This window comes from Phacochoerus africanus, chromosome 8, assembly GCF_016906955.1.
Source record: "Phacochoerus africanus isolate WHEZ1 chromosome 8, ROS_Pafr_v1, whole genome shotgun sequence".
Classification (NCBI taxonomy): Eukaryota; Metazoa; Chordata; class Mammalia; order Artiodactyla; family Suidae; genus Phacochoerus; species Phacochoerus africanus.
In genome coordinates, this window is record NC_062551.1 from 75,455,495 (window position 1) to 75,700,406 (window position 244,912).

At 51.5% G+C, this 244,912-nt stretch overlaps 5 protein-coding genes across 9 annotated transcripts; 4 read left to right on the forward strand and 1 right to left on the reverse strand.

Moving 5' to 3' along the window:
• Nucleotides 1–58,045: 58,045 nt before the first annotated feature.
• Nucleotides 58,046–98,157, forward strand: PADI1 (peptidyl arginine deiminase 1). Of its 2 annotated transcripts, none has more exons than XM_047792537.1 (16): nucleotides 58,046–58,222; nucleotides 74,770–74,950; nucleotides 75,730–75,802; nucleotides 76,674–76,735; nucleotides 78,321–78,438; nucleotides 78,523–78,648; nucleotides 81,241–81,413; nucleotides 81,558–81,661; nucleotides 82,596–82,719; nucleotides 83,111–83,218; nucleotides 84,833–84,984; nucleotides 90,726–90,870; nucleotides 91,626–91,719; nucleotides 92,963–93,042; nucleotides 94,041–94,166; nucleotides 97,333–98,157. In XM_047792537.1, exons 1-16 carry the CDS (start codon nucleotides 58,131–58,133, stop codon nucleotides 97,564–97,566), a joined length of 1,992 nt encoding a protein of 663 aa, XP_047648493.1. In that variant the 5' UTR covers nucleotides 58,046–58,130; the 3' UTR covers nucleotides 97,567–98,157. The 2 variants fall into 2 exon arrangements, with proteins under 2 accessions (XP_047648493.1, XP_047648494.1); XM_047792538.1 differs by lacking the exon at nucleotides 58,046–58,222 and adding an exon at nucleotides 67,681–67,747.
• Nucleotides 98,158–101,946: 3,789 nt separating this feature from the next.
• Nucleotides 101,947–137,969, forward strand: PADI3 (peptidyl arginine deiminase 3). The gene is made up of 16 exons (XM_047791017.1): nucleotides 101,947–102,054; nucleotides 110,442–110,622; nucleotides 112,809–112,881; nucleotides 116,192–116,253; nucleotides 117,507–117,624; nucleotides 118,579–118,704; nucleotides 123,046–123,224; nucleotides 123,423–123,526; nucleotides 123,646–123,757; nucleotides 125,993–126,100; nucleotides 127,565–127,716; nucleotides 129,700–129,844; nucleotides 129,938–130,040; nucleotides 132,556–132,635; nucleotides 135,004–135,129; nucleotides 136,830–137,969. Exons 1-16 carry the CDS (start codon nucleotides 101,963–101,965, stop codon nucleotides 137,061–137,063), a joined length of 1,995 nt encoding a protein of 664 aa, XP_047646973.1. The 5' UTR covers nucleotides 101,947–101,962; the 3' UTR covers nucleotides 137,064–137,969.
• A 26,744-nt stretch (nucleotides 137,970–164,713) lies between these two features.
• Nucleotides 164,714–195,178, forward strand: PADI4 (peptidyl arginine deiminase 4). Of its 2 annotated transcripts, none has more exons than XM_047792550.1 (16): nucleotides 164,714–164,828; nucleotides 173,372–173,552; nucleotides 176,184–176,250; nucleotides 177,741–177,808; nucleotides 179,505–179,622; nucleotides 181,645–181,770; nucleotides 183,701–183,879; nucleotides 184,041–184,144; nucleotides 185,316–185,427; nucleotides 187,155–187,262; nucleotides 189,147–189,301; nucleotides 190,568–190,709; nucleotides 190,909–191,011; nucleotides 191,771–191,841; nucleotides 192,418–192,558; nucleotides 194,684–195,178. In XM_047792550.1, exons 1-16 carry the CDS (start codon nucleotides 164,737–164,739, stop codon nucleotides 194,915–194,917), a joined length of 2,001 nt encoding a protein of 666 aa, XP_047648506.1. In that variant the 5' UTR covers nucleotides 164,714–164,736; the 3' UTR covers nucleotides 194,918–195,178. The 2 variants fall into 2 exon arrangements, with proteins under 2 accessions (XP_047648506.1, XP_047648507.1); XM_047792551.1 differs by having other exon boundaries at nucleotides 183,704–183,879.
• Nucleotides 195,179–199,023: 3,845 nt separating this feature from the next.
• Nucleotides 199,024–216,457, forward strand: PADI6 (peptidyl arginine deiminase 6). Its single transcript, XM_047792091.1, has 16 exons — nucleotides 199,024–199,180; nucleotides 199,926–200,109; nucleotides 202,341–202,413; nucleotides 204,931–204,998; nucleotides 205,704–205,818; nucleotides 206,712–206,837; nucleotides 207,508–207,698; nucleotides 207,957–208,060; nucleotides 209,911–210,022; nucleotides 210,962–211,069; nucleotides 211,265–211,419; nucleotides 211,932–212,088; nucleotides 212,190–212,313; nucleotides 213,646–213,716; nucleotides 214,657–214,818; nucleotides 215,995–216,457. Exons 1-16 carry the CDS (start codon nucleotides 199,089–199,091, stop codon nucleotides 216,226–216,228), a joined length of 2,076 nt encoding a protein of 691 aa, XP_047648047.1. The 5' UTR covers nucleotides 199,024–199,088; the 3' UTR covers nucleotides 216,229–216,457.
• A 1,155-nt stretch (nucleotides 216,458–217,612) lies between these two features.
• On the reverse strand, nucleotides 217,613–243,442 carry RCC2 (regulator of chromosome condensation 2). 3 transcript variants are annotated; one of them, XM_047792094.1, is made up of 13 exons: nucleotides 243,370–243,442; nucleotides 241,934–242,219; nucleotides 236,720–236,813; nucleotides 233,284–233,427; nucleotides 229,933–230,064; nucleotides 229,505–229,593; nucleotides 227,761–227,875; nucleotides 225,569–225,735; nucleotides 223,071–223,251; nucleotides 222,678–222,783; nucleotides 221,824–221,896; nucleotides 220,798–220,875; nucleotides 217,613–220,031 (listed from the first exon to the last, which is right to left on the reverse strand). In XM_047792094.1, the coding sequence occupies exons 2-13, from the start codon at nucleotides 242,210–242,212 to the stop codon at nucleotides 219,927–219,929; spliced, it is 1,563 nt and encodes a 520-aa protein (XP_047648050.1). In that variant the 5' UTR covers nucleotides 242,213–242,219; nucleotides 243,370–243,442; the 3' UTR covers nucleotides 217,613–219,926. The 3 variants fall into 3 exon arrangements, with proteins under 3 accessions (XP_047648050.1, XP_047648048.1, XP_047648049.1); XM_047792092.1 differs by having other exon boundaries at nucleotides 243,262–243,409; XM_047792093.1 differs by lacking the exon at nucleotides 243,370–243,442 and having other exon boundaries at nucleotides 241,934–242,315.
• Between the last annotated feature and the right edge of the window lie 1,470 nt (nucleotides 243,443–244,912).

Genomic DNA, 244,912 nt, shown 5'->3' on the forward strand with positions numbered 1-244,912 from the left:
GTCTGTGGTGGCACAGGTTTGATCCCTGGCCTGGCTCAGTGTAGGTTTAAAGATCGGTGTTGCCACAACTGAGGCTCGCCTGGGAACTTCCATATGCCACAGGGGCGGCCGGGGAAAAAAAAAAAAAAAAAGAATGGGGAGTTCCCGTCGTGGCTCAGTGGTTAATGAATCCCACTAGAAGCCATGAGGTTCCAGGTTTGATCCTTGACCTCGCTCAGTGGGGTGGTTGCCATGAGCTGTGGTGTAGGTCGCAGACGTGGCTCAGATCCCACATTGCTGTGGCTGTGGTGTAGGCCAGCAGCTACAGCTCCAATTGGACCCCTAGTCTGGGACTCTCCATATGCCCTGGGTGTGGCCCTAAAAAGCAAAGAAAATAAAAGAAGGAAAGAAAAAAAAGAAAAATAAGAAAAGACAAGCTACTAGAGTTCGCTAGTGGTGCAGTGGGTTAAGGAACTGGCATTGTCACTGCTGTGGCTTGGGTTCGATCCTGGCCTGGGAACTTCTACATGCCGTGCGCACTGCTAAACAAACCAAACCAAACCACGAGCTACTGTTTATTGAGCACTTACTATGTGCCAGACACTAGATCAAGGAAATTAGATGCATTCATTTATTTAATACTCCCAACAACGTGCCAGGATAGATTTTAGTTTGAACCATGTGAAAGTGACATTTTTATTGGTCAAAAATAGTCAAATGTTTAGTTTAGCCTAATATTATGATCCCTGTGTTACAGATGAAAAAACTGAGGCTCAGAGAGGCTGTCACCCGCCTGATGTCACACAGCCATGAAGTAGTAGAGCCGGGATTAGACCCAGGTCCACCTGACTCTCTTGCTATCCTTTCAGTCTCAATGGTGGGCCTTGGTGAGGACCAAACCAGCCACATCAAGTGTTCAGTGTAAGACTTGGCACGCAGTAAGTGCTCAATAAATACACCATTCCTTTCCTTGCTTGCTGGGGTGACTTCTCTCAGAGCGAAAACCTTAACCCCCACCACCACCAGGCTAGATGATCAACTCCCCCATTCTTCCCCCAGCCCTTCCCTCTAACCCGTCATCGGCTCCAGCTGGGGGGAAATCAGACACTGGCCTCACCCCACCCTTGACCCTCATCTTCACCATCATCTAAATGTGTCTCAGCAAAGGCAATCCACCCTCTTTCAGGGAGTTTTCCTAGATGGGCACCTCCCTGCCTCTTCCTGAGCTCAGGTTCAACACCAGGTTCAATTGGTTTTGCACGTGTTCAGGGAGGCTGTGTGCCTGGAGCCAAAGGCACCCCGCCCCCCAGCCCCCGCCCCCGAGATCTTCAGCTAATGTTCTATGTCCGGTAGTGGCTTTGGCATTTCCCGAGTTCTCTAATCTCATTCTCACAACAGCCCTTTGAGAGGGGGGGATACTTTTTTCTTCCCATTTTGCAGATGGGAGACTGAGGCCCTGAGAAATAAAGTGCCTTGTAGGTTTGAGGTGAGCCCGAAGAAAGAAGGGGGCTGCCACCTCTGCCCAGGGGTATGAAGGGCACATCCTGGTGGAGGGGATGTTTGGGGAGACCCTCGAGTGGACCGCCTGTCAACAGGCAGAAGTTGGGAGGTGAGGAGAGAGGGGAGGGGCCAGCCGGACGAGGAGACTGTATGGACAAGGTCCATGTGATTGATCAGTTTTAATTTTTTAAATTAAAAAATTTTAATTTTTGGAGTTCCGATCATGGCTCAGTGGTTAACGAATCTGACTAAGAACCATGAAGTTGTAGGTTCGATCTCTGGCCTCGCTCAGTGGGTTAAGGATCTGGCATTGCCATGAGCTGAGGTGTAGGTTGCAGACGCGGCTTGGATCTGGTGTTGCTGTGGCTATGGTATAGGCTGGCAGCTATAGCTCCAATTTGACCCCTAGCCTGGAAACCTCCATATACTGTGGGTGCGGCCCCAGAAAAGACAAAAAGACAAAAAACCTTATTTTTTTATTTTTTTATGGGGGCTGCATCTGCACCACATGTAAGTTTCCAAGGCTAGGGGTCAAATCGGAGCTGCAGCTGCCAGCCTACACCATAGCCACAGCAACTTGAGATCCAAGCTGTGTCTGTGACTTACACCACAGCTCACGGCAATGCTGGGTCCTTAACCCACTGAGCGAGGCCAAGGATCGAACCCACGTCCTCATGGATACTAGTCGTATTCATTTCCACTGAGCCACAATGGGAACTCCTACTAATGTTTTTTATTTTTAGCAATTTAGCACCGTGAGATTCCCTAATCCTAACACTTTATTAGGCTTAGATCTTAGATTTCTTCCGCTCTAAGCGTCTATTAACCCAAGAGCTTAGACACTTGGAGGTTCTATAATTCACACGTGCTGAGGAGCCTCTGTGCCTCAGATCCTGTAATTTGCAAATTCTATGATTAATTTCTGGAAGATGCCGAGTGTGTGGGTGGGGAAGGCAAGGACAGGTCTGGCCCACAAGCAACAAGTCTCACCACCTTCCCCTGCCCCCCTCCCCCCTTCCTCAAGTATCAACTTCCCAGGCCTGAGTACAGAAGAGGAATCAGGAAATACTTACAGAATGATGGATGTTTGGGCAACAAAGGACAGGGCTGGCTTGGGGGTTGGGGTTTGGACTGGGGGTTACTCTGGGCCAGGTGCAGGGCTCATCTTGGCACAGTTAACAGGAAAGGGTCAAATGTATTTGTGGGAAGCCCACATAAAGTTAGAGGTAAAAGGTTGAGCATTTGTGCCTGCATTTGAAATGGGAACCCTGCCAACATCATCATGCAATGGAGTCAGACCTGCAGTCTAGCCCCAGGGCTGCTGTGGAGGCAGGACAAACCAAAACGGGGGTCGTAGACAACCAGAAAGTAGATGTTTTAGGTACCATGGACCAAGATACATATTGTGTCTTTCAGCACAGATATAATGTCACTGCATTATGCACACAATCCTTTGCCAACTAATTAGAATAATACATACTCCACTCTGCCTTAAAAGTGCAACATCTAACTATCATGGATGAATGGATCAACAAAATATGATACATACATACAATGGAATATTATTCAGCCTTAAAAGGAAGGGGATTCTGACACATGCTGTAATGGAGTTTTAACTAAAGAACAACCCCCACTTGGCTAAGAAGGCAGCTGCAAGCCTTTCCAGCTGTGCTCATCACTATGCCACCCTTCTTGTAATAATGTAACAACTGTGTGCTCTCTGTCCAAGCCAGCAGCCCTGCTAATTAGGTACCCAGCATTGCTTATCAGTTCTGCTTCTGTAACCTTGCTTGCTCAGTTTCTTAGGGAGGAACACTGTCTGCTTGGGGATGGGGGGAGGTCCCAGATGCTTACATGGGAAAATCAAGACCTTGCAGTGTATAAAAGTTATTGAGAACAAAGACCTGGTGCTCAGACTCTGGAGGTGACTCCTCTGAGCCCACACTGGTGCTGAATAAACCTTGCTTTTCCATATCTCCGAGTGCTGTTTGTCTCCTTCCATTGCCACAGTTTTTGTGGTTTCCGCAACAATGCTACTGTTGCAGAAACCGTAGCAGCGGAAAGCGGCACTCCGAGATGTGGAATAGCTAGGTTTATTCAGCACCAGTGTGGGCTCAGAGGCGTTGCCTCCAGAGTCTGAGCACCAGGTCTTTGTTCTGGGTGGCTTTTGTACAGTACAGACGTCCCAGTCTTGCTCCCCCCATCCCGAAAGCGGCCGGCCCCTTCCTCCTCTGAGCAGACAGTGTTCCTGCCTGAGAAGCTGAGTAAACAAGATTACAAAAACAAAATTGATAAGCAATCCTTGGAGCACTGCTAGCTGAGCTGCTAGCAAGGATTTAAGGCACGTGGTTGCTACAAGATGACAAGAAGGGTGGTATGGGGAGAGCGAAGCTGCTGTCAGGCACATAGCTTCCTCTTCAGCTGGGCGGCGTCGGGGGCGGGGGGGACAGGATGAGGAGTTATTGTTTGATGCGTGCAGAGTTTCAGTTCTGCAAGGTGAAGCATTCTTGGGGGTGAGGGTTGTACAACCATGTGAATGTACTTAATGCCATGGAACCATATACTTAAAAATGGTTACAATGGTAAGTTTTGTGTATTTTACCACAATTAAAAAAAAAGTGCACAAGTTCCCACTGTGGTGCAGTTGCGATTGGCGGTGTCTCTGGAGCTCTAGGCTGCAGGTTCGATCCCTGGCCCTGCACAGCTGCGGTTCAGATCTGACCCCTGGCCTAGGAACTCCACGTGCCAAAAAAGAAAAAAAAAGTGCAACATTCAACGTCCGCTTTTCCATTTTTGACATGATGGGTCTGCACTGGCAATAAAAAAATAAAAGGCTGCACCATGGTGATGTGCATGCTATCAACCTATAGCTGTGCCACTGTTTGTCATGCTCAGATAAACCCAAACTAAGGGACATTCTATGAAAAAAACTGCCTGGACTCTTCAAAAATGTCAATGTCATGAAACACAAAGTCTGAGGAACTGCTCTAGAGTAAAGGACACTAAAGAGATTCGATGGCTGGATTTGATGCACAACCTTGGATTTTCTTTTGCTGAAATATATTATTTTGACCACTGGTGGAATCCCAGTGAGATCTGTGGGTTAGAGCATAGTGTTGTATCAATGTTAATTTCCTGATCTTGACTGTTGCATTGTGGTTGTGGAAGAGAATTCCATACATTCAGGAAATACATGCTTAAGGATTTATAGTAAAAGGACATTGTGCCTGCAACTTACTACCAAGTGGTTTGGGAAAACAAGCAAGCAAATACATAATATATAAACTATAAATAAATATGCAGTATGTGAAGATATATACACTCTAAATAAATACATGAGAAAAAGAACACTAATGATAAGATGTTACTATTTGGGAACTCTGGGTGATTTACATGAAGGGCACCTGCAAATTCTTTATTATTGTAACTTTTCTATAAATCTGAAATTACTATTTTTTTTTGCCTTTTTTTAGGGCCTCACCCATGGCATATGGAAGTTTCCAGGCTAGGGGTTGAATCAGAGCTACAGCTGTCAGCCTACACCACAGCTACAGCAATGCTGGATCCAAGCCACATCTGTGACCTACACCACAGCTCACGGCAATGCCAGATCCTTAACCCACTGAGCGAGGCCAGGGATCAAACCCTCATCCTCCTGGATACTAGTCTGGTCCCTTTCCGCTGAGTCACAAGGGGAACTCCTAACCTGGATCTTTGATTATTGCTTTTCCACTGATAAACCCAAAGGTCCAGTTGACATAAGTAAATTATGTAAATTGCTACTGAGCAATTCTCAAACAAACCACCAAAATCCACAGCAACTAAAAAATTGCCTATGAGGAGTCCCCGTCATGGCTGTGTGGAAATGAATCTGACTAGTATCCATGAGGACAGAGGTTCGATCCCAGGCCTCGCTCAGTGGGTTAAGGATCCAACATTGCTGTGAGCTATGGTGAAGGTCGAGGTGAGGCTTGAATCTGGCATTTGTTGTGGCTGTGGTGTAGGCCAGCAGCTACAGCTCCGATTTGACCCCAGCCTGGAAACCTCCATATGCCATGGGTATGGCCCTGAAAAAAAACACCAAAAAAATAGAAAATTACCTGTGAGTGAATATTTGTTACTGAAAGGCACCTATTTTGTATCATGATTAGGAATAAATAAATACAAAAAAAGGCTTTTTTTTTTTTTGCTATGCTTTGTAACAGAGTAGGTTTCTTCTTACATTTTTCATGTATTAAAAAAAAAAACCGCAACAAAGAATTATCTGGCCTCAAACACCTGATGTAAAGCCTACCAAGGCACAGAGGAAAAGCTCAGCAAATGTTAGCTGTTACTATCATTTTAAAACTCTGTCCAAGCCAGCTCCTGCCCACCAGTATCACCCTGCCTTCTGCCATTTTTCCCATTCAAGAAAAAGCACCACCATCTACCCAAAACAAACGAGATGCAGTATCTGTGATTCCTCTTTCCCCCTCATTTCCAAATCCAATTCCTCATCTGCAAATCCTGTCAATTTCTGCCCAGAAACATCCCAAATCCTCACCACCCCTACCCCCAGGCATTCACCCCATTTCAGTCCTTATCACTTTTTCCCTGGACCTGAACGATTCAGGCGACTCCTAACTGCACTCCCAACTTCTTCTCTGGCTGCAGATTAAAAAAAAAAAACAAAAAACAAAAAACAACCAAATCATGTCACTCTCCAGCCCAAAACCTTCCAGTGGCTCCCCACCTCTTTCAGATCTCAGCTCCCTCCTGGCTTACGAAGACTTGCATCTTGGCCCCTCCGGTATTCCATGCTTTCCTCCTCGCCCACTCCTCTCTGGCCATACTGGTCTTCTTTTGGCTTCTTCCTTTTTACATTAAAAAAAATATATAGTTGATTTGCAATGTAGTGCTTATTTCTGCTGTACAGCAGAGTAACCCAGTAATATATATATATATCCCTTTTCTCATATTTTCTTCCATCATGTTCTATCCCAAGAGACTGGACACAGTTCCCTGTGTTACACAGCAGGACTTCATTGCTTATCCACTCAAAATGGAATAGTTTCCATCTACTAACCCCAGACTCCCCATCCACCCCACTCCCTCCCGCCTCCACCTTGGCAACCACGAGTCTCTTCTCCGTGTCTGTGAGTCTGCTTCTCTTCTTTTAGATTCTTGGACATTCGTACTTATTCCTACTTAGAGAACTTGCACTATCTCATTGGCCCCTCCTCTGGAGTGTCTGTCCCCCCACCACCTTGAACCATTGCATGGCTGGCCTGTTTTTGTCATTCAGCTATCAGTGCCTTTTTTATAAACCATTTTTTAAAAAAGTTGAAGCACAGTTAATTTACAAGGTCATGTTAGTTTCAGGTGTACAGCAAAGTGATTCAGTTACATATACAGAAATGAAAAAATATTCTTTTTTGTATATATATTTTCTTTTTCAGATTTTTTCCACTATAAGTTGTTACAAGATTTTGAATATAGTTTCCTGTGCTATACAGTAGATCCTTATTTTTTCTGTTTTATATATAGTTGTGTGCATATGTTAATCCCAAACTCCTAATTTATCTCCCTTCTTCAACCCCATCTCCTTTAGTAACCATAAGTTTATTTTCTATGTCTGTCAATTTCATTTTTCTTTTAAAGTATAGTTGGTTTACAATGATCCTTCATATTTTTGTTTTGTAAATAAGTTCATTTGTATTTTTTTTAGAGTCCACTTATAAGTGATATCATATTGGTCTTTCTCTGCCTGACTTACTTAGGATGATAGTCCATCCATGTTGCTGCAAATGGCATTATTTCATTCCTTTTTATGGCTGAGTAATATTCCACGGTGTATATATACTGCATCTTCTTTACCCATTCGTCAATGGACATTTATGTTGCTTCCATGTCTTTGCTGTTTTAAATAGTTCAGCACCTTCTTGAGAGACCTTTCTTGACCACCTTGAGTCATTCTGTCACCTCTATCCTTGCACCCTATTTTACTTTGCTGTATAGTACTTATCATTATCTGTTGTATTAGATATATATGTTTATTTGTTCCTTATTGCCTGTGTCCCCTCACTAAGTATTCCATGAGAGCAGGGATCTTGTCTTGTTCACTATGCATCTCCAATGTTTAGAGCAGTGCCTGGCATACAGTAATTGCTCAATATATACTCACTGAATTGATTTAAAATTATGTGGCTTGCCTCTCTCTGACTTTTACCTATTTTTCTACTGAGTTATTTTTATTTACTTGTAAGAGCTCTTTGTTTATTAAGGATATTAGCACTTCATCTTTTAATCTTTTTTCAATGTACTCATGGCATGCAGAAGTTCCAGGGCTAGGGATCAAACCTGAGCAACAGCAGTGACAGTGCCAAATTCCCAACCTGCTGAGCCACCAGGAAACTCTTTCTTAAAAGGTGTTTGCTGAAACAAATGATGCCAACTTTTGACCATGGTCGCATAAGTATGTAGCTCCTACTACTTGGATTAAATGCTCCAGCCTTGGAATATACACTGAAAAAACATGAATGGATACTCAGGGTTGCCCAACACTTAACACAGCATCAGAGGGAGGGACCACTTCCCCTCCTTGGAAGGCTGGGCAGCTTGGACACCCAGATCCTTGCCCTGACTTAGTGACTTTTTGCATGCCTCTTTACCTGAGCTGAGTCACTTGCAAATTGAGGATAAGGATACTTGTCTCTGGCTCATCGGCTTTGGGTATTTTGTATTTTGTAGGTTTTTTTTTTTTTTTTGTCTTTTTAGGGCCACACCTGCGGCATATGGAAGTTCCTAGGCTAGGGGTCAAATCAGAGCTGTAGCTGCCAGCCTATGCCACAGCCACAGCAACACAGGATCCAAGCCACGTCTGCAAACTATACCACAGCTCATGGCAACACTGGATCTTTAACCCACCAAGCAAGTGCAGGGATCGAACCCACATCCTCATGCTACTAGTCGGGTTCGTTACCACTGAGCCATGACAGGAACTCCCGGCTTGGGGTATTTTAAACTTTTCAGGTGGTAGGGTTTGGGGTTTGATCAACAGGTCCACAAATATTTAGTGAGTTCCTGCTCTGTTCCAAAACCCTGGTGGAATAAGACATGGTTTTGCCTTCAAGGAGTTTACAATCCAGAGGGAGAGACAGACAAGTATGCAAATCACTACAGAGCCTATAAGAAATGATAGGTGTGTGCGCAAAGCACAGACATCACAGCTGAGATGAAGTATGTGATGGAGAGAGGGAGGGCAAGGAAGGCTTCCCAAAGGAGAGGACATCTGAATAGGGTTTCAAGGGATGAATAGGAGTTCACCAGACAGACAAGGAGGCAGAGCAGTCAGAGTAGAGGGAACTATGTGCAAAGGCTCGGAGGGATGCAACAACATGATGGGTATGGGAAAACTACAATTCTGTGGCACCTGGCTCATCCCGACTTTCATTACTTCTTTCCCAACTTTGGTCTGAACCAATGGGGTCTTGTGGGGGAGGGGAATGTGTGATTGCAGGAGCATCCTTGCGGAGTGTTGGGAAGCAGCCCTGCTAGGAGGTGCTGTGTGAAGGAGCAGCTCTGTAGGAGGCTTGCTAAGTCTCTTTCCTCTTACCACCAGGAAAGGCAGAAGGAGGGTGCCTTGTGGCTCTCTGGCTTGGCCCAGCAATCTTACCATCATGGTGGAGGATCCTTTCTAGAAGTAGACAAACCACAGGGCTGGGGACTCTGGAAGAGTTGGAAGATATTGACTGAATGGCAAATCTGGGCAGAATCTGAACTGTCTCAGTCCTGGGAGAGCAAAACACTTCATCTTCTCTGGCACCTCTATCCTTATTATTTGTTGGCTTTTGGGATTTAAAAGGCTGAGATGTGTGCAAGCACCATGGGATCAATTAGTAATGCCTACCGTGAGAGCTGGAAGGGAGAGAGATGCCCTGTGTGCTATGTTATCTTGCCATCTCTGACCTGGTCAAATGCTTTCATTTTACAGATGGGGAAAATGAGGAGCATAGAGTGGAAGTGCCTTATTTGTTGTTCTATCTCCAATCCCAGGACAGTATCTGTCACACAATGTCAGGAAAGTCTGTGGAATTGACTTGTATGAGACTAATAGCCCAGTTCTCCCAAGTCTCAGGTTCATGTTCTCTCTGCTAGAACTGTGGCTGTTCAGTGCACAAACCCTTGCACACTCCTGGGAGATTTTCTGCCAAGCAACAGCCCCCAAAGGAGGCTGGGGAATCACAGTGATACCTCTTCCTGGCAGCTGCAGGCTGACCTGGGCAGAGGGGCTGGAACACTCTGTCAGCAGAGGAGCTGACTGTACCCTTTTCAAAAAGATCAATTTAAAAATATTAAATATCTCAGCAGAGCCACAGAACTTCAAGTCTAAAACTCCCAGCAGACTTTTAGTTCAATTCAGTCAGGAAAAAATCGCAGAAACCTGGGTTTAAATCTCAGTTCTCTTTCTGACTATGGGATCTTGGGCAAGTGACCCAGCCTCTCTGATTCCACACAGTTTCTACATCTGTAGAACAAGGATAGTACAATCTCCAGTTAAAAGGAGTAATGAAATCTGTAAGCAAACTGCCTGAAACTGCCTAACACTGAAAATAGGAGTTTGTTTTGAAAGTGAAAGCAAAAGAAAAATGGCAAATTCTGGTTCCAAAGACAGTAGTATTCCTATTTCTAGCAGACATTGACATAAAATAGGAACATTTTACCAGTCTATTCTGCACCTTCCAGAATCTTCTATCCTCTCACTTCTGTTAAGTCTTCAGGCCACAGTCTTGTCTTTTTCACCTGTTCAATGTGCGGTTCTGGGATGACCCCAAAGGCCCAGGTTTACTCAACATCTACTATGTGAAAGGGCCTAAGCACTACGGAACGGGTTTAGTCTGGAAGGGAATAGGCGGTAACCTGGGATTCCACAGAAAGTCCAACTCTGTTGGCCCTGGACAAGTTCCTTCCTGTTGGGCCTCAGTTTTCCCATCTATGGCACGAGGATGTCGCCTGGACCAGAAGAGATGTCGCAGTCCTCCCTCTGGCCGTCCCTGCGGGGCGGGGTTGAGGAGAGGCGAAGTGCGCGGCGGAGAGGGGCGACAGAGGCCGCCCGGCCAGGTCCTGACCCTTGACGGTCCGACCCGGCTCGGGAGTCAGCCCGCAGCTAGGGTTTAGCGCGGAATTAGCCGGGGATTAGGGCGGGCGGCCAGCGCTTCAGTGACTAAATCCTCGTTCCCAGCAAGGCCACCGCCCTAGGGCCTTCGAGCTCCTAGGAATGGCGCGGAGGAGGGGGCGGGGGTGAGGAGATCTTCTCCAATCACAGACCCGGTCTCACTTCGCCTTTGGGATGCTGAAAAAACGCTGGAGCCCATTGGCTGGTAGCAGTCGCACTTCCCCCAGGCTCGCCAGAGAGGGCTCAGGATGTGCAGGTGACCCTCCTGAAAGCCCCCGGGAGCCGGTCGTAGCTCCGCGGAAAACTGCTTCCCAAGGCGAGGTCTTGGCGCCACAAAGAGATCCCCTATTTGTGGGTGGTTCCAGGCATCCTTCCATTTCATGCCAGCCTGGTGTATTGGAAAGATCCTGGGCCTGGAATTCAAATCTCACTTTTGCTGTTTGCCTGCTCTATGACCTTGACAAATGAAACTTGCCAAGCCCTCACTTTCCTTACAAGACCATGGCAAATCTCATTATTAATAATAACAACAATAGTGAACACTTATTAAGAGGCAGACTAGAGCCTGGAAGCTCCAAGTATGGTCTGTGGACCTGCAGGACCGTAATCTCCAGGGAGTGTGCTAAAAGTACAGTGGCTGGAGTTCCCTTCGTGGCTCAGCGGTTAACGACCCCGACTAGTATCCATGAGGACCCGCATTCGATCCCTGACCTTGCTCAGTGGGTTAAGGATCCGGCGTTGCTGTGAGCTGTGGTGTGGGTTGCAGATGTGGCTGAGATCCAGCATTGCTGTGGCTGTGGGGGTAGCCTGGCAGCTCCAGCTCAGACTGGACCCCTAGCCTGGAAACTTCCATATGCTGTGAGTGTGGCCCTAAAAAGATAAAAGACAAAACAAATAAATACATAAAAAAGCACTGGTGCTGGGGCCAGCCAGATCTGCTGAGCCAGACCCCTAGAAGACTCCAGCACCTATTGAAGTGTGAGGAGCACTCCAGGATCTGCCTGCAGACTATCTACCTCACACCCGCCGCCCAGGTTGAGGTTACTCTGGGGCACAGTTTCCTTGTCTATAAAAGGGGGATACTAATAGCGTGCTTTTGAGAGCTGCTGTGAGGATTAAACAACCTAAAAATCTAGAAGCGAACGGCTCCTGGGACAAAGTAAGGGCCCCATAAGGGACCGCCAGGCAGAGGGCCCCCCACATGCCACCTCTGCGGTCTCTCTAGCTGCCAGCTGCTGTCTGCTCTCCTTTCTGGGAAAGCAGCTCTGGCCTTTGCCCTCGTGCTCTGGGCTCTGAATCCTGGTCCTTCTCTTCCGTAAGGCCAAGTCCCCCAGCTGGGAGAGGACATGTGTCCTCCAGTTTCTACAAGGGTTTGCCTGGGCCTTGCGCACAGTAGGTCATTAATAAGCACTTGCCCAGGCCGATTGGGCTCATCTGGCCTTTGGTGCTTTCTCTGTGGGTGTGTGTGTGTGGAGGGGGGGATGTGGGGTGCGGTGCTTAAAGGAAATGTAATGATAACCTTTATTAAATACTTACTGTATTTTTAATCCTTTCTAAGTGCTTCACATGATTATGTAGTGTTCAATAAACAGCCCTATGAGTGAGCCAGGTATTCTCATTACCCCCATTTTTCTGATGAGGAAAAATGAGGAGGCTCAGAGAGATTAAAGTCATTGGTTCAAGTTCCCACAGCTGCTAGGTGGCCGGCCTTAGGTTTGGTTTTATCCTTCTGTTCCACACTGTGACCCTGTCTTCTCTTTTTTTTTTTTTTTGGTCATTTTGCTATTTCTTTGGGCCGCTCCCGTGGCATATGGAGGTTCCCAGGCTAGGGGTCCAATTGGAGCTGCAGCCACCGGCCTACGCCAGAGCCACAGAAACGCGGGATCGGAGCCGCGTCTGCAACCTACACCACAGCTCACGGCAACGCCGGATCATCAACCCACTGAGCAAGGGCAGGGACCGAACCCGCAACCTCATGGTTCCTAGTCGGATTCGTTAACCACTGCGCCACAACGGGAACTCCTGTCTCCTCTTTATTAAGTCTCTGGGGACAATGATCAGTGAAAGAATGGGGAGAAGTGAGTCTAACCTGGATCTGGATTGAGCTGGGGGGGGTCAGAGGTCCTCCTTTGCCTGCTCCATGGAGAAAGCATCAGCCGTGGACTGGGATAGAAGGAGGGAGGAACTGAGACGCCTGGAGCTGTTTCCCTCCCCCCAGTGCTCATGCGGCACCTGGCATCTGGGCTGGGACTTGGGTCCTGCCCCTGTTTCTTCCGGCCCCTCCCAAGACTCTCCCTTAATCCTCTCCAGGTGAAGCAGCTCAGGATCCCAGTTGGGGTGGTGCCTCACTGAGGTGGGGGACAAGCTTCCCAGCGCTGCCCGGCCTAAGTAGAGGGGCGTGAGACCCCATGTATATCTGGACTTGAACCCTGGACCGGGAGTTCCTGTTGTGGCGCAGGGGAAACAAATCTGACTAGGAACCATGAGGTTGTGGGTTCGATCCCTGGCCTCACTCAGTGGGTTAAGGATCCAGCATTGCCGTGAGCTGTGTAAGTCGCAGACGCAGCTCGGATCCTGTGTTCCTGTGGCTGTGGCTGTGGCTGTGGCCAGCAGTTGTAGCTCTGATTTGACCCCTAGCCTGGGAAACTCCATATGCTGCGAGTGTGGCCCTACAAATCAAAAAAAAAAAAAAAAAAGAAATCTGGACTTGAACCCTGGACTTTGGGATTCCAGGGCCAAGCTCTCAACCTCTGGTTCTCCCAGGATTCCCTGGAGGTTGGTGCTGTTCCCTATTTCCCAAATGAGAAAACAGAGGCTCAGTGTCAGTAATAGTTTCCTGTGGCTGCTGTAACAAATTAGCACAGTGGCTGAATTGTACACATTTATCATCATGAAGTTCCAGAGGTTAGAATTCTGACATGAGGCATTCCGTTGTGGCTCAGCGGTAACGAACCCAACTAGTATCCATGAGGACACAGGTTCAATCCCTGGTCCTGCTCAGTAGATTAAGGATCCGGTGTTGCCATGAGTTGAGATGTAGATTGCAAACATGGCTCTGATCTGGCATTGCTGGTATAGGCCAGCAGCTACAGCTCTGATTCGACCCCTAGCCTGGGAACTTCCATATGCTGTGGGTGTGGCCCTAAAAAGACAAAAAAGAATTCTGACACGAGTCTCACTGGGCTAAATTCAAAATGTCACCAGGGCTGCTTTCCTTTCAAGAGGCTCTAGGGGAAAAGCCATTCCTTGCCTTGTCCAGCATCTCAAGGCTACCCACTTGGGTCAGCTCATAGCCTCCTTCCTCCTGCTCCAATGTCAGCAACGTTGTGTCTTTCTTACACTTCTTCTGTGGTCACATCTCCCTCCAAGCAAAACTGGGAAAGGTTCTTTCCTTTTAAGGACTCTTGTGATTAGCTTGGGCCCACCCAGATAACCCAGAATAATCTCCTCGTCTAAGATCCTTGACTTGAATCATGTCTGCAAAGTAACTTTCACCATCTGCGTGGCTTCGGAGGTCGAGGATGTGGACATATTTTAGGGGCTGTTATTTTGTCCCCACAGAAGGGTGAAGTGATCACACATTCCAGAAAGGCAGAATCAGGATTTGAACCCAAGCCTTAAGCCCCAAATCCCAGGGACCTCTCCCACAGTGTTCTTTTGCGGCTCTGGTTCTAACTTCTATTGACTGGGTGAGGTTCATTGAGGGCTTCAGGGACTTTCTAAATCAATATATCGCTTTAGATGTCTCAGTAGGTAGTTACTCAGTAGATAAGATTAGATGGGAGTTTCCTTCGTGGCTCAGTGGTTAACGAACTCAAGTATCCATGAGGATGCGGGTTCAATCCCTGGCCTCGCCCAGTGGGTGGGGGATCCAACATTGTTGTGAGCTGTGGTGTAGTTCACAGACATGACTTGGCTCTTAAGTGGCTGTGGCTGTGGTGTAGGCTGACAGCTGTAGCTCTGATTTGACTTCTAGCCTGGGAAACTCCATATACCGCAGGTTCAGCCCTAAAAAGAAAAACAAACAAACAAAACAGTCACTGTGTTTATTGTGGGGATATTATTTAAACGCTTCATAGTTATTAGGATAATTTTCAGCAGCTACAAGTTGTAGAAAACCCAACTCAACTAGCAAAATTAATTTATTGGCTCATGGTCCTGAAAAACCAGAGGTTGGTTAACCTTCAGGTAGAGTTTGATCCAGCAGCGCATACATGGTCAGTTCTGTAGCCTCAACATTAGCTCTATGCTCAGTTAGATTCTCCCCTGTTCTCCTAAGATGACTCAAGAAGTTTCTGGGATTCTATGTTTTCAGATTCAAATGCAGTAGAAAAGAGAAAATTGTCTAGTGGTTCTAGAATAGGATCTTGTTGGTTTCAATTGAACTGCCTTGGGTCATCTGTCCATCTCCCAAACAATAACGGTGGCCAGAAGAATGGGACATGCTAAGTGGCTTAATTGGCACTTGCCTCTGAAGCTGAGGGTGGGGTTAATTCTTCCCAAAGCATCAGGTTGGCAAATTCAGGGTGCCATTAGGAAGGGAGAATGGATGCTGGGGGGTCTATGGTATCATGCTCCTAGTCATCATCAGGTCCCCCTTGTAAAGACATACAGCTTTGCCATGTGTGACAATCTAAGAATGGACATGTTTGTACCCGTGGATACCGTGACTTATGTGTGTGTATTTGTGTATGTGTGTCGGGGTGTTCAAATGAAAAAGTAGTTGGGGGCAAGAGGAAATGAGAGTCATATAGCATAAAGCCAGGGAGAAGGAACACACAAAAATTAATGTCATAGCTTGTACTTTGTCTCAGCCTCTCTGAGCCTTTGTTTCGTCATCTATAAAATGGGGATACTAACCTCAGCATCATGAAATCAAATGAGAGGAGGTTTGTAAAAGTTGTCATGAGTAGAAAGGGCTGGCCATCCAATCATTCAACAATAACTTTTTAAAGTAATTTTTTTTTTGTCTTTTTGCCATTTCTCCGGCCGCTCCCTCGGCATACAGAGGTTCCCAGGCTAGGGGTCTAATCGGAGCCATAGCCGCTGGCCTACGCCAGAGCCACAGCAACGCGGGATCCAAGCCGCGTCTGCAACCTACACCACAGCTCACGGCAACGCTGGATCCCTAACCCACTGAGCAAAGCCAGGGATCGAACCTGCAGCCTCATGGTTCCCAGTTGGATTCATTAACCACTGAGACACAACAGGAACTCCCTCAACAATATTTTTTAAAGTAATTTTTTTTTGTTTGTTTGCTTTTTAGGGCAGCACCCACAGCATATAGAAGTTCCCAGGCTAGGTGTCCAATTCGACCTACATCTGCCAGCCACAGCCACAGCCACAGCAAATCGGGATCCGAGCTGCGTCTGCAACCTACACCACAGTTCATGGCAATGCCAGATCCTTAACCCACTGAGCAAGGCCAGGGATCAAATCCAAAACCTCATGGTTCCTAGTCGAATTCTTTAACCACTGAGCCATGACGGGAACTCTGAGGCCAGGGATCTAACCCACATCGTTATGGATACTAGTCGGATTTGATTCTACTGCACCACAATGGGAACTCCCTTAAATTAATTTTTTAATTAAAGTATAGTTGATTTACAGTGTTGTTCAACAATCATTTATTAAGTACCTACCAAATGCCAGGCCCCATGCTGGGGCCCTAATGGTGACGAGATGGATGTGATCCCTGACCCAAAGGGCTGAGGGTTCCCCAAGTATAGAAGTTGTTGTTATTAAAAGCTGCTGGTGCCAGAGAGGTCTCCCAACCAGTCATGGGTGGAGAGTGACATTCCGCATGGCACGCACTGGTGGAGCTGGAACTTGAACCCCGAGCCTCCAGTGCTCTCTGCTGAGACTCACGGCCTCTCCCCTCCCTACACAGGAGCCACCGCCTGGCGAATGAACCAGACTTCCTGCTGGTGCACTTAGGAGCCGCTTTTGCTGTTGTTCCTCCTGGCTCCTGGAGCCGACAGGCCCTTCCCAAGCCATTTCTGGTAATCGGAGTAGAGAAGTCATCACAGCTTTGTGGTTCCACTTTCCCCTCTGGCAGCTGGTGCTGCTGCCCAGAGCGAGAGGCAGAGCCTGAGTGCCGGGTAATGATTTTTGTGTTCTGGGACGAAGCCACTGGGAGGAGGTCAGGCCAGCTCTGCTCTGTGTGTATGTGTGTCTGGGCGTGGAGGGACACGTGGGTGTATGTGTTGTGTATGTGGCGGAGAAGGGGCTGCAAGTGTTGGGAATATCACGGGGTCTAGACCTGGTGCCCCTGGTCCTTTGCTGGGTCACTAAGGCCAAGTTGTTTTTCCCCCGTTGGCCTCAGTTTCCCTCATTGTAAAACAGGGTCACCCCTCTTGGCCTTCGTCTTCTTTATGAGATGTTTGTGAACAACCAATGACATCAGAAGGACAAAAGGGGACAGAAGAAAGGGAAGGACGGCCCACAGAGGAAGAATGACCTCGTGGCTAGGGTGCCTCTGTTCAAGGCCCGGCTCCCCTGTCTACTAGCACATGACCTTGACTTCACCTCTCTGGGCCTCAGTTTCCTCATCTGCAAAATGGGGAGAATGTTAGAAGCCACCAAAGTCCATCAAATCTAAGATTTCCATCAATTGTTCAATACCAATAGGTTATATATCATAAATAAAGAAAAAAAGGCTGCCAATTAAACTAGGACACAATGCTTCTTATCACTTCAGTTTTTTTCTTTTTTTCTTTTCCTGGTCTTTTTAAAACTGCCCCCATGGCATATGGAAGTTCCCGGGCTAGGGATCGAAATGGAGCTGCAGCTGCCGGCCTATACCATGGACATAGCAATGCCAGATCCGAGCCTCATCTGCAACCTATACCACAGCTCACGGCGACGCTGGATCCTTAACCCACTGAGCGAGGCCAGGGATCAAACCCGCATCCTCATGGATACGAGTTGGGTTCATTTCTGCTGAGCCACTGTGGGAACTGCCTATCACTTAAGTTTTATTTTATTCTTACTGAAGGAGCTCTTTTAGGCAATGCTCTTTATTAATAGTCTTAAATATTCACTAAGAGGAAAATATAAGTGAAATGTATTAGTTAAAATATTCTGCAAACATCTTCACATTTAGAATCTGAATTTCTGAATCACTTTTCAACTCAGACTTGGTGGGGACCATGTTTCCCCACGATTGTGTCCTCGTGTCAGCAGGAATGTGGGGGGAGGGGTGGGCAGCATCTCTTTCTCTCTCTCTCTTTTTTTTGTCTTTTTACCATTGCATGTGCGGCATATAGAATTTCCCGGGCCAGGGGTTGAATTGGAGCTGCAGCTGCTGGCCTCTGCCGCAGCCATGGCAACACTGGATCCAAGTCACATCTGCAACCTATGCTACAACTTGCAGCAACACCAGATCCTTAACCCACTGAGAAGGCCAGGGATCAGACCCACATTCTATGACATTATGTCAGGTTCTTAACCTGCTGAGCCACAATGGGAACACTTTTTTTTTTAAATGGCTGCACCCATGGCATATGGACATTCCCTTGTCAGGCCAGGGGTTGAATCTGAGCTGCAGCTGTGGCCTATGCAGCAGCTTTGGCAACACCAGATCCTTTAACCCAGTGTACCCGGCTGGGGATCAACCCATACCTGCTCGGTGACCAGAGCCGCTGCAGTTGGATACTTAACCCACTGTGAGGAACTCCAGTATGTCTTTTTTTTTTTTTTTTTAATCCTTTTAGGGCTGCAACCGTGGCATATGGAGGTTCCCAGGCTAGGGGTCTAATTGGAGCTATAGCTGCTGGCCTACGCCAGGGCCACAGCAACGCCAGATCCGGGCCATGTCTGCAACGTACACCACAGTTCATGGCAACACTGGGTCCTTAACGTACAGAGCAAGGCCAGGGATTGAACTCGCCATCTCATGATTCCTAGTTGGATTCATTTCCGCTGCACCTCGATGGGAACGCCTTTTTTTTTTTTTTTTTTCCCCCCCAGCACGTCTTGAAGGGAGTTTGCCCTGCACTGTACTTCCTTTCAAGCCCCTGGCCCTCCTGCATTTGGGCGTAGACATGAGGCCCCATCGGCCCAGGGCAAGAGAGCTGGCAAAAGTAACAAAACTGCCCCACTATACACGGCAGAGATGTTCAGGAGAAAACCATCAGATTGCACCCTCTCCCGCCCCCTTTAGAGGCCATAGAAGTTTGGAGATCAGAGAAGAAAGTAGATATAAGCCTGACCACCCAGGAAACCATGAGGATGGGAGGGCTGCCCAGCAGCAGCCTGTGTTCTCTGACCTGGTGTGGGGTGTAGAGCAGACGAAACTTCCCAGAAAGGTGTACAATGACATTGTGGGGTCATCACAAGGTGACACTCGGCCAAGGCAGCTGAAGACCCCACAGCTGGAAACTAGACAGGGATGCGAATTACTCAGGATGGTCACAAAGCCACATGGCGTGACGTCCATTTTATTTATTTATTTAGGCCATGCCCACAGCATGTGGAAGTTCCCAGGCCTGGGATCGAACCCGAGCCACAGCAGTGACAACACAGAATCCTCAACCTCTAGGCCACCAAGGAACTCCCCATCCACTTCTGATTCTACCCAAATGCCAGATGGCCCAGCTCCAGTCAGTGACATTGGGATGCTCTGTTTCCGTCATTTTTTAAAAATTTAAAAATTTATTTTATTTTTTTGTCTTTCTGTCTTTCTAGGGCTGCACCCGCGGCATATGGAGGTTCCCAGGCTAGGAGTCTAATCGGAGCTATAGCCACCGGCCTACACCACAGCCACAGATCCGAGCGACCTACACCACAGTTCACGGCAACGCTGGAACTTTGATCCACTGAGCGAGGCCAGGGATCGAACCTGCAACCTCATGGTTCCTAGTCAGATTCCTTTCTGCTGCGCCACTACTGGAACTCCTCTTTTGTTTTTTAAGGGCACAATCCAAAGTTTGCACTCGGAGTTCCTGTTGTGGCTCAGTGGTTAACGAATCCGACTAGTATCGGGGTACAAAGCCTCCCCTCCTCGCCTTGGTATAGACATCACCAGGGTTGGTTGAGGCACCTGTTACAAGTGTAGCACAGCCCAGCCTCTCCCTTCACCCAGGCCCGCTTCCCTCCTCGCTCCTCAGTACAGGTGGTCTGGGGAGCATTTCTCAATTAACTGCCTGCCGGCAAATCTTCATCTCAGAGTCTGCCTCCCAGGAAACCCAACCGCATAGGCACTCTAAGCCAGTTCCCTCAATCTGAAAAATTGAAATAGTATTGTCATGAGGATAAATGAGATAATGGAAGCGAAACTCCCAGCACACAGCAGGTGCTCAGTAAGTAAGGATATTAGTGAAGAGATGGCCACTTAAATAGATGGCACTGGTGCTGCCAGACCATGTTAGGTGCCCTTTGATGACACATAGCATCATCTGCTCCTGACAAGCCTGTGAGAGTAGTGCTACTCTTGTCCCTATTTTACAGATGGGAAAACCGAGGCTCAGAAAGGTTGAGTAATGGGCTCCAGGCACCCAGCCTGTAAGTATTCAGAGGCAGTACAGACACCTACCCACTGGTGGTCAGGATAATGAGGCCAGAGCCAGGAGGGTGGGGTCTGTGACTCCAGAAAAGAGTCTGGACCATTGGAGCCTCTGCTCAGACTCTCCATTCAAGTCATCACACTGGCCCCCTCGAGGGTCCCATGCGACCAAAGGGAACAGATTTGTAAACTGTAGTGTGCCAGACACCTCTGAGGTGTGGTCATCTCTCGTGATTCTCCTAATAATGATGATAATAGCACCGTCTATGGGGCGCCGGCCCTGCATTAAACACTTGACAACCATTATGTCATTTATTGCCACCAACCCCAGGAGGCAGGCAGATGATACTGTCTGTTTCATAGATGAAGCAAGGGAGGCTGGGGCTGGTTAAGTAAATTGCCTCAGGTCCCAGGGCGAGGAGGTGGCCGTGCGGGACTCAAAGCTGGGTCAGTGTGCGTCTGCCTGCAGGTTGTCCCTTACCCCAAGGCCATCAGCACCATGAAGCCCTGAAGTGGCTGCCCCCCAACAGTCACTCTGGGGTTCTGGTGACTGACCCCAAATGGAGATGGATGGCTGGTCTCCCAGAGCAGGACGTCCAGGGAGTTCCCAGGTTACGGGGGAGACACAGGTCCACCCTGGAGAAGTTTCTGTCCAGGTTGATGGGCAGGCTCAGCTTCTGTCGGGGCAGATCTGAGAGTCTGAGGGAGGAAGTCCCCAGGGAGCTGCTGCTGTGGCTGGAGAGACACAGGCCCTGCCTTGGAGGGGATTCCAGTCTGATGAGGGAGGCTCAGCTCGTGCTCCCCAAAGTGGGGAGCTCGGGTGCCAACAGAGGCCTCAGGAAGGAAGAAACAGCAGTTCAACGTGGAGAAACTGGAGCAGGGAATTGGCCAGAGGCCAAGGTCAAGGCCAAGGCCAGTCTCGCCTGCCTTGCCCCTCCCCCTGTCTGCTGGGGCCTCTGCAACAAGCCTGTGAGTAACTGCCCGGGGGCTGGGAGGCCAGTCACGAGGACCGGATGGGGCCATGAGGAAGCCGCACAGCCCAGTGTGGGGGACCTGGTGACTCAGGAGCTACCCTGCAGGGCTGTGCATGGCTGGCTCCACCGTCTGCTCCTCTCCCCGACTTGCTGGGGCCCTTGGCCACTCCTGCGCCTCTCTGGGCCTCAGTTTCCCCATCTGCCAATGCGGGGACAGCTAGCCCTGGACAGTCTTCATCTCTCCATGGCTCTGTCACCCCAGGCCACGGACCCATCGGAGCCCTCAGTCCTAAAATGTGGTCCTAAAGCCCCCTCCGCCTCTGGCTCCTGTCCTGGCCGGCTCCATTCCTCACTGCTCCTCAGCCCTCAGTGCCCTGCTTCCCCAGAGCTCCTTCTGAGGAATTCCTTGCTGTCAAAGCCATGGTCAGTCCTTGACTGTAGATTGGCTTTGATTTTGTGAACTGTGCCCTCCCTGGAGTGGGTGACATGGCAGGTTCCGAGTTCCCCTCCTGCTGCTCTGATTGTCACCTCCCTTCTCCCACCCTTGGGAGGGTGCAAGGGATGGGGGGGACACAGCCTGAGAACGACTCCCGGGTGCGTGTCCAGCTGCCCACGGGGCATCGTTCCCTTGGGGGTGTCCCCAGCAGAGCTGGACAGGATAGATGACCTCCATTCTCACAATTCCCCAGGTCTGTTCTGGATGTGCTAAATGACTGCCCCCCCGCCCCCGCCACTTATAATTACTGAGGCCACTGCATTCCCTGTCCCCAGAAGAGTTTGTGCCTGGGACAAAAGCAGGGAGCCCTTCCTATAGTATGCTTCATAGAGCTAGGATTGTGTGTATCTTGCACATGTCTGTACCCCACTTCTGGGCTCCGCGCTGGCATGTAGTGAGTTTTCAGCTGACATTTGTAGGCTTGGTGGGTGGCCTGATGGTGGAGTAAACACACGAAGCATCTTCATGTATATAGTGGGGATGGTCACAGGCCGATGTCTCAAGGTTCTTGGGAGGAGAAAGGAGAAGTGCCTTGAGGGGCTTAGCACAGTGCCTGGCATACAGTAAACATCCAATTCATGCCCATTGGGACGCTTACTATCTGGCTGCAGTTTGGTAGGGCAGTGATGAGAGGCTGCCCCTATCACCCTTCTGGTTTCTTTGGGGCCTTAATTCAGATTCCTGTCTGTGGCCCTTAGGAGTGAGTTCAAGCCAGCATCTGATGGAGGGACTCAGAACCTCAGAGTCTCAGCCTCCAGCTCCTGAGGACTTGTGGGCCACTCAGACCCCAGGGTCGTCATCGGTCAGCACCCATGGTGGTAACAGGGAGAGCAGCCAGCAGCCCTGCAGGATCCCATCTGAAAGAACAGAGCTGAATCAGGACTCCGCACAGGTGACTCCAGTTTCTGACTCTCAGCTGAGCCTCTGGTGTGGGGCTCCGCCTGGGGAGGGTGGAATGTGGGAAGATGAGAGGTAGCTGCTTACATGGAGTTTGGAGGCAGACAGACTTAGGGTGATGGTGGAGAAAACCCTTCATCTCCCAGAGCCTCAGTTTCCTCAAATTGCAGGATGACTGCGGGGCTGAGTGAGTGCAGCCTGCTGTGGCCATGCTGCCGGGCACGCTGTGCAGCATTCGGAAAATAGCACCTAGCTTTTACACCTGATTGTAGCATATGGTCTTGACCTTTAAGGATCTCACACTCCAGCTGAGAAGACAGGACGGGTAAGAAGCAAGCTGAACGTCTACAGTTCCAGCCATGACGAGGTCCCCAGGGATGTGCCAGTGGAAAGAGGGAAAATGGAAACTCACTTGGGTTGGAGTGATCCAGGAGGACTTTCTGGAGGAGGAGACCCCTCAACTAAGCCCAAGGGAGAAACAGGCTGTGGACAGAAAGATAGGGGGGTGGAGGGCACTGGGGGTAGGGAAGTGTGGAGGTGGGGTGAAACCCATGTGCTAGACTTGGGTACAGTGTTAGGGGGTGGCAGTGATGTGGTTTGGGGGCTTCCAAGGACACTCTGGGGGTAGAACAAGAACAGTGTGGGAGGCGGGGCCCACAGTCTTCTGTGGGTGGGTGGAGATTGCTGGGTGGGCCTGATTTAAGGAAGGTTTATCTCTTCTGCACCCAGTGGGTTGGGAGGCAGCTTTAGCAGTTCAGAGAACGGATTGCGGGGGGCAGGGGGGGCTGCAGACTCCTAATACCTTCAGGAGCAGCCCAAGCCTCTCAGCCTGACCCCCCCAGGGCCCTTTGTGACCTGGCTTTTCTCCATCTCCTCAACCCACACATCCCTGTCTGACCCTCTAGCTTAGCTAGAGTGCATGGGTTTCACCCCAACCCCACACTTCCCTGCCCCAATACCCTGAATTCTCCCATCCTTCTGTCCACAGCCTGTTTCTCCCTTGGGCTTGGTTGAGGGGTCTCCTCCTCCAGAAGGTCCTCCTGGATCTCTCCAACCCAAGTGAGTTTCCATTTTCCCTCTTTCCACTGGCACATCCCTGGGGACCTCGTTATGGCTGGAACTGTAGACGCTCAGCTTGCTTCTTACCCGTCCTGTCTTCTCAGCTGGAGTGTGAGATCCTTAAAGGTCAAGACCATATGCTACAATCAAGTGCAAAAGATAGCCAAGCTGAACCACGCCCTGTCTCTGAACAGGCGTCTGGCCTTTGCTCCACTGACCTTTGGCCTGCGGTGCCCTTTCTCTCATACCCTATGAATCCTTCTCGATTTAAAAGCCACCTCCTCTGTGAGGCCTTCCTTGATCTTCCCAGGGGGAATGGACTCCTTTCTCCTCTGTGCCCCACAGCATCCCCTATCTCCATCCATCCTAGCATGTGTGTCTTGCTCTGGCAATAACTGGCTGTGTGACGTTGGGCAAGTTATTCAACCTCTCTGTGCCTCCGTTTCCTCACCTGTAAACGAGAGGTAATAATAGTACCACCTTGAATGGGCTCACACCTGTAAAGCCTTTAGAACAGTGCTTGGCACTTCATAAGCGGTAAATGCTACCCATTATTAAAATAATTACTGTTACGTCATAGGGCTGTTACGAGGATTAGATGAGCTGTCACGTGTCAAGTGCTTAGCACTGTGCTGGGCGTGGAGTGAGCCCTCAACAAATTGCCCTGATCATGCCCATGGTCACTGTCATCACCACCATCCTCATCATCAGTGTGCCCATCTGCCTCTCCCAGACTGTGAGGCATGGCTGTGCCCTGGCTGTCTTGGACCCAGGTACCAGCTCAGAACCAGGCACACAGTAGCCTAGTAAGTGTTTCTTGGGAGAATGAAGGAGGCAGGGCCCTGGTCCAGGGCATGCTGATGGGGGGACGATGTGAGTGAGGATTTGGAGGGACAATGGTCAGTGGTCCCAAGGACAGGGGGTGGGTGGAGGGAAAAGAGCTAGGCAGGACCAGCCAGCACTGGGAGGCTCTGTCTTCTGCAAAGTCATTCTAAAATGCTTCAGATCCAGAGCAGAGGGTATTAAGAGGGATGTGGGGGAAAACACACCTCCTCTGAAGACAGATCTTCCTAATCTTCCAGTCTCTGGAACCACCTCTAGGCTTGGACCCCACCCTGTGTGGAAGCTGTTGATCTCATAGTCATGTGGGGTGGCCCTGGAGAGGGGGCGTGTGTGGCTCCAGGATGGTCTTCTCTATAGCCAGTGATGCGGATGGGGCAGGGGGTCCTTGAAATACAAGCTGAGGGAGTGAGAGAATCAGGGAGGGCTTCCTGGAAGAGGAGTTTGCAGTTGGAAAAGAAATCCAGAGGAAGGATGGGTCAGCAGAGTTAGAAAGGAGTGAGCCATGAGTTCACCTGTCTGCCTCTGCCCCTGCTCTGGTCCAGGCCCCTTTCAGCCCTGCCTGGATTGCTGCATCCCTCTTCTGCCCATCTTGCTTCCTATAATCCACTCCCTGCCTGGCACCCTCTGCTCAGCATCTGCAGTCCCTTCCACCTTATTCAGAGTTGAAGCTGCCGAGGTCCTGGCTTGACCCAGCTGCCTCTTGTCACTTCAATCGTCTCTCCCACCCCCTTTCCTCCCTCACCTTCCCAGCCACAGAGGTTTCACTGCAGTTTCCTAAACCCTCTTTTCTACCCCAGGGCCTTTGCACAAGCTTTCCCAGCTGCCTGGAATACTCTATTCATTTCAATGTCCGGGGCTTTCTCATCCTTGAGGTCTCAGCTTAAAAGTTCCCTTGTCTATGAGGCTTTCTTAGACTTCCTCATTGATGCCTTCATAGAACTGATCACAACCTGCAATTACCTTCTTGTTCTAAATCTTGTTTATTATCCTTCCTCTCCACTAGAATATCAGCCCCACGAGGATGGAGACTTGTCTGTCTCTTTCATTGCTATATCCCCAGAACTTCAGGCAGAGCTTGGTGTCAAATAGGCCCTCATTAACTGACACAGAATCCATCCTGTGCTTTGCAATTAGGAAGGTGGGATTATCGAGGAAGGCTCCCTGGAGGAGGTGTATAGAGCTGGGAAACACATGCAGGGCAGGGATGAGTGGATGGCAGGGAGGACAGGGTAGAGATGCAAAGAGCTGGGTGGAGAAGGCCTAGGGGAACCACTTTACCCTCTTCGGAAAATTTTAAAGCTAGTCTCAGTCGAGGCCAGAAAACTGTGTAGCTGTGACCTTGCTCTAGGAGTTCTGGCTTGCGAAGCTTTAGGGCCAGTCACGGCCAATTCTGCAACCTAGTAGCTGCGTGGCCATGGGCAAGTTCTCTTAACAGTACTGGGCTTCAGTTACTTTGTCTGTTGAATGGGGACAGTAATAACCCTGCCAGCATTTATTGAGCTGCCGTTCTGATGCGAAGTGCTTTGCAAATGCAGCTAACTGGGTCCTCACGGCCACCGCCTGAGTCAGGTGCTGTTGAAACAGAGGCACAGGAGGATTCCACACAGTAATGCTAGTGAAGGGCTGGGCTCTACGTCGGGCCCTGGTGAGTGCACAGCCCTGAGTTGCCAGTGAAATTGAGGCTGTGGGCATTTATTTCCCTCGCAGAGGGAGCACAGGCCTGGGAACCTGCTGGACACTGACTGGGACTGAGTCAGGACCATCCTCAGTGATCTGTACCTTGATGTCCACCTGAGTGAGGGGATGTCAGCCTTCTTCAGGTCTCCCTCCGGAGCCTGGTCGCCATTCATCCCTCTGGTCTGCCCTGCTGGTACCCAAGCAGGGTCATGAGTCACCCAGAACCACCTCCCTGTCCGTGAGCCCAAGCAGCTCCCTGCTGTGCCTCACACCTTTATACTGGTTAATTACAGCTATTACTGTCATCATGAAAAAGTTATGTGATCTCACCGGTCCAGGAAGCCCCAAAATGCCCGGGGGGAGCGGCTATCCATGGATAGAGCTTGGGAGGAGGCTCTTCCTTGCTGGCCTGTTCTGTCTTCCTCCATCAGACTAGCAGTCCTCTGAGGGTAAAGCTGGTATCTCCCTCACTGAGCTGGTGCTAAAGATCCTGACAGATGATCTAAAAGAATTTTTTATTTTATTTTATTGTTTTTATTTTTTTAGGGCTGCACCTGCAGCATATGGAAGTTCCCAGGCTAGGGGTCGAAATAGAACTGCAGCTGCCACAGCCACGCAGGAGCCAAGCAGCTTCTGAGACCTATAACACAGCTCACGGCAACACCAGATCCTTAACCTACTGAGCAAGGCCAGGGATTGAACCCACATCCTCATGGGTACTACTTGGGTTTGTAACCCGTTGAGCCACAACAAGAACCCCCTAAAATAATATTTTATTTATTTATTTATTTATTTAATTTATTTTGTCTTATTGGGGCTGCACCTGCGGCATATGGAGGTTCCCAGGCTGGGGGTCCAATCAGAGCTACAGCTGCCGCCCTACACCACAGCCACAGCAATACCAGATCCGAGCCACATCTGCAACCTCCACCACAGCTCACGGCAACGCTGGATCCTTAACCCACTGAGCGAAGCCAGGGATCGAACCTGCAACCTCATGGGTTCCTAGTCGGATTCGTTAACCACTGCACCATGACGGGAACTCCCAACCATTCGCTGGTTGAAGGACATCTGGGCTGTTTGCAGTTTTTAGTGATTACGAATAAAGCTGTTAGAAACATTTGTGTACAGGTTATGGTGTAAGTGTAGGGTTTTATTTCACTTGAGTAAAAAGTGAGGGGTGAGATTGTTGGGTTATGTGGTTAAGTATAAGCTTGACTTTTTAAGAATCTGCCAAACTGTGCCATTTTGCACCCCTCTTCCTGGCCAGCATGTGGATCTTTTCTTTTAATAGATGCCCGTGAGACAAGAGACCTAACCAGGTAGAAAGTGGAATCTGAGATCCCCCCATAACGTCAGAACTTCTGTAGGCAACATCTTTAGTAAAAAGGTAACCTTAAAAAATATCTGTCTTCCAAAATGAGATGACAAGAAAAATGATTGGTCTTGGCTTTGACTCAGGATGGAAGGGGAAATAAACTCTTCTCTAAGTCAACAGTCAGGTGAGATCAGAGCCCAAATTCCTACTTCTTGTTTAGTCTGGAAACCTCAAGCTGAGAATTTAGAGTAGTTACTAGTGAGTAATGCTCACAGGTGTCCAGCAAAAAACAAACAAACAAAAAAACCCTAAAATCCTTTTTGGAGGAAGACATATCAATCAAATTCTTATAAAATTTCAGTAGAGTTCTAACGGTCATGAGCTTACAATGAAAAATTTTAAAAACACACAAAAACCAAGAGTCCATGAGCAAGGTTTAATAGAAATAAGAAGCAGCAAACACCTCAGGTACTGGAATTACAGCATTCATATTAGGAAATGAGGGTGCTAAACAATTTAAACAAAATAAAAAAAAGTACTGTAAGTATGAACCCAGATGGGAGTTCCTGTTGTGGCTCAGTGGTAAGGAACCCAACTAGTATCCATAAGGATGTAGGTTCGAACCCAGGCCTCAATCACTGGGTTAAGGATCCAGCATTACCATGAGCTGAATTGTAGGTCAAAGACGTGGCTCAGATCCAGCATTGCTGTGGCTGTGGTGTAGGCTGGCAGCTGTAGCTCTGATTTGACCCCTAGCCTGGGAACTTCCATATGTTGTGCAGGTGTGGTCCTAAAAATAAATAAATAAATAAAAATAAAATAAAAAATATGGAAAGTATGAACACAGAACAAGAGACAATGAAAAATGACCAGTGACATTTTCTTATAAAATTAAACATAATAAAAATAAACAAATGAGTCCCACCTAGGTATTTGCTGAAGAGAAATGAAAACATGTGTCCTTTGAAAGATTTGTCTATGAGTATTTACAGTAGTTTATAATATCCAAGAACTTGAAATGGCACAAATGTCGATCTGTAGGTGGATTGGAGGGACAAATTGTAGTATATAATGGAATACTACTTAGCAATGAAAAGGAATGAACTATAGATGCTGAATTAATCTCAAATCCATTATGTGGAGATAGAGGAGCTAGATACAAAAGAGTACAAATCATATGATTTAATTTATATGAACTCTTTGAACCAGCAAAAGCTATAGTGACAGAAGGCTGATTAGTGGTTGCTTGGGGCCAAGAGCGGAGAAGGAGATTGATGGCAAAAGAACACCAGGGAACTTTTTGGGATAGTAGAAATACTCTATGATTGTGGTGGTGGTTACATGAGTGTATATATTTGTCAAAACTCATCCAACTCTACACTTAATAGAGATGCACTTCTTGTATGCAAATTTGAAATATAGTTGCACCTCAGTGAATTATACTTCAGTGAAGTTAATTCTAAAACCAACATGGCAATTTTCAGGCAGTTTGAAGAAGATTTAGACTGAACTTCTTAGAGATGAAATATATAAAACTGAAATAGAAAATACAGTGGATAGGTTGAGTGTAGATTAGACACAGCTGAAAAGAGAATTAGCAAACTGAAAGACTGCTGAATAAATCTCCAGATGGCAGCACAGGAAGACAAAGAGATGAAAATTTTGAAAGGGAGGTTAAGAGAATGACATGAAAAGGTCTAAAACAAGCCAATTCAGAATTCTAGATGGGGTAATAGGGAGAAAAAGAGAAATATTTTTCAAAGGGATGAAGGCTGCAAATTTTCCAAAATTAATGAGTGATAAGTCCTCAAATTCAGAAACTCAACAGGAAAACTTAAGAGACATATATCTTGACAATCATATTGAAATTTCAGAAGATTAAAGATAAAGAGAAGACCTTAAAATCAGTTAGAAAAGTCAGATCACCTACAGAGAAAGGACAATGAGGCTAATAACAGGTTTTCATCAGAGCGGAAGCCCAAGGCAGTGGAATGATACCTTCAAACTGCTGAGGAAAATAGCTATTGACCAGAACCAGGTATTTAGTAAAACTGTCTCTGAGGAGTGAGGGGGTGTTTCAGGAAATTTCGGATAAAAAAAAGCTGAGAGTTTAGCTTCAAATGAGACACATTAGAGGAAATCATAAAGGGTGTGCTTCAAAAAGAAATAAAATGATTTTAAAGGAAAGTCTAAGACACAGAAGGACATGTGAATAATAGTAAACATGCCACACATGTGACTACGTCAAATTAAACACCATATCTGTAATTAGCGGTGGTAATGTCTTTTTTTGAGAGCTTAAAAAAAAAACAAAAAAACAGAATGAAAGTACCAAATAATAGTAGCATGGTAAGTCAAGAGGGGTGATCAGATTTAAAGCTGTCTGAGGCTGCTGTGTAATTTCGGAGGAAAGTAAATGCAGTGATTTTTTAACGTATGCTTTCAGGACGGACATCTGCAAATTACAACCCTTGGGCCAAATAAGGGCCAGTGCCTGTATTTATAAGTGAAGTTTAATTGGCATATAGCCATGCCCATTCCTTTCTGAGTTCTCTATGGCTCCTTTCATGAGTGGTTGCTACAGAGGTAGTCTGGCTTACAAAGCCTGAAATATTTACTATTGGGCACTTTGTAGAAAATGTTTGCCAACACTTGATTTTAGGTTTTTGACTACTGAAAGAATAGAAACAGAGCATATAATATTTAAACATCAGAGAAGGACAAAGGCATGAGAACAAAACTCCAACCAAAAGAAAAGAAAAAAAAAGGAAAATTTAAAAAAACAAACAAGGAGTTCCCATTGTGGCTCAGCAGTAATGAACCTGACTAGTATCCATGAGGACTCGGGTTTGACCCCTGGCCTCACTCAGTGGGTTAATGATCCTGCCTTGCTGTGAGCTGTGGTGTAGGTCGCAGACATGGCTCGGATCCTGGGTTGCCGTGGCAGTGGTGGGCAGCTGCAGCTCCGATTCCACCCCTAGCCTGGCAACTTCCATATGCCGCAAGAGCGGCCCTAAAGAGATAAAACCAAACCAAACCAACAACCAACCCCCCCTCCCAAACCCCCCAAGATAATAGAAAGTACAAAGTAAGATGGCAGAATTAAATCCAAATGCTTGTAGGCATGGGCCCATTCTCTGCTTCCATTTCAGCAAAGCTCTACAGAGGTTGCTGGAGGCATAGTCTCCTCATCTGGTCTCTTGTCTCTTCCAAAAACATTGCAATGAGATGCCTGTTTCCATGATGCACTGTCCCAGCTCTGGTCAAGGGTACCATTGACCTCCACATTGCTGAGCCCAGTTGTCCAGAGTTTTCCAGCTAGTGTTCCATGAAAGAATCTCAGATACCTGGATGTGGGATCTCTCTACTCTTGGGACACTGAGCAGGGCCTGGGGTGGCCAGAGGTCCCAAGCCAGTCACCTTCATCCTTGATAGCCTTGTCTGTTTCTCTGGGGGGAGGTGTCATGCAAATATTGGTATTTTCTGTGTATGCCATAACATGGAAAAGGTTGGGAGGATTGGTTAGGGTCCATCTTCAATCCTTTCCTTCAACTCATCTGCAGCATTCCACAGCTGTTCATGGAAACTTTGAGAGACACTTTCTCTTCTGGGAGATGCCCACTCTTTCTTCCTCCTACCTCCCTCATTGCTTCCTCTCAGCTTCTTTCCTCCCCTCTACCTCTCATGGTTGGAGGGCTCCAGCATGGTCCTTGGGCCTCATCTTTCTTCTGTCTGTTCTCCCTAGGAGATCTCATCCAGTCTCCTGGCTTCACAATTGCCTGGCAACTCCCACATTCATATCTCCAGCCCAGTGCTCACCTCTAACTCCAGTGGGACTTCCCAGTCCCTTATCATGCATCGCTTCTTGAGGGGCTGATAGGCATCTCAGTCTCAACACCTGCAAAAAACACTCTCCTGCTCTGCTGCCCTGCAAACTTGCACCTCCCCAAGATTCCCTGTCTCGGGCAGTGGCAGTTCTATGTGTCTGGCTGCTTACCAAGCTTGGAGTCATCTTTGGCTCCTCTCCTACTCTCACACCCCACATTTGATCCAAGAGTGAACCTTGGCAGATCTGCCTCCAAAAAATTGTTTCAATCTGATTACTTTATCCCACTCCACTGCTTGCTTCTGGCTGGGATTATGAATGACGACTCTAACTGGTCTCTCTGCTTCCGCTGCTGCCTCCCTATAATCCTGTAGTCAGGAAAGCACCCAGAGGGATCCTGCTGAAACATGGCCCAAGGTGTGACTCTCTTCTGCCTAAATTCTCAGTGATTCCCCATGGATGAGTGAGACCTTTGCTTTGGCCTTCAGGATCAACACAATTGTATCTTCTACCTTTCTAACCTCATCTCCTGGTACTCTGGCCCAGGTTCTCCACTCTCTGGCCATGCTGGTTGTCCAGCTGGGTCTTTGAACGAGTCAACCAAGCTCTTGTCTTAGGGCTTTGCACATTCTGTTCCCCTTCCTGGCACTTGGATCCCCCAGATAAACCCAATGCTTGCTCCCTCACTACCTCCAGGTCCCCATTCAAGTGTCACTCTGGTGGAGGGGCTTCCCTTGTATAAAACAGCAACCTTGTCCTGCTCTGTGGCATTGATTGCCACATCTTATCATTGTTTTTTTTTTTTTCTTTTTAAGGCCACACCCATGGTATATGGAAGTTCCCAGGCTAGGGGTTGAATCAGAACTGTAGCTGCCGGACTACACCACAGCCACAGCAATGGGGCATCCTACACCACAGCTCATGACAACCCACTGAGCAGGGTCAAGGACCAAACCTGCATCCTCATGGATACTAGTTGGGTTTGTTACTGATGAGCCACAATGGGAACTCTCAGAAAAAATTTTATGTTTAAATTTTCCTTGCCTTAGAATATGAATTTTTATTTTATCAATATATATAAAATGCTTGTAGGTATTATATATATATATTTTTTTTTTTTTTTGGTGTTTTTGCTATTTCTTTGGGCCGCTTCTGTGGCATATGGAGGTTCCCAGGCTAGGGGTTGAATCGGAGCTGTGGCCACCAGCCTACGCCAGAGCCACAGCAACGCGGGATCTGAGCCGCGTCTGCAACCTACACCACAGCTCACGGCAATGCCGGATCGTTCACCCATTGAGCAAGGGCAGGGACCGAACCCGCAACCTCATGGTTCCTAGTCGGATTCGTTAACCACTGAGCCCCGACGGGAACTCCCTTGTAGGTATTATATACGCAATAAAGCAACATATTATTAACACATCAATTATATGAAATATATAATAAATTTAATATATTATTAATACATATAATTACATAATATACATTATTAATAAATATGACAATAGAGGAGGTACCACATAATGTTAAAATGTTCAATACATTGGAAAGCTGGAACAATTCTGAACTTGTTTGGTTTAACAACTTAAGTTCAAAATGTACAAAGCTGAGTTTCCTGGGTTTTCTTTTTTGCCTGTATATTCAAGGCTGGGTACGAGGGAAGCTAGTAACCTATAAATATCAGACAAAAAGACAGACAATAAAGCTCCACAAAAGTTTTCTCTCTTTAGCCAAATGGCTAGGAAAGGTGCAGCTGAGCAAGACATGACACTTTTAGACAATAACCCCATTCCAGCCCAGCAGCATAAAAACTGTGATCCCAGGCTTCCCTTGCCAGCAAATGATGAGTAGGGGACCTTGACTTGCAACTTTGTCAGACTATAACGAGGTGCCCCAACTGCTCAGCTGTGCTGGGGTCAGGGGAAGCTGAGGAGCTGGGATTTTCATTCTCACTGGGTGTTAATGAGGTGCCTCCCTGATATTATCTTATAGTGGAGACCATGTGAGAGGTCCTGCAGTAACGAGGGGCTTCTCCTCATTGGGGTGGTGTCAGAGGAGGTCTAGAAGAGGGTCGAGACTTTCACCACCACCCAGAGTTATGAGGCCAACCTCCACTCCATGGTCTCAGTAGAGAGCACATAAGGAGCAGTGAGGAGGCACTTCTGACCTTTCAAGACTAGTGGGGAGTCTCAAGTGCCACTCATACATAAAAGTATTCAGAAAACCCTCCCCCACAGTTGTCAATAGAAGCTGAATGGGGAAACTGAATTTATACTCCCACTTGGCAGCAGTGAGGTGGCATCCCTCTTTCTCCATTGCAGCAGTGTCAGAGAAGCCCTGCTGTAATGTAACATTTAGAGATAAGATCCAGAGTTTCATAACATAACACCCAAAATGTCAAGGTAGGAAATTATTTGTTATATCAAGAACTAGGAAGATCTCAACTTGAATGAGAAAAGACAGTCAGCATACACCAAATTTGAGATGATAAAAATATTAGAATTATCCAAAAAAAAAAGACCTTAAAGCAGCTATGTAAAAATGCTTCAAAGAACAATTGTAAACACTCTTGAAATAATGAAGAAGAGAAAAACTTAGCAAAAAATAAAAGATATAAAGAAGAACCAGATGGAGATTTGAGAACTTAAAAACACAATAACTAAAATAAAAACTCGGTGGATGGGCTCAACAGCAGAATGGAGAAGAAATAGAAAGAATCTGTGAACTTGAATGACATAAAGGAAGATGGAACAATATAAATTACCCAGTCTGAACAAAAGAGAGGAAATAGACCAGAAAAAAGTGAACAGAACTTCAAGGATGTGTAGCATTATACTAAGAGATCTAAAACTCAGTCATTGGAATCATAGGAGAGGAGAGAGAGGATGGGGGTGAATAAGTACTCAAAGAAATAATGGGAAAATTTCCCAAATTTGACTAAAGACATAAACCTACAGATTTAAGAGCTATGTGGATCCTAAAGAAGATAAACCTAAGGAAATCTATACCAAGACACATCATGGCCAAACTCTTGAAAAATAAAGGCAGAAGAAAATCTTGAAAGTAGTGAGAAAGAAATGATATCTTATCTATAGAGACGACATCTGCTTCTGTTCGAATGATACCTGTTTGAATGACAGCAGATTTGTCATCAGAAACCATAGAAGCCAGAAGAATGTGGCACAACATTTTTCAAGTGCTGAAAGAAAAGAACTGTGAACCAGAATTCTGCATCCAGCATGAATACCTTTCAAGAATGAAGGAAAAATGAGAGAATTTGTCACCAGCAGATCTATCTTAAAAGATGTTATCTGAACAGAAAGGAAATGATAAAAAGAAAGAATTTTGGAACATCAGGAAGGAAGAAAGAGCAACAGCAATAAAAAAGAAGTAAATACAATAGATTTTCTTTTTCTTTTTGTGTTTTCTAAATTATGTTAGATACTTAATGGTTGATAACCAGCAATATTAAAAATCATAACACTGATGTGATTCTCAATGTACATAGCTAACACAGTTAGGACAATTATATTAGAAAAGGCAGATAAAATGACATAAAGGAAGGTAAATTTTCTCTATTTCTCTAGAATTGGTAAAATGACAACACTAGCAGATTATGATAAGTTGTGTACAGTTGATTTTGAACAGCAGAAGTTTGAACAGTGTTGGAATTTTTTCAATAAAATGCATACTACAGTAATACACAATCTGAGGTTGGTTGAATCTGCAGGTGTGGAACTGAAGATGTGGACGGTTAACTGTAAAGTTATACATGATTTTCAACTGTGTGGCGATCTGGTGCCCCCATGTTGTTCAAGGATCAACTGCATATATAATGTAATACCTAGAACAACCATTAGAAAAGTTAGGAGTTCCTACTGTGGCATAGCAGAAATGAATCTGACTAGGAACCATCAGGTTGTGGGTTTGAGTCCTGGCCTTGCTCAGTGGGTTAAGGATCTGGCATTGCCATGAGCTGTGGTGTAGGCCAGCAGCTGTAGCTCCGATTTGGCCCCTAGCCTGGGAACCTCCATATGCTGCGAATGCAGCCCTAAAAAGAAAAAAAAAAAAGAAAAAAAAGGAAAATTTATACAATAAGATAGTGCAGAACACACTAGATAAACTAAAATGGAACTCTAAAAACTGTTCAAGTAACCCATAGGAAGTTAGGAAAAAATAAAAAACCAAAATAAAATGGCAGACCTAAGCCATAACAGATCAGCAATTACATTAAATGTAAATGTCCACATAAACCAATTAAAAGGCAAGAGATGGTCAGAGTGGATGTAAAACCCCCCACAACCCAACTATATGCTGTCTGTGAAAAATTCACCTCAAACATAATGATATATGTAAGTTGAAAGTATAAGGATGGAAAAAGACATACCATGCCAATATTAATAAAAGAGAGCAGAAGTGACTATTAATATGAGGTAACATAGACTTCAAAGCCAAGAAATTACCAGGGGCAGAGAGGGACATTATGTAATGATAAAAGAATCATTTTACCAAGAAGATATAGATATCCTAAACATGCATGCACCAATCAACAGAGCTACAGAAATATGAAGAAAAACTGATAGAAATGAAAAGAGAACAGACAAATCCACAGTTATAGTTGGACTTTAACACTCTCTCAACTACTGATGGGAAAACTAGACAGAAATCTGCAATTATACATATGTGTGTGTGTGTATACATATAAATATAAACATATATATGTATACACACATATATAGTCTTTTTAGAGCCACAGGTGCAGCATACAGAAGCTCCCAGGCCAGGGGTTGAGGCCTACGCCAGAGCCACAGCAAGCTGGATCTGAGCCATGTCTGCGAATCACACCAGAGCTCACGGCAATGCCAGATCCTTAACCCACTGAGCAGTGCCCAGGGTCAAAAGCACATCCTCATGGATACTAGCTGGATTTGTTTCTGCTGAGCCACAATGGGAACTCCAGAAATCAGCAATTATAGAATAACTCAAACTACATTATCAACCAATCCATACAACAGCAGAATATAAAATCTTTCTAAGAACTGATGGGATGTATGCCAAGACAGACCATATCCTGTGTCATAAAAAAAAAATCTCACAAAATGTAAATGAGTTGAAGACATACAGAGTGTGATCTCTGACACAATGGGATGTAAACAAAAATCCATAACATAAAGATAATAGGAAAATATCCAAAAGCTGGAAATTAAATAATATCTTCTAAGTGATACATGGGTCAAAGAGAAAGTCTCCAGGGAAATAAAAAAAGATATTAAACGGAATGAAAACATCATACCAAAATACATGGGACACAGTGAAATCAATGATGAGAGGGAAGTCTATAACACAAAATTCTGACATTAAAAAAGGCCACAAGTCCCAAATTGATAGTCTAAGCGCCCACCTTAAGAAATTAGAAAAAGAGGAGTTCCCGTTGTGGTGCAGTGGTTAACGAATCCGACTAGGAACCATGAGGTTGCGGGTTCGGTCCCTGCCCTTGCTCAGTGGGTTAACGATCCGGCGTTGCCGTGAGCTGTGGTGTAGGTTGCAGACGAGGCTCGGATCCCGCATTGCTGTGGCTCTGGCGTAGGCTGGCAGCTACAGCTCCGATTCGACCCCTAGCCTGGGAACCTCCATATGCTGTGGGAGCGGCCCAAGAAATAGCAAAAAGACAAAAAAAAAAAAAGAAATTAGAAAAAGAAACCCAAAGCAAGCAGAAGGAAAGAAAAAATAAAGAGAAAAAAAAATCAATGCAATTGAAAACAGAAGAATAGGGAAAAGCAAAGAAACAAGAAAGTGGTTCTTTGAAAATATCAACTAATAGAGAGAGAGCAAGCACAAATTATCATTATCAGGAATGAAACCAAGGATATTAATACCAACCACCAGACAGAAGAAGAATAATAAAGGAATACTACAAAACTATAAACTGGACAACTTAGATGAAAGGAAGCACTTTCTCCAAAAACACAAAAAAAAAACAAAATTCACCCAATATGAAATAGGTAATTTGAATAGCCCTGTGTCTATTAAAGAAATTAAATTCACAATTTAGAAATTCCTGAAAAAGACATCTCCAGTCTCAGATGGTTTCCACTGGAGAATTCTACTGAAAATTTGAAGAATTAATACTAAGTCCCCACAATCTCTTCCAGAAAACCAGAGGGGAAGTCCTTTCTCAATTCATTTTATGAGGCCAGCATTACCCAGATATCAAAATATAGGAAGCTAAAATGGATTGAACTTTGAGAACTGGAAAAATTGTCTATCAGAGTGGGAGATTTTAACACATCTCACTGACTGATGAAGCAGGCAAAAAAAAAAAAAAAATCAGTGGTCAATAGAAGATTTGATGATGCAAATAACAAGCTTCATCCAATCAACGTATGTGTAACCGTGAATCAACCATGGACAAACACATACTCTTCTTAAGCACCCGGCACATACATGAAACCAACTACAAGAATACTGGCCAGAAGGCAAGTCTCAACAAAATCGAAATAGTCTCATCCAGACCATATCCTTTGCCTGATGCAATTAACTTAGAACTCGGTTAAGATAGTAAGAAAATCCCATTTGGTTGAACAATTTTAGAAGTCTTTTAAAAGACCTCATCGATCAAAGAAGACATGGGTGGAAATTATGAACTGAGCAGGAGTAAAAAGACAACATATGAAAATTCACAGAATCAGCCAAAATGGTTCTTAGAGCAAACAAAATACATAGTCTTAAATATCTATGGTAGAAAACGAGAAAGGAGAGAAATCAATGAATTAAGCACTCAACTTGAGAAATTAGAAAAGTAAGTTTGATCCAAAGGAAAGATAAATTTAAAAGTGGGAGTTGGGGGGGGGGAGATTTCTAAAAATCCAAAAGTTGGTTTTTGGAAAAGATTAAATCAATTGGTAAACAAGATTCATTGGAGAAAAAGAGAAAGGCATAAACAAAAGGACTTCATGAGAGAAGCACAGGAGAATATGAAGATGTACGTAGAAACCCCAAAGAAGCCACCTCAGTGCTTGGGGTGGGGGGGACAGGAACCATCTCCCATCTACTGGCCTTTGAATGACCTCCAAGAGAGAAGACATCCATGTCCTATGATCTTCTTGGGACCAAGGTTGTAAAGCCAAACTTTACCCTCCTGCCTGCAAACACACAGAAGCCCAGGACTCCAGAGAGATGCCTGCTGCCTCTAGGAAGAAACCCCAGGCATCCCGGTCCCTTCCTCTCACACCTCCTTCCTTACTCTCCTCTTCCTGGGAGGTAAAAGAACCATCAAACTGTCACAAGACTGTACCAAGCTGCACATTTACAAGCAGCTCTCCCATTTTACATCCCCACCATGGACATGTGAGGGTTCCAGTTTCCCCACATCCTTGCCAGTGTTAGGTGGTACCTATAAAAGAACTAAAATGTGGCAAAAGCCAGGTGGCCTTGGAACAACACTGAAACACAAAGCATCAAGACAAAAATAGCTGGAGAAACTTAAATTATAACAACATAACTTGTATCCTCTCTGGTTCTTACTCTATCACAAACATGTGCTAAAAATAAAATTGCTAAAAATAGAGACTACCCCTTTCCATATATAACTAGTTGTCTCTAAGCAGTGGGCAGCCTGAGGTCTTTAGGCTCAGTGCTCCTGGCCAGTGTCTTGGTGGATAAACCTGCTTGCCATCTCATTGCTCCAGTCTCTGCCTCCTTCGTTCCCACTCTTTCTAACAACCACTTGCTGTCATCTGTCTTTTCGGTTGTAGCCATCCTAATAGGTGTGAGGTGGCATCTCATTGTGATTTTGATTTGCATTTCCCTGTTGCCCAATAATGTTGAGCATCTTTTCATGTGCTATTGACCATTTGTATCTCTTCTTTGGAGCTGTGTCCATGCAAATCCTTCATCCGTTTTATACGTGGGTTTTCTTTTTTAATGTTGAGTTGTGAGAGCTCTACATATATTTGGAATATTTAGACTTTTACCAGATACATGATGTGTAAATATTTCCTCCAATTCTGTGGATTGTCTTTTCACTTTCTCGATGTTGTCCTTTGAATCATAAAAGTTAAAACATTTTTCAATTTAATCTTTATTATGTTGGAGTATGCTTGATTTATAATGCTAGTTTTAAGTGTACAGCAAAGTGATTCATATATATACATATATATATATATATATATATATATATATATATATATATATATATACACATTCTTTTTCAGAGTCTTTTGTAATACAGGTATTAGAGGATATTGAGTAGAATTCCCTGTTCTATACGGTAGGCCCTTGTTGATTATTTTATGTACAGTAGTATGTGTAGGTTAATCCCAAACTCCTAAAATATCCCCCCCCATCTTTCCCCTTTGGTGACCAAAGTTTGTTTTCTAAGTCTGTGAGTCTCTTTCTGTTTCGTAAATAGATTCATTTGTATCGTTTTTTAGATTCCACCTATAAGTGATCTCATACGGTATTTGTCTTTTTTTGTCTTACTTATTTCACTTAGCATTATAATCTCTAAATTCATCCATGTAGCTGCAAATGGGATTATTTCTTTTTTTTGTTACGGCCGAGTAACATTCCATTGCATATATGTACCACATTTTTATCCATTCCTCTGTCTATGGATATTTAGTTGGTTCCATGTCTTGGTTATTGTAAATAGAGCTGCAATGAACATCCCGGTGCATGTATCTTTTCAAATTATATTTTTCTCTGGATATATGCCCAGGAGTGGGATGGCTGTGTCATAAAAAGTTTTAGATTTTCTTGAAGCCCAGTTTATTTTTTTCTTTAGTTGCTAAAGCTAAATTTATTTATGTAGTCTTTTTTCTTTTTTTCTCTCTCTTTTTCTTTCTTTTCTTTCTTTCTTTCTTTTTTTTTTTTTAGGGCTGCACCCATAGCATATGGAAGTTCCCAGACCAGGGGTCAAATTGGAGCTGTAGCTGCCAATCTGTGCCACGGCCACAGCAACACAGGATCCAAGCCATGTCTGCAACCTACACCACAGCTCGTGGCAATGCTGGATCCTTAACCCACTGAGCAAGGCCAGGGTTTGAACCCACATCCTCATGGATACTAGTCGGGTTCATTACTGCTTAGCTCTGATGGGAACTTGTTAAAGCTGAATTTAAATCAAAAGAAAATATATGCCAACTTATGTGAAAACTGAGATGAAATATACATTTCTAGAAAAATGTAACTTATCCATACACACACACACACACACACACACACTCCACTCATTTGTAGTGTTTACCAATTTTGTGGTGTAAATATTCCCACCATGGGCAGTTTCGAACTACCAATGCGACATCACCAAGTGCAGAGGCAGCCTCCAGCACACCACCAAGTTCTAACACATGCCATCCTCCTGGCCCAGCTCTCCTTCCGAGGACCATTCCTGAACAATGGTTCTATCTGAATCTTTGAACTTAACCAGACCTGTGTAGACAGACTCATGCATCACAGAACATCAGTGACCAGCTCCTGGCAATTGAGGCTCAGAGAGGGCCAGTAATGTGCCTAAGGTCACACAGCATCATATGGCAGATTCAGCTGGAAACCAAGCCTCCCTTCCCAGCTTTGGAACTGTGCAAATTTGAGTCTGGCCCATGAATCTTCTTTAGCTGGGCCCCTGGGCATATTTTTCTTTGCTCTGCAGACCTGGGGATGCCAGTGGGATCATGCATACACCAAGGCTAAGTCTGCATGGCTGTCTTCATTGTTCCTTCTCAGGAAGCTCAGGGAGCCCCTTGGGCAGGGCTACAGTTAGGGGCGGGGTCAGCAAGGCCAGCTTTGAGCCACTGGGAGAGCCCAGGCCCTGCAGGAGGCGGGCACCCCATGGGGCCCTTCCAGAGGCTGTGAGTACAATGGAGAAATAAGTGTGGGCTTTGGAAGCAGACAGAGCTGGGCTGGCAGTCCAACTCCCCACGCCGGTGCTGTGTGACCTTGGGCAAAGTGTCTCAACCTCTTTGAACCTCTGTTTCCTTCCATAAAGTTGCCCGTCTTACAGCTACATGAGGCTCAAGTGAGGTCATGCTCAAGTGCCTCTCTGAGCAGGTATACAGGAAGTGCTCAATAAACACCCACCCTCTCCCTTGCTGCTCTCTTTCCCTCCTTCCCTCCTCTCTTCCCCCAGCTGTCTCAGCAGGGCTTTCGCCTGCTCAGGGGATCCTGTCCTCTGACGTCGTGGGGTTGGGCAGAGGGGTGATGTGACCCTCCAAGCCTCATGACCCCCATCTTGGCAAATGGGTCAGCCTCCTCAGGATGCTCTGGGGAGGGGTGTAGAGCCAGGAGTGGGGGAATCCAGCCCCAAGGCAATCCCTGAAACCCCCAGTAGAGACAGTCTTTCTGACTGCTGAGCCGCAAGGACAGCTTGAGGCAAAGAGCTGTTCCACCTGGCCCCTGTGCTGGCAAGAGCCACGGCCAAGGGTAAGGGGGCCAGTGGCAGGTGCAAGCTCTGCTGCCGATGTGCTATGTGACCTTGGCCAGTCATTGCCCATCCTCTGGTCCTTGCTATTCTCTTCTGTAAAAGGCAGCTCAGCTCTGGGGTCCCTCTGGCTCTGCTCATTGGAGATTTCCAGCCTCCACCCAGCTATGGCTTTCAGAGAAGCGGCCTGGGCCCGGGCTGCACCCCAGCAGGCATTTTCTTTGGCTCATGCACAAGTTGTGCCACAGACTCCCTGGGCCAGACCAATAAACGGGGCTCATAAATGTCTGGAAGGGCAGCAGGCCTCCCTCAGATAAAAAGTGTTTTCCAAACAGGATTAGGAAAGGTCAGCTCCGGGCAGCCCTGAGTCAGGCCGTCGCAGGGGCAGTGGGACAGAGGGCGTCTGTTGGCTGCCCAGCCCTCCCAGGTCAAGGGCATGGGGAACCAACTCCCTTAGTCATCCACCCTCTCCCTTGCTGCTCTCCTCCCTCTAGTCCTGCCATCCTGTGTGGCCTTGGTGCTGCCAGTTCTCCTCCTGGGCCTCAGTTTCCCCTTTGGTCAAGCAGGGGGCTGATCCTTGGCTGGCCGTGCTCCTGGATGGTGATGAGCCTCCAGGGAGACAGCGTGTAAAAGCGCTTTGCCAGAACTGAGCAGGTGTGTGACATAAGAGTGACCCTCGTGATAGACCAGGAGTCCCTTCCATAGACAGGACCTCTGGAGGGTTCCTCCGTCAGGCTGGAGATTCCACCAAGACAGAGCTGTGCTTCCCCCAGTAGATCAGAAAGTCTGCAAAAGAGGGAGAGAGGGGATTTGCCAGCCCTTGACTCCTATTAGGTAGGATCTGTGTTTCTCCCATCAGGCTGGATGATCCATGAGATCAGGGGCTTTAGCTCCTCATCAGATGGGGAGCTTCTCCAGGGCAGGGTCTGTACCTCCCCCGTCAGAGAGGAAGCTCCTGAGGATGGGCAGTTTGTCTCTACACTCCGTCTGGGGACCCACAGGGCATAGGCTTGCCTCCCCCTTCAGACTGGGGGCCCCCACCATCCATCTCCTTCTTAGCCAGCACTCAGGAGGCATGTGTTCTGGGTGGTTGCTGTGTGCGGGGCTGGCCCTTGGGGACCAGGACTGGACATCAGGGAGAAAGGAGGCCACACGTGGACTTGGGAAGTGGAGCAGGAAGCACATATTAAAGTAAAGCCGTGGCTTGGAACGTGGTGTCCACCCTGCCAGGCCATGCTGGTACCGTGAGCTTAGGGCAGAGGGCCAGGCTCGGCCTGGGTGATTCAGGCCTGTGCTGGAGCTGGTTGGTTCTCAGGCTCAACCCAACCCCGACCGGCCTCACTGTGGGTTATTTGGAGGGGGCGGGGTCAGTGAGGCTGGGGGCACTGGGATGTTATTGGGAAGGAGACGGGGGAGTGGCGGCAGGAGGTATGCGTCTCACCTGGTCTCACTGAGTCAGACCTGGACGGCTCCCTGACACCCGCTCCCCAGTCTTCTTGCACAGACTCTAAAGACCAACATCATGGAGAAAGTGCCTAAGGTCAAGGCATGAGGCCTGGAACCCAAGGCTCTGACTCCTGGCTCTGCCCCTTCCCCTCTGCCTGCCTGCTTTCTTCTTGGGGAAACTCAGCTTGTGCTCTAAGAGCCTCCCCTCACAACTGAGGGTGGATAGAACCCCCCGTGCCCACCCCATGGTTGGCCTTGATAACCTAGGGGTGAGTCTGGGCTCTGTGGGAAGGCTTCCCACACCTTCTTACCAAGGACATTTCACCTGAGACTTCCCCAAATTTGCCCCTGAGTAAAGGCACAGAGGTTGTATGTCTTGGAAGGGCTCTGGGATGGTAGCCGGGGTAGATAGTGCAACTTGAGCTGCAGCAGAGACAACACCAGGTCCTTAACCCTCTGAGCCACCAGGGAACTCCCAAAAGTTCCTTCTTGATGAAAAGTTCCTTCACATTCTCTGGCATGTGAGTTTTGCGTTCTGCTGTACCATACAGGGCTGGTGGTCTATCTTTTTCATGTTGATTTGTAGACCTTCCTTATGTATGATTCTGGATGTGAGTCCTCTGTTAGTTGTACAGATCATAAGAATCTTCTCCACTACATGGAAAATTAAGGCATGGAGTCCTCGGGATCATTCCAGGAGCATCAATAATGAACAAGCCGGCCCTATTTCTGCTGGGTTCTGTGTTCTGAGGTGCGCGTGATGTGACCCCTCCCCTCAAAGACGATGCACCTCTGGAGAAGGAGGCGGATTTTTATTTTATTTTTATTAAAGAATAGTTGACTTACAGTGTGGTGCTGATTTCTGCTGTATAGGAAAATGACTTAGTTATACATATATGTATATATATATGTGCTTTTTTACATTCTTTTTTACAAATACATACATATATATATATATATATTCTTTTTTTACAAATATTCCTTTCCCTCTGTGGCTCAGTGGGTTAAGAATGTGACTGCAGCAGATCAGGTTGCTGCAAAGGTGTGGTTTCTCTCTCCAGCCCGGCGAAGTGGGTTAAAGGATCAGTTTTGCTGAGGCTGGGGTGTAGGTTTCAGCTGCGACTGGCCCAGGTCGCAGCTGGGATTCTGCTGGGATTCAGTTCCTGGCCCAGGAACTTCCATATGCTGCAGATGCAGCTATAAAATTAAAAATAAAATAAAGGATTCCTTTCCATCATGGTTTATTCCAGGAGTCAGGATATAGTTCCCTGGGCTGTACAGCAGAATCTTGTCTATCCATTCTAAATGTCATAGTTTGCATCTACTTACCCCAAACTCCCAGTCCATTCCTCTTCCTCCCCGCTCCTCCTTGGCAGCCACAAGTCTGTTCTCTATAAGGCAGACATTTAGAAAGAAGAAGAGGAGTTCCCATTGTGGCTCAGCAGGTTAAGAATTTGACTAGCATCCATGAGGACACAGGTTTGATCCCTGGCCTCGCTCAGTGGGTTGCCATGAGCTTTGGTGTACGTTGCAGATGTGGCTCAGATCCCATGTGGCTGTGGCTGTGGTTAGGTGGGCATTTGACCCTTAGCCTTGGAAACCCTAAAAAGGAGAAAAAAAAAAAAAGGGAAGAAAGAAAGGCCAGTTTCTCTCACCAGGTGGACATGATTTTCCTTACACAAGTTTTATCAAAACTTTCTTCAGAACTAGGCAGGGTGAAAAGAAAGGTTTCCCTGTGTTTGTTTTCTGGGCTGGGTCTCTCCTTTGCCGTGAGAGCTGCTTCTAGATGCTTCCTTGACACCATAAGCTGCCTTGGCTGAATGTGTGCTCACTCTGACCTCTCCCCTGGTTTCTGCCCTGGTTTTGGGTCTTAACGGCTAGCTTCCCCAGGACATGGTCGAATTCTCGGTCCTGAACCCGGTTCTGGTGTTCAGTGGAGGTGAGTCATGCAGCCTGGAGGGAGGGAGCAGGGGAGGGGCCAGGCCCGATGACTGTTCCGCAAAGCTGGGACCAGGTTAGGCCTCCGCACTTGTGCCCGTGTCACTGTGTCAAGTGAAGCCAGATCCCCCTCTAACCCTTGGGCTGCCAACCCTTGAGGGGGACTCGGGAGCCTGTGAGCTGGATGGGGGCCAGAGACCAACCCTGGGAGCAAAGGGGCCAGGTGGAGGCCGGCCGGATGGGCCCGGCCTGGAAGTGGAGCCTGGGCCAGTGAGATGTCCACAGCCCATCAACGCACAGAGGGGCGGGGACTTGGCAGGTGGGGGCAGTGTGTCCAGAAACGTGACAGGAGGCAGAGAAGGGTGGAGGGAGCTGGGCAGGGCCCCAGAGCACTGGTTCTAACCTGGGCCCTGATCCTGGCCTGCCACAACCAGCAACTCACAACCAACTCCTCTCTCAAGGCCTCGGTTCCCTTATCTGACTTTTTTTTGGGGGGGTGGGGGGTGGGGGCAGTGGGGTGTGTGTGTGTGTGCCTGTGTCTTGCAGAAGTTCCCAGGCCAGAGATTGAACCTGCGCCACAGTGATGATAACGCTGGATCCTTAGTTGCTGGGCCACCAGGGAACTCCATCGGTTCTCTTATCTCCGATGTGGCCTCCATGGCTCTGACATTCTCTGAAGTGTACCTGGGAAGGAAGCGTGTGAACAGCTTGGAGTGGATTTCCACCGTGGGGATCCCGGAGGAAAGACAGAGAAGAAGGAGCATGTTTGACTCAGGGACTGAAAACCCAGGCCCGGCCTAGAGGCTCTTCAGTGTCACCTCTGACAGGAAGGCCCTTGTCCCCCAGGCTGGACCAGGAGCTCAGAGCAGAGACTCAGTGTCTCCTCCTTTCCCTCCTCCCGGGGGACTGGGCATCCTGATGGAGCCTGCGGACACACTTTGCTGATGTCAGCAAAAGTTAGGGGGCGTAGGGACAGCCACCCTGCTTCTTGTCAGTTCTGCAGGGGAGACCAGGCTGGAGGGCAGGGGAGGGCAGGTGGAGATGCTGCCCACAGGGTCCTGCTTTCAAGGCGAGAGGATGAGTTCCAGTTGGTTTCAGAACAGTGCTTCCTGGAAAAGACAGTGGGAGATGAGCAGACAAAACCCCTGTGCAGGGGGGTGTTGACAGCATCTAGGGTGATGGCCACAGCCCATCCGATAAGACCCAGAGTCTGCTTACCAAAGACTGAGATGCCTTTGTTTCCCGTGGAGCCTGGCAAGGTGCTAGGCAAGCTGGCTCCCAGCCTCGGCTCTGTGGCTGGCAGCTCTGTGACCCAGAGGCAGTCACCACCCATCTCTGGGCCTCTGTCTCCCTCCATGACCTTCCTGCCTGCACCTTAGCAGGGGTGGATCCAGTTTATTTGGCTGAGTCATCTGAAGGCTCCCAGCCTCCGTTTCTTCACCTGCATGCTGGGGATAAAGACGGCTACACTGGGGTTGGGGTGGGGGGCAGTCAAGGGAGTCGTGTCCCCAGCACCCAGGCCGGGGACAGAGTTGGTGATGGGTATGTATCTTGTGTGGGCAGCTGGAGGCCTGGGGAAAGAGACCCTGGGGGAAGCGGGAAGAAGAGAGGCTCCTTCAGGCTCTCAGAGCCCCTCCGGCTCCCGCTCAGGTCTCTGTGCCTTTCATTCTCTTTCTGATTCGGCCCCTGCCTCCGCCCCACTCTCCTCTGCATTGCTCTCTGTCCCTGCGTTTCTGCGTCTCTGCCTTTCCTCCTCATTCTCTCCCTTTCTTCTCTGTTCTGGGCACTCTGTGTCTCTGTTTCTCAGTCTGTTTCTTTCTGTCTCTGTGTTTCTGTCCCCTTCTCCCATTCCTGTCCTCTTTGGAGGCCTTTCTGGCCTCATGGAACTCCCGGGCCAGGCCGGGGTGAGGAGGAGGCTCCCAGGGGACTCTGGGGTCCCTGAGGATGCCCAGCACAGGGCCAGGGTGAAGGATAAAGGCCAGACAGCCCGAGGGCTCTGCCAAAGGAGGGCCGGAACCTCTGCTGGGGAGCATGGGGCTGCTGATGGGTGGGGCATGGGTGGCTGAGAACGCTCATGCCTCTGTGTTTCTTTTAAGCCATCTTCCTGATCCCCCAGAGCCAATGGCCCAGCCACTCCCTGTCCCTCTGATACGTGACATCTTGCCAGAGTAATGAGGGGAATGGGGTTGAAACAGGTGGTTTCCCAGGGCAGAACCAATGGCAGTTACTTAGCAAACAATACTCCTGGGATACAGAACCATCTGGGAGGGTTTCCTGGAGGAGGTGTGGTCTATGAGGGACCGCAGGGAACCTAACTGGCCAGGCAGCCTGGCCTGTGCTGGGAGCTTTAGAAGCTTCGCCTCAGTTTCTTCATCTGCAGAGTGGGGATAAGCACAATCACCCCCTGGGGGGTGTCAAGAGGAGTGTGTTGTAAAGCTGAGGGCCTGGACCTGGTGTGCACATAAAAAGTCCCTTTATTCAGATGAGGCGGAAGCAGCCCCTAAGGGGTCAAGTGGCCGCCCATGGTCATGCAGCCAGTGAATGGTGGGCCAGGGCTGGACCCGTGCTCTGTGCGGTGTTCATTCAGCCCAGCCAAGTGCTGGCCCCCCATCAGCGCCCTTCTTCCCTCCCTGGATGTGGGGGAAAGAGAAAGGGCTGTGTGGCCCTGGATTGACTGCTGGCCCTCTCTAGGAGTATTACTGTGACAAATCAGGCTGGTGGCTTTCTGAGAGGATCTGTGGAGCCCCAGACTCCCCAACTGCTGGAAGGGGAAGGGGCTGAGCATGTGGGCTTCGAGCTCCTACCGTGCTTGGTCCCAAATGTCTGCTATTTTCCTCTTTTTCTTTTTAGGACTGAATCTACAGCTTATGGAAGTTCTCAAGCAAGGGGTCTACACCACAGCCACTGCAACTCGGGATCCGAGCCACATCTGTAACCTATGCTGCAGCTTGTGGCAATGCTGGATTCTTAACCCACTGATCGAGGCCAGGGATTGAACCCACATCCTCATGGATACTAGTCGGGTTCTTAACCCACTGAGCCACAATGGGAACTCCCTAGAGTGTCTGCTCTTTAATCTGTTTTTAAAATTTATTTATTTATTTTGCTTTTAGGGCCACACCGGTGGCATATGGAAGTTCCCAGGCTAGGGGTCGAAACGGAGCTTAGGCTGCCGGCCACAGCCACAGCCACAGCAACTCAGGATCTGAGCCACATCTGCGACCTATCCCACAGCTCACAGCCAAGCCAGATCCTTAACCCACTGAGCAAGACCAGGGATCAAACCTGCATCCTCATGAATACTAGTCAGGTTTGTTACCGCTGAGCCACAGCAGGAACTCCTCTTTAATCTGTTTGAACTGTGACCTCCTGGACTTCCAGGTATCTCCAAAGCCTCCTCTTTCCCTGAGTTTCTGGGAGCGTATATGTCTGCACTTCTCCACCTTGGCCATCAGGTCCTCTCTGCCCCAGCCTAGCCCCCAACCCTAGGACTCAGGCCGGCCCAGGCCAGCGGGCTGAATGGCCTGGACCCCTGTCCTGGGAGACTCCAGGGCTTGAAAGGGCGCCAGAATTGGGTGGCTGGTGTCCAAAGGACCTTAATGGTATGGGGCAGCTGGGAACTGGTGTCTCTTGCGTCCTTCTGCCCTCAAGCTTCTGAGCAGGGGTCAGGTGTTAGAGCTGCTTTGGGACCAGAACTGTCTCACCCTTCCCCAGCAGAAGCTGGGGGTGCAACGTGATACAACAGGAGAGGCTGAGGCCAGTGGCCCCTGCAGCCAATAAGCACCAACAATACACCTGGCTTCACCCTCCTTGGAGGCAGTAGCATGGGGCGATTAACACACGCTTCTGAGTCCCGCGGATGGGGTTGCAGCTCTGCCTCTATCCTCATTAGCAGGACAACTTGGACATGCTGCTCAAACTCCCCGAGACTCGATTTCCTCCTCTGCCAAGCGGAGGCAGCAGCCGTGCTCACCGCCTTGGGTTTGATGCAAGAAGAGAAGGTGATGCCTGCAAAGTGCTTAGCACAGAGGTGGCACATGGGAAGCACTCAGTCAAAGCTGAGTCTCAAGTCTCCTCGTTACCATCCCTGCCTTCTGCGCATGCGAGACGGGATTAAGATGGTGGAATAGAGGGACTGGAGCCCAACTTCTCTCCTAAAAACAACAAAATTCACAACTAAAGGCTGAGCATTCTTCACCCAAATGGACTGGAAACCTTAAAAAAGATATCCTACTCCAGAAGAAAAAGAGGAGGCCACATCAAGAGGTAGGAGGGGCGATTTTGCCATATAAACAACCTCATACCTCCCGCGTGGGAAGCCCCACAGACTGGAAACAAACTGGTTCACAGAGACTCACTTATAGGAGTAAGAGCTCTGAGCCCCACATCAAACCCTCACATGCGGGGATCTGGCACTGGGAGAAAGAGCCCCTGGGGCATCTGGACTTGAAGGCCAGTGGGGCTTGTGCGCAGGAGTGCCACGGGACTGGGGGAAACGGAGACCCCATTCTTAAAAGGCGCACATGGACTTTCACGTGCACTGGGTCCCAGGGCAAAGCAAAGTCTCCCTAGGAATCTGGGTCAAACCTGAATGCAGTTCTTGGAGGACATCCTGGGAAAACAGGGGTGAGGGAAGGACATTGAAGGCAAAACTCTTGGGAATATTCAGCAGCCTGCCTTTCTCTGGAGGTGGCCATTTGGGGAAAATCTGCTCCCCCATCAGTCAGCGCTGAGAAGCCCCAGGGCAAACAACAATCCAGGTGGGATCACAGCCCCACCCCTCAGTAAACAGGCTACCTAAAGACCCCTCAGGCACACAGCTGCCTCTAATCCCATCCAGAGACTAAGCCCCACCCACCAGAGGGATTAGAATCAGCTCCACCTACCAGTGGGCGGGCACCAGCCCCCCCCCCCCCATCAGGAAACCTACAGCAAACCCCCCATACCGACTTCAGCCACAGGGGGGGCAGACACCAGAAGTAAGAGAGGCTACAACTCTATTATCTGTAAGAAGGTCACCACACCAAACACCTATAAAAATGAAAAGACAGAGAACTATAACTCAGATGAGGGAGAAAGGAAAAACCCCAGAAAATCAGCCAAGCGATGAGGAGATTCTCAGCCTCCAGGAAAAAAAAGACTTTAGATTGTTGATGCTGCCTTCCACGCATGCATCCCTGGTGCTCGCACATCCCCTGACGGTGGCTCTTACAGAATGTCCTGGTGACAACGCATTCACATGGCCAAGTTCACTGTAAACTATGTTTTCTTAGAGCTGGGCTTCTCTTAACTGGTTTAGTTTTACCTTTAGCACCATGATTCACAGAATTGATTATTTCCCTTTTTTCCTGGACCACCAGGAAACCCACAGCTAAATGGACCAGACAGGATGGCTCTCCTGTCTTTCTTTCCTTATTCTTTGACTTCATTTTCTCTCTCTCTCTTTTTTTAGAATAGCGGGATGTTCTCCCTTTAGGGCTTATTTATTTATTTTTGCTTTTTAGGGCTGCACCTGCAGCATATGGAAGTTCCTGGGCTAGGGTTCGGATCAGAGCTGCAGTCGCCGGCCTAGGCTACAGCCACAGCAACTTGGTATCCTACGCCACAGCTCACGGCAACGCCAGAGCAGTAGCCCACTGAGCGAGGCCAGGAGTCGAACTTGCAACCTCATGGATACTAGTCAGGTTCTTAATTCACTGAGCAACAACAGGAAGTCCCTATTTTCTCTCTTAAAAATAAATCTTAGGAGTTCCCATTGTGGCTCATTGGTTAACGAATCTGACTAGGAACCATGAGGTTGCGGGTTTGAGCCCTGGCCTTACTCAGTGGGTTAAGGATCTGGCGTTGCCGTGAGCTGTGGTGAAGTTTGCAGACTCAGCTCGGATCCCATGTTGCTGTGGCTCTGGCGTAGGCTGGTGGCTACAGCTCCAATTGGAACCCTAGACTGGGAACCTCCATATGCTGCAGGAGCGGCCCAAGAAATGGCAAAAAAAAAAAAAAAAAAAAATCTTAGCCAAGATGCATTTTGTAAGCTGTCTTAAATGCTTTTTATTAGGATGCGGGCTGTAAATTGTGAAGAAGTGTTTTGTCTTCCTGTGGAGTCGGTGCTGGAGGAAGAGAGGGGGACCTGGGGAAGGGAAGGGGAGGGTGGGAAGGCTGCTGATGGGCAGTGGTTCATGGAAAAGCCAGGGTCAGGGAGTAAGCCCCCAGTAGGGGAAGGAGGGCGGCCCAGAGTGGAATGATTAAGACAGGGGTCAGGTACTGAGTGATGGAGGGGTCATCCAGGGCCTGGTCCGGGGGTCTTAAATGCCAGGCTAAAGTTTTTTTTTTTTTAGGGCCTCACCTGCTGCATATGGAGGTTTCCAGGCTAGGGGTCGAATGGGAGCTGTAGCTGCCGGCTACGCCACAGCCACAGCCACACCTGATCTGAACCGCATTTGCAACCTACCCCACAGCTCATGGCAATGTCAGATCCTTAACCCACTGAGCAAGGCCAGGGATTGAACCTGCGTTCTCATGGATGCTACAGATTCATTAACTGCTGAGCCATGATGGACACTCCTAAATTTCTATTTTTTGAGGCTCAACTGTACCCCAGGCACTTTGCATATGTCATTTATAACGTCTCCATTATTCCAGATTTTGTGATTTGGGAAACCGAGCTTCAGAGAAGTTAAATTGTTTGCTCAGGGTTGTGAAATCTAAGAAATGGCAGAGCTCAGATTAGAATCCCAGACAGTAGGGCCCCCAGATGGAGGCTTTGTCCTCACTCCTTTATGCTGGGACCACAGGAGGCTGTCGAAGGCTTTTCAGGGAAGTGACGTGATCAGTTTCATGTTTCAGACAGATCACTCTGCTTTCCGCATGGAGTGCAGTCAGTCTGGGGCCTGGGGGACCAGGAGGCTGCTCAGAGCTCAGCTGAGAGATGGTGGCGGCTGGGACCAGGGTGGTAGTGCAGGTGAGGGCGGGGACAGAGAGGAAGGGATGGGGGCAAGAGAAATCTGGAAGGTAGAGCTGACAGGTCCAGTGGGGGGACTTTTGATGTTGGGGGTGGGGAAGGGGGAAGACCAAAGAGGTTGCTAGGTCCCCAGCTTGGTCACCTGGGGTGGAGGCAGTGCCATTTGCTGAGATGCAGAAGCCAGCTGGGGGCAAGGAAGGAGGCCCTGTGCTTGAGAGGCTGCTGAGTCAGCTGCCCTGGGGAGGTGGAGGGGGGTGCTGATTCTGCCTGAGCATCAGCCCCCAGGCCTGGACCATGCCCAGCCCAGTCCCCCCCCATGTTGTCATTAGCTCTCCTGACATTATAACACTGAGCGGTTGATGTCCCAGAACTGAGGAGGGAGTCAATGATCCCTGATGGTCCCTGGTGACCTGGGCTGGGGTTTGGGGCTCTGAGGGCACAGTGTGTTGAGTTGAGAGTGACTCATGGACCTCACCACTTCCTGCCATTAGAGCCACTAGCTCCAGGCCCTCTGGCCCTGTGGGAATCCGTGGGTATCCTGCGTTCTCATGTGATGGCTGAGTCACAGGCCCTGGGGCCCCTCCTCCATTTAGCTGGGGGTCCAGGATCCTCCCCTGGATATCAGAGGCAGAGGAATGGGTTGTGGGGAGGACTTGGAAGATCCCAGAGGGGTGAGTTCATATAAGAATCTGAGAAGACTCAACAGGTGGTGAGAGCTCTGACTTCTAGAATGGCATCTATATACACAAAGCACCCGATAGATGTTTTTTCAAGGAAGGAATAAGGGAGGAAGGAAACCCTTGGATCTGGTCTTGGCTTCCCGTGACCACTGTGTCATCTTGGCCGTGTCATTGTTCTTCTCTGAGCCTTGGCTTTTATCCAACTGTAAAGTGGATGGTCTCCAGGGGTCCTTCTATCTTGAAGCTGAGAATTCTGGAGAGCAGAGGGAACGGTACCCCTGGTGCTCAGGGGTGCGGGGTGTGGAGAATGGTCGGGGCAGGGGGCGGTGGCTAGAGGCCCAGACTCTGTGTGTGTGTATGTCAAAATGGACGAGGCCACAGCTGGTGTCAGCAATGATAGGAGCAGCCCACAACCCACTCTGACCAGTGATAAGGCCTGAGGCAGGTGGGTTCCATGCCTGAAGGTGCCAAAACTGACCTGGGCCCAGGTAGCTTACCCCCATGGGCACGAAGATAATGACAATGATTTCCCAAGCAGGGTTATTTCCTCCACCGCCCTCCTTAGTGGCCAATTCATCAATAGTTGGAGTCTCCAACTAAAGGTCCAAGGGTCAGGTCTGACTTACAAATGAGTTACATTTGCTTGACCCATAGTGTTCTGTTTTCAAGAAATATTGATTTTTTTTTCTTTTTAGGGCTGCACTCACTGCATATGGAGATTTCCGGGCTAGGGGTCGAATCAGAGCCACAGCTGCCAGCCTACGCCACAGCCACATCCACGCCAGATCCAAGCCGTGTCTGCAACCTATACATAGCGCACGGCAATGCCTCATCACTGACCCACTGAGCAAGGCCAGGGATCAAACCCACATCCTCATGGATACTCGTTGGATTCCTTTCTGCTGCGCCACAATGGGAACTCCAAGAAATATTGAATTTTGATGTGTTGGCCAAAGCAGGCTCTATTCCTTTTGCCACACTTCCCACTCATCCCTATCGCCTTACACTGGGTAGCTTCACACATTTATATTATCTGCCCAACCCCTGAAGGCTTCTGAGTTTGGAATCTCTGAGCTAGCTCTACAATCCTAGTATGTGAACCGGAAAGAGTAGGAAGATGGAATCCTAGGGTATCTGAGGTTTGAAGAACCCTTGAGATCATGATCTCATGTTCAGATCTCTGTCCCATTATCACTTCTTCAGAGAGGCCTTCTCTGATCAGCCTGCTCAGAGCAGCACCCTCTCCGCTCTGCCCCTGTACCTGACTCTCCAGTCTCTAGATTCCCAGATTACTCCATGTCCCACCTGCTACTCTGTATGCCCCATGAGGGCAGGGACTTGGTCTTTTTTTTTTTTTTTTCCTTTTATGGCCACACCTGTGGTATATGGAGGTTCCTAGGCTAGGGGTCGTATTGGAGCCACAGCTGTCTACACCACAGCCACAGTGACACCAGATCCAAGCCGTGTCTATGACCTACGCTTCAACTTGCAGCAATGCTTGATCCCTAACCCACTGACAGAGACCAGGGATTGAACCTGCATCCTCATGGACACTATGTTGAATTCTTACCCAGTGAGCCACAGAGAGAACACTCATGGACTTGGCTTATCTTATTTGCTGTTGTATCCCCATGCCAAGAATAATGCCTGGCACATGGTAGTTTCTCAAAAAAAGCCACAAAAAACTGTTGATGAATGGGGAAAATGAGGCCCTGGGCATAGTACCACCAGCCCCAGACCCCCTCCCTGCCACAGTTGCCCTGGGTGGTTTCAGAGACATCCTGGAGTCGTGCTAGAATCCCACAGTCACACAGCAGTGGGCAGGCCTCCGCCCCTCATGGCACTGTGTTTGAAGCTAACCCATCTCTGTGTTCTACCTGCCAGAGGGGACAGGGGCTATGATGTCATCCAGCTCCCCACCCCTGCTCCTCCCAAATCTGACCAATCATCCTCAGAATCCCAAGTTCAAACAGACCACAACCTGGGTGTACAGGATGTGCCTTTTGTGGGTTGTGCACAGGGCAGGGGCCCGGGCAGGTCATGGTGTTTTAAGTGTTCTCAGAGCCAAAGGAAAGAGGAAGGGAGTAAATTGCAGAAGGTATGAGGGAGGCTGAGAACAGGAAACTCTTCTTATTCTTCCTCCAAGAGAGACTTTTTTCCCCCAATTATAAAAATATTTGCTCAAAAAACTGTGCAAACACAATGCAAAAGCATGAGGAAGGAGGTAAAAAGGACATGACATTCTACCTCCCAGGGATCTAGTCCACAGTTCAAGCCTGTCTGTGGTCAGGTGGCCTGGACTCAAATCCTGGCTTGACCAATTTCCCACTACGGACCTTGAAAGGGTCCTTAACTTCTCAGTGCCTTGGTTTCTTCTGTAAATCGGGAGGGCTCTGGTGTCCCTCTCAGCTTCTTTGCTGACTTTCTGCTGCTCCCTCCTTCTTTCCTCCAGCTCTGAGAACATTTCTTTTTAGGGTACCTTGACCTGACCAGGCCCCTACCCTGCCTACAACCTGCAAAATGCATATCCAGCACACCCATGGTGTGGTCTGTTTGAAGTTGGGATTCCAGGACTAACTGGTACCTACCTGTCACCTAGCATTGTTGTGAGGATTAGATAAGTGAATCCATGGAAGGGGCTTAGAACAGAACACATGGTGAGAGCTACGTATGTGTTTGCTAGCATTTCATCATCATCTGACAACGTCATTGTCATCATCAGCATTGCCACCATCATTACTAATATCATGATCATCTTTGCAGACAGCTTTCTACACCAACTTGCCTTTCTCCCTTTTTCCCATCTGTCCGCCCACCCATCCCTCCATGCATTCATTATTCCATCTACCCACTTATTTATCCTTCTATCCATCCATCCATCCTTCCCATCCTTCTTTTCATCCATCCATCCACCCATACATCCATCCTTAAATCCACCCATTGTTCCATTCATCCATCCATCCACCCATCCTTCCACTCTTCCATCCATCCATCTACCCATCTATCTCTCTGTCCATCTGCCTTTCCATCCATTCATCCATCCATCCTTCCTTCCATCCGTCTGTCCGTTCATCCATCTAATACATCCATCTATCCACCCATCCATCCATCCTTCTCTAATGGGAATATACCCACAAGCTCTTCAGAAGCCTGCTTTTTATACTCCACATTACATTACAAATAGTCAAAATGGCTCAGGTCCTGGTTAATGGGGAGAGGTGAGGGTGATGGAACCTAAAGTTTCACACATCCCTGAAGTGCTGTTTTTTCTGGGTTCTGTATCCATGAGGTAAACCTAGACTCTGCCTCAGTGCCTTTGGGTATAATGAGCTTTGCAGATCAAGAACACTTGCCATCAAGTATGTTGACAGAAAGAAAGATCATTCAGGAAGATCTTCAAAATCAAAAGTAACCAATTAAATCTTTATGCTATTTATGTTTCCCATCTGCCTAATCAGGCTCGGTGCTCCTGGAGGCAGAGACTCTGTCCCCTCCTGCCCCATCAGATTGGCAGGTCCCTAGGCAAGGGGTGTTTCTCCTCTCCCCAATTCCTTCTTGGTCATCCTCCCACCCCAGACCTATAGATGTAGGAATTCTGGTTGTGCGTTGGCTCTGTGGTGTGACTTCTTGGAATGAGAGGACCCTGTGGCTGAGAAGGGCCATTTTATGATTCCTAAAGGAACTCTCCTCCTGTCACTCCCAATGCCCAACATGGAGGGACCCTGTCCCCTGTAATTAGCTGCCTCCACTCAGGGGTCTAATAGATGTTTCATGGCTAAAGGTCCAGCACAGAACAGCTGGTCCACCCCCAGACTTCCCCTTCTCTCTGATGACAACTCTATCCTTCCGGTTGCTGGGACCCGAAGCACTCCCATCATCCTTGACTTCTTTTTCTCACATCCCAACCAACCACCAGCAAACTTTCTCAGCTCCATCTCCAAGATTCTTTCAGAATCCATCCACTTCTCGGTGCCTTCACAATTACGCCCAGCACCAAGCCCTCATCGCCGCTCACCTGGAGGATGGGAAAAGCATCGCCACACTGTCGGGTGTTACCCACACTTTACTCATGTAACTTCACTCATCGTCTGTCTCCCCGGAATATAAACACCATTAGAGCAGGGACTGTGGTCTGTGTTCTTCCTGGCTGTGTCTCCATAGCCTAAAACAGTTGCCTAACAGAGTAGGTGCTTGATGAATGTTTGTCAAGTGAATAAATGAAATTCCACAAACACCCTGAGAACAGGCGGGAGCCAACGTTTGCCAGAGCTGGAAGGAGGGGATTTTCAGAAACAAATCAGCCCTCCTGTAGCCCACTCTCTGAGCTCCTTTTCAGGTGTCCTCACCACAGGCTGACCAAGGATGCTGACCTGGGATGACTTCTGCCACCTCTGGAGTTGGGGGACGAAAGCATAAGCTCCTCATTTTTGGGGGGCGGTAGAGTGTGTTGAGTCAGCGGGCCTGGCTGTGGCTCTACCATGGCCTGGCAGTGTGATCTGTGGCCATGGTTCTCTTCCTGCAAAAGGAGGATACCAGTAATAGTCACCGGCATTTCTTCCGGTGAATACTCGGTGCCAGGCCCTGTGTTACAAAGAGCTCACGTAATCCCCACATCAATCCAACAGAATAGGTACTACTGTTACAACTGCTGTCTTGCACATTGTTACAACCACTATTTTACATATGGGGAAACGGAGCCACAGAGAGGTTGAATAACTTGCGAGGTCATAGGTTGTAAGAGGCAGAGCCAGGATTTGAACCCAGGCTGTCTGCCCCATCTGAGGAACTGCACTGATGTATGAGATAAGATCAGCAAACTGGAGTTCCTGTCGTGGCGCAGTGGAAACAAATCCCAACTAGGAACCATGAGGCTGCAGGTTCAATCCCTGGCTTCGCTCAGTGGGTCAAGGATCCGTTGTTGCTGTGAGCTGTGGTGTAGGTTGCAGACGAGGCTCGGATCTGGCATTGCTGTGGCTGTGGCGTAGGGAACCTCCATATGCCACAGGCGCGGCCCTCAAAAGACCAAAAAAAAAAAAAAAAATGCAAACTGCTTACTGGCACAGAGTCAGCTCCGGGAAACACTGACATCATTACCGTGTGGATTCAGGCACCAAGCATCTGAGGACAGGGGGAGGGGACTGCTGGGGGGGCTTGGTAATTTTCTGTTGGCAGCTGAGCTCCCGGGCCCCGCTGAAGCCTCCCTTCCCCATCCTCCGGAGAGCCCTCCCCTCGGGTATCTCCTCCCTTAGCCTCTTAGCTTGACGGGCCTGAGTGAGGAAGGATGGGCATGGAGCCAGGAGGTGGGGACCAGGCTCAGGCAGGCTAATCAGGTCACAAGGTGAAATTAAAAGGGAGGAGGAAAGCACTGACCCATCAGAACGCACGCTCCTTCCTGGCAACGAGGTGCCCAGGAGAGGAGCTGGGGAACCAGGGTGCACGGAGGTTGGGAGCTGGGGGGACAAGATGGCCCCGCAGAGACCTGTGCAGCTGTCCCTGAAGAAGCCCACCTATGCCGTGTGTGTCGTGGGAGTCGAAACGTATGTGGATGTTCACAGGTGAGAACCCAGGGGCACCCACCTGGTTGCAGAGGGCTGGGCTGTCCCGGAGGATGCATGGCAATGGAGTGGGCCCCTGGTGGAGGGGTCAGGCACCTTGGAGGATGCTGGAGGGAGACTGGACAACAGAGCAGCTGGAATTGGCTGTGGCACCTGGAAGGGAGGCACTAGGGTATCAGGTCCATTCTGGGGCTCTGGACCCTGGGCACTGTGGCCAAGTCTTTGGCCTCCAGCCCCTGGATGAGGGTTCCAGCTCTGAGCCTGGGGGGAAGGTTTTGGGGTCTGGGCTCTGCATTCTGACATCCAAGTGAAACTTGCGTGAAGCTTTGGCGTGAACGGTTGCTCAGAAGGGGGAACAGATACAACCTCCCCCAACTTCGCTCTGAATTTCTTGCCAAGAGGACCCATCTCTCTGAAGGGGAGGGGTGGGGTGTGTGGCTGCTTGATCCTTGGAGGCCAGCCAGGGTGATTGGGATCAGGAGGGAGTGGTTAGGGAACGATTCAATGAGTTAATAAGGGAAAAGTCCTTGGAACAAGCCTGGGGCTTCTGTTTACCCTGATGCTGACGAGGGTGAGGATGGAGATGGGGGTGAGGATGGCAGTGATGACATCTGAGGGGCAGGGGAAGCATTGGCTTCTCCTGTGGGGCCAAACCCTCCCTGTCCTGGCTTTACCCAGATGGGGGTCCAGGGACCTGGCCCAGTGTGTGGTTCCGTACCTGACCACTAATGGAGTTGAACCTGGGGGTCTCTGGGGGCAGTTCACGCTCTGTCTGTGATCCCCATCTCTATCGGATCAGATGGAATGAGATGCCCTGCAGATGGAGGGGTGAGCGGTCAAGGTAGGAGTCTCCCTCCCAGAGGACATGGGGTATGGGGGCTGATACGAGGTGGGATCTGAGTCCTGTCCTGTGCTCTCCCAGACTGGTTAATGAATGCCCTCAGCGAGCCTCTGCCCAAGAAGCCCTCCCCATGCCCCTCTCTGGGGCAATGCCCTGGCGCAGGGGGCGGGAGAGGAAAGCTGAGAGCCTGGGAGGCCAGACCTTGGCTCTAAGTCCTACTGGGGGACTGGGCGCGGGGCTGGTTCTCTTGCACCCGAGTGGCCAGCAGAGATTCCTTTTTCTCCTGCCCTTTTAATGTAGGGTTGCCAAACTTAGCAAATGAAAACACAGGTGCCCAGTTAAGTTTACGAAGAAAAAAAGTTTTTTTTTTAAGTATATCTCATGGGACGTACTTTTTAAAAAAATTGCTATTTGGCTGAAATTCACATTTAACTAGGAACGCTGTATTTTATCTGATGACCCTGCTTTAACACCAAGAGCACGGAAGGGGGTCTCAGTGAACCTCTAACTTCCTGATTGCCGATCCCTGTTCTTATCCGAGGGGATGGCTCATTCTGGAAGTTAATTTCAAAACCTCAGGTCCTATGTGGTACAGACGGAGGTCAGAAGCATTTGACTAGGAGCTAGAAGACCTGCGTTCTGGTCCTGGCTCTGCAGCTGACTTGCTGTCTGGCATGGGGCCAAGTCACTGGACCTCGCTTCCTCCTCTGAACCCCGACAGGATGAGCTGAGTCCCCTCTTCTGTTCAGTGTGGAGGGAAAACTCTGAGTCTCTGGAGTTGGATAGACTCAGGTTCTCATCCTAGCTCCATCCGTGGCTGTGTGACTGTGAGCAAGCTGCTGCACTTCTCTGAGCCTCAGTTTTCTCATCTGATAAATGGGGAAGCAATAGCTCTGATGTCAATGGGTTGGGGGAGGGTAAACGCGAGTGCGCCTATTTTTGCGCCCTGAAAGTGGAAGGTGCTTACAGATCCCATGGGCTCTGTGGGTTCCCTTTCCTCTTTGATCTCTTCCTCCCATCTCACAGGGTGGGAGATGCAGGGACAGATCGGGGTGTGTGTGGTGGGAATGTGGGGTGATGCCATCTGCAAATCCTCTTGGGATGGCCAAGCACCTTAGCATCCTCAAGTGCAGGCCCTGGTGCAGGGAAGCTGCCTGGTTGTCTGGAGCAGCTGTGCTCTGGTTGACTCCGGAGGGAGGGGGCTGCTTAGGGGTCCCGAGTGAACACCATGAGAACCCTGCACCCAAGAGCCCTTCAGGAACTTTCTCCCTGGATGGTGGTGGTGACTAGCGTCAGAGAGTCTCCAAACTGGAAACGAGAAGTTTATTCTGCAGCAAGTTGGTTTAAAAGTAGACCTAAAGAAGAACTTCCAGCTCCTGAGATCTCAGAAAAGTGGAGAAAGGTGTGGTAGGATTGTCAAGACAGGCAGACGAAGGGGCCTGAGGATTGTCAACCTGGGAAGGTTTCAAGAGGAGCCTGGAGTTCACACCAGGGCCTGGACTGGCCGGGAGGAAGGGGCTATACTTGGTGATGAACTTGGGGCTTCCCCACCCCCATTGCCAGGTGCGGCTCCAGCTGAGGCTGAGCAAGGGGCTTCTGTTTGGCCTTGCTGGTAGAAGGGGAAGACCCCTCGGAAGAGGCGGTGTGCCGGTCCCCTGAGCTGCCTGGAGTCTGAGCCCTCCAGAACCAGGGGAGATGGGCGTGTGTGCGTGATATCACAGGAAGTGATTAATTCCCCAAGTGCTCTGTACACTGGTCATTTGGAAAAATATTTGTGCTGGGGTAATTGTGTGCCCCCAAGGTGTCCTGGAAACCTTAGAAACCCCCTGACTCAGCAGATCCTACTCCCTCACCCCAGTAGGCTAGTTCACCACCGAGACGGCCCCTGGGCCTGGCCAGACCACCCTGACTGTCCAGTCCTGGCTCCGAGATGGCCTCTGAGGACTCACGCCAAAAAGAAGAGGAGGTGTGGGCTGGGGAATCCATTCATGTCCAGCCTGGGCTCCCTGTGTGCCCAGAGATCAGAGTCAGAGCTCCAGGCTGGAGGCCATAAGGCACATTTATTCTTGGGGGCAGAGGACAAGGCTGGCTGCCTGGGGTCAGGGACATTCTCCTAGATTTTTTTTCTAAGCCTCCCCCAGCCCTGCAAAAGCATCAACGCAAAAGAGACTCTTCAGATCTGAAATTGCTGGAATTCAAGGAGACAGGTTAGGGCATCTCAAACGAGCCAGAGAGAGGACCCAGACCATTTGCTTTTTCTTTCAAAAACCAAAAATGCCAAAACAGTTATAAAACATGTGGAGTATATATATATGTACATACATACATATATATATTCTTAATGTTAACATTGAGTAAATGAGTGCTTTGAACTTGCACAGAAGTACAATGAAGCATAATTGTGCTCCTTGCAGGATAATTATAGGATTGATGCCAACACTAATTCCCAATGACTGACAGGCTCCGAGAGCCGGGCTGGGACCCAGGTTTAAAGCCGGGTGAAGATGTCTCCTCCTCTTCGTTCCCTCCAGTTGTTGCATCAAGTTCCTTGATTGGAAGTGATGTTAAGGCTTAAATTTGAGGCCTGTTGGAGAGGATGAGGCCGGCGTCCCCCGTAAGTTCCACAGTCATGAGAGGCTGGGGGGCTGCAGGATCTGGGCGTCAAATGCTGTAGAGTGTGAGTTCTTGAAACGTGTTGATGTTTTGGCATCAGGGAGGCCATCAGAGATCAGCCACCCCTGAAGCCTACAGATGTCCCTGCCTCTCTGGTCCCAGTTGCCACCTCCCATCTAGAGGCCAATTGATAACCCTTTGCCCATTGCTCTTTCCTCCTCACTTCTGGCCCTGTAGCGCCCCGCCCCCGACCCCCTGTTCACCTTCCCAGCATTCTGGTCTCTGTATCTCTACACCCCTTACCGGCTCCTCTTCCCTCTCCTGCTCCTATCTCTTCCAGCCCCCTCTTCTCTCTCCTCCCCCCAAGCCCCTGCCTTCCTCTCTCCGTGGGTGTGCCGGGGGCCGGGGGCCAGCCAGTGGACCCTGAGAGAGGATATGCAGGGAATGGAGGGGTGGTCCCTCACCTGTGATATCCATGCTTCCTCGACCCCCGAATACCTTACCTGTGATGAGTGGTCCTCTCATTTGCTCTGTCCAGAGAAGCTTCCTTGCCTTTTTCTGTGGCTTCTAAGCAGCTGTTCAGCTCCTTCAAGTGGTCCTGATGCTCAAAGACATGTGGGTGGTGGGATGTGGGGCTGGAAGGAACTGGCAAATTCACACCCAGCCAAGGACGACGGCCACCTGGGGATCCAGGAGGGGGACCTCAGCTGTGGTCCAGGACCAGTGGGGGGGAATTCCAAATGCCGCCACCCAGGGGTTGGTGCCGAGGGAGCTGGGACCTGCCAGAAGTGGGCAGGGTCTGGCCCTGCAGAAGGTACAGACCTGTGTTGGGCCTCCAACTGCACCCTTGGCCCCAGAACAGAGAACCTGGTCACCCTGCTTTTGAGTCCAAGGCCATGTGAAGCCCCGCCAAACCCTTCATCACACCTTCCCAGAGACCCCCTCCTGCCCCCATCTGGGTCGCTGGTGCCCTTGCTGGGAGGGGTGGGCAAAGGAAAGAGCAGAAATTCCTCAGGAGGATCCTGCAGAGGGTGGGGTCTGAGCCAGGCTGCCGGACACCGGGGAAGAGTGGGCTGGACCTCGGCAAGGAGGAACGAAGACTGGGCACCGTCCTGACTGGGCCCCAGAGGAGGAAGCTTCGTTGGGGTGGGGCCGTCTGACAGTCAATCAATGACTGCTGAGAACAGGATGGCCAGTAGTCACAACCACCAACTGGGAGTCAGGCTGGTCCTTGCAGGCTGTGTGACCCCGGGCCAGTTACTTAATCTTTCTGAGCCTATTTCCTCCCACCCTGGATGGGGATAATATCTCCAGGTGACTGTACCTGTGCCCTGGGCCCCCATTTTCAGATGAGAACTTGCATACTCCATGGAGCGCAGCTGTGCATTTCCCCATTTTGCAGATGGGGAAACTGAGGCTGACAGGGAAGAAGTGACTGGTGACTCTGACTTTCCATTCAAGGCTCTTCTCAAAAAGGCATTCTGGCCCCCAGCCCCAATTGGCCTCTGCTGGGAAGGCCTAGGGGTAAAAGCTGCCACCCCCCAACTCCAGCCCCCATTCTTGGGCCCACTCCTCCTTGCAGGCTCCCTGGGTGCACCCCTAGCTGAGCGATGACAGCATAAGGCATCATTGATCCTTATCTCTGGGAAGAAAAGAAAGAGGAGGAGACACAGCTACACCCTGTGTGATTCTACACTTAGGGGAAAATCCTTGTCTGTGACATGGTTTCTACAGGGTGGCAGCTATCACTGTCCCCGACCTCGTCAGCCACAGCCAGCACCCAGGGAGAACCAAGGACAAAGCCACGTCAGGGTCTGAAACTTCTGTAGCTTTTACCCTGCTGTGGTCCCTTAACAGATGTTTCTGGACACTGGCTCCTTGTCCAGCTGTGTATTGGGTTGAGGCACTGGGAGATAGTAGAACCCACACCTGCCCCCAAGGGGCTCCCATCTTAGTCTGGACGCGGATGCTAACAATTGCGTAGCTAACAGGGTTTTAGGTCAGGCTGGAGAGTGAAGGGAGATGGGTGAATCCTCTTCCCTGTGTCTGCCCGTTCCCACGGCCCCCGTGACAGTAACGACAGTGATGGCAGCGCTGTCGTCAGTGCTCCTGGTACTCACCACACGATCTCAATTAAATCTCACAACAAGCCTATGAGGTAGCGACTCGTGTGATCTTCATTCTGTAAAGAAACTGAGACACAGAGAGGTCAAGAGACTTGCCCCAAGTCACACAGCCCACTAGTGGCAGAGCTGGGATTTGAATGCAGGTCTGCCTGATCCCCAATTCTGTGAGTTCAACCCCAAGAGAGCCCATTATCTGGGACTCGTTTGTCTTGCTGGGTCAGTGCAAGGGGTAGGTGGGGGCAGGGCAGAGGATGAGCTTTGTTTTCATTTTGGAACTTTGGACCTGAGTGGGGTCAGATCTCAGCTTTCCACTGTCACCCTCTGTGTGGCCAGGCTCTGAATTTCGTTCACCTTCTGTAGAATGGGGAGAGGAATAATAACCGCCTGGCTTAGCAGGCAGGGGCCACGGAGATGGAAGTAAAATAGTAAACGCACGTTGGGGACCGTGTGGTCCCTGTCCCGGGTGGATCCCACGAGGGCAGAGCCAGGGGTAATTCAGCTCTGCTTTCTTGGTGCCCAGGGTGGCACCTGCTCAGGAAATGCGTGTTGAGGTGGAGCAGCTGCGGCACTGCAGGAGCTCTGTGTGCTCCTGGGGAGCTGCCTCCTTTAGGGCTGGAGTCCTGGGGGGCCGGCTGGCTCTGGGGGACTGTTGGCCATGATGGGCACATCTTGGCTTCTGGCAGAAGTGACCACAGAGCTGGCGGAACCAGAGAGGACTTGTGGGCTTTTGCTGGCGGGTCCCAGAGCATTTCTTGTTGGCTTCAGTCCAGGGAACAAGTCCAGGACACCAGGAGGGTGGCATTTCCGGGACTCAGGGTGGACAGGTGGCTGGTCAAGTGTGAAGAGGAAGCCACAGGCCTGGCCGGCCTGGCCTGCTCAAGGGCTGCCGGCTGGCTGGCTTGCTCTTCAGCCTTTTCGTCTAGTTCTGCGTTGTCCTCCCTTCTGTCCTGGTCTCTCCCCCAAGCACGGTGCCCTGAACAGGACTCCAGGGCTTAATAATCCTCTGCCACCGCCCCCCACACACACACTCCCCCAAGTGGAGACTGGGTCAGTACCATCCCCATCCAGTCCCCCTGCCTAGACCCTAGGCTGGGCAGAGGGACCCCCTGACCCCCTGAGCTTGTCCCCAGGGGCTGGTGATGTCCAAGTGGCAGGTAGGATGGACAGCAGAGGAGGGACTTCTCCGTGATGGCTGTTTCTAGAGAGACCAGGTGGTTAACATCCAAGCATTTGAGATAAAATATGGCCCATGGAGCCCCAGTAGGAGGAAGCTTTTGGATGCAGGTTGTAGCCAAGCAAAAGAAAAAGCTTTCTAATCTCTCTCTCTCTGAGCTGTCAAAACACAGAGGACGGTAGTGAGCTGACTGTCCCAGGAGGTGTTCAAGCAGGGAGTCCTGCAATGGGCAGGGAGCTGGCCAGGATGGCCTCTGAGAGCCTTCTGACCCAAGGCCTATGAAGATACTCCGTAGTCTCATTGTCTTAGGTCAGAAAGGGGCCAGAAGGTCTTGGGTGCCATCGTCCTGTCTTCATGATCTTCATCCCAGCAAAATTCAGGTGCGTGGAGGGGGAGGAAGGGACGTGGCTTTCCTGTCTCAGCCCCCAAGGGGTCATATTAAGAAGCCTGTGTTGTATGTAAAGTTTCAACATTTTCCTTTTTCCTTCCTACATTGTCCTTTTTTTTTTCTTTTGGTGGCCACACCTGTGGCATCCTACTTCATCTTTGACTGTCTCTTTCCTCCGGTCCCCACCAGGGACATGCTCAGGGCACACACACTCATTTTAATGTTGGCTGAGACGGCATAAGATAGAAGACAAACCTGCTGCTCCTTCCTCCCTTTGCCAGCTGTGTGACCCTAGGAAAGTTACTTAACCTCTCTGAGATTTCTTCACCTGCTAAATGAGGAGAGCAACATGTACCTGAGAGGTTTGTTGGGAAGTAGAGATGAGATGACAGTTGTCAAAAGCTGAGCATGTGCCCGGCCCATAGTAGTGTTACGGCAGCTACCCAGCAGCCCTGCCCTGCAGCGTACCAGCTCTAGCGACGGCCCTGTGGCTGTAGGGTACCAGCTCCAGCAGCTCTGTGGCTGCAGTGGATCAGCTCTTTTACGTGGCGAGAAACCAAGCGAGCACTGGGAGAGTTGGAGAAATCAGGTTTGCTACGCCGGCAGGCTCAGAGGAGATGGATCTCCAGAGTCTGAGCCCCGAAGAAGGGTTTCACAAGGCTTTTATGGGCTCGCTCGTCCGGGTCCATGCTTGGCTAGTTGGACCGGAGTGACGTCAGGCAAGGTGGTAGATGCAGAAACAAATTTACAGGAGCAGGCGTGTGGGGGAGGGGTGGTTGGGGCCGTTGGCTGGACTTTGCTTAGTTGTCATGGCCAGGGTCTCTCCTTTCTACATTTTTATTGGGACATTTTCTCCTACAGTAGGTGCTTGAAAATGCCACCCCTGGATATCACCCAACTCCAGCATCACTTGTGAAAATGCCATCCTTATGTCTTAACGGGAGGTTGGGCACACAACTCGCCCAAGCAAGTGGGCACGGCTGGGAATTATCTCTTGATCTGAAATTCCCCATCCCATCCTCTGTGCCTCCTTTTGTGAGATTCTCTCAGAATTGATGCCATTATCTTGGCAGCCTCTTTATTAACCTGATGAACCAGGTCCTGCTCTCGGCCCAGGGCACGGGAATGCGACAGGGTGAGTCAAGGCGCTGCCCTGTGTGACAGGTGGGCCGTGAAGGGGCCACAGGGAAGCTCTGAACCAGTGACGTGGGAGCACAGAGGAGAGAACACAAGATCCTGGACCCAGTGGGCTGGGCTGCTGGGGGCCCTGGGAGGAGTGGTGGGAATGGTGATGATGGCACTTAACACTCGTTAGGCACCTACTCTGTGCCAACTTTAAATGCACCGTCTCATGGAATCCCCCCACCCGTAACAGCTCTAGGAAGCAGCTCTCTGAATTATATCCATTTTATGGAGGAGGAAAATTGAGGCTCAGAATAACTAAATGACTGGATCTGAGGCCATACTTCACTCCGAGGAAGGGGTGACGTTTCAAGTGGGTCTCCAAGAATGCAAAATCTTGCCCCTCCCCCTCCCATCCTCAGCCCACTTCCGCAGAGACCGGGCAGAGGGCAAGGTGAGGGCACAGGCTCACAGGTTCATCAGCATGACAATGAAAATGACAAGAAAGGTAATAACAAGCTTGACACCTTCCAGACCAGGCACCTCCCGTATGGTAATGACTTAGTCCCTTTCATTTAATAAAGGGGTGCTTTCAAATCCATTACCTCACTTGATTCTGAGTTTGGGGACATGCCAGGGCTGCCTACTGGGTTTTGCTTGGGTCTGGGGGCTGCGTTGTGAGACTTGACCAAAGGGAAGCAGCTGAGGGGTGGGTGGGGGGCAGTGCGTGGGTTGGGAGGAACCTGCAGAGCAGCTCAGGAGAACCGGTGAAGCGGTTCCCACTGTGGGGCAGCCTGGGGCTCACCTCAACTCCCACACCTGCCTGTTACACCCCCCAAGAGCAGCCCTTAATCCACAGCCCCACCCATGGATCCAGGAGCCTGAAAGGTGAGGAAAGGCATTTTGAACCTGGTCCCCAAGGCCCCGGGGCAGGGGAGGGATAGGATGCCAAGGCGATGAGAATCGAGGTGGCCAGGTGCCTCCCTGGCACAACCTGGGATACCAGCAGCCTCTTTTCTCTCAGAGCTCCTGCTGGGACAGGCCCCTTTTCACCCACAAGGAAAGTAACCTGGATGGGGTCAAGGAGCCTGGAAGGCAGTGGGGCAGGGACCCTGGGCCTCAGCCCTGCCCATCAGGTGCCTCCTGCAGGAAACCTTTTCTCCAAAATCCATCCTTGCAGGACTCACCTGGCACCTGCACGGGAGAAAGAAGCTGAGGCCAGGATCCCAGCCTCCCAGAGAGGCATGAGCTGCCAAGTAAGGTGAGAGTAAATATAGGCTGTAGGAGACCAGGCTGAGCTCAGAAGGTCCTGATAGCCCCCCTTCTGTAATAATAATAATAATAATAATAATTATTATTATTATTTTCTACCAAGACTCCAATTCAGGGATTGTGTGGCCAGAGCTATGACTTGGAAATGTCAACTTTGGCTCAAAGCTGAGGATTGGGTCCACGGAACCCCTAGAAAGAGCCCTGTCAGTGATAGCAGTCCTAGAGTGGGGTGGGATGGGGGCTCTCCCAGGAGCTGGGTGCTTGGGCAAGGGCAAGGGCAAGGGCCCTGGGGCCAGGTGGATTGGATTCAAATTCCAGCTTAACCAACCTGCCAGCTGGGCAGTCCAGGGAAAGCCACTCCACTATTGAACCCAACTGGAATCCGCTCCCCCCCCCCCCCCCCCGTAAATCCCATCGACTGACACAGGGCTGTGATGGAGAGAAGCGCAGCGTTTATTGCCGGGCACCAAGCAAGGATACAGGCAGCTAGTGCTTATAAGGCCCGAACTTTCTGAAGGCTTTCAGGGAAAGGCTTTCAAAGACGAGTTGGTGGAGGGGGGGGGGTGCTGTGGAGTGTGCAGTCAGCTTGTGGACTGTCTTCCGATTGGTGGGTGGTGAGGTAATCGGGAGTCTGATTACCAGCTGATGATGCATCATTAACCTTCTGGTTCCAACCCTCTGGGTTCTCAACTTCTTCCACCTGTTGGGGGTTTCAGTAGCTGCAAAGCAGCTCCCAGGACAAGGCTCAGGATATTATCTACAGCCTCTGAGAAGGCACTAAACGTCCTTGACTTTGTTTAATGGCTAAACTATCATTACCATTTTTTTTGCTTGGCTGTTTTCCATTGTGTCTGCATTTTCTCATTTTTCGGGTTAAATTTGCTCTTTGGAACTCAGGGAAGGCCTAAAAAAGTTTTCCCGCAAACAAGAGGCAGGCAGTGGACATGGGGGGGGTGGGGTGGGTCTGTCCTGAAAAGGCTCACAGGGTCCTGCCAGCTCACAGTTCCACGGTCCTGGGTTTCCTTGTCCTCATCCATAAAACAAGGGTGTCCTTACTCCTTGCCTACGTGGGGGACAGCACTGGGGGCTGAGATGACAGTAGCTTTAGTGAAAGTAAATCGGGAAAGGTCCCTGCCTTCTAGAGGGAGAAAGAGGAGAGACAGACAATAAGAAAATATGTCAAATAAACATGACATGTCAGGTGACAAGGGCCACGGGTTGAAATGAAGCTGGGTCATGGGGTTCATGGTGTCACATTGCCTTAAATAGGGCAATCAGGGAAGACCCCTGGAAGGAAATGAGGTGGAGAGCGCCCAGCAGATGCCCGTGAGCTGAGCATTCTTTTTTTTTTTTTTAAAGCAAAGTTTAAGAAGTCACTTTATTTTTTAAAAATTCAATGTATTTTATTATATTTATAGTTGTATGACCATCATCACAAGAGCTTAACATTCTGAAGGAAGAGAACTTAAGTCCAAGTGCAAAAGTCCAAGGCAGGAGGTGCTTGGCAGCTGGAGGGGGAGCTGGGTCTGCAGGAGTGAGGGGGACACTGCCAGCTCGGGGCAGACCACGGGGCCCAGGGAAAGGCTGGGAGCTGGAGGGACACAGGATGACCCTTGTGTTAAAAGGATCCTCTGCTGCTGTATTGAGAAGAGGCCATGGGCAGCGGGAGAAGCCACCAGGGGGCCAGCCTATTGTAAAAATCCACGGGGGAAAAATCCAGGGTGTTGGGCTTGGGGAATGCGGTGAAGGTGGAGCTGATGGGGTTCGATGGCAGCTGGATTCGAGTGCGAGGGCAGGAGAGAAGGCCAGAATGAGTCCAAGGATGGGGCGGCTATGGACTGCCTTGGGCAGGTTTGGACGGGGCAGGAGGAGGGATGCAGGGCTTTGGTTCTGGACACGTTACATGTGAAATGCCTGTTCAACACTCAAGAGAGATGTTCAAAAGACAGCTGTGGGTCTGGAGGTGGAAAACAGGGGTTCTAAGTGGCAGGTGGAAATCGCCTGAGGGGGGCGGTGAGCATCAACCAAGAGGAGCAGAGGGCCAAGCATAGAGCCCTGCGGCCAGGTTAGCTGTAGCCACTCAGGCACATGGGCAAGGGTTCTAGCGAGGAGCTTCTGCCCGTTACTAATGTGTCTATTCCAGCCATTTCAGAACTGGGGTAATAAAACCATAGGACGGGCTTGGGGACCCACTGGACCCACTGTGGGACAGACCTGAGCTAAACTCTGGTCATCACTTGACCTCCATAAGCCTCTACTCTGACTGGTGGCCACCGTGATGTTTTGGGTCTCCCGGAAGTAGTGCCAGTTCAAAAGCCAGCATCCAATAAAATTGGGAAAGCACAGAGTCACCCTGGTAAAAGGCTGTAAGTCCCTGTGGGGAAGGCTGGGAGAAAGTACAAATTTTTAGCACTGTAGTGGGATTCTTCCACAGGGGGACCTGATTGTCCATCTTTTAAGATGGTTATGAGCCTGTCGCCAAATACAGCCATTATTTAAAATTAAACTATATATACTTACCATTAAATAAGTCACATTAAAAACAGGGAGTTACTGTGTTGGCTCAGTGGTAACAAAACTGACAGGGATCCATGAGGATGCAGATTTGATCCCTGGCCCAGCTCAGTGGGTTCAGGATCCAGCATTGCCATGAGCTGTGGTGTAGGTTGCAGATCCTGTGTTGCTGTGGCTGTGGTGTAGGCCGGCAACTGCAGCTCTGATTCAGCCCCTAGCCTGGGAACCTCCATATGCTGCAGGTGCGGCCTTAAAAAAAGCAAAATAAACAAATAACATTATATTAAAAACAAAGGTAATAAATACTAGAAACATCATTATTCCAAATTCCTAATTATTTTACTACATTCTACTATTATCTACACTCTGTGATCACTTCTCTCTGTGTGGTAGGATAGCTGTATATGGGGGGCTATTGTGCACCTCTTTGCAACTCTGAGTGCAATGATGTTGCCATGGTAACATGAAATTGACAGTAGCGGGCGAATTTACACCATGGGAATTGGTAAAGGCTACAAACCGGAACTTAAAATTTATTTTTTTACTGATGAAGAAAAGGTTAGTAAGGCGGATTAAATTGGAAAGCATAAGATGTCTGTACCTGTTACATTGAGATTAGCACAAAAATTTGAGGAGGCACTCTTCCAGTGTTTGCTGGCAACTCAGCAAAGAAATGCTCATGGGTTTGAAGGAGTAAAATCTGGCATCTTCATTGTTTCATGTTCCACTCAGCAAAGAAATGCTCATGGGTTTGAAGGAGTAAAATCTGGCATCTTCATTGTTTCACGTTCCACTTGAATGAAAATATGACTTGACGGTCATGTCACCTAAACGTATGACAATAAATTTATTGGGGAAAGAATTAGCAGATCAAGATGCAAATCCCTTTGTGGAATGGTGGTTAAATTGCAACCATAGACATTCCCATTGTGTCTCGGTGGGTTAAGAACCCTACTCAGTGTCCATGAGGATGCGGGTTCTATCCCTGGCCTTGCTTAGTGGGTTAAGGATCTGGCATTGCCATAGCTCTGCCTTGGATCCGGCTTTGCTATGGCTGTGGTGTAGGCCAGCAGCAGTAGCTCCGATTCGCCTCCTAGCTCAGGAACTGTGTGGCCGTAAAAAGAAAAACAAAAAACAAAAAACAAAAACGAATTGCAACCATAGGTTGGTTCCAGTCAAAGGAGAGGCATTTTGCAAGAGTCAGAGAGCAGTGTAGAGTTTACAACAAATTTAGCAATCAAGAGTAATGCGTGTTGTACTACTATTTGTATATTGTATGCTACACATCATTCTTATAAGTAAAATTTGCAATAAACTATGTATATGCACAGAGGGCCCGCACCCCCCGCCCCAGTGCTGACGGTTAAACGTTTGCCAGCGCCCCACAGCCTGGGATGTCCTGGAGTTAGAAGAACAGGGTGCGAGGAGGAAGCAGCAGAGGAGACAACCAGGGAGGCGAGAGGAGAGCAGGAGAACCTTGTGTCCCAGGGGCCAAGTAGACAGCATTTCCAGGCGGACTGCTGATCAAACGCCTCTGACAGATCACCCAGGGGGTTTTGGGTTTGGCAAGAGTGGTTTCCATGGTGATGTGGGGAGGAAAGCCTGATTAGAGGCAGGTTACAGAGACAATGGGAAGAAAGAATTAGGCAACAAGTAGATATGACTCCCGAGGAGTTTCCCTATAAGGGAACTGAAGAAATGAGGGGGATGAGTTTTTAGGATGGATGGTATTCACAGCACATCCGTACATTGGTGATCGAGGGCGAGAAGGGCCAAAGCTGGGGCACTGGCCCTGAGTAGGGTACGTGCACTCAGGGCAGGTTGGGGCAGCCCATCCATTGTCCCAGGAGGGCGGCGGCACAGGGCTCAGAGGCAGGTGGGCTGGCAGGTGAACTGGTGGGACCAGGGAGAGGCTGACTCTGAGTGAGGAGGGGGAGGACATGAGGAGGTGTCTGGGATTTTTTTCTAGGACCGTGACAGAGAAGAGAATCCCCAGAAATATTGGAAGACTGCTGGGCAGTGTCAAGGGTCACTTGATGTCAGCGGTCATGAATCTAAGTGCGCCACCGTCAGCTGCGCAGGTGCAGGTGTGGGGGAGGGGAGAGGTGGACTTGGCTGTGGCTGGAGCTTTACCTGGCAGTATGACAGAGGGAAAGATATGCAGAGCTGTTGAGAGTGACCACGATGTGGGATTATGGGATCTGGGCTGGGGAGGGGCAGAGAATGTGAGGTTTGAGGGCTGGTGAGAAGAGGCAGAGATGGCTCAGCCTTCAGAGGCTGCAGGTCCCAGTGAAATGGAAAGCCTGGTGGAGCTGGTGTGGCAGAAGGAGTGAGCTGGTGGGCTAGGAGGTGGTATCAGAGTGGGTGCCTAGCAGGGGACTTTGTCGTGGGTGCAATTCTTGGCAATGACTATGTCTGGGTCCACTCATGGGGGAGGGAGGCTGAAGCCAGGTGGAGATCAGCACCCCTGGAAGAGAGGCAGTCACGAGAGTTTAATATTTGGGTGCATTCTCAGGGGTCCAGGAAAGGATGGAGGCAGGAGGATACACCCAAGGACCCTTTCGGCTCTGGCATCTTTGCATTAGATGGATGTCTGCAAGTGGACTTGACCTTGAGTGCTGACCTTGAGGTTAATAGCTCTGCCCTGGGAGATGGCAGTGGAGAACCCTGACACGGCAGAGAGGGAGAAACACTGGCATGTAGTTCCCTGTCTGACTTTCCCTCCAGACTATGGGCTCCTCATGGCCAAGGGCCTCATGGAATCCTGGGGCCCAGCCTAGGGCCAGGAGAGGGAGGCAGACAGTTCAAGTTTATTCAGGGGATGAAGAAGGACAAGATGTACCCCTGGAGCTCCTGTTGGCTGGGCTCTGAGTGCCCTGAAGCCCGAGTTTGCAGAGCATCCCCTTCTGAGTCTATGGCCCAGGAAGGCTGGCCCCTACCTGCTGTGGCTTGGAGCAGCTGGTGGCTTGGAGCAGCGTGCAGACCCAGGAAATCCATGCCCCTGGCTGAGGCCTGGCAGACCAAGGGCTTCCTGAGCCCCATTTTCTGGAGCCCAGAGCTCTGGGGTATCAGGTGGATGAGGAGAAGTTGGTGCTAGATACTGGCATTAACCAAGTTCTGTCACTGGGTACAGATGGGCCTGAATCCCCCTGCAGAGCAGGGGAAACTGAATCCATTCCTTCAGTTCACAAGTGTTAATGAGCATCGACTACCACCCAACACCGTTATAGCTGCTGGGATATAGCAGGGAGCAAAATAGGCAAAACTTCGTGCCCTCGCGGACGTAAACCTTTCAGCAGGAGAGAAGGACAATATGTAACAGCATGATTAAGAATCCGAGCAGAAGTTCCTGTTGGGGCATAATGGGATTGGCTGCGTCTCTGCAGCGCCGGGATGCAAGTTCGATCCCCAGCCTGGCACAGTGGGTTAAAGGATCCAGCATTGCCGCAGTTGTGGCATAGCTTGAAACTGTGGCTCAGATCTGATCCCTGGCCCAGGACCTCCATATGCTGCAGGGCAGCCAAAAAATGAAAAAAAAGAAAGAATCAGAGCTGAGTAACAGGGAGAAGGAGATAGAGGGAGAAGGTGGGGCAACGTGTAGCATTAAATAGAGGGATGGGGAGGGGGCTCACTGAGAAGGTGACATTTAAACAGATCCCTGAGGAGGGTCAGGGAGGGAGCCTTGTGGATATCTGGGGGAAGAGCATTTTCTGCAGCGGGAACAGCCAGTGCAAAGGCCCTGAGGCAGGACAGCCTGGCAGCTTCATGGAACAGCAGGAAGGCCAGTGTGCCTTGAGCAGAATAAGTGGAGGGGAGCGTTGGAGTGGGGGGAGGCAGCAGGGCGATCAGGAGGGGCCTCATGCGCCATTGTGAGGACTTGGCTGCTTTTGAGCATAGGAACAGCATGATCTGACTTAGGTGTCCTGGGCCTAGGAAGACTGGTGAGGAAGCCGCCCAACCCTGGGGGGTGGGGGTGGGGCAGGGATGGCAGTGGAGGGGGTGAGAGTTGGTCCCGGATGGATTTCTTGTTGGGTTAGAGAATTTGGAAGCATCAGAGCGGGAAGCTTTGGGGGAGGGGTTGGGGATGGGGGTGTCCAGAGGTTTTGGTCTCTGCTCTCTGGAGCCTCAGGGGCTGCTGTGGGAGTGGAAGGGTTAAATGGTATGACTCAGCACCACCCCCAGCTCCCTTTGGTCTGTCCAGGGTTCTACTGAAAGGGCTCAGCCACTAAAACAAAGCTCAACAGCCATTGCTCTGCTCTGAGCCCTTCATGTTAGAGATGGGGAGACTGAGGCCAGGGGAGGATGCTCCCAGGGTGGGTCCCCTGGGAACCAGCGGAGAGCTGGGATGGAGCTGGGATGGTCTGCGGGCCAGTGGCACTCCCCCTGCAGCTCCCCAACCCTGCCTTTGGGGGTTGCTGCTCGCAGAGCTTGGCGGCCCCAGCCTGCTACCCACGGCCCTCCCTCCCGAGCCCCTGACCCTTTCCTCTCTCCCGTCAGTGATGTGCCCAAGGGCGCTGAGACCTTCGGGGTCTCTGGGAGCTCCGGGGTGGAGGTCTTCATGGTCTACGACCCGGCACGGGTGGCAGAGCCCACGGGCAAGGCCCGCTGGCCCCTGGACGCCCGTGTGGACGTGATCGTATCTGTGGACGCAGCCAGTAAGGCTTTAAATGATCTCAAGGTAAGAGGCCACTTCCCCACAAAAGAGCTCCCACAAAGCACACCCCCCTTCACGCATCACCCGCACTCAACCAAACCCTGAAGGGCTGACACCCACATCAACACGGCGCTTCCTGATATAACTCCATAGATACCCTTAACACCTAAGGAAGCAGGAAGCCTTCTCTTTCACAGAAGACCCCCACACACTCGCCCTCAGGCACCCACCGCAGACCCAGTGGCCCCGGCCTGATTCATCGATTCAGCCTTTTCTCCAACGTCGCGGGAAAGGCGGGGATTGTGCAGCTGTTGAGGGCCGAGGCCCTGGGCTCAACTCTTGCCTCTGAGCCCTGCCATCCTGGGCGCTCCCCGAGCTGGCCTGGGTCAAGCATTTGGCATGGGTTCTAGGCCATGGGGGAGGCTCTGCGAGCATTGGCTGGTATTATAGGGGAGGGGGTCATGTTGCCATTCTACAGATAAAGAAACAGAGCCCTGGAGAGGTTGGGTAACTTGCCTAAGTCACTGGTGGCAGCCTTCCCTCATTCTTCTCTGACATCCCCATGGGCTCCTGAGGTTCCCCAGCTGCTCCCTCTGGGACCCATCGCCACCCTGTCTGGCTCTCCCTGCCCCTCCTTGCCCCTGCCCTGGGAGCCCTGGAGGTACCCACATCCTCTCCAGCTGGAGAAGGCTGCTGGGGACCCTCTGTGTCTATGCATGGCTGTGGGGTGTTTCCCCTCCCACCGCCACGGCCATCTCGAAGACTGGGGGCGTCTTGGCTTAGGGTTGACGGTGTCCCCACAGGTGAAGGTCTCCTACTTCGGGCAGCAGGAGGGCAGTGCCCTGGGCCACAGTGTGCTGTACCTCACAGGTGCCGGTGAGTAGCCCTCCTCCCCTTCCACGCTGGCGGCTTGAGGGTCTTAGGGCAGCCCCCAAGTGCAAGGCCCATGGCCAGCTTCCTACCGCATCAAGGAGCCTGGCTGCTGCAGAGGCCTTCAGAGGCTGTGAGTTTCTTCCCAGCTGCTCTAGAACCTCAGGGGTGGAGCCCCAGCCATACTTAGGACCACGAGAATCTAGAAAGTGCACTGCCAGGTGGGTCACCAGCAAGACCCACACCAAGCCTCCTTCAGCCAGAGCCCCGCCCGTGACCCTCACTGGAATTCCAAGACAGCATGAGACCTTGGAGTGGCCACATGCCACCTTCAGCTGGACCTTCGGGCAGCCTGCAGAGGACTAGGGAGGCAGCATCTAGACCTCAGGCCTGGTCCAACCACCAGAGTCAGGGGCCCCAAGAGCTAGCAGTTCAGCACATGTAGCTAAGAAGTCTGAGAGCCATGGAGTTCCCGTTGTTGCTCAGTAGGGTATGAACCCGACTAGTATCCATGAGGATGTAGGTTCGATCCCTGGCTTCGCTCAGTGGGTTAAGGATCCAGTGTTGCTGTGGCTGTGGTGTCGGCTGACAGCTGCAGGTCCAATTTGAACTCTGGCCTGGGAACTTCCATATGCTGCAGGCGTGGCCGTAAAAAGAAAAAAAAAAAGAAATTTGAGAGCCAAAGCCTTGGGTCCCTCCAATACCCAGGACCATGAGGGGCTGCCACAAGGGCCTCCACGTGTTGGATGTGGTCCCCAGAACAGGGCTCCTGGGTTCTCATGAGTTCAGGGGGGGTGGGAAGGGGGGAAAACTTGCCCCAATGTGGACATTATGGCGTGAGGATGGGTTTGGGGACCCCCTTACTGTCCCTTTGCAGACATCTCCCTTGACGTCGACGCGGGCCGAACGGGCAAAGTGAAGAGGAGCCAAGGTGACAAGGTGGGACTCTCCTGGCTACCCCAAGATGGCAGGGTTGACAGACAAACCTGGGGATGCTCCTGGGGTGAGGTGGGCTCTCCCAGCAGAAGGGTGATGGATTCCTAGGTCTGTGGTATCCAGCACCGCAGGGAGGCCATCCAAGGACAGTCAGATGGGCACCCGTGGGCCCTAAATTACACTGTGTGAGCCACATGCTGTGTGACTCCTGGAGGACAGCTTACCCTCTCTGGGCCTCTCCCATGCCACATTAGAACCAGGATTGGTTTTTTTGCTTGATGTGTCTTCTATTTGCTGGGCTGTATTTGGACCCCCAAATATGGTAAGTGCTTCATAAAAGATTGTCAACTGACTGAGTGAAGGCTTCTGGTAGAGAAGGCTGGGTGGACAGCCCCAATTAGATCCTGAAGAGTAAGGAGGAGGATGGGGTGGGCTCAAGGCATTATCCCGCAGGAAGTATCTGAAAGCCATCCTGGAAGGGTAGAAGATTTATGGAGGGAAAAGTCCTGGATCACATACAAGACTTTGTGGACAAGCTGGGGCAGGGCTGCCATGGATGGCTCTGCAGGTTGTTCACTGCACAAAGTTGCTTGGGCAGGGTGGTGCGTGGGACCTATGCTACAAACCATATCTTGAGCTTTGGTACAGGGCAGCATGTACCCAGAGAGGTGAACAAGAGTGCTATATCTATCGGTCCTCATATGAAGTCCTCCAGACCTGAGTTTGAATCCCACTTATGTGACTTGAGGCTCAGTTCCCCAGAGCCTCTTTTCCGTCTTCTGAGAAATGGGGAAAGTAAACCCCGGTTTGCAGGGTCTGGTGAGGATAAAGTGGAGGCATGTCACTAAGTGCTTAGATCCTGAGGCAGGGCTCCAGGCATCTTTCTCACTTCTCAGCTCGGACCTCTTGCAGGCCAGTATGGGACCGGCCCCAGGAGGGCACTGAGATAGGGAAAGTCTCCCAGGGGTTCTCCAACCCCACCAAGGTCAGGGTGAGGCAGTCTCCATCCATCACGCAGGGCTAGAGCTCAGCAGCTGGCAAAGGCCATTTCTGGATTTGATGACATCATCCTCCTTCTTCCAGTGGGATGGCTGGATGGGGGGGGGGGGGGGTCACTGTATGGTTGTTCAGGTTGTTCACTGCACAATCATGGAGTGGCTCTGGGTCTAGACACCTGGGTCTTCTGTTCCCAAATCTATGATCCCTCATTAAATCTTTTTTTTTTTTTTTTAATTTTTTAGGGCTGCATCTTCAGCGTATGGAGGTTCCCAGGCTAGGGGTTGAATTGGAGCTGTAGCCACAATGCAGGAACCGAGCCTCGTCTGTGACCTATACCACAGTTCAAGGCAATGCCAGATCCTTAACCCACTGAGCCAGGCCAGGGGCCAAACCCGTGTCCTCATGGATGCTAGTCAGGTTCATTAACCACCGAGCCATGACAGGAACTCCCTGCCTCATTAAATCTTTAAGCAAATGCAGAATACAAAAATCTCCAAGTTAACAAAGCAACCAGCTCTAGCCATGACCAGAACCTGTTCCCAGAGACTCCTGGGTCTCCCTGATCCCAAGGCCTCTTGTTTTGCTGCAGAAAACCTGGCGCTGGGGCCCTGAGGGCTCTGGGGCTGTCCTGCTGGTGAACTGTGACCGGGACAGTCTCTGGTCCAAGGGGCTTGACCTTGCCAACACCCAGCTGACATCACTGGATGGTGAGTAAGAAGGGGTAGAACAGGCCATCCAGGGTGAGGGTGTGGGTGGAGGGAGGGTTGTCTCATGGGCACTGCTCTCTCTAGACCTGCAGGACATGTCCCCAATGGTGCTGAGCTGCGGGGGCCCCGAGGAGCTCTTTGACAACCACAAGCTGGTCCTGAGTGTGCCATTTTCTGATTCCAAAAGACTGGGTGTCTTCTGTGCTAGGGGTGAGTGGCCTGGGGGACCTCTTCCTTCCCTGCTCCATCCTCTGCTTCCCCAACCATTTCTTTCCTCTCTTATCCACGTCTCTCCTTTCTTCCATCATTGTTCTATAGCTCTCACAAAAGCTTATGAACAGCCTTTCTATCAGGACCTGATGTATCGCCCAAGAAAGAGGTTCCCAAACTAGACCCATTTTACAGAGGGGAAAATTGAGGCTCAGACACATGAATTCACTGTCCTAAGGTCACACAACCAACAGAAGGTGGAGCAGGCATTCAAAGCCAGTCTCTTGGGCACCAAAGCCCCTCTTCTTTGCACTGCCCGACCCTTCCCCCAATCCCTTCCCTCCTTTGATTGATCAGTATGGAATGAGTTCTCGATGCATGACAAGCACTATCCAGGCTGGGTGAGTTGGGGGCAGGGACTAGCAAAGCTGAGGCCCAGGTCTGTCCTGAGAATCCAGTTGTTCTGCCAGAGAGTTTATTAATTGAAGTCTGTGACTTCAAAAAAGAAAAAACAAAACAAAAAAACCCCCACAATCCTTAACCCTGAGGTGTCCTTACTCATTTTTATAAGTAGCAAAAGGCCACTCCTGCCCCTTCCTTCTTCTTCCTCCTCTATTCAAACTCAATGAGCCTGGAAAGAGCCAGAAGGTTCCTTGACTGCACCAGCTGATGGAAGATTAGGCAGAGGTCTGGCTTGAAAACTCTTGTGATATAAGACGGAAGCAAAGTCTCAGTGAGTGAGCCGACAAGCTTTCCTGCTGCAAGTAAGCAAGCACGTGCCAGGGTGACACTTCCCAGACAACCCTCAGGACAGGGGAAAAGGGGACGGGCCAGAACGATTATGTGCCAGGTGCTTTCAAAATAAAATCAAGGTGAGGTTCACATAACATAAAATCAGCCATTTTATTATTGTTTTAATTTTTAATTTTATTTATTTATTTATGCTTTTTAGGGCCGCACTTGCAGCATATGGCAGTTCCCATGCTAGGGGTTAAATGGGAACTGCCCTGCCGGCCTACACCACAACCAGAGCAATGCCAGATCCTTAATCCACGGAGCGAGACCTGGGATTGAACCAGCTTCTTCATGGATACTAGCTGGGTTCATAACTGCTGAGCCACAGTGGGAACTTCTATTTTCATTTTTTAAATTAACCATTTTAGCCGTTCCTGTCGTGGCGCAGCAGAAACAAATCCGACTAGGAGCCATGAGGTTGCGGGTTCCATCCCTGGCCTCGCTCCTTGGGTTAAGGATCTGGCATTGCCGTGAGCTGTGGTGTAGGTTGCAGACACTGCTTGGATCCTGCGTTGCTGTGGCTCTGGTGCAGGCTGGCAGTTGTATCTCCAGTTAGACCCCTACCCTGAGAACCTCCATATGCCACGGGTGCAGCCCTAAAAAGCAAAATAAATATAATTATCCCTTTTAAAGTGAGCAATTCAGTGATATTTCCTATGTTCTAAGAGTTCCCGCTGTGGCGCAGTGGGGTAAAGATCCAGCATTGCTGTGCCCGTGGCGTTCCATGCGGGGATTCAATATCTGGCCTGGGAACTTCCACATACCTGGGATATGGCTGAAAAAAAGAAAAGAAAGAGAGAAAGAAAAGACAGAAAGAAATCCAGTCGGACATTCTCAATGTTGTGCAACCACTACAAAAGTTCTAATTCCAAGACATTTTCATCTCCCCCAAACAAAACCCTGTATTCATCCAGTCTCTCCTCTCTGTCCCCACTCTCCAGCCCTAGGCAACCACTAATCCACTTTCTGTCCCTACAGATGTACCTGTTCTGTGCATCTCGTACAAATGGAATCATACAATAGGTGACCTTTCATGTTGGGCTTCTTTCGCGGGTGTAGTGTTCTCAGGTTCATCCCTGCTGGAGTGTATATCAGTATTTCATTGCTTTTTATGTTCGAATAACATGCCAGCATATGGATAGATTGCAATTTATTTATCTGTTCACCTGTTGATGGACATTTGGGTTGCTTTCACCTTTTGTGTCAGCAGATTTTTAAATTTTTATGTATTTTTAAAATTTATTTTATTTTTTACTTTTTTATCTTAGGGCCACACCCATGGCATTTGGAGGTACCCAGGCTAGGGGCTGAATCAGAGCTATAGTTGCCAGCCTACACCACAGCCACAGCCACGTGGGATCTGAGACCTGTCTGTGACCTATACCACAACTCCTGGCAATGCTGGATCCTTAACCCACTGAGTGAGGCCAGGGATCGAACCTATGTCCTCATGGATACTAGTCAGATTAGTTTCTGCTGAGCCATGGCGGGAACACCTGTGCCAGCAGCTTTTATTTCCTTATCTGGTTTAAAGCTTACACCACCCTTGTGAGAAACAGAATGTTATCCCATTTCACAGATGAGGAACTGAGGCTCAGAGAGGTTGGGTCATTGAGCTGAGGTCACACAGCTTGCACATGGCAGAGCTGGAGAGGAGCCCAAGTAGATCCAGTACAAAAGTGGCTCTGCCCCTGGATTCCTGGCCTCCAGTCTCCTGTCCCCGCATCCTCATAGCCCCACTCCCCTGTCCCGGCACTGCCCCAACCCGCCGCCCGTGCTGACTCTGGTTTTCCCTAGGTGGGACTTCCCTCTCGGACTACAAGCAGGTGCTGGGCCCCCAGCACCTGTCCTACGAAGTGGAGCGGCAGCCGGGGGAGCTGAAGATCGACTTCTATGTGGAGGGGCTCACCTTTCCTGACGCTGACTTCTTGGGGCTGATCTCTCTCAGCGTCAGCCTGGTGGACACCAAGGTATGGACGGTGTCGGGGGCTGGGTTGGGGGGGTGATGGGCTTCAGGGACCCATTTGGAGGCTGGGAGGCTGGGGGCTTGAGGGTGGGGCTTGAGGTCAGATGGGGCTCCTGCAGGATCCACTGAGTCCTCATTTTCCCCCCAGACCCTGCCAGAGGTGCCCCTCTTCACAGACACCGTGGCCTTCCGCATGGCCCCCTGGATCATGACCCCCAACACCCAGGCCCCCCTGGAGCTGTATGTGTGCAGGTGAGGCCCCACCCCTCCTGCAGCCCTCCCGCTGTCTCTGGACTAGAGATAGGGAGAGATTGTTCCACCGGAGGGCACCCACAGGCACAAGTTGGGTACAGGACAGCAGCTGGCTTGGGCCTGTCAACCCTACGTGCTCTGAGCAGCTAAGGTCCTGGCTGTGGTCCCTGGCTCCAGGGCCAGCACCCCTGCCTCTAACCTTGTCCTGCCTGTAGCAGCCTCAGAACATCTTGGATTTATTCCAGGCAGTGGGGCCAGGCCCTATTCAGCCTCCTGGGCCTGCTGAGAACACAGGACCCTGGCCTCCAGGGGCCCATGTGAGTCCTGGCCCAGCCTGGGTCTGGTCCTTCTTCCATCTCTCAGAATCCTTGTCAGGCCCCTTGATGGACAGGTGAGCCTTGACTGGCCAGGCTGCTCCAGGCTCTGCAGCAGAGGTTGGACCAGGGGAAAGGGCCCTGGGTAACTTGGAACCCAAGTCAAAAGGCCGGGAAGGGTGTGGCCAAACAGGTTTGTTCTGCTGACATGGGTTCAGATGTTCGGAAGGGAACTCTTTCTTTCTGTTTGCTCCCTAACCCCCACCCCCTGACTCCTTTGTTTAGGTCTATAGTGAGAAATGGGAAGTGATGGGGCTCCCTGCCCACTTCTACCACCTTAGCCTGGCAGATCCAGACCCCAGGGCTTTGGTGCCCTGCCTCTGGGCACCACAGCCCTGAGCTTGCCCCTCCCCGTGATCGGAGGACATTATCCGTCTCTGTCATTAGCCTCCGAGCCTCTGGAGTGCAGGGGCGGTGTTTGAACCCCTGCACCCAGGGGCCACTCGGGGCCTATCATGGACTGCATCAAAGCCACCCCATCCGTTCTCTGCCTCCTGGCCCTAAGGCCAAGGCCACAGTCAGTGGTCATGATTTCACTCCCCTCTCCCTGTGTTTTGCAGTGTCGTGGATGCTCATGGCTCAAATGAGAAGTTTCTGGATGACATGTCCGACCTGGTGTTGAAAGCCAACTGCAAGCTGATTGTCTGCCCTCAGATTGAGAATCGAAATGACCGCTGGATCCAGGTGGGTGCCAGAGCCACCCTGGCGAGAGAGGCAGCCTGGAAGACCTGACCCTGTCCTTTACCTTGGCTTTGGGAAAATGGACCTGTGTGGGCTCCTGCCCAGCCTCTGTCTCCCTAAAGAAGCCAGGGCAGCCTGGGTCCAGGACTCAGGGTGGGGGTGTGCTGTCTAGGGGGTGCTCCCCCGCCTGTATCACCCTAGTCTCTGTCGCTTCCCTCCAGATGCTCAGGTCCCAGGCAGAGTCCTCTCACTGCACCTCTCTTCCCTGCCTCCTGCCCTCTCCAGGTCTTGGGGACAATCTGTTGCCCTGCCCTGCCCCAGGCCTGAGGGGATTACCCCATTCTTAATACCACACCAAGGCCGCCACTGTCATCTTTTTCTCTCCCGTTCCCAGGACGAGATGGAATTTGGCTACATCGAGGCCCCTCACAAATCCTTCCCAGTGGTCTTTGACTCTCCCAGGAACAGAGGACTGAAGGATTTCCCTTATAAGAGGGTCCTGGTATGTGGCAAAGGGCAGAGTGGGGACACTTTGGGTGGTTCCTCCTATAGGACATCCAGTCTTGTCTGGTCCTAGTCCTCTGGGGGCAGCAAAATTACACAGGCAGTAGGCTCTGCCGAATGCAGTCAGTTCAAAGTTTGGGAAGAATATGTAAATGAAATGCAAATAAAATGAAAATCACCCCTGTTCTGGAATGGGTGGGCCAGCAAAATCCTCCTTGGGGGCCTTTTCTCCCCAAGAGGGAGTAAACCTAGGAATCAGCCCTGAGACCAAACTGCCTTTGGGGGGAATGTACCTCTAGTGAGCCCTCGTGACTCTTGCTTTTGTGAGCTGGGGTCTCTCTTCAGGTAATGAAGGTCTTCTGAACACCTACTATGTGCCAGGCACAATGCCGCCTGCTGTGTACAGGAGGGCAACAAGAGCCACTCCAGCAACTGTGTCCTGAGGTCTGGGCCCTCCTGGCTTTACATGGTTGCTCATTTAATCCACGTGGACTCTTATGGATACATGCTATTATTATTCTCTCTTACTGAGGCTCAGAGAGGTTAAGCAACTGACCCAAGGCCACACAGCTAGTTAGTAGTGGCACCAAGATGCAAAATCAGAGGGGCTGCTAGGAGTTTCCCCTGTGGTGCCACAGGATTGGTGGCGTCTCAGGAGAGCTGGAACACAGGTTTGATCTGCAGCCTGGCACAGTGGATTAAAGGATCTGGTGTTGCTGCCGGTCGCAGCTGTGGCTGGGATCTGATCCCTGGCTGGGAACTCCATATGCGGTGGGGTGGCCAAAAAAGAAAAAAAAAAAAAAGTCAGAGGGGCTGCTTCCACGGCCCCTATGCTTAACTGCTGGGCCAAACCTGTAGGCTTTTGAGGTGGGTCTGGGTTCCAGAGCTCACGTCTCTGCCTGTTTACCAGCCCTCCTCTCGCACCACCAGGACAATGCCAGTGTCTAATGGGGAAGTCCAGGAGCTCATGGGCACACAGAGCGGGACATTGACCCTAGCCTGTAGGGATCAGGGATGAGTCCCTGGGGAGGTGACAGTGAGCCCTGCAGCGTGAGTCGTGAGTCTGTGTCAACCCAGGGCCTGACCCCAGCGCTGTTTCTACTGATCTCTGGTCTGTCTTCATCATTTCCTTCTTTCCACTTTCTTTAGGTTTAGTTTGCTATTCTTTTCCCAGCTGGAAATGGAAGCTAAGATTTTTCGCCCCTTTCTCTTCCTTGCATACGTGTTTAGAGCTGCGACGGTTCCTTACTAGAACAGCTTCGCTGGCATCCTGCCAGCCTTAATGGGCTGTGTTGTTATCACCTTTCCCTTCAAAATATTGTCTAATCTCCCCTTTGATGTCGCCTTTGACCCATGGCTTCCTTAGAAGCGTGTTGCCTTCTTTCCAAACATTTGGGGATTTTATAGTGATTGTTCTGTCTTGGGCTCCGATGTTAATAGCACCATGCTCAGGGTACAGCGAGGATTTGTGAAAATGGACAGAGTTGGTTTTGGGGGGATGGGAGTCCCCCAGGACCACCCCTCGCTGCCCCACCCCCTCCCCAATAGCAGTCTCTTCCAGTCCTAACTGATCCCTCCTTTTGGGGGGCGGGTCTCACCCGTCCTCCCCCAGGGTCCTGACTTTGGATATGTAACCCGGGAAACCCAGTACGCTGGTGCCTCTGGCCTTGACTCCTTCGGCAACCTGGACGTCAGCCCGCCGGTCACGGTGAATGGCAAGGAATACCCTCTGGGCCGGGTCCTCATTGGAAGCAGCTTCCCCAGGTGAGAAGCCAGGGAGGTGGTGGAGAGCCCAGACCGAATGCAGCCTCCAGACTCCCGCATTCCCGCATCACAGACACGACTCTGACGCTCAGTCTGAGAAGTGGTCCTAGCTTCCTGCCTGGAATCCTAGAATGGGAGCCTCAGAGCCCTAGAGTCCTAAGTTTGAAAGATCACAGAATGTTAGGGAAAACTCACATACTAGTGGCCCACAGTCTTTTGGCCTGCTTTGGATTTAATGAGCATAATTAGCCACCAATGTTAAATATACATATATCAGGAGACCACACATAAAAAGCCAGATTTCTGGCTGCTTTTGAAAAATAAGAAGAGCTGGGAGGCAATGTGGAATCCCATGCAGAGGTAGGAGATGGATCTGTTGACCTCTTCTGGGAGAAGATCAAAATAGTTGCTATCAGAGTTCCTGTTGTGGTTCAGTGGGTTAAGGACCTGAGGATGCTGGTTCGATCCCTGGCCTCGCTTAGTGGGTTAAGGATCTGGCATTGCTGCAAGCTATGATTACATTTGCAGATGCAGCTTGGATCTGGTGTTGCTGTGGCTGTGGCATAGGCCAGCAGCTCTAACTCCAATTCGACCCCTAGCCTGGGAACTTCCATATGTGGCAGGTGCGGCCCTAAGAAAAAAAAGGAAAAATAAAGTTGCTGTCCTAGCAACAGCTTGAAAGGGCCAATAGGTCACCGTGTGATTGCAGGTGAGTGGCTGGTCAGGATACCAGAATGACAGAGGTGACTTGATGGGTCCCACCCTGGACAGATATCATCAGCCAGGAAGCAAGTTATTTAGGGTTTAGGACTCAGATGACCGCATCTGCTAAATCCCCCTCAGTGGGTCCCCACCCAGCCTGTGGGCAGTCAGAAATGGGGTGTGTAGCACAGGGATGCTCATGGGATCCCCTGCTTCCTGCCTAAAGATTAAACCCACCCCAGGCCCCAGAGGCCAACTTCTCATTTGTGTCGGGTTGGCACGAAGCCCAGGTGGGCCCCAGCTCACCTCCCCAGGCCCTGGCTATCTGCTCTAGGGCCCAGAGCAGCCAGGCTGTCCTGGTAAAGTCAGGGTGGCCCCAGTGGCCTCAGGGCTCTGAATCAGGTGAGGTGAGGCTTCCTGGCACCAACCCCAGGCATGACACTGGATGCCCAGGCTGGGTGCCCCAGGCTGAAGTTGGCCAGGACCAGAGGCGTATACTAACCTTGCCAATGACTCATGCTCAGAACTACAACTCTAGGCCAGAACCTGCTCACAGCCCTGGGGGCAGAAGGGCCTCGGGACCTCTGGGCACTCATTCTGTGCTTCAGGGAGGGACCCGGGAGGAAGGAGCCCAGGCTTTGAAATCTGATGAATTTGAGTCTGAGTCCTGGCTCTGCCACTTCTTAGATGGTCACATGATTTGAGGTACACCACCTAACTAGGGCCCACCACAGTGCCAGGCCCATAGTAGGTGCTTGATTGATTCATTTAAAATATTTATTGCATGCCCACCAAGTGCCAGGCACTGTTGCAGGTACTAGAGAAAAGGAATCAGTGGACAAAGATACATTATTAAATGAACAAATTATTTTATGCTTCGTGTCTCAGTTCCTCATCAGTAAAATGGGCCTATAAAGAAGGCCTGTCCTAGCTCAACGGTTGCTGTTACTGGGCATGAAGGATTCGCATTACTGGGCATGAAGGATTTGCATTAATTACCTTCCGACCGCTTAGGTTTGTTTAGCTGGACCCCTCATAATGGATCTGCCTTGAAGCAGGTTGTAATTCAATGGATAAAAGTTATTGATTACCTGCCTGCTGTGAGCACAGCCTTTACCCACGTGACTGCCATTAACTCTTACAACAGCTCTCGAGGTTAGGACGACTATTCTCCTAATTTTACAGATAAGAAAGTTGAGGCTTAGATAAGTGAAGTGAATACACTCATCCATACTCTCATTTATCAATTCAATAAATATTTATTGAGACTTTCAATATGCTGGGTCTGGGGTCCAGGGCTGGGGACAAAAGAAATCTTCGGGAACCTCCCAGGCTCTGGCAAGGACCCCAGAGGGAAAGGTGTAGGGTCTCCCGCACAGCTGGGCCCCACTCCATTGGCCATTATGTTGAAAACAAGTAACAAAATTTCTTGGTGGACAGATGGAGCCCTGAGGCTCAGAGAGGGACAGCTGCTGCCTGGGACCACACAGCAAGCTAGTGGAATAGTCAGAATCCAGGTCTCCTTTCTTGGAGCTCAAATTACAATTTAACACCCAGGTGGCTGTGCTAGGATCCTACTTCAGCTTCCGACGATCTCAGCAGTGAACAAAGCAGATGACCTACATGCATGCTAGCAGAGAGAAACAGACAAGAGGCAAACCTAATAAATAAGTAGGGATATAAAACATTCAGGGAGTTCTCGTCGTGGCTCAGTGGTTAACGAATCCGACTAGGAACCATGAGGTTGCGGGTTTGATCCCTGGCCTTGCTCAGTGGGTTAAGGATCTGGCGTTGCCATGAGCTGTGGTGTAGGTTGCAGACGCGGCTCAGATCCTGCGTTGCTGTGGCTCTGGCATAGGCCGGTGGCTACAGCTCTGATTAGACCCCAATCCTGGGAACCTCCATATGCCATGGGAGCAGCACAAGAAGTGGCAAAAAGACAAAAATAAAATAAAACCATTTTTGGTCATGTCTCTGTAGAAGACAAATCTCTTCCTGATCTCAAATAAATAAATAAAACCATTTTTGAACAATTCTGCCTCCTGGTGGCAGCTTTGTTGTGACTCAGAGGCCAGGTCTGAGGCTTCCCAGGGCTGGAGTCATCCGGTCCATCCCCCTGCCACCAGGCAGAGGGCTTCAGGGAGTCCCAAGGAGGACTCTGCCCCTCCTCCAGCTTTATGTTTCTGATTCCTGCCATTTTCTGCTCAGGAACAATTTCTCTACTTCACCACCTCACTGTTTTATTTTTTATTACTTAATGAATTTTATGACATTTATAGGTGTACAACAATCATCACAAACAAATTTTAAGGCATTTCCATCCTAAACTCTCAGTGCATCCCCTACCCCCAACCTGTCTCATTTGGAAACCATGAATTTTTCAAAGTCTGTGCATTAGTATCTGCTCTGCAAAGAAGTTCATTCTGTCCTTTTTCAGATTCCACACGTCAGTGATAGCATTTGATGTTGGTGTCTCATTGTCTGACTGACTTCACTTAGCATGATAATTTCTAGGTCCATCCATGCTGCTACAATTGCCATTATTTCTTTCCTTTTAATGGCTGAGTAATATTCCATTGTGTATATGTACCACATCTTCTTGATCCACTCCTCTGTCAATGGACATTTAGGTTGTTTCCATGTCTTGGCTATTGCAAATAGTGCTGCAATGAACATTGGAGTACATGTGTCTTTGTGAGTCACGGTTTTCTCTGCATAGATGCCCAGGAGTGGGATTGCTGGATCGAATGGTAGTTCTATTTTTAGTTTTCTGAGGAATCTCCATACTGTTTTCCACAGTGGTTGCACCAATGTACATTCCCACTAACAGTGTAATAGGGTTCCTTTTTCTCCACACCCTCTCCAGCACTTACTGTTTGTAGACTTTTCGATGATGGCCACTCTGTGTAAGGTGGAACCTCAGAGTGGTTTTGATTTGCATTTCTCTAATCATGAGTGATGTTGAACACCTTTTCATGTGTTTTTTGTCCATCTGTATGTCTTCTTTGGAGAATTGTCTGTTTAGATCTTCTGCCCATTTTTTTGATGGGATTGGTTTTTTTTTTGCTTTTTTTTTTGGTATTGAGCTGTAGGAGGTGTTTATAAATTTTGGAGATTAATCCCTTGTCACCATCTCAAGAGGGGTCTTTTTAAATTGCCAACACTATATTAAAACAACAGAAATACAAGGGAAATATTTGCCATGGAAAAATCAGTGTTGTCATATGTCACTGCCTGATGGGTCTCCCTTGTAGTTTTATTGATGACATATTCAAGTTATATAGACCGTGGACTCTCAGCTGTTCAAAGCCTTAAAGTCATTCACACATATTTTTTGAGCATCTGTTCTAGAAGAGGTCCTGGGGTTACATCAGTGCACCTAGACAAAAAATCCCAGCCCTCCTTGAGCCTCCATTCTAGTGGGATGCCAGACAATAAGCAAGGTATCAGGTACGCCACATTGTACCAAATGCTGCCAAGAAAGATAAAGCTGGGAAGGCAGTTGAGGGGTTGTTGCTACTCCTAACATCCTCATAGAGAAAGAATGTCATGATTGAGTTAAACCAGGAGATTGTGAGGGATATGCCGAGTGGGCAACAATTCCTGGAAGAGAAAACAGCACGTGCAAAGGCCCTGAGGCAGAAATGCATCTGGTGTGTTCAAGGATAGCAGGAGGCCAGCTTGGCTAGAAATGAGTGATTGAAGAAGAGTGTGGCAGGAGGGGGCGGTGGGGGCTGTCCTGGCCATTGTGAGGACTTTGCATTTATGAGGAGGGGGATGGGAGAGATGTGAGGGTTTTGTCCAGAGGTGGGACATGGTTGACATATTTAAAGCCACCCTCTGATTAGACCACAAGAGAGCAAAGGGTAAAAGCCGAGAGACCAGGAAAAGGGGCAAACCACTGCCATTATTTAAGGGAGGGAGGTGTCCTGGGCAGATGGTGGCAGAGGAGGAGGAGGGGAAGGGCTGAATCAAGTTCTGTTTGAGGTAGAACCAGATTGGATGTGGGTCAGGGAGATTGTCCATATGTCCTTACGCCAGACAAGCAAGTGCAAGAAATGTGACCCTTTTTTTTTGTAAAACATATTGGGGAAAAAAAATCTCTCTATAAAGGTGGTATATGTGTGTGTGTTTGCACATGGTAACATGTGCCAAGGAAAAGTGGAACGTGCCCAGATTAGCATATGTTGTTCTGACTTTGGACAAGTGGCCCTCTGGAACTTTCTAGGCTGCAGTGGCCTCATCTGTGAAATGGGGACACAGCTCTTGCCTAAGGCAGCATCCTTGCATGCACAGGCAGCTTTTGGCAATGTCTCCTCCCACACCTCAGGGACCCCAGCTCCTGCCCCACCCTGTTCCCTGTTCGAGACCCCCTCAGTCCCCCCGCCCTCTGCTAACGACAGGTGGTTTGAAAACACCCGGACCTCATTTCAGGAACTTCTATGGATTAGACAGTGTTGAACACACAAGGATGGACAGGAGCAGTTCTCTTGCACATGAACCAGCCAAGATGCCTGTCAAAAGGCAGATTCCACATTCTCGGATGGGTCTCATCTTCCTCAAAGACTCTGAGACGTGGAGGGTGCCAAGGCCTAGGAGTCTTCAATTTAAACAAGCACCCCTGCCCCAACCAGAATGGTCTGGGCCCCACACTGGGCTAAGGTGGGGGGCAGTGCTTGCCAGGTTCCAGTCATGTATTGAACACAGGGCTGGGCGCTTTGGGTAAAGAGTCAACCTCTCTGACTCCTGGGATGTGAGATGAGGGTCTTCAGTTCCCTTTGGCAGATGGAGGTCTTTCATTTGTCTCTGCTGCTGGGAGGGGCAGCAGGATCTTCCCGGCCTTGCGGAGGAGGCTTCGGGGTGAGGGAGGGACAGAGTCTCTTGGGCAATGGCCAGGATGGACAGTGGGTTCCTGGGAGTGCCTGGGGGCTGGGACCAGGAAGCAGCGATAAGAGAAGACCCATTCAGAGGGTGGCGGTGAGGCTGGGTGGGGAGTGCTCAGGAAGCACCTGAGACCCTGCTCTTTCCCTCCCTGCCAGGTCTGGTGGGCGGCGAATGGCCAGGGTGGTGCGCGACTTCCTTCATGCCCAGCAGGTGCAGGCGCCCGTGGAGCTCTATTCAGACTGGCTCTCTGTGGGCCATGTAGATGAGTTTCTGAGCTTCGTGCCCACTTCTGATCAAAAGGTATGTCCCCTCTCCTCCTGCATGAGCCACCTCTGCCCCTCTCTGACCTGATGGGTTGGGATAAGGCAAAGCCACCTGAAACTAGTTTGCTGCCTCTGTTCATCGGGAGCTTGGAATCAGGGTATCCTCAAGGCCAGGGGGTTTTAATCAGAGAGGGCTTCCTGCAGAAGGTTGGAACTCAGGTCAGAAGGGTACTTATTCGCTCACTACTCATACTTCCTGAGTGTTTGCTCTGATCCAAACCTCTCGGCCAGGACTCAGCAATGACACTGACAATAGGTGATATCTACTGAGCACCTGTGGGGTATGCCTGTTTTAATGCATTTAATCCTTTAGCAACCCGATGAGGTTGACCTATTCTCATTGCCCCCATTTTATAGATGGGGAACCTGAGGCTCAGAAGGGCAATCAACTAGTTGGGTAAGATTCTGACCCAGATGGTGGGCTTTGGACCAACATGTTGATCATTCACCACCTTGCAGAGGTGACCAGGGAGGACACAGCCTGCAGGGAGCAGGCAGCATGGGAGGGACACCTCCCAGGGACCAGTAGTTGAGTTTCCTTGTGGACAAAGTGAAGAGGGACCTCCAGGCAAGGAGACAGTCATGGGCAAAGGCCTGGAGGTGTGAACCGGCTTGGAGGATTGGGAGAAATGCAGAGGGGAGATGCCATGTGCTGTCTGGCCTCTGAACTCAGGCCCTCCTGCATTTAGGGGGAACCTGTCTACTGAGCCGTTCTCCCTCCCTCTGTGCCAGGGCTTCCGGCTGCTCCTGGCCAGCCCTAGTGCTTGCCTCAAACTCTTCCACGAGAAGAAGGAGGAGGGCTACGGGGAGGCAGCCCAGTTTGATGGTAAGTAGCAGCGAAGCTGTCACCCTGCTGAACCCTGTCCTCTTGTCACCAGCCCTGGGACTTTCATGGCTATGCTGTTCACAGGCCCTTTGTCTGCCAGGTCTCAGCTCAGAGCCCAGCATCACTGGTACTTCCAGCACCTTCCTATGGGAGCCAAGGATGAGGAGGCTCCCTTCTTGGGCTAAGGATGGAAGCCAAGGGGCCAGTGATTGCCCCAGAGACAGGGTGGCCTCCTCCATGCCCTGGGATGTTCCTGGCCCCACCCCTAGGAGAGGAAAGGAACTGGAAGCCATGAGCCCTCCCTTGTGCCTGTCTGCGCAGGCGCTTTCACAATTTGGCTCAATGGAATCACCCACCTGCTTCTCCTGATCCCTTTTCGCAGAGGAGGAGACTGAGGCTCAGCAAGGGGAAGCAGCTTGTCAAGGGCAACACAGCAGGGAGCAACAGGGCCAGGGGCTCAAGAGAGGGAGGGGTGAGAAGCCAGGAGGGTGGTCCCTCTGTGGACCCTCCTCTGGGAATAGGCAGACACTCCAAGGGCCTGTTTGGGCTCTTTGAGCGCCTCCCCACTCCCCACCAAGGACCTCAGCATTCTCCTCCAAGCACTGGAGCACTGGAAGGGAGGTGGGTAGCCTTCAGCAGAGATGGACCTGGATTCGGATCCTGGTCTTGCCACTTGCTGGCTGTGAGGTCAAGGGTGGGTTCTCAGGGCTTCTGTTTCCTCTTTTCTGAATGTGTGGTGATAACTAACCCAACCCAGCTTTATTTTGTTTTATTTAATTTAATTTATTTTTTGACCATGCCAACAGCACACAGAAGCCCCCAGGCCAGGAATCGAACCCTCACCACAGCAGTGACCTGGGCCACCACAAAAACAGTGCCTGCCAAAGCCTTAACCCACTGCATCACAAGAGAACTCTCATTATTTTAAAGATAAATAATAAAATAATAAATATAACTGGAGCCCCAGAGCATGGCGGGTATTCAGTAATGGTAGGTAGCCATGCCTTAATAATTAGGCCCTGAGGGCAGGAGTCCCTTTTCAAGGAGTCTGTAATCCATCCCAGGATTTACTTGCAGCCAGAGCTTGTTCCCCCAGGGTTTCCTGTCTCTGGCTTTCTCCATCCTACCTGCAGACCCTGGCACTGAGGTAGGAGGAAAATCCTAGCCTGGATTCTGCAGCCCAGGTCGGAGGTGGCCCCAGACAGTACTCCCCGAACCGGCTACTCTCTTCTTTCTCTTGCAGGGTTAAAGCACAAGGCGAAGAGAAGCATTAATGAGATGCTGGCAGACAGACACCTCAGGAATGACAATCTCTATGCACAGGTGAGGGAGTGAGCTGAGCAACCCCAGGACATGCCGCTTCCAGTGTAGTTCAGCCCTGGGCCTGTGGCCGTCCTGGGGGCTGCCGAGACCTTTGGGTAGTGTAAGGCTTCTGCTCTTGGGAACCCACAGTCTGATGGAAGAGACACAGCCATGCCAGTCTGATATGGGAGAGCTTACCCTGCTTTGTGGAAATGATGGGTTTTCAGGGAAGGAGAATTGAGTACCCCCCCCGCCCGCCACGCTCCCCTCCCCGCCCCAAGAAGTCTGGTGAGGAGTTCCCGATGTGGCTCAGCGGTTAAGGAATTCCATTAGGATCCATGAGGATGCAGGTTCGATCCCTGGCCTCTATCAGTAGGTTAAGGATCCTGCGTGGCTGTGGCTCTGGTGTAGGCAGGTAGCTGTAGCTTGGTTTCCACCCCTAGCCTGGGAACTTTCATATGCCTCGAGTACGGCTCTAAAAAAGCAAAAAAAAAAAAAAGGAAAGAAAGAAAAAAAGAAGTCTGGTGAGATGAGAGCAATGCCTTGGGAAAATGGGGCCTCTTGGGGGCAAGGGCTGGGGTGGGTGGGAGTCAAGGAGACCTAGAGAGGAGGTGAGGACACAGGGCGCAAGGCGGTCCTAGGAAAGGGCGGGGTTCATGCTCGCCACGTGCAGGGAATCCAGCTCAGTAAATGCGAGGAGGGCCTGTGCTTCTGCTCATCCGTGCAGGGAGCTTTTCTCCTAAATGGCTGAACTGAGCAGGAGCATCAGTCCGACTGTGGCGGGGACAGTGTGGGGTGGCGGCAGGCGCTTGCGGAACTAGAAACTGCCCGGGACTCAAACCCCAGCTCCACGCCATCCTAGCTCAGTGCCCTCGGGCGGGTCACTGGAGCCTCAGCTTCCCCATGTAGGGTAGCAATGGCACCAAGCTGTTGTGAGGCTCAAAGGAGCTAAAGGGCACAGAAGAGATGCTGCAAACTTCCTGGCTCCCTGGGTGCCGGTGTCTCTCCTCTGCCCCCAGAAATGCATCGACTGGAACCGGGAGATGCTGAAGCGGGAGCTGGGCTTGACGGAGCGGGACATCGTCGACATCCCCCAGCTCTTCATCCTGAGGGGCTCCCTCGCGGAAGCCTTCTTCCCTGACATGGTGAGAGCGGAGGTCTGTCCAAGGGCAGTACTCCCTGAACGGACAGAGGCTGGGGCGGGACCTCTCCGGTGTTTGCTTGGGGGCGGATCTAGTACTTCTCCATCTCTAGTTCTCAATCAGGGAGATTTTGCCCCCTCGCGGGGGGGGGGGGGGCGCATTTTGATTGCCACACGAGGAGGGGGCTACTGACATCTAGTGGGTGGAGGCCGCCAATGCTGCTAAACATCCCACAAGTGCACACCGCGGGCCCCCACAACTAAGAACTCTTCCCCCTCCAAACTGGAAAAAGGAAGCATGGTTTGGTTCCAGTGTCTCAGGCTTTTGTTCTTGGGCCTCAGCTGCCCCCTCCCCCCAATCCCCTGTGCCCTCTGACTCCTGGTTGTCTGCTCCTCAGCAGGGCTCCTGAGTTAGGCAGGGGGGCAGGTGGCAGCTGCTTCCCTGGCTGTCATTAACTCAGGCAGCTGACAAACAGATGAGCAGGTGTGATCTCACCAGGAAGGCCCCTGGGAGGGGCCTGAGCGATGCTATCAGTACAATCCTGCCCAAAGTGCCCATTAACCCCTTGCGAAGGGATGTTGGGGTACTGGCTGATGTGAGGGGCTGGTTCTGCAGGTTGGGAGACCCTCCCTCTTCGGCCTGGGGCCTTTAACTTGAATCCCTGTCCCTGGACAAGCCAAAGGTTGGGAGTGAATTCTGGCGTCCTGATTGGAGGCAAATGTATGTGGTGGAGCTTCCCCACCAGGATTGCATTCACTCCTGACTCCTCTTTGTGGGGTCCCGGCAGAGACCTCAAAACATCACACCTTCGGTCCTACTGGTAGGTGGAGCTGGAGAAGGCTTTGCTGTGGGGGCTGTCCTGTGCATCGCAGGATGGTCGCAAAATACCCTGGGAAGTTGCAAAATCGCCCTGCATGAGAACTCCTGCTCTAGGGCAGTGCTGTTAGAACTTTCTCAGATGATAGCAAAGTTCAACATCCCTCCAGTATGACACAGAAGCCACCACGTGGGGCTACTGAGGGCTTCAAATGTGGCTAGTGTGGCTGAGGAATGAAATTTTTACTTTTTTTTTTTTTTGGTCTTTTTAGGGCTGCACCCATGGCATATAGAGGTTCCCAGGCTAGGGGTCGAATCGGAGCTGGAGCTCCTGGCCTACACCACAGCCGCAGCAATACAGAATCCAAGCCATGTCTGCGACCTACACCATGGCTCATGGCAATGCTGGATCCTTACCCCATTGAGCAAGGCCAGGGATTGAACCTACATCCTCATGGATGCTAGTCAGATACATTTCCTCTGAGCCATGATGGGAACTCCAGAATTTTTGCTTTTATTTAATTTTAATGTCAGCAGCCACGTGTGGCTAAAACAGCGACTGCATCAGATAGCAAAGCTCTAACGGGTGGCCCGGCTCTGGTTCTGGCTGAGGGTGGAGGCAGGGCCCAGGACCGTGGTCAGCCCTCCTGGGGCTGTGGCTTTGTCCACACCAGCTGGGAGCCCCCTTCCCAGCACATACCTCTCTGTGGGAGTGCCCCAGCTTCAGAGCAGGCCCTGCTTAGAGGATCCCAGTATGTCCTCACCGGAGGGCCCTTAGGGAACACTCAGCCCCTCATTTGTCGCATGGGGAAAGACACCCTTTGAGAGAGTGGTTGACTTGCTGAGGTCACCCAGTGAGCACATGGAGTGGCCTCCAGTCTCCAGGAGGAAGCAGAGTCAGGCTGGTGATGCTCCTGAATCCAGCTCCTGGGCCCTCCCCTGGCCCTTAGTCCCTCTGTGTGCCCCACTCCCACCCCAGCATGTGCTGGCCCATTAGTGGGCAACTAGGCAGCTCAGGGCCAAGGCCATGGCATGACCCTATGGGATCCTCCGGCTCCGTGTTGGTCCTAGTTGTGGATGGCCTTGCAGGGCAGACTAGAGGGGCTGGGGTGCAGAGAGTGGGAAGGCACCAAGTCCAGGGCAGCCCACCCTACACCAAGGTGACCCAGTACCACTGGAGACAGCGAGTCCAGGGTATCCCCTTTGAACACCAAGGACGGTTCCTCCTTCCATCCATCTGGGCCAGAGGCTTCATCTAAGAAACTTCCACACCCTGTATTAGACAGACTTGCCTTCCCAGGGTCAGGGCCCTCTACCAGTTCCCTGTGGAGGGAAGCAGGGAGGCCACCAGACATAAACCCAGGTGTCCCCAAGGGCTCTCTGCCCTTGCCCCAACTCCTCGGCACCCAAGGCAGCCCCAGGGCTACACTCGGACAGAGCTGTTATAAACAGCACGGATTTTGACATGAGTCAGATCTGAGTCAAATTTCCATCTCTCCATATTCTCTGTGTGCCCTTAATTATGTTACTTAATGTGTCCAAGCCACGCCCTAGAGGGAGGCTGTGAGGTTTAGTGATGATATATCCAGCACATAGAAGATGCTCAATAAACGGTAACAAGACTTCTAGGAACAGTTGACCAAGGCGTGCACTGCACAAATGCACCATACCTACAACATTCACACGATGGACCTTGTAGATGCGTACATTTGCTGAACAGGTTTCTGGCAGATGATGGTAAAATCTTGTCCTAACAAAGTTGTCATAATCTAATTTTCTGATAGATGGAAGAAAGTGTTGGCGAAACTTGATTTCTATAACGTTACCATGTATGTTGCTGGCAGCCCCTGCCTGTTATTAATCCTCTCTTCCAACCAGGAATCTTTGTTCACTCTGCTTCTATAAGCCCTAATTCCTAAGTGAGTACCAGCCTTGGTAGCCTGGGGATGCTGGCAAAGATGGGGCAGGCCCTGAGGATGGGTCTGCTATAGCCAGAACCCAGAAGGTGCCTCAGGTTTAAAGCATCCCCAGCTAAACAGCTGTCTTTCTTGCCTTCTCTCTCTCTCCCTCTTTTTTTTTTTTTTTTCCTTTTTCTTCTTTTTATAGCTGCACCTATGTCATATGGAAGTTCCCAGGCTAGGGGTCAAATCAGAGCTGCAGCTGATGGCCTACACCACAGGCACAGCAACACTGGATCTGAGCCACATCTTCTACCTACATCACAGCTTGTGGCAATGCCGGACCCTTAACCCACTGACCCAGGCCAGGGATCCAGTCCATAGCCTCATAGAGACAACATCGGGTCCTTAACCTGCGAGCCAGAGCAGGAACTCCTGCCTTCTCTCGTCTACAGGTGAACATGGTGGTCTTGGGCAAGTACCTGGGCATCCCCAAGCCCTTCGGGCCCATCATCAATGGCCGCTGCTGCCTGGAGGAGAAGGTGCGCTCCCTGCTGGAGCCACTGGGCCTTCGCTGTGTCTTCATTGATGACTACTTGTCCTACCACGAGCTGCTCGGGGAGATCCACTGCGGCACCAACGTGCGCCGGAAGCCCTTTCCCTTCAAGTGGTGGCACATGGTGCCCTGAGTCTGCTCCCCACCCTCCATCCTCGCTGCCCACCTCCTGGGTGACCCCACCAGGGCGAGGAACCTCCACCTGGCCTGCATCCCCACGAGTGCCTACAGACGTGCTGGTCGCCATAGGTACCAGGATGCTGGGATGGACAGTACACACCCTCACCTCTGGAGTGGCCTACCCAGCTCGAGAAGGCTCACCCTCGTTCTTCTCGTTCCTCTTCCCATCCACAACCCCCAGGGGTTCTGAAAAAGGTCAACAGCCTTAGCACATTCAAGGATGGCTGTGTGTGGCCTCGGCACCCCAGTTGGAATCCCTCCCACCCCACTCCTCTGCCCCCCCATTTGACACTTCCTCGTGTTTGCACCAGGAATGGGGCCTACAGGGCCTGGGCCTCGGTGTGAGGGTCTGGGGTCTAGGCCCCTGTTGGCTCTTTAAGACCAGGAAGGGGGGTTTGAGGCATCCACTTTCCTCTGCCAGCTGTATTCTCCTGCAGGAGACCCCCGGGTTGTGACCTCCTGGCACCCCTCAGCCATATTGACACAGGCAAATGAGGACAGAAAAACTCAGCATCTGAGGGCTTATTTAAAAAAAAAAAAATAGAGGCAACAAAACCCCTTTAATACCTGCCTCTATCCTCAGAAGGGTGCTTGTTACCTGTTTAGAAAGCCTTTAATTATGAATGCTGACTGCTTCCGGCTCAAAAACGCTGAGAGGCCAAGGTGAGGCCTGAGGAGGACACACCGAGGAGGCTGGGGATGCAGAGGAAGCTGAGCACAAGGTTAAAACCTGAGGCCTGGCTTCTGCGCCCTGGGGATCCCAGGCTTTGGATTTTGGATCCCAGAGCGAGGGGGTCTGGCTGCTCCAGCTGCAGCCAAGCGTGGGGGGCCCAGATGTTAGAAGCGGGTGGAGGGGCCATTAGGATATCTCTGAAGGTGGGGTTTAATTTCCTTTAATAGTCTTTAATTATTCCCCTTGGCTCTGCAGGTAGTGGGAGGGAAGGCTGGCCCTGTCTCTCTCAGAACCAGAGGCCTCGTACATAGTTGCTGTGTCCCTTATGAGTAACCCCTGTGGCAGGCCTGTGATTCCCCCCTTTTTTGTTGTCTTTTTAGGCCCACACCTGCAGCATAAGGAAATTTCCCGGCTAGGGGTTGAATGGAAGCTGCCAGCCTATACTGCAGCCACAGCAATGCCAGATCTTAGCCGCATCCATGCCTTACACTGCAGTTTGCAGCAGCGCCAGATCCTTAATCCAGTGAGTGAGGCCAGGGATCGAACCAGCATCCTCACGGTACTAGGTGGGTTCTTGATCCACTGAGCCGCAATAGGAGCTCTGGCCTGTGTCCCCACTCATAGAAAGGAAGGCAGAGCTGCCAGGGGCAGTTCACATCCTGGCCCTGGCTGAGGTCACTGAGATGTACACAGGCAAGCTGGCGGGGCCCCTGCAGGGCGAGCGGTGGCCCCTACCCCAGACAAGCATAGACAGGAGGGAACCAGCTTGCCTTCCTCCCCCCAACTGCCTACGAGGTCATCTCAGGGGCTTTTAGCCCCTGGGCCCCAACCTTCTGGGTTTTTCTCACTGGCCCCCCGGGTGAGACTTAGACTGAGCCAGCTGCCCTTGATCTCCTTTGGCCATGGAACACTTAGCAACTAAAGGTGCCACCAAGGAGACCCAATATATGAAACTGATGGAAACAGAACCACTCTGGTCTCAGGTGGGGAGGGCGGGGTACCTGGATGGCTCTGTGGCACCCCATGGGCAAGCCCCCGCTCTAGCCTGTGCCTTTCTGCTCGCATCCAGTTATGATGCAGCCTAGACTGAGCCAAGACGGGAAGGAAGTGGCTTCGGCAGCCAAGGGTGTGCAGCCAGGATTCCCCAGGGAAAGGGTGGCGGGAGGGAGGGGAGTGGGCACTGTGGAGAGATGGGGAGGGCGGGAAGCAAGCCTTCCAGAGTGGCACTGAGTGCCAGAAGCTCGGGAATGGCTTCTGGGCTATGGAGGGGAGCCCCGATGTTCCCTCTGAGAATGGTCCAGGTGACTGGTCACCGCCTTTCTGATTAATAAAAAATGTCAACATGCATTTCTTCCAAGTGGCTGCCTCCTTAGCTTCTGTTCATTGGGCCGTGGGGAGGAGGGAGAAAAGGGGGGGGCTGCTTCTAGTCCCACCCATCATGCTACTAGCTCCTTGGCTCAACTTCCACTGGCCATGGGCAACTCCTGCCCAGCTGGGAGAGTCTCCAAGGCCAGTGCCAGGCAAGCAGGCTGATGCAGCAGGATGGCTGGCACATGCCCATTGCCGTGAGGCTGCCTGCCCTGCTGAGACGGTTATTGGGAGGGTGGGTCCTATCTGCATTCCTTTCCCATCCCTGGGCCATCTCTTCCATCTCTCGGAGGGCAGATGAGCTGGCCCCTAGTGGCAGAGTGGGAGATTCCCAAGGAGCACTGGTGCCCCGGGCCAAAGGCCACTATAGTTCCTTTTCATTCCCACCTCTAAAGCTACTGAGTTACCCAGCTTCGGTGGTCTGATTTCAGGGGCCTGAAAAGTATCACCCCTCACATTGTACATACCTCGTGCTGTCTCGCGTGGCTCCCTTTGACACTCACTCACTCATTCATTCACTTCATTTTAGCTTCTCTTGTGCCCTAAGAGGCAAAAATTTGCTGCCCATTAGTCATGGACACTTTAGTCTGAATGAGAGCACAGATCTCTTTCTTAAAGCTGATGTGTGTTAACTAGGAAGAGTGAAGGTATGGGTCTACTTCCAAAGGGAGATACGGGGCTCTGAGCAGGAGGCTGGTCCTATCCCCAGCACAGTGGGCTAATGCCCAGAGGGAAGCCTCCACTTTCTGCCTCTGTTCCCCAACTGTGCCCACAAGCAAGCTAAGGAGACTGCCTGGGCTTTCCTCCTGAGTTCTGATAGTTACCCAGAGCTGAGTCAGCTGCTGAGCCACTTTACAGCCAAGAAAGTGGAGCTGTCACTGGACCCAGCAGCCCAGCATCTCTCCTGGAGAAGAACATCCTTACCAGAAATTGGGATATAGGAATCCCAGTCTTAGAGTCTTGCTGAGATTCTTGAACTCATGCAAATGTACAAGCTGGGGACTCGGGAGAGCAGATCCCGGTCCTCACCCTGCCTCAGACTGCCAGCATCGCCAGAGAAGAGGGAGGAAAACTCTATTCAGCATCTTTGGAGCCTCTCTGGGCAGGGTGTGTCCCTGTCATTATCTCCCCAGGAGCTGGCGATTAGCCGCATTTTCTACAGGTGAGAACACCAAGGCTCTGAGCAAGGGGCAAAACCCCCCAAGGCTACACAGCCAGTGCCTAATGGAGCATGGGTCCCAACCCAAGACTCCTTTCAAAGATCCCTTGCTGTTTCAGCAGGCCGAATGCCTCCTGGCCTCAGTTTCCCCACCTGCCCAGTGAATATTCCTACTCTGACATCCTAAGCTCCTCCTGGCTAGAGAGGGTTTTCACCCTCATTACTTTTTCCTTCCAGAGGCTTCTGACATCTAACAGTAATAATAGTAACAACACCACCCGTGATAAAATAATGCTGCGCTCCACCCTAGAGCTCTGTGCCTGTTGTCCCATTTAAGTCTCACAATAACCATTTTTCAGATGCCTCAAGTGAGGCTGGGAGCAATTCGGTGACTTGCCCCCTGTCACCCAGTCAGGATGTGGCTAAGGCAGGGCTGAAATTCAGTCCCGCCTCTAAAATCCAGGCTCTTAAGGAAAAGGATGGTGTTCCTTAATGTGTATCAAAATGCTATCAGGGTGCTTGTAAAAAAAAAAAAAAAAAATTCTCCTCTGATGAGGTGGGTTGAGGATCTGGCCTTGTCCCTGCTGTGGCTTGGGTCACTGTTGTGGTTTGGGTTTGATCCCTGACCCAGGAATTTCTACATGTCACAGGTGCAGCCAAAACACAAAACAAACAAACAAAAATCCTGATGCCAAGCTGCTTATCAAATTGGAGATTGCGTCTGGGAATCTGGAATTTCACGTTTCCCCAGCAGGGTACAGAAGATCCCCACTAAAGTGTATCCTCTGAAAATTCAGGAAAGGGGGTGAAGAGATGAATGTGGAAAGCGAGGAAAGGCCCCAGATCAATACCCTCCATCTCTGCACACCCCAAGGCCCTGGTGCCCTGGGCAGTTACCTGTGGGAATGTACTTGCTCCCCTTAAAGTGAGAAATTAACTTCCTCTGCACCTAGAGTGGAAGCAATAGGTTCATATGCAAATACTGGGTTCTTTCCAGCCAATCCTGAGCTCCTGGCTCTGGGAAGGGGCTGGGCTTCCAGGACTGGAGCCAATGAGCTAGCACCTTGGGCGGGGCTGAGGGGGCGGGGCCAGGTGCTTTTAAACCACATGCCAAGGGGTTTTGTGGCTCAAGCCGGATCCAAGGCAAGCATGTCTCTGCAGAGGATCGTGCGTGTGTCCCTGGAGCATCCTACCAGCGCTGTGTGTGTGGCTGGCGTGGAGACCCTCGTGGACATTTATGGGTAAGAACCAGAAGCCTGGAGGTTTGCAGGCCCCTAGGGTGACCCGGGGCTGACCCCCCAGTGTTCTCCTGGCCAGCCGTGTGACGCTTCCTCAAGGCTCAGGCCTGGTTTGGCTGCCCTCTCCTGAGCCTTGGGCTTAGAACAGCAGCCAGTCACGGAAGCTTGGGTCTTTGCCTTTCTCAGCCAGGCTTCTTAAAGACCCTGACCAGGGCATTTGAAGTGTGGGAGACTGAATAGGGGTAGAGAGGCTTGCAGTGGCTGGGCTCTGGTGCAGGGCCCTGGAGGCTGCTGGTGCTATGGGGCTTGGGGACTTCCCTCTATCCACAGGATGCTGCAGGCTGAGCTGGGGGTCTCACTGGGCTAGGAAGAGGTATACCCCGTCCCCGCTCGCTGACTCACAGCCTATGAGCTCTGAAAGCAGAGCGTCGATTTTTTTTTTTTTTTTTGCCTCATCCATGGCATGCAGAAGTTCCTGGGTCAGGGATGGAACCCACAGCAGTGAAACACAAATCCGTAATCACTAGGCCATTGGGGAACCCCCAGAAAATCAATCGGTTTTTAAAAAACCACTTATACTTAACATAGCATTTACTACGTGCCAAGCACTGTTCTAAGAGGCTGACAAGCCTCTTGAATTTAACCCTGGAACTTTAACTCTCAGATTTGACTTTCACAACAACCTAAGGAGGTAGGTTTATTATCAGCTTCTTTTTGTTTGACAGATGAGAAGATAGGCACAGGGAAGGCAAGCCATTGGCTCAATCACACAGGTGCTAAGTGGCCAAAGCAGAGTTTAAACCTGTTCATGTCATGGCCAAGTGTCGGGTGCTTTTAGCTGTCTGCCACTTGAGGAAGAACACCCATGTATATATCCCTGCTGTGTACCATGGCCACGGCTCTGTCCTTAAAGGCCACTTTCTCTCTCTCTCCCTTTCCCTCTGTCTCTCTGTCTCTGTTTCTCTCTCTCCCTCCCCTTGTCTCTGGAAGTAAAGAAGAGCTTTGGCCAAGGTTTCAGGAGCTGGGCTCTGGGAACTGCCAGGAAGCCAAATATTTCACTTTTTGAGGCATCTCCAGGGGTTCCAGCTCCAAGGCTGCTCAAAAGACACAGATAATCGGGGAACTAGGAAGGGAAAAGGGAGAACCATGTCCCTGTTCCCATCTCGAAGGCCTCCTACCCTTTCCTGGACCAAGTTTCTAGCTTCGGCACTGTTGGCATGGGAATTCTTGGTCGTGGGGGCCATCCTGAGTGCTGTGAGATGCTAGGCAGCATTCCTGGCTTCCACTTGCTAGGTACCAGTAGCACAACCCCCACTTGTGACAACCAGAGACCTCTCCAGCCTTTGCCAAATATACCCTGGAGGGAAAAGCCACTCCTCACTGAGAACCGGTATCCCCCACTAAAACTTGAAAAATTAGAGTGAACTTAGAAGCAGAGATGGGGTTGGTCCCAGGGCCCTCAATGAAAAGGGGTGAGTAGCTGGCCATGGGAAGGAACCAAGTCTGGAGCAGGCCCAGCCAAGTGTGGTAGCAGGAGCTCAAGCCCTGTTGTTGGGGTAGGTGGTGGGCAGAGAAGTGTGGAAGGGGTTTGGGATGTTCCTGAAGCGCAGAGGGGTGATGGGGGGGTAGAAATCCCTGTGCCAGCTGGTGCCATACCTCCCCCAGTGCTGCATGCCCATGGGGGTGACTCACCTGCCCGTTGGGCAGATGTGTCTCTAGTTTGACCTGCTCCAGGAAGCCTGGGCTGGCTCCTCCCCCACAGAGCTTCCTAGAGGATGGAAGACGGATTGGGGCCATGAGAGGCAAAGGCAGCTGTGTCTTCGGGTGATGCGAATAGATGGGCCACTTTAGGGTTGGCCGAGGGGGCTGTGGGTGGGGACAGTCACAGAGTGGAGGCTGGAGCCTCTGGCACCTTCAAACGAGGGACTCTCGGGCCTCCAAGAACCACACCACCTTGGGCTGGGGGAGAGCTCCTGGTTTGTCCATTCACGCATTCATCAAGTATTTCTTTGGGGTCTAGTATGTGCCAGGCATGGGGACCCAGAGTGAATAAGCAGGGGTGGTCCCCGCCCTCCAAGAACCCTGTCTCGCGGTTCTAGCAGAGGCTGGACCACTTCCCAGGGGTTCTGGGAAAGGATTACCTGCCTCACAAGGGGAGGGCAGGGCTGGCTTAACCCTGAAGTCCCTTCTGGCTCAGAGACGCCCTGATTTAGCAATCCTGGATGCTCAGACTCCGGGCAGAGAAAGGGCAGTGGGTGTGGTGGTTCAGTCCTGGCTCTGCAGCTGTCTGACCTTGGGGAAAATCACTTAACCTCTTGATACGCTCTCTCTTCCTCTGTTGAATGGAGGTAATTATAATATTAGCAATGACCCTTAGAACTCGCTCCATACCAGTCACTGCCCGAGAGCCTTTACCTCTGTTAACTGATGCTCACAACCCTTCTATGCATGGGTATTATCTTCATCCCCATGTTAGAGATGAGGAAACTGAGGCACAGAGAAGTTAAGTCACTAGCCCCATGTCACACAGCCAGGGAGGAGTGGCAGAGCCAGGATGCAGCCCAAGCACTTTGGCCTTCACTTCAAAGGGCTATGGGGACAATTGAATGTGACTGTGTGTGTGGAACACATAGCCAATGCCTGGCATGGGAACATTCAATTATGGTAACTGCTACCATTATTATCACCTTCATCATTATTTTAAGGCTCTTTCCTGGCCCTCTAGACAGCCTCAAGCATTCCCCAAACCTGCCATATACAAGATGACTGGGGAACAACCTCTGAGCCTTTTAGTGAGAAGGAGGAGATGAAAAGAGGGAAATTAACACAGGCTGAGCAGTCAGGACAGGCTTCCTGGAGGAAGAGCACCAACAAGAGCCTTGAAGGTTGAGCAAAACCTTGGGGGCTCTCTCATCTCTGGTGGATTAAACCTTGTCTTCTGCTGAGCTGCAGATGACTCAGACTTGGGAAAGGGGCTTTGCTTTCCTGAGTGGGGATTCTTAGCGGGGATTGAGGAGAAGGGGGATACACAGTGTGCTGAGCCACGCACTGGGGATAAACACGCAACTAGGGTTGAGAACCGCTGTGCGAGTTGGAAGGGCAAAGAGCTTACCCCTTGCTCAGCAGAGATGGTCTAATGAAATGAAAAGTCTTGGGGGCACCTGGGGGCCATGAACCCTGAATTTTGGTCCTAGTTCTGTCATCCTTTGCTGTATCATCTTTTTTGTTTGGTTGGTTTTTGTTTGTTTGTTTGTTTGGTCTTTTGTCTTTTTAGGGGCTCACCCATGGCATATGGAGGTTCCCAGGCTAGGGGTCGAATCAGTGCTGCAGCTGCTGGTCTACACAACAGCCACAGCAATGCAGGATCGTTAACCTACTGAGTGATGCCAGGGATTGAACCCAAGTCATGGATACTAGACAGGTTCGTTAAACACTGAGTCATGATGGAGACTCCTGCTGTATCATCTTGAGCAACTTTCTGCTCCTTCTTGGGCTTCAGTTTCCCCATATGTACCCGGAAGAAGTTGGCACAGAAGAGTGGGTTTCAAGCTCTGCTCATGGAGGCCTCTGAGCTTCCTTCCTGACTTGACAAAGCAGCTCCCTTCCACGGCCACCAGATTTTGTGTGAGGGAGGAGCTCTGACCCGGCGGTGCGGAGAGCTGGGCTCTGGGACTGGACGCAACGTCAACTCTCTAAACTGGATTTTATGAGAAGGGTTTGTGTGGCCACCATTTTCCAGGGGCAGGAAAGACATAGGATTAAGGAAGGACAGTGACGTCCGGAACCTGGTCCTGTTGATGAAGTTGGCAAACTCGGGACCCGGGATCCTGGCCGCCTGGGGAGGGGCAGCTGGTACCCAGAGCCTGAGCTGCTCGAGCCTCGGTCTCCTCTGCTTCTGTTGATCCTCTTGCTGGGGCCTTGGTGTTCGCTGGGTCAGCCTTTCTGTTTTCAGCCACAAAGGACTTTCCCTGCAGTTTGCCAGCTCTGAAATGACTGGTTTTATTTTCCCGGAGACCATGAGGCTGTGAAGGGGGCGGATGGGTTTATGTTTGGGAAAGAAGAGCCGGCTGTGTGTCTGTCATTCACCAGCGTGTGACTTTGAGAAAGTCACCTGTCCTCAGCGAGCCTCAGTGTTCTTATCTGTAAAATGGGGGAAATAGCACCAACATCCTTTGGCCAGGGGGCCGTCTTCCAGATCATTGCTGCCATCATCATCCTCACCCCTGAAGAGGGCATGAGTATAAAGAGAGACCTGACCTGTCTCAGTTCCCAGGAGGGTGTGGGCTCACGCTGAGTCACCCCCACACTCCCTGGGGGGTGGGGAAACCGGGTCCAGCATTTCTGAGACAGTCCATCCTTAGCCATGACCCTCAGACTTCCTGGGATCAGGATGATTTAAAATGTAGCTTCGGGAGTTCTCGTTGTGGCTCAGTGGATTGAACCTGACTAGTATCCATGAGGATGCGGATTCGATCCCTGGCCTCACTCAGTGGGTTAAGGATCTGCAAGCTGCGGTGCAGGTCTTGAATGTGGCTTGAATCCCATGTTGCTGTGGCTGTTGGCGAGGCCAGCAGCTGCAGCTCTGATGTGACCCCTAGCCCTAGAGCTTCCATATGCCACGGGCGCAACCCTAAAAAGACAAAAATAATGAAATAAAATGCAGATTCCAGAGCTCTGCCTGCAGAACTTATGATTCTGGAATCTGCATGTTCAACACATAAGTCTGAGCTTGACTACTGTGAGGGTGACCAGCTGTCCCGGTTTGCCCGAGATGTTCTAGGTTCTAGCACTGAATGTCTTGCATCCCGGGAAATGCCGCAGTCCCTGGCGAACCAGAATTGTTCATCATCCTACTGTATTTTGCCCACCATGCAACAAGCTCATAGGCTGGCTGTGCCACTGGGTCAGTTGGGTCCTTGGGCTGGCCAGGAGGGCTCAGTGCTGGCAGGGGTCTTGGACTGTCCTGTGCATGGACAGCCTCAGCTGGGGAGAGCCCAAGGCTCCCAGCCACCTGTACCCCCAGGGCTGGGCTGGGGTGCTGTCTAGAACATGGTGCTGTGCTTGGGATGGCCTGGCTGGAGGAAGAACTTCATTCAGGTGAGCCTCTGACCACTTTCCTCATTCTCCTGGAAATGGGGAATCCAGATCCCACTGTACCTGATGCAGGCTCTCCTCCCAGAAGCCACCTTTTTGATCATCCTATCACACAGCTTCATGATGGAGCATGAGCACTGGACTGGGAGTCTAGGGCCCCACCTTCTAATCTCTTCTCTTCTGGGCCTGTTTCCCCAGCAGTGAAATGGGGTCTTGAGCTCAAGTGCTTGCAACTTTCACTCACCCCCTCTTTTCGTCTTCTCATCACCCCACTTCCTAGATGTAGACACTGAGGCAGAGGGAGGCAAAGGTCGCACAGCTGGTGAGCGGTGGGGCTGGGACACCTGGCCCCGGAGTCCGTAGGCTTACCCACCTGGCTGTGGCTCCATTGTGTTGCCCTCCTGCTCAGGAACCATCACTAGCTCCCTATTACATAGAGACCATAATTTAGACTTGACCTCCTAAGGCTCCACAGTGGAAATCCCTTCCCCTCAGAAGTGTCTCCTTCTTGTCCTTGGTTCATCTGTCTTCCTCCAGGGAGCCTTCCCTGGACACCCCAGCCCACCCTCTCAACCTGCTTCCATCCGCCCATTACCCGTGTCCTGATTCACTTTAATGATCCCTTTCCCATCCTGGGCAGGTGGTTTCCCTTCCCATTCATTATCACATCTGAGCCTCAAAAATGGCTGTGAGGTTGACCCAGTGGGTGTCATTATCCTACTTTATAGATGAGCTTGCAGAATCTAGGGAGGCTAGGTGATTTCTTCAAGGTCACTTAGCTGACATGTGACCCAGCCCAGTCTGACTCTTAGAGCTCCTGCTGTAGCGCAACGGAATCAGCAGCGGCTTGGGAGTGCTGGGATGCAGGTTCGTTCCCTGGCCTGGCGCAGTGGATCCGGCATTGCTGTGGCTTACTTTGTGGCTGCGGCTTGGATCTGATCCCTGGCCCAGGAGCCCCATATGCCACTGGGTGGCCAAAAACACAAAAACAAAAAACCTCACTCTTGACCCCAGTCCTTACTCCACCGAGTTCCCAGCTTCTTTGGGCCCCTTCTGGTCAGGGCTATTTCCATCTTCATCAGGGTGTCCCCTGGCACCTCACACAGGACCTGGGCCAGGGCATGCAGGGAGTTGGACGAAATAACCCCAAACCATGGGCTGGGACCTGGGAACCGGGTGGGCTTCATACCAGGAGGACCATCCAAGGCCTTGAGCTCTACCTTGTGGATGCTTGGGGTCCCAGGAGCAGCTTGGGGTTGGGGGGAGGGTCCTAGGGGCCGTTTGTAGCCAGGTGTGTCTCCATCAGTCTGTCTCTCTGGTTCTACCTCTGTGTCCCCATGCCTCTCTCTCTAGGCTCTCCGTGTCCCCTGATGGTCTGGCTCACACACCTAGGGCACAATGCGAGGGAGCCCTGGAAATGACAGTTTTGGGAGTAGGGTTACCAGATAAAATCCAGGAGGCCTAGTTAAATTTGAGATCCAGCTAAACAATGAAAACTTTTTAAAGTGTTAAGTATATCCCAAATACTACATGGGACATACTTATACTGAAGCAAATTTGTTGTTTATCTGCAATTCAAGGCTGACTGGATGTTCTGTTTGATTAAATCTGGCAGCCCTGCTTGGGAGGAGACACAGGTGTGTCAGTGCCTCCCACCTGGTGAGGATACCTGGCAGGGCGGAGCCAGGGCCTCGCCTGGTGGAGTACAGTTTGGGCTTCATTTATTTCTCTTTTTATTTTTATTATTTTTTTCTTTTGAGGGCCACACCTGTGGCATATGGAAGTTCCCAGGCTAGGGGTCGAATTGGAGCTGTAGCCGCCCACCTGCACCACAGCCAGAGCAACGTGGGATCCTTAACCCACTGAGCGAGGCCAGAGATCGAACCCATGTTCTCATGGATACTGGTCAGTTTCGTAACTCACTGAGCCACAACGGGAACTCCTATTTCTCTTTTTATAAAGGTAAGTCATACTGAGAATCATGCTGGTGGAGGAGGGAAGAGGATGCTTTGAAGGAGGTCAGCTCTCCTCCACCAGGAGGTGGAGCAGCGGAAGGGCCTGGGGTCAGGGTGGGGGGGTTGAAGCTGTGCAAGCTTGGGGAAGCCTCTTGCCCATCCTGAGCCTCCATTTCCCCACGTGTAAATGGGAGTGATAATCCCCTCATCCTTGGGCTGTGCTGAGGATTAGATGAGCTGATGTTTGGAAAAGTTTAGCCGAGCCCAGCCATGGTAAGTATTTAGGGGACGGGAACCCTGGGAGCTGAGTGTTGTCATTACTCTCAGGTAAGAATGGAGACTCAGGAGCCTGGAGGCCTGGGTTTGGATTCCAGCCCTGCCACTTACTGGCATCATCAGTTATTTTATTTATTTTTCTTTTGAGGGCCACTCCTGGGGCATATGGAAGCTCCCAGGCTAGGGGTTGAATCGGAGCTGTAGCTGCCAGCCTATGCCACAGCCACAGCAACACAGGATCTGAGCCGAGTCTGTGACCTACACCATAGCTCACGGCAATGCCAGATCCCCAACCCACTGAGCAAGGCCAGGGATCTAGCCTGAATCCTCATGGATACTAGTTGGGTTCATTATTGCTGCGCCACGATGGGAACTCCAAGTTATTAACCTCAGTGTTCCCACCTGTAAAATGGAAGATAATAATAGTACCTATGTCCTGGGATTTTTGAGTGGATTCCATGACATAATACACATACAGAAACTCAAAAAGGGCTGGCACAGAGCAAGAGTTCGACCAGTGTTGGCTACTGTCTCTCCCAGCTGGATGGGTGTGCTGCTTCCTCCAGGAAGCCTTCTGGTCCCACAGTGGCCTCTCCCTACATGGGATCCCGCTGGCCACCGACCCCGTGGCCCTGAGCCCCACCTGGTTGCCTTGAGGGCAGTGCTGTCCTCAGCTCCCAGCCAGATCAAAGGCTCCAAGGCAGTGACCATGTGTGCAGTGGGCACCCCATAGACAATTAGAGGAACAGGCTGATTTCAAACAGACTGGCTAGAGTGGGGGAAATGCAGACCCAGGGCAGTGGGACAGCATGGACTTTTTAAACGCTGCAGTTAATGCCTGGAGAATTCACAGGGAAATGTTTATGAACACAGACCCTTGGAACGTGAGGTGCATACACATGTGTGGGGTCCAGGCTTGACACCCAGGGGCTTTGCTGTGAGGATCTGAGAGGTCTGGGACAGTCAGGGAAGGCTTCCTGGAGGAAGCAAGAGCTTGAGCCAGAGCTCGCGCGTCTGAACACAGGCTGATCTCTAGCACTTCCCACGGCTCCCTATTCTTCCCAGGTCAGTACCTGAGGGCACAGAGATGTTCGAGATCTATGGAACCCCCGGCGTGGACATCTACATCTCAACCAGCAGGGAGAGAGCCCGAGAGCGCGCAGACACCAGGCGCTGGCACTTTGATCAGGGCTCCGAGATCATCGTGGTCATGAACTCTCCCAGCAATGACCTCAATGACAGTCATGTGAGTGGGCCCCCTGGTCTGGGAGGTGATGGGAAGCCAGTGATCTAGCCCCACAATTACCAGAGCCCCTCTTTGCCCAGAGATGCAGGGTAGTACAGTGGGTCAGCGCCTAGCCCTGAGCCAGCCAGCCCTGCAACTTACAAACACAAACTGTGAGTCTGCTGATGTGTCACGTGACTGCTCTGGGCCTCCGTTTCTCCATCTATAAAATGGGCACATGCATAGCACCTTCCTCCTCGTGTTGGTGTGGGGCAGAACGTGAGCCAGCCTTTCCTCCTGCTCTTCCTTCCTGTGAAAGGGGGAGCTGCCCCCCATCTTCAGTGTCGGGCCTCGGTTTCCCCATCTCTAGGCTGACGTTTGAGTCATGGTCTCTGCCACTCGGAATGAAAGAGAGAAAGCAGCACCGGTGCCTGGGGAGACCCCCTTTCCCTAACCCATTCCCTTCTCAGAGGCAGGATGGCCCCCTTCCCCTCCTCTCTCTGCCTGTTCAGCTGCCAGGGGTGTATTTAACAAGGCCCAGCTGGAGGCAATGTTCTGGCCCCAGGGGAGGGGGCATTTAAAAAGCAGGAGAAAAATGTGGCGGGCATTTAGTTTGGCACAGGTGGCGCCTCTTAAAGGGGTGATGGGAACCAGGCCTTGTCATGTGGGTAGCAGGTCCCCACTCCACTTCAGCAGCGATGTTTCAGGAAACTGGCCCTTTAAGGAGCGCTGACCACGCCCCCGGCACTGGGCGGCCCTGGCCTCACCCAGTCCTCCCCGAAGCCCTCAGAGGCAGGGTCTGAGCCTCATCGCACAGGCGGGGTTCCCGAGGTTCAGAGCCCATGTCCTAGAGCCATGTAGCTAATCAGTGCCGAACTAGATTCCCCCTGGGGCAGGCTCACTCCATCACCCCCGCATCTTCGCCATCCACTACCCGAATGAGCCTATGCACGGACCTCGGTGAAGCAGGTGGGGCAGGATGCTATGAAGGCATTTTACAGATGAGAAACTGAGACCAAGAAAGGGCGTGGCTGGCCCAAAGTCACATGATCCAGTGAGTAGGAAAGCTGTGGGCGTCAGGACAGAGGCCCCCGGTAGGGCAGGAGGACCAGCCAGCCTGTCCCCTGCACTGAGCCAGAGCTTGTGTGGACACCTCCCCATCCTGAGTTCCTTGGCCCCAAGGACCACAGGGATTGAGGAGGGTCTTTGGAATGTCCCCCACTTTTGGCTGAAATCCAGGTATGCCTGAGGCAAGCACCATTGCTGGGGTTTGACTCATGGGGGTCAGTAACTTCAGGATTTCGGGGCCCCCAGGATGGAGGGATGAGCAGCCTCTATCAAATCCTGAATCTTCTGGCCGAGATGAGGACATCAGAGCCAGAGAATGGAGGGACCCGCCTCAGGAGGGGATGTCCAAGGGGAGGGCCTGTGGGCCCAAGGGGCTTTGCTGCATCAGCCTGGATCTTCTGTATCATCATCACCATCCTGGCTTCCTTCAGCCGTTGTTAGGTGCGTGCTGTGGGCCAGGCACTGGCCGAGCATGTCATGTGCGTTCCTTCTTTCATCCTCACAGTCTATAATCAATCCTATGTGACTGTTATTAGCCGTATTCTACAGCTGAGGAGATTGAGGCCCAGAGAGGACAGTAACTCTTCCCAGAATATTCTTTTTTTTCTTTTGTCTTTTTAGGGCTGCACCCACAGCATATGGAGGTTCCCAGGCTAGGGGTCAAATCAGAGCTGTAGCTGCTGGCCTAAAGCACAATGCGGGATCTGAGCCACGTCTGCAATCTACCGCACAGCTCATGGCAATGCCGGACCCTTAACCCACTGAGCGGGGCCAGGGATCGAACCTGTGTCCTCATGGATCCTAGTAGGACTCATTTCCGCGGAGCCACGATGGGAACGCCATGAACTCATTTTATAATGTGACACTTGGAGTCAACAGGGAGTGGAGGCTGGCCAGCACCACGCAGTAGTCACCGGCAGCTCTCAGGCGCAGGTCTCCATGGAATCTCTCACAGATAGTTCCCATTTTATAGATGGGCCAAATGAGGCATGGAGAAATAAATGGCACAGAGGAGGCTAAAGGAAGAGCTTGGTTGGTAAACTCAAGTGCACAGAGGTTCCTGGGACCCCCTCCTCTCCCTGCCAGATCCCCCAAGACCTGGCTTCAGCCACTTGACCCCGGGGCCCATCTCTTTACAGGTTCAGATTTCCTACCATTCCAGCCACGAGCCCCTGCCCCTGGGCTACGCGGTGCTCTACCTCACCTGTGTGGGTAAGTTGGGGGCTTCGGCCAAGAGAGCAGTATGCAACTAGGGCAGGGTTAATATAGACCAACAGAACAAATAGACCTGTGCTCCTGTGGGAATCATGGGACACTCAGTGACCTTTCTCAAGGTGAAAGTCAGCGTTTTAAAGCTTTTAGAAGAGGATCTCTTTTCAACTTCATATTAGTTAGAAAACTTCTCTACAGCAGAGGACAAGTACGAAGTCAAACTATGGAATAGAAATTTGCAATGCATATGGCTGGCTTGGTGCTGGTAGATAATAGAGAACTCCAGGCAATAAGAAAGAAAACCCAAACAATTAGTAGGAGTAGGCCAAAAACGTAAACCAGCAAATCATGGTCACGAAAGCCCCAGTGGGTTGGGATTGACACGTACACACTATTTTATATATAAAATAGGTAACACGGATCTATTGTATAGCTCAGGGAAATCTACTCAATGCTGTCCAGTAACCTATATGGGAAAAGAGTCTGAAAAAAAGAACAGATATATATGTATATTCAAAAAAATAGATGAGGAGTTCCCTTCCTGGCTCAGTGGTTAACTAACCCGACTAGGATCTACGAGGTTGTGGTTCGGTCCCTGGCCTCGCTCAGTGGATTAAGGATCCGGCATTGCCATGAGCTGTGGTATAGGTTGCAGATGCGGCTAGGATCCCGAGTTGCTGTGGCTGTGGGGTAGGCCAGCAGCTACAGCTCCAATTGGACCCCTAGCCTGGGAACATCCATATGCCATGGGTGCGGCCCTAAAAATATTAAAAAAAAAAAAAAAAAAAAAGGAGTTCCCGTCGTGGTGCAGTGGTTAACGAATCCGACTAGGAACCATGAGGTTGCAGGTTCGATCCCTGCCCTTGCTCAGTGGGTTAATGATCCGGCGTTGCCGTGAGCTGTGGTTTAGGTTGCAGACGCGGCTCGGATCCCGAGTTGCTGTGGCTCTGGTGTAGGCTGGTGGCTACGTCTCCGATTCGAGCCCCAGCCTGGGAAACTCCATATGCTGCGGGAGTGGCCCAAGAAATGGCAAAAAGACAAAAAAAAAAAAAAGGTTGTTACTGAGAACCTACTTTGCAGCACAGGAAAATCTACTCAATAGTTTGTAAGAACCTATATAGGAAAAAAATGAATATATTAAATAAAGAGAACCCCAATGAAAAGATACTTAACTCAGAGCTGCCAAGGATGTGGAGCTGGGAGCTCCTAGTATGTGGGTATGAGCCCTTGGAGAGCAAGAAAGTTGCAAATGCTCTATCTGCAGAAGGCGTTTTTAGAAGCAGAAGAGTATGTACATTTAAAATTTTGATAGATATTGTCAAATGGCTCTCCCCCAAGATCATACTGCTTCGTACACCTGCCAGCAGCATATGAGAGGGCCCTGCTACTGTACCTTATCAATCTTCTCCATTTTGGCTAGTCTGGGACATCAATGTCTCATTATTGCTTTAATTTGCCTTCCTTTAGTTAGGACTTTCAGAATAACTGCAAACCAAAACTCTACAATTAATACACAAGCGACTAAGAAAAATCAGCTCAAATACAACCCTAAAGATAGTCATCAACAACAAGAAGGGAAGAACAAAGAGCAACAAAAACAAATCCAATACAATTAATAAAATGACAATGAGAACATACATATCAACAATTCCCTTAAATGTTCATGGAATAAAAGCCCCAACCAAAAGACATAGACTGGCTGAATGGATCAAAAACAAGTTAGGACTGAGGCTGGGGCTCCCCCCACCTCCCCCTTCCCTGAACACTCACACTCTGGTTCATTGGAAAATACGCCTGCAGAAAAGTACATAAAGCTTTATTGTGTGTGTGTGTCTCCGTTCATTAAGGAATAGTTACAAAGCAAACATTTAAGCAGGTCACCCGGGTCAAGAAATTGAGCAGGGAACTTGACCAGCACGCCAAAGTATCACCCGGCCACCAAGTTCCTCTCTGATCATAATTCCCTCCTTTCTCTAGAGGTAACCACTACCTTGTGGTGTTTTCTTGCTTTTTTTTTTTCCCCCTCTTTTAAATGGCTGCACCCACAACGGATGGAAATTCCTGGGCCAGGGACTGAATCTGAGCCACAGCTGCAAACTACACCATGACTGTGGCAACACAAGATCCTTAAGCTACTGCGCTGGGCTAGAATCAAACCCACACCTCCACAGTGACCCATGCCGCTGCAGTCAGGTTCTTAACCCACTGTGCCACAGCAAGAACTCCTCTTTGCTTTTCTTTACAGTTTTATTCATCTGAATATGCTCACCCAAGTAATATTTGCTAATCTTTTGTTGTTGTTGTTGTTGTTGTTGTTGTTGTTGTTGCTATTTCTTGGGCCGCTCCCGTGGCATATGGAGATTCCCAGGCTAGGGGTTGGATCGGAGCTGTAGCCACTGGCCTACGCCAGAGCCACAGCAATGCGGGATCCGAGCTGCGTCTGCAACCTACACCACAGCTCACGGCAACGCCGGATCGTTAACCCACTGAGCAAGGGCAGGGACCGAACCCGCAACCTCATGGTTCCTAGTTGGATTTGTTAACCACTGCACCACGACGGGAACTCCCTATTTGCTTATCTTTGAATTTTTCTGTGGATGGAATCACATTATACACATCCTTTGGGGCTGGGCTTTTTGCCCAGTGTTATGTTTGAGAGATTCATCTGCTCATTCCATGGTGGTTGGGTATATTTTCACATGTTTAAAAAGCAATTCAAATTTTTTCTCGCTCTCCCTCTCCCTCTCTCCCTTGAATGTCTCATTTGTATTATAAAATCTCCCTCGCTTTCTAGGGAGAAAGATTAAGAAGGTGGGATGGAGGCTGGGATTGGGGGAAGCTGGGATTCAGAGAAGCCACATAGCCAGTAGGTGCCAAAGCCCAGATTCACATCCATGACTGTCTGACACCAAAGTCCAGGTTCACTGCCCCATCCTAAGAAAATGAGGCAGCTTCATACAGAAAGACTGTCCAGGGCAACCTAAATGCAGTGCAGGATGTACCATAGACTGCGAAGTCTGTAGGGATGCAGAAGAGGGAGTTCAGGGAAGGCTTCCTGGAGGGGGCAGCATTTGACCTGGGGCTTTGCTCTGACCCTGCTTCCTCCCCAAAGCCCCTTTCCCCAGCTCAGAGAGGGAGTCTCCAGATGCTCAGGAAGTGTCTTCTTGGAAATGACCTCCATTTCCCTGGCCCCAGCTGGGCCCTGAGTCCGAGGCGAAAAGGTGGAGGCCATAGGCCTGTGGGGGCTCCCGGGGGCCTGTGGGGGCTCCTGGGAACCTGTCATGACTTACCCTCTCCCCTCTCCTTGCAGATATCGCTCTGGATTGTGACCTGAACTATGCAGGCAGGCAGGATAGGGGCTTCGTGGACAAGGTAGGATGTCTCTGCCTGGGCCCAGAAACGGGCATGGAGTTTGGAGCTGCTCTAGGCTGGGTTAAGTGGGATGAGGCCATTATAGGTATCCCCCTGCCTCCCAGCTGAGACCAAGGCCAGGGGAGCCAAATAGGAACCAAGTGTGGTAGGAGACCTTCTTTCACTGGGAGAAAAATTATCACTAAGAATTTTCAAGCACACAGGGGCCAGTCCTGGGCTAGGCCTTCCTTTGCGGGGAAAAATTCTTCTGGATTTTCAATCTACATTGGGAGTCAGCAACCTTTTTTTTTTTTTTTTTTTTGTCTTTTTAGGGTTACACCCGTGGCATATGGAGGGTCCCAGGCTAGGGGTCGAATTGGAGCTGTAGCCACCGGCCTACGCCAGAGCCACAGCCACGTCAGATCCGAACCTCGTCTGCGACCTACACCACAGCTCATGGCAATGCTGGATCCTTAACTCACTGAGAAAGGCCAGGGATGGAACCTGAAACCTCATGGTTCCTAGTCGGATTCGTTTCTGCTGTGCCACAAGGGGAACTCCGGGGGTTGGCAAACTTTTTCTGTAAGAGACAGAGAGTAAATATTTTAGGCTTTGTGAGCCATCCTGTCTCTGTTACAATTACTTGATTCTGCCATTGTAGGGTGAAAGAGCTGTTGTCCACATGGAAAAAAATGGAGGTGACTGTGTTCCAATAAAACTTTATTTGGAAAAACAGGCAGTGGGCCGGATTTGGCCTGTGGGCAGTAGTAGGTCCACCCCCTAATCTAGGTGAAAAGGGAAGTCTACCAATTCTGAAACTGTTAAAGGACTTAAAGATGAATTATGGGGGCATTTAATGCATTAGAAGTTCAGAGGAGAAGGTCAAGGTGAGCTTTGGGAGCAAGGGAGACTTCCTCTCACATCCACTTGAGCTGGGCTCCAAAGTGATGCAAGAAAGAAGGCATTCCAGGTGGAGGGAGCCAAGGCCTAGAGGGAGGAATGGATCGTGGATCTTGTCATCAGGAAGTTGCTTATTGGGAAAGAGGACATTGGCTGGAGAAATAAGGCAGACAGCCATGAAAGACAGCCTTGTAGTTTGGACTTGGTGGGGGCAGTAGGGAGCCATGGCCGTTTCTGCAGCAGGAGTGGCCCTATCGTCACAGGGTAGGGTGAAGACGAGAGGTGGAGTTAGGAGACTGGCTGGGAGGTTGCTGGGGTGGGAGCCACAGGTCTGCTCTGAGCTCCCATTACCAGCTGTGTTTTGCCATTGGCAGCGGCAGTGGGTCTGGGGACCTGAAGGGTATGGAGCCATCCTGCTGGTGAACTGTGACAGGGACAATCTGAACTCTGATAAGCAGGACAACTGTGATCGGCACGTGCACTGCCTGCAAGGTGAGGGGGGTGCTGGGGGCAGCCTGTGACCCTTGATGTTCCTTAAAACCTGCCTCAGGCTGGCAGCTGCCCCTCCGCAACATCCCCCAGGGCCAGTGGGCACCCACAGAACTCTGAGAACGAGCCGACTCACCTTTCTCTCTCTATAAGGGCATGGAAAATGCTAACATTACTTGAGCACCCACTGTGTACCAGACTCCTTCCCCCAATTCTCATTTAGCCATCTAAGCAGGAGGGCAGCCTCACCCCCAATTTAGAGATGTGGAGGTTGAGGCTCAGAGGTCAGAAGACCCCCGAGGTCATTCAGCCAGCCTGGGGCAGGTCCCAGGCTTCCTATTCCAACCCCCAACCTGGCCTCCTCCCCAGGCATCACTGGCCTGGGTTTCAGGGAGGCCCTACTTTCTAAGGCTATCTTGAGGTAGGAAGCTGGCCATGAAGGATGCTGCGGCAATGTCCTGGGCGTGGGCCAGGGGCTTCACAGACGAGACCCCCTACTCTGAAAGTGGGCATGATTGTCCCTGGTTTCAGAGATGGGAGTGCTCCGGCTCAGCGAGGGGGAGGGGCTTGCCCAGGGCAGCAGTGAGTGATGCTGAAACTGAGATGGGGGGCCCTGACCTGCATGCCGCCCAGGTAGCCTCCTTCCCTCACCTGCTTCTCCCGCACACCTGTCATGTTGTGTGCCAGGCACCTGGCTGGCTGCTCTACTCTTCCTATTTCTCGGGGCAGATGAGGAATCGGAGGTGCAGAGAGGGTAGGAAGTAGCGCACCACGTCACACGCTCATAGACATCTTGGTGGCTCTCGATGGCTCCCAGTATTTTCACAGAGTGGGTGGAGCTGGGGCCCAGAGGCTCAGGTCTTGGCATCCTCTGCCCTGGGAGGACAATGGGCAGGAGTTATAGATGCTGGGGTATGGGAGGCACCCCAGGTCACCTCCCTGTGTCTGGCTCCACAGACCTTGAAGACATGTCTGTCATGGTCCTACGGACCCAAGGCCCTGCTGCCCTCTTCGATGACCATAAGCTTGTCCTCCATGCCTCCAGCTCTGATGCCAAGCGGGCACGCGTCTTCCATGCCTGTGGTGAGTTTATGCCCATCCTCCCCTGCGGGGGCAGGGACCGGGTTGGGGCCTCCGTTTCCCCACCTGGCTCTGCTCTGGCTCCTGGGCCGCCTTGGGGGTCAGAGGAAGAACAGTCAGATGTGGGAGCTCCAGGACTGGTCAGCTGGCACCCCTGGCACAGCTGTGCCCAAGGTGGTGTCATTGGATGAATGAATTTAAAACATCTATTTTAAGTATGTTTAGACATTTTTATTATTGAAACTTTTAAACATACCCCAAAGTAGAGAGAATGGTGTGAAGAACCCCCAGAGGCCAACCCCTCAGATTCAACCATGATCACAATGTTTCCTCTCACTTTACCCTTTTCCGTCTGCTAAAGAATTTTTGTCATTTATTTTTTATCAACGTGTAGCTGATTTGCAGCACTGTGTTAACTGTACTATATGGCAAAGTGATATGTGTATTCTTTTTCATATTCTTTTCCATTATAGCTTATTACAGGATTTGAATATAGCTGCCTGTGCCATACAGAAGGACCTTATTGATAATCCTTTCCAATCCTAAACTCCTAGTCCATCCCCCTATCCCTTCCTCCTTGGCAACCACAAGTCTGTTCTCTATGTCTGAGAGTCTATTTCTCTTTCATGAGTTCATTTGTGTGATATTTTAGAATCCACATATAAGTGATATCATGTGGTATTTGTCTGTTTCTTTCTGACTTACTTCGCCTAATGTGACAATCACTAGGTCCATCCATGTTGCTGCAAATGGCGTTATTCCATTCTTTTTATGGCTGAGTAGTATTCCATTGTGTATATGTACTATATCTTCTTAATCCATTCATCTGTTGATGGATATTTAGGTTGCTTCCATGTCTTATTTGGGCTACGGGGAATAGTGCTGTGATGAACATTGGGGTGGATATATCTTTTCTTTCTTTCTTTCTTTCTTTTTTTTTTTTTTTTAAATCTTTTTGCCTTTTCTAGGGCAGCTCCTGGGGCATATGGAAATTCCCAGGCTAGGGGTCTAATTGGAGCTATAGCTGCTGGCCTTCACCAGAGCCTCAGCAACGGGGGATCTGAGCCACGTCTGCAACCTACACCACAGCTCACGGCAACGCCGGATCCTTAACCCACTGAGCAAGGCCAGGGATCGAACCTGCAACCTCATGGTTCCTAGTTGGATTCGTTAACCACTGAGCCACAACGGGAACTCCAGATATATCTTATATATCTTTTTGAATTAGAGTTTTGCCCAGTGTTTGCTGAGGTATTTCAAAGCCAGTTCCACACCTCACGGCTATTTGCCTCTATAATAATTCAGTCTTCACCCGTCCCCCCAAACCCAAATTATTGCTAAAACATAGTCACCATGCAATACCACAAGTACAGGCAAGAATATAAAATACCTTCTAAAAATACAAATGTATACAAGTAATAATATACTCACTTTAAAAATGTAGAAGTAGGGAGGTCCCATTGTGGTTCAGTGGAAATGAATCCGACTAGCATCTATGAGGACGCAGGTTCAATCCCTGGCCTCGCTCAGTGGGTTAAGAATCCACGCTGCCATGAACTGTGGTGTAGGTCACAGATGCAGCTCAGATCCCACATGGCTATGGCTGTGGTGTAGGCCAGCAGCTGCAGCTCTGATTGGATCCCTAGTCTGGGAACCTCCATATGCCCTGGGTACAGCCCTAAAAAGCAAAAAAAAAAAAAAAAAAAAAAGTAGAAGATATGTAAGTAAAAAATACGAGTTCCGGAGTTCCCTGGTGACTCAGCAGATTAAGGATCCAGTGGTGTCACTGATGTGGCTTGAGTGTGATCCCTGGTCTGGGAACTTCCACATGCCATGGGTATGGCCAAAAATAAAAATATCAATCAATCAATCATCAATCAATCAATCAATCTCTATCCCTTCTCCAAAACCTGACTCTTAAAATGGGTTCACCATTTTGGAGTGCATTAGCAATAAGATCCTGCTGTAAAGCACAGGGAGCTATTATCTGGTCATCTGTGATGGAACATGATGGAGGGCAATGTAAGAAAAAGAAAAAAATATATATATATATACACATACTTATGTGTAACTGGATCCCTTTGCTGTACAGCAGAAATCGACAGAACATTGTAAATAAACTATAATAGAAAAAATAAAAATCTAAAAAAAATGTGTTCACTGTTAACAATTTGGTGTGTCTTCTTCCTGCCTTTTTTTTTTTGGATTAGGTGTTTTTATATATTGGTTTTTTTTGAATTTTTTATTACTCAAATGAATTTATCACATCTGTAGTTGTATAATGATCATAACAATCTGATTTCACAGGATTTCCATCCCACAGCCCAGACACATCCCTCCAACACCCCAAACTGTCTCCTCTGGAGACCGTAAGTTTTTCAATGTCTGTGAGTCAGCATCTGTTCTGCAAAGTCCAGTCTGTCCTTTTTTCAGATTCCGTATGTCAGTGAAAGCATTGGATGTTGGTGTCTCATTGTACGGCTGACTTCACTTAGCATGATAGTTTCTAGGTCCATCCATGTTGCAAAAAAATGCTGGTATTTCGTTCTTTTTAATGGCTGAGTAATATTCCATTATGTATATGTACCACATCTTCTTGATCCACTCCTCTGTCAAAGGACGTTTAGGTTGTTTCCATGTCTTGGCTATTGTAAATAATGCTGCTGCCTTTTTTTTCTTTTTCCTGTAAGTGGCAAACAGCGCTGGGCTGGGCTCATCCTTTTAAAAAAATTTCTTTTTAAAATATAGTTGATTCTTCCTAACATTTTTTTTTGGGCCGTGCCCTTGGCATTCGGAAGTTCCTGAGCCAGGGATCAAACCCACACCTCAGCAGTGACAATGCCAGATCCTTAACTACTAGGCCACCATGGAACTCCCCAGCTTTTTCTATATGCAAGAAATGTGCACGGTGGTGGGGTGTGTGTGCGTGTGTACATATTCTATTTATTTATTTATTTATTTTGCTTTTCAGGGCTGTACCTGAGGCATATGGAAGTTCCCAGGCTAGGGGTCCAATTGGAGCTACAGATGCCGGCCACAGCCACAGCAATGACAGATCTGAGCTGCGTCTGCGACCTACACCACAACTCATGGCAACACGGGGTCCTTAACCTACTGATAGAGGCCAGGGATTGAACCAGCAACCTCACGGTTCCTAGTCAGATTTGTTTCCTCTGAGCCATGGCGGGAGCTCCATGTGTGCCTGTTCTGCTTTCCAAATGGTTTCTTTCATTGAGTTACACATCCTGCACGTCTCTGTCTATTTATGTAGCTCTGCTTCACTTTCCTCCCCAGCGGCACCGTATGCCAAAGCATGGAGGTATTGTAAATTATCTGGTCCTCTGAATGTGCAGTGTTTTGATTTTTTCTTCTTTTTTTTGTCTTTTTGCCTTTTCTAGGGCCGCCTCCTGCCATATATGGAGGTTCCTAGGCTAGGGGTCGAATCGGAGCTGTAGCCGCTGGTCTACGCCAGAGCCACAGCAACGCGGGATCCGAGCCACGTCTGCAACCTACACCACAGCTCACGGCAACGCCGGATCCTTAACCCACTGAGCAAGGGCAAGGACTGAATCCACAACCTCATGGTTCCTAGTCTGATTTGTTAACCACTGAGCCACAACTGGAACTCCTGCAGTGTTTCGATTTTTACAACAACATAGGTTCCTGAAGGGCAGGGACCTTGTTCATGGCTGGGTCTTGAGCCCAGAGCCACACCTCATAGATGTGTAGTAGGTGCACAGTAAATATTTGTTCAGTGAGTGAATAAATAGGGAATAAATGAATCCTTGTACATGGATTTTGTGGGAGAGATCCTTACAAGTAGAATTGCTGATTAAGGGTAAACATGACTTTGTTAGATGCCACCAAATTGCCCTCCAGGGAGTTTCTGTTGTGGTTCAGTGGTAATGAACCTGACTAGTAGTCATGAGGATGCAGGTTCAATCCCCAGCCCTGCTCAGTGGGTTAAGGATCCCGGGTTGCCATGAACTGTGGTGTAGGTCACAGATGCGGCTCAGATCCCACATTACTGTGGCTGTGGTGTAGGCCAGCGGCTACAGCTCTGATTCCACCCCTAGTCTGGGCGCTTCCACATGCCACACTTTCGGCCCCAAACAAACAAACAAACACAAATTGCCATCCAAAGCATATGAACACCAATCATAGAAAGGGATGCCCTCCCCACCCCTGCCCCAGCCCTGCCCTTGCTGGATATTAAGCATCTTTCTCTCCTTTGCCCGAGGGAGGTGAGAGGCAGGGCTTGTTGCCTGGGTTACACGTTGTTGGGGAGGTGGCACAACCTTTCTTCTCCCCAGGGCCGTGGCCACCCCTTCTGTCCCCTTCCAGGTCCTGAGGACTCGTGTGAGGCCTACAGGCACGTGCTGGGCCAGGACAAGCTGGCCTACGAGGTGCCCCGTTTCCATGGCGATGAGGAGCACTTCTTCGTGGAGGGCCTCTCCTTCCCCGACGCCGGCTTCTCGGGGCTCATCTCCTTCCACGTCACCCTGCTGGACGACTCCAACGAGGTAGGGTGGGCAGGACAGAGAGGGCGGGAAAAGACCTCCATTCCCGGGCGAGACGGCCACTGCTGGCATGGAAGATTCCAGACGTTTCTGGTGCCTCTAGAAACTCTGGAGCAAGCAGCTCATTCAAGTCCATGATGGTCCTCAAACACCCCCGGGCTCTGGACCCTTGGCTCCTTCCCCTCTGCTCTTCCCCCGCAGGATTTCTCTGAATCCCCCATCTTCACGGACACTGTGGTGTTCCGCGTGGCGCCCTGGATCATGACGCCCAGCACCCTGCCGCCCCTGGAGGTATACGTGTGCCGGTGAGTGATGGGGTGGGGAGCTGGGTGTCCTTCTGACCCTGGTGGCCCCTCTGACCACCACCCCCGCCCCGCCCAGGCCTGGCTCTGTCCTGAGCCCCCCTCCCCGGGCTTGTCTGCAGTGTGAAGAACAACACGGGTTTTGTGGATGCGGTGGCGGAGCTGGCCAGGAGGGCTGGCTGCAAGCTGACCATCTGCCCGCAGGACGAGAACCGCAATGACCGCTGGATTCAGGTACTGGGGCCCCCAGGCAGCACCTCGCCCGACACTGTCCTGGAGGCAGAAGGGCTGGCTTGTCCCCACACGGGTGCTGCTGGGGATACCCAGGAGGACTGGGGCTCTGCTGGCCTCCCCAGGGCACTGCTCTTTCTCATCCTAGACCTAGAGCTCTCCCTGACTCTCAGAACCTTCTGGAGACTCGGGCACCCACTCACCCGCAACATCAGGGCGCACACTCTCTGGCCTCAGCAGCCTGGACCAGTGGGTCTCCACGGGTGACTTTATCCCCCCAGGGGACCTTTGGCAGTATCTGGAGACACTTAGTTGTCACACTGAGGGTGGGAGGGCCACTGACTTCTAGTGGCTGGTGTCCAGAGATGCTGCTAAACATCCTACAATATACAGGACAGTGCCCACCCCCCGCCCCTCATCAAAGAATATTCCGGCCCCAAATGTCACTCTTGCTGAGGCTGAGAAGCCCTAATGTGGAGAAGGATTGCAACAAACCCCCCTACTCCAACAGTCTAAGATGTAGCACAGTGGCGGTGGCGGAGTGCCTGCCGGGTTTGGAGAGGGTAGCCTCGCCTCTGTCTGGGGAATCAGTGAAGACTGCCTGGAGGAGGCATCTGAGCTGGACCCGATTTTTGTTGTTTATTGAGCACTCAGTGTGGGCTACGAGCAGCCTCACTTTATCTTCCTGGCAACTCCCTGTCAACACCCCCTCCCCCCCCATAAAGAAGGAGCTCTCAGAGGGGCAAATGCCTAGGGCCACAGAGCTGGTAAAGGCTGTGCTGGGACTCGGTGGTGGTCCTGGCAGAGGACCGGTATGTGTGGAGGCGTGGAAAGGATGTCAGCAGTTCTCTTTGGCCAGGGCCAAGGTTCTGAGAAGGGCAAGAATTGTGGAAGGAGGCCTCGAACGCTGAGCGAATAAGTTTTCATTTCAGCTGGAGCTTCGTCTAGGGAGGTGGTTCAGGGCTGGACTCTGCAGCCAGAGGATCCTGGCTATGCTGCTGACTAGCTGTGTGCCCTTGGACAAATAACTAGGTCTCTCTGTTTCTCATCTGTAATATGGGGTCATCATGGTGCCTGCACAGAGGCTTGTCATGAGGACTAAAGGAGGTAATATTTGTAAAGGGCCTAGGGCAGGGCCAGGCACAAGGCAGGGTGAGGCAACCGTGAGCCTTGTGGGGGATACACAGCTCATCAGTGCTGGGCCATCTCTGCCTCCAGAACCACAGGGCTCAGGATTGACCCAGGAGTGTTTACGTGTTTGCAAAGGAGGCAGATCAGAGTTCCTGCTGTGGCACAGTGGGTTAAGAACCTGACTGCAGGAGTTCCCGTCATGGCTCAGCAGTAACAAACCCAACTAGTATCCATGAGGACACGGGTTGGATCTCTGGCCTCACTCCGTGGGTTAAGTATCCCACATTGCCATGAGCTGTGGTGTAGGTCACAGACGAGGCTCAGATTCCGCATTGCTGTGGCTGTGGTGTAGGCCCGCAGCTGCAGTTCTGATTTGACTCCTAGACTGGGAACCTCCATATGCCACGGGTGCGGCCCTAAAAAAAAAAAAAAAAAAAAAAAAATGGAATCCATCTGCAGTGGCCCAGGTCTCTGTGGGGACACAGGTTCGATCTCCGGCCCAGTGCAGTGGGTAAAGGAATTGGTGTTGCTGCAGCTATGGCTTGGATTCAATCCCCCCTGGCCCAGGAATTTCCACATGCTATGGGTACAGCCATTGGGGAAAAAAAAGAAAGAAAGAGGGAAAGAAAGAAGGAAAGAGGGAAAGAAAAAAAAAAAGAAGAAAGAGAAGAAAAAAAGAGAAAAGGAGACACATCTGTCCCTCCTCAGGTCCCCTCAGCCCTGTCCAGCCCTCAGTCCCTCATAACCACATGTGGAGGCCAGATGTGCTGGCTGATGCCTGGCAGCCCGTTTGTCCCATTCAGACCACCCTGCACACCTCTCAGTACCCACCCTGTCCTGACCCAGCCGAGGGGCACCCCCAAGGCCATGTTGTCATTCATTCTGGACCTGACGCTAGGTCCTGTGTGACCCCAGGCAAGTGGACCCCCTCTCTGAGCCTCTAGGCCCTCCTTCAGCCAGCAGACATCATGGCCCCTGCCCTCCTCACCCCAAGGACAGAGCAGGCTCAAGGCAGAGAACACCTGTGAACTCCCCCAGAGTGCTGAGTGCCAGGCAAGCAGGGGCAGCTGGAAACCGACCACAGCTGGGCATCCCTCATGTTTGCAGGACGAGATGGAGCTGGGCTATGTCCAGGCACCGCACAAGACTTTCCCGGTGGTCTTTGACTCCCCAAGGAATGGGAAACTGCAGAACTTCCCTTTCAAAAGGATCCTGGTGAGTGGTCTAGGTTGCAGCCTGGTCCTGAGGGCCGAGGGACACTACCCCGAGGGCCAGCCTGGGAGCTGTGTTCTTTAGGGACAGGCATAGAGTTGCCAGGTTAGAGAGAGGAGATGCCCAGTTCAGTTTGAATCTCAGCTAAGCAATGAGTTGTTTTTAGAATAAGTAGATCCCATACCTATACTAAATAAGTGTAAGTATATCCCACATCCCATACTTATACTAAAAATCAATTTGTTGTTTACCTTAAATTCAAGTTGAACCGGGGATCCTCTGTCTTTATTTACTAAATCTGGCAGCCCTAGATGGAGAGGGGAGGCAGGACAGTGTAGCGCTCGAGAACATAGGCTTTAGGAGTTCCCTTGTAGCGCAATGGTAATGAATCCAACTAGTATCCAGGAGGATGCGGGTTCAATCCCTGGCCTTGGTCAGCAGGTAAAGGATCTGCATTGCTGTGAGCTGTGGCTGGAAAAGGGGAGATCTGGCTCGGATCCTGCCTTGCTGTGGCTGTGGCGTAGGCCAGCAGCTGCAGCTCTGATTCGACCCCTAGCCTGGGAGCTTCCATATGTCACAGGTGCAGCCCTAAAAAGACACACACACACACACACACACACACACACACACACACAAAGCTTTGCAGTCTGAATAACGTGACTTTGTCACTCACATACTGAGCGACCTTGCGTGAGTAGGTCCCCCTCTCTGAGCCTGCTTCCTCATCAGTAAAAATGCTATGTTAGCCCTGTTCTCACAGGTGTTGGTGAGGCTCCCCATGCCTACATGGAGAAAATATACAACATAGACAGCAGATATTATTACTGGCAATAAATGAAGAGGGTGTCTTAGTGGACCTCCACCCTGAGAAAAGAAGAGGGGTTCCCTTTGTGCCATAGAGAATGGAAAGCCTCTCCCACCCCGCACTGGGTCAGACAGGTGGGAGGAGTTCTCCCTTGGGGCTTAGTCTTATCTAGTTTCTTTCTAAGAGTTGGCCCTGGAGAGTTCTCCCCTTTTCCAGAGTTGAAAAATTGAGGCTCCGAGGACCATCACCAGTCTCTTTGTCCCCAAGAATTGGCAGCTCTAGCATAGTCAGATAGCTGCCCTTGGGCTGGACTTGGCAGAAAAGCCTCAGAGGGTAAAGGGGGTGGCTGTGGCCTCAGGCTCTATGTCCCATGGGGAGCAGCTAGAGCCTCTCAGCTGACTCCCCGTGACCACGGGGAATAACACGCTCGAACATGGCAGCAGGGCCAGGGGGCTGTGTGTCTCCCAGCTTTGGTAGGCATGGCTGTCCGAATGTGCGTCAACCATGGATAGTCAGATCCCCATGCTGGACTCAGTATTTCCCTCTGAGAAATGGGTGGCCACTCCCGTCCCATCTTTAAGGAGCTCGGAGCCCAGCAAGTTGATTCACTCTTCCTGGTGAGCCTCCCCACCCCCAGCCTAACTCAGTTTCCCTTCTACCAGGGTCCAGATTTCGGCTACGTGACTCGGGAGCCACGAGACAACTCTGTGAGTGGCCTGGACTCCTTTGGGAACCTGGAGGTCAGCCCACCGGTGGCGGCCAACGGAAAGGAGTACCCCCTGGGGAGGATCCTCATTGGGGGCCACCTGCCTGGGTGAGAGGGGAGCTGGGTGGAAGCTGAGGGTGGGGAGGGTGATGATGTGGGGGGACGGGCCCCGGAAGAGACCCAGAGAGAAGGAGTGATGAAACTGTGGACCTGGAACTGATGGTGGTGGGAGCAGTGGCCCCTTCTCCTGACAATGGCCACACTTACCTCGGGGACTTTGATAAGACCAGAGCAAGCAGGGACCTAAGAGATCACTCGGTTCAACCCTTTCATTTTATAAGTGAGCCCAGAGAAGGCGAGTGACCTGGGAAAGGTCACACAGAAGGCAAAGTGATGACTAGACCCAGGTCTTCCAATTCAGAAAAATAAATAGATGTTGCTATCAATTAATAGTTTTAGAAGAAAAAGCTTTAAGTCTCAACAGTCCTGGGAGAAATTGCATTTAAATCAATGCTTGTTTATACTATGATGTAAATGACTAATATCAGGTCTTTTCCTGAGAGCAGAAGGGAAGGATTGGATGTGAAATGTGAGACAGCATTAACACAAAGAGAGAGGAACAGATTATGTCCTGTTCAGCATGTGACACAGAGGTACTGATGGAGAAGAAAAGGAATTATATGGTAATAGTTATTTGCTATGAAATAAACCAAGACAGAGCCAGCCAAGTTCAGCAAAGCACTTAGAACAGACTTGCGATCAAATAACAGGTGAAACAAGAGGCTCTGGAGGGGACTCCCTGCCCTCAACTCATGACCTCACAGAAAGAGGACATTGGGGCCAGAGCATTAGATACTTTTTCAGAAGGCAAAATTAGAATTGGATTTAAATTCATCAACATAAAATGCTGGGGCTGGGGGACAAGATGGCCCTCTCGCCCCACTGATGTGCAAGAAGGTCAGGCTGCAGCAAGAGAGATGCAAATCAAACTCTAGGAAGAACTGCCCAGCCCTTGATTGAATATGGGAATGAAGTCAGCCTCTTAATGTGAGGATGGGGTCTGAGGGTGGTTCTGAGGATTTGCCTGGATGGTGAGACCTGGGTGGGTCACTGACCTGGTATGATTGACCTGTCCTGTGTCTGCCTCGGCAAGAACTCACTTTGGATGTAAATTAAAAATGTGGATGGGTAGATAGATAGGTAAATAGATAGATAGATGGATGGATAGTCTTCCTGATTACAAAAGCAGTGCATGATTTTTGCAAATGTTGCTGGAATCTTGAATTCTTTTTTTTTTTTTTTTTGTCTTTTTAGGGCCACATCTGAGGCATATGGAAGCTTTCAGACTAGGGGATTGAATTGGAGCTACAGTTGCTGGCCTACACCACAGCCACAGCAACGCCAGATCTGAGCCTCATCTGTGGTCTACACTGTAGCTCATGGCAATGCCGGATCCTTAACCCACTGAGCAAGGCCAGGGATCGAACCCGAATCCTCATGGATACTAGTTGGGTTCGTTACCACTGAGCCACAATGGGAACTCCTTGAATTCTTGTCATTCCATTGCTGTTTAGAACCACGATGTATAAGCACCTTTTTTTCTTTTTTGGCAGCTCCGAGGCATATGGAGTTTCTGGGCCAGGGCCAGGGATTGGATCTGAGCCACGACTGCAACCTACACCACAGCTGTGGCAACACCAGATCCTCCTTAACCCACTGTGCTGGGCAGGTATCGAACCTGAGTTCCAGTGCTCCAGAGATGTCACCAATCCCTTTGCACTACAGTGAGAACCCCTTAAGCAACTTTTTTTTTTTTTTTTGGCTTTTTGTGGCCTCGCCTTGCAGCATATGGAAGTTCCCAGGCTAGGGGTTGAATCAGAGCTGCAGCTGAGACCTATGCCCCAGCCACGGCAATGCCAGTTCCGAGCCACCTCCTCAACCTACGCCACAGGTTGCAGCAGCGCCAGATCCTTAACCCACTGAACAAGGCCAGGGATTGAACCTGAATCCTCATGGATACTAGTCGGATTCTTAACCTGCTGAGCCACAGTGGGAACTTCAAGCAACTTTTCTCATCCCTTTGGGCCCCAGGTCAAGGGGTCGTAGGGTCACCCCAGTGGTACGGAACTTCCTCCACGCGCAGAAGGTGCAGCCCCCCGTGGAGCTCTTTGTGGACTGGTTGTCCGTGGGCCACGTGGATGAGTTTCTGAGCTTTGTCCCTGCCCCTGATGGGAAGGTAAGGAGCTGGGGGACAATTCCGGGTCAGGGGAGGACTCCAGGGAGCCATGCTGAGGCTGGGGAGCTCAGCCAGGTCTGCTCTCTCACACAGGGCTTCCGGATGCTCCTGGCCAGCCCTAGCGCCTGCTTCAAGCTCTTCCAGGAAAAGCAGAAGTGGGGCCACGGCAGTGCTCTCCTGTTCCAAGGGGTTGCTGGTGGGTACCAGTGCCATGTCCCTCATCCCAGCTTTCCCGGCCCCCTCACCTGTATCAGGACACATCGTGGCTTGAGAGAGGAATGGCCCATTTGTTGTTGTTGTTGTTGTTGTTGCTATTTGTTGGGCCGCTCCCGCGGCATATGGAGGTTCCCAGGCTAGGGGTTGAATCGGAGCTGTAGCCACCGGCCTACGCCAGAGCCATAGCAACATGGGATCTGAGCCGCTTCTGCAACCTACACCACAGCTCACAGCAACGCCGGATCGTTAACCCACTGAGCAAGGGCAGGGACCGAACCTGCAACCTCATGGTTCCTAGTCGGATTCGTTAACCACTACGCCACGACGGGAACTCCGGAATGGCCCATTTTAAGGCAGGGCTGTCCCCTTAAATTCGAGATCCCCTGCTTCACCAGCCACCAGCATCCATGGCGGGACGGAGGTGAATGATGAGCACCGTGGTGGATGATGGGCTTGGGGTGGGCGTGGCCAAAGTGGACACATGGCCCGTGGAGGGCGTGTGACCAGTGCAGTCACACAGGGCCCTCTGCTAGGAAGGGCCCAGCACTTGGGATGTAACACTCTGCCCTCACTGGCTTAAAAATCTTAACCATTTGTATTTTGTGAGTGAAATATGATTGGTTAATGGAGCACCTACTGGGAGCTTGGAGCCTGGATTCATAAACAGTCCCACCCTGGTCCGAACCTACCTCCAGGAGAAAAGCCTCCACAGAACTGAGACGCTCCCAAGCATAACTTCCCCCGTCCCCTTACTGCCCCTCACGATCTCACCCTGGAGCTCCGGCGGCAAAGTGGGAGAAATACAATTTTCCCCGACCCCACTGCTCCCATTGGAACCATGAGGAGCCTCCTTTGAGCCCAGACCAAACCTGAAAAATCCTCCAATCCAAATGTCATGTGCCAGGCACGGGGTGGGCCGTCTTCATCTTTTCCTGGAGGTACCCAGTTTACAGTGAACAAGGCTCAGAAAGAGGCTGAACCATTTTTCTTTCTTTTTTCCTTTTTTTTTTTTTTTTTTTTTTTGCTTTTTAGGGCTGTACCCCCAGCATATGGAAATTCCCAGGCCAGGAGTCAAATTGGAGCTATACCTGCTGGCCTATGCCAGAGCCACAGCAGTGCCAGATCCGAGCCACATCTGCGACCTACATCACAGCTCATGGCCACGCCGGAGCCTTCAACCCACTAAGCGAGGCCAGGGCTCGAACCCGCATACTTATGGAGACTAGTTGGATTTGTTTCTGCTGCGCCACAACAGGAACTCCTGAACCGTTTTTCCTAAAGCCCAGATGAGAAGGACAGTGAGGAAATTCATAGCTGTCAGGCTACACGTAGCCACTGTGTGGCCCTGGAGAGCTGTCACCCAGGGCAGAGGCCCAGGAGGCCCTGTGCTCCTTAGCGGTCACCTCCTGTGTGCCAAGCCCCGGGCTGTGTGGTCTGTGCATATTATCCCATTTGACCTCAGAGAGCCTGTGAGGATCACTGTCACTTTGCTTCCCACTCAAGCATGGGAGGCTTAGAGAGGGGAGGTGAGCCTGGACCCCAGCTGTCTGAGTCCATCTGGGGTGGGGGAAAGCCAGGCCTGCAGGTGGGCAAGTGGGTCCAGCATCCCTCTTCTTTCCCTTGGTCAAGGCTTTGGTCCTTCCTGAGCACTAGACTGGGGTTTGAATCATAAGCACCTCATTTTCCTAGACGCAAGATCTGGGGCAAGTCTTTTTACCTCCCTGAGCCTCAGTTTCCTCATCTGTAAAGTGGGGATGATAATGCATACTGGGGAGTTACCTGGTGGCTCAGTGGGTTAAGGATCCAGTGTTGTCACTGCTGTGGCTTGGGGCACTGCTGTGGCATGGGTTAGATGCCTGGCTAGGGAACTTCTGTGTGCTGTTGGCATGGCCAAAAACATACCTGGCAGGGTTGCCATGGGGCCTGAATGTAGAACACTGAACTCAGGGCCTGCACAGGGTCAGAGCTTAATAAATGGCAGCCATAACGGTTGTGAGCCTTTGGCTCTAACCTCCCCTTCCCTGAGCTTCTCCAGGGGCATCTCATCCAGCAGGCAGGAGAACTGGGCCTGGCAGGGCCCCTTTGCCATGGAGTCACCTCTGCATGGAGGTCAGGGACAGGGTCCAAAGGTGTCCATCAGGGCCAGCACTGGTGGGCAGGTGGGTGACCCAACTCCCCGCTCCACCACTAGCCAAAAAGAGCAAATCATCACCCACTGCCCTGGGTGTGTGTGTGTGTGTACATTTCCAATAAAAGGAAGCACCATTTCCACTGTCCTTAAAGGAAGGTGTCAAGTTCATAGCCCTGAAGCAACCAGCCCCTGCCCTCCACACACACCCAGACTTTGCCAGTGGCCAAGCGGAAAGGCCAGGGAGCTGCTGACTCAGCAAGACGGGTACCTGCAGCTTGGCCCCCGCCTGGCTACTTCCCTGCTGGTGGCCCTCACCGCTGGCATCATTCCCTCCCCTCCCTTCATGTCTCGCCCCGCTTCACAGGCACTCAGAAGGTCAACACCATCTCCCTCAACCAGGTCCTCTCCAGTGGAAGCCTCATCAGCTATAATAAGTTTGTGCAGGTACGAGGGCTGGGGGCCCCGAGGGGCCAGTGGGCAGGGCGGGGGACCGTGATATAAACCGAGGTCTGAGGCCCACAGTGGAACAAGAACCGATGAAGCAAAGAGGCCAGGGAGTTCCCGCTGTGGGGCAGCAAAAAAAAATCCAACTAGTATCCACGAGGACTCGTGTTCAATCCCTGGCCTCGATCAGCGGGTTAAGGATCCTGTGTTGCTGTGAGCTGTGGTGTAGGTTGCAGATGTGGCTTGGATCCCGCATGGCTATGGTGTAGGCCGGTGGCTGTAGCTCCCATTTGACTCCTAGCCTGGGACCTGCCATATGCTGTGGATGAGGCTCTAAAAAGCAAAAAACAAACAAACAAACAAACAAAACACACAAGGAGGCCAGATGGGCAGCTGCTGCGGGCAGCTGGCAGGAAAAGACACCTGTCTACCACATTGTGACTGAAAAAAAATGCACAGCCTGGGAGTTCCCGTCGTGGCGCAGTGGTTAACGAATCCGACTAGGAACCATGAGGTTGTGGGTTCGGTCCCTGCCCTTGCTCAGTGGGTTAACGATCCGGTGTTGCCGTGAGCTGTGGTGTAGGTTGCAGACGCAGCTCGGATCCCACGTTGCTGTGGCTCTGGCGTAGGCTGGCAGCTACAGCTCCGATTGGACCCCTAGCCTGGGAACCTCCATATGCCATGGGAGCGGCTCAAGAAATAGCAAAAAGACAAAAAAAAAATGCACAGCCTAAAAGTTGAGCATTATGTTTTATTTGGCGGACTTTCTGAGGGTGTAAGCCTGGAAGATGGCCTCTCAGGTGGCTCTGAGGGACGGCTCCAAAAAGGTAAGGGAGGGGCCAAGATAGAGGAGTTTTGCTGCAAAAACCATGTAGTGGGAACATCAGAGAACTGTTAATTAAAGAAATCCAGTCCTCTCAAGTTCATGAATTTAGCACACTCTTCTACGTAAGGGAAGATGCAAGAGTTCCCTGGTGGCCTAGCAGTTAAGGTTCAGTGTTGTCATTGCTGTGCCTCAGGTTGGATCCCTGCGCAGGAACTTCCCCAGGCCTCAGGGACAGGCCAAAAAACCCCCCAAAATAGGAGTTCTCATCGTGGCTCAGTGGAAATGAATCTGACTAGGAACCATGAGGTTGCAGGTTTGATCTCTGGCCTGGGTTAAGGATCCGGCGTTGCCGTGAGCTGTGGTGTAGGTGGCAGACGTGGCTCGGATCTGGCATTGCTGTGGCTGTGGTGTAGGCCAGCGGTGTAGGCCAGCTGTAGGCTCAGATTAGACCCCTAGCCTGGGAACCTCCATGTGCCTCGGGCGCATCCCTAAAAAAGACAAAAAACAAATAGGAAGATGAGAGAGTTGGGCCCATTTAAATCACTCCTTTGATAAGCACCTCAACTATCGAGGGTGAGTGTCCTGCTTTTTTTCCGTCCTGAACCCCCTCAGGATGGTTGCTTAGCTGCTGGCTTGATGGCAACATTTTTCATCCTTGAGGTGGAGGCAGTAGAGGTGGTGGGAATGGGTCAGAGTGGGGTTATATTTTGGAGGCAGAGCTGTTGATGGATATAAAGTGAGCGAAAGGAGATATCCAGAATGAAGTCAAAGTTTTGGGCCCCGGGCAGCGATTCCATTTACAGAGCTGAAGAATGCGGTGGGAGCAGGTCGAAAGGAATAGCTTGTCTTAGAGGGTTAAGCTGGCATAGTCTCCATGAGGATGTGGGTTCCATCCCTGGCCTGGCTCAGTGGGTTAAGGATCCAGCGTTGCCACAAGGTGTGGCATAAGTCACAGATGCGGCTCGATCCTGCGTTTCTGTGGTTGTGGCTTAGGCCGGTGGCTGCAGCTCCAGTTCCAGTTCAACCCATAGCCTGGGAACTTCCATGTGCTGCAGGTGTGGCCATAAAAGGGGGCGGGGGCAGAGTTTATCTTTGGACCCATCACATCCAATGTGCCTTCAGACATCCAAGTGAAGATTCAAAATACTGGTTATACTTACAAGTCTGAGCTCAGGAGAGAAGCTGGGCTTTACAAAGTGGTCAGAAGATGGAGATTAGAGAGTTGTCTAATCGTAACCTCCAGGCCACCAAGGAACTCCCAGTGTCTGATGTTTTAAACCCTAACACTGAAGGAGATTCCCCTAAGGAGTGAAGGATCTAGAGAAGGGTGAAGCTCAAGGATGGAACATTCTGGAACACTCTTAGGTCTGTGGAGGGTGGGATCTGGGGCAGGTATATTTCAATGAAAGGGCACAAAGAGAAGGCTTATGTAGAGTTGATCCATGGGTACTTGGGCGTCCTGCCTGTCCTTGACCAGACATGACCCCTTGGGTTCCCCCCAGCACTAGCAAGTCTCCCCAACTCTTCTCTCTCCTCCCCCAGAGCTGTATTGACTGGAACCGAGAGGTGCTGAAGCGGGAGCTGGGCCTGACCGAGGGCGACATCATTGACATCCCCCAGCTCTTCAAGACTGAGAAGAGAAAGGCGGTGGCCTTCTTCCCTGACTTGGTGAGGCCACCACCTGTGATTTGAGGGTTCATCAAATTAGGCTCTGAGCCTCCACTCCCCCGTGGGCAAGATGTTCGGTTGCTGCCATATTTGTGGTTGTGGTGGCTTGTTGGGTGGGGATTGGCAGGTGGCAGGGAGGATCCGTGGTGCCCTGCAGAAGGACTTCTAGGTGGCTGACTGCATGCTCACTTCGGGATGCTCACTGGCCAAGCCCGTGCTCTCAGGCCATCAGGGACCTCTCCTCCCAGGGACCCCTCGATATTTGTGGCGTGAACAAAAGATTGCATGAGGTTGTGCACGGAAAGCACATAGCAGGCACTGGAAGCTCAGGGGCCCGTTCTGCTCCCTCTGTCCCAGTTCACAGCTATTCACTTATCCCCCAGATATTTAGGGTACCCCGTGTGTGGATTACAAAGAAGGCCAAGGCTGCTCCCTGCTCCCAAGGAGCTTTCAGGCAAATCCGGGCAGGGGGAACTCTCTTTACCTATCTGAGGGTGTGTCCCAACAATCTATTTCATATGATGAAGTGATGTTGTCATCAGAGATGGGATAGAGCACTTCCGGCCTAAGAGGTAGGACTGGAGGTCCAAGAGGGCTTCATGCTTCCTGTGATTGAGCCCTGAGGGCTCTGCCTCTGGTGCCCCTGACCCTTAAACTTGATTCTGGAACACCTAGACCACTGGGGCCCCACCTCGGGGGTTCCAATCCAGCAGGTCTGAGATAGGGCCTGAGACACTGCTGCCTTTCTAACAAGCAAACACCCAGCTGGTGTTGAATTTGCTCTCGAGGCCCACACTTTGAGTAGCACTGCTGCGGGTCACCCCCTCCCTCCTTCCTCTCCCCCCCCCACCCCATCCCCCAGAGGAACTAGACTCACCCACCATCCGAGCCTGGCAGAGAGTCTGTCCACAACACCGTTGCTCCATCCCTGCTTTTTCCTTCCCCTTTCTGGCTAACTTTCTGCCCTCTTTGATTTCCCCACTTGCAAAGCCTCTCATCACCCCTCACTTTCCTGCATCTCTAAGGAGGCCTTGCCATTATGCGTGTGCTCCCAGAAGCTTGTGCAGTGGTCTAGGTTCTTGTATTTGCAGGACATAGAGGACACCCAAGCCGGCTTCAGCCAGAGCAGGAGATTTAATATAAGGACACCAGGAAAGCCGAGGGCAAGGGTGGCTGCTGTGGGGGCATCAAGAGGGTCTGGAACTATCTCTTGTCTACATCATTCTTCTCCCCCACCCCCAACCCCTGCTTTGCTTGACTTCCTTGGCTTCTCTATCCCGTGGGATAAACATGGCCACACAGAAATATAGACACAGAGACTTGACTCAACTCTCCCACCATGTCAACTTCAAGTACCTGAGAGAGAGAGAACCTGATTGGTCCGGCATTGGTTATATGACTACCATGGTCCAATCAGCTACAGCCTAGGAGTTTGGGATTCTGTAGCACAGACATGGCAACCGCCACAATCCACCAATAAGGAGGGCAGTCACCAGGGAAATTTATTGTCATTGTGAGCTCTGCAGATGTGTCCCTGGGCATGCCCAGCTGGCTAGAGTTCTTACCAGCCCAAGTTCTTCTCCCACTGCCTGAAGGAGCGAGTAGCTATTTTCAAGGCTCCCTGCTGGTACAGGGAAGGGGCTGGAGTGCGAGCTGATGATGAAGTGCTGCCCTTGACCTGAGCTCCCCCTTCTTTGCAGGTGAACATGCTGGTGCTGGGGAAGCACCTGGGCATCCCCAAGCCCTTTGGGCCCATCATCAACGGCCGCTGCTGCCTGGAGGAGAAGGTGCGCTCCCTGCTGGAGCCGCTGGGCCTCCACTGCACCTTCATCGACGACTTCACCCCATACCACATGCTGCACGGGGAGGTGCACTGTGGCACCAACGTGCGCCGGCAGCCCTTCTCCTTCAAGTGGTGGCACATGGTGCCCTGAGCCCGTCCCCCCAGCATCCTCTCCCCATGGGGTGGGACACTGGCCTGGGTGGTGGACACTGAGACAGGCCCGTGAACAATAAGTATTGAGAGACCCCCACGCTTCCAGATGCAACACCTGCTTGGAACATCCCCAGGAAGTGTTCATGCCTCACCTGTGACCCACTTGGTTCTCGGGCTTGATTCCCCTTGACCTCCCAAGAAGCAGGACCTCATTTCTTGTCTTTCATGCGGATGAAAGACACACACACGCAAATCCTCTGTTTGGGACCTAATTCACTTTGGGTTCTCGAAACATCCGTGCATCTCCTCTGCCCTCTTGGCAGGTATGTCCAAATGGAGGGAGGACCAGGATCCTGCTTTGGTCTGATTGCTTCTCACTCTGCAGGGGAACAAATGCCTTAAAATCTCAGAACAGGGGAGATTTGGCCCCTAGCCTTACCCACAGGGAAGGAGTGGAAGTCCATTCAGATCAAGGCAGGACCAGCATTCTAACTCCCAAGCTCGATGTTGAACTCTATCCCACTCGGCACACAATAGGTGCTCCTAGATGCATGTTGAAGCAAGGGTCGTCACCCTTAGCCTTAGAAATGCCTCATCATCTGACGTTCAGAAATCTGGCTTAGTTCTAAAACCACCTGGGATTTCTCAGAAATGAAAATTATCTGGGGAATTCCTGGAGTTTGGGCAAATTGGGTGCAGGGGTGAAAAATGTCTTTAATATAATACATAGGGTGCATCAGTGGCCCAGGGCCTCTCTGCAGAAGGGGAGACCCCTGGTAAAATCAGTCCTAGGCTTTCTCTGGACCCCTGGTCAATGTTCCCATAGCCTGCTCAGCCTCAGGAGAGGGGGGCCTAGTGGGGCTGGACCCACTGAGACCGCTCTTGAGACAGCTCTGGGAATGAATCATTCTGAGCACTGGGGAGCGGGAAGAGGGGGTGGGTGGTTTCTCCAGACGTGTGTCAGTTACATATGTGTTCTGTGTGGGATCACTGGCTAATACATCTACAGAAACACAAATGCTTTGAGTCTAATTCGGGCCTTCTTTGGACTTAGAACATGAAAGCAGGAACAGAGCAGTTTCTTCCAGTGGAAGCATTTGCTTGCCTGGCCCCCAGGAATTTGAGGCTGATGAGCCCACATTTTGGTAAGACTGAGAGTGCACTGCTTTGGCCACAGGAGGAGGTAAGGCCACCATGGACAATTGCAATGATACAGACACAGAAATGCAAGCCTAGGGGTCAAGGTCAGGCTGCCAGGACCAAGTGAGCACAGCAGGTGAGTGTCTGGCCTGTGGCCTGAAGGTTGCGTGGTGAGTGTGGCGGGGGAAGCCAATGTGTGTGGAGCATGGGGAGGCCTGCTGTGTGCCCTCGGCGACATCCTCTTTCCTACCTGTGGGGAGGCCATGGGCACCCCAAAAAGGCCAAGCAGGCTTGCCATGGAGTCCCAGGACAGCACCCTCTTTGCTTGTCCCTTCCAGCCCCCCCATTCTCTCTGGAGATGCAAAACCCAGAAACAACTCAAGCCAGCCCCAGCTGGGTGGTTAGAGACAATACCACAGCCTGCCCCCAACACCCCCTCTTCGCCATGACTGACTTATGTCTCTGGAACAGAGGCCAAAGGCCCCTCGTGTGACCAGATTTTAACAAAATAAGCCCCCCTCCAAGGGAAGCTGAGCAAATGAAGATGGTGAGAAAATCATATGTTTTTAAATTATGTATTTATTTTTAGGGCCGCATCTGCCGGCATATGAAGTTCCTGGGCTAGGGGTTGAATCGGAGCTGCAGCTGCCAGCTTACACCACAGCCACAGCAACACGGAATCTGAGCCACATCTATGACCTACACCACAGTTTGTGGCAACACTGGACCCTTAACCCACTGAGCAAGGCCAGGGATCGAACCTGCATCCTCATGGAGACTTGTCGGAGTCTCAACCTGCTGAGCCACAGTGGGAACTCCTATTTTTTTTTCAGTTGATCTATAGTTGATTCGCATTGTTGTGCCAATTTCTGCTGTACAGCATAGTGACCCAGTCATACACATATATACATTCTTTTTCTCATATTCCATCATGTTTTATCCCAAAGGATTGGATATAATTCCCTGTGCAATGAATAGGACCCCACTGCTTATCCATTCTAAATGTAAGAGTTTGCATCTACTAACCCCAAACTCTTAGTCCATTCTACTCCCTCCTCCTCCCCCTCGGCACCCACAAGTCTGTTCTCCATGTCTGTAAGAAAATCACAGTTTTTAAAAGGGTTCGGGTTGAGGTATGTGACTCTAGAAGGCCAGTGCCTAAAACTGGAAGAATGGGGTTGAGTTTCCAAGCAGGTTTTTCTCACCCCCAGATGCTCTCAGACTAGCCAGCGGGTGCTGGGTGGACCCAGGAGAAAGATCTAGAAAGTTCTCACACCTCAAGTTGGCAACCTGTGCTCCAGGTATGAGTGGAACAATCAGGCAGCCTAGAAATCTAACCTCAAAGCAGAGGAAGCAAAATAAATCCTTGTTTGAAGCCACGGAAGATGATATTCACCTGTCCACACTGCAAAGGCTAGAGCCAGTGTATTTGTTTCCTCTCTGGCTGTCACAGATGACCACGAACTTAGTGGCTTAGAACAATGCAAATGTATCATCTCATAGTTGAGGTTGGAGATTGGCAAGGCTGTGTGTCTTCTGGCAACTCTAGGGGAGAATCTGTTCTCTTATATTTTCCAGCTTCTAGAGGCCTCCTGCATTCCCCGGCTTGTGGCCTCTTCCTCCACCTTCAAAGCCAGCAGTGTAGTATCTCCAAATATTTCTCCAACTCTTCCGCCTGCCTTTTCAACTTATAAGGCCCCTTATGATGACATTGGGCCCCCCCCCCCCATCTCCGAGTCAGCTTATTTACAACTTCAGTTCCATCTCCAACCTTGGTTCCCCTTGGCCCTATAAGGTGACACATCCTTAGATTCTGGGGATTAGGATGTAGACGTATTTAGGGGCCATTATGCTGCCCACCACAGCCAGGCTGGTCTTTGTGGCCTCCACATTCTGGACCACTCATGCTCCCTGTGACATCCAGCTTGGCCTCTTGACAAGTGTCATGGAGTCAGCAGGTGAAAGATGCCATCGACAGGCATCAAGGGGATGCTTCCAGAGCTGGCACTCAGTGCTGGACCCTCAGTGACACTGGGCTGAGACCTGGGATCCCATAGAGATAGGGTGGGTGGCTCCTAAAAGCATGAGCTGCCTTATCAAGCCTTCAAGCCTGGGGGCAAGAGTCCGCTCGTTGGCCACTGCCTTCCTGTGTAATATCCCCAGGCCCTCTCCAAGGGACTGCTGTCTGTATATGCTCCAAATTCATGTGTTCTAATAGAGGACAAAGCCCCTTTGGGACCCAGAGGTCAGATTTGGGAGGAAGAAGAGGAAAGGGGAGGGGAGGACGGGGGAGGCTGTCCTGGCAAATCTCAGGTCCTGCCCTGCTGTTCTCAGCTGCATAAGATTGACCCAGGAGGAGGCTCCTGCCCAGACAGGAAGCCACAGCCTGTCTTTCTTGTGGGGATTTACAGCTCCGGCATCACTGGACATGCCTGACTCATATGCTTTATTCAAGATTAGGAAGCAGTAACTGCAGGGCCCTAGCAGGAGGTTGCCCCACCCCATGGTCTCCTGTACCTTCCCCCGCAGCCCTGGGGTTGGGGGGGTGGGGCTGGGATTGCGGGGGCTCCATGGGAGGATGGCCGGAAAGGAATTCTGGACAACTGGACAGGGTCCGTGGGAACCTTTCCCACAGGGTCAATATCATTCCAGCGATGATGAGGGTGAGCCACGTGCCCGGCGTGTGCTGTCACCTTACGCATGTCATCTTGTTTGCTCTTCCCGGCCGGCTAACAGGTAGTTGCAAATATTGCCCTCACTTTAAGACAAGGAAACTGGGGCACTGAGAAAGGAAGGCACTTGCCCGGGTCGCAGAGCTGTTAAGTGGGGGAAACAGGTTTGAGCCCGGACAGGTGACCTCCAGAGCCTGGGTTCTCAGCCAACCACGCCAATGGTTCTTAAATTAGAATCATCTGGAAGCTGTTTAAAAACTAGCACAATAGAAAAAATAAAAATCTTAAAGAAACAAACAAACAAACTAGCACCATCCTCCCCCTTGGAGATTCTGCCTGGACGTTGGGATGTTGCAACAAGCTGCCTGGTGATTCTAATGTGTGGGCCGGGGTAGAGTGTCAGCCATCCCCACCATATTGTCCCCCGAAGCATCCCCCCTGTCCCCACACTGATACCCCTCCCCACACCTGGAATCAGCAGTTTCTGGGGGGCCACGGTCTCCCTGTTGTGGCTTCACTAGGCGGTGGTGGCACTTCCAACAGCTGACAGTTCCTGCTACTTTCAGATTTTCTTGCTGGGCCAGTGCTTCTCAGAGCTCATGCCAGATTCCCCTGAAGATTCTTGTAAAGACACAGATTCCTGGGCCCCCTCACCCCTCCAGCCAGGGCTCCTGAGGCCGCATCCCTGGGCCTGGGCATCTGGATGGTGTAAAGCTTCCCAGACAGTTTTGATGCACGCCTGGGTTAAAGACCCCGACTCTTTCCTGTTCCTTGTAGCAAAAGCATTTGGACACGAAGTGAACATTTATCAAGAGTGTGTCTTGGGGAGTTCCCATCATGGCTCAGCAGTATCAGATCCGACCAGTATCACGAGGATGTGGGTTCGATCCCTGGCCTTGCTCAGTTGCCATGAGCTGTGGTGTAGGTCGCAGATGCAGCTGGGATCTGGCGTTACTGTGGCTGTGACGTAGGCCGGCAGCTGCAGCTCCCATTCAACCCCTAGCCTGGGAACTCCCATATGCCATGGGCACAGCCCTAAAAAGACAAAAAAAATTGATATTTTAATTTAAAATAAAATATTTCAATAAATGCAACACTTCATTAAAAAAAAAAGACAGTGTCTTAGAACCCATTCTGGTATATTCTAACCCTTGGATTATTATACTGTTATTTAATAAGAACAAGTAGGAAATATCCCAATTGACTTGGAGAGATTTCACAAGATACTGAGTGAGAAAGACAAGACACAGAATAGTGTGTGCATTATGCTGTCAACATGGTCACTGTGACCTCAAAGCCACCCCTCGTGTGTGTGTGTGTGTGTGTGTGTGTGTATGTGTGCACGCGCACGTGTGTGTGTGCGTGCATGCACGTGCTCATTTATGATTATATGATCATGGATAAAAATATGGACCAGTCCACACTAGATGTTAGCATGGGTATGATGGCAGGAAGCAAGAAGGAGCCAAGCAGACAGATAATGGATTAAAAAAACCACGAAAAGTCTCTGTGGTAGCTCATCAGGTTAAGAACCTGACCAGGATCCGTGAGGATGTGGGTTCGATCCCTGGCCTAGCTCAGTGGGTTAAGGATCCAGTGTTGCCCCACACCGAAGTGTAGGTCACAGACGCAGCAGCTGGGATCTGGCGGTGCCGTGGCTGTGGTGCAGGCCAGCAGCTGCAGCTCCCCTTCAAGCCCTAGCCTGGGAACTTGCCACAGGTACAGCCCTACAATGAAAAAAGGAAAAACAACAACAACAACAAAAACCTCACTAAAATGAGAATGTGGTTTGGCCATACGTGTGATTTATGTATTACCATTACATGGGTATGTATATGTAAAAAACAAAACAAAACAAAACACTTTAAGCAAATAAACACTAGTTGTATTTTGGGTCAAAGACTGTGGCCACCTTTGGAAGCCAAGGTCCAAGGTGAAGTTCTGGAGAGAAAGTAAAGACAAGATGGCCTTGTCCCAACAGGGACTATAGGGGAGCCCCTTCCTCCATGGAGCCCGCAGTCTAGATGACAGCGCAGCGACGAGGCAGCAGCTGAGCCGGAAGGAAGCATGCGCCCAGGGCTCTGAGCCACAGGGGACATTTCCTTCAGCGAGAGGTCAGGGAGGCCTTCAGAGGCAGTGGCATCTCTGGCTGGGTTGGAAGGGTGGGAAGGAGCCAGGTGGAGAGAGGAGAGGAGGCCAAAGCCCTGAGGGGACACTGGCTTGACACGTTTTAGACTCTGACCAGTGGCCTCTGGGGCAGCAAAGGCAGCCAGGAGAGTGGTGTGGGTGGTGGTGGAATAGAAGGCAGGTCCCGTCTTTGGGGTCTGGGAGGCCGCAGTGATGAGCTTGGCTGTCACTCTGATGCCGCAGAGAGCCCTCTAAGCAGGGTGGGACATGACTTGGTCTATGTTTGTTTTGAAGAGTGCTCTCGAAGGACAAGGGTGTAGTGTGAGCTTTGGGGGTCAGGAATGAGATGTGAGCACAGACAAGTCAGAGGGCTGGGCACTAGGTCAGCCAGAGAGAAGCAACTTTGTTCACCATATGTGTGAAAACAAGAAGCAACAAGAAAAGGTACCTGCACCCCAGTGTTCACAGAGGTCCTGTTGACAAGAGCCAAGACACGGAAGCAACCTAAGCCCCCATCAACAGATGAATGGATAAAGATGTGGTGTGTGTGTATATATAAAATGGAATACTGCTCAGCTATAACAAAAAAAAAATCCGAAATTTTGCCATTTGCAAAAACATGGATGAACTGGGAACGTATTATGCTAAGTGAAATAAGTCAGACAAAGACAAATACCGTATGATATCACTTACATGTGGAATCTAAAACAAGGAGTTCCCTGGTGGCCTGGAGGTTAAGGACCCAGTGTATGTGTGTACACACACACACTCACACACACACATATGTATGTGACTGGGTCACTCTGCTATATTTACAACATTGTAAGTCAAGTACACTTTAATAAAATAAATGAAAACAAAAAATTAAAACAGGAATTCCTGTCGTGGCACAGTGGAAATGAATCTGACTAAGAACCATGAGGTTGCGGGTTTGATCTCTGGCCTCAATCATTGCTGTGAGCTGTGGTGTAGGTGGCAGACGTGGCTCAGATCTGGTGTTGCTGTGGCTGTGGTGTAGGCCGCGGCTACAGCTCCGATTAGACCCCTAGCCTGGGAACCTCCATATGCTGCGGGTGTGGCTCTAAAAAGACAATAACAAAACAAAACTAGTAAGTATAACAAAAAAGAAGCAGACTCAGATATAGAGAACAACTAGTAGTTTCCAGTGGGGAGAGGAATATGGGGGAGGGACTTAAGAGGTACAAACTATTACATATAAAATAAACTTTAGGAGGAGTTCCCTTTGTGGCTTAGCATGTTAAGAACCTGACTAGTACCCGTGAGGATACAAGTTCAACCCCTGGCCTTGCTTAGTGTATTAAAGATCCATCGTTGCTGCAAGCCATGGCATAGGTCACAGATGCGGCTCGGATCTGGCATTGCCGTGGCTGTGGTGTAGGCTGGCAGCTGCAGCTTGCATTCGACCCCTAGCCCGGGAACCTCCATATGCCAGAGGTACAGCCATAAAAATAAAAAAAGTAATAGTGAAAAATTAAAATAAAATAAACCACAATGATATATTGTGCAACACAGGGACCACAGTTAGTATTTATGATAACTATAAATGGAGTATAACCTTTAAAAATTGTGAATCATTCTATTGTCCACCTGTAACATGATATTGTACATCAACTATACTTATATTTTTTTTAAAGAGAGAAAAAAGAGAAACACTAAGCTTGCTGATGGATAGGATGTGGAAATGGGGAGAGGCAGGGTCAAGAGGGCCTGCTAAGTTTCCAGATTTAGTATTTATTGATTTATTATGAAGCAGATCAAGGGTACAAAAAAGTTTTTATAATGTTTCTGAATGACTTAAAGGATAATTAGGAAGAGAAAAACCTGTGTATTTGGTACAGTTTTCCTTAAAAATAGAATATTCCAACCCCCTCCGCTGTCCTGTGGGGGATCCTTCCCATCCCTCTCCCACACACACAGGGGTCTCATTAGTCTGAATTTTGTGTTTGTTCTTACTTTGCTCCTCCTTATAATTTTACCATATATGTCACTGTCTCCAAAATATCTCCTCTTTCATTTTGGCTGTTTTTAGAATTTACACACATAGAGCCATATTCACTGGGTTATTCTGTGACTTGCTTTTTTCACTCAACACTGTGTTGATGAGATGCATTCATGTTATTTGTCACAGTAATTCATTCCTTTTCACTGCCATGTAGTATTCCACTTTGTGAATGAGATTTATTTATACTTCTTCCTGTCAATGTGTCTCAGGTTCTTCCCAGGTTTGCTATAACACACAATGTGGCTTTCCCCATTTTGGGGGACAGTTTCCTGGTGAACACATTCATGAGTCTCTCTAGAATACACATCTATAAGGTTTTTAGCTCAGGTAACTGGGAGAACGGTGATGCTGGGGGGAAAAAGGGAAAGGGCCAGCTTGGGAGGAAGTATGCATTCAGGGAGGCCAGCTGCCCTAACCAAGAGACTATAAAATGCATAACAGCTCAGGAGTTCCCTGGTGGCTCAGCAGGTTAAGGATCCAGTGTTGTCATTGCTGTGGCGTAGGTTTCGCTCCTTGGCTCAGGAACTTTCATAGGCCGTGGGCACAGCCAAAAAAAAAAATGTATAATGGCTCAGACACAGTGTGTGCTAATTTCTTGCTCAGGCCAACAGTCTAATGTGGTTCAGGTCTGAATGGCAAGTACATGTGCTGCAGTGGAGAGGGGGAGCTCTGCTCCACACAGTCACTCAGGGACCCAGGCTGATGGAGGCTCTGTCGGCTCTGCTCTGGGCATTGACCATGAGCCCACAGAAAAGAGAAGAGAGGGGGTAGAGAAAGCACATCTGAACCACTTGGGCCGGAAGGGACGCACATCCCTTTGGCTTACAGTCCAGGGGTGAGAACTCAGTGGCCACGTGTGGATGCAGGGGACTCTGGGAAATGTGGTCATTGGCTGGGCAGCTGCCTCCAGAGTTGGGTCCATGTTATAGACCAGGGGGAAGGAATTCCTTGTTGAGCCCTAGCCACCCAAACAAGAGGAGAAAGACAGTGGGCCAGGAGAAAAATCTCTTTTTTTTTTTTAAAGATAATTTTATTTATTTATTTATTTATTTATTTATTTATTGACTTTTTGCCTTTTCTAGGGCCACTTCCCGTGGCATATGGAGGTTCCCAGGCTAGGGGTCTAATCAGAACTGTAGCTGCCAACCTACGCCAGAGCCACAGCAATGCGGGATCCGAGCTGCTTATGGCAACGCCGGATCATTAACCCACTGAGCAAGGGCAGGGATCGAACCCACAACCTCATGGTTCCTAGTCGGATTCGTTAACCACTGCACCACGATGGGAACTCTGAGAAAAGTCTCTTTTATGGAGGGAAGTTTCCCAGGACCCAGGCTTCAGTTTTCAGCTCCTGTTTCTTTTCTTTTTTCTTTGTCTTTTTTGTCTCTTGAGGGCCACACCCACAGCATATGAAGTTCCCAGGCTAGGGGTGGAATCAGAGCTACAGTTGCCAGCCTACACCACAGCTACAGCAATGCCAGATCCGAGCTACATCTGGGGCCTATACCACAGCTCATGGCAACACTGGATCCTTAACCCACTGAGCGAGGCCAGGGATCGAACCCAGATTCTAGTCAGGTTCATTACCGCTGAGTCACAAAGGAAACTCCTCCAGTTTCATTTCAATTCACTTTGTGTCTTACCCTTAGGGATGCAGAGCTGGCCTTAGTCTCACAGTTGTGGCCAGGTGGCACGGGCCCACTCCTGCAGGTTCTTCTCTGTCAAATCCTTCGCCCCATCCCAGCCCCATTCATGCTGCGGTTCTGGGTCTAGCCTGCTGAGAGCCCAGTAAGCAGGATTTCCTGGAGAGAGATGAGTGAGTTAAGGGTTTCTGCAGGGGAAGCTGACAAAGGGTCTGTGACTGATGAGGGTGTGGGCAGAAGTGTCTCCTGTCTTCCCTTCTCCCCTCTTTGTGGCCATTGGGCAATGGGGTGCGCACTCGGAAGTAGCTTGAGGTTTATCTGCCAGGCTCTCCCTGCCCTGGCTCATGAGCGAAATCTCTGCAGATGGGAAAGAACCAGGAACTGGCTCTGAAATACACTTTCATTTAAGTCAGTGGAGCTTCGTTGAGCAGGTCCGACATGCCCAGGCAGTAAGGGACAATGACGGTAGCATAGTTCAGAGCTGGGCTCCGAGGGCCAAGCTGCCAGGAGTGCTTCCTCGCTTTGCCATTGTGCGACCTCGGGCACTGTGTGACCTCCCTGAACTCTACTTTCCTCATTGCTAGAATGGGGAGAGTGACAGTACCTAGCTCAGGGCGGTGTTGTGAACAGAGGGACAGATCCCCGTAGGTGTTTGGCCTAAGGCCTGGCACTCAGCAAAGTGCAGCTAAGTGACCAGGAGGATGTTACTTGAAGTAACGCGCCCGAGGAGACTAAAAATGCAAATGTGTTTTTCTCTGAAGATTCGATTTTTCTGCCACTTAAGGAGTCTTGCTGGATTTTTCCTGATGATCAATATCTTTTTTCAGTTAAAGCTGGACACGAAAGAAGTCAGGTGACAGCGAACCTTCGTTAAGGCCATGGGTATAAACAATGAGGTCCTGCTGTTCAGCACAGGGAACTATGGCCAGTCTCTTGGGATAGAACATGATGGCGGAGTTCCCATTGTGGCTCAGCGGTAATGAACCTGACTAGCATCCATGAGGACGTGGGTTCGATCCCTGGCCTCACTCAGTGGGTTAAGGATCCAGTGTTGCCATGAGCTGTGGTGTAGGTTGCAGATTCGGCTCGGATCTGCCACTGCTGTGGCTGTGGTGTAGGCTGGTGGCTACAGCTCTGATTCGACCCCTAGCCTGGGAACGTCCATGTGCTGCAGGTGCGACCCTGAAAAAAAAAAAAACATGATGGAAGAGAGTATGAGAAAAAGAATGCATATGTTATGGCTGGGTCACGATGCTGTACAGCAGAAATTGGCACTATACTTTAAAAAAAAAAAAGCCATGGGAATAAACACTTTCTACCCACTAACAGGTGAGCAGTGGGGTCTCCCATATTTGCCCACTGTGATGTGGCCAGCAGCCACTCCCTTCTGACTTGAAGCTGAAACAAACATTGAGCAGGTTTTCAAGAGACTCAGGGTGGGAGAGGGGCTGGACTCCCTCTTTGCCCAAGTCCATCACCTCAGTTCTGGGCACCAGACCAGGGTCTCCTTCTCCCCAGCACTTCCTTGTTGGTAGTGAGGATTGGAGATGCTTGCTGACAGGATGCAGGGAGGGAGCAGGGGTCATCCTCGGAGTTCCTAGAAAGTCTCACATGCTTGGAAAACCCAAAAGCCGGTATGGACATGGATCAGATGTGTGTCATGAACCAGCAGATGCAAAGAAAGTGCCACCATTGACTCTCTGAAGCAGAGCTGCCTTCAAAGGGTTTAAGGCTAACAGTAAAGTTAATTCCATAGTTTCTTTTTTGAACCCTTCTTGGGTCTTAAAATGAGCCTCAGCCTCCTGAGAAACAGCAGCTCAGTGCTAATTATCTTACTCTGAAACAACTCAATTGCAGAAATTCTGGCTGCCCCAGGCCCTTCCCAGGGCTTAGGCAAGCAGGGACCTGAGCAGGGCTGGGCAGGGCGTGATTTGGAAATGAGTTTTCATGTGAGTAACACAACCCAAGAGGCTACTCAACAGCTCGGTCCTCATACTTATTTTCCACTTTCAAATGTGTAATTCCCTTGATGCATTTCTCCAGGGATTCCCGGCCACTTATAATAAGGAGACATTTAGCAAATGGATGATTAAGAAGTAGAGGAAAACAACGACATCAGAGCAGAAAAGATCTTGGGAAAGGACAAACGTATCTATGACCATGAGGATCAAACAAGCTCCTGTGGTTAAACTCAGAATTAGAATCTGAGCATCCCAGCAGCCCATGCAAAAAGGGAACCAGAGTTAGGCACACAATTATTATTAGAAGGAAGGCAGCATGCCAAATGATTGCCACCACACATGGACCTTTGCAAGAGGAGTGAAGGTGTTACTGTCCTCCACTCCTTCGCAGCAGCAAATCTGATGAGAGACTGCCTGGAGCTGGGCCTCTGTTTGCTCATCTGTGAGATGTAAACCATGCTTTTGGATTGTTTGAGGGCTAGGCCAGCACCTGGCAGATAGGAAGCACCCAAGAGATGTTAATTCTTTTTTTTTTCTTTTTCTTTTTAGGGCTGCACCCGCAGCACATGGAGGTTCCCAGGCTAGGGGTCCAATTGGAGCTACAGCCACCAGCCTACGCCAGAGCCACAGCAACGCGGGAACCGAGCGGCACCTGCAACCTACACCACAGCTCAGGGCAACGCCAGATCCTTAACCCACTGAGCGAGGCCAGGGATAGAACCCACGTCCTCATGGATACTAATCGGGTTTGTTAACCACTAAGCCACAATGGGAATGCCTAGATGTTAATTCTTTATTTTCTATTTCTCTCACCCCCAGCAGGACTAGTGCCTTACTATAGTTACTGATGTCTTACTATACAGTTATTTAATCCTCACACCTACTTTTTTTAGGCACAATTATACTGGCTATGTTTTCAGCTCCCTGGCAGATCTTGGGGAAATAGCAATGAATGAGCAAATGCAGACTCTGCATTTAGGAAGCTCACGGATTAGCAGAGAAGCAAGGCAAACAGATAATCACAACAGAGCATGATAAATACAATTGCAGAGGCATAATCATAACTATAATGGCTTCCATTTTTTTAGCACTTAATCTAAACTGGATACGCTACTTCATAAGAACAGCATGAGAAAGGAAACCTGTAGACAAAACAATGAACCCATAAATACAAAAATTCTAAGTAAATCTCTAGCAAATTGCATTCAAAAAGGACACACTAGGGAGTTCCCGTCATGGCTCAGTGGAAGCAAATCTGACTAGCATCCATGAGGATGCAGGTTTGATCCCTGACCTTGCTTGGTGGGTTAAGGATCCAGCTTTGCCATGAGCTGTGCTGTAGGTCGCAGACTCTTGGCTCGGATCTGATGTGGCTGTGGCATAGGCAGGCAGCTACAGCTCTGATTGGATCTGTAGCCTGGGAAGCTCCATATGCTGCGGGTGCAGCCCTAAAAAGACAAAAAAAAAAAGGAAAGAATTAATATCTATGGGGATTATGACTGCAGAGGCTCTGATTACTGCAGAGTTCAATCCCTAGTCTGGCACAGTGGATTAAAGGATTGATGTGTGTATGCTATGTCTTGCCTGTGGCTGGGATTCAATCCATGGGCTGGAAAGTTCCATATGCTGCAGGTGTGACCAATCAAAGGAAAAAAAAAAAAAGAGAGAACACAGTATCAGCTTGTAAAATAAGAGATCAAATTAAATGGATCCCAGGAATGCCAGGTTGTCTTTATATCCGTGTGCATTGCTTCAGATTGCAAACCATATCGTGCCTTTGGACAAGTGAGTTATACAATCATTTTAAGGAGTAACAAGAAGTGAAGACCATGTAAACACCCCCCTGGCTAAAGAAGGGAGAACGTCTTCAGGGGGATGGAGTGGGACAGACTGGAGGTTTGGGGTTTGCAGATGCAAACTCTCACTTTTAGAATGGATGAGCAATGAGGTCCTGCTGTATAGCCGCAGGGAACTGTATCCAATCCCTTGTGCTAGAACATGATGGAAGATGATATGGGAAGCAATGCACTCCGACAGCAAGGCAACCACGGAAAACATGCATGAGTGGATCACGTTCATCAACTCAGCCCACTCTGGCCGGAACAAGAGCAGATTGCATCGTCCCGTGGCAGGTGGCGGAGGATTTGCTTCCCCTTGGGGAGGGCTGCGGGGGTGGGGGCGGGGGCTGCCAGGGGACTAGCAGGTCCGGAGCTCAGGGTAGAGGAGGGCGCCCACACATACCGGTGACCAGACTGCAATGTCATCACTGAGCCACTTCTCTCCGGAAGAGTCCCTGAGCCAGTGTGGGTGGAGGGCAACTGTGTCAATAAATGTTACCTCCGGGGGTGGGGTGGGGGGAGGAAGGAAGAGTCGCAGGAGGTAGGGATCTTCATCCAGAGTCCCCAGGGGTCTGTGAACCCTTCAAGCAGCAGGCAAAATGTTTCATGTGCATTGTTTTTCAGGGGAAGTGTGTCCCCAGCTCTCTTCTGTTCTTTGAAAGGCTGGGGATCCCTCTAATCTCCTGTAACTGATGCTACCGGTGCCCCCATACCCCCTCCCTCGGAGGTCCAGCCCCCCAGAGGATTTGTCTGGCCACCAGAGCCTGCTGATGGACGTGCAGGGAACAAACACCCCTCACCCCCCCACCCCCACCCCAGGAGCAGCCCGTTAACCAGTAACTGATGAGGGCGTTGTATTGCTGCCCCTGCTCCACTGCTCCCGGGTGCGAGCTTCCCAAGGCTCCCCAGCAGGTTAGGCTCCAGTCGCCCACAAGTGGTAAGCATGGTAACCAGCTCACCATAACACCTTCACTGACTCTTGCTGACCTGTCTCATTTCCCCACTCCCTCCCAGTGTATGCTGTGCCTCCCGAAGAAATGACTTGCACTCAGATCCTTGCTCAGAGTCTCCTTCTCAGGAAACTCAAACTAAGAAACCCCTCAGAAGATGAAGAAGGCTCACAAGGAGTCAGCAGGCTGCAGTCTTGGTTTTGCACCAACTTGACCATGACTCTAGGCCAATTACAATGCTTCCCCAAGCCTCAGTTTCCCCATCTGCAAGGGAAGGAAAGCTAAGGGCATCTCTATTGCTTCCTTTAAAGGCTCAGAAGCGCAAGTGACCCCTTAAGCATTAAGAACACCTGTCCTATTATAAGCTGGTGCAACCACTATGAAGAACAGTATGCTGGTTCCTTCAAAAATTAAATATAGGAATTTCTGTTGTGGCTCAGGGGTTTTAAGAATTCAACACCGTGTCCATGAGGATGCAGGTTCAATCCCTGGCTTTGCTCAGTGGGTTAAGGGATATGGTGTTGCCTCAAGCCAAGACATAGGTCACAGATGCTGCTCCAATCCAGTGTTGCTGTGGCTGTGGCATAGGCCTGCAGCTGCAGCTTCAATTTGAGCCCACCCCATGAGCTTCCATATGCCATAGGTGCAGCCATAAGAGAAAAAAAACAACAACAACCCTAAATATAGAACTAACATAGGATCCAGCAATCCTGGACCTGAGCCCCATCTGCCACCTACACCACAGCTCATGGCAACACCAGATCCTTAACCCACTGAGCGAGACCAGGGATCGAACCTGCATCTTCATGGATACTAGTCAGATTCATTTCCAATGAGCTATGACGGCAACTCTGGGATAACATACTTGAATGCGGGACATCCCAGGAAAACCAAGACTGCTCCCCTGGATCTCTAAAGACTTGGAAAGAGGCTCTGACACACAACAAAGCCACAGGGAACTATATCCAGTCACTTGTGATAGACATGTTGTGTTTCAGCTGAAGGAAAAGATGGGGTACAGATAGAATGGGGCAGCCGATTTGAGGGCCAGCTGGTGAAAATTGGAATGAGAGCCCTAAATGTGAAGAAAACAGCAACCCCAGGCTTCATCCTCCTCCATGATGGCTTCTGGGCCCTGGACTTTATAGGACCAAGAAGCTTGTTCATGCTGTACCATCAGAGCCCTTAAATGGCAGTTGAAGATGCCTGGGCAACAGTCCTTAGTCAGAGGGATGCACCAGGAGATCTGGAGCTGCCGGGAGAAGCGCATAAGAGGAACCAGCCCCCAGACAGGTGCGCGCTGCCAAGACCTCCGGCAACACCATTCCCCAACCTGCCTGTCGGCTTCCCCGCTTCCTGGCTGAGTGTAAATCCACTGAGCTGACTAATCCCAGAAAAGATCATCACCCAAGCCTGGCTGAGCAGAATGTGAGGTGTCAGTGTTATTTTAAACCAGCTCAAGGCTCAAGTGTGTATGGCAGTGTTATTTTAACATAGCTCCAGATTCCACCTGCAAGTTGCTGCTGGAGAAGGACCGTCATTGTCTAACCAGACGAAGTGCAGGGATGAATTTGTGAGGTGACGAATTGCCTACAGGATCTGGCTCTGGCCCTTTCCCTCCCTAAGATCCCTCCCAATCAAAATTGCTCGAAAACAGCAAGAATATGGGGTGGTGAACTGGGTGACAACTATCTGGAACATTTGTCAGTCTCGTTAGGAACAAAGCACAATATACCACAGTCAAAAGAGCAGAAGCGAAAACAAAAACAGAAGTTGCTGAGGCAGCCAGGATGAAGGGAGCCGTTTTGTGAATTGCTTATGTAGGTGCGATTTGATGTAAAGCTTTGGAAAGGAGTTTCAAACATTGGAAATTCTGCCTCCGGGAAAATGAACAAGGAAGTAACCCTACTCAGAAGTAAATGTTTATTTTGGGAATCATAAGAACAAAAATCTGACTAGGAACCATGAAGTGGCAGGTTCGATCCATGGCCTTGCTCAGTGGGTTGCGGATCCAGCGTTGATGTGAGCTGTGGTGTAAGTTGCAGACGAGGCTAGGATCCCCATGTTGCTGTGACTGTGGCGTAGGCTGTCAGCTGCAGCTCCGATTCAACCACTAGCCTGGGAACCTCCATATGCCAAGGGCGTGGACCTAAAAAGCAAAGAATGAGAATCGTGCTTGGTCAAAATGTAAAAGCATTTGGGAACGAGTAGGGAAATTGTGGCACCTCCATTTGATGCATTCAATGAAACCTGCAAGGTCTTTACGGCAATGTGGTAAATGCCTTTGTGTTAAGTAAAAAAATCTGGCTACAAAAGGAAGTGACCTGTGAAATGGCTAAATACTAAATGAATAAGCAGGGGTGATTGTGGTAATTATTACCCATGGAAATGGATCAAATCAAAGCAAATATATGAATATATCGTTTAAATTTTAAATGCATACAAAAAGAGGATAACATCAGATTTATATGCACAAGATAGACAGAAAGTTGTTTGACACCTAGAAAGTGAAAAAAGTTGTTTTGGCATGATTTCATCATCTACAATGCTCTAGAAGAAATTCTAGAAGTTCCGCATTTAAATGATAACAGAGGTTACGGGTATGGAGCGGAATGAGGGATGTGGGTGAGAAGGCGAGTTTCCCTTTCTACTTACAAGATAATATTACCTTTGTGATAACTGGGGCATTTAAAAAAAACAAATTAAAATTATATAAGAACAGGAAAGAACCCATAAGATATGAAATTAAGAATTCTATGTAAGGAGTTCCCGGCGTGGCGCAGTGGTTAACGAATCTGACTAGGAACCCATGAGGTTGCGGGTTTGGTCCCTGCCCTTGCTCAGTGGGTTAACAATCCTGCGTTGCTGTGAGCTGCGTGTGGTGTAGGTTGCAGATGCCTCTCGGATCCCGCGTTGCTGTGGCTCTGGCGTAGGCCGGCGGCTACAGCTCCAATTCGACCCCTAGCCTGGGAACCTCCATGTGCCGCAGGAGCGGCCCAAGAAATAGCAAAAAGACAAAACAAAACAAAAATTTAAAAAAAAGAATTCTATGTAAGAAAAAAATAGAAAGAAAATTATTTTCTAGAAGTGACTGAGGGAATCAAGGAATTTTTTTAATGATTTTTATTTTTTCCATCATAGCTGGTTTACAGTGTTCTGTCAATTTTCTACTGTACACACACACATATATACATTCTCTTTCTCACATTATCATGCACCATCATAAGTGACTAGATATATAGTCAGGTGCCATACAGTGCAACACAGCAGGAGCTCATTGCTTATCCATTCCAAAAGCAATAGTTTGCATCTACTCACCCCAAATTCCCAGTCCATCCCATTCCCTCCCCCTCCCCTTTGACAACCACAAGTCTGTTCTCCATGTCCATGAGTTTCTTTTCGGTGGAAACGTTCATTTGTGTCCTATATTAGATTCCAGATATAAGTGATATCATATGGTATTTGTCTTTCTCTTTCTGACTCGCTCAGTATGAGAGTCTCTAGTTCCATCCATGTTGTTGCAAATGGTATTATTTTGTTCTTTTTTATGGCTGAGTATTTCATTGTGTACATATACCACATCTTCCTAATCCATTCATCTGTCGGTGGACATTTAGGTTGCTTCCATGTCTTGGCTATTGTGAATAGTGCTGCAATGAACATATGGGTGCATGTTCCTTTTTCAAGCAAAGTTTTGTCCGGATATATGCCCAAGAGTGGGATTGCTGGGTCATATGGTGGTTCTATGTATAGTTTTCTAAGGTATCTCCACACTGTTTTCCATAGTGGTTGTACCAATTTACATTCCCACCAGCAGTGTAGAAGGGTTCCCTTTTCTCCACACCCCCTCCAGCATTTGTTATTTGTGGACTTATTAATGATGGCCATTCTGACTGGTGGTACCTCATAGTAGCTTTGATTTGCATTTCTGTAATAATCTGTGCTGTTGAGCATTTTTTTCATGTGCTTGTTGGCCATCTGTGCTTCTTCTTTGGAGAAATGTCTATTCAGGTCTTTCGCCCATTTTTCCATTGGGTTGTTGGCTTTTTTGCTGTTGAGTTGTATAAGTTGTTTGCATATTTTAGATATTAAGCCCTTGTCAGTTGCATCGTTTGAAACAATTTTCTCCCATTCTGTAAGTTGTCTTTTTTTTTTTTTTTAATGGTTTCCTTTGCTGTGCAAAAGCTTGTCGGTTTGATTAGGTCCCATAGGTTTATTTTTGCTTTAATTTCTGTTGCCTTGGGAGACTGACCTGAGAAAAACATTCGAACGGTTGCTGTCAGAGAATGTTTCGCCTGTGTTCTCTTCTAGCAGTTTGATGGTGCTGGTCTTATACTTAGTCTTTCAGACATTTTGAGTTTACTTTTGTGGGTGTGAGGGTGTGTTCCAGTTTCATTGATTTACATGTGGCTGTCCAAAGGAATATTTTAATTTGTGTTTCCTCCAACTAGCCTTTTTCCTTCAAAATGTGTCATTATCTCCCATTTGTGGTAAGAAGGGGGAAACATCCCATAAACTTTTAAAAGGAAATTGTGGAACTCACTAATCCTGCTAGGTGAAATCAGATGTCTCCTCTGGGAAGTATCCATCCACAGGATACAAATTTCCAATCCTGGAGGCATTTTGAGTTTCTTCCAGCAGCTATAGACAGAACCTTAACTCCTGGGATGACAGACATGTCTATACTTTAAAGTCTCAAAAAATGGAGTTCCCTGTTGCGGCACAGTGGAAATAAATCTGACTAGTATCCATGAGGCTATGGGTTCGAACCCTGGACTCTCTCAGTGGGTCAGGGATCTGGTGTTGCCGTGAGCTGTGGTGTAGGTCACAGACGCAGCTTGGATCCCGAGTTGCCGTGGCCCTGGCGTAGGCTGGCAGCTGCAGCTCCACTTTGACCCCTAGCCTAGGAACTTCCATATGCCGTGGGTGCGGTTCTAAAAAGCAAAAATAAATAAATAAATAAATAAAATGGTACAAAAACACAAAGGGACTCTAATAGCTAAAACATCTTTGAAGAAGAAGAAAATGGGAGCAATTTCAAGATACAGTTGCAGTTATTAAGACTGTGCTTGATTGGGAGATAGATGCATAGATCAATGAAACATAATAGAGGACCCAGGAGTTCCCATCATGGCTCAGCAGAAACAATCTGACTAGTATCCATGAGGACTCAGGTTCGATCCCTGGCCTCGCTCAGTGGGTTAAGGATCTGGTGTTGCTGTGAGCTGTGGTGTAGTTCGCAGACACGGCTCGAATCTGGTGTGGCTGTGACTTTGGTGTAGGCTGGTGGCTACAGCTTCGATTTGACCCTTAGCCTGGGAACCTCCATATGCCGTGGGTGCGGCCCTTAAAAAAAAAACAAACAAACAAAAAAAAAAAAAAAACATGAAGACCCAGAAATAGTCCAAAGAGTTGGGGCCGACTGATTCTTTGACGAAGTTGCAAAAGCAAGTCAATGGAGGAAAGACAGTCTGTTTTTCAACAAATTGTGGTGAAGCAAGGATGTGTCTTAAAATAAATGGTGTTTACTGGAGTTCCCGTTGTGGTGCAGTGGTTAACAAATCCGACTAGGAACCATGAGGTTGCAGGTTTGGTCCCTGCCCTTGCTCAGTGGGTTAAGGATCCGGTGTTGTCGTGAGCTGTGGTGTAGGTTGCAGATGTGGCTCAGATCCTGCGTTGCTGTGGCTCTGGTGTAGGCTGGTGGCTACGGCTCCGATTCGACCCCTAGCCTGGGAACCTCCATATGCCTCGAGTGCAGCCCTAAAAAAAAAGCAAAAAAATAAAAAACCTAAAAAAAAAACAAAACAAAAATGGTGTTTACTCCTTAATAAAATACGGTATTTCTTGTACACCAACTCTGTTCCAGACACTATTCTGAGCACTAGGGATACAGCAATGAATGAAGGAAAATTCCTGCTTTTGTGGTGCTGATACTCTCATGGTCATGGTCCCCAGGAGCAATCCTGGGTTCTAGAGAAGGAATGTGGGCACCTGGGGTCAAAGACAAGGTAGGAACCAGCTCCAGAAAAAGAATGCAGGGGCATTGACCTTCACCTGGCTGGGTCCCCTTCCTTTTCTCAAAGATGGCACAGTGGACCTTCACAGGCTTTTGACGTAGGCAGACCTGTATTCCAGCTCCTGTCTCTGCCTCTGACATAGGGCTCACCTGTCGGTGACTAAGAGATCTTTCCTTCATCACGATGCTGTGGTGTTCACATGAGTGGGAGCAAGAAAGACGGTGCAGGGTGGGGGCTGGCTCATCTTAGTATCTGATGTTGCGCTCATGTGCCCAAGTCCTTCCAAGAGCCTGAGGGCTTCTTCAAGGGAGATCAGAGAGAGGTGCCGGGGGCAGGGCAGGGCTGTGGGAACAAAGAGCAAGAAAGGGCAGGCCCAGGGCTCTTGGACGAACCCCTTCGTAAGAAGGGGGAGATTCTCCACTTGGGCCCTTCTGGATGAGCTAGACATGCTCCCAATTTTCTACTTGAAGTTATGGAGAGGCTGGGGGCCAGGGTCAGGGGTGCTTAAAGGAATTGCCAAGGTCATCGGCCAAGGACCTGACCAGGAAGCGGCTGCACAGAGCACAGAGTGGGACAAGGGGCCAAGTTAAAGGGCCCACGTGTCACCACTTCCTGTCTGTGCAACCGTGGGCGAGTTACACAACCCATGCAAGACTCAGTTTCCTCATCTGGAAAGATGCAGAGGGTATAATTCAGGCATTGAGTTTGCTGTGAGGATTAGAAAGGTTGCCTGTCAGCAGCCTGGCACAGGTAAGGGCCACACCAGAAAGCGGAGCGTGTTAGACCAAGCTGGGTTTGAAACCTGCTTAGATGCCATGAGTCCCTGAACACGACCCTTCACTCCTCTGCAGAATGTGACTGTAGGAGGGGGAGGGGTGGCCTGGGGGTGTGGGATTGGCACAGGCACACCGAGGTGTGTGGAATGATTGGCCAACAGAGACCTGCCGTGTAGTGAACTCTCCCCAGTATTCTCTGAGCATCTATGTGGGAAAAGGATCTGGAAGAGAATGGATGTGTGCATACGTTTGGCTGAATCACTTTATTGTACAGCAGAAATGACCACGACCTTGTAAATCAACTACGCTTTCATAAAACTTAAAAAGAAAAAAGAGGCGTTCCCCTTGTGGCTCAGCAGAAATGAACCTGCCTAGCAGCCATGAGGACGCAGGTTCAATCCCTGGCCTCGCTCAGTGGGTTAAGGACCCGGTGTTACAGGTCGCAGATGAGGCTCAGATCCTGTATGGCTGTGGCTGTGGCGAGGCCGGCAGCTGCAGCTCTGATTGGACCCCTGGCCTGGGAATTTCCATGTGCCTTGCGTGTGGTCCTAAAACAAGAAGAAAAAGGAAAGAAAACGAAATGTGACTGCAATCCTGCAGTCATGGTGAGAGTTCGAGATAATACAGCCCAAGGACCTGGTGACAGATGTGGCACTTGGAGGATGTCTGACAGACTGAGGTCTCTGTCATCACCTTTGTCCTCGTAAATCTGTTTTAGACAAAGCCTAATGAGCCTCTAAGAGCGTGCCAGGGACTTGTGAGGCGTTCAATGTGTATTTGTTGAGTGAAGAGCTAAAGGAATATTTGGACCGTATCTATGAATGAAGAATGCCGGAGGGATGGCCAGGCGATCGGCTCCACACACAATTTTGTGCCATCATCAGTCCTGGAAAGACTCCTGGCGCTAGTTCCTTTTCCAGGAATGATGTCCTCACAGTCACCTGGAGGACGATTGCCAGGCCAGTCACTGGGGCATCAGCTCATGCACCCAGTGACCTGGGCCCCAAATGCCCAGAGGGCCTTGGGCAACTTCGGCAGAGCCTTGCTTCTTCCGGGGGCACTGCTGGGCTGGTGATTCAGCAGAAAGAGGGGGCCCTTCCTCCAGGGTTGCTGGTCTCTGTTCTGAGCCCTCTGTCCCCCGGTGCTCAGGAGTGTGCTTCCCAGGCCCAAGGCCCTCTTTGGGCTCTGAAAGGGTTCATGTTTTCTGTGAGGCTAAGGGCCGGGCCAGGCTCACGGAGATCCTCATAGGAAACCCTCAGGAGTCCCTGTGGGTCAAGGGCTGGGCTGGCTGCTGAAGGGCACGATCTTCAGCCACAAGGGTTTGCTGAGCACCTACTATGAGTCAGGAGCTGTCCTAGGCATGGTGGGTGCAGCCGAGACTGACCAAGGCGCTGCTCTCACAGCTAGTTTGGGGACAGATATTTAAACACACAGAGACAATGACACGCTGTGGCAAAGTTCAGGAAAAAGAAGCAAATGCAAGAGAATAAAGAGGAACAGAGATAAATTGACAAAGGCCCTGCAAATAACGGCAAACACGGGCCCAATTAATGCATCACCGTGTCCTTTATGATGCTGAATGTCTGCAAACAGCCTGCATGGCCAACGTCCTTCATGTGCTCTGTGCTGGACTGCGTGCCCCCTGACCTGACCTGTTCATGTGTTGAACCCCTGACTCCCGATATAATGATATTTGGAGGTGAGGTCGTTGGGAGATAACGAGGGTTAGATGAGGGCATGAGGGTGGGACCCTGATCTGATGGGATTCGTGCCCTTATAAGAAGAACAATAGAGGCCCCCTCCCCACCCCTACCATGTGGGGACATAGCAAGAAGACAGCCATCTGCAAGCCAGGATAAAGGCTCTCACCAGAACCCAACCATGCTGGCACCCTGATCTAGGACCTCCCAGCCTCCAGAACTATGAGGAAATATTTTGTTGTGAGGTTCCCCAGTCTAGGGTATTTTGTTACAGAGGCCAAACTAAGACAGGGAGCAGCTATGTAATCACGCAGCTAGAGATGCTGGCGTAAGTGGTACCCCACACTGCCCCCAGGTCTCTCTACCTCTTGCCCCACTGACCTTGGTCCCTTGGCCTCATTGCTGCCACCAAGGAGCCTTTTGACCTTGCTCTGCATGCCAGATCCAGTGTGAGTCTGCAAAAAGGCTTTGCTTGCAAAGCGTGGCTCCTTCCCCTGTGCGTGCGTGCGTGCATGCATGCGTGTGTGTGTGTGTGTGTGTGTGTGTGTGTGGTTTTTCATTATCCCTATGAAATATCAGCTAACAATGATGTGCCCTCTTTGCTGCTTCTCCTCCTGTGGGTCTCTCCTTCTTCATCTCTGGTGGAAGGTTCCGGGCCTTCATCCTTGACCTTTTGCCTTTTCCATCCATGCTCATTCCCAGGGCAGTGCTAGGTGTTAACATCTCACTGATACATCATTTCTAGACTGGTCCTCTCTCTTAAATCACGTGTCCAACCCCGCTTTGGGGCATTTCCACATGGACTCAGACACCTCGCACTTGGCACAGCCAGGACCGAACTTCCCACCTCCCCGCCGCCCAAAACCTTCCCCTCCCCCATCCCCCCCTTCCCAGGACTCAGGCCCCAAACCTTGGACCCATCTCTGAGTCTTCTCTTTCCCTTACACCCCCACACCTGGTCCAGCTGCAAATCCTATTGACTGTATCATCACAACATGTCCAGAATCTGACCTCATCGTGCCTCCTCTACTGCCAGCTCCCCGGCCTGAGCCCCGATCATCGCTCACCTGCTGGGCTGCAACAGGCTCCTCACTGGCCCGTCTGCGTCCCCCCTTGTCCCGTACAGTAGATTCTCACACAGCAGCCAGAGTGACCTGCTAAACCAGTCAGATCACAGTCCACCTCTGCTCAAACCACCTCCATGGCTCCCCGTGTCATGCAGAGTAGATGCCAAAGTCCTCACAGTGCCTGAAACTCCTGTGTAATCTGTCCCCTCCCCAGTCTCTCTGAGCTATTGCTGCTCTCTGCTCCCTCCCTGAACTCCAGCTGCGCTGGTCCCTTTGCTCTTTCCTGAACCCGCCAGCCAACTCGGGCCCTGCCTCAGGGCCTTTGCACTAGCCGCACTGGCTCTTCCCTCAGCTGGAACGTTCTCCCACCAAATATCCACATTGTCACCTCCCTCAAGTTTTGTCACCTTCTCTGACTGCCCTAATTAGAACTGTAATCCACCCCTTGCCCTGGATTCTTGATGGCCCTTACCCTGATCTATAGTTTCATTGTCCCATAATGCTAAGATGCTGTATAATTCATTATCGTATTTATTGCTCATTGGCTGTCTCTTTCTATTTAAAAAAAAAAATGCTCCATGAAGACAAGATTTTTGTCGACTTGGTATCCTCAGTGCCCAGAACAGTGCCTGGAAAACAGTAGGCCATCAAAAAATATTTGTTGAATTAACAAAACTGCTTTTGGCTTGCCCTCCTTGTGGCTTCTTCCCAGCAAATTTTATCCCCAAATTGCTGAAGAAGAAAAGGAGAAAAAAAGAAAACTACTCACAGAAACCTAAGACTTGGGGTAGAGCTCAGCCCTTCCCCTGACTTGCTGTATGACTGTGGTCATGTCACACCCCCTCTCTGTGCCTCAGTGTCCCAGGCACAGAACGAAGACTGGATTTGGCTCTCTTTGAGGGCCCTCGAAACTCTGGCAATTGACAGCTCCCTCCTCCAGCTTCCACAAGAAGCTCAAACTAGTCCTAATCATGTGACCAGCCAGAAAAATTGGGTTTATCAAGACCCACGGGGCACTATTTACAACAGCCAAGACATGGAAGCAACTGAAATGTCCATCAACAGAGAATTGAATAAAGAAGATGTGATAGGAGGAGTTCCTGTCATGGCGCAGTGGTTAACGAATCCGACTAGGAACCATGAGGTTGCAGGTTCAATCCCTGGCCTTGCTCAGTGGGTTAAGGATCCGGCATTGCCGTGAGCTGTGGTGTAAGTTGCAGACATGGCTCGGATCCCGCGTGGCTGTGGCTCTGGCGTAGGCCGGCGACTACAGCTCTGATTCGACCCCTAGCCTGGGAACCTCCATATGCCGCGGGAAGCGGCCCTAGAAAAGGCAAAAAAAAAAAAGAAGATGTGATATACGCACGCAATGGAACATTACTCAGCCATAAAAAAGCATGAAATAATGCCATTCACATCAACATGGATGAACGTAGAAATTATTAAGTGGAATAAGTGAGACAAAGACAAATTTCATGAGATCACTAACATGTGGAATCTAATAGAAATGATATAATAGAACTTGCAAAACAGAAACACATGCAAAGATTTTGAAACCAAATTTATGTTCGCCAAAGGGGAGATGTGGGCGGGAGGGGTAAGTTACGGGGTTGGGATTGAGATAGACATGCTAATATCTATGGAATAGACGGGTACTGTAGAGCCCGGGGAAATTTACTCAGTACTGTGTGGTAGCTTGTTTTGAGGAAAAAAAATATGGAAAGGAATGGATATATGCATGTGTGTAGCAGATTTACTTTGCTATACTCCTGAGATTAGCACAGTTTTGTGAGTCAACAGTATTCCAATAAAATTATTTTAAAATGCTTACCAAAAAACTGCTACTATGTACACGTAGTCGTGTTACAGCCACAGAGCATCATGTCAGGCACAGAAATGGGCTTTGAACCAGAGAAGGTGGTTTGGAACCCGGATCCCTACTTTATGGGTCCTGTGTCCTTGGGAATATCATTTAGCTTTTCTGAGCCTCAGTGGCCTTGTCTGTAATGTGGGCATGGTGATAGGACCCACTTCATGGTGACGTTGGTGTGAAGCAGGCTTGGAACTCAGACCTGCCTAACCCCACAGCCCAGCTCTTTTTTTTTTTGTCTTTTTGTCTTTTTAGGGCTGCCCGTAGCATATAGAGGTTCCCAGTCTAGGGGTCCCGTCAGAGCTACAGCTGCCAGCCTATGCCAGAGCCACAGCAATGCCAAATCCAAGCCATGTCTGCGACCTACACCACAGCTCATGGCAACACCAGATCCTTAACCCACTGAGTAAGGCCAGGGATCGAACCCACAACCTCATGTTCCTGGTTGGATTCGTTTCAGCTGTGCCACGATGAGAACTCCATTTTTTTCCCCCAGCTCTTAATTTATGAGGCAAATTATTTATTTCAAAGCCAGAGAAAACAGGAGTTAAGAATCTGGCCAGTATCCATGAAGATATGGGTTCAATCCTTGGCCTTGGTCAGTGGGCTAATGATCCGGCATTGCCATGAGCTGTGGCACGTCACAGATGTGGCTCGGATCTGGCGTTGCTATAAATGTGGTGTAGGCCAGCAGCTGCAGCTCGGATTCGACCCCTAGCCTGGGAGCTTCCTTTCATATGCCACAGATGTGGCCCTAAAAAGGAAAAAAAAAAGATGGAGAAAATAAAAACACACGTGTGCTATCTCCAACCCCCAAGATGCACTCTGCTCACTCCAGATCCCCATGCGTGCCTCCTCGGAGTGGTCCCCCTGGACCTGCCCCTCCGCCCCCTCCCCCATCACCCCAGGAGCAGCCAGAGCCTGGCACCAGTGGCCCACAGCCACAGCTCTGTGGCCAAGCGAGTCTATCCCCATGTATTCTGTTAACAGTGGCTTCCAGCTCTGCCACATACGAGCTATGACACCTTGGGCATGTCACCCTTCTCTGTGCCTCTGTTTTCCCTTCTATAAAATGGGTAATAATAACGAGCCCATATAGACCTTGTATTGCAGTAAGAAGCAGATGTGTTAAGCTCTGAAAAGCTCGTGTCACGTGGTCGGGCAGCTGATGAGGTTCATACCCTGGATGCCTTTGGTTCAAATCCTGGCTCTGCCACTCTCTAGCTCTGTGACCTCACTGCGCCTCCAATTCCTCCTCTGGAAAATGGGGATAATAGTGGTGCCAACCTTCGAGAGCTGCTATGAGAATGAAATGAGCGAATTACAAGAGTACCTACCCTGCAGGCTTGCCTGAGTGAGGTATTCCACACGAGGGCCAGAGAAGGTCGCCAGGCGCACAGAAAATACCCAAGGGGGTGCGGTCATGGGGCAGTCCTCATGGAGGCTTGTCCCAAGCCAGGTTAGTCTTTGCATGTGTGGCCTGGGCTGTAGCCTCGTGCCTGAAACCCGCAGCCTCCCCGAGTTTCTCGCTTTCTCCCGTCTGACACCCCTGTTTGGCGCAGGGAGGCTGGGATAATGGGTCCAGGTGTTTACAGCCTCAGGTAGGGATGGGGTGGTGGGCACGCAGCCTCAGACCTGCACCCCACCCCCCCAGGCTTCCTGAACCGTCTACCACGTTTTCTGGCTTCAACACCAAACAGGGTCCCAGTCTGGGGGGCAGCTTCAGGGCAGAAGAGGCTCTGAGAAGGGAAGCCGGGGGCCTGAGTGGGGAGGGGCTGAGCCGCTGGGCCACAAACCACAGGTGCTGACTCACAGCCTCCTGGGCCGGGCGCTATAAAGGAACGAGCCCGAGGGCCTCCTGCAGCCGGAGGACGAGCTGGCCAGACGATGGCCCAAGGGCCTGTGATCCATGTGGCCCCAGAGAAGCCCACCTATGCCGTGTGCGTGCTGGGCACCGAGACTCAGCTGGATGTCTACGGGTGAGCGGGGCCCTTCTGGGGTGGGGGGGCAGGTCTAGTGCTGCTGGATGAGCAGGTTCTGCTGACACAAGATGTGTGTTAGGCTCGGGCTTCAGGCTCCAGCCTCGGCAGCCAGGGCCAGGGGCAGGGAGAAGCTGGAGAGCTGAGACCAGAGTGATCCTGGGATGTGCCTGGACTCAGGGCAGTGGGTTCATTGCCACCTACAAGTGGGGCTTCCCCAGGGCCTCAGCACAAACAAGTGATTCTAGGGCAAGCAGGGCCATCTCCTTTCACCATTGAGGCAATGGAAGCTCAGAGAGGATCTGTGACTCCCCTAAGGTCTCTGGAAGCAAGGCTGGACCTGGGCTTCCTGCCCTAGACCTGACTCTCCCTGCAGTGTGCTGCCCCGCATCTCTCAGCCAAGCCTCCTTCCATGTGTGTGTAACAGCGTGGGTGTGATGAGACAGGCTCGGGCACGGAGAGGCCGGGGTGGAGACCTGGCCCTGCTGTTGGCTAGCTGGGCTCCCTTGGACAACCGAACTTCAGTTTCCCCATCTGTGAAATGGGGATGATACCCCCTTCATAGAGTCCTCGTAAGGGATTAAATGTGAAAAACATGAAAACGTTCAGTCCTTAATGCAGGGCTGGGCCTATCCCTGGTAGTTGTTCGTTCATTCATTCATTCATTCATTCAACAAATACCAATTGAATATCCATTATGCGCCACACCCCGTGCCAGGCTCTGGTTAAACAAGATGGTCTAGGCACACTCTTGTGCGTGTGCCCGGCTGTGGTCACTGTTGTTGTCAGCGATAGCAGCGGCGGCCCCTGGCTTCCTCCATCCTGGGCTCAACGTCTGTGCTCCTAGATCAGCACCCACAGGAGTGTCTGGGACGTCTCCTTTAAAGTGTCCCTTGCTGCCTGAACCTGGGCAGCAGGAGAACAGCAGTAAATGCCTGGTGGCCTCCCAGGGACGTGGAGGGAGGCAGGAGACCGAGAGGCTGATAGGTAAAGGAAAAGGGGGCTGGCTGTCATCGGAGGCCACCCGACTCCTGGGAGAGAGGGCTCCCCTGTCAGTGAGAATTGAACCCTGTCTTTCCAGCCCCTGATGGTTCATATGATATCGGCTGATACTTACATCACACTTCGTACACACAACACATTCAATGCAATGAGGCAGGCAACACAGTTATTCCCATTTTACAGAAGGGGAAGCTGAGGCCCTGAGAGGTTGAGCAACCCACCTGAAACCACAGAGCTAGAAAGTAACGGAGCCAGGGTTCAAAACCAGGCAGCTTGATCAGGAGACCTTCCTCTGCCCCACCTCGGTCCCTGGACCAGCCCTTCCTGTCACTTCTTTCCTGCCCTTCACGGCAGCCCCCAGCCAGCACCTGTGTCCTGGGCAGTCACCACCCTCCCTGTGGCTGAATTCCCTTCCAAAAACAGTGATGGGGTTGGCACCGTCCCCAGCACTACCTCCTTGACCCCCCCTCCCAGCACAAGCTCACCATCCTGAGCCTCAGTTTCCCCATCTGCAGAGAGGATGGCTGGAAGGCCCCAGCAAGTGACAGACCCCCCGGTCCGGTCCACACCTTTCTCCCTGTTCCTGGCAAGGAAGCCACACCGGGCAGAGCGAGCGGAGAACAGCCCCTCCGGGCCAGGGCTGCCTTCCGCTTCCTCCCCCGTTGTCTCTGTCCCCCAGGTTTCTGTCTCCTCGTTGTCCTTTGAGCCCCTTGTTCATTTGCCTGTTGTAGCCAACACACTGCGTGTCCCTGTCCTGTCCCCCTCCTGCTGCTGCAGCACCCAGGCAGCCAGGGAGGCCCGATGTCCCCCCTGGACTTTGGGAGCATAAAGGCAAACAGCCACGGATGGAGCAGAGAAGGAACCTCTGGGCTTTGGCAGTGAGTCCAGGGCCCCAGGGCCTTTGGGAAGTTCTGGTTTGGTCAGGGAGTGTGTCATCAACCGAGGCGCTTGAGCAGAGGGGCATGGGTTTTGCTGCGCCATCCCTCTGGCCTGAACTCTCCTCCAGCACAGGCGGCGCCTTCCTTAGTGTGACTGTTATTATGACGTCCTGTCATTTCTGATATCATCATCCAGCCACCAAAGAGGAGCAGGGAACCATCCTCCAGACTTCACGGCAACCTAGAGAGCGTGTCAAAAACTGATCCTGTATGCGTTCTCTATCGCTGGGTAACAAATCGCCCCAAACCATCATGACTCAAAGCAGCATCACAGTTTCTGTGGGTCGGTGTGACCTGGCTGGTCCCTCTGCCTCAAGGCTCAAAGGCTGCCGTGGAGGTGTCAGCAGAGGGACTTCCTGTTGTGGCGCGGTGGAAACGAATCCAACTGGTATCCATGAGGATGCGGGTTCCATCCCTGGCCGTGCTCAGTGGGTCGGGGGCCTGGCATGGCCGTGAGCTCTGGTGTAGGTCGCAGAATTGGTTCAGATCCCGAGCTGCTGAGGCTGTGGCGTAGGCCAGCTGTTTCAGCTCCAATTCTCATGGAACAGAGAGGGAACCTTGTCCTCTCTTGTGGTGTCGCTTGTCTGGGGCTCAAGTTCTTGGTACTGCCTCTGCAGAGGTTATTGAAATCACAAGATTCAGCTCACATGGGAACTTCCATATGCTTCGGATGTGACCCTAAAAAAAAAAAAGGCAAAAAAAAGTGTCAGCAAAGCTAAAGTTGTGTTGAGGCTTGACTAGGTCAGTCCTGCTTCCAAGCTCACTCACGTGGCCATTGGGAGTCCACTCCTGGTGGGCTCAATCCCCAGACCAGCTCAGTGGGTTAAAAGGTTCCAGCATTGCCACATCTGTAGGTCAAAAGCTGCAGCTCAAATTCAATCCCTGGCCCAGGAACTTCTGTGTGCCGCAGGTGCATCATAAAACCAAAAACAAAAACAAAAAGTATTTTTTTTTCAAAAGGTGTTTCTCTTTCTGTAACATTTTTAAGGCTATTAATTAGCATAAACTTTTAATACATCATTCTTTTATCAGCAGACAAGGGCCTTTCATAGATATTCCCTAAATAGTCTTGTGATATTCAAGGTGGGTTTTTTATGTAAATTTTATTGGAACTCAAGTGGCTTAAAGACTTACAAGACATGACACCATAAAACACCTAGAAGAGAACACAGGCAAAACATTCTCTGACATGAGCCATACAAATGTTTTCTTAGGTCAGTCTCCCAAGGCAATAGAAATAAAAACAAAAAAATAAATTTTGTTGGGGGAGTTCCTGTTGTGGCTCGGCTATAGTGAACCTGACTAGTATCTGTGAGGACTTGGGTTTGATCCCTGGCCCCGCTCAGTGGGTTAAGGATCCAGCATTGCCGTGAACTGTGGTGTAGGTCACAGACGTGGCTCAGATCTGGTGTTGCTGTGGCTGCGATGTAGGCTGGTGGCTGCAGCTCTGATTTGACGCCTAGCCTGGGAAATTCCATGTGCTGCAGGTGAGGCCCTAAGTAAATAAATAAATTAATTAATTAATTTTGTTGGTGTATAGGTGACTCACAATGTTGCCTTAGTTTCAGGTGCATGGCAGTTAATCAGCTGTACATATACATATGTTTTGGTAACAAGGTAATAGCCTTGTTACCAATCAATTTTGTATATGATACTGTGTAATTGCCAATCCCAACCTCACAACACATCCCGCCCCGCCTCATTTCCCCTTTGGTAACCATAAATTTGGTTTTGAAATCTTTGAGTCTGTTTCTGTTTTGTGAGTAAGGTCTTTTGTATCATTTTTACTAGATGCCACATATTAGTGATCTCATATGATATTTATCTTTCTCTGTCTGACTTACTTCACTTAGTATGATAATCTCTAAGTTCATCCACGTTGCCGCACACGGCATTATTTCATTCCTTTTTTATGCCTGAGTAATATTCCATTGTATATATGTACCACATCTTCTTTATCCAGTCCTCTGTTGATGGACATTTAGGTTGTTTCCATGTCTTGGCTATTGTACGTAGTGCTGCAATGAACATTGGAGTGCATATATCTTTCAGAATTATAGTTTCTCCAGGAATATATATGCCAGGATTACTGGATCATTTGGTAGTCCTGTATTTAGTTTTAAGGTGCTTCCACACTGCTCTCCATAGTGGTTGCACCAACATAGTCCCACAAGCAGCATAAGCATGTTTCCTTTTCTCCACACCCTCTCCAGCATTTATTGTTTGTCGACTGATGGTGGCCATTTGGATTGGTGTGAAATGCTATCTCATTGTACTTTTGATTTGCATTTCTCTAATAATTAGTGATGTTGAGTATTTTTTTTCATTTTTTTCCATCTGTATGTCTTCTTTGGAGAAATGTCTATTTAGATCTTCTGACCATTTTTAATTAGGTTTTTTTAATATATAAAGTTGTATGAGATATTTGTATATTTTGGAGATTAATCCTTTGTCAGTCATTTTATTTGCAAAGAGTTTCTCCCATTCTGTGGATTGTCTTTTCAGTTTTTTAATGGTTTCCTTTGCTGTGCAAAAGCTTTTAAATTTCACTAGGTCCCCTTTGGTTATTTTTGTTTTTATTTTCATGACTCTGGGAGGTGGATCCAAAAAGATATGCCATGATTTATGTCAAAGAGGGTTCTGCCTATATTTTTCTCTGAGTTTTATAATATCTGGCCTCGCCCTTAGGTCTTTAATCCATTTTGGGTTTATTTTTGTGTATGGTGTTAGGTTTCTAATTTCATTCTTTTACATGCAGCTGTTCAGTTTTCCCAGCACCACCTATTGAAAAGACTGTCTTTTCTCCATGGTATATTCTTATGTCCTTTGTTATTTCTGAGCTTTCTGTCCTGTTCCATTAATCTATATTTCTGTTTTTGTGCCAGTACCATACTGTTTTGATGACTGTAGCTTTGTAGCAAAGTCTCACATCGGGGAACCTGATTCCTCCAGGTTCATTTTTCTTTCTCAAGATTGCTTTGGCATTAAAAGGAAAGAAAGAACGGCATTTGCAGCAACATGAATGGACCCAGAAATTATCTTGCTAAGTGATATCAGTCAGACAGTGAGACATCAACATCAAATGCTATCACTTACATGCGGAATTTGTTTTTTTTTTTTTTTTTTTGGCTTTTCTGCCATTTCTTGGGCTGCTCCTGTGGCATATGGAGGTTCCCAGACTAGGGGTCGAATTGGAGCTGTAGAGCTGCTGGCCTACACCAGAGCCACAGCAATGCGGGATCCGAGCTGCGTCTGCAACCTACACCACAGCTCACAGCAATGCTGGATCCTTAACCCACTGAGCAAGTCCAGGGATCAAACCCGCAACCTCATGGCTCCTAGTCGGATTCATTAACCACTGTGCCACGACAGGAACTCCACATTTGGAATTTAAAAAAGGACACAATGAAGGTCTTTGCAGAACAGACACTGATTCACAGACTTTGAAAAACCTATGGTTTCCAAATGAGATAGGTTGGGGGGTGGGGGGATGCACTGGGGAGTTGGGTTGGAAATGCTATAAAATTTGGTTGTGATGATTGTTGTACAACTATAAATGTAATTGAGTAATAAAAATGCTCTATATTAAAAAAAATGCTTTGGCAAAGAAAAAAAAAAAGAGTTCTTGCTGTGGCACAGTGTGTTAAGAATCTGGCTTTGTCTCTGAGGTGCTCCACCTCCCTAATAAGGAAGGACACGAAAATAACAAAGCCTTGAGGCAGAGTTTTATACCAATTTGATTGGTGCAAAACAACACTCTACACTACATGGTTCAAAGGAAACTCTAACACATCACTCATGGGGGTGGGAAGTTAAGCACTTTGTAAAATAACTTTGTGTTATAAAGTCAAACATCAGTCCACCCCAAACTCAGCAATTCCACTCTTAGAAAATGTTTTGCATGTGTACCCCAGGAGACACATGCAAGAATGTCCAGGGCAGCCCTTTCTGTGACAGTGAAAAGACAAGCCACAAACTAGGAGAAGACATTTGCAAAAAGTATATCTGATAAAGGGCTCTCATCCAAAATATACAAAGCGGAGTTCCCACCACAGCGCAATGGGTTAAGAATCCCATTGTCATGGCTCAGGTTGCTGTGGAGGCGCTGGTTCAATCCTCAGCCTGGCACAGTGAGTTAAAGATCCAGCATTGCTGCAGCATAGGTTGGAGCTGTGGCTTGGATTCAATTCCTGGCCTAGTAACTCCATATGCAGCGGTTACTATGTTTTATGGGTGTGGCCATAAAATAAACCCACAAAATACACAAAAAATGCCTAGCCTGCTGAGCCATACAGGAACTCTTGCTCTTCTTTTTTAATCTCGCAATTTTGACATTTTTTACAAACTTTTAAAATGCAGGGAGTTCTCTTGTGGCACAGTGGGTTAAGGAGCCAGCCTTGTCACTGCAGTGGCTTGGGCTGCTGCCATGGTGCGGGTTTGATTTCCAGCCCAGGAACTTCCACATTGCCACAGGCACGGCCAAAAATTGTTTTAAAACCTACAAATTAAAAATAAAAATGTTTTAAAATACATTTTTTTTTAGATTTACCAAAATATTTGCCACCTTATTTGCTCATCATTCTTTCTTGCATCCAGCTGCTTCTGACATAAGATATCTTCTTCTTAAAGTTTGTCTTTAGAAATTGCTTTGGTGGAGTTCCCGTCATGGCTCAGTGGTTAACAAATCCGATTAGGAACCATGAGGTTGTGGGTTTGACCCCTGGCCTTGCTCAGTGGGTTAAGGATCTGGCATTGCCATGAGATGTGGTGCAGGTTGCAGACGCAGCTCGGATCCCACGTTGCTGTGTCTGTGGTGTAGGCCGGTGGCTACAGCTCTGATTGGATCCCTAGCCTGGGAAACTCCATATACCACAGGAGCGACCCTAGAAAAGGCAAAAAGACAAAAAAAAAAAAAGAAAGAAAAAAGAAATTGCTTTGGTAAGTGTGCTGGTTTTAAAATATCAGTTTTGGCATTCCTGTCGTGGCTCAGAGGGTTAAGGACTTGATATTGTCTCTATAACGATTCGGATTCTATCCCTGTTCTTTCTCAGTGGGTTAAGGATCCAGTGTTGCCACAAGTTGCAGCATAGGTCACAGATATGGCTTGGATCCGGTGTTGCCACGGCTATGGCATAGGCTGGCAGCTGCAGCTCCGATTCAACCCCTGGCCTGGGAATTTCCATATGCTGAAGGTGTGACCATTAAAAAAAAAATCAATTTTCCTTCATCTGAAGATGCTTGTAGTAAAATATAAATTTTAAGTGCACAATCTAATAGTTATTTTTTCAAAATACTTTGAAGATATCATTCTACTGTCTTCTGGATTTCATTATTGCCATTGTGATGTCTGCTTTCAATCTAGTATTTATTCCTTTAGAAGTGATCTGACTTTTCTTCTTTCTGGATACCTTCAGGATTTACTTGTCTTTTGTATTTTTTTTTGATGAGAACTCTTAGGATTTATTCTCTTAACAACTTTCATATTTAGCTTACAGCGGCATTGATTATTTCTATCATGTACATTATGTCCCTGGCATTGTCTTTTGTATTCTTAACCACTGTGCATGTGTGTGTGTGTGTGTGTGTGTGTGTGTACACAGAGAAGGGAGTTCTTGGCAATTTTCCTTACATTTCATATCTCAGCAACACTTTTAAAAATATATTCTATCTATTGGAGTACCCATCATGGCTCAGTGGTTAATGAATCCGACTAGGAACCATGAGGTTGAGGGTTCAATCCCTGGCCTTGCTCAGTGGATTGAGGACCTGGCGTTGCCGTGAGCTGTGGTGTAGGTCACAGACGCAGCTCAGATCCCCCGTTGCTGTGGCTCTGGCGTAGGCTGGTGGCTACAGCTCTGATTCGACCCCTAGCCTGGGAACCTCCATATGCTGTGGGAGTGGCCCAAGAAATGGCAAAAAGACAAAAAAAAAATATATATATATATATATATATATATATTCTATCTATGATCCAGTTTTTTTTTTTCTTGTATTTTTAGGGCTGCAGCCTCAGCATATGATGGTTCCCAGGCTAGGGGTTGAATTAGAGTTGCAGCTGCCAACCTGCACAATGTGGGATATGGGCTGGTCTTTGACCTACACCAAGGCTGTGGCAATGCTGAATCTTTAACCCACTGAGTGAGGCCAGGGATCGAACCCACGTCCTCATGAATACTCGGGTTCATCATCCCTGAGCCACAGTGGAAACTTCGATCCAGGGGAAGGTCCTTCATGAAGAGGAATGGCTTGCCACAACTCCAGAAACAGAAGTTTGCGTGATTCTTCATCTCTGTACAACCCTGTGTGTGTGCATTTGTGTCATGTTGACCTCTGGGTGTGCGTGTCACTCTATGCCTGCCTCTGTGTGTGTGTGCCTTTGGCGTGTCTTTTCCTAGCTCACGTCTAAGCCCTCCAGGTCAGGGGATTTTCTCTGTTTCTCACCACCTCCTGACCACCCACCAGTACTTCCTCCCACGGTCAGGGTCAGTCTGGCTGCCTTCTGGCGTCCCCCCTTGTTGGGAAAAGGGAGAACAGTAGGGAGAGCAGTGGTGGGCCAGGGCCTGCCTCATCATGTCTCTCTGTCCCCCTCTGTCTCTTCCACAGCTCTGCCCCCAACGGCTACACCTCCTTCAGTATCAATGCCTCCCCGGGGGTGGTCGTGGATGTTGCTCACAGCCCTCCTGCCAAAAAGAATCGCACAGGTCCCTCCAGGTGGCTCCTGGACCCTGGGCTGGAGGTGAGCCTGAGGATGAGAGCTGCCAGCAATAGCACAAGTGACCAGAAGGTGAGTGTGGCAGCCGTGGCTTGGGATGTGGAGGGGGCGGTCAGCAGGGGACATCAGATCAGCCGCTCAGTCTGTCCTGCATTGACCCCCTAGCCCTAGCAGGGCATCCTTCTCTCTGGAAAAGCTCACGCTGGGTTGTTCCAGCCATAGGACCCTCACAGAAAATATTAGGATGTCAGAGGATTATGGAAGCCAGCACTTCAATTAAATGTATTCATCCAATAAATGCTTAATAATCAGCTCTTCTACGTCAGTCACTGCCAGGCACTGGACATACAGAAATGTACAAGACGAGGTCACCACTCCTGTGGGACTTACAGCCTAGGGTAAAAGTATCAGATAACATAACCAATTAGCGATGGAGGTGACTGCCACGAAGGCCACAGCCGGGTGGCCCCAGGAAACTCTGGTCCTCGCCCATGTATTTTGCTTCTTGTGGCTTCTGTAGCAAGTTACCACAGTCGGTCTAAAACATGGCACAGGAGTTTCCATTGTGGCGCAGTGGAAATGAATCCAACTAGGAACCATGAGGTTGCAGGTTCGATCCCTGGCCTTGCTCAGTGGGTTAAGGAACCGGCATTGCCGTTAGCTCTGGTGTAGATCACAGACATGACTCAGATCCTGCATAGGCTGGCAGCTATAGTTCCAATTCGACCCCTAGCTTGGAAACCTCCGTACGCTGCGGGTGCGGCCCTAAAAAGACAATAAAATAAAATAAAATAAAATAAAATAAAATAAAATAAAATAAAATAAATAAAACCAAAAAAATGGCATAAATGAACCTATCTACAGAACAGAAACAGACTCACAGGCATAGAGACTTGTGGTTGCAGGTTGCGGGGGCAGGGCGGTGGACAGGGAGTCTGGGGTTAGTAGATGGAAACGATTCCATTAAGAATGGATCAGCGGAGTTCCTGTTGTGGCGCAGTGGTTAACGAATCTGACTAGGAACCATGAGGTTGAGGGTTCGATCCCTGACCTTGCTCAGTGGATTAAGGATCCGGCGTTGTCGTGAGCTGTGGTGTGGGTCACAGACATGGCTCAGATCCCACGTTGCTGTGGCTCTGGCGTAGGCTGGTGGCTACAGCTCCGATTAGACCTCTAGCCTGGGAATCTCCATATGCCATGGGAGCAGCCCTAGAAAAGGCAAAAAGACAAAAAAAAAAATAGAAATACAGACCTGGGGATTAAAGGTGGTTGGGGAGGGTGCAATCAGGGAACGCTTCCTGGGAGAAGCAGCAAGCTGGAGGTTAGTATGAATGACCTGCTTAAGCGAGGGAAAGAGGAGGGCCAGCTCTACAGAGAGGTTGTGGCCTGTTTGGGAAATCCAGATAAAAGTGAGGGACGCGTGTGCCGTAGGGAAAGAAAGCAAAGTGGAGAGAAGTGGGGGAGAGGGTGCCAGTGTTAGAGGGCTTGGCATCAGGAACTCTTCTCTTAGGGTGACAGGAAGCCAGTGAAAACCTTTCAGCCGGGAGTATCACCACCACCTCTGTGTGTTAGAAAGATCCACGGGCTGCAGTGCCTCTAGGCAGTAGACGGGGGTAGGGCAACCAGCCAGCCGGGAGGCTGATGCCACGATCCAGACACCGGTGATGGTGGCTGTGACACTTCCCTGGATCCCTGCCATGTGTACAGGACAGGGCCAAACACCTCAGCACATCCCCTTTGAGTGCCTCTCCTGCTGGTGTCAGCTCTTCGTTTTGCCCTGGGGGCCTCCCCTTCACCATCTTGCTTAGAAGTGTGGCTCCTGGTTCTCTGCCCTCCTCTGGCCAGGCTGGGCTAACCGGATGCCTTCTTCCTGGACGGTGAACGCTGGGCAGTCAGGTTGGTGTTTCTTTTTCTTTTTCTTTTTCTTTTTTTTTTTTTTTTTTTGCTTTTTAGGGCCGCACCTGCAACATATGGAAGTTCCCAGGCTAGAGATAGAATTGGAGCTGCAGCTGCTGGCCTATGCCACAGCCACAGCAACATGGGATCTGAGCCGTGTCTGTGACCTACACCACAGCTCACGGCAACGCCAGATACTTCAACCACTGAGTGAAGCCAGAGATCAAACCTGCATCCTCATAGATACTCGTCGGGTTTGTTACCACTGAGCCACAACGGGAACTCCTGGGTTGGTGTTTCTTAATCTCAAGAGCACCTGCCCTGCAGAGACCAGCATCACCCAAAACTCTCACTCTCCAGACCCTCAAAGGGCCCAGGCTCCAGCCTTTCTGGGGGTGGGGGGTGGGGGGTTCTTCAGGTCTCTTCCCACCCTCTGTTTGCCAGCCAGGTTCTGCGACTTATAACCAACACTCCCCTTGAATGCCTCTTCCCCCACATCTCCAGGAGAGCAGCTGCACGCCTGCTCCCTTTCCAAGATCTACCTCAAAGGGTACCTCCCTGACACCACGCAAGCAGAGTAAGCCCCTGCATCCTTCGGCTCCCATGGGACCCTCTTCTCTGCATCATAGTCACTTGAGTGTTTTGCTACCCCTCCACTCTGACCAACTGTGATGTTCCTAACAGGCGGGGAGCCCCAGCCATGTCTCCTCAGCATCCCCCTCTGAGCTGGCACATAGCAGACCAGTTAGTGTTTGTTGAATGACTAAGAGAAATCATCATCGTTTGTGGTTTGCTTTTGTCCTGTAGGTTCAGATTTCATACTATGGACCTGAGACCGCCCCAGTCCAAGCCCTGCTCTACATCACTGGGGTTGGTAAGTGATGCCCAGGATCTTGGGGCACTGCCCCCACCCCCTCCACAGACACATCCCCAGAAGGCATCTTTCCAGAGAAATGACACCATGAAGCCTACTTTAGACCCAGCAGAGAAAAGGAGTATTTCGAACCAGTCGTTCCTCAGTCCATGAGTCACGCATACAACTGGGGAGCAGAGGGCATTTGTAGGAAGCTTCAATTATTTCTCAATATTTTATTTCCCAACTTAGGAAGTGGTACATGGATTTTCAATAAATGAGTCTCCATACCTTTTTGAAACCTCAAATATTTATGAGAACAAAATAGATGATAACACTGTCTTACACAATAATACGAACTGGTGTTCCCCCAATTTCATTATTTACATCCTATTTCATCATTTTTGCCATATCAATGACCTACTCATATGCGTATTTACTTAGTATTCTTCTTTAAAGTACATTTTTAACTTGATCCCATCTTGAACAATAACACCATATTATTATTACGTAAATGTTCATTAACTACATGAACAGCATGCGAAGACTTCATTAGTGAATTTCATTCCTTTTTTTTCACTGATCCATATGTTATTAATGCTAATAATAATAAAAATACAGCACTTGATCTATGCCAAGCACTGTGCCAAGAATTTACATTTAAACTTTACAACAATCCGATGACATGGGTACTATTAGTATGCCATTTTATGGATGAAGAAACTGAGGTATGAGAGGTAATCAGACTTACCCAAGATGACACAACCAGTTAGTGAAGGAGCCAGGAGGTCCAGACCCCCAAGGGCTATGGTGTCTGGCTCAATACAGATACGTGGCTATGGATCAGTTTGAAAGGTCATCCATCTGCTACTGTGAGCTCGCCAGGTTGCTACACAGTGTCATGGCAATGGTCTTGTGCTCATTCTGATGAAGGGGATGCGTTTAGAAACAAAGATGCAATTTCTCAGCCCTGCCATCGGGTGGTAGCAGAGTATGTGTAGGACCATGATTTGTCCCCCGTGTCATCACAACACACAGAATGAAGAGCCAGGTGGGGTAGGAGTAACCCCTGTGTCCCTCCACCCAAGGTCACGGGGCTGGAGATGAGGCCAGAGGCCTCTGAGAGCCTGTAAGATGTCCTTGCAAGGGCTTGGCACCATACGTCCATTGGGATGGCCAGGAACTCTTTCTGAAACCTCTGGGGTTGGGCCCCACTCAAGGAGAAGGGTCAGAAGCCCTGGTTCTGCTGCCTGAATGGCAGCCAAACTCCTTCTTGGGAGACGTGGCGGTCTTTCAACCTGTGTCTCCTCCGAAGCAGGGTGGAGGGGGTGGGGGTGAGGAGTTGGGGGACAGAGGTTGGGGGTATGGACTTGGGGGTAGGGGTGGGGGGTGGGGAAGAAGGCTTTGCGCAGGCACGTCTCCTGGGGAAAGGACTGTCCAGCTGGGGCCAGACTCTGGGCCCCTATCCTGTGCCCTTGCCAACCTTCTCCTCTTCCTCCCTGGGATTTCAGAAATCTCCCTGAGCGCAGACATCGCCCGCACTGGCAAAATAAAGCCCACCGGAGGCAGGAAAGACCAGGTAGGACTCAACCTCGACCTGCACCCCAAAAGCTCTCTTTACTTCACTGGGTTCTCCTCGCGCGCCCCCTGGTGGTGATGGGGTGAACAGCAGCCTGTCTTTTGCCTCATGTTAATAGTAAAAGAAACACAATTTAGGAAAAACAAGAAAAGAACAGAGAAAATTAAAATCACCAATACCACTACCATTTAGGTTTATATAAGTCCCATCTCTTTCACAAAACTAGATTGTGGGTTCAGAGAATGTGTTGTCCCACTAACCGGAAACTAGAATCACCCAGTTAATAAACAGCAGAAAGTCTGCAGGTAAGTCTCTGCTGTGGCTCACTGGGCCTTAGCCACTGGTGGGAGAGAGTCACACCCAGTGAATAACAGAGAAAGGAAGAAAGGGGGAGAGGAGGGAAAGAGCCAGGTGGGGGCAGGGGCCGTATGTTGCAGAAAGATAAGGTAAGGAGGTATCCGGGGATGAGCTGTCTTAACTGGGGCTTGTGGATAAACCTCAGGCTGTCCCTGAAACCCCAAAGCTGCCTGCACAGTTTTATACTGGTGTACACTGTAGGATCTGATTAGGATCTGTCAAAAGTGGAGTTCCCGTCGTGGCGCAGTGGTTAACGAATCCGACTAGTAACCATGAGGTTGCGGGTTCGGTACCTGCCCTTGCTCAGTGGGTTAACGATCCGGCGTTGCCGTGAGCTGTGGTGTAGGTTGCAGACGCGGCTCAGATCCCGAGTTGCTGTGGCTCTGGCGTAGGCCGGTGGCTACAGCTCCGATTCGACCCCTAGCCTGGAAACCTCCATATGCCGCGGGAGCGGCCCAAGAAATAGCAAAAAGCCAAAAAAAAAAAAGTGAAGATCCCTTCTTGGAGCCAGTCAAAAGTGGGGAGAAGAATTACAGCTCTGGGAGTGGAAACCCTCCCACCCCAAAGGCAGCCACTCCCCCCCGCCCTGGGGAAGAACGCCCCCCTACAAACAGAAGACCTCAGCCCTATTAGATCCCTCCTGGGAGGGGCTGCTTAATGTGCTTTCATCTTTGGGCAGATAGTAACCGGCTGCTAAGCATAGGACCAACACTTTGGTGAATGAGTAATGAAGAGGTCTCAAAAGAGGAACTATTTATTTATTTATTTATTCATTCATTTTTAGGGCTGCACCTGAGGCATATGGAAGTTCCCAGGCTAGGGGTGGAATTGGAGCTGCAGCTGCCGGCCTACGCCACAGCCACAGCAACTCAGGATCCGAGCTGCATCTGCAACCCACGCCACAGCTCACAGCAATGCTGGATCCTTAACCCACTCAGCAAGGCCAAGGATCAAACCCACACCCTCATGGGTACTAGTCGGGTTCATTTCCGCTGAGCCGCACTGGGAACTCCCAATAAGAGAAATTATTTAGATTTGCATCTTGACACAAATATGTGGCTCTGTTTGGCTTGCCAGTCCAGCGGTTGCTTAAAAACTGTTGAAATCGGTTTTCCTCTCTTGGGCTCCTTTTTTTAAATGGATGGATTGAATTTGTTTATGACTTTGGGGGCAGGCAGACCTCTATTCTGGGGACCAAGGAAAGACCTGATGTGGGAACAAGGTATGAAAATCATGCAAAGCTTTTCAGGTGCTGGGGAAAGGTGGCTGCGCCTTCCCAAGAGCCGGGGGGACAGGCACAGGTTCCTAAGTGTGCCCCATTTCTGCCGGGTGTCCACAGAGGTCCTGGACCTGGGGCCCTCGTGGGCAGGGCGCCATCCTGCTGGTGAACTGTGACAGAGACAGTCCTGAATCTCCCACCATGGACTGCAATGATGACCAGGTGCTGGACAGCAATGGTAAACACCCCCAAGAGCTAATGGGGATAGAGCTTTGTCTTTGGGGGGTTTTTTGTTTGTTTGTTGTTCTTTTATGGTCACACCTGCAGCTTATGGAAGTTTCTGGGCTAGGCGTTAAATCAGAGCTACAGCCACAGCAATGTGGGATCCGAGCTGCATCTGCGACCTACACCATAGCTTGCAGCAATGTCGGATCCTTAACCCACTGAGTGAGGCCAAGGATTGAATCCGAATCCTCATAGAGACTATGTTGGGTCCTTATCCCACTGAGCCACAATGGGAACTCCAAACTTTGTCCCATTGTATGCCCTTTTTTCCTGAGCCTTGCAACAGCCCTCTGAAACCCGGGTTATTGGAAGTGTGTTCTTGTTAGCCTGCCCATTATATAGGTGAAGAAATGGACAAGGGTCCTGAGAGGTCACACAGCAGGCAGGAAAGAGCTGGGAGCCATGCTGAATCTCCTAATGCCTCCTCTGGGGCCCAGTTTCCATCCCCAACCTGCTACCCAACCCAAACTTCTGCTCTTGGGTCAGACCCGGGCCTGAAATAATTCAAAATGAAACCCTGTCTACAGGAGTTCCTGTTGTAGCGCAGCGGAAATGAATCGACTAGGAACCATGAGGTTGCAGGTTCCATTCCTGGCCTCACTCAGTGGATTAAGAATCTGGCATTGGAGTTCCCGTCGTGGCACAGTGGTTAACGTGTCCAACTAGGAACCATGAGGTTTCAGGTTCGATCCCTGGCCTTGCTCAGTGGGTTGGGGATCCGGCGTTGCCGTGAGCTGTGGTGTAGTTTGCAGACTCGGCTCGGATCCCTCGTTGCTGTGGCTGTGGCGTAGGCCGGTGGCTACAGCTCTGATTAAATCAGAGCTGGGACCCTCCACATGCCGCAGGTGTGGCCCTAAAAAGATGAAAAGACAAAAAAAAAAAAGCCTGTCTACAGCCCCAAACTCAGATCAGGGCAGCCCAGAGTCCCTGCCGTGGGGCTGGGCACTGCTGTAACCAGCTCAGAATTATTGACTCATTTGATCCTTCAGCTCAAGGCTCTGAAGTGTGCACTGTCCTGATGCCCACTTTACAAGTGGGAAAACTGAGGCATGGGGAAGGGAAGCAATTTGCTCCAGGTGATACAGCCAGTAAGTCACAGGCTCAGGATTTGAACCCGGGCATCCTAGCACCAGGGCAGGTTTAGGGGCACAAGGCGGGCCCTCTGAGACGTGGCTGAGATGGAAGACGCAGTGCCTACCTGTACTGGAGGAAGGCACGGAGGGGGCGAGGGCATTTGCCCAGGGCAGTGGCTGCTGCCTTCTTAGGAAGTTGCTAGAACAGTATAGATGTAGATGCATTTTAGATGTAGTTGCATGCAGTTGGCCTGGCCTGGTGCCTGGGAACAGCTTCTGCACGGTGCCTGGCACACGGTAATCATCCCACAGCCTGTGGGTACCCTTTGTTCACTCCCAGGACGCCGGATGCTGTAATAAACCCTTTATTCATATGACCGCACCCTTCCCTCTGTGTGGGCACTGCACTCAGCCCTTCTCATTGACGAGGAGGCGCCGCGAGCTGAAGTAACTCCCCAGGCTCACGCAGATCCAGGGTTTAAACCCCGCTGATGCGGTGCCCTCTACCACGTGACTCTTGTCCAGCTTCGCTCTCCCCACGCCTCTGTCGGCTACTGTGCAGATTGGTCCGTTTCCCACGCAGGCCCAGGAGAGAGACCTTTCCACGCATCCATTCCTCCACTAGTTACGGAGCACCTGCCTTGTGCTAGGCAATGTTCTAGGTGCTTCTAGGAGCTGGGGACGGAGCAACAAACAAGGTAGACATGATTTCTGCTACGCTGAGCTCGCCTCCTAAGCTCGTCCAGTGGGAGAAGACAAAACCTAGATGCTCTTTGCTTCTAAAATGAAAAAGATACTGAAATACTCGAAAGAGTGGAAAGAAAATAAAACCGGGTGACAGAGTGGGGCCAGAGGGGTGGGCTCATGGACCCGAGTCTCAGGCCACGCCCTTCTGGTTCCAGACCTACAGGACATGTCCCTGGTGACCCTGAGCACGAAGACCCCCCGGGACTTCTTCAGCAAGCATCAGCTGGTGCTCCATGTGGCCAAATCCACGATGGACAAAGTCAGGGTGTTTCAAGGCAACGGTGAGTCACCCTTGGCCGGCACCTCCATGTTCCCTTCTTGCCCGAGCCAGTGGGTCACAGCCCCTTCCCACCCGCTTGGGCGAATCATTCCTGAGCAAATACCACGCACCAGGTTCTAAGAACTGAGGACGCAGCAGTAAGCAAGATGGACAGCATCTCTGCCCACGGCCTTCTAGAAAGGGCACAGGCAAGACGCAGGCAAACCAGAAGATGTCTGGTGCTGTGAGCACTGAGAAGGAAACGACCTCCCTCCCAAGGATGGGTGCAGTTGTACTTTGTGTGTCTGTCTCTGTCCCTCTGTCTCTCTCTGTGACACACACACACACACACACACAGGACTCTCGTTTTTGTTTTTTTTTTTTTGTTTTTTTGACTGCACCTGCATGCAAAGTTTCCTGGGCCAAGGATTGAACCTGTGCCACAGCAGTGACCTGAGCCACAGCAGTGACAATGCCAGATCCTTAACTCCTAGGCTACCAGGGAACCCCTACAAAGGTTTTTGAATCCAATCTGGCTGTACATGTTATGTAAAAATTTGTTCTCCAACACCTTGCAGATCAAAGATATCTGTAACTTTTTTTTTTTTTTTTTTGTCTTTTTAGGGCCGCACCCTTGGCACATGGAGGTTCCCAAGCTAGGGGATGAATCAGACCTGCAGCTGCTGGCCTACACCACAGCCACAGCAACGCCAGATCCGAGGTGCATCTGCGACCCACACCACAGCTCACGGCAACATCAGATCTTTAACAAACTGAGCGAGGCCAGGAATCGAACCTATGGCCTCATGGATACTAGTCAGATCATTTCCGCTGAGCCACAGTGGGAACTCCGATGTCAGTAACTCCTTAGTGGCTCCTGAGGGCTGGCCAGGCTGGGTTCTAGGCATTGGGGCACAGAACAAAGACCATAACGAAGTCCCTGCCCTCCTGTCCGTTTAATCTCAGCAGGTTGAGAGTGATGATGTGTGAAATCATTAAGTAAATCTAGTGCATCACGTGGTGTCAAACACCAAGAAAGCTGTGACAGGAGGGGAAGAGGATGAGTGGTGTGGGGAGAGGGTGGCCAGGGAAGGCTCCCCCCGGGAGGTGTCATGTGAGCAGAAGGAGAGGCAGGAACAGCCTCACAGATGCCCAGGGGAAGGGCACTCCTGGCAGAGGGACCTGCAAGTGCAAAAGCCCTGAGGTGGGATGTGCCTGTGGGTGCGAGGAATGCGGGGAGGCCAGCACAGCTAGAGCGCATCACACTAGGGTTAAGAGGTAGATGAGGGTGCAGAATAAAGGCCAGAGGGGAAGGGGCCGTGTCAGGGAGGAGGGAAAGACGGCGGCTCCTAGTCTGTGGGAGGTGTAGGGCCACCTGAGGGCTGTGCAAAAGCACAACGTGATCTGACTTGCTTCCATTTAAACCACAGTGATTCCACTGACGTTAGTTTGGCCACACACCAACTCCTTGCCTTTGCCAAGGCATCACCTCCTCCAGGAAACCTTCCTTGGCTCTCTGGGCTTTCTTCCATCACAGTGGGGTCGCTATCATCTGTGATTTTGACTGTCTTTGCTCCTCCCTACTCACCCAGGAGACCGTGCTCTCCCTGGGGACCAGGACAGCGATTGTCTTCCTGGTCTTTCCTGTTCTGCTTTCAGCTGAGAGCAGGTGCTTGGGGATGAATAATGAATGAATGAATGCACTATAATGTATATTGGACTTTCTGTAAAGTTGGGAGTGACTCAGGCACCCCATCACTCCATCCAGTGGGAGGCAATGTCCCAACCGAGGCTTCAGTCGCTTCCTCCTAAGGGGAAGCTCCTGCCAGATCCATCTGTGAGGGGACCTCTGGGTGAGATGTGGCCTTGGGAAGACCTGACATCACCGACGAGCAGAAGACAGAGTCTCAGAGGTAGGGGTGCAGACCTGAGTGCCCCCTGCTCTCTCCCAGCAGACAAACAGCCCTCCAGCTACCGAATGGTCCTGGGGCCACAGCAGCCGTGTCACTCGCTGGAGCTCCCTGGCGGCCAGCACAGTGTGGACTTCTATGTGGAGGGCCTGGCTTTCCCTGATGCCAGCTTCTCGGGGCTTATTTCCCTCCAGGTCTCTCTGTTGGATGCGTCCAATCTGGTAGGAAGAGCGGGGGACCTGGGCTTCTAGGCACTAGTCCAGCTGGGGTCCGGGGTATAGAGCCCAGCTGGGGAGGGGGCTCCCTGGGAGCCTGGGAGGACAGGATGGGGGCTGGGCTCTGGCTGCCATGACGACGCCCTCCCCTCCCCCTCCTCCTGTAGGAGCTCCCCAAGGCCCTGATTTTCCAAGACAGCGTGGTCTTCCGTGTGGCCCCCTGGATCATGACCCCCAACACTCAGCCCCCCAAGGAGGTGTATGTGTGCAGGTGAGTGCTGGGGACAGGGCACAGACACCCCAGGGAGAGCCTGGGCCCAGGAGCTGGGAGCCCTGCACTCTGGCCCCAGGCCCATCATGCACCTGCTGCGCAAACAGGAGAAAGTTTGGAATCCCTTCTGCAACGTGGGGAGGGCTGCCGCTTGCTTGGAATCGTGAAAACGCAGGGACTCTATGACGGTTGTTTGTTGTCGGTTGTCGTCGTGGTAGTTGGTGTCACTATCCTGCCCTGTTGCAGCCCCGTGGCTGCTTTAGCTCCTGGGGCCTCTAGAGTTTGCCAGACCTAGAAGCTGAGGACTCTCAGTTTTCAGGCCAGGCTTCCAGGGCTCCTCAGAGTGTGGCCTGGGGCCTTGTACACCAGAAGCCCCGGGGCAGTCATTTAAAATGCAGGTTCCCAGCCAACCTCTGAACTTCTGGGTCTTGGCTCTAGGGCCCTGCCCAGCTCCACTTTAACAAGCTGCTGTGAGAGTTCTCCTTGTGGCTCAGCAGTTAGGAACCCGACGAGGATCTATGGGAATGAGGGTTCGATCGCTGGCCTCCCTCCGTGGGTTAAATGATCCCGCATTGCCACAAGCTGTGTCGTAGGTCACAAATGTGGCTCGGATTTGGCGTTGCTGACCCTAAAAAGAAAAAAACAAAACAAAAAACAAGCTGCTCTGGGAGCCTGAGCACCCATCCCCCCGCCTGAGAGCCCCTGTCAACTTGCAGGCTCCGGGGGACCCTCCCCCTTCTCTTCCCATTGCTTTGGGGATGAAGGGGTGAGAGTGTATATGATGTAACCCAGGGCTCAGGACGCAGGCTAGAAGCTGGCAAGGCCTGGGTTCAAATCCCAGTGCTGTCCTCAGTGCTGACCTGGAGCCTCGACCTCCTCATTCTGTCCTCTCGGTGGAAGGAGGAGGCACCTGCTAGTTCGGCTCCCAGGTTGTTACAAGCGTTCAGTGAGATAAACTTGCTAAGTAAGAGCAGGGAGACAGGGTGGGCTGGGGTCTCCATCCAGTGTCTGGGGGGCACCCGCCGATCCCCTCCCCCACGCTAGCCAGGCCTGAGCTCCTGCTCTACCCCTAGAGACCTCCGGGGGTCCAGCTTGCCCCATCAGAGCCCAGCCAAGGGCACTGGCTGCTGAATCAAGGGCACAACGGAAGCTTCTTTTCCGCTCTTTCCAGGATAATTGAAAGTGAGGACTTCCTAATGTCAGTGGCTGCTCTGGCCAAGAAAGCCAAGTGCAAGCTGATCATCTGTACCAAGGAGGAGAGCATGGACGACCGGTGGATGCAGGTATGTGGCCCTCGGCGCAGGCGAGCCAGAAGCCAGGCTCCTGGGGCTTGGCCCAGCGCCTGGCTGGCCCCCCTTCCTCAGATGGGCCGGGGGTTAGGAGCCTCTGAGGGTCCTCACAGATGGGGGCTCAGGCGAGTGACTCCACCGACACTTACTGTGACTGCGCTGTGCCCGCCATTGTCACCAAGACGAAAACCACCTTCCTGCCTGAGACTCAGGTGACCTCAGGAAATGCCGCAAAGCTCAGGGGGCTGGAGCTCAACCAGTCCCTCCAGTGGCCTTCGCTCCAGGCTGATCTTCCCAGGCTGGGCTATCAGACCAGGCCACAGCCCTGTGCCAGCCCTTTCCATGGCTCTGTCTCCTCCTTCTTGACCTGCCTCCAGGACCCTCCCAGCCTAGTTGCCCCTTCACCAGCCATCCTATGTCACCATCCCCTTCTGGGCCAGCCTCCCCATGGTGCCATGAGCCCTCGAGGGCACAGAGGGAGACAGCCCAGCCCCCAGGGCCTGGCATCGGGTGCTGCCAGCTGGCAGTTGGCAGGCAGAACCAAGCTTCCATGCTACTCCTCCGCCGTGCCTGGGACTCTGCCCTTCCACACCATCCTCCCTGCTGCCACCCCAACCCTTAGCCCCGTTCCTTCTCTCCCACCACCCTCCCCACACCCATCCCCCAGGTCCACATCCTATCTCTCCCATCCCAGCGTGAATCCTTCGATACATTTCCTCAGCCCCTCCAATGAGAATTTATTCCCCTTCCTTCCTCCCTCCTTCCCTCCCTCCCTTCCTTCCTTTCTTTTTTGTCTTTTTAGGGCCACACCTGCGGCATGTGGGGGTTCCCTGGGTAGGGGTCGAATTGGAGGTGTTGCTGCCAGCCTATACCACAGCTACAGCAACACAGGATTCGAGCTGTGTCTTCCACCTACACCACAGCTCACAGCAACACTGGATCCTTAACCCACCGAGTGAGGCCAGGGATCGAACCCGCATCCTCATGGATACTAGTTGTGTTTGTTACAGCTGAGCCACAACCGGAAGTCCCTACTTCTTTTTCTTCTAAAGCCCCCAGTGGTACCCTCTCTTCCTTTCTCATCCTTCTGTCTGTGTTAAATCTGGTTGAACCAGATTAATTCACTGCTTTGCCCCCGTTCTGACCTCCAAAGGGGGTTTTGTCTGGTTCAGTTGAATAGTGATTTGGCAGCATCCCGGCCGCCTACTAGAATACAGGCAGGATTTGCACCCGCTTCATTTCTGCACCCTTCCCCTCTGCCCCATGGGCTTGGCTGGGGCCTCACTGCCCTCCTTTGGGACAGGGCTACTCCTCCAGCTTAAGCTTGCCGCGCTCCCTTCAAGAAGTCCCCTCTGCCAGTCCAACCATATCAGGAGCCCCTCCTCTGTGTTCCCGCTGACCCTTCACCCCCTCACATCACCTCCCAGCGCTGGGTGCTGAGTGCCCAGCTCCCCCTTGAGGACAGGGCCCGAGGGGCACCCAGTCCAGCACTCACCAGGAGCAGGAGGGAGGGGCAGGCCAGTGAGTCCACTACACACTGGTGATGCAAATACAGGACAGTACGCTCTGCTTTCCCGGAGCCCCTCCTCTAAGGCTGAATATCCCACATGCTTTTGCCCTTGACCACAAGGGGGAGAGAGGGGACAGGCCCACACCCCCATCCCCGTGCTGGGGGTCAAGACCCAGGCAGCAGGTGTAACGGCCTCCCTTCCTCTGCCCAGGATGAGATGGAGATTGGCTACATCCAAGCCCCACACAAAACAATGCCGGTGGTCTTCGACTCACCAAGGAACAGAGGCTTGAAGGATTTCCCCATCAAATGCATGCTGGTATGTGCTGAGGGGTGGGGGTTGGGGAGAACAGCACTGAAACCCCCCCTTGAGGCCTCCTTCCTCATCGCCTGCCTCCCATCCCCCCAACCCCTGCTGCCGAGCGTCCCGCAGGTGTGTGTCCTGCCCAAGCAGCCATCATGCAGGAGGCCGGGGCATTTTTGCTTTGCAAGGAGATTGGGCTCTGCCTTTCCCAAAGCTCTTTCCAGCCACAAGCTCACCTCGTCCTCAAGATAACCCTGCCAAGGACGCAGGTCAGGCAGGAGCATCCTTGTTCCACTGGAGATGCTCTGGCGGCAAAGTCGGGGTGGAGCCAGGGCCAGAACCCTCCCCAACATCCAGCTGAAGGCTCTGTCTTTTTTTGGGGAGGGGTCTGGCCTTTGGGGGCACCATGTGGGACATGGGAGGTTTCCAGGATCAGAGCAGCCATTGCCCAGGTGTGACTTTACCAGCCAAACTATCTCCACATGTGTTTGGGAGTGGGGTGGGGTGACGAATTGGTGACTCATGTTGACTAACCTGGCAGTTTGGTGCCAACTCAGCACAGAATAATAATAATAATAATAACAACAACAACAACAACAATAATAACAATGTTTATGTTTATTGAGAACGCATTCTGTGGCGGTCACAGTGCTACATTCTCACATGAGCTGACTCATTTAATGTGTCTGACAACCTCTCATGTAGAAGCTATCACTAGGCCCATTTTACAGATGCAGAAACTGAGGCCCAGAGAGGTGAAGCAGCTCTCCCAAGGTCACACAAACAGAGAGTGGAGAAGTTGGAATTCACACTGGACCGCTCTGGCTCTGTGGGTACCCTGCTCCTCCCAGGACAGCCCCCTGATCTCAGGCGCCCAAGGAAAATGGAAGAAAGAGTGTGGGGTGCAAGGTTTTCTGGGGCGAATAGCTTTCCAGGGAGCACCATGCCGCCCAAGGGGAAAGGAGGCTTGGCGAGGAAACCTGGGTTTAACTCACTCTCCCTGCCGAGTGGTGCTGATACGGGCACTTAGTTGGGGTTACGGAGTCTCTTTGCCATGGAAGCAGGTTAATCCTGTTTCAGGAGCAATGGTTTAAATTTGCCAGCTGCGGAGTTCCCACAAGGATTAGTATCCATGAGGATGCAGGTTCGATCCCTGGCCTCGCTCAGCGGGTTATGGATCCGGTATTGCCGTGAGCTGTGGCGTAGGTCACAGATGTGGCTCAGATCTGGCGTTGCTAGGGCTGTGGTGTAGGCGGCAGCTGCAGCTCTGATTCGATCCCTGGCCTGGGAACCTCCATATGCTGTGGGTGCGGCCCTAAAAAGAACAACAACAACAAAAAAAGAAAGTAAATTTACCAGCTGTGCTGAGACTCTGGCCCTTCCTGCTGGTTTCAGTCCTACTGTGTTCAGTGACCACATCTCTGAAGCTGACCAAGGCCGGACTTTCTAATGTCACAAGCCAAACCTCCAGGCCAACAGACACCTTAGCAGAGGCATCCTCACCCTTCCCGCAGACAGCCTCGGCTGGAGGGGCCTGCTGGGAAGACAGCTCATTCGTGTCCTCCTGGTTTACAGGACCTGAAAAGCCATGCGCCCCTCTGACCTTAGGTTCTGCTCCGAAAAGGAGGAGAAAAATGATACATGGCAGATTCCTCATTACACCTGGTCAAGGTTTATAAAGCAATTGGTGTACATCAGGGACTCAACGAATTCTGGTCCTTTTCTTGTCTCTCTGGCCCGGCTTTCCTTCAACAGTCCACACTCGTAAGGCTGCTGCTCTGAACCTGCGGCTCAAAGGTTATTTCCTGTGACCAGGCTGATTCTTAAACCTGGACGCCACCATCTCTTCAGCCAGGGACTAAGTTCTCTCACGCTTGGCACCTGCTTCTTCCGTCTCAGGGTCCAGATTTTGGCTACGTGACTCGAATGCCCCAAACAGGGAGGGTGACTGACCTTGACTCCTTTGGGAACCTGGAAGTGAGTCCCCCGGTCACGGTTGGGAAGAAGGAATACCCGCTGGGCAGGATTCTCTTTGGAGACAGTGGTTACCCCAGGTAAGGAAGGGAGGGTGGAGAGGAGTGGGCAGGATGCAGAGATGCCGGGCAGGGGTGGGGGCAGAGGCCAGAGCAGCCCGAGAAGGCTCAGCAAACTTGAGGGGGTGCAAGAGGGATCAAAGATCCCAGCAAGGAACAGGGGCTGAGGAGCCCCCGCGTCACAAGCTCAAATTCCAGCTTTGCCATTCAGGCTCTTTCAGTCAGTGAACATTCACTGAGTCTCTACCATGTGCCCGGCCCTGTGCTAGGAACTAGGAAAGCATGCAGCCATGGACACAATGGATGAGTCCCTGCCACTATTCTCAACAAAGAAGATAATTTCTAATTGTGAAGAAACTACAAAAGCAAGGGGCAGAGGAGGAGTGGGAGCTATGTTAGTCCGGGTGACCAGGGAGGGCTTCTTTGGGAAGGGGGCTTTTGAGCTGATGACAAGGAGGACATGACTGCATGGAGATCTGGGTGAGAGGGTTCCTGGCAGATGAAAGGGCATGAGCTAAGGCCCTGAGGCAGGAATGAGCTTAGCTGGTTCAGGCAGGCCAGAGTGGCTAAAACTGAGCAAGAGGAAGAGGAAAGAGCTAGATCATGAGGGACTGGGGAGGCCAGGGCAAGGAGAAAACTGAAGCTCAGAAAGGTGAAGGGGAGTTGCTGTGGTGGCTGACTAGCATCCATGAAGATGCGGGTTCGATCTCTGGCCTCGCTCAGTGGGTTAAGGATCGGCGTTGCTGTGAGCTGTGGTGTAGGTTGCAGACACAGCTCAGATCTGGCATTGCTGTGGCTGTGGCATTGGCCGGCAGCTAGAGCTCTGGTTCGAGCCCTAGCCCAGGGAGCTTCCATATGCCTTGGGTTTGGCCCTAAAAAGAAAGGAAAAAAAAAGAAATAAAAAAAAGAAAAAGAAAAGTGAAGAGATGTCCTCCAGGCCACCAAGCTAACACGATCCCCGATGCAGTGGGACCGGCTCCATACCCCGTACTGACAACGCTGAGTCAACAGGCAGTGCTGAGGCTTCTCTGAGGCTAAGCTCTGGTCCTTCTTGCCTTACTGACTTGGGGCCTCCATTTCCCCCAATAAAACTGGGGTGACAATTTCTAAATTCCTCGGGTGTCAGATGATATAATAAAGGCATCCCAGGGTCCTGAATCCTGTCCCGAAGGAGAACACTGACTCCTTGGCAAGTCTCAGTCCCTCAGAGACTGCCTTGTTAATCCCCACCCCTCTGGACCCCCCATCCCATCTCCCCATAATGCTCCTTTAACCCTGTGTTGGCAGCCAGGAAAGCCAGGAGATGCACCAGGCCCTGCAGGATTTCCTTGGCGCCCAGCAGGTGCAGGCCCCAGTGAAACTCTACTCTGACTGGCTGTCTGTGGGCCACGTGGACGAGTTCCTGAGCTTCGTTCCGGTGTACAAGAAGGTGCAGTCCAGGGGGGCTGCCTGGAGGAAGCCACACGCCACCTTCCTGGGTTTCCAAGCACAGCTCTGCCCAGGAAGGGGCATGGAGAAGGCAGCCAGCCTGGGTCCAAGCCCATACTCCCTGCACCTTCGGCAGAGCCCTCCTCCTTGGGAGCCCCAGGGGCAAAGCTGACCTCTGACTCCAGGGTTTCTGCCTCTAGGGTTTCCGGCTGCTCCTGGCCAGCCCCAGGTCCTGCTACAAACTGTTCGAGGAGCAGCTGAAGAAGGGCCACGGGGAGGCCCTGCTGTTTCAAGGGCTCAAGAGTAAGTTGGCCACCCCTTGTTCTTTTACCTGGCAACCTTCCTCTGCCTTCAGGTGGTCCCCTATTGCCAGATGGAATCTTCGGTGCTCAGTCCCGGGGATGCTGTGTGAACAGGGCAGGACAGCTCCATGCCCTTGGGAAGTGAGTCAAGGAAACAACTAAACACAGAGGCTTTGAGAGCCGTCTGGGAGGAACTTAAGGAAGGCCTACCAGAGGAGGCAGAGATCAAGCAGGAGCATGAGAGATGGGAAGGAGCCGGCCAGGCACATGGGCAGTGGGCTGAGAGGCAGAGAGATATTTCAGACAGAAAGAACAGTGAATGCAAAGACTCAGGAGAGAAAAGTTCAGTCTGGCTGGAGCACAGAATGATATTGTTTTTCTTTCAGTAAAGTCCACAAACATGGGCCAGAGTCAGAGGTTGAAGTCACCAGAGCTGAGAGTTCTCACCTCTTACCTGTATAGGTCATGTAGGATCAGGCAATGGTCAGACCTCTGTTTGCCCCTTGAGAAATGGGATCCCTTTGGGGGAGAAGAGAATTTAAGCAATGAAGGTGACACTTTTAATGAGACCTTACCCTGATAAATTACTTATTAAAGGCATTTGCTCCCAGATGCTCACAACAAACCTGTATGTTAGGAATCACTGCTGTCCCATCTTTGTGATGGGAAAATGGAGCCCCCACTGTATCTTTTGCAAAAAGGGAAATGGACCTCTGAATTAATTCATCCGCTTTTTTTTTCTTCTTTTCCTCCATGACAGGAAAAAAACAGCAGAAAATAAAAGACATTCTGTCAAACAAGAAACTGAGAGAACACAATTCCTATGTGGAGGTATTAGGAAGCCGAAATCAGAGGAAGACAGGAAACTCTCAGAGACAGAGGGAAAGAGGCCAAGCGCAGGAGTGACCAGAAAGGCAGGGACTCAGAAGACAGAGGACTGAGCAAAGGGAGGGGAGGAGGGAAAAAAGGAAGAGCCCATCATACAGCCTTCCAGACCCTGGCTCTGGTCCTTCCCTTGGCAGGGCCTCTTCCGCACCTGCTTCTGCCTCCCGGACAGCGGCCCCGCCCCGTGGTGGCCCCGCCCCGTGGTGGCCCCGCCCCGTGGTGGCCCCCCGTGGGCCCGCCCCGTGGTGGCCCCGCCCCGTGGTGGCCCCGCCCCGTGGTGGCCCCCGCCCCGTGGTGGCCCCGCCCCGTGGTGGCCCCGCCCCGTGGTGGCCCCGCCCCGTGGTGGCCCGCCCGTGGTGGCCCCGCCCCGTGGTGGCCCCGCCCCGTGGTGGCCCCGCCCCGTGGTGGCCCCGCCCCGTGGTGGCCCCGCCCCGTGGTGGCCCCGCCCCGTGGTGGCCCCGCCCCGTGGTGGCCCCGCCCCGTGGTGGCCCCTGCCCACCCCCCTCCTCCCCCCTCCCCCAGAGCTGCATTGACTGGAACCGGGCGGTGCTGAAGCGGGAGCTGGGTCTGACCGAGAGGGACATCGTGGACATCCCCCAGCTCTTCAAGCTCCAGGAAGACATCCAAGGGATCCTCAAGGCCGAAGCCTTTTTCCCAAACATGGTGAGGAGGTGGTCTTCCGACTCATCCCGACTTTGCTCGTGGCATTAAATCAGAGAGGCCAGCTGAGCTCTGGGACTAGGGAGGATTGATTGTCTCCTCCCACCTTGGGCTTTGCTCGGCCCTATCCGGCCTACAGAGCCTCTCACCATCTCACAGCCACCTGAAGTTAGATTATCATCGCCCCCACTTTACAGATGATGCCCAGCGAGGCCAGGTCTCCAGCACAAAAACTCACAGTTGGCAAGAGGTGGGGTTGAGAGCTGGGATTCAGAGCCGGGGGTCTGGCTGCCCTGCCCCCTGTGGGTTTTCCTGTGGCAGGTGAGGTGGGGAAAGCGGAACAAGCAACAAGCAAGATGCTCTCAGATGGGGTTAAGCCCATGAAGGGAATAAGGGTGGGGCACCTTTTCAGACCATGTGGTCCAGGAAGGCCTCTTGGAGGAGGTGAGGCTGGCATTGCCTGAGCTAAGTGGGATTCACCTGCTGAAGGGAGAGCTTGAGGGAGATCTCACCTTTTGAGAACTTCTTGGAGGAGGTGAGGCTGGCATTGCCTGAGCTAAGTGGGATTCACCTGCTGAAGGGAGAGCTTGAGGGAGATCTCACCTTTTGAGAACTTCTAACTGTGACCCCAGCACCATCTTGAGGTTATCTAGTGTATATTTCCCATCCCTCTGCTCTGTTACCCTGTCTCTTCAAAGAATACCTGCTGGCCAGGCAGAAACCTCACCCAGTTCTACTGGGACCCTTCAGCTGCCACCTCTGCTGCAGCTGGGCATTAGAGTTCAGGGAGGAGCCAGTAGTTCATGACACAGTGGTCCTCTGACTGGGTTCTCCAGGGCTTTGGGGTTCCAAGGCAGGGCCTCAAATATAGTTAGTAGCTTAGATTTTTTTATCACTGAGGTGCTGCAGAAGATTTTGTTTAGACCAAAAGGTTCATTGGAGTTCCCTTGTGTCACAGTGGGTTAAGGGCCTGGTGTTGTCACTGCAGGGGTTTGCGTTGATGCTATGGTATGGGTTCAATCCCTGGCCCAGGAACTCCTACATGCCTTGGGCATGGCCAGAAAAAAAAAATAGTATTCCTTAGCTAAAACAAGACAGAAGACCCTCTCCTAACCCCCCTGAACAAAATTCCTTGGCCCCAAGCCTTTCATTTTTCTTCCGTTTTGGCCCAGCCAGGAAGGAAAGCTGATGCTGGCAGCTGGGAGATAAGGCATGTCCATGAAGTCAGCAGCTTCACTGAGGGCTGAGGTGGTGCCTCCACTGTGTCAAGCCCTGGAGGGAGCTGGAGCCAAAGCCATGACCCTCCCAGGAGTCTGTGATGGGAGGTGGGGATATGGGCCTGATGCGGAACAGGTGGAGGAATTAAAGAGTGCCACGCACTCAGCCTGGGCTGGGACTGAGCAGTGACAGAAAACGAGGGGCCCTTTCAGTGTCTCTTAAGCCCTGGGGGGTGACTCTGCACCGACACAGACTCTGCATGTATGTTCTTAGCCACTTGTCACAGCAATGGACATGCTTGCAATCTTTTTGCTGATGGGTCTCAGAGAGGTAAAGTGACTTACCTAAGGTTGCACAGCTCTCCAGTGGTAGAGCTGGGATGCAAACCCATGTTGGCCTGGGACCAAAACACTCATCCTTTCACCTCACCAGGGCACCTCCCAAAGTAATGGAGGAAACAGAGTCATTTACATAAGGTATAATATATGGAAAGTGCTAGCAAATAGGTAGTCACGTATTCACCCATTCAACCGGTATTTATTATGTGCCTACTACGTGCCAGGCACTGTGCTGGGAGCTATGGAGGAGGAGGACTAATTGCCAGAGTTTGGGGATTCACAGGCAGCTTCACAGAGATGGTGGTATTTGAGCTGGGCCTTGAATACTAGAATTTGCCAGAAGGGGGCAGTGAGGAAGGAGAGAATGGTGTTAAGAACATGGACAGGCTTGAATATAAGTCCTAGACTGGCTGGGTGGCCTTAGGTAGCTCTTGTTAACTGTCTGGGCCTCAGTTTTCTCATCTGTGAAGTGGGACTCCTACTTCCAAAGGTCAGAAGAGGAGGAGGAGCACAGGGATGGGGCTGCAGGCTGCGCACGGCTGCCCCTGACCTGGGCTCCCCCTTCCTTGCAGGTGAACATGCTGGTGCTGGGGAAGCACCTGGGCATCCCCAAGCCCTTCGGGCCCATCATCAACGGCCGCTGCTGCCTGGAGGAGAAGGTGCGCTCCCTGCTGGAGCCGCTGGGCCTCCACTGCACCTTCATTGATGACTTCTTCTCCTACCATGTCCGGCACGGGGACGTGCACTGCGGCACCAACGTGCGCCGGCAGCCCTTCTCCTTCAAGTGGTGGCACATGGTGCCCTGAGCCCGTCCCCCCACCACCTCTCCCTCTGGATGCTCCCAGCCAGAGGCTGTGGTCCTCTGCAGTACGGCCCAGTGAGGGCTCTCGGGGACATTTTGGCTCCCAGGGTGGGTTGGGGGGCACCATCCAGGCAGCAGCTTGATTCCTTCCCCTGTTCCCCGGTTCCTGGAATCCCCGCTGAAGACCCCAAAGTGTTCCTGGCATTGAAAACTCAGTTCTGCTGTGAGAGGCTGCAATAAAGTTTTCTAATCACTTTGAACATGAGGTCAAGCTATCACTTCTATCATTTTTTTCATTCGCTCATTGTCATGGTCAAATTTAATGTTATAAACTTGAAGGTGCAACTGGGATGCATTGACGGCCACTGTTCCTGCGTGTGTCTTTCTCTCCCTGGCATATATTTGGTCTATAAGATTTTCTCTGATCTGGAGTTCCCGTCATGGCTAATTGGAAACGAATCTAACATCCATGAGGATGCAGGTTCGATTCCTGGCCTCGCTCAGTGGGTCAGGGATCTGGTGTTGCCATGAGCTGTGGTGTAGATCTCAGATGTGGCTCAGATCCTGCGTTGCTGTGGCCGTGGCATAGGCCAACAGCTACAGCTCCAATTCAACCCTTAGTCTGGGAACCTCCATATGCCACAGGTGGGACCTAAAAAGACAAAAAAAAAAAAAGATTTTCTATGATCTGAGCCTAGTTGATGCTAAGCTTCCTGAGGAGTCTTTGAAGAAGGGAGAGGTGGGAGAGCTGAGCCCCCCAGGGGTGCAGCACGTCCCCAAAGCTGCACTGAAGTCCGTTCCCAAACAGCCACAGCCAGATGAACATGCCAAAGCCTATGGATGTTCATTTGATTATTTGCTTTAATGTATATGTATATAAAATGCACTCCTCTGTGTACCTATTTCATGATGAAAAATAAAATTATAAAAATTAGACTGGGATAAGAGGTTGGGGGAGGGATGAATTAGAAGTTGGGGATTAATATATACACACTACTGTGTATAAAACAGATCACCAACAAGGACCTACCATATAGCACAGACAACTACACTCAATACTTTGTAAAAACCTATAAGGGAAAACATTCTGGAAAAGAAGGTACATATATATATATATATGTATGTGCAATTGAACCGCTGTGCTGTGTGCCTGAAACTAACACAATATTGCACATCAACTATATTTCTTTTTTTTTTTTTTGTCTTTCCTAGGGCTGCACCCGAGGTATATGGAGATTCCCAGGCGAGGGGTCTAATTGGAGCTATGGCTTCTGGCCTACACCACTGTCACAGCAACACGGGATCTGAGCCACGTCTGCGATATACACCACAGCTCACAGCAACACTTGATCCCTAACCCACTGAGCAAGGCCAGCAATTGAACCCGAAACCAGTCAGATTTGTTAACCACTGCACCATTATGGGAACTCCTCCACTATATTTCAATTAAAAAATTTTTAACTGGGGAGTTCCCGTCGTGGCGCAGTGGTTAACAAATCCGACTAGGAACCATGAGGTTGCGGGTTCGGTCCCTGCCCTTGCTCAGTGGGTTAACGATCCGGCGTTGCCGTGAGCTGTGGTGTAGGTCGCAGATGCGGCTTGGATCCTGCGTTGCTGTGGCTCTGGCGTAGGCCGGTGGCTACAGCTCCGATTCAACCCCTAGCCTGGGAACCTCCATATGCCACGGGAGCAGCCCAAGAAATAGCAACAACAACAACAACAAAAAGACAAAAAAAAAATTTTTTTAACTGGGAGTTTGGGGTTAGTAGATGCAAACTATTACATTTAGAATAGACAAGCAATGAGGTCCTACTGTACAGCCACAGGGAACTCTATCCAGTCTCTTGAGCTAACCCATGATGGAAGATAATATAAGAGAATGTGTGTGTATATATACGTATATGTGTGTGTGTGTATGTATGACTGGGTCACTTTATTGTACAGCAGAAATCGGCTCGACATTGTAAATCAACTATGCTTTAATAAAAATAAAATAACTTTTAAAAATTTTAGAGGGAGTTCCCATTGTGGCTCAGTGGTAAAAAACTGACTCGTATCCATGAGGATGTAGGTTCAATCCCTGGCCTTGCTCAGTGGTTAAGGAACTGGCATTGACGTGAGCTGTGATGTAGGTCACGGAGGTGGCTTGGATCCACGTTGCTGTAGCTGTGGTGAGGCTGGCAACCACAGCTCTGATTCGACCCTGAACCTGGGAACCTCCATATGCTGTGGGTGTGACCCTAAAAAGACCAAAAAAAAAAAAAAAAACCCACAAATTACCACAACCTTGGTGGCTTAACATGACAGAAATTTATCCTCTCACAGTTCTGGAGGTCGGAAGTCAAAAAGCCGTTTCATTGGGCTGAAATCAAGGGACCCTCAGGGCTGCATCCCTCTGTGAGGCCCTGGGGAAGAATATGCTTTTTGCCTCTTCCAGCTGCTGGTGGCCGCTGGCAGGCCTCTGCTGGTGGCCGCAGTACTCTAATCTGGGCCTGTGTGGTCACACTGCCGTCTCATGTGTATGTCGCATCTCCCTCTGCTTCTCTTCTACAGACACTTGTGGAGTTCCTATTGTGGCACAGTGGGTGAAGAACATGACTGGTCTCCCTGAGGATGCAGGTTCAATCCCTGGCCTTGCTCAGTGGGTTAACTCTCCAGCGTTGCCACAAAGCTGTGTCGTAGAGTTGCAGATGGGGCTCCCATTTGACCGCTAGCCCAGGAACTTCGATATGCCACAGGGCTGGCCCTAAAAAGAAAAAAATAAGACACCTTGTGATGGCATTTAGGGCCAGGATAATTCAAGATAATCTCCCAGCTCAAACACTCTTAGTCATCTGTGCCAATTTAGTCACAACCACGAAGACTCTGCCCGCAGGTTCCAGGGATTAGGACCTGACATCTTTCGGGGGCTATTAAGCTAACCTCCTACAGGTTAGGAACCACCATTTGCCAGCCGGGCAGGTAGAAGAGGAAGAAGCCAAGCATCCCCTTTCCAAGCACCTGCATTCAACCCAGTCAGGAAAGAGGCAAGACAACGCTTACTTTAATGAGATATAATTGACACATATGTTGTGTACGTTTAAGCTGTACGAATGTGTACAACTGATACATTTCTAGGCTGCAATATGATTACCACGGTCCTGCATCACCTAATGATCATCTTTCCCCCTGAAAACATGATTTTAAACATTCATATTATCTTCTTTGTTTCCACGTGTCCGAGTTCTTGGTCAGACTTGAAACCGTTTTAAAACAAGTCCTTGGCAACCTCCAAATTCTCCTTGATGACCTTCATATCCCTCTGGCCATAGTCTTGGGACCAGAAGGACATATAAAAAGTCACCCTTATCATTCCCTTTTTGTGGGGGCAGATTTAACTTAATAAAAGCAAGTTGGGGGGGTTCTTTTGTGCAGAGTTCAACTTTCGAACTTGTGCATGGAGATTGTTTGGTGGATTTTATGGCTAGTTTCCCGGAAACTGATTCTAAGATGGAAATTTGGATGGGGGGTGGGGGTAGGGGTGGGATGGAGGGAGGTGCTCTTAGGAACCACACCTGGGAGGGAGTTGGGGGGAGAGGCAGGCAGTGGGAGGTGATGAACTGGGATGCGGTGACCACAAAATTTGGGGGTAATGCCTTGGGATGCTCTGGGGCTGGGTTGGGCCCTCTGCATTGTCCTGATTTAAGACAAGCAGACTGCCATTTGTCGCCCCACATTGGACGTATCTGCTGTCGCCTTGGGAATCAGCGGTGGATGATTCCAGGAGAGGAGCTCGCTGTCAGAAGCCAGAAGCCAACACACTCAGCAGCTGGGGAATAAGGGCCTCCATCCTGAAGGGGGGTCAGGTGGCCCCCCACAGTGTCCACAAGGGACCCTCTCACTCCCAGAGGGCCAGAGACCTAGGCAGCCAGCCTCAGCCTCCTTGAGTCCGTAGGCACGAGCTGCTTAATAAATTAGTAGTGCAGGAGCTCTGACCCAGCTGTTCCTCCCCCTTTTCCCGAAAATCAGTTACGCCTGGGCTGCTGCTGAAGCCTCCTTAACAAGGGGGCGGGCTGGAGAGGCCCTGAGCCCATAAGAGGGGAGGGCGAGGGGGCGTCCTGGGGTTATCTGAGGCTGCTGTGCCAAGCAAGGCTTGGTGCGCAGGCCTGGGGGCAGTCCGTCCAGAGGGCCTGGCCATGTCGTTTCAGAGCATCATCCATCTGTCCCTGGACAGCCCTGTCCATTCCACTTGCATGCTGGGCATGGAAATCTGCTTAGATCTCAGTGGGTGAGGAGATGCGGCCGGGGCTAGGGGGGATGTTGGTGGCCTGGCTTCCTGCCGGGGGCTGTCCCTAGATGAAGCAGGCATTGGGGGTTACCTCCCTTCTCTGCCCTGTCTTCCCAGCTCATCACGGGGAGCCTAATTTGGGTGTTTAGGGGCCTCGCAGTCCTGATGCTGCTGCCAGATTTGGACCTAAATCCTGCTTCTGCCCTTCGGGGGCTGTGGGGCCTTAGAAGCGAGGGCCTCACTCCCTCTGGGTCCCCTCACCTGTAAAACAGGGCGAGGTCAAGGCCAGCTCTCGAGGCAGCCGTGAGGATTAAGTTGGAGCCTCCGCAGGGAGGTGACTTGCTCGCAAGGCCAGCTTCCCCCCCAGGTCACAGCACAGACCTCCCAAGCCCCAGCCATGTTTTCCTCTACTGGGGTCCCTTGCGGCTCAGACAAATGGCTCTCCCCTCCTCGGGAGTTGGCCTTTATAAATAAGCTGTATCTTGGTAACTTCTAGAACATCAGTGAGATGATGGGGTCTGAGCTGGAGCTTGTCAGAGGGAAGACCCGGGGGTCCTTGGAGGGGGGGCGTGGTAAGAGGAAAGCTGAAGTTGTATTAGGACCCAAAAACTTGCCCTGACCCTAAGTTAGGGTGCCTCCGGGCCTGCGAGGATGGTGGGTGGGGACCGTCCCCCACCGTGCCTGCTGCACTAGGCTGAGTGGTAAGGCTCTTGTGCCCTAAATTCTGTCTTGTTGGGCAAACCAGGTGTGCCCCACAGAAGTGCGAGTCCTTCACCATCGCCAGCTCTCCGGGGGTCCTGGTTGATATCTACAACGTTGCGTCCGGGAAGGCCACGCAGGAGGCTGCCCTGACCCAGTGGCCCCTGTCACGTCCCATGGACGTGCTGGTGAAGATGACATCCCCGAGCTCCGCTGTCAACGGGGACAAGGTGAGTCTTGGGGGACGTTGAGGAGAAGGAGCTAATACAGTCCCTGGAGTATTAGTCTCCCTCCTGACAGGTGGCGTTTCCTGGGCCCTGAGTCCGTGAAAACATCCCTGCCAAATGTTTGGCACATCTGACCTTACTCTGTGCTTGCAATAAACCTGGGAGGTGGGCCCGCCATGAACCCATTTTACAGACCAAGAAACTAAGGCACTGAAGAAGGGACGTGCCCTACCCAGGCCAGTCGTCCGCAGCACAGGGATTCGAGCTCAAGGATGTCTGTCTCGTTTGTGTGTGTTGTGACCACGACACCAGCTTCCGCATTGCCTGCTTTGGAAGCCTGGCTTAAAAGGTCTCCACGGCTGAACTCCTATGGGCTCTTTGGCTGAGGCTGGTCTCCCAGGTGTGGGGCTTTTAATGGAGCTGCCACGTGTTCAACACCAAGGATCGGGTATCGGGTGTCGCGAGAGTCAGGTTTCAAGAGGCTGGTTCTACCTCCCTTTACACGGGAGGACACACAGACCTCTACACCTCATAGCATAACTAGTGTGACACAGATTGGGGCTCTGAGCCCAAGTCTGTGCCCGTCCTTCTGGGCAAGCTGTCACCCTAAGGGGGCACCTGTGGCAGGGAGGCGAGCTTCGACCTCGTAGAACAGGCTCATCCAGTCAGAGTCGGGCATGGGTGGTTCTGAGGTGTTAGAACCCATCAACACCCAGGCCACCCTGCCCACCACCAATCAAATCAATCTCTGGGGGTGGGACTTGGGCTGCTGAAGTTCCTGGCTCCCCAGGTGACTCCAATGTGAAGCCAAGAGTGAGAACAGCTGAGGCAGGATGGTCAGGACCAGGGGACCCGAGTTGGCAGAATCTTCTGAAGGGGGTAGTCAGCAGAGGCTGGTAGTTAGCAGAAGGCTAAGCTGAGATGACGGAGGGGCAGACACAGCCCACTCTACACCCTGTGCCCAAGGCAGGCAACTCCCTAAGATGAAGGAAGTACACTGAGATATAAGACAGGGTTTCACAGAGCAGGACTGAGGCTGTGATGGGTGCCAGCTGAGCCCAGAGGACCTGAGAAGCCCTCTACACCCAGGGCTTAGCCTCCAGCACCATCAGGAATGGGATGCTTGACCTGGAATGAAAGCCTCCATTTAGGATCAGGTGGTTGTGGGGAGACGGTCACAGCAGGTAATTGTGGCCTTAGATAATGGCTGGCTCTGCTTCATGATGAAGGCCTGTGGTCAAGGCCAGTGGCTCAAGGGCAAATCATTGTCTCTATGGAGTTCCTGGTGGTTAAGGATTCAGTGTTAATCACCGTTGTGGCTTGTCACTGCTGTGGCTCAGGTTCAGTCCCTGGCCTGGGAATTTATGTATGCCACAGGCACAGCCCCCTGCCAAAAAATGGTGTGTGTGTGTGTGTATAAAATATGAATAGGCTCCTCTGGAAGCAGGGGTTATTATGGGACACAGGAAAGAATGACTTCTAATTTCAGAACCCACTAAGATATCCCACTTTATCTTTTTTTGGTGGGGGCGGGACACCCACAGCATATGGAAGTTCCCAGGCTAGGGGTCGAATCAGAGCCACAGCTGCTGGCCTATGCCACTGCCACAGCAACAAGAGATCTGAGCTGCATCTGCGACCTACACCACAGCTCACAGCAATGCCAGATCCTTAACCCACTGAGCAAAGCCAAGGATAGAACGTGCATCCTCATGGATCCTAGTCGGGTTCGTTAACCACTGAGCCATGAAGGGAACTCCCCAGATATCCCACTTTTGAGGGGAGAGCCGCTTACCCCATTAGAGGCCCCGTGTCATCACTGTCCATCTCATGGGGCCACAGGTGGGACCCCAGGAGGGAAGGTACGGTGGGGAGAATATATAGCATAATGTAAAGCTTGATCTCTAGAGCTGGATGGCCCAGATCTTCAATTCTGCACCTTGCCCCCTTTCTGGCCAAAGGATTCAGTCCTTTGATCTCCGGCCTTGAGGACAAAGCCTACCTGGATGGGTTGTTGGAAGCTGCCTTGTGGAAGGGCTTGGAGGGTCCTGGCATGTTATAAACGGGGGCTCTTATGATGCAGTGGCCCCATCCCGGCTCACAGCAGGACACCAGAAGCTCAGAAGCTGTAATGGGAGCCCAAGGTCAAAGCAGGTGCTAGTATGTGGCCTGGGGTCCTGTGCCAGCCCCTGGCCCTCCAACGTTCCCACAGGTCCTGGGTGCTGTCTCTGCAGGTTTTGGTCTCCTACTTCCTGCCCCATGAGGATGTCCCTGTGGCCACAGCTATACTCTATCTCACTGGCATAGGTGAGTTCCCCCCCAGCCCTGGAGAGGAGGGTGGGTTTGCAGAGGCTCAAGGAGCTGAGCGTGGGGAGGGGGGGCTCTCCCCATAACAAGACGCCCCCCGTAGGTCCCAGATGGATTTACTTGCTACCCATGCCCCTGGTCCCTCCAAGCTCAGCGGCTTCTCTGCCGCCCTTGCTCGCTGCCTGCCTCATTCTCTCAACAGAATAGACAAGAGTTCCCATGTTCCCCGCCCACACCCATCCCGTGCCTGGGTCAGACCTCTGCTCCCTCTGCTACAACGGAGGACATGTCTGGTCCCAAGTTAACCTCATCACACCAGATCCCCTCCCCCCCCATTCAAGAACATTCCTTCAGCAGCTCTTAACTGGTGTAGGAAGCCACTGCCCCTCCCCCTCCTCTTTAGATTGTTCCAGAACAAACTATAGTCCCTTAGTAGGAACAAGCTATTATGCCTGTTCTCCTAAGGAACCAGCTGTAACATCTATTCTTAGACCTGCTTCTGTGTTTTCTTTCTTTTTCTTTGATTGTTTTCAACCTCCACTCACTCCCCGCCTCCCTGCTCCTTCGCCGTCTCTGCATCCTCACTTTCTGCTCCTCTGCCTTGAACCTGCTCAAACCAGACACCCACCCCCAACATTCCCTCCCGGAGGACCCGAGCTCCCTCTGCTTCCATAGGTTGTGTCTACCTTGTTCTTCTCCCTGGACCTGCCCACAGTGTTCTTGAGCCTCTGACCTGAGATACTTCAAGGGTCCCGCACGAGCAGCTTTCTCCCCCTCCCCAGCGGGCTGTTCCTTCTCGGATCCCTGGGCTGGATCCTTTTTGCCCTTCTGCCCCCCCATCCCCCACCCCCATCAGTGAGGTGCTGCAGGGCTCAGGAAGCTTCTCTCTAGCCTCGCATCCCCTGTACACTTGGATGTCTGTCTACTGAGCTATGTCTCAAATTTAATACACCCCAAATTGAACTGATTCCCTCTACCCTCAAATGCCTATTTTAGGGTGTCACCCTTTTCTCTTAGCCTGTATTGATCATGAATCTTGTCAGGGTGGCTTTAAGTCTAGCTCAAATCTAGCCATGAGCCACCATCATCTCTTGCCTGATCGCTGACAGGTCCCCAGTAGGGTTTCTGGCCCCATCCTTGACCTACAGGTCCAATCTCATTTTGGTCCGAGAGAGGCATCCTTTAAAAGGTTCAGGTAACATAATCCTCAATGCAAAGCTTCCCACCGCTCGCACATACTTGGATTAAAGCCAGCATTGCCGTTCACAAAATCTTTCCAAACTGGCCCCACGCTACCTCTAACCTGTGGCCTCTCTTCTTTGTTCATTTCTGCATTAGGCACGCTGGCCTCTCTGACCCTTGAACTTGCTACCATGCTCTTCCTATTCTTTGTCTTTTTAGGGCTGCACCTGCGGCATATGGAGGTTCCCAGGCCAAGGATCGAATCGGAGCTGCAGCCACCGGCCTACACCACAGCCACAGCAATGCAGGATCTGAGCCACATCTGCGACCTACACCACAGCTCACGGCAACGCCAGATCCTTAACCCACTAAGTGAAGCCAGGGATTGAACCCTCGTCCTCATGGATACTAGTGAGGTTCATTAGCTGCTGAGCCACAGCAGGAACTCTCCCTCTTCCTAGTCTAACTTCTTTCACCCCAGATGCTAACAGGAGTCACTTTCTTGCCTCCTGCAGGTCTCTGTTCACACTTAGACGTCTCTGATCTAAAACGGAGACACCCCCTCCATCCCTTTGTTCCCTGTGGCATTTTACCATTGGACTTGATGTACTTATTTCTTCATCCCTTGCCACCGCCACGTGTGCATGTACAAGCACACACGTCCCTAAGTTCAATGAAGATTGGGCCTGTCTTGCCCACCGTTGTATCTCTAGGACCTAGAGCAGTACCTGGATAGGGGTGGGCATCCCTGAGCATCCGTGCCAGGTGCCGAGTGGACAGCAGCCAAAGAGGTCTGTTCCCTTGGCCCTGACTTTCCAGTTGAGCAGCGGCACGTTCACTGTCAAGAACTATGAACAGGAATAAAACCAGGGTAAAGCCATAGGCTTCTCAGCGTGGAGGGGCCGGGTGGAAGTTGGGATGTAGAGACCCCAGGAGGAAACCCTATGGCAATCCTTGGGCAGAAGCCTGGATCTTGAGCTCTAAAGGGGTTTGGAATTGGTATACATTGGGCCCTCGCTATGTCTTAGCGTGCCATGAGCTTTCCCGAAGGCGAGGGAGGGGAGCCTTCCAGGTGGGGTATCATCTGGGATAAAGAGGCACAGGTGGCATCATGGCCACGTGGGCTTGCTCTGTGGCCCCCAGGAGGCTAGGGGAGATTCAGAAATACTTGGGCCTCTCTAGGCTTCTGAGGAACTTTCTTCTGCTAAGCCAGCAGCACACGCCAAGGGCCAGAGAGCCCGGATACCAGCCTTGGGCCGCCCTGGCGCCTTGCCCACAGCTCCAGGGCTGCATTCAGCCGGTCTAGGTGGCTGAAGCCTTTCCCTCCTGTTGCAGAAGTCTCTCTGGACGTGGATATCTACCGCAATGGGGACGTCGAGATGGCAAATGACAAACAGGCTAAGGTGAGGCAGTCCAGGGGTGCGGGAGCCAGATCTATCTCATAGACAGTATTCAGCCGTCATAGTCTCTCTCACGTCCAATTGCTGCACCAAATCGGAGCTGGTGTTGTCAATTTCCAGCTTCAAAAAGCTAGAATGTCTTGGAGTTCCTATTATGGCTCAGAAGGTTAAGAACCTGACACCATGTCTATGAGGATGTGGGCTCGATCCCTGGCCTTGCTCAGTGGGATAAGGATCCCGTGTTGCCACAAGCTGTGGTGTAGGTCGCAGATGAGGTTCAGATCCAGCGTGGCTGTGGCTGTGGTATAGGCTGGCAGCTGCAGCTCTGATTAGACCCTTAGCCTGGGAACCTCCATATGCTGTGGGTGCGGCCCTAAAAGAAAAAAAAAGAAAAAACTGGAGTGTCTGGCGGCACTTGGCTCCCTTCCTTGCCTGGCCGTGCAGCCAGCTAGGCTGGAGGGTCAGCTGTCCCCTTCGGGACCTCCCCTGACCTTGAGACAAGGTTGGAAACTGGTGACCCACTAGCTCCTCTCCTGTGTCACAGCCCACTTACCTGATGCTGCTGTCCTGTTCCCATAGGCACCCGACTGATCTAAAGGTCCCTGTCACCCTGGAGAGAGCCTTGACTCTGTCCCCGATGTGGGGTAGCATCTGGGAAGCCAAGGACTTTACATGGCTTCTGAACCAACACTCCTGTCTTCTTTACAGAAAAACTGGGTCTGGGGCCCCGATGGCTGGGGCGCCATCCTGCTTGTGAACTGCGCGGTGACCAACCGGGGCCAGATTAAGGATGGGAAGATCACGAAGGTGTTCTCTGCGGAGGGTGAGAACCCGCCACTCGCCACGGACACTCTCCCCCCTTCCTCCCTGGGCTCTGCCTCCTCTGGGGGCTTCACTGTCGACCCTTAGCAAACCCCAATTCCAGGCTGAGCTCCCTGCTCTGGGCCCATCAAGTCTCTTGTCAATGGTTTGATGGCTTGAAGTCACGTGGCCCCGTGGCAGGAGCACAGGCTCTGATGTCAGGTTACAAACTGTTACTTCCTGGCCGTGAACTCATGTATATTAACTTCCCTGGTCCTGTTTTGGCATTTGAAGTGGGGATGATAGAATGTGGGCCCCAAAGTTGGCTGAGAAGACTAAAGACACAAAAAGGGTCGCTGAGACCCTTCCTAAAAACCCTCTCGTAGCCTAGGGTTGAGACCCTGACTGTCTTAGCAAAAGCCCACATGGGCCCTGACTTGTGGTTGGGTGTACGTTCCAGGTCTCAGCAGTAGACCAGATGCCCCAGTTCCCACCAAGGCTGGAGGGTCACCCCCCTGCCCAGTGCCAGGTCCCGTCGTGGGTGTCGTAGGGACCATCTATCCCTTATGAGCAACTACTGGGGTAAATGCCATTCTCAGAGCCATACTTCAGGCTACCCACCTGCCTTTTAAGGTTTTCAAGATCTAGGGCAGGAAAAGGCAGCACTGCTGTGTAAACATGCCTTCCAGGTGATTCTGGAGTGAGCTGAGGTTCGGGCACCCGGTGCTGGCAAGCCACCTGCGGCCATGCGGGGAGCAAGCAGCAGAGACGTGATATAGGCCTGGGCAGAGTGGGAAGCAGAGGGTCCTCTGTGCTTCAACGAACAGGCCCCGCCTCCCTGGCCCTACTGCTCCCTCTACCCCTGGGGTGCTGGCCTCCAGAAGCCGCTGAACCTTTGCCTTGTCTTTGGCTCAGATATAAGGAATCTGTCCCCGATGGTGCTGAGAGTTCAGGGGCCCAGCTGCATTTTAAAGAAACACCGGCTGCTGCTCCACACCTCCAAGGAAGAGTCGGACAAGGCGAGAGTCTACCGGCCACAAAGTGAGGGTTTGTCCACGTGCCCGGGCAAGGGGCGGACCTGTTCCTGGCAGGGTCCCCATCAGAAAGCTGCTGGGGGACCTTGGGCTGCAGGTCGGGGGCTGTTATGGCTTGTGTCCCTGGGGTGCGCCTCTCCTACGGGGCTTTTGTAGCTGGACGAGGAGAGATGGGTGTTAGCCGAGGTGGTGATCTTGTCTCTCAGCAAACCCCAATTCCAGGCTGAGGTCGCTGCTCTGGGAGGGCTCGGCTGTGTTGCAACCCAGAGAGGAAGGCCGTGCACCGGGCCAGGGCCCAGCTTGTGTTGGGCTTTTCAAATGAGGCTGCCAAGCCGAACTTTGCTTCTCACCTTTAAAACCTATGGCCCTCTGCCCAAATGTGGTCAATGCCTAGAACTGCCATGCGTCTTTGTCCTTCGAAGGCAGACGTTTTTATCTGTGTCCCAACTCCCGACTGGTCTTTGAAGAGTGGTCAGTCACTGGCCCCCATTCACGAACAAACACCTGACTGTCCTCTGAGCCCTCAACCCCAGAAACATAGGGGCCAAAAAGCCAGCTTGGCCCCCGCTCGCCAGAGCTCCCGCCTGGCTCTTGACCCAAGAAAGGAAGGTGCCCTCAGGTGTGGTGGCAGCCACTGGGCTCCTTCAGCAGTGAGTCTGTCCTTCTCTCCTTCCTAGAGGACAGTTCCAGCACATTCGAGTTGGTGCTGGGCCCAGGGCAGCACGCCTATGCCTTGGGTCCCCTCGAAAGCGACTTGAAGGAGACCTTCTATGTGGAAGCCCTGCAGTTCCCATCCGGCAGCTTCCCAGGCCTGATTTCCTACTCGGTCTCCCTGGTGGAAGAGTCTAAAGATGGGGTAGGACCTCAGGTAGCTGGCAGCCCACGGAGCAGGGACTGGGTAGGATGGGCCCCCCCCTCCCTCAGCCGGGCAGCAAAGGGGGGTGTGGAGGGTGGAGCGAGGGTGTCACCCCACCTTTGGGAGAAAAGCCCTGCAGCGGCCATGGGGGAGAGGGCTGCGGGGGGGGCGGGGGGGGGAAGCTGGGCTGAGCGGCTGGAGGCCTGGTGGAGAGTGGGGAGAAGGTAGCCGGGAGCCAGGTCACTCGTAGAACCTCGTCCCCTCCTGCAGGTGATTCCAGAGATCCTGGTGTACAAGGACACGGTGGTGTTCCGGGTGGCCCCCTGCATCTTTACCCCCAGCACGCAGATGCCCCTGGAGGTGTACGTGTGCAGGTGAGAAGCCCGCAGGCTGCCCGGGCCTCGCCATGTCAGTAACTGACACGCTCTCCGGTCTAGCGGTGAGTGGGGGCAGGGAAAGGTGACTTGACGTCTCCCTGGGAACGTGAGGTCCTTCTTCCCAAGAGGGCTGGTCCCTCCCCCAGAGAGTCATTGGATGCTTATTTGAATACCTGCAAGGCTGGGGCTGGAGCTCTGCTCTTCTGGGGAGACGGTTGGTTTCAGGCAGGATCAAGGGCTCTGAGGCCAGGGAAAAGGATGCAGGGGTAAGGATGAGCCTGTGCTCTGGGGACAGCAAGCAGGCGGGCAGAGCCAGGAGCGAGCCAGAGAGGAGGAGGAGAAGGGGCCCCAGGGCCTCGTGGGCTCCGCGTGTTAGGGCTTAGCCTCTGGGGCTGTAACAGACCCCCAGGGCAAGGAGGACTTCATCCCTCCTGCAGACCCCGTGGAAGGATGGAAGAAAATAGCACTTCCACAGGGAGGTCGGCTAGGGAGGAGGGTCTGTGGAGGAATGCCAGGCTTCAGGATGTGAAGATAAATGGGAAGAGCTTAAGGGATTTTGCAGATATCTAGGTACCAGATCTTTCTCTGGCTTTCATATCTGAAGGCAGAAGTTCACTCACAGGAGGTATCTGCTGAACCCTGATCTTCTAAGACTCTGCCATGGGGTGGTATTCAGGCATGGCTTGACCCAGCTTTGCCACAGATGGTGCAGGAGACTGGGACTCCACTTTCTCCCTCATTACACATCTTGGACTGTTCCAGACCTTGCCAAGCTAGTCAGATCCCTGTAGTCTTGTCTGTGTGGACTCAAGAAATAGATTCTTTTGGAACAGTAGCATAGAATAGCAATTCAAGTTCTGGACCTGGAACTGGAATAGAATCCAAATGTTGATGCTTCCCAATGATGACCTTGCTGGCATCCCACATGTGGGGACCTGTTTATAAAATGGGTGATCTTACATCGGCCTCAGATACCACTGTTTCTCTCCAAGGAATGGATGTTCATCGTGGACCTATAAGCCAGGTGCTGTACACACAGCACTAAGACTTCAGGGCTCAAGACCCACCCCTAGCACCCAAATGAACATGACAACTTCACTGCCCATCTTAAGGGGGTGCTCGGCTTCTTGGCATCCAGGGAGGAAGATTCAGCTCCCTTGGGGAGAGAAAAGTCAGTGTTCTGGGTAAACTGAGGCAGGAGAGGCAGGAACAGTTCTAGGTCACTGGGGCAGCAGATAGAATGGCACTGCAGGGTAGGCATAGGTGGGGACCTAGGCCACAAGAGCAGAGGCTGATACTAGCAATTTATTTGGAGGGGGGGGCGTTTAGGGCTGCCCCTGCAGCATATGGATGTTCCCAGGCTAGGGGTCCCATCGGAGCTATAGCTGCTGGCCTACGCCACAGCCACAGCAATTCGGGATCTGAGCCATAGCAACGCAGGATCTGAGCCGCATCTGTGACCTACACCATAGCTCATGCCAGATCCTTAACCACTGAGCGAGGCCAGGGATCAAAGCTGCAACTTCACGGATACTAGTCAGATTCATTTCTGCTGCGGCACCACAGCAGGAACTCACTGACACCAGCAATTCTTGACCTAACTCTGCCATAAACTGAGCCATGCCATGCCAGGCCAGGCAAGCCCTGAGCCATCGGCTGGCGTTCCATGAGGTGGGGGAACAGCAGCAGCTCGGCTTACCTGGCTGGGGTTGGGGGGTGGGGTTGGGGAAATGGCACATGATCTCTCCTGACCAGGAGGTGATGCCCCCTTGCCCTGGTCTAGTGAGATCACAACCCTTGGGGGAGCCTTGGAGCCCTTCCCAGAGCTGGCTTATCTCCCATGGCAGAGAGCTGCAGGTCCAGGGCTTTGTGAATGCGGTGACGGAGCTGAGCGAGAGGAGTAACAGCCAGGTGGCATCCGTCTATGAAGACCCCAACCGCTTGGGCAGGTGGCTCCAGGTAACGCCCCACCTGCGGGGGAGGGGCGGGGGGGGGGAGATGACCCATGGGGCACACGTGACAAATCTCAACCTTCCAGCGAAGTGAAGAGCCACCAGGGGCATCTTTGTTCTTAGGACCTTGGGGGTTGCTGAGATGAAATACTTACCCAAGTCCTGGCTAGTAAGGGATAAAGCTCAGAGTCTCGCCTCCTCCCATTTCCAGAATAGATGTGTTTAAGAACACAGAACACCTAGCCCTAAGCCCCAGGCATCTGAGGGTCTGACGCCAATAGCAACAGGTTGGCAGAGCCAGGAGGATCTCCCCAGGGTCCAGCTCAACCCAGTCTGTTTTTTCGGTGGAGGGTGGGGTGTGTGTGTGGGGGGGTGCTGCACCTGTGGCATATGGAAGTTCCCTAGCTAGGGGTTGAATTGGAGCTAGAGCTGCCGGCCTACACCACAGCTCACAGCAACACCAGAGCCTTAACCCACTGAGCAAGGCCAGGGGTTGAACCCACATTCTCATGGATATGAGTCGGGTTCGTTACCGCTGAGTCACGACGGAAGCTCCACCATCAGGTTTTAAATCTGACAAATGGAAGAACAGGTCAGGGAGCGGCCCCAAGGAAAGGAAGTAACCTCTAATGAAAAAGAATCTTAAACATCTTTTTCAGTGTGTATGTACATATATAATGTGTGTATGTAAATAACATATGTAAAACTGAATCACTTTGTACATCTGAAACTAACCCATTATAAATCAACTGTGCTTCAATTTAAAAAAAAAAAAAAAAAGGAGGCTGCCTGAGCAGGGTTTTGAGGGCTGAGCAGGAGTTGGCAGGATGAAGGGATTTTTTCCCTGCCAGCAGTCTCCGGAGGTGGCCCGTGTACGGGGAGCCGGGACGCAGGAAAGCAGCTGATGGAGCGAGAGGAACTCATGGGTTGTTTCCCTGTCCTGCAGGATGAGATGGCTTTCTGCTACACCCAGGCTCCCCATAAGACCACTGCCTTGGTCCTGGACACCCCTCGGGTCGCCAAGCTCGACGACTTCCCCATGAGATACTCTCTGGTGGGGGCTCCATTTGACGGATCTGAACGGAGGCCAACCTCTCAGGCCCGGCGCCTGCCCGGGAGAGGATGGGTGCCGGGGGAGAGGGCCCAGATGGCCCTTGGGGGGGTGTGTGTGGGGAGGGAATCTCCCGAGAGTCTTGAGGCTTCAAGCTCATCCCTCCTAACATGCTGCCCTGGCTGGATGTCCTTCCAGAGCCCTGGGATCGGCTACGTGACCCAGAACACCCTGGACCACACCGTGGCCAGTATAGACTCCATCGGGAACCTGATGGTGTCCCCGCCCGTCAAGGTCAAGGGGAAAGAGTACCCTCTAGGCAGGATCCTCATTGGCAGCAGCTTTTACCCCAGGTGAGGCGAGAGGCTGGCGTAGGTGGGGGCCCGAGTCTTAACTCCAGAGGAAGGGAACCTCGTGGTTCGGCTGGATCCACCTGAGTCCCAGTCATTGGCTCTGGACCTTGAACTGTCAAGTCAGGACCCCTGAGTCTTTGATTCATAAAGGAGACTAAAGGGAGGAAAAGGAGCCAGGTGGTGCTTCCAGGGTTTAAGCTGAAGGGGCTGAATTTGGTGGGCCTACGGACCCAGCAGGATGTTATTACCACAAAACGTCTGGCTAGAGTTCTTGGTGGCCATTCATCTAAATCCAGGACATAGATGTAGAGGCCGGGGACCAGTGTCCTGGGGTCCAGTCCCGAGTGGAGCCAGAGTAAGGGATTCTTAATGACCACACCCACCCCCTATGGACCAGCCAATGGTTAGAGCAGCCCATTACCTGAAGGTAGCCTGGTACCCACCGAGGAGCTGGCAGCCAACCTGGGCCATGCCAGCTCAAGGGATATTCATTTCTTCCATCTCCCCTTTAGCAAGGATGGCCGGGACATGAGTAAGGCCCTCCGGGACTTCCTCTATGCCCAGCAAGTCCAGGCCCCGGTGGAACTCTTCTCCGACTGGCTGATGATCGGCCACATCTATGAGTTCATGTGCTTCATCCCCACACAGTTCAAAGTGGAGGGCAAAAAGGTTGGTGTTGGGGGCTGGAGAGAGAATGTCTCTGTTGGAAACTCCTGGAAGTTTCTTTGGGGGGGGGAGCTGGCATCTGACCCCAGTTCCTTGTTTCCTAGGACTTCCGGCTGCTCCTGGCCAGCCCCAGCACCTGCTATAAGCTGTTCACGGAGAAACAGAAGCAGGGCTATGGAGATGCAGCTCTGTTTGGAGAGATTAGGAAAGAACAGCTCCTTTCTAATGGTAAGGGACCCTCCCACCCTTCGCAAGAGAGGTCAGCCCCTCTGTCCCAGAGGTCCTTTCTAGAGAGGTCCTTTCCACTTTGTTCCTCCTGGTCAAAAAGATCCCAGGAAAGCAGAAAAGCATAAGGGGTGACATATTAGAATATCTTGTTCTATTTTAAGGCAATTCTGATGGTACCAGGGCAGTATAGGCAGATCAGGCAGAAATTCTGGGATGGCAGGGAGATGGCTGGAATACCGGCAAAGGGGAACTTAGCCAGCAAATGGATGGCTCCATGTGGTTGGTGGGCCCACCGCATGCCACCCACGCTAGTGTCTGGATCTCTTCTGGGTAGGTTGGGATAAGGACCTGGGAATTGGGACTTCAGGGTCTCCTGCCTCTGCGGTTCTGTTCAAAACATTTGGGGAGGAGTTCCCGTCGTGGCGCAGTGGTTAACAAATCCGACTAGGAACCATGAGGTTGCGGGTTCGGTCCCTGCCCTTGCTCAGTGGGTTAACGATCCGGCGTTGCTGTGAGCTGTGGTGTAGGTCGCAGATGCGGCTTGGATCCTGCGTTGCTGTGGCTCTGGCGTAGGCCGGTGGCTACAGCTCCGATTCAACCCCTAGCCTGGGAATCTCCATATGCCGCGGGAGCGGCCCAAGAAATAGCAACAACAACAACAACAGACAAAAAAGACAAAAGACAAAAAAAAAAAAAAACATTTGGGGAGCCTAGAAAGGGAGTGAGGGGGCTTTTGAGATTCTACAGCCTGAGGACGAGCAGCTTCAGCATCACATGGGAGCTTGTTAGAAATGGCAGAATTTCAGCTCCACCTTGGAGGGGGGCCCAGGACCTTATGGCTTTAGAAGGGCTTATGGAACGTGATCCTGAGCATGAAGCACCTGTCACACACCACAAGACCTTGTGTCACCCCAGCTGATGGCTGAGTTGGACAACTGAGGAATAAAGCTGAATAGGCTGGTGGAGATCAGAGGTGGAAGACACCAGGCCATGCGTATGGTCGGGAGGCATGGAGGTGCCAGGGAGAGGGGTGAGTGGGGGCTGATGCCCCTGTGAGCATCCCAGGCTGCCTCCCTCAAAGCAACCCAGGACCGAGGGGTGGGTCACGGCAGTGGAAGTACTCTCTGGGTTCTCATGGACCCTGCTGAGTCCCCAGATGTGCTATTTGACCTAGTTGGGTCCCTGGAGACTAACCAGGCCAGCCTCCATAGTCACTGGCCAGAGATGACCCCCAGTCAGCTGTACCCAGGGCCAGAGTCCTTCCAGCACCCCTGGACCATGCTGCCCAGTCCGTGGCCCACGGGGCTGCCTGCCCACTCCTCCTTCCTGCAGGGAGGGAGGCCCTTACCATCAATCAACTTCTGGCCGATGAAAACATGAAGAAACAGAACGACTATGTGGAGGTATGTGGACCAAAAGGCACTGACCACCTGGGCAGTGGGTCCCTAGCTGAGCAATAAGTGTGACCAGACATCACACACAATAACTTACTCTAATCGTCAAAATAACCCGAGAACGTAAACCCATCTTGTCTTAGAGGGTAGGGAGGCTCGGAAAAAGCCGCCAGCCTAAGCCAATTTGGGTTTGAGTCCCAAATTGCTGGTGCTGTAGTTCTGCTTGCTTCCAGCAGAGGGCCCCCCAACCCCAACTTGGGAAGCTCTGAGCTGGGGAGATTTGAACACACTGGGGCCTTCTCAACCCTGCTGGCTGAAGCAGCCCTTCAGCCCAGAGTCAGAATCATCCAGCATGGCAGATCTCTTAAAACGTGAATCACAAGCTGTGAGAAGCAGATCCCTCAGAAATTAAACAACTAGCGGGGAAGCCACGGCCCAGAGCAGGGCAAGGATGAGCCCAAGGTTACCCGTCAGCACAAAACCACTTGGCTCACTGAGTCCTCCTGGCCAAGGCACGCGCTGTGCCCTGACTTTGGCTGAAACGGGAGGCCTCCCAGCGCAGCAGGGTGGGCGGCAGTCAGATGTGGGGTCCAAACAGCATCTCTGAGCCCCGGTGAAATGCATCTTTGGTGTGCGGCCGTGAGCCCCACGTCGAGACCTCAGAGATGCTCAGGTGTCGGGTGTTGGCTGGTCTGGGCAGGGAAGTGCCCAGGGGTCCTGCTTGTGTCCCTTCCTGAAGGAAGGAAGCAGGTACCTGGGCTGGAGGACTCACTCTTGCCCCCGCCCAGGCCCCCCCGACTCTGGTCGTGACTGAGGACCAAGGGGCCCCATGCACTCATGGGATTAGGACCACGAACTGCCCCGGGGCTGAGGGATCCCGGCCTTTGCTGAGCCCTGCCCCCTTGCTCCCAGCCGGTACCATGAGCTCCCTGCCCTTCCTGCCCCGCAGAGGTGCATCGACCTGAACCGGGCCATCCTGAAGCGAGAGCTGGGCCTGGTGGAGAAGGACATCATTGACATTCCGCAGCTCTTCTGCCTGGAGGAGATTGTCAACGTCCCCTCCAGCGAGCTGACCGGGAAGCTCTACGCAAGGCCCTACTTCCCTGACCTGGTGAGGGGGCGAGGGGGAGTGGTGGCTGCCCAGCTAGGCGAGGGGAGGTTGGGGGGGTGCCTGAGAGGAAGGGGGGGTGCAAGGGTAGGGATGACGTCCCCCCCAACACACACAGGGAGCAGGTGAGTGACTCGCCAAGCAGTGACCAGGAATCGGGCCTTGGACTAATCCCCAACCTTAAGGAACCAGGTGGCCCATGTCACACACACAGGGATGCTGCGCCCTATCAGAGTTGAGGGGACTAAGCCATCTGCTGGCTATGAGACCACAGAAAACTCCCCGACAGGGACTTCCTGTCCCTGCATCTGGGCAGCAGCATCTGGAACTCAGAGGTACTTAAACATTTCCTGTCAAGAGTCTAGGGGTGTGGGGTCTATGACAGACCCCTGCTATGCCAAGCCTATGCCAACCTTGGCCTCTATCTGACCTCCCAAAACTGTGACTCGTCACAGAGACATTTGGGCTCATCAGCTCCTTAACCCTTCCTTGGCAGACCATTTCTCTGAGCCCCAGGGACACAGGCCCTGCATCCAGCAATCACACAGGGTTTATCTTTTTATAAGACCGATGAGACCCTCTGGACACGAATAGAAGCCTTGTGGAGGTCCGGGGAGTAGGTGCGGGCAGTGGTGGGAGGAGTGCCTTTAAGGAAGAGATGCTAGAATTAAGGTGCGAGAAACAGACAGGAGTCCAATGACAAAGCCAGGAAGCCAGGAGAGGTTGGCAAGACTACGGCCCAAATAAGACTAAACAGGCCTGGCTGTGGCGTCAGCGGGCAGCTGTAGCTCCGATTCGACTCCTAGTCTGGGAACCTCCATATGCCACAGGTGTGGGCCTAACAAATAATAACTAAAAATTAAAAGGCCTGGGCAAGAGAAGTGCAGTGGAAGAAGGAACTGGGGAAGCTGGCAAAGCTGGTTCTTGGCCAGACAGGATTTTGGTTCTTGCTGTTGAGAAGCTTTCACAGAAGTGGGTTGGAAGTTTGCTCGATTGCCCAGCACCGTGTCTGAGCCCCGGCCCAGAGAAGGGTGCCCTGTGCTTGTTCTTCCTGGTCCAGCTCAACCCCGAGGGGTAGCTGGGTGTCCCCTGGTGCTGAAGCCGAGGGCTTGCCTCACCTAGAGGAGGGATGGGACTGCTTCCCTGGCTCTGACCCCCGGCCTCCTAACCGCCTGGCAGCTGCAGATAATCGTGATGGGCCAGAACCTGGGCATCCCCAAGCCCTTCGGGCCCCAGATCAACGGCGTCTGCTGCCTGGAAGAAAAGATCTACGAGTTGCTGGAGCCCCTGGGCTTCCAGTGCACCTTCATTAACGACTTTGACTGCTACCTGACGGAAATCGGAGACTTCTGCTCCTGTGCCAACATCCGCCGGGTACCCTTTGCCTTCAAATGGTGGAAGATGGTGCCCTAGACCCATCTCAGCGCTGCCAGCCCTGCCCCAGCATGAATGGCCCACTGTCAGCCCTCAGTGTCTGACCCTTCCCCTGCTCGGGACCCCGGAGTCAGGACCCCGTTCACCTGTCACGCAGCATGCAGCGGGTTGGCAAAGCTGGCAGCTTGAGCCTCTTGGAAAAAGACGGAAATGTCTCCAGCTGAAAAGTCACTAATTGTTCATTAAAGCTCTAGCCATTCTGACTGCACTTGGGCTGTGGCCTATTTGGGGGCAGGGGCGAGTCACAGCTAAAGACAGCAAGTGGAGTGGCTGGAACCCCTCTGTCAGGTGGCTCCATTGGCGGGGGGGAAGGGGGAGAGGGCGGCGGGGCTGGATAGACGGCCGCTCACAGTGCAGTTGCTGCTACCCCTTCATCTTGAATGTCTCTGCCTACAGCGGGAAACAGGTTGGGATCACGGAGATCCTGCAATTTAGACACCCGACAAGTGGGTTTTGTGGATGCTTGAGCTGATGTGACAAGATCTAGGCTGAGGGACGGAGCTGCAGGAGGCAGGCCCCATGGGAGAGTGGATCCTGGGCCCCCAAGGACAGCGGGCTTGAGCAGGGCCAGGCTCTGGCCTCCTTGGTTTGCAGGTATAGCCTCTCCTTAAGGGGACCCTCGTTAAGGCCAAGGGGAGAGGAAATGCCCACGCCAGGACCCTGAGCTGCCCATTTCCACCTCTGCCCATCCCCGCGTTAATGGCACAAAGTGGCCGTTAAGGCAAATAACCCTGAGGTTTAACGACAGACGCTCCCGCCCCTCCCCTTCTCCTGCCCATGGGAAGCTTCTGGCAGCCCCCAGGTGGAAAAGGGAAGTCTGACAGGAGGGGCTGATCTAACAAAGCAGCTGGGTGCCAGAGGCGCCACAAATGGGGACCAGTGTTGGAATGTTGGTGGCTGATGGCCTGGAGAAGCCTGGAGCAAAGGCCGTCAATGTGGGCTGAACAGAAAACGCCTGGATTGGTTTCTTGGAGCCCCCCGGTGGACAGCTTGCCAAATTGCCTGTAAGGTGCCACTTGTGACAAGCGCTGAAGGGCCAATAAGGCTCCCCTTAGGAAGACGAGGTGGGCAGAGGTGGAGCGGATCGCGTTTGAGGGCACTATGCAGGTGTTCCGTGCCTTGTCTCATCCTCACAGCCCCGTGTGACGAGAAGGAACAATTGCTTTGAGTTGGGCCACTGGCACGCTGAAGCCTCTCCTCCAAGGGGGCACCTTTCAGGGGACAGAGCTGCCCAACCCCAGCGTGGCTTAAGCCAAGAAATTGAAGCCTAGAAGCGACCGGCTCCCCTGGGGCCCTGGGCAGGAGGCGCGCGCAGGAAGCTGTGCTGTGTTTGTTCCGATGAAAAAGAAGTGCAAAAGCCGAACAGAGTAAACAATGATGCTGTTTATTTAAAATGTTTACTCCAAGAAATATATATATAAAAAGACAATTACAGCACTAAACCAGGCACCTTCGACCAAATCACAAGCTCTTCTTGGGTTCTCCCCTTCACTCCAAGCCTCCTGGCCCCGTCTCCTTCCTGAGCTGGAAGACTCAGGTGCCCCAGGGGTCGACACCACGTGCACCCCCCAGCCCAGGCCGCTCTGCCACCTCCTCTGGGAGCGCACGACCTCTCCCCAGACCCCAACTCCTTGTTCTAAAGGATCTTCCCCACTAGGCAGCTCGTTTTAAAATTCTAATAAGCCCAACAGAGTGACTGCGGGAGAGGAGAGGGCCATCTCCACTTGGAAGATGCTTTTCTGCTCTGGTCCCAGACAAGGGGTCCTAGAGCCACTGGTGGGTTTCAGACAAGTCTGCTTGAAGGTCAAAGCCCCGCTTGGCTAAGGACAGCTCCTGCAAGGCCAGGACCTGGGTGACCGCTCCCTTGACTCTCCTAGTGACTGTGCAACCCAAGGGAGGCTGCGAGGGGACAAGGAGCATATGCGTCTAAGCCTGAACCAGGAAAGAGGTCTGTCCGGGAAAACCGAGGGGTTCTATGTAAGGAAGCTTCAATCAGAGATGGGAATTCTGGGTGATTTGGACAAATCAGGTTAGTTTAGCAGAAGCTCTGAAGTTGCAGAAGCTCCTCCCCTGGACTATACACACAGGACAGAGAAGACGAGCATGAAGCCAGACAAATCTCAGACGCAGGCCGGCCTCCTCCCGTGAGGCCTTGGGACTGGCCAGGACAGATACTGGGACACGGCCTTCAAAGGCAGAAGCCACTGTCAGGAAGCGCAAGGAGGGGGAGGATACGAGTGGGGAAAAGCAACGACGACTAGGTCATTTTTGGCATTTTAACATCAAGACAATGACAAGTGGTAACGATAGCAAAGCAAAAAGAAAAATAAAAGACCAATATTTAACTTTCCCATCCACCCAAGTCTCACACTGAAGTTCTACCCCCATCTCCCCCAGAAGCACCACTGAACTAAAAATCTATTTTAAAGCACCCAAACCAGTCCAGACCCTCTCGAAAGCGAGAGCCCAGCCAGAGCTGTCGCCTCTCTCGGGTCCAAGAGAGAGGAGGGTTCCGGGAAAGGCACCTCGTAACTTGCGCAGAGCAGCGCAGCGCCGGTGACGGGCTCGGGCAGAGGGCGCTTGGCGGGGGAGCTGGGGTGGTGGTCACAGCCTCTGCGCCGACGCAGGGAAGGGAGACGTCTTCTGTAATCCCAACTATTTGGTAGCACAGCCAAGCCAACGTGACGAGAGAGTTGGGATAACGGAACAGGGACCCGAGCCTCCGAAACAGACCAAGTCGTTCCAGCAGGATCCAGCGGAGGGGGGAGTAAAAGGCTGGTCACCCAAAGGGCTGATCCTTCTCTGCAAGGACTCACTCCGGAACGCACTGTTTACTGCTGGCTGGTCAAGCTCTAACGGCAACTGCTGGCGACGCAGCCCCAGCTCCGAGGAGCCCTCAGGTTGGATCTCGAACCAGATACACGGTCCCCACGTCTGCCCACCCTCGCCCAAGTCCCCACTGGTTCCACGATCACCTGATTTCCACTTGGACTTCTTTGACAGCTAAAGTCAACACAGATGGCTAAACACAGATCCGAGACCCCCGCCAGGGGGGAAATGGCAGGTTCTATTAATGTCGCAGCCAAAAGGCGGTGGGGCTTACAAGCAGCCAAGGGGAGAAGCGGAACACACGCGGCCTCAGCCGGTCTAGAAGGAAAAGCAGGAAAGAAGTGACCCAGATGCTTCCCAGCACGCGGGTGTGATTTTGGATGGAGATCCACCACCGGGGACGTCTCTGCCTCAGGTGCTGCCGGCTCCCCCAAGGGACACTTTGTTCTGAGCACGTGGTGGCTCCGCTTGGATCACATCGCTCATCACAACCGGAGAGGGGAGTTTTGAGAAATGTATTGAGAGAAGGGACAAAAGGAAAAACAACTTAAAAAACCGAAAAAAACCTAGATTGCTCAAAGTTTCTGCCTCTTTTGTAGGAATGGTAAGTCAACTATGAGCAAATATTTTAATTAAACAGTAAGAGGAAAAAAAAAAAACACTTTGGAAAGCATACAGAAAAGGTAGTTGACGTTGAATCACTTATAAAACGGAACTTCAGGGAGTCTAACAAAAATGCACCTTCGGTCAACCTTTGCTTTTTTACAAATTCCTCGTTCGACTTCTCGTCCCAGTGCACATGGAAATGACAGCTGCCGCGAGAGGTGGAGCCGAGAGACTCCGAGAGATCAGAGGGTCCGGGGGTTGTACTCTGGCAGTTTCTTGATCTTCTCCTTCTCGGTCTCACTTTCGTCTCTCGCTATCACCAAGGAGTGTGAGTAGCCCATGGCGACCTGGGGACCAACCAGTGTGGGTGGGCAAGGGCGCTCCAGCTCCACCCGCACCGCGCTTGGGGCAACCAGCACAATACACGCCGTGGACCCCAGCAGCTGCGCTGGCCAATGGGGTCGGTATTGGGATCAAAACGGAGGCGCCCTAAAAAAAGCTCAAAAAAGCCCTCAGTGGAAGACCACCAGTGATAAGGTGACCTGCCACCGACACCCTGCCAGCCTGCTTCCAGGCTGCCACAGGGGACGAGATTTAAAGACGCCCAGCAGGCAGGGTTTGGACACTGACTGCTGGCAGAGGCTGGTGGGGGCTCAGGGACCATGCCCCCACTCCCTCTGCCTTTCTGGACCACAATCCTGCCCAGTGTGAGGAGGGCACAAGCCCCACCTGTGCTTCCGTGACAAGGGCTGGCAGCCTGGCGGGCTAACAGCCAGGGGCCTCGCCCCGCAGCCTAATGGTGCAGAGAGTTCGGGGTGAAGGTGCAAAGCAGATGTGGCTGATGCATGGCCTGAAACAAACCTGCTGCGGCTGGACCCTGGCAGACGGCCCTCAGGGTGAGCAGTGACAGGGCCCGGGCAGCTGGCCTCTATGCCCTCCCTGTCACCCACCACCAGAAAACTTTAGCCCAGGGACAGGAAAGCAGCACAAGGAGGTGTCAGATTAGGCTCAAAAGGGCCACGATAACCAGAGGCCAAAAGCGAGCTGACTGAGCAGCACACCCAACTCTGCTCTGGCACCCTGGCCTCGCCCATGCCCGGGCGCCACGCTCACCTGCTCCGTGAAAATGCCGTCCAGCGTCTTCACCTCCTGAGCCGCGGTGGAAGACTTGGGCTTGTGATCCCCGTAGCCCTGGCGAGGTGAACAGGGGATGCTCAGGGAACTGGGGTCACCAGTTGGAAAGGGAACCATGGCCACCAAGTGCCTGATCCTCCAGGGGCTTGGAGGCCCCGGGGACCCAGCCCCAGGCAGCCACCAGACTACACCTGTGCGCACAGCCCTGAGCAAATGGCACCCTTGGCCTCCAGCCCTGAGACGGGGCGGGGGTCGAGGAGCAGCTCCCCGTCAGCTCCCATCCACGAAAGCAGAGGGGAGGGAACAAGACCTGCTCCCAGCGGAACTAAAAGAGCCAGGCTGACGCTCAAACTGCCGTTAGAGGCGGCAGGCCGTCGGGATGCGCTCCAGAGCCCACCTGTTCTCAATGAAGCTGCTGATCGGTGAGGACTCACCACAGCCCAGAGACTAAGAAGCAGGCCCTTGGTTGAGAAGGCCAAGTGAGGGCGGAAAACCGAGGGCCGTGGGTTCTAATCACTCAGGCCACTGAGCTCAAAAGCAGGGAACACAGACAAACTCATTTGAGAAAAATGACGGAGGAATGTCCGCAAATGACCTAAGAAGTTAGAAACCAGGAAGCCGGGACACGTGGTCAGCACTGGCCATGCGGTTTAAAAGGACACGCTGTTCCTGGTGACCAAGACCCTCCTGCAGGGACAAGAAACTGCCCTCTTTCCTTTCGACGCCACCCCACGACTACAGCTGACAAAACGCAGGGGGTCGGGATGCCCCCCCCCCCTTCCGCTTAACACCAGGGACAGGAGAGACGTTCCTGACTACATGATGAGCAGAGAGTAACTGACAGTTGGAGGGGCCCAAACGTCAGGGGATATACTGCGGACCCTCAGGAGACAAGGGAACCACCATCCCCCCACGACCGCTTTCCTTCTGCGTATTTTCAGGAGGTGGTTCAGGGAGCCCAGGCCGGGTTCTGCCTCTGCCTCTGCCTGGCGGGGACCAGCTTACCAGTTCCCCAAAAGTGGGCGATGGTCCCCAGCTGATGGTGCTCTCGTCCGCGGCCACGATGATGCTGCTCTTCCTGCAGAGGCAGAGCCCATCAGCGCTGCACCCACCCGGTGGCCCGGGCCACAGCCTGTGGGCTCCCGGCCCGAGTGCAGGCTGTGACCTACTGGTGTTAAAATCCAGCAAGTCCCGTTAAAAACTCCGTTTCCAAACAACACGGCACGGGCTCAAACCCCAAATGCTGTCCCACACAGGCCCAAGCTGCAGAGCCCTGGGCCCCAGGAACCACAGGACCCCAGACCCTCCCTCCCCACCCCCACTCGGGTTCTGGGGCTCCTGGAGGGGGGTCACTTTTGGAGGCACACACACACTGGGAAAGGAGACACCGAATCAGGATGAAAGCAGAGTTCATTCTAAAGCGGGTGGAACGTGACGGCCAGTAACTTGGGCGGGGCTAAAGGTCGCAAAAGCCACATCAATCCTCGCAACGACCACCCCGTCGTTCCCGCACGACCTGGCAGGTGGTTTGGATCAGCAAACTCCTCACCGGGAAGTGCCAGACAGCGCCACAGGCGTCCCCCAAACAAACTTAGAACTGACTTGGGACACTTCCTTCTTTCCCGCGTGTCGCAGTAACAGACTCCCTCCTAACTAACAGCAATTCTGAACCCGAAGCGAGAGCGCACACGCCAGGCCGGGAACACTCTAGGTGACTTTCTGCAGAGGCCGTGGCGAGGTAAGCACAGCCCTCCCGCCCCTCCTGACTCTGGAATCCGGGGCCAACGCCCCGACAGGGAGGGCCCAAGTGCGTCCACCGCACCCAGGAGGGAGGCAGGACAGACATCCCACTCACGCACCCGCAAGCCAGGCTCCGGATTCTCCAGCCGCAGAGGTCCTGCACGGCCTTGGGGTACATGGTGGACTCCCGGGACGTGTTGGTGGCCCCCCAGAAGAACAGACCACCTGGGAAAGACAAACAGGTCCCCACTGAGACCATCACCTCCAGGGCAGGATTCTCCTCTCAGCAACACCCAGGAGAAAGGTAAGGAAGAGACCCGCCGGGCACAATGCCTGGCATACGTGACAAGGAGCACTCGATCCAAAGAACCCGAGACGTTGAGGAAGCCACGGTCCCGCTGTCTTGAGTAGGACAGGGCTACGGGACTCGCCACAGAGCAAGGGGCCAGGGCAGGAAACCGCGAGTCCGTTCTGGACGCGTCCTCCAGAGGCCCAGCCGGGGAATCACTGACCCACTTCACTGACGGCAAAGGAGCAGGTGTAGCCGGCGTAGATCTGGGATGCCCCGCGCCCGGGGAAGTCGAACAGCTTCACCAGGCGGGGGACCATCTCGTCCTTTTGCTCGGCGTGGCCCAGCCGGCCATAGCCACCGAAGCCCCAGGAGAAGACGCGCTTCTGGGAGTCCAGGACCAGCTGCAGGAGACAGAAAACGCAGGGCTGCAACAGGGAATCAGCGGGGTCTCCGCTGTCCCGAGAGCCTGTGCCAGTGGCTGAGGACCAAGGGCAGAAACACCCAAGATGAGCCTCCTCCAATGGGGGAGGCGCCGGCGGCCGGCACGGCCTCGAGAGGATGTTTGCTATTTCCCGTTCCTGCGATCGTTCCGTCATGAGCCTTCCCCTGCCCCCCATCAGCAGCACGAGGGCTCTGTCTCCAGAGCAGCCGACGTGCTCCACTCCTACTTCGATCCTGACTAACCCGCAGGCAGAGTCCAGGAGAAAAGCCCCGCCCGCCTTGGGTCCACCTGCAGATGGGTCCACCCAGGTCACCTCCACCCAGTCACAGGTGCTGTGCACATTTCAACATGCCAACAATTCAAAATCCACATTCTGGGAGCTCCCGTTGTGGCACAGCAGAAATCAATCCAACCATGAGGTTGATGGGTTTGATCCCTGGCCTCTCTCAGTGGGTTAAGGATCCGGTGTTGCCGTGGCTGCGGAGTAGGCCAGCAGCTGTAGATCCGATTAGACCCCTGGCCTGGAAACCTCTATATGCTGTGGGTGCGGCCCTAAAAAAAAATTAAAACAAAAATAAAATAAAACCCATCTTCTTACATGCGCCCCTATGTTCATAGCACTATTCACAACAGCCAAGACACAGAGCACCCCAAGTGTCCACTGACAGATAAGACATACAATGGAATACTACTCAGCCGTTTACAAGAATGAAATAATGCCATTTGCAGCAACATAAACGGACCCAGAGGCTATCACCCTAAGTGAAGAAAGTCAGAGAATGCACAGAATGCATCAACAGCAGGGTCCTACTGTTAGCACAGGGAACTCTACCCAACAGTCGGTGAAGATCTATGTGGGAAAAGAATCCGGAAAGGACTGTGTCCATGCGGAACTGAGTCACTGTGCCATCAAGCGAAAACCGCCACAACATGGTAAATCACTCCTACCTCAATAAAATGGAGAAAACGGAGAAATGTGGAAAAGAATGGGTCTATGTATCTATGTATAACTGAGTCATTTTGCTGTACAGCAGAAATTAACATACTGTAAGTCAACTACACTTCAATAACATAGAAAAGAAATAAGAGAAAGACCATATGATATCAGTATAGGTGGAATCTAAAACACGACACAGGTGAACTTACAAAACAGGAACAGAGTCGCAGACGTAGAAGACTAACCGATGGTTGGTTACCAAAGAGGAAGAGGGAGGTTGAAGTTTGGAGTTTGGGATTAGCAGCTACACACTACTACAAATAAAACAGAGAAACAACAAGGACCTACGGAAGAGCACGAGCACTCAGTATCCTTTAATAAATTATAAAGAACAAGAACCTGAAAAAGCACATGAATATATATTTATAAAACTGAATCACTTTGCAGGACACCAAAACAAACACGTCTATACTTCAATTAAGAATAACAGGTAACAGGAGTTCTCACTGTGGCCCGGCAGTAACGAACCTGACTAGTATCCATGAGGATGCAGATTTGATCCCCGGCCTTGCTCGGTGGGTTAAGGATCCAGTGTTGCCATGAGATGTGGTGTAGGTCGCAGACACGGCTTGGATCCAGCGTGGCTGTGGCCAGCGGCCACTGCTCTGATCCGACCCCTAGCCTGGGAACTTCCATAGGCCGCCAGCGCAGCCCTAAAAAGACTAAATAATATAACAATAAAATGTCTCATGTTTGCACTGTGTGAAGGTACAATCTGTTAACACAGTTTGACGCCAGAGGCCTAAATAAGATCTATTTCTCCTGCCCTCACTGCACGTGTGAGCAGCCATTGCTGGCCTGGGGGAGACTGCGATGTCCCAGCCCTGAGGTCACTCAGCTGCTGAGCTGCACACAGGAGACCAACCTGTCTCTGGACTCCCCACCCCACCGCACTTCAAGAGAGAAGGAAAAACAAGTCTGACCCTCAGGCATTTCCAGGCCACACAAGTACAGAGAGGGAACTAAGATAAAAAGATGCATACGCAAAAACCCTCTTGCCATTTGTCTAGAGGGACCTTTTAAGAAAACACCCTCAATGATTAAGTCCATTCAAGCCCCCCCATAGTGTCTTTCTGCCACAGGATGTCTGCAGGTTCTATCAGACAAAAGACAAAAGCAGAAACACTGCTCACAGCTCGACTCCCAACCCTGGAGTTTAGCTCTGTCTGTAGACGTCAGGTGAGAATAATGCCCCCAGACAACTGATGGTGCAAAGCCCTGGGGGCGGGGCAGGATGCCCAGGAAGCCAGAAGAAAAGCCAGGAGCACTGACACCTTACCGTGTGGTTAGCGCCGCAGGCCACATCCCGAACGACGACGTTTGGGACGGGCAGGATCTGGCCGTCCTTCGTCTTCTCGATGAAGATGGCCACCCGCCGGGGCACCAGCTCGCAGTCGTACTCTATCCGCTGCGCCCGGGCGATGAACTTCCCGTCCGAGTTGTGTCCTGCAGCCACCACAGAGCCAGTCATCAGCACCTGCCCAGTGGGCCAGTCGGGGGCTCCCGGAGACCCCAGTCGACCAAGGCAGTGTCCTCCAGTCTGAGGCAATGACCCAATTAGTGGGGCAAGGAATCCATATTATGGGTTGAAACCAGCTATTTTTAAAAAACCAAATAGAACAGACTAAGAAACACCCCAGGACGCTTTCTGAAACAGGGGAATTTTGTAACAATTTTCTGCATGTGTGTCTATGTTGGGGCTGGGCCGCAGGCTGCAGATCCAAAGGAATGGCCTCCTGAGCCCCACGGAGGGGGGGGGCTTGAGGAGCACCGGATGGGCCAAGAATGGACCAAAACGTTCAGCACTATTTCCCAGACTTGTGTTAGTATGAATTACCGGTAACCTGACAGACCGCCGTGGTTGTCAAAACCACCTCGTCTCTGCCTTGCCAGACCCAGTAAGCACATGACAGCCAGAGTGGGGCTGAGCGGGTGCAGGGCACCAAGGTCACGTTCTAACTCTGAAAGGACGTCTCTGGGTTTGGACAATGAGACTGAAAGCCATCTTTTTCCTTTGGCCGCACCGCTGGAATGTGTAAGTTCCCAGGCCACGGATCAAACCTGTGCCACTGCAGTGGCTTAGGCCACCGCTAACCCAAGTCACTGCCGTGACAACACCAGATCCTTAACCCGTTATGCCACAAGAGAAGGCCTGAAAATCCCTTTTAAAATAAGCTGGGAAGAATAACTGACTCTACATGTAGAAATCAAACCAATTTCATGAAATACCTATTACAACTGAGTGTAAACCAAGCAAATGAGAGTCCGTACCAAGTGCTTAAAGGGGGACTGGCTCACGGTAACTGCTCATAAACGCCAGCCATCAGCATCATCACCAAGGTCATTTCATGTCCCTGAAGGACAATCTACCTGTCATAACGAGCTGCCTGTCCGCAGATCTGGGGCAGCGGCAGGCAGCAGGGGGGCTGCACACAGTTCTGGAAGTAGACCAGAAACTCCCTTCCGGTGTTTTGCCCGGGGCTGCGGAAAGCTCCAGGGCCTGTGGCCATGGAAACGGTTTCGCCAACAGTCTCTGGCAACTCCCTGGCAACCAACACTGGATGTGCAGAGGGGCTGTTCTTTCTTATTCACTCTGACTTAAGTATATTTAGTTTCACCAAGTCACTGTTCCCTGAAGTCTAAAGGCCAGTAAGATGCTCCTCGTTCTATTTATACTGACTTCCATCTGCCTGCTCTTAATGACGCGGAGACCCAGGCAACCCAGATCCGGGGGCTGCCGAGGATCCGGAGTGGCACGCCGCTAAGGAGCCAGCAGAGGGCGCCCACTCCTCACCTCCCACTTGGAAGGAGCCAGGAGGTGGGAAGACACCAGAGGAAACAACACTTGGGTGTCAGATGGGAAAAGAAAATGGAGACCTTGTAGAACCAGGACCGAGAAGCACTTTCGACTTCCAGAGAGCGGAGTACTCAGTAACAAGTAGCGGGAACTGCTTTCTCGGCTTTTCTTTTCTATTCGATGAAATACAAACAAATGTGTTTTGGAGGAGTGTATTCTGCTTTGGGACACAAATCGGGAAGGGAATCCCACTGTGATGGGGTCCCGGCTCCATCATGGCGGCCCTGGAATAACGGCCAAGGCCCAAGTTTTCAGAACATCCTTACTCTGGTGTCATTTTCTCACTTTCAATGAAGGCAAATCTTTAAATATGAAAATGAATGAAGGTGATTTGATTAAAAAAAAAATTTTTTTTTAAATCCTTTCATATAAAAATGAGTTCCCATGTCAGAAAAAAAAAAATCTTTTGTCAGACACAAGCCTTGATTTTCATGAAGTCACTGGAAGACTCCACGACACGCTGGGCCACTCAACGAGACATGCACTTAATGGACCGAGGCCATTATCTGCGATCAATTACCCACATTTCTATCATGTGTGTGCAGCCCCACACCGCCTTCTGGTTCTAGACATACAGTTAGATTACAGAGCTTTTAAAAAAGGTTCTTCCATACCCAGCTGACCATATTCAGGGCACCCAAAGGAATAGAGGTTTCCTTTGCAGTCCATTATCATACTGAATTCAGCCCCACAGGCCATTTTGGTAATTGGCTGGCCGTTGTACATTATCTGCAAAAAAAAGACAGGAGACTTTCAGACTTTTTTTTTTTTTAAAGGATTGATCAAGTCTCTACCTCCCCACAGGTTGGTGTGAAACAATTACTAGGCTACAAAGGATTTGTAATGGGCCCAACAACGCTGAAGGCAAAAGCTGAGAAAGTAAAGAAAACACCTCCCAGTCAAGTTCAAAGGCAGGCAAATGATGTCCCTGAGTCTTTGTAACCCTTAAAATGCCCAACACCAGGCCTCATATGTTCTGGTGCCCAGTGAATGTGAAATTCAACTGACCAGCGTGGGTACGAGGGCAAAAAAAACAGAAAACAGTCACATTTAGCCTCCAAGGCGCACTTCAGTCACCAGTGCTGATGTCAGGCAACTTGAAAAAGAAAAGCTTTTACAAGCATTATTGCCCACCAGTAAGATGAACTGTTTTACACTCTCTTTGCTACTGTAAGAGCTGCCTGCTAATGAGTCTAATTGAAGGTGTGAATAAGAAATATAATGGTTTGAAACAAGAAGACAGAAGAAGACAGCAAAGGCCCTGAGTAATTTCACATGGGATTTGGAAACAAATCTGAGAAAGTACTTGAAGACTCAATGTTGCAACTAGTCAGTCTGGGAAAGCCCAGCTGGGGGAACTGGAGGGCGCGAACCACAAGGCACCTCAGGAAATCAGGGAAGGTGATGAGACTGGAGACGGGGCGCTGGGTCCCAGGCTCGTCCTGGGCCCTGCTCACCCTGGCAACCGTCACACTTCCCTGCTGAGCTGACAAAACAGCACCACTCAAAGATTCTCCCAAGGGAGTTCCCGCTGTGGCTCAGGGTAACGAACCTACTAGTATCTATAAGGATGTGGGTTCGATTCCTGGCCTTGCTCAATGGATTAAGGATCCAGTGTTGCTGTGAGCTGTGGTGTAGGCCGCCAACTCCAGCTCTGATTCGACTCCTAGCCTTGCAACTTCCACATGCTGCACGTGCAGCCCTAAAAAGCAAAAAAGATCCTCCCAAGAAACCGAAAGTACACTTGGCCACGGTCCCTTTTTAAGACCAAGAAATCTGAGTCCCTCCCCTCATCAGACTCACTGGCCTCCTGCTGCCTCCTATCAGTAGTTGGTTTTTTAAGCATAAATCCCACCCCTTTAACTTACTCTGAAGTTTCTCAGGAATAAGAGACGACCCACCTCCCATTTGCTACCCTCCCCCGGCCACGCCCATGGCATGTGGAAGTTCCCAGGCCAGAGATCGAACCCCAGCCACACAGAACCTGACTCAGCTGAGCCATTAGGGAACTCCCTACCTCCTGCATTCTAAGCACTTAGCAGGTGACTTTTTACAGGTCAACACTCAAAGTACCTGCAAGTAGGGACAAATCACATCCACGTAATGATTTCCACTTTCTGTGGAATAAAACAGGCTTAAAATAGGCCTCTGGAACCAATTATTTCAGTCGGAACAAAAAACTATTTTCAGGACGTTCTTCAATTGTGACCATATATTAAACCTGCTCCATTCAAAGCATTGAGAGCTGCTTTTACAAGGGTTTCAGTAACTCAAATAATGGCAATTGGCTGATCTCCCCCCAGAAAACCTAACACAAAAGAGAAACAGAGGCCCCAAAGGGGGGAGGAGGGCGGGTACCTGTGCAGGGCTGGGAACAGCGTCTGTCTGGTTGCCAAGGCCCAGCTGCCCCATCTTGTTCTCCCCAAACGCAAACACGGAGCCTGTTTCTGGAAGGAAAAGAATGACATTCATGACAAAAGGGAAAATAATGCTGGGCGTTCTGAACTAGATTTGGAATCAAAAGCTCAAGCATAATAAAAACAGCTCCTCTGCCAGAAAGAATGCTAGGGAGACTCTCCCAAAAGGGCGTGGGGCGGGCCGCTCAGGGCAGAACCATTTCCCAGCAGACACCCATCCTCGGCCCCGGGCCTCCTGCACCTGTGGGTGAGGCTCCTGGAGCGTCGGACCTTCTGATCCAGTGGGGGGGCAGCCCCACCTCCCCCCACCCCCACCCCAGGTGGACGTCTGGCCTCTGATGGCTTTTCAGGGAACCGGCCATTCCTTACCTGTCAAGGCCAAGGTGTGGTTCCGCCCACACGCCGCGGACACGATCACCTCGTGGCTGAGACCCTCAAGGAGTCTGGGGGCTTCAACTCTCTTGGTGTCACCATGGCCCAGCTGCCCCTTCTCATTTCGCCCTGTGGGTGAGGAACAGGGTTGCATGGGGAGGAGGGTGGGCGGCCAGGGCAGCCGCAGGGCTGAGTCTGGGCCCCCAGAAGGTGCCCTGCAAACCCATACCCAAACCAGGTGAGAGAGCAAGGCCAACACCTCAGGCAGTGCCAGCCTTTCGAGGCTGCCAAGCAGGGTCGGGTAACCTGGAAGATGGGTAGGGCTGTCCCCACAGTCACCTCTGAGGGCAGCTGCCAGCCACCACCTCACCTGCACCCGCTCTGACCCTCTCCTCGGGGGCAGCGGCTGGCACCCACGCAGCACTTCCACCAGCTCTCTGCCCCCTCAGGAAAAGGCAGAGAGACCAGGTCAGGCCTGGGTGCAACACACAAGCAGACGGGCTCGTGGAAACTCATAGCTCTCACTTCTCACCACACCTGCCAGACACCGACCCCCTCATCTGCTTCACTCCGAGAGGTATTTTAAGACCGTGACACCTGCTGAGTAGGAGTCTGGCTCCCCCAGGGCTCTGAGCACCCACCACGGACCCTTTTTCTCGTCTCTCCTTCTAAGCCCACCTGGCCATGGACCGCAGGGGGGGGTCAAAGGCCAGCCTGCTCTGAATACAGGCCCTCCCTGTGGCGGGCCTGCCTCCGCTTCTGGGGCTGTGCTGGTGCAAAATCGGGGCAGGAGGCCCCGGGAGCCCAGCCGGCCAGCCCCCTCCCTCACCCCCATTCAGCCCAAAGCAGACGTGGGGAGCTGGGGGACCAGAAGCAGGCTGAGCATCCCTGAACCTCCCCTGGTTTTCATCACAGCCTACAAGAGTCCCCAGACTAGACCCTCCCATGGGCTGGGCCTCCCCCTGGTTCCTCTATAACCAAGAGAGGAAGCACCCTTGCCACTGAACATTTTGGGAGATTACACCGGGCCAGAAAGTCAGGTAATTCGGGAAGGGGAGGGGGTGTTTCTGCAGCCTCCCCAACAATGAGACCTTTGACCCTGCATTCAGGAAAGAGGGGGGGCAGAGCCCCAAAGATGAGCCCCGACTGTCGTGGACAAGGCTTAAGAAGGTGTGACCGGCTGTCGTCACAAGAGGAAAATCATCTTTCAACCTTGATGGTGGAGCTCTGGGGGGACGGCAGGCGCCAGCTTTTATTTTAGCTACGGAGTCTGCTCTTCAAGGCCACACCGGCAGCACACGGAGGTTCCCGGGCTAGGGGTTAAATCAGCTACAGCTGCCGGCCTAGGCCACAGCCACAGCATCTCAGGACCCAAGTGGGGTCTGCGACCTACACCACAGCTCATGGCAAAACCCCATCCTTCACCCACTGAGTGAGGCCAGGGATCGAACCCGCATCCTCATGGATAATAGTTAACCACTGAACCACGACAGAAATTCCCAGACACCACCTTTTAATGGAAACTGCCCAAGTTCACGGTGAAAGGCACCTTAAAGAAGCACCAACCATGAGCTTTTGGCAAATGTGAGAGGCCAAGTGGCCAGCAGGTGTAGACCTCCTGACTTACAAACCACATGAGTTGTCCTGGGTACTGTACCTTCCAGAGACTCACCATGGACTAGGGACAGCCCCGCTGGCTGGTGCCCCCTAATGTGGCAAGCCTGCTCATGGGTACATCTTTCCTCTGGAGCCAGGTGAGATCACAGGTTTTTGAATCATTCCCTGCCCACAGGGCAGCCCAGGGGACATTTTTAGAAGCACCATGTTAAGAGAAATTCAGCGGAGATCAGAAATAAGACAGCACAGAATTCCTGTCGTGGCTCAGCAGTAACAGACCCCGACTAGTATCCAGGAGGATGCAGGATTGATCCCTGACCTCCCTCAGTGGGTTAAGAATCTGGCATTGCCATGAGCTGTGGTGTAGGTCACAGACTCGGCTCGGATGTGGTGTTGCTGTGGCTGTGGTGTAGGCTGACAGCTGCAGCTGATTCGACCCCTAGCCTGAGAACCTCCATATGCCTCAGATGTGACCCTAAAAAAAGCAAAAAAAAAAAAGAAAAAAGAAAGGGAGTTTCCTTTGTGGCTTAGCAGTTAATGAACCCAACTAGTATCCATGAGGACCCGGGTTTGATCCCTGGCCTCACTCAGTGGGTGAAGGATGGGGCATTACCATGAGCTGTGGTGTAGGTCACAGACTTGGCTCGGATGTGGTGTTGCTGTGGCTGTGGTGTCGGCCGGCAACTGTAGCTTCAATTCAACCCCTAGCCTGGGAACTTCTATATACCGTGGGTGTGGCCCTAAAAAGACAAAAAAAAAAAAAAGGAAAGACACAGGAAGCTGGAAACTCTGACACAGAAGGCAGCATTCTGCGGAGGGGGGGCATTGGGGGAGGGACACAACTCCAACTGGGAGAAAAGGAAAATCGTGGCAATGTCAGCGTGTCACCAAGAAACTACAAAGTTTAAATTTGGGCCAGACACACTTGTTAGCTTTTTTTTTCAACAGAATTACAAAATTAGCAGAGTGCAGGGAAGACAGCAGATGTTAATATATTTGGACTTTGGTACAGCCGCTCATGAGATTGCAAAAAATGGTTCAAACAGCCCGAAATAAAAATGCAGTCATATGGACGCAGAGCCAGCCAAAGGACCAGAAACAAAGGGTGAGGACAAATGCCAACGCCCCCCGGGTGAAGAAGAGTCCAGGAGCCACCAGAGGGTGTGGGGGAAACAGCTTCAGCCAGGACAGGACCAGAGGGACTGATCAAGAAGAGAAACTGGACACGAGGCGAGGAAGCCTCTGCAGGGACCATGAAGGCAGGGAAGCTGAAGGGCAAGCCCCCGCACCCAGGCCAGGGGGGCCAGCAGGGGGGCCAGCTGATCATCTCTGGAAAAAGTACTCCACTGTCTGGGGAAACGGAAGAAGAAACAGGAACAAGACTGCAGAGACTCGGGCTGATGTCACGACGTGGCAGAGAGAAAAGCTGGTGGCATTTAAAGCGACAAGAACAGAGGTCTACGTCACACTGTGCCGCGGGCGGGGGGTGCTGTGCGCTGGGGGACAAAGTGCCCAAAATAGGAACTCAATTCTAGACACCTTGGTATCGCAAAGAGCCAGATTCATTCAGGAAAAGGTTGTTTAAAGAGGATTTGGACCAAAACGTGGCAGAGGAGTGAGGGGGGTGTGCTCACGGGGCAGAGGAGCTGGGGCCAGGGGACCAAGGAAGGATGCCCACCCTGAGGGGCCCCGCTCCGTGAGTCCCCCGATCCCTGGCCGCAAGTCACTTACCCCAGCTCCACAGCTTCCCTTCCGTGGTGATGAGCAGGCTGTGGGCAGCGCACGACCCCGAAACCACCGTCCGCACCCGGACCCCCGACAGGCACCCATACCTGTGGGGCCCCCACAAGTTCTGACCCAGGTTGCGGTAAGCAGCTGGGAAGAGAACACATCAGACACCTGGCGTGAGCAAAGACCTGCCCTGACCGTCCCCAGCCGGAAAGGCCCAGCCCCGTGTAAGGTACCCCCTCCCCTCAGGAGTGCCTGGGGCCCAGAGGGGACCTGTCAGCCGCCAAAGACCCTGTTCCACCTCTGTCTCTGGCCCAGACCCACGGGCAATGGCTGCATACTGGCAGCCAAAAGGCAGGTGCCTCCCACCCACAGCCCCTCGGGATGGGACCGACCCAGAAAAGCAGGCATCAGACCTGAGTCTCCCTCCCCTGTCGCGGCAGCTCCCTCCCAGGCCTCCATCTGAAGGTGGGGGGTCCTGCAGCCAGAAGGCTCTCTGGGGGCCAACCCAAGCGTCCCCACCCTCTAAAGGGCCCGCCCCTTCCCAACCCCCGCACCCAGCTATCGGGCCCTCTGCCCAACGCCAGCACATCTCCGTCCCCGTCTTTCTCAGGGGTCCTGTTGTGCCGGCCAGGTCATGACCCCTAGCTCTGCCCATGAATTTGCTTCCCCAGAAGCCCTTCCCTGCCCCCTGCTTGTCCTTCAGACCTCAGATCCAGCCCCCACTAGAGAAGCCCTGCCCACCCACTCCCACCTTTTAACTCCTCACCCCAGGCCCTGTGAATCCCGTCACACTACTTATCCTACTGAATTCCCAGGGCCTTCCTGCAACCCAAGGGCAGGGGCCTCCCTGTGCCTGGAGCAAAGCAGGCACTCAGCCCGGGAGGGGTGGCAAAAGACACAGCCACCTCCTCTGCACCTTATTAGTGGACAGGACATGGCCAATTTTTGGCTGAATATTCTCAGCTTGGGACTCTCAAGAACAGAAAAACGAGCCTGTTTCTAGGTCTGTGATGACTATTATGAAATGCTCGCTGCTGCCAAGTCAACTGTGTCAGATTGATCTGGATGCAGGAACAGACTGAAAGGCCACTGTTTCTCTATCAAGTACCTGGCTCCGTGGGAAAGTCTGTCAAACTGTGCCCGCCCTGCTGGCACCTCACCAGCAGAGGGCGCCAGGCGAGGCCTCTCTTCGTTACAGGGAAGGTCAGGAAAAGGAGGGAAGTTCCCTGCCACTGGGGACAGCCCTGAGCTTCACCTGAAGACACCCCTCTAACTACCCAAAGGTGAAAGAAGACCTGGCAATGTCCTGGGAAAGAGCGAATGAGAAACGAGAGCCTTCACACCTGTGCTAAGGGCTATTCATCTTGGAGGCAAACTGTCATGGTGGCATGGATGCCATGTACCATGTCTGTGGGCAAAGGGGCCAGGGACACGCTGGCTGACCCAGCGTGGCTACGTGGACCCATCTCACACGTGGGAAGATGCTCTCGTTTGCCCACTGCATGAGCTCCAGGAACGTCAACACCCAAGATGCCATCAGCTGGTGAGAGGCAGGAATTCTCAGGGCCGCCCTAGGAACCCGCGCAGGGATCCAAGTCAAACTAGATACACAGTGGCGGTCCCTGGCCTGGTCCTCGTCAGAGGTGGAGCACGAATCACAGCCATCTTGAAACCAAAGGACGCCTCGGGTGCAGTGGTGCTGCTTTTACACGGTCCTCAGTGCTGGGCACCCAAGGGCTACGGGCCCTCTAGGAAGGAAGGCACACTTCAAGGCTGGGAGGGACCGGGGAAGACCAGGGTGGGAAGGAAAAATCCTCTTCCCTCATGTTTGGCACCAGTGGAAAACCAATTCTCCCTCCCTTCGTGTCTGGCTTCAAGGTCCCCGAGAGCTGAAGGATACTGGAAAAATTTTTTTTGTCTTCTTGCCATTTCTTGGGCCGTTCCGTGGCACATGGAGGTTACCAGGCTAGGGGTCTAATCAGAGCTGTAGCTGCCAGCCTATGCCAGAGCCACAGCAATGCGGGATCCGAGCCGCGTCTGCGACCTACACAGCTCATGGCAACACGAGATCCTTAATCCACTGAGCAAGGCCAGGGATCAAACCTGCAACCTCATGGTTCCTAGTCAGATTCATTAACCACTGAGCCACGACAGGAATGCCTGAAAAACACTTAAAAAATCTTGTTTAGGAATTCCTGCTGTGGCAGTGAGTTAAGAATCCAACTGCAGTGGCTTGGGTTGCTGCAGAGGCACAGGTTGGCTCCCCAGCCTGGAGCAGTGGGTTAAAGGATCCGGCATTGCTGCACCTGTGTTGTGGGTCACAGTTGCAGCTCAGATTGAATCCCTGACCTGGGAACTTTCACATGCTAGGAGTGTGGCTGTTAAAAACACTTTTTTCTTTTTGGTTTACTTATATAATAATAGACGCAGCCCTGCTCTCCCCGTGGCACCTACCTCCCCCTCTGCAGTGTCTCTAACTGCAGGTGGGCCACTCAGTTACAGATCACCTCGAGGCAACAACGGGACACATGCGCAGGGACTGGCAGGGAGACTGAGGTGACAGCTCCCGGGAAGGTTCCAGGTGACACCAGGCAGGCAGCTCGGCCAAGAGCTTGGTCCTGAAGACTGGACACTTTCCATGACAGCAGACAACGGCTCGAGCCTGCTTCTGTCTCAGCTGGACCCTGGGTGCCGCTGAAACCCCGCCTGATGTTTCCTCAGAACAAGAGGATCTCCGCGGCCCACCCTGAGGCCCTGGGGAGTGTCAGTGTGCAAACACTGGTTCACCAGGCGATGCTGGAAAGTACTTCGGGAATCCTTCCAAATGAGATCAAGAAGCCATAAAACGTGGCAAAGGGCCAGCCTCCCTTCTCCTGGATGGGCTGGTATTCCCCCGAGGAAAGACACCCATTTTCTCAAAGCCTTTGGGGACTAAGTTACTTCTTGGGACATCTCTGCTCCCCCAACCTGTTACCTGCTCCGTCAAACCAGTTCCCACAGCAATTTCACAGTGTGCAAAGGAACAGGGACTCTTCTGAAACGTCTAACAAGTTTACCATCTGACACGTGACAAATACTGAGGGAGTCTGACATCCCCACAACACCAGCCTCTTCGTTTTAATGGAAATAAATGACACAAGAAGGAAAAAAAGGTGTCGGTGCTCATTTGAGGCTATGACTTATATCCTTCAATTTAATCCCAACCTTCTTTCAAGAGCAGAGCTGTCGAGTGAAAGTCTTGCCGAAGACCTGGGTTTGAACACAGCCCCACGACCAGACTGGTGTGGCCTTGGGCACGTCACTCAGCCTGGCCGAACACTGCTGTAAAAGCTGAGAATACCTACCTGGCAGTGGTCACCAGAGCCACACCACACACCTAACACACAGGAAACAATCAGTAGCAGCACCGGATGGGTTTAGAAACTGTGGCTCATACCTTGTTGTTTAGGCACTTCTTTCCGACCAATCAAGTCCCAGTTGGTTGCCCCAAAAATCAAAAGCTGCCCTTTGCACTTAGACCCTTCAAGTTTCTACAGAGACAGAGAGAGAGGGGAAAAAGAATTAGCTCGCGATGCTCTTCTAGCTTCCCAAACCTGTCCAACGACAGCAGGAAACAAAGAAACGGCAGTCGTCATTCCTGCTTTCACCCGTGGACGGAGGGGCCCGGCCTCACCTCCACCTCGGCAGCCGCTTGAACGTGCGGAACCTGAGATGCCCCGGCAGCTCCTCGGTTAAGCCCACGTTCGTTTTTATCCTTCGGGTTCTCTCTTAAAACATCTTTGGCAAAGCACCACAAAGGAAGCCAAGGGGCCTTCCTCCCCGCCACGCTGCCAACTGCCTCACACAGGTATTTCCAAGAGGCCCACCGTGTCACACAGGGAGTGAGTGGGAAAACCATCGCCCTCGGGGCCAAGGCTGCAAGCACAGCAGGCCACACGTGGACTTGAAGCCTTGGGGGCCCCGTGGCTTCTCTGCCCGGCGACGACACTCCCATCCTCCCTGCGTGATGCCTGTATGGCCAGGAGCCTTGGGGGGGACCGGGACTCGAGAGCCTGGAGCTCATTTCCACCAGAGGGAGGAGGACCTGGGTGGGGCTGCACCGGTCTGACCAGGGTAGCCTCTGAGGGGCTCAGTCTCGCTGCTGGCTGAGGGACAGAGGACCAATGGTGAGTGGCCCCACTGGCATCCCTCGGCCTCCATCCTCCGTCACTAGGGCTACAAGCTTTCACTGTCACGGGGAACACGTTCCACTTTAAGAAGCCACTGTCCAATTCCAGGCAGCACTCACTCTGTTCTCAGCCTTCCCTTGGTTCTTAAGATGCCTGGGACACTTTTTAAGGTCGACTTTGAGTCACAGGTTCAATTCTGAAGTCCCCACTCAGTTCCGCCCAGGCAGGGGAAGCCTAACTTCCCGTTCTGCTTTCACCCTCTACACCTCATCCTCCCAGGACAAGAAAAGCAAAGAAGGGGTTTTTCCTTCCGTTCACCAAAGCGTTCCTGGAAGGCACCAAGAAAAAACAGACCCAAGGGCTGCAAATCCAGGTCTAATCTCTGGGTGGTGATGACCACCCAGTGCAGTGAGTGAGAGGAACACATCTTCCCCGGGGGGGTGGGGGTGGGGATTCCACGTCTTAGGGGACTCTGTGCGCCACCCCAGCCCTGGACCGGTCCCACCATGCTCAGCCACGTGGGCAGGGCTGGGGGACGCATCCATCCACCGGGCACACCCACAGTCAGCTCGCAAAGGGGTGACAAAGCAGCCAGGGCTGGAGAGTGACTTCGCTGCGTTAATTATTCAGAGAATGACCTTAGTCAGGGTAGGCCAAGCCCCAGCACCCACGGCCTCGGGTTACTGGAATGGGAGCCGAGTTTCCCCCGGTTATCTCCCCTTTTTGGTTTAACTGGCAGGCCTGGCGGGAACATTCTACAGGTAGGTCTAGCGTCGGGGACAAAGCATCAGAGGACTGTCAGGTTCCGGGCGGAAGGCGCGCCTGGGTCTCAGCCCCCATCAGTGAGTTACTCTCCACTACCCCGCAGGTCCGCATGCAGGGGCAGCAGAGACTCAGGAGGGAACTCAGGCACCAGGGGATGAGCTGCCAGGCCAGAGATGGGTGGGGAAAAGCAGCAGAATGATGGCAACCTCAGGCCAGGCTGCCCCCACTGGTCCCCCGGCGGGCAGGGGACCCCTATGCTGTCACAGCACTTGCTATCACTGTGACACCCTCCACACCCAGCCTGCCAGAACTGCCTCCAGTACCCTGGGCACGAGCAGGGTTTAACGTCTTCCCTGTGACTTGCAGATGCCGGCCTCTGCCCAGGAGGTCAGGGGCTCGTGGGTACTGGCCCATCAGCCAGCTGGGCATTTACACGAAACGCCGAGCTTTCTGTTTCTGACACAAGGCGTGTGTGGGAAACCGGGTCTAACCCAGCAACAGAGGTCTGAGTCCCAGGAGGGTGGCAAAAGGTTCCTTACTTGGGTTTTTATGTCCTGGGCCTCACTTCCTCACACGTTAGATGCTCTTACCTATGCACCTTGTGACTGTAGGCTGCTTACCTTTATTTCTAACTTAATTCTTCCGTCCACCTTCTATGAAATTAAAAATTCAAGGAAGGACTGGAACTCCTGACACCTCTTAAAATCACAGCCCCTGTCCCTCTCTGTTACAGACCTGAACACACCCAGGTGTGTGGTGGCTCCACCCAGAGGACTCCAGGGGCAGCTGCCAGGGCCGTGAGAGCCAGAGGACGTGGGACCCCCAGGTGGAACCGGGCCTTTGCAGATGGGCCGAGATTGTTTTAGGGATGAAGGCAGCAGCCGTACCACCTGTGTCTGCAAGACACGTGGCAGAAAAGCTGAGAAAACCCGTCTCCCAACAGGATGAGGGAGCTTCATTTCACCTGGCTGCCTGCAACAACCTGGTCACGGAAGCTGGCTGAGACCAACAGCCAGGGCAGAAACGGGCGATGAGCGTCTTCCATCAACAAAATGGGGTTTCTGGACCAAAGTGATTTCTGAATTATTGCCCAAGTGCAAGAAGCATGTTTGTGAGGCCAGAGTCAACCTTTACCATCTATCCATTTAAGAAGGCTGCTCTCGGTGGAGGGAAGACCATTCAGAATCATGCCAGCAACAACGATTCCCCAGTGGACTATCAACTCAAACAGGCTTCATGCTCAGTTTTTAGTTGTATTTATTCGGTCCTTTCGGAAAAGACTGGGTTGTCGCAGGGTCCACAAAACCCGAGCAACCCAACACTGAAGAACTACAAAGACCTGGACAGTTTTCGACTGCTCACCTGTCTTCTAGGATTCAGCCAAGGCTGCTTGTCTTACCTATGGGTTTATTAAGTTCACAGGGAATTCAGGCTGCATCGACCCCAGAGGATCATAAAAATGCTCATCAGATGTAACTACAGAGAAACGTGAGGTCCTTGGAGAGAGCATTTTCCAAGACTGAAATCCCAAGAGTATTTCATAAAAATACACATCTCTTCCTTGAGGCAACTTTCTCCCTCATCCATCCCAGCAACTGGGGGTCACCTTTCACAAGCCCAACACCTACAGCACTGACTGAAGGCAGCGCAGCTCAGACGACTCCTGGCAGATGCTCTCACACAAACCTCCTTCCAACAGCCCTCAACAGTGGCAAGGCTTGCAAAATTCTCAGTAAAAAGCCTCTTTCTGGAATAAACTAGGGACGGCTGTTGGCCTGTGGCAGCAGACAGGATTCCCATGACTGCTTACCAGGCGCTTCCCTTGGAGTCCAGGAACCTGAGCCAGGGATACACCCAGGACCAAAGGCCATGCCCACCTAGGACGAGGCAATGAGAAGGCGATAGGGCAGCATGGGCCTGGCCTTGAGCCTGGACCAATGGACACTAAGAAGAACTTGAAGCTTGAGGTGTGTGCTTTCCATGAGAAGCATCCTTTGTTGGGACCTGTCTCCCACCTGCCTTGAGCCTAGGATGGCATGCTGGCCAGTCCACTGCACTCTCTCTGTGACTATCTTCTTCGGTGAGTCTCAGCAGCAGAGTAAGAATTTTTTACTTCCTGACAACTAAAATCACTGCTCTAACAGGTGGACTAGAAACACCCAGACAATACAGCAGAGGCAGAGCCCCAGCTGGCCTTTCTTTTCAGTTCCCTCTTAACACTGTGATTGGAGGGCAAATGTCGGAGGCCCCCGAGGCCCCCCACATTTGTTAAGAGGAAACACTTCCTGTGCTGTTTTCGCAACACTGTGGCCATTGCCCTGGCACTGGCCTGGGTCCCCAACCCTGGGTAAGACATTTCAGTGATAGAGGCTCTCCTTCACGTCACCCTCCTCCATCATCTGATCCTTTCCACTGAGAGGACAGTTGTAAGGCATTTTCACATGAATTTGCAGAGGCGTTAAGGATGACATCAGAGAAAACCTGAGCGCGGTGGAAATCTAGCCCCATGTGATCTTCAGCTAGGCCCTTATGCTCTGTGCCCCAGTTTTCTCATCTACAAAGTGGACCTAGAAGCACAGTATTTTTAACCATTTAAACACTGCCTGAGATCCTCGGGAGGAAAGCACGGAGAAAAGGTACTGAGAAAAAGACCTCTTGAGGCTATCAGACTCTAGACCCTTAGCAGAAGTTCTTACTCTTTTGAAGTTATTGGAGCATCTGGTGAAAGCTGTGGCCCTCTCCCTAAAGACAGGTTCCACACTAAACCTGTGGCTTTTGAGCATCTGATCCCAGGTTAAGAGCTCTGGCTCCGCAAGGTTTTGCAGGTACATAAGTTGGCCACGATCTTAATTAACATTTGAAGACCAACTCTAAGGAGCAAACTGAAACTCATTCAGACCACGGAGATGCTTCTTGCCTCGGGGGAGTACCGCACAGAGCCCATATCAAGCATCCGCACGCTCGGACCGCAAGAGTCGAACAAAGCCCAAACCCCCCTGGGGGTGGGGGGGGCTGCCCGACCTCCAGGGGGAGCCTCTCCGGAGCATGCGCCCTCGCACCCTGCCCCAGCGCCCGCCACCCCCGCCTCCCCCTCCTCCCCGGCAGCGCGAGTCGGCGCAGGGCCGCATGGGGCATGCGCGGCGGCCGCCAGGCCCCGCCCCCCGGGAGCGCCGGAGCCGAGGCGGCGGGAACCTCAAAGCCCCGGCATGAACCGTCGCTCCCCGCAGCCCGCCGGCGGCCCCCTCCCCCGGGGCGCCCGGGCCCACTGCCTGCTCTGGGGGGTCCGGGGCAGCCGAGGGCACGCGGCGCCGCGCCCCGCGCCCGGTGCGCGCCTCCCCGCCTCCGGCCGGAGACAACTTGCAAAAGTCTCCCTTCCCGGGGCGGGAGGGGGAGGGGAGGCGGAGGGAGTCGGATCGAGCGGCGCCGGGGGCGGGGCCATGACCCCCTCGCGCGGGCGGGCGCGGGCTCCGGCCGCCCCTCCCCCGGTGGGGGGCCCGGGGCGCGCGCCCCAACGGCCAACGGCCGCGCGGGCGGGAGGCAGCGGGGGTCGGGTAGGCCCCGGCCCGCGCCTGCCCCGCGCCCTTTTGTTGTGCGGCGGCGGCGGCGATGATTCAGCCCGCGGCCTGCGCGGGGCCTGCCGCCCCCGGTCAGGACGCGCGCGGTGACGCGCCGCGGCCCTCGCCCCCCCCAACCCCCGCCCCCGGCCCCGCACTCACCACGCGCTCCTTGGTGTGCTCCGGCTCGGTGATAACCACTGCCGCGCCGCCCGCCTTGGTCGTCGCCGGCCGCGCGGCGCGCTTGCCCCCACCGGGGGCCCCGTCGAGCTCCAGGCCATCTTCGTCGCCGCTGCTACCGCCGCCGCTGCTGCTACTGCAGCGCTCGGGCCGCTCGCGCTTCCTGCCGGCCGGGCCACCGCGCTTCCTGGGCCCGGCGCGGGCCGTGCCGTTGCCCGAGCTCGGCTCCTCCCAGGCCGCCGCCGCCTTCTTCCTGGGCATGGTCGCGCTGGAGGAGACACGGGGCAGCGGCGCACAATGGACGGGTTATAAACTGCGCGGGGGGAGGGGAGCCAGCCGAGCCACCGGCCTCCACTTCCTCCCCTGCCCTCCCCAAAGTGGCGGCCGCGGGGTGGGCGGAGAGGGGGCGAGCCGGGAGGAAATCGCGCCCCTCCCGGGCCCCGGCGCGCCTCCTCTGGGGAATCCCGCACGGGAGCCCAGGTCCCCGACTGCAATCCGCTCAAGGAAAGAAAAAAAATGGAGAGGCCCCGGCCCATCCTCAAGTTATGTTTGCCTACATCGCATCACAGTTGCAGCCAGGTTCCCAAAAAAGTGAAGGGAAAGCAAGAGGGAGTCTCTGATCTCCTGGGTTTTAATTAGAGGAGGCTTCGGGACACTTCAAAGATCCCCTTTTGGCTCCCCGGGTGGTGAAGGAACTCCCTCCTCCCCGGCTGCCCCACCTGCTGCTTTTGTCTCCGCACCCCCCCCCCAAGCCCACTCAAATGCAATTCTATCGAACCCCCGCGTGAGCCCCCAATTCCGCTTCAGACTGGGGGTTCCGACCTAGGGCTCTAATTAGCCGAATCCCTCCGGGTGGGCTGCCCCCCGCGGGGCAGTGGGGAGGTGGCGCGAATAAAGCCGGCCCCCAGCCCAAAACACCTGCTCGCACAGACACAAAAATTAAACTTTAATGGTGCCCAACTCTCTCCCGGCCCCTCCCGGAGCATGCAGCTCAGCGGATCCCTGCGATTCCGGCTGCAAAGTGCCCCGCTCCACCGCTACTTTCCCCCAGCGTCCCTGCGTCTTCGCCCTGTCTGCTTTTCTTTTTTTTTTTTTAATTGATTTTGAACAATGGGATCTCTGTCTGTCTCCGATTAAACCACGTGGGTCCGCCTTCCTTCCCCTTTTTATTCATTCAATTCCTCCCAACCCCCCTTCCCCAGTTTTTTTCCTCCTACCTTTCCCCTCTTAAGAAAAAAAAAAGGGGAAAAAAAAAAACTTTCCCAGACCCCGCAAACTGATCATTGTGGATTTTCATTTTCAGCTCCTACCTGGTTGGAGTGATGCGAAACCGGAGAGAAAAAGAAAGAGCGGCTAAAAGACGAACCAAACGGCTTTTTTTTCCCCCCCAGCCCAGACGAGGGCTCCAGCCCACTCACCAGATACACTTAAAATGTAAATACGAGCTTCCAGAACAAATGCTACAACACAAAACAGAAACACATGTGCGGCCGGGAGGCAAGCGAGCGCGCGGCGGGGCGGGCGGCGCGGGGCCCGGGGCGCGCGCGCCCCCTGCTGGCCGGCGGACCCCGCGGCGGCCCGGCCCCCGCCCGCGCCCGCGGGGCAGCCCGGCCCACCGGAGCCTGCGCCGGGCGCCACGCCGCCAGATTTCACTCCCCGGTCCTGCGCGTTTCGCAGGCATTTCGCAGGCGGCCCAGCTCGCCTTGGGCCTTCTACGCAGCGCGTCCTGCGCGTCAGAGATTTCTTTGGGGTTAGGAGAATGTTAGATTGTTTTTCCCCGGACGTGTCTAGACAGGTCACCTGAGGACAGTCGCTGGAAAATAGTTACTTTGCTCACTAAAGCCGCCAACAAGGGACGTGCCCTAATTGAGTGATTGGAGTGAAAGATGAATACAATTTGAATAATTTTCTCCTGTGCAGAGAAAAGCTGTATTTTATTTGGCTATGGATGTGTCCCAGTATGTAGCAAGGTTCTGTTACATGGCATAGAGTTACATATGTTAGTGAATTATTAGTAATTAATTTGGAGGCCAGGGAGGCACAGAAGGCTAGTTTTGATGGAAATTCTTCATTTTTGGACAAATATTTACTGAGCCCTCAGTACATGCAAGATACACAGTGCTAGGTCTGGGAACACAAAGCTTGAGAACAAGATTTCTGTCCTAGTGGAATGCACAGTCTAATGGGAAAGGGAGATAATTAAACAAGTAATTGCAAGTGTGGTAAGTGATGGGGTTCAAGACATCCTACCCCAAAGTACGCCACCTTGGCATATTGAATATTTTCAACTGAAAGAGTGCTGGCAAAACCCGCAGGAGCAGGAAGGACACTCTAACCTCCCCCTCCCCCTCCCCCCACCCTCTTCCCCAAACCAGTCCTAAAACCCTCAGGTGAGAGGTGCCCTCCCCATACCAGGAGGACAGAAACACCCTTATCTTTGAAGACAAAGGAACACCAGGAAGAATCCTGATAAACAAGCCTTGCTACGTTTCCTCCAGTCTATTACACTTCACCTCAAGCTCCTTAACCTCTCCGAGTCAGCCAGACTGTCCACTCTTTTATCAGACCTAGCAGACAAATACACAGATCTCTTTCTTTGGGTCTTCATTTCCTTATGAAGTTGCCTATGTCTTGTAAAGCTTAGGTTAAAATAAATGTGTATGCTTTGCTCCTGTTAATCTGTTTAATGAGTTCCCTGGTGGCCTAGTGGGTTAAGGACCTGGTATCACTGCTGTGGCGCGGGCTTGATCCCTGGCCCCAGGAACTTATTGCTGTGGGTGCGGCCAAAAAAAAAAAAAAGTCATCGTCAGCATAACTTTCAAACACAGCCAGAAAAGAGGCTTGAGGTAAAATTTGGTTTTTTGGTTTTTTGGGGTTTTTTTTGCCACTTCCGTGCCATATGGAAGTTTCCCAGCCAGGGATTGAACTGGTGCTATGTGCTATAGCTGTAACCAGAGCCAC

What these genes read in the sequence shown, in the direction of transcription:
- PADI6 (XM_047792091.1), top strand. Translation starts at nt 199,089, where the DNA reads ATGTCGTTTCAGAGCATCATCCATCTGTCCCTGGACAGCCCTGTCCAT. An exon ending in CAAATGACAAACAGGCTAAG is followed by an intron (nt 204,999 to 205,703) that starts GTGAGGCAGTCC and finishes TCTTCTTTACAG; the next exon opens with AAAAACTGGGTCTGGGGCCC. An exon ending in GGCAGCAGCTTTTACCCCAG is followed by an intron (nt 211,420 to 211,931) that starts GTGAGGCGAGAG and finishes TCTCCCCTTTAG; the next exon opens with CAAGGATGGCCGGGACATGA.
- PADI1 (XM_047792537.1), top strand. Translation starts at nt 58,131, where the DNA reads ATGGCCCCGCAGAGACCTGTGCAGCTGTCCCTGAAGAAGCCCACCTAT. An exon ending in AGGCTTTAAATGATCTCAAG is followed by an intron (nt 74,951 to 75,729) that starts GTAAGAGGCCAC and finishes GTGTCCCCACAG; the next exon opens with GTGAAGGTCTCCTACTTCGG. An exon ending in AAGCCTTCTTCCCTGACATG is followed by an intron (nt 94,167 to 97,332) that starts GTGAGAGCGGAG and finishes TCTCGTCTACAG; the next exon opens with GTGAACATGGTGGTCTTGGG.
- PADI3 (XM_047791017.1), top strand. Translation starts at nt 101,963, where the DNA reads ATGTCTCTGCAGAGGATCGTGCGTGTGTCCCTGGAGCATCCTACCAGC. An exon ending in ACGCGTCTTCCATGCCTGTG is followed by an intron (nt 118,705 to 123,045) that starts GTGAGTTTATGC and finishes GTCCCCTTCCAG; the next exon opens with GTCCTGAGGACTCGTGTGAG. An exon ending in CCTGTTCCAAGGGGTTGCTG is followed by an intron (nt 130,041 to 132,555) that starts GTGGGTACCAGT and finishes CCCGCTTCACAG; the next exon opens with GCACTCAGAAGGTCAACACC.
- PADI4 (XM_047792550.1), top strand. Translation starts at nt 164,737, where the DNA reads ATGGCCCAAGGGCCTGTGATCCATGTGGCCCCAGAGAAGCCCACCTAT. An exon ending in CCGGAGGCAGGAAAGACCAG is followed by an intron (nt 177,809 to 179,504) that starts GTAGGACTCAAC and finishes GGGTGTCCACAG; the next exon opens with AGGTCCTGGACCTGGGGCCC. An exon ending in TGGACGACCGGTGGATGCAG is followed by an intron (nt 185,428 to 187,154) that starts GTATGTGGCCCT and finishes TCCTCTGCCCAG; the next exon opens with GATGAGATGGAGATTGGCTA.
- RCC2 (XM_047792094.1), bottom strand. Translation starts at nt 242,212, where the DNA reads ATGCCCAGGAAGAAGGCGGCGGCGGCCTGGGAGGAGCCGAGCTCGGGC. An exon ending in CCCTGAATATGGTCAGCTGG is followed by an intron (nt 225,736 to 227,760) that starts GTATGGAAGAAC and finishes TGGTGGCTGCAG; the next exon opens with GACACAACTCGGACGGGAAG. An exon ending in CGCCCACTTTTGGGGAACTG is followed by an intron (nt 220,876 to 221,823) that starts GTAAGCTGGTCC and finishes TCACCTCGCCAG; the next exon opens with GGCTACGGGGATCACAAGCC.